Source organism: Cyrtonyx montezumae, unplaced genomic scaffold, assembly GCF_038088225.1.
Source record: "Cyrtonyx montezumae isolate F1298 unplaced genomic scaffold, pur_monq_1.0 scaffold_2, whole genome shotgun sequence".
NCBI classification, from domain to species: Eukaryota; Metazoa; Chordata; class Aves; order Galliformes; family Odontophoridae; genus Cyrtonyx; species Cyrtonyx montezumae.
This window is the reverse complement of record NW_027071936.1, coordinates 60,374,753-60,637,263: the sequence shown is the minus strand read 5'-3', so window position 1 is coordinate 60,637,263 and position 262,511 is coordinate 60,374,753. Positions and strand designations below refer to the sequence as shown.

General features: G+C 40.6%; 3 protein-coding genes across 5 annotated transcripts; 2 read left to right on the top strand and 1 right to left on the bottom strand.

Moving 5' to 3' along the window:
* Nucleotides 1–43,479: 43,479 nt before the first annotated feature.
* On the bottom strand, nucleotides 43,480–185,068 carry ZFYVE28 (zinc finger FYVE-type containing 28). 3 transcript variants are annotated; one of them, XM_065735855.1, is made up of 14 exons: nucleotides 185,041–185,068; nucleotides 114,313–114,453; nucleotides 96,106–96,243; nucleotides 93,362–93,564; nucleotides 91,564–91,653; nucleotides 90,067–90,156; nucleotides 85,949–86,050; nucleotides 78,628–79,989; nucleotides 69,081–69,185; nucleotides 57,373–57,527; nucleotides 56,731–56,847; nucleotides 54,994–55,098; nucleotides 44,233–44,336; nucleotides 43,480–44,043 (listed from the first exon to the last, which is right to left on the bottom strand). In XM_065735855.1, the coding sequence occupies exons 3-14, from the start codon at nucleotides 96,211–96,213 to the stop codon at nucleotides 43,912–43,914; spliced, it is 2,673 nt and encodes an 890-aa protein (XP_065591927.1). In that variant the 5' UTR covers nucleotides 96,214–96,243; nucleotides 114,313–114,453; nucleotides 185,041–185,068; the 3' UTR covers nucleotides 43,480–43,911. The 3 variants fall into 3 exon arrangements, with proteins under 3 accessions (XP_065591927.1, XP_065591925.1, XP_065591926.1); XM_065735853.1 differs by lacking the exons at nucleotides 114,313–114,453; nucleotides 185,041–185,068 and adding an exon at nucleotides 96,948–97,004; XM_065735854.1 differs by lacking the exons at nucleotides 69,081–69,185; nucleotides 185,041–185,068 and having other exon boundaries at nucleotides 114,313–114,375.
* A 1,897-nt stretch (nucleotides 185,069–186,965) lies between these two features.
* CFAP99 (cilia and flagella associated protein 99) lies at nucleotides 186,966–230,405 on the top strand. Its single transcript, XM_065736164.1, has 15 exons — nucleotides 186,966–187,085; nucleotides 192,396–192,540; nucleotides 195,280–195,374; nucleotides 201,033–201,145; nucleotides 203,224–203,398; nucleotides 207,137–207,217; nucleotides 209,802–209,867; nucleotides 210,855–210,926; nucleotides 214,821–214,909; nucleotides 217,090–217,294; nucleotides 218,201–218,342; nucleotides 219,531–219,682; nucleotides 222,203–222,408; nucleotides 227,511–227,673; nucleotides 230,132–230,405. Exons 1-15 carry the CDS (start codon nucleotides 186,966–186,968, stop codon nucleotides 230,297–230,299), a joined length of 1,992 nt encoding a protein of 663 aa, XP_065592236.1. The 3' UTR covers nucleotides 230,300–230,405.
* A 2,207-nt stretch (nucleotides 230,406–232,612) lies between these two features.
* Nucleotides 232,613–245,249, top strand: RNF4 (ring finger protein 4). The gene is made up of 8 exons (XM_065735849.1): nucleotides 232,613–232,707; nucleotides 236,953–237,120; nucleotides 237,647–237,767; nucleotides 238,616–238,695; nucleotides 239,576–239,585; nucleotides 240,879–241,044; nucleotides 244,513–244,561; nucleotides 244,958–245,249. The coding sequence occupies exons 2-8, from the start codon at nucleotides 237,112–237,114 to the stop codon at nucleotides 245,105–245,107; spliced, it is 585 nt and encodes a 194-aa protein (XP_065591921.1). The 5' UTR covers nucleotides 232,613–232,707; nucleotides 236,953–237,111; the 3' UTR covers nucleotides 245,108–245,249.
* The last annotated feature ends 17,262 nt before the right edge of the window (nucleotides 245,250–262,511 follow it).

The following is a 262,511-nucleotide window of genomic DNA, read 5'->3' as shown; positions in this document are numbered from 1 at the left end:
TGGGAGCATGCAACCATATCCAGACACTTAAAAAGCAGGATACACATAAACCAACCCTAGCTACAAAACCCAGCCCGGAGCAGTATCAGCACCAGGGTCATGGAAAACCTTGAAGGCTTTTCCCACAGCTGGACTCCGGGGAACCCTGGCAGGAAGAGGGAGGGCTGTGGGGCCACTGCTCCCTGCAGGGCTCACCCTGCCCGCAAGTCAGCACTTTCTCCAGTCCTGCCTCCGTCCCAGCTGGAATGGGCCAAAAAATAACTGGAAGTTTCTTGTCAAAGCACACATGTGGCACATCCAGTTCTTCCTTTGACAAATGAGCAAAAGAAAAAATATATAGATCACACTGTCATTTAAAAATAGCTCTGGTGGAAATAGAGCAGGGAGGGCTTTGGCATTATCAGCATACCTGGTGCTGGATAAAACCTGATCCTGCTGCAGGCATTCTCACTCCAAAGGATGGATTGTGGTGTTGCAGCAAACACCTGAGAAACTGTAGAAGTCTTCTGATAGTGCTGGAGTTTGAGACAAGGGCTTTCTGCCCCTTGCCTGCAGTGCAGCTTTAGATAAGCTCCACATAACGTGGTCTCATCCTGCAAAGTGAGGTTCCTGGAGCTTGTTGAGACAGGAGAAAGTGAAAGAGAGCAGACACTGTTCTTCTACCATTCCAGTTCTCTGTCCATGCAAAAAGTAAGCTGTCTTATCCTGCTGCCAATTTGGGGCAAGTAACCCTGTGCAAAAGTGAGATACCACCCTCGAAATTCAAGGTTGAAGTGATCATGGAGACTTAATCCTATTGTAAAGCTCAGCCTTAGTATGGAGACTTCAACGCATGATAACTGTGCCTTCTATCCATGCTCTGACATGGTATATTTTGGTCACAGGCTTTACCATGTGATTTTTGGGAAGCTTTCTCTGCAGGGTCATCACCATCTTTTTAAAAAGCAACATAAATCTGCAACAGTTTTTCAATGTCAGAGCTCAAATTGTTTGACCCAGTTGCAGGGTCAAACTTCTTGCAACTTCTGACATTCTTTACGGTCTTCAGTCTCTCACTTCTGCTTGTACAAAGAATTCAGGTATTAACATGAATTTATTTTAGGTTTCATTTAAAATGAGTTTAAATCCATAGAACATCATTTCGTTTTCACCTTTTAATCAGATCCATTCGCACTGTTCCAATTGTTTTCCTCCAAAGGGGAATGAATATTCACTAGGTTGAAGAAAATCAAGCAATAAACCAAAAAGAGCCATTCTTGTAAGACTCTTGGATGTATTGAAAGGTGAAAGAAGTCCTCGGAAGGATGGAAAGAGCAAGTCCTCAGTGGTTCTGGGATAGTATCACTGGTAGTCCATTGCAGTGCTCTCGAGACATATGTCGACCTGTCAGTCACCAAAAACTTCATAGCTGGAGACATGGATGCAATCTGGGGGCTGGAAGCACCACTGGTATTAAAAGAAAACCAGTACTTTAATAGTAAAGCGATTGCAAATGTAGCTTTGCTAGGTCAAGTGTCATTCTCGTGACCCTAAGATTAAAGATCTTTCCTGTTTTTATGTAGTATATCCTGACTACTTTTTACATGGGACTGCACTACCAAAGCACATCCTGATCAAAATACATGCCAGAAAAACACCTGAAGAGACAAATCAGGTTCCAGAGACAAGCTCCAAAGCAGCACAGGTCCCAAGCTGCTCTTGCAGTCACAAGCCTGTGTGTCCTCTGCATGTTGTCTGCAGAGCATGATACTGTGGCAAAATTCATTCCCTACGGGATCCACATGAGTCACTGCAGTGACAGATCCACCACGCCACTAGATTTCTGCTGACCTGCTCTTGAGGCCAGTTTAATGCCAAGGGGCTATGTAGGACTGGTTCTTTACTCAGGCAGTATGAAACTGTTCTTCTTCATGTTTTTCTGCATGAAGAAATTGCAGGGCTGTGCTCTGATGTACACAGAATTGCAGAATCACAGAATTGTAGGGGTTGGAAGGGACCTCTGGAGATCGTCAAGTCCAACTGCCTGTCAAAGTAGGCTCCCTAGACCAGGTTGCACAGGTAGGCATCCCTTCTGCAGCTCCAGAGCATTCAGTCTTCCTTTAAAAATCTGCCAAACCTCGAGCAGCTTTCTGTTTGAGCTCAGCCCATCCCCAAAGAGCTGGTGGAGTGAGGCCAGCAGCACATCCTCCTGGAAATAGGCAACATCTGTGCTGCTGAATGCTTCACATTCCTCCTGGACACTTCTTGGAACATCAAGAAGCACTAGAGACCTAACACAGAGGTCATTCAGTGTAAGATATTTGTCTCTGCTTGTTAATACTGTCAGTGTTGTCTTAAAACATAGGTAGCTATTGTTTTCTTTTTACAGTTCTGTTTGGGTGAAGCCACCATGACCATTCTCCTTCTGTTTATTGGTAGGCAAGTGGATTAGTAGTGAAGAGCAGTATGACTTGAGCTTTTCTCTTCTTTATGGCTTCCAGGCACAGTGCTGATAACTAAACAACCATGTCTACATCCTGTGGGTCTAATAAGTATTTCTCATATATGAGGTCCAGATTTTGAAGAACACAGCACCAGCAATGTCCTACTGAGAACAAAAGGAGTTGCTGAAATGTCAAGCCCAAAGCCAATTGCCCATAAACACGAGATTCAGAGCTACTGTCCCAGTCCTGCTTTTCCTGCATTTGGGGTCAGAGGCAGAGATCAGCCTTGTTTTTGGAAGGAACAGAACCAGGACAACAAGTTGAGGAATTTATTTTCTTCTCCCTGCCTCACTCCTCTTTGACTTCTTCCCACACTTTGAGGCACTGTTTCCATTTCCCCCTCAGACTGATGTGCTGCTGTGCAGAAAGGAGCTCATTTGAGAGGGAGTTGGGCCAAAAGAAGAAAAGCAGCATCTGAGGACCATATTTTAAGAATTATTGAAATAGATTCTGGTATCACTTATTTTTTAGAAGAAGAAGTCAAAACTAAAATAAAACTGTAAAGTGCTGCCTTTCCCCTTTCTATCATCACAGTTGTTAAGAAGAAGGTGATGTTTGCCATCTGCCTATGAGGACATTGACACACAGGCAGCTTTTCCTCTTGCCCCAGAGTTTGCCCTGCAGTGCTGCTGCTCTTTGCTCAATACTGCTGCTGTTATCACTCTCCAGGGTTATGGGAAGATAAAGCAACATGAAAGTTTGCAAATCCAGGTTTCAGGAAGAAATAAGAGGCATACATCTGGTGGGGGAAAGAATGAAAAATAAATTGTTCTGGTGACATGCAGTTGCCGGCTATTAATTCCTTTGAGGATTTCATAGTGCTTCCAAAGCAAATACAGGATTAGCTGTTGGAGTGGTGGAGTAGAATCCCAGGGTTCTTGTAAAACAGATGTTATTTTTTTTAGCCAACACAGAGCAAATCTACTTACAGATAAAATTTTGTATTCATAGGCTAACTGTGAAGTCCACCTGCCCCTATGATAACCTGAGGAAGCCACAATCCTAGTGAGGCAGTAAGTGGTGGGACATTCTCCAGCTCCAGACAGAATGGATGTCCCACCCTCGGAGCACAGTGTTCCTGAGTTGCCAGGAGCGTCCTGGCCCTTTTGATGTAGCTTCATCTCATTATACGGAGGTGAGCAGAGCAAAAGGCAGCCCAGGTGTAAGCAGCAAGTGGAAAGCAGATCTCATTTGCCTGGCATTTCTGGTGATGCCTCAGCCAGAAGGCTGCCCATTGCAACTGCACCAGTCGGTGGCGCTCAGAAGAAATGCCGCCACTGTAAGAATGTCACTATTCTGTAAAGCACTTTCAGGACCTTCCAGTGCCAGATATTCAGATGTGCTAATGCAAAATGCATTAGCCTGAGCAGCAGGAGCTCTGGAGTTGCTGGCGCCATTGAGTTCCACTCGTTTCATCTTTATTATAAATACTGCGTTGCCGACTCTTTCTCTTCTCTTATCCTTTCTTTAGAAAAGAATTAAAAGGCTCTAGCTGACTGGTCCCTTTGACACAGTACAGTTGTTAAACTGCAGGCAGTTAATGCCTCCTTCAGTTGTCTAAGGTGAGTATGCGTATTTCATTGGAGCAACTGAATTAAATCTCTAAGAGCCAAAAGTTCCCTCCTCATGGCAGATGTGTTTCTCCTCCTCTGAGCTGAACGCAGAAGAAATTCCTCCTACACCTGAAGTGCAAAACCAGCCCACCTTCAGGCTTGCACCTGCTCTGAGATCAGCCTTTGGAGGCTCAGGATACATTCTGATCAGGAATTTGGATGAGTAGCGAGGCCCACTCCACAGCTGAGACTTCCCATCACTTCCCAGCCCACACATTGCTCCAGCATGGGGCTGAACAATGCAGGCCCACCTTCTGCTTCTGCACTGAACCTATTGCACTGGGCTGACTGTGAGGGAATTTGCACTTTCCAGCTATACTGCTGTAGTCACCAGCCGTGTAGGACTTCATGGGTTTGACCCAGTGCAGTTTGAGATGAAAATATATAGGCAAGGAGAAAGAAAAGACTGTGAGTTGAAGATTCAGACAACAAGGAAAAGTTTTCACTGTTTGTATGACCTAGTATTGCTTTAAGTTAATTTTCAATGATTTGAGAGGCAGCAGGGCTGCAGTCTACTTAAAAGGAAACAAAACAGCATTTGACCCAACAAATCTTTTCCAGACTCACATCTTCCCTACTTTCGCATCCGTTCACACTGTCTGGCTCAGCTCAGCTGCCACGTACTATCTCTGTGCTCCCCGCTCCCTTTAGCAGCTCTGTCTGGCAAAAGACTTGATGCAATATGATGCAAATCGATCCCCAAAGGGCCAAAAGTGCACGGCCCCAGTGATCAGCAAGGACTACCAGTTCCTTTCAGCAGGGGCACTCTCCTCAGGTGACTCCATGAGGTGAGACCCCAGCTCACAGCAATCTGTTTATCGTTAGTTTTCTCTGCATCATTTTACAATTGCAAAGCACCTCAAGATCTGTCCCTCCAGGAATTCTTCATGTTTATTGTCCTATATTGGGATTTTACCTTGCACTCGCTTCACTGGGTGCTATGGTAGAGTGCTCTTGAGGTATAAAAGTTGAGCTTTTATTTATACATATATTCTCCTAATGTTATACATCTGGTTTTGTTTAAAAGTGATGTTACTTGTTTTACACATACTTTATTCACTGGGTTCTTTATTACAGTCATATCTAACTCTTGGGCAGTGGATGTTACCAGCAGAACCAATATCTGAACCAACAGGCTTTCAAGCATCTGGATTTCAGCACCCATCTAGCTCTCAACCTGCTGTTCCAATACTGCAGCTCTCTAAGTGATATCCCTTAGGGGTAGAGAAGCTCCCACTCAGCTGCCCTCAGTTCAGTATCGCCTCCAGGACACCACTGTGACTTTCCATTCTTCCAGTTTGCCCCTCCTGGCAGCTCACGTGTGTGACAGATCAGTGTACATGAAGACTGCAGAGGAACTGCTTGAAGTTTCCTTTGCTTTTTATTCTATGTTAGAAACTCTAGCAAATAATAAAAACACCTCTGAAAAACAATAAATGCCAGAGTGCCTTTCCCTTTCAGGGAGTGCTTACTGCTTCTTGAGTCCTTTGAGGTTTGATTGGTGTGTTTCAAAAACTGGCATAAAATGGCTCACCACCCTTTGTTTTGTCTTTTGTCTCTAGACAAGGTGTTGGGGTTCTTTTCCTCCTTTTTTTTTTTTCAGGCTGTAATGGGATTTGATCTATGTGATGTCTTTATAATGCTCAAATTTTACATTTATCTGTTCTTTCTTTTTCAAGTAGCATTTTAGAAGAGATCCCTGAAAAGCCAAGGGCTCCCAGGACAGCACTGATGGTCCTTGATACTTTGATGTGGAGCTGAGATCATTTGTGCTGTTTGCATAAAACTGACATTTTAATTGGCACTGAGAGTAAAAATTCATAGCAACTTTAGAATTCAAATGGAATTTGTACGTACATAAGAAAATTCCCCAGGCCATGTGTTTATGTGTGCATAAACATATGTATTTATGTGTGCATGTCTAATTAATACACAGACACACAGACACAAATGAATAAAAAACCCAAGCTACATTCCTAGCAAGAAAGGTAAGAATTAGTAAAGCTGTATCACAGGATTATAGTGATTATATTCCTCACAGAAGATACCGTTGTCCTAGTCCTGCCCACAGGAACTGTATTACCCTGCCCATCTGTACAGTGCCCATATTACTCGAGAATTTAGATGGTGAGAAATAGCAACATGTTTTTCAGCTGCTGGTTTTCAGGGAACATTTCTGCTCTGGAGTTTCTCAGCTTCAGGAAGTGCTAAGCTGTGCATAGAAGATTCCTGTATTTAGAGCAACCGTGCAAATTACAGTATAATTTTCCCATGCCCAGCTTGAAATACAACTTCCATCTTTCTCCTACTTAACCATATCCTAGTGTGAGACAATACCATATTGAGAAACACTTCAAACTACAATAGTAGCAAAACAATTCTTTTGTTTTATCATCAACTGGAAAGAATCCCTGAGGACTTGAGAGAACTCCAGAGAAGTCTATATAAGCAAAAAGAGAGGTTACTTACGTTAAGCAAGGTTCTTACTGATGTCAGTGTGTGTGTGTGTGTGTGCTCACACAAAGAGTGCACAAACACTCAAGTATGATGGGCATTTTGGTGAGGGGCCCTTCCCTCTTGCCTCTATCAGGAGATCAAGAAGTAATCTCTGTCACCATTTATGATATTTCAGACACTCAGAAGAAGCATAGGAGAAGAAACAGGTCCAGCCATAGTCTGTGACTCCTTCCTTCTTGAAAACAGATTTTATCTTTCTGCATTGACATCTGTAGTAAAGATGTTTTGTTCCAAGTGTCTCTTGCCTGAGAAAGCAGCCTAAAAGATGGCAGTGCTCATATTCCATCAGAAGTAGATCAGTCAGGCTGTCAATTAAAAGCATTCACTGAAGGTGAGCTGTGGATAAATTAATATAATAGGAAAGCTCCATAGGTCAACAGTTCCTGTCAGGGACGTGGGAATGTCACAGCACATTGCTTGCGGGATTGCACATGACAGTAATACTGTCTGCCATCACCTGGAAGCAATGTCCCTGGTGTTAATGACACCATTGCCTGTAGCCTGCATGGTGCTACAGTTCATCATGTTTGATCCACAGGTTTGTTTCTGTACGGACCAAAGTTCTTGTGCTACCAAGCTGTCCGTGTTAGCATATTGTGCTAACACCTGAAGTGCTGTCGTTGCACTTGGGAAGCAGCTCTGCTCCACGTACCAGAAGAACTCACATACCCAAGAAGCAGTAAGTCTGGGTCTGTGTGTAAGCAGTACTATGTGGAGTCAAGATCACAAGTAGATAAAGCATAGTCAGCAGGGTGCATGACACAGAAACAAGCCACAGGAGATCCTCACAGGGGTCAGCAGCATTTGGCAGTAGTTATTAGCCAAGGCTCCGGGAACGAGTGGGTCCCACATGCTCAGAAATTTGCTCCAAGCCCAGAGCAGTGGGAGTGGAGTCCAGAGTCACTCCAAAGCAAACATAGACCAAAGTGGTGAGCTCCCAACCATTCACAGTGAAACCCTGCTCTTTAAAGAAAAGGTGGCCCAAGATCAGAACCATAGAGTATCCCAAGGTGGAAGGGATCCACAAAATGATTGAGTCCAAATCCTAGCTCTGCACAGCACCACTCAAAACCCAAACCCTATATCCGAGTGTTATCCAAACACTCTTTGAACTCCAGCAGCTCGGGGCCATGCCCACTAGGGCAGCCCGTTCCATGCCCACCACCCTCTGGTGCAGACCCTGTCCCCTGACACAGCTCCATGCCTTTCCCTCGGGCCCTGTCACTGTCACACAGAGCAGAGCTCAGCACTGCCCTCTGCTCCCTGTGAGGAGCTGTAGGCACCATGAGTTCTTCCCTCAGCTCCTCTGCTCTGGGCTGAACAAACCAAAGGACCTCAGCTGCCCCTCATACACCTTGCCCTCCAGAGCCTTCCCCATCTTTGTAGCCCTCCTTTGGGTGCTTTCTAATAGTTTTATGTCCTTATGTTGTGGTGCCCATACCACTAGCTAGGTAACAAATTACAAGCACCTTGAGAAAACGTGACTGCTCATAAGATGCAGAGGAGCATCACACAAAATGTACCTCAGCACTTGAGAAGGGGAGGGAAAAATGCCAGTGCTCAGCAGCACACTCTGATGGCCATTTCCCTCAGATTATGTTTTGTTGCCTAGAATAATGTCTAAAACGTTATATTATTGGCTGATGTTCCTCAGCCAATCAGTTCACATCTGGTTTTTTCAACTTCTTCATGTTTATCCTCCCAGAGACCTCTAAGCGGAAATAGATGTTTTCAGAGATGCAAAAGGAATTCTGGATTAGTTTGGGGTTTTTTGGAGATGAAGAGGAATTTGAGGGCAAGAGCAGTTTATGTTTACTCACCAAGCCCTGTATTTTGACATATAGAAACCAGATATGGAAGAGGAAAGTGATGGAGAACAGAAAGGTACCTTCTATCTATTAAACATGTACCCAGAAAACTACTTGCAGTCCAAGTAATGAGAAAACATCCTTACTGGTAGACAATTGGTTTGTCACAATTCAGACAAATATTTGTTATGCAAAAACAATGCTTAGTTTAAGGAGGCAGCACGGTACATTTGGGACTGCTCCCACAAGCTGTATTCCCATCTCTTTGGAAAAACAAAATAACCCAAATCAACTGTTTGCATTGCAGCACTGGGTCAACTGCTCCAAAGGCAGAATCACTGGGCACAGGAGCTGCTTGTGCCAGAAATCATAGACGTTTTAAGTCATGCAAATTCTGGTTCTTAGTTTCCCGTTACTGTTTTCCTTCAGTTTAGGGAAAATCCAAGATGTATGGCTCTTGCCATTTAAAACCAAGAGAAAAACCACAACAGTATTTTCCACGTAAGCCAAAATCTTTCACATGTGCCAACTGTCAGAGCAGACAAAAGAGCTTTGATCATAGTCAGACACCATAACTAGCTACTCGTTTTAATTACAGAAAGTTTTAGCTATTATTACACGACAGCCTGCCACATTCAGCACATGACATAATTTTATGAAAGCTTTTCATTTCTCTTAGCACAGCTCCAGCCCTAGGCTATTTCTCTCACAGCAGAAGCATAGGTTTGAATGATCCCAAGGAGATAACTCAGACCTACAACACCAACCCCACTCCCAGCCGGATGGGAAACCATCGCTCTCACCGCCCCAGCTGGTGCAGAGCTGCACACTGCCTGCAGGTCATGTGTTTTCTTTTGTTCTTTAAATTCTTCAGAATGAAACAGTTCTAAATCCATGGGTTTGGGGACATATTTCAGCTATTTAAAATTTTTTTTACTTGATGTTTTCCTTCTATTTTTGGTACGCTAGCTGTTTTGAGGGGCTGATGAGCCCAATCACAAACTATTGTTTTTTTCCTGCCCGGATTGCTGTCAGAGAATCAAAAAGAAATAGCTGTGGTGCAGGTCAGCCCAAACATTTTCACAAGGGCTGTTACACGTTTTCATCTCTATTAGCAGCACTTTCATTCTGGCAAACCTTTCGTGAGCAAACTCACAAAAGCACTGATGAAGAGCAAATCAAAGGGAATATGACAGTTGTCAAAAAGGCTCTGTGTTTTTTGTTTGAACAAATGCTTATGAGTACTCATTTTCTCATAGCTGGGAGCTCTAATCCTCATCCATTCAGCACATTACAGAAAAAATACTAAATTACATCCCCTATCACTGCATCTAATTTCAAATGAAGTCAAATAAGTGTAGTAAAGAGAATAAACAAATAATTAGTGACACTGATAACATAGGAATTGGGCTGAAAGAATGTCTTTCCCTTGGAAAACAGAGAAGCAGTGTCAGAGTTGTTGATTAATTTAACAGCCATTAAAACATCTTATTAACTCAAGTGCTAATTGAGTGCTTGGCAGGAATAACAGAGCAGAGCCAACCACATGCATACATACAAATTGCTAAAATTTGAAGAAATTCTCTGGCTTAATATTTCATTACTTCAGTAACTTGTCTTTTTAGTGTGTTTGGCTGGCTTATGTGGCCTCACCTGCCTGCTTTGTGCTGGTTTTGAAGATGCCATGCTCTGATGGTACACAACCTCAGATTTTTTTTAAATCTAAGTCCTCATGACTGAGATCTTCCAAATCTGAATGAAAGAAGTGCCTTGCAGTGGTGCCTGAGTTTGCACAAAGGCTGAAATGTGCCAACTGCTGAGCTTTGGAAAGTCTCAGTGCTCTAACTGCTGAAGTGATGAGCATCAGAGAAAGGAAAGTGGGCACTAAGGAAACAACTGCTCCAACCATTCCAGTCAAGAAATCGCGATCACTCTGATCACCAGCTTCATGGAATCACGTAACCATAGGATGGCTTGGGGTGGAAGGGACCTCAAAGATCATTTAGTCCCAACCTCGTTGCCATGGGCAGGGTTGCAACAATAGATCAGTCTGCCCAGGAGCCCATCAAGCCGGGTTGTGAACTCCTCCAGAGGAGGGGCATCCACAGTTTCTCTGGGCAACCCGTTCCAGTGCCTTACCACTCTCTGAGTGAATAATTTCTTCCTAATATCTAACCTAAACCTTCCTTCTTTCAATATAAATCCATCCCCCACCTTGTCCCATGTCTCTCCCTTGTCCTAACCTGTACATTCTCAGAACCAGTGTTTGGTTTTCAGAGCACAAGATATTTTTTTTTCTTGTTCATTGGCAATGTGCAAGAAGAAGCTAGACTAACATTATTCTATCATCTGCATGTGAATCACAGCTTTTTGTGGTGGAAACCCATTGCTTTCCATGTCTTTTCTTTTCTTGTACCCATAACACGTTAAAACATCCCTAGAAGACAAGAGGACTGCCACACATTTCTGTATTTTGCTTTTGTAGAAGCACAGAGGAGATCACCTCCACTCCTTTTCCGTCATCACACCCAGTGGGAGGGAAGCAACTTGTTTTTCCTGTCTGTGCAAGGCCAAGACATCGCACTGCGTGAGTTTTGCTTGGGTTCTGAAGGGAAATATATCCCCCTGCAGAAATTGTTGCAAAACCATTCATCACCTTGGTGATTACAGATAGAGATGGAGATAGGGAGCTCACTCCTATAGGGCAAGCCCAAACTTCCAGACATTTCATATTAGTTAGTTGAATACAGGCAGGAGGTGTTTTGAGCTCAGATACTTCAAGATCAGGTGATAGCCAGCAAAACGGATGTAAACTTACAAGTCATGAAGACCACCTTAAGTCTATCTTCCTGACCTCAGAACAGACACAGCTCAAGTAATTTTTGTCTTTAAATACATGGGAAGCAATGCATGAAGCCAGGAATTACAGCCAGTCTACAGTTGACCCAAGCTCCTGACTTGTGTACAGCTTCTCCATGTGCTCCCATATGACTTCAGCATGAGCTCCTGTATGCTGGGAGTCTGCTGTTGTTGCCATATCTGCTGCTCAGCAGCAGTCTTACACAGACCTGCTTTGAGCCTGTAGGAGCCTCTGAAAGATTTTTTTAGCTGCAGCTTAAAATCTGCTAAGCTGCCCTGGATGGTCTATTTGCAGCTCCACTGGAACATGGGCCAATAAGCACAGACAGTCAGAGCAGGGCTGGAAGCTGTATCTGGAGCAATGTTCAGGCACAGGTACCCAGGTTATAAAGTGCCTTGAAGGGTCAAATCCACTAGGGACCTTGGTAAGAGGAGAGTGGGTGTTTGTGCAGTGTTCATCGCCTTCCCCAGCATCCTAGAAGTGATCAACCACCTAGGACTGGTGATTATTAATAACTATAGCTTAAGGAAATTGGCTGGAGTCTTACTTTTCATTGTGCTGAATGAATAGGACTAAATATAATCCAGGGCTCATTTTGGTGGGTAACAATGTGAGGGAAACTTCCTGTTCTAGCAGAAATCCTCCAGTTTAGAAGTAGGAGTCTGTCCAGGCTTGGTGAAATTCTTCACATTTCAATGAAACATTAAGGTCACCCTCTAAATCCTCTGTTCTCCCAAATAAAGATATTCTTTTAATATTCTGTGTGAAGGGTAATGTAGCGTCCTTATTATAATCCAGCTGAAAGCACAAGATATTTTAATCAATGAGAGCTCAGAAACAAAGGTACTTCTTGGCTGAAGATCCACACTCAATAATTATTTTTTCAGCTGAACTGGAATGAAGACATTACTTAAACATGTATCTGTCATCTCACACTGCCTGCAGCTAGCTGCTGGATATCTATTTCTCAGGTGCTCTGTGGCAGCTCTTTATGCAAAGGTAATATATAAATGTATGTGTGCCACAATTTGTTTGCATGGCTTCACTTGGGATTACGTCTTCTTACACGTCTGTTAGTGCAGCGCTGTGTCAGGGGAAGGTTCCAGGTGCTTCCAGGTGTGTGTGTGTGTGTGCTCCATCTTTGCAAATATACCTGCTTGTGTTGCAGGTTTGCAAAACTGAGGCCCATGGTGTCTGATCTGTGACTTGATGCTGATAGAAGGATAGGTCCAGGGACTGCAGGAGAGAGGAGATTAGGAGAACCAGGAGCTCAGTAGCAGCACTGCTGCCATGACTGAACTCATGAGATTCAATGATGTAAAAATGCATTAGCCTTGCCTGTCTTCTTTGCCTCATCTTGCCTCTGTCACCAAGCCATCAGCCTTTCTGACGTTCTCCAGGAACTTTGATCCCCTGGTGCTGCTGGCACAAGCAGCCTCCTTGCAAAGACCTTTGCTCTGGGAGAAAAACAAGAAGCTCACCTGTGAGTACTCTTTTTCTGCAAGTGCAACATCTGGTGTTCTCCCGTCTGAAGGGTACCACACATAAATGGACCTGAATCCAGCACTGCCAATAAACAGATGGTCTTGGAAGGGCAGAGACAGCTTGATCCTGCTTGGCTCTGAGCTGTCCCACGCATCAAAGACCAAGGTATGAGGGGTGGAAGCAATGAGGAGAGTGAGGTCAGTGGGCTGTATGGGGAGGGGCACGCTGGAGATGGAGGGTAGGAAGCCCTTGGGGCAGAGGGGTGAGAGGAGGTGGAAGGGAAGAGAGACACAGAGTACCTGCTAGGCATCTCCTGGTGATCCTAGAGCCGAGATTCTCCATGGGGAACCTTTCACTGCTCCCAGAGGAGCTCCTGACACTAGTACAGCCACATCTCTGAGCCTGGAGAAGTCGGGTGAAGAGCTAGAGGGCACGCTTCAGAACCACGAGTCGCTGAGACGGCCTGTTGTGCAGGACAGACAGCTTGCACCCAGACAGGCCCTGCAGAAACCAGTGCGTGTGAGGAGTGGCTGGAGGGCACAGCAGGAGATGTCATGCTCTCACCCTGTGCTTTGATGCGCTTGGCTAACAAGTTAATCAGCTGTTTGTTGTCAGCCCTGATGGGAAAATATCAACAAACACAACTGATGGAGAGAGCAAAACCTTTTCTGGCATGTGCTCCTTTGACTGCAACATCAAACATCTCATTGAGATTATTATATTTTTTTTTTAGAAGATTATTTAACTCCAGAATAGTCAGGGATGTCAAACCCCATGAGCAGGAAAACCTGTGGAAGAGGACCGCATTGAATGGGCAGGGGTGTTTAATATTTCACAAAGGGCATTCACAGATCAACACAGTTCTCAAAACATCCTAATTAAAATGCTTTAATGAGTGTATGCTTATATATCTAGCAGACAGAGCTTTGCCAGTCCCAGTTATATCAGGTACCACAGGGGCATCCTTTCTCTCAGGGGAAGGACACATCTCAAACCCCTCAGAACTTCCTTTTGTCACTGGATGATTTTCCCTCATCTCAAAAGGCCAGAGTATTTTTTTTAATTCAACTAGAAACCAGTCATACAAAGCAAACAAAGTCAAGGGTGTGAAACAAGATCATCAGCAGACATGATCTTGTTTCCTCTCCAGGGCTGTAGTTTCAGTTCCTCAGTGGCACCCAGACCAGGCACCCTCCAGCTCTCCCACATGGACTGGAAGTGCTCCTCCATCCTCAGCCACTTTGTCTTGTTCTTGGAGAATGGACAAGAAGAGACAAAAAAAATCCAGGGACATACTCCTATTTCCAAAAAGACATTTTTTAAAATGGAGAAATGAAACTGCTTTGGTCACTCAGAAGAAACAGTGAGATAAGTATTTCTGAAGAACAGGGCTGAAAAGGCAAGGTAAGGAAAGGTGAGTGGAAAGATACCCTTTGTTAATTCTGTGGGAAGTCCCTTGGATCAGGAAGGGTTTGGAGGCTCTCAGGGAGAAAAGCTTGCTGCCAGGACTTAGTTGCCACCTTCACAGGAGAGTCAAGGACTAAACATGCTGCAAAGATGGAGCGAATTTGCTCGCAAGGAAGCATGCTTCACCACATCTGCTTTATCTGCACAGAGATAAGAGTTGGCTGCTGCCCTTCACATAGAGCCTCACAGTCCATCCTGCTGCAAAGCAGCAGAGAAGCAGGATGGCAGCTCATCTTGCACAGCCTTTTCCAGTGGTTATTAACCCAGGCATGTTCTCAGCAGCTGCATTTGGGCAGCACTCACGGTGAGCTACCACAAGCTAAGTCTGCGGAGATGTGCACGCTGAGTGAGCAGCTGGGTGATGGAGGAGCCTCCACCTCAACTTGCAACGGATATGGAGAGAAGGCATTTTAATTACACAAACATCATGCACATTTTTTACATATAAGGAAAGAAAACCAGGACTGTGCCATGTCTTTTTGTGAAATAGTCATTTGGTTTGAAATCTATGGATAATCAACAACACTATCAATGCAAATTTAAGAGCATTCAGCTGTGCTGACTTCACCTACCTTCCTCAGAAACGTCACCTGCCTTTCCAGAGAAACACGCCTCTGCCATCAGGAAGCGCTCACCACTATTTTTAGTGTGGCTCTGTGAGAGAGGTCCTATGGGAGGGCATCATCCAAAGGAATGCAGATGGTATCTTTTAGGAGGAATTAATCCTTAGGAAACCATTACTCGCTCTTACCATTGACCAGAGGATATTTTTCTCACTGGGCTGGAGTTTATACACAGAGAGCCACGTGTGCCGAAAGAAAATCATGACTCACTGAATTTAAGGAACTGTTCACCGAAGCCAAATTTTCCAGTGCTGCTCCTCCCTCTCCCTTGGCTCACTGTCCCCTGGGCACACCAACCCTCTATCAGCGGTCACAACAGAGTCACAAAGTCCTTTTTATTTCCTCTGAATTGGAGAAGTCGGGCTTTGTCAGGACTGTGATTCTGCAGAGCTCTTGCGCATCCTGAGAGCTGTGTGAAAGGATGCTGGCATGCTAAACTCAGCTCATTTCTGTGCTCTGCGATTTTGCAGTGCTGCTCACTCCAGCTCGGTGGAGCTGGAAGCGGGCTGGGCTCCTTATCTCTGCCCCCAAACCCCACAGTGTTGGGCACAGAAACATCACAGTATCAGTCCTGTCTGGGGACACAGTATCAGTCTGTCACTGGGCTGGAACATCTTCCCCAAGGGCAAACATTGTGTGAAGGAGTGTTGTCCTCAAAGCAGCCGCTTTTCCCCCAAATACACAAGCTGCCACCTGTCCAGGCTGGGATGTTTTGCTAGTGTCAGAACCCACATAAACTCCCATTTTACCTGTGTATGAAGTACTCTCAGCAGCATCACCTCTGGGGAAAAATAATAAGAAGAGAAAGGCATCAATACCCTATCAACAAACCATTTTAAATATTGTTTATGTGTTTATTAAAATACATCTCCCTCTTTTTCTCCCCTCCATGCATATTGTGACTCAAAAATTATTCACTCCACAGACAGCATTCTCAAATCTTAAGGAAGCGGTGATTTCAGGGGTGCTGTCTACCTGAACATTGCTGGGATTGAGTTTTGTGATGCTGTGCAAACAGGACTGCAAAGCCTTTCACAAAGTTATAGTGGAGGAAAAGAAATAAGGAAAAGCAGCAAGTGGTGTTGGCCTAAAATTTTAAGACATTGAATGACTTCTTATGGAACTCATTTCCATTTATCAGTTGGACCTTCGCAGGGCACGTGGTGGGAGTCAGAATCACAGAATCAAAGAATCACAGAATTGTAGGGGTTGGAAGGGACCTCTAGAATCATTGAGTCCAACCCCCCTGCTAAAGCAGCTCCCTAGACCAGGTTGCACAGGTAGGTGTCCAGGCTGGTCTTGAACATCTTGGAGGAGACTCCACCACCTCTCTGGGTACTCAGGTTGGCCACTCATCCATAGCACGGACCTATATTTCTAATTTTGGATCCTGCTTATTTAATCTCGCCTGCAATTGCAAAATCTTTAGGGGAAGACTTCTATTTTCCTACATGTCTGTAGAACACCTGCCACAATGTGCGTGCTCTCTAGATGGTGCCATAATAATAATAATAATTATTATTATTATTATGAGCATAATTCCCATTGTGCACAGCATGCAGCAAGGCAGCCATGAGCAGTTTTGTAGTCTGCTGCCTAATTACAGGCAGAGAGGGGGCAAGAAGATTGGCTATAGAAGAAGAGGGAAGAGTTCTTGGGAGAATCATAGAATCGTTTGAGTTGGAAGGTAGCCCTAAAGTTCATCTAGCCCTACTCTCCTGCAATGTACAGGGACACCTTCAGCTCCATCAGGTGCTCAGAGTCCCATCCACCCTGACCTGAGTGTCTCCAGGGACAGGGCATCCACCACATCCCTGGGCAACCTATGCCAGTGCCTCACAACCCTTACTGTAAAAAACTTTTTTTGTATATCCAATCTAAATCTCCTCTCTTTTACTTTGAAATAATTTCCCCTTGTCCTATCACAACAGACTCTGCTAAACAGTCTGTTCCCTTCCTTCCTACAGCCTTCCTATGTACATAAAGGCTGCTGTCAGATTTCCCCAGAGCCTTCTCTCCTCCAGGATGAACAGTCCCAGATCTTTCAGCCTGAGAAAACATGAAGATTTTACAAAGTAGACTTGTTCTCATTTCCCATACTTAGTGGAGACGCTGCAAATAAACACATTCAAGGTATTGCCCCCAGACATCCCTTTTTTCTTCTGTTGGGGAAGTATGAGTGGGCTCTGGGGTCCTCCTGTGTTTCTGTGGGATGTCTGCAGGCTGGAGGAGGCCTTGAGATGCTCTAACGCAGTGACAAAAATCACAGTGTGGCCAACACACATAACACCATGCCTGGGACAAGGCTGTGCTGGAAACAGGCTGCACAGGTGCTAAGGGCACATGCAGAATGTTGTATGTATCCTGAAACCCTCTGATTTATGGCTCTGCTCCAAACCATCTGCCTAGCGCACAGCTGAGAAATGAAACATGGAAACAGAGCAGCCTTAGGCCTGGGACAAAAGGGACCATCCATAGGCCATAAATAAAGCACTGCAGTTTTGCAGGGAACCAAGCTACATATTACGTTTAGAACTGAGCCAAGAAGGAGCTGGTTTTGATTGTTGCATTTGGTTTATGGTTGTTTTTTTTTTCAATGGGAAAAGCAGCAATTTTGGAATTTGTTTTCTACTCTGAGGCAGGTAAAAAATTTGTCATGCACTGCAATTCTAAAATTGCCTATTTTCAGACAGATCAGAGTGCTTGGTTTCCATGAGATCAGCCTTGAAAATCATACATCATACCTATTACTCTTTTGTATGAGTCTGAAAGAAATTCAACCCAAACATTTCAGAATGGAAATTAAAATCCTTCTTTCTTGTTCTTTTATTTTCTTCTTTTGCTTTCAGTTTCTCCATAGATATGGTGTCCAACTTAGAGCAGCTCTCCGAGAGGAATAATTTCTCAGCACACTGGTCTTTCCATAAAGGACAGCAGTCGCCAGGTGACCCATCCCTGCTGATGTGACCACACTGCTGCTAGAAGCTGGTCCCAGCAGGGTCAGTATTTGCACTTAGTGCCAGTGGCAAAAGCCCAGCCTGCAGCTGCAGCTGCTGAAGAAATGCTACAAGGCAGCCTAAAAGTCTAATCACTGATCGGGGTGAGGAGGACCAGCTGCTCTATCACTGCCTCGATCAATGACGAGCATGGCACTGACTGGGAGGACTTCTCCTTCATTAGGAGCCGGGCTCTGACTCACGGATTGCTGCGTCTGAGCAAATACAATCTGTTGACTTAATGCTGGTGCAGGTGCTGGGCTGCACCTTGCCCCACTTGTTATCAGGCAGAACAGCAGGACACCCCAGACAGGCGTATGAAAATCCAACAGCTGTAAGAAGCTGGTGGGTTTTCTCAGGGGTACAGGTGCTCAGCTCTGCCTCACTTCCCCAGCTCTGTGGGATCAAGCTGTGGTCAGGCAGAGGGAAACATGAGCAAACTTCTCCTGCAAGGAAAAAAAAATTAACAGCTTCACATCATCTGCACACCACGAGTGGACGTCCCAAACAGATGGGTTATTTAAGGAGCATTTCAGCGAGCGCAGAGTGGCTTTCCTACGGCCTCACACCCTCAGCTCTAAGCACACCACCAGGTGCCTCATGGTGCTCAGCAGAAGCAACCGGCCTGGCTGGGCTCCTGCATCTGTTTTCACTGGAATTAAACCAAGGCAGGGATCTCCGGCCACGCAGCACCCAGGGGATGGCGTCAGCATGGTGGCTGCGGTGGGGACGCAGCCACACCAGGCACCATCCCCACCGCGCCGGCAGCCCTCGCCGTGGGAAAGTCTTTGATGTAACCAGAGCTCCGGGGCCGCGTTTCCACGCCGGTACCTGATCTCGTAAACATCAGCGATGGCGCGGCCGCCGCGCACGCAGAAACCACATCCTGTCACCCGCTCGGCAATCAGCGCGGCCATCTCGGTGGCCAGGACGTGGAGGAGTTACGACATTCGTCTGCGTGCTGCAAGCAGGAGCGATTCCCGTCAGGGCGAGGGGTCAGTGCTTTGCACCCCGTGGCCCCATCGGGCTGGTGAAAGCCCATCCGTGTGCAGCCGGGGTTTGAGAGGGGCTGCGTGCATCGGTTGATGTTTGCCAGCAATTCTCCTTCCGCAGGAACGTGGATCTGACTTTATAATTCATGCACGCCTGGGAAGTTCAATCCAGTCCCGCTGGAGTAGCAAGCTCAGTGGGAGTTTATTTATTTAAAGCAGTGCACGCAGTAGCATGGAAAAAGGCAAATCTATCAGAAACCATAAGTCTTAATCCTGAAACGGCTTTGCTTTTTGTAAAATACAGTCTAGAGAATCTGCTTTTACAATGTGGCTTCCACAGAGCCTTGGCTTAACATTTCAATCCCCACAGAACTATATTATAGCATAATAATTAAAACATTTACAAAATGAAGATAATCTATGGCTGATCCAAGTTTCTATGGAAATTTGGAGGCTATGGTGTATGCAGCTGTTCCCATCTAATGCAAAGGTTGGCTGTAGCTCTGCTTCTGAGCACATTTGTAACTTCGGGGATAATTTATCCACTCTGTTTACACAGTTCTCAGCTTGCACAGCCCTCGAAGCTTTTCAGTGGTTCCCAAGCAAAAGGCTGCCTTACCCTCTCCTCTCAACCTGAGCAATGCCAATAAAACTCCTCTACTCAGAGATAAGGGTGCACACGTGGGTGCCGCAGGCTGTGCTGGAGATGCATCAGAGCAACTCAGAAGAGACACGGAGATGCGTGCACCCTGCCCCACAGTGTCCCATAAAAAACTTGCTGCCTTTCCCCTTGCTGAGGAGTTGAGCTCCTATTTGCCCCCTTCCCAAGCAGCACCCCAGTGCTGCTGCCTTTCTCATTGCAGGAAGGGGCACTGCTGTGGTTCAGCCGTGGGTATGGGATGCTCTGCTCATGGGGAGATATTTCCTCCTGCTCACAGGAGACAGGGTCTCACATTCACGAGCTTATCAGCTCCAGTGAGCCTGTGGATGATGCAAGCAGTTTTCATTTTGCACTGTGAAATTGCTAATGAAGAAGACATTAATGACAGCCAAGCAAAGGAAATCAGCCAGCAGCACACAGCTCCAGCAGACATGCAATGGCCCAATGGGTGCAAATCTTCAAGTCTCATCAAAGTCCAAGTGCCGGGTCCTGCACTTTGGCCACAGCAACCCCAGACAATGCTACAGGCTTGGGGCAGAGCAGCTGGAAGGCTGTGCAGAAGAAATGGACCTGGGCGTATCGGTCAATGCTTGGCTGAACATGAGCCAGCAGTGTGCCCAGGTGGCCAGAAAGGCCAATGGCATTCTGGCTTGTATCAGAAATAGCGCTGCCAGCAGGAGCAGGGAAGGAATTGTCCCCCTGTACTCAGCACTGGTGAGGCTGCCCCTCGAGTACTGTGTTCTGTTTGGACCCCTCACTGCAGGAAAGACACTGAGGCCCTGGAGCGCGTCCAGAGAAAGGGAACCAAGCTGTGAGGGGTCTGGAGCACAAGCCTTACAAGAACCAGCTGAGAGAGCTGGGATTGTTCATTCTGGAAAAGAGGAGGCTAAGGGAAGACCTTATTGCTCTCCATAACTACCTGAAGGGAGGTTGTAGTGAGCTGGGGGTCGGCCTCTTTTCTCCTGTAACTAGTGATGGGAGTAGAGGGGGATGGCTTTAAGTTGCACCAGGGGAAATTCAGACTGGATGTTAGGAAATACTTCTCCAAAAGAGTGGTTGAGCACTGCAATGGGCTGTCCAGAGAGGTGGTGGTGGCATTCAAGGAACATTTAGATGTTGCATTGAAGAGCACTGTTTAGAGAGAACTACTGGTGATAGGTAGACAGTAGGACTGGATGATCTCATAGGTCTTTTCCAAACTTGGTGACTCTATGATTCTATGAAAGTCACAGCACAGAAATCTGCGCTTTGCAAACAGGACAGTGCAGCTACATTATTCAGGGGTTCATAGAAGAAAGTATTTCAACTGAAACAGTGCTAGAGCATGCCATCCTGAACAAATACTTAGTAATGTTCACCAAAAAATATGCTTGGTAGCAAAATATTTTTTTAGTCTGATCTCAGAGAGCCTTAGAGTGTCAGTACTTTGCAGTCCAAGGGAAGAAAAGAAAAAGAAAACTAGCAACAAATCGATTCATCAATCAAACAAAACAAAACAAGAAACACTGCAAACCCCATTAACTGGAATTCCTGGTCATGTGTAACCGCTGCAGCACAGCTGAGCTGCTGTTCGGATGGAAGTGGTGGTGGCTCAGAAGTGCCACTGGTTTTGGAGAGCAGCTGTATTCATAGGCCTTCACTCATTTCTCAGTGAAAATAATTTGCAAATAAAGATATACATCTCTAGACACTGAAAAGCCTGTCAGAACACAAGGGAACTCAGAAGCTGAGATCACTATCAGTTCAAACAGCAAGAGTTCACTAAAGAAGCAATCACTCTGCTCTGCACTGCCCAAGTCTCAGCACCTCAATCTTGTTCGTGGGATTACTCGGAGGGAAAATTGTTGCATGCCATCCTGAGAACATTAATTTGGCTCATGTGTGATATTGCAGGGGGTCATGGCCAATGAGGAGTACCTCTGCTAATAATGATGTTTGCAGGGCTCTCACGCCATTTACCATGATATTACTGCAAGGGAATGTTCATGGCATGTAATTACTGGGCATGTGTTTATTTTACAGCGTTCATCAATGTTTTACAAAGGACACTCAGAGCAGAGAAAGGGTCGTATTTTGTCTTTTTTTAGGCCTCTGAGTACATAAGATTCCAACACAGACAGTTGGTAGTGCAGAGGGATGCAAACCAAGCTGCAGCTGCCTGAATCCACTGCTGACTGCAGGTGCAGAACAACCACAGGCACAAGAACCAGGACACCCATGCACAGAAAAGGCCTACTCACTGCCTGGCATCACCTGGGAAGGTGTTAGGAGCAGGGCTGGGCTTTGAAGCAACACCAGTGTGCTTTTTTTGGAAACAGATGAGCTGTGTTCACACTTGTCAGTGCCAAGGGCTCATTTCAGGAGCGTGATTCCCTCCATACCTATGCCAGTGTTTGCAGCAACCAGTTGCTGCCTTGACTGCTTGCATTCCTTATTCCCCTCTGGGTGTCACTGGGGAGCACCTATGACTTTCATAGTTGTTTATTTTATATTTTTCCCCAGTAGACTGTCTGGGTATTCTGGTTTCCTAAAGCCAAATTCCTAAATTGCCAGCTGTATGTCAGCTGGATTTTTCATCATTGTCTCACCTTCAGCTTGGACAGGCCATGAGGATGTCTGCATCCAATATCAGTCCCTGACCAGCAGATAAACATACTGGAATTAAACAAGAACTGGAATAAGACAATGTCACAGGCTGCCCAGAGAGGTGGTGGAGCCACCATCCCTGGAGGTGTTCCAGAAACATGGAGATGTGGCACTGAGGGACATGGGTCAGTGGGCATGGTGGGGATGGGTTGGTGGTTGGACTGGATGACCTAAGTGGTCTTTTCCGCCCTTAATGATTCCATAATTCTAAGAATTAAACCAGATTAGACTAACTATTATTTTGGGCCTCCAAAAATCCATCAGAAAGCGATTTGCACAGGCTGCTTGCTGTTTTGCAGAACACCTCTCTCTGGGATTACATTTTTTTGAGCCAAATCTCTCTCTGCATAGATGAAGACTTCTGATTTTTTTTTTTCAATTACTGACATTCTGGTAGAGGGTTTTCTTTGTAGCTGCTACTGCCACGCTCATTAAAACAGATCTGAAGTTAACCAGCAATTAGAGCAAATGCTAAGATCCACAGCCTCTCAGGTCTTCTAAGGCAAGAACTACTCTCAAGGCAGTCCAAGAATCACAGCCTCACTGGAGTGCAAGGTCTGTGCAGTTAACGAGCAGCTGTGTGTGACTGCAAGGCAGCTGGCAGTCCATACTGCAAAAAGCAGTGGTTGGTGATGGAGAAGCCCATAGGAGCTGCCCTCCTGCAGGGAGGCTGCTCTTACCCTCTACAGCACAGTGCAGTACTCAGATTGATGCTTTCCTTTACCCAGGCCCGAGGCTCACCTCTTCTGCAGCCTGTCGGTACCCACTGCACCCCAGCATGACCCTGGTGGGTGCTGCCCCATCAGCAGTGCTTCCTGCATCCCGAGGTTCTCACTGCAGGTGAGAGCTTCAGCATTATGTCTGAGACCATATGCTAAGCGATGCACAGACAATTTCAACACAGCAGCTCAGGAGCTGTACCAGCTGAAAATACGAAGCACAAGAGTTTGCTCTCACATTTCTGCGGTTGCTGGCTGGCTCCCCAGGAGACTGAGATTGCATTCAAGCAGAAGGCAGGCTCCCATTGTATGGGGGAGATGGAACAGTGAATCGCTGCCAACGGGGATTTACCTCCTTGACAGGGCAAGGTCACATTGAATAGCCAAGCCCAGGGGCTGGCAATCTCTGAAGCCCAGCCCAATACATCCCAGCAGCAGTTTTCAACTACCTTCCTCTTCATTCTCTTTGCAAAGTTCAGTGTGCAGAAGACAAGCAGCAGCTCTGCAGGCTGCATCCATCTTCCTCACTTCTTTTTTAGAATCATAGAATCATTAAAGTTGGAAAATGCCTGCAAGATCATCCAGTCCACCTACCACCAATATTTCCCCACTAAGTCATGATCCTTTTTACACATCTACATATTTCTTGAACACCTCCAAAGACAGTGACTCAACCACCTCCATGGGCAGCCCATTCCAGTGCCTAATCGCTCTTTCTGATAAGAATTTTTTTGTAACATCCAACCTGAACCTCCCCTGGGGCAACTTGAGGCCACTCCCTCCAGTCCTATCACTGTTACCTGGGATAAGAGGCCAACCCTCACCTCATTGCAACCTCCTTTCAGGAAGCTGTAGAGAGGGATAAGGTCTCCCCTGATTCCAGGCAAAACAATCCCAGTTCCTCCAGCTGCTCCCCATAAAACTTGTGCTCCAGACCCCTCACAGCTTCACTGCTCTTCTCTGGACACACTCCAGGGCCTCGATGTCCTTCTTGTAGTGAGTGGCCCAAAGCTACAGTACTCAGGACACAGCCTTACCAGAGCTGAGTACAGGGGATGATAACCTCACTTCTCCTGCTGGTTGCATTATGTATGAAAAGTGTTGATTCTGCAGTGATTTTGCCATTTTCCTTTGAAACAAACCTGTCAGGGGAAAAGCAGAATTCATCAGCTGTACCAACAGCTAAGACAAAAATGATGAAGACTGAAAAGTGTCAAAATACTAAAAAGCAATGCCACCAAGAACATCCTTAAAACAAAAGGGAGAAGTAGACAGAGAGAAAACAGCTGTGCAAGAGGGAAGAGATAAGTGCCTCATGCTATACAGTCCTCAATACCCTTCCCTCTTCAGAGAAAGAAAAAGAAAAAGAGAGCTAGATCTCAGTTCTTTCACGAGGACATTAGAAGATGATTACATTTGCAGATGCTCTGTCACCTCAGTACATTAACATCCCATCCCCACACCCTGTGCAATATTTCCCTGGAGATGTCACCTTTCACCACATCTGATGTCTAATAAAGATGTAAGAGAATTTAATAACAGCCTGCACAGGGGGGAGTTCTGTTCAAACAACCAAGGGAACTGCTCATGTGTTGTTACTGGAGATGCCCAAGAAGGATAAGAACGACCAGGAAAGCTCGAGGTGTCCAGTTTTGGAGGTGGTGCTGTTGGATACCACTCCAGACTTTGTATTAAATGATGCACAGAACCTTTTCCAGCCACTCCAGATTTGTTTGATGGTGCTCAGGTCCCACTACTTGGTTCTACGCTTGATTCTGCAGAGGGGCACACCAGCCCCAAAACTATGTCAAGTTGAAATCAAGCCAGTTGACCTGATCACTTTGCCCTGAGATTCTGGTATGAGTTATTCACGCAGGGTATTACAAATGCCTTTTTGGCCAGTTCTCACTCTGCTTCTATAAATCCATGTTCATATCCTTATTTTTCAGAGATATAATGGAACGTGTTTTTATAAAGACTTTCACTGCTCATGAGGGAAGAAAGGCTTCACTGCAAATTGCTTATGACTATTCTCAGGTGTATGTTCAAACAAAGAATGAAATAAGCCAAGCGTTGACAGGTACTTGGTTGCAAACATATTATTGATACTGAGAAACAAGTATGGGTGGGACATTGAAATGCCTGTTTTCTAAGAGCAGAACCAGGTACCTGAGAGCAATGCAGCCTGTTCCCTTTGGCATCCAGGCCCCAGTTCTGGCACTGGTGTGCCAAGGCATCACGGCTCCATTTTACATAGTGACCAAGTGTCAAGGCCAAACAGCAGGAGCCTGATGCTTTCCACAGCCCCCGAATCTCAGCTTCCAGGGGCTACCCTTTTTCCCTCGAAACAAGATCTTTTATGTTGCTTGAGTAGTTTTAAATGTGAATAAAATCCTGCTTTCAAACTCTCAGGATTACCACCTGCAGAAGTTGACATTCCCTCTAATGCCTGAAGGAAGCTTCTATATAGGAGAGAGACCAACTTTTTACACAGTCCGATAGTGATAGGACAAGGAGGAATGGCTTTAAATTAAAAGAGCGGAGTTTTAGGTTAGATGTTAGGAGGAAATTCTTTACTCAGAGGGTGATAAACACTGGCACAGTCTGCCCAGAGAGCTGTGGATGCCCCATCCCTGGAGGTGCTCAGCAGCCACTGAAGACCCATCCTGGCTCTATAGGAATTTCTCTGTCATCCACTTCTGTTTTCACCCATCTGTGTCACCTTCCTCTGCCACTCAGGAGATCCCCACCACCTTGCTTCCAGATGGACCACTAAGCCAGAGAGAAGCAGAGGTTTGCAGAGCCCAGAAACAATTCTAGGGAGAAGAAAGGAACATGCTGACTGTTGGTCAGCTGGCAAGGGCTCTGTATTGTGCTGTTGTGGTGGAAGACAGCTGGGAGGTCACATTAAAGTGGGCTCATTGCTACAGACTGGCTTGCATTCACCTCACCACTTATCTTCTGAATAGTTCTGCCATGGTCGCACTGGTCTCCTCTGAGCTCTCTGCACAGTGTCACAGACCTTGGGTCAGTACTTAGCGTATCATAGACCTTTTGTTTTGTTTTGAAATTCACCAGATAATGAGAGGGCTGGGGGCCATCGTCAGAACAACATGTCTACAGCAGGATGTGAATGTGTCTTGTGCTTTGCAGCATGGCATGAAAGTGTGGGTATGGGCTTTCCTGAAATGCTTGGGGAACTGTCCATGACAGAGCCTGGTGCAGCCCACAACAGGTTTTTCCATCTGGGTAACTCTGGAAGAAGCAGCAGCCTGCGAGTCGTGGTGAGGCTTCTCCTTGGGAGAAACCAGTTGGTTTGCTCCACAGTAGAGACAGGAGGGAGCTCATATGCATGCTGTGGAGACAGCCGATGAGCAGAGCCCTGGGGGGAACACAGGCAGCCAAATGGGCTGGGCAGACTGAGGAGTGTTCAGATTCTGCTGTGGTGTCACCAAGCGATGCCATGTCCCTTCACCCAGTACCTGCAGACCAGCTTCTGGTCCCTGCTGCCTCCCGATGTTGTCACAAGAGTTGTGTTGAGGTATCTCTGGCACATGGTTGTCCCCCAGAGCTCTTCCTGCACTGGAGATCTTCCAGATGAAGACAATCCTCGTGTCCTGGATTCACAACATTTCAGTTACTTTTAGAAGTTAATACAAGTGAAGAGCAATACTTATTTATCCTAATTGTCCTAGCCATTAATCTGGGGGCTGAACAGGGTTTTAGGCCTTGTTTTAGAGTCAAAAGGGGACTAACTATTTACATGGGCAGGTAGTGATAGGACACGGGGGCATGGCTTTAAACTAAAAGTGGAGAGACTTAGGTTAGGTATTAGGAAGAAGTTCAGGGGGTGGCGAAGCCCTGGCACAGGCTGCCTGGAAAAGTGTGGGTGCTCCATCCCTGGAGGTGCTCAAAGCCGGGTTGGATGGGCCCTGGGCAGCCTGATGTGGTGGGGGGCACCCAGCCCACAGCAGGGGGTTGAAATAGTTGGGCTTTAGGACCCCTTCCAACCCAAGACATTCTATGCTTCTATGAAACTGAGTGGCACATAACCAATAGCTCTCTATTTACAGCCTGCATTTTCAATATGGTAGTTCAGGCTGCAGAACAGTATGAGACACCCTTAGTCTCTATAACACACGGTCTATTTACAGTAATACATGAAAATATTTACTTTAAAATATAAATGTAATTATAAAGGTATAATTACAGATAAGACTGTTCCTCTTTGAGCCACCTCAAATTACAGCTTCGTGTTATAACTATAAAACAGGATCAAATGAATGACCTTGATTAATTTCATTACAGAGCGGAGTGAGCGCACTCGGCGCAGCGCTGCCTGACCTTGTTCCACCTGCACTCTGCCCCAGCCGTGCCGGGAGCCCGATCACCATCAGGTGAGCCCAGGCGTTGCCAAGCGATCGGCTGCAGGGTTATAAATGTGCAGTGCCTAATACATGGAAGCACAGATAACTTTATTTTTTTTTTCCAGGTATTAAGAGACCTGAGATGGCTCAGCTGAGTGGCATAGAAATGCAGAGCCAGAAATTAACCCAGATTTAAGGCAGCCATCAGTACTTATGTACAGGCTGAACTGATTTATCGTGCATGCTATGTGCTGAGTTGCAAAACCTTGCTGTGTTAGTGATTTAACCGGAGGAACAATTTGATTTGTCATTACCAATAGGGATGTAACTAAATTAGTCTCCCACATACTATATGTTGATGAGGTCATGCTTAGATTTCCCTTTGTAGATTTAAATTCTCAATAGCTTTAATCATGGCTAAGACACATAGCGTGAGTAACACTATTATGAAATGCTGAAGCACTTTCAAGGGATTTACAAACCCAGGAAAATCATGGAAGTCAAAATCAAAGATAAGCTTTAATATCCAGCTCTGTGTTACACATCTGATTAAATATTAATTCACAGCAGTGTTTTAGGTACTTACAATTGAGCTCTCTTGACCCATTTGAAATGCACGGTCGCGTATCTGAACCTGGTATTGAAAAAGAATAGGTCAGCCCCGTGGATTCTACTTAATTTTTTCCTACAGTTCTTGCTTAATTAGCAGCCTGGCCCTGCCTATATTAGCTGTTGACTTGATCACTGGCATGGAGTTGAAAAAACAGAGCTGTAAGAACGACATGGAGGTTTTGAAAAAGGCAGAGGCTCTCCACAATTTCATTTTGTTTTTTATCAGGGAATGAAGGCAAACAAATTCTGTTTCATTCAAATAATTTGCCTTTTTACTGCCAGCAGTAGGGCTGCAGTCCTTATGGAAACAGTGGGAACTGGGCTGTTATCTAGCTGAAAAGAGAAAAAAAAAATGTCACTGGATGGAACAGCTTCCTGAAACACTTAGAATCATAGAATTATTAAGGTTGAAAAAGTCTACTAAGATCTTCTAGTCCAGCTAGCAGCCCATCACTGCCATGCCCAACAAACCATATCCTGCTTAGTGGAATATGATGTGGGAAAAGAAGCAGGTAGCTCATAGTCCACTTAGGATGCCTATTTATCCAAACCACAACAGCATACGACAGCCCTCATCTTTGGCAGGGCACTTGGTGAGAAGACAGTACAGGGTACAGGAGTTCTACCACTGCTTCTGCCCTTCAGCTTCTTAGGAGGTACATGATATCCTTGACCTTGGCCAGCACATCCACATCTATTGGTGAAAGATTGGCTTCTCTCAGCCTCTGCTTTGTGACAATCAGTCAGCACCAGGATGGAGCCACCTTATCCCACTGCCAACCCTTGGTTCCAAAACCTTTTACAGAAATTTCTTGATGATTTTTTTTCTTGTGAGAAAGTGTTAATGGCATTTCATCTGGTATCACTGCTTTGATCTCCCGACTTAAATACCACATTAATTCAGAGCTCTCTTGGGTGGATGGGTTCACAGTATTAGTTAACCTCTTCCACTGGAAGTCTCAAATATGATTTAGAAATAATTTTGTGCATCGTGACAGAAACAAAAACTTACAGTTAATTAAAATATAAATAAAAGGGATTTATATCTCTAGATGAACCAGAATTCAGATACCAGCTCTTTGCATTATTTTTGCACCACATTACAGCAAGTTTTCAAATTCTGCATGATCAGCCTAATATGTCTCCTTTCTGGTGAAAAAACTAAGACATTTTCCAGAATGCCTATGAGCAATGAGCTAGTTGGATCCAGGAAAAATTTAGTTATTGATTCTTCTTTTGGGAATAGTAACTGAGCTGCAAATTTTGGGAACACCCAAATTTCATTACCCCTGTCAAACTGTGAATACTTTATTACTATTTTAAAGTCTGTCAAGGTGTTTTTGGTTGGGTCCACAAAAGGATCAAGCTCAAGTTTTGCAAAGAGCCTCTCAGCTCCCCACGTTTTTGACTTCTCACCAAGAACTTGCTTGTGGGGACTTGATCACCTAAATCCTGGCAGTGCTGAGCTGGCTGTGCCTGAGCTTTCCATCTCACTTCCCACCAACTGCCAGGTGTTCCCAAGAACAAGAGGAGGAGCATGGTGACTTTACCACCCAGTGCCAGAAGAAGCCTTTTTGCTGGTGACAGCGGTCACATCTGTGGAAGACTCAACTCTACAGTTTAATAAAAAAAAAATCTAACTTCTTTGTATGTTGTTCTCATGTTGTTGTATTGTTGTTATATTGTTTTCCCATGTTCCTATCTGTAATCAGCCAACTGAATGCCCCCATGACTCTCACAAGCCTGGTCCTGGGCAGGACAGAAGCTGCCGTGGAGGCTGTGGGATCGGTCTTGTGATCCTCCAATCCTGTCCACGGGTTTGCAGGGCCCAGAGCCTACATCTTTGTATTGGTCCTCTGCATGAAAGCAGAGAGCGTCACCACCAGACATAAGGCATCATCCTACCAATAACAACACTAAAGTGGGCTGAATCCTAGCTTAATTCCACTGCTGAAATTGCCTCATCATCTCAAGGGAAAACCAACCCCTTGTTTTGAGTGGACAGGGCTGCCACCCGGAGGCACTCCACTTTTTCTGCATAGCCAGAGGGTCAGACTACAGGCTCCAGGGATGTCTGAGTTGCACAGGATGTTGTGTTTGGTGGCCATCTCCCTCTGGCAGGGTCAGGAGATGGCAGTTTAACCCAAGCAGAGGCTTTGTGCTATTTCCTGCAAGGCTGAGCTGAAGCCTGCAGGGAGTTTCCCTCCACGACCCAGGTCAAGGTAGAACCCTACCTCCTATATTCCCCTTGACCTACCATACTATTAAATAAATATGGACCTTCACTTCCCTATGAGCATAGGAGCCTTGCAAACTTTCTTAAAGACACATCTTTAACCAACTCTGGTCAGTGCCAACCTCAGGTTTCTTCTCCAGCAGCTGTAGAAAACAGTCTGGCAGAAGGCTCAGCATTGCCCAATGGCACTGGGCTGCCGTGAGGCCCAGCAGGGAGAACAGCAGAGTTGCAACAGGCCTTGTGGCATGGTGGGACGTCAGAGCCCATGCTGACCCACATCCGACAGTGTGACAAAGGGGAAGCAGCCTCAGAAACACTGAATTGCTGCACATTTCTTGAGAAGTCAGTGCCTAGGCAGAAGCAAGGGATGCAACCGAGGACCCAGGAGTTCTCCCATCAGCATACAGCTACTTTCAGTCCAGCCATCTCACTTCTGCTCGGGCTGTGTGTTGTTGGGTTTTGTTACACACAGAGCAGATTTGTTGGGCTATAGCCTGGGCAGCAGGTAATCCCTGTGGGTCCCTTCCAACTCAGGTTATTCTACAACTCTACGATTCTATGATTTGCCCAAAGAACAGATCTATTTTTTTTTGCCCCAGAAGTACCGGATGAGCTAAAGATTTCCCCAAAATCTCACAGTTAATGTGACTCAGCACAGACTTATTTCCAGAAAACAGGCTGTTTAAACCCATCTCCTCATATCACAGCAGTAGGAGCCCTTTGGTAGGAAGCCTGGGATGAATCATCACAATGTCAGCAAAAACATAAAGAGAAAAGGAAAAGAAAAGAAAGAGTCTTTTCCAAATCAGCCTCAGTTTCATTTTTTAATAGAAATCATGAAGGATGTGAATTCTTAGGCAATGGTCTAAGCTAATTCATTAAATTAGCTATAGTATATTCACTAAATTAGCTCCAGAACAAATCTTACCTTTTGTCTCACCTGCTCATTGCCTTGCTCCTTGCTTTCTGTTGGCTTCATTCAATTTCACCAACCATTTGCAGCAAGGGGGGTTTTCTGTCTCCCCCTAGGTGGGTTTCTTTGGTATCACAGGGCATGGGCTTCTGGTGCCCTGTGTTTTTGTAATCAAAGGCTTCATGTGGAGAAATAGAGCTGTCACAGCAGTACTCAGTCTGGCCCTACACATTAACTGGGGGAACAGGAGCTGAAGCTGTGCTGAATCACAAGCTTAGAGCAGCGATGACCCCAACCTTGATCTCAATTCAGGGCGACAACATTTCCCCATCCCCTGGAAATGAAAGGCAGAACAGCATTGCGCCACACAGCATTGAAGAGCTGGCTTGTCCCCCAAAACATCCTTCCCAACTGCTGGGATTTTTGCACGTTCACACATACACAGTCCTACAGCAATAACTTCGTTCTTTGCCCATGTGAAGCAGCAGTCCCAGTGGTGCCGCTCCTGCTCAGACACCCTCTGCTCCCTCACCTTGATGCCATCTCCGTTCCCTTGTACCAGCAGCTGTTTGTCTGGAGCAAACCCCTGCCAGCAGGATTTTGCCACCTTACATTCACAGATTATTAATCTTCAGTTAGTTTAAAAATGTTCAGTACCTTCTATATTTATATTTATTTTGCGTGATTTGTGGCTTACTCTGAACAGTTCAACTCCTGTGCTTTGCTGGGACTGGCTTTGCTCCCTCTATCCTGCTGTCTTTTCAGCCAAGATTTTGGAGTTCATGCTAAAAGACAGCCAATTTTAAATCCCCTTTCCCTCTGTCCTGAAGACAGGAGATTAAGACCTCTTCCTCTGACAGCTGTTGATAAAACTTGGTTGTAAAGTTGGAGGTGTAGAAACATAAATAGAATTAAATACAGACAGTGTGCAGCGATTTCAAATGCAAGTATTAAAGGAAACATGCTTCAGAGTTACATTTACTGAGTCCCTCTTTTAAAAGGAGTGAAGATTTCCCTTCCCTGCGTGTCCAAGGGCCATTTGTGTTTGAGTGTTCTGGAGGTTCATTCATTTCTTAGACATGAGGGATGGAAAATGCAGCCTTTCAATTGCATGTTCTCGCATGAGAGCTGCCAAAACATTACGGAGCAATTCTTAGCTCCTCTGTGGTTTTCATCAAGAGGCAATTTCTTCAGGAAAGCTCTACTGCTATGCAAAGTGGCCAAACAGACTGAGACAACCTGTAACCGTTCAGTGTTGTAACAATAACCTTGGGAAGCAGAGTGGCATGTTGGGGCTTCCCTTGGCATTGATGTGAATTCCCTCTGTAACTTCCCTACAGATAGTGAAACTCAACACTGGGGTACAGGAGAAGTAATTTTTGCTTCCCTTTATAATATCTGTTGGCCTTTGCCCACCTTAACATTCTCTGGGTCAGAAATCAGCCTAAATCTCTATCCCTGGAGGTGTTCAAGGCCAGGTTAGATGGGGCCCTGGGCCCCACCTAGTGCCAGATTTAGTGGTTGGCAACCTTGCCTATGATGGGGTTGGAACATGGTCTCTTAAGGTCTCTTCCAACCTAAGATGTTCTATTATTCTAAGTATCTTCCCTCTGCTGCTCTCCTCCATGGATGCCCATTTACAGCTGCCCAAGTCTCAGCAGCTGACAACTTACTTAAAAGCCTCCCATTTCTGTCCCAGTCCCTCAGAGGAGAGGTGTCACATTTTGGAAAATGACTGGGGAGCTTCTAGGATGTTGCCTTGCAGTTTTCCACCATTTGTAGCCCAGCTGTACTCAAAAAAATGGCATGAGACCAGCCCAGACCCACACCACACTGGTTGCTCTTGCTGCAGTTTTCTTGAGACTTCCTTGTGCACTGTGGGCTCAGAGGTGGGAGAAGAGATGTCCTCCCAGGGGTGAGCTAGAGGTCAGCCTGAGGAAGGGCAGCTGCCCTGGGCCTCGAAGAATTTTCTTTTTTCTTAAATAACAAATCAAGATACATATATTTTTTCAACTCTGTCCCTATTTTAAAATGAAGCCCCGGTGCAATATCCATGCTAATCAGATGAAAGCTCGCAAAATACATTTCCTTCATGATCTGGGGGCATGCATGAAGTTAACTCCAGGTGACCTGTGACTTTGTCAGTGACACACACCATTTAAATCCACACAAATGAAAACTTTGCCCACGCCACAGGCACATTTTTGCTTTTCCCATGCAGCTCACAGGGAGCTGGAAATGTTTGATGAGTGAAGCCTCGGTGATGCATTTCAGCAATAATTCATATGCTATACATAATTTAGGTGCTCGCTGCTGTCCCCCTGTAACACAAGCTGCATGGTGTGTACACATAAGGCCAGCAGATAGCTCTAAGGAGGCTCCAGGCACAGTCCACAGCAAGAGTAAGTTTGATCCATCTCCAATTTGCACCTGCCAGATCATGAAGGGAGCTAATTGGATTAAAATATTGTAATTATCGTTTAATTTACATGTGGTAAAACCTTAGGGAAGCATTTTAAATAGCAGAAAAATTCAGTATGCAGTCTCTGAAGACTGCTTCTTAAAAACATAATGCTCTCTATCCTGTTGTCTGAGACTGGGGTATTTTTCCTAGGAAAAGGCGAGCTCAATGAGGGATGTGCATGGCACAAACACAGCACTGCTTGGCTGGGTCACTGTCATGTTTGTCATGGCTGCTCGGATGCCTTTCTTATCACCAGTGGCTATGCCCAACTCATACAGGATTTCACCCAAGAGTCTAAAGGATATCAAGGTGCAGGACTAGCTATGAGACTGGAGGAAGAAAGCCCCTTCCCTGGGCAGTAGGAGCAGCTATCATTTCTTCTCCATAGGCATAAAGTGCTGGATTGGCTTGAGAAGCATCACATGCCCCAGAAAGGCACATACCAGGTCCAGCAGCCCAGGTCAGCCTCTGGAATGGAGGACAGCAGGGGTGCAATGGGGTACCTGTGCTGGTGGCTGTTACCAAAAGGCAGGAAAAGGACAAGTGCATGGTACTGGGTATTCATGGGGTTTGTTTCAGAAATGGATGGAGCAGAATATAAGAAAGGACAAAAAAAAACCAACCATAATCAGAGTATCCTCACACCTAGAAGGTGCTCTGCAGAGCAGGTAACTCACCTGGTGTAGTGCAGAGGACATACTTGTTGGCTTTACAAGCTGAATTTGAACTTCATCAGGTCCCACATCAATTGAAGACCTCAGTCTGGATCAGGCGTGAAGTCATACCTTGAAGCTGCATGCTCAACAGCAAAGCCTACACCAAAGATGCCTAATTAACTTCTGTATTCTTCCAGTGGCGAGGAGTGAAGGATGAAGTCACGGCCATGATGAGAAATATGTCACTATACTCTTGGTTTTGGATCTGTTCAGGTCTTCTGTGGAACTGGCACATCACTGCTGATCGAGAACAGCTTCAAACCTTACTGCACAGCCAGGCCTAAACACGTAAACATGCTTTGTGCTCACCAAGAGGAGAAAGGTGGCAATGGGAGAGCCAGTATTATTTGCACAGAAAAGAAAGTGAAAGGAATCTCCATTCAGGAGAGCGTATCAACCGCGTACCCGAAGACAGAAGGCTTTAAAAAGTATACTGTGCAGTGCAGGCCCTTTTCACATCACTGGTAAAGCATGGGAGCACACGAGGGCAGCTTCAGGAGCTGCCTCAGCACTTTGCATGAGCTTTGGCTGCCTGGAGCCTGCTGCTGACACACTTACCTGATCTCAAGGTTACAGTTTCTTTTTTGGAGCACCTAACTCAAGACACAAAACATGGATCTGATGTTCAAAGAGCAAGCACCCCACCCAGTCTGGAAGCTGGAGACTGAAAGACATGTCCCATTAGACAGTCAGAAATCAATGCCTGCTCGGCCATTAATCACCCTGGAAGCCTCCACCTTGGTGAGTCAGCACAGGAGCCTGGCTTCCACGGCAAGCTGGAAAGGAAGATGGCTTTGTCTTGTTCCACCATCTCACAGCTTCTAACTTGAGCAGCACAGCCTCCTTGGGAAACCACTTGGCAGGGAACACGACGTGAAATCAATTTCTGATCTCACCAAGTCACAGCTAACAAGTCTAAAGAATATCTGGTTGTCAAGTTCTCTCTCTTCAGCAAAATAGCAAATGAGGAAGCAAGCCTCACTAAAGCAAGCTGCTCAACAAGCTTTGTTTAAAGCACAAGACCAAGAGAAAGGGGAAAAAAAATCAAAAAGTAGAATTTCTTGATTTATCTTCAAGAAGGGCAGCACAAAGTACAGTCACAGTCAACCACACTAAATATAAGCAGCACTGGTTCAGACAAATGTTGATCGGTGACAGCATTGCCATTCACGTTGTTCTCTGACCATCAAGTCAGCTATGTCTGGATTTTCATTCTCCACCTGGCTATCTCCAGAAGTAACAGGATCTCCTGTTTCCAACTGGCACAGCGTCCTATGGAGTGCTGCAGAAAGCTGAACAGGATGGTTCCTGTTAACAGAACAACCACAGCTACTGTGGTTATGTGCGATACATCGAAGCAATTCAGAATTGCATCTGTTAAGCATAGACTTTTCTTGCCTTAGCCAAGCAGTACACGAGATACTTGGCCTTCCCAGGTTTAAGCCAGTGACACACCTGTGTATGCAGTCAGTGCATCCTCCCTGGAGCTGGAACATCCACATGAGAGCAATAATTTTACACCCTTGCCAATTCTATGTCCTGCTTGGGCTACAAATACACATTTGTGATTTCAAATCTCAACTCTTAAACAGCGTTGATATAAAACTGACTTCACTACAAAATACAAAACAGGTCAATAGAAATAAAACTTTCAGCACTTACTTGCTGAAATCACGCTAATGATAGTTTGTAACCGCTGTGCTTCACTCCCTGTGTGAAAGGGATTTAATCTTTATATTTTGGACAGGAGAGCAGCCCATCAGCACAACTGCTGCTTTCGTTTCCTTGAGACACAATAGCGAGCATCCATTTCCTTAACAGCAAGGCTTCTGATTTCCAGTGGAGCTGCTTAGGTGAGCACCAAAGCACACAGGCAGGCACCCAAACCCATGGCAAGGACGGGGAGCTCGGCTCATCATCCCATGTTGGACCATCCCGCAGCAGAACTGGGATACGTGCGGCTGACTCCCTCTAATGGTGGATGGCTGCAAAGCCCACATCTGTAAATGCATCGCTATTTTACAGGGGACAGAAACACGGAACGATTAGGGTTGGACGGGTCCCCTGGGTGCATCCGGTCCAACTCCTACTCAGATTGGGCCACCTACAGCAGGCTGACCGGGACCCAGTGCAGGTGACTTCTGAGGATGCTATGATGTAGTTTCTGGATGTGGAGAACTCTGAGGCTCTACCAAGATCAGGGGAACATTTATTCAGCAGATGTACAGACAGTGGTCAGAGTTTTGTACATATTGCTTTGCTTCATCAATGACACAGACCTGAGAGTTGTGCTGGCTGCCAAGGGACACTTAAAATACACTTTAACCATCATTAAGTGTCCAGAAGCAGCCCAGCTCTTTTCTTTGTGCTTTATTTAGCTCAACACATATTCCTACCCCATGGCTTTTACTTGGCAATGAGTCTTTCCCACCTCCTCTCCTCGAAGGGTGTCAGGGATGTCCTCTCTGGGGAGTCATAAAATCATTGAGGTTGGAGAAAACCTCTAACATCACCTAGTTCAACCCCAACCCATCCCACCACGCCCACTAACCACGTCCCTCAGTGCCACATCTCCACGGCTCTTGAACACCTCCAGGGACTCCAGCATGAAATATGGGAATGGGAAAGGAGTGGGCATAGCACTGGGGTTTGGAGAAGGTATGCTTAAGGCAGAGAGGAAAACATGAGCACTAGGCTCAGCTCAGCCTCCTCCTCGGTAAGCCCTGGCTGCAACCCATGTTGGGTACTTGATATTTCACAGGGAGAGAGCAGCAGAAAGGCAACAACATCTGAGGTCTGTGTGAGGGGACATAGCTGGGCAGCCTTGGTGCTCTGCCTGTAGGAAGGACACGGGCCTGGTGACACAACCACAGGCTGCAGTGCCACTGAGGTGTGCAGTGTCTGCCGGAGCGCTGCGGAACGGATCGCTCAAGGTTAAATTGGATTAAACTGTTACAGCTAAGCTTTCCCACACGTGGTTTAAATTTAAACGCTATAAATTTCATGGTGAGTTATTAAAACCTTCTTGGCAAGGAGAAGTCGTCTCTGAAGGGAAAAAGAAAAAAGAAAAAAACATTCAGCAAGTTTGCAAAGCCACAGGGAGACTTCTGAGCAAAGGGGATGGACCAAGGTCTTTCAGTGTGGGATTGGGGAGCAGCCTGGCTCTGCTCCCAGCTCAGCTCTCTGGTTTATGAGCTCTTGCCAACACCAATTAACAAACAAGCAGCACAGGAAGCCTTGAAAAGCTGTTTTTTTCCAAGTTAATTCTCATCCTTTCGGTCTTAACAACCTCTGCGGCCGCCACACGGTGTCACACCAGCCCCATGCTGCTGTGCCATGCTCTGTCACCAGCTGCTATTTATAGGGACAACCAGCCATTTCCAGCCCCAAAGCAGGCACTGAGTGCCAGGACGGCGTCAGCAGGGAGGGAGAGAGGGGATGAGAATGGGGCACATTCTGTCCCAGAGGGGTTGGAAGTGGCACTGACGTTTGCTGCTTTTATTGCACTGCCAAGCTGAGGCCGGGCTGGTGAGAGCCCCATGAGGACAGTGGGACCACATATAATGTGGGGGGGAAGCTTTGGGAGGACCAAATTACCTGTGTCCAACTCAAACACAACTCTGTGTTGGAGCAGTGCTGCTGTGTGAACGCTAAGCAGAGAACAGGAGCACTCAGTGCCCACACTGTGTCTGAGCACCTGTCCAGCACCGGGGCATAGGAAGAGGATGATCAGAGAGGCAAGGGAGATAGAAAACATCTTTCATGTGGTTATGCAGTATAGGATGCACAGACACATGTCTGGGATGCTCCTCTGAGCAGGCAGCCAGCCAGCCACAAACCCTCATTCTGTGCTACTCTTAGCTAGAGAAGATATCAATGCTGAGACCTCCACACTGCAGCTATTACACTGCAGTGCTGCCCACGTCCTGCAGCCCCACATCACACTCTGCTTCCCAGCCCAGTCACCAGGAACATATTTCAGGTTTCCTCAGATGCTTCAGTCCAGAGAGCCACTGCTTCATGCGCTGAACATCCTCAGGAAGTCAGGGATTAAACAACTGAGACAGAGCTGACCCTATAGACCCAAAGGAAGCAATGGAAATGAAAGCCGAATTGATTCTTCAGAAGTTGACCTTGACCTGTGCTTGAAGTGTGCAGCAGGACTGGAGATTTTTAACAAACCAAATAAAGGCCAGAGTCTGCTTTTAGGATGAGGGCAGCCTGCCAAATAGTACAGAGCCTATGGCACACCAACCCCTTTAAGGAGAAACTGACATTTTTGAGCTGAAGACCAAAGCCACCACAGGTATTTATTTACATGGAGTGGCTTTTGGAGTGGCTTAGATGTTTTCTACACACTCTCTTTTCCTCACATCTCTAGGGAAGAGTCCCACTGATAGGCACAGAGCAGAAGGGGCCCTTCTAGGCAAGAGGAACTCAGGAAAGGGGGAAAGGTTAAGCTTCAAAGGGCATCTTAAACATCAGAGCCTGGGAACTTCACCATCTCAGTCTAACGGTGTGCTGAGAAGACTGAGGTATAGCATTTATGCATCTTCTGTTGTGCGTCACACTAATGTTTGGGCAGGTGCAGCTACTTTGATCTATGCCCTGCTCTCCAGCAGGGTTATTCTTCCTGCTTTCCTGCTGATGGCAACTGCACACAGTGAGAGCTTTGCAGCTCTGGACGTTCCCTCCCTTACTTTAGATCCTGGATTCTCAGACAGGAGCACGCTTTCCCCAGCCTCCTCCTCCACTGTTTGATCTGTGTTACATTACATCAGTGTGACTCCAGCCTCAGCACAGGACCAGCCCCGGGGTGGCATGGGAAGAGAAGGTGCTGAGAATCTTAGAACCATAGAGTTGAAAGGGACCTTTAAGATCATCTAATTCCAACCCCCTGCTATAGGCAAGGACACCTCCCTCTGCACCAGGCTGCTCACAGCCCCATCCAGCCTGGCACTGAACACCTCCAGGATGGGCAACAGCACTGGGCAACCTGTTCCAATGCCTCACCACCCCCACAGTAAAGATTTTCTTTCTGATACCCAATCTAAATCTTCCCTCTTCCAGTTAAATGCCATTTCCCCTTGTCTTGTCACTACATGACCTTATAAAAAGTCCCACCCCAGCTTTCCTATAGGCTCCTTCAGGTACTGGAAGGCCGCTGTAAGATCTCCTCAGTCTTCTCTTTTCCAGTCTGAAGAGCTGTCCAGGCATAGCATACCCTGTGGGAGGTCCTCACAGCACTTCTTAGCACTAACTCTGCTAAGGGCTATTTCTTCAAAGCACCTTCCCCCATGCTGACAAGCTCAGTAGTACCACAGCCTAAATCCAGCTACAGACTGAAAGCTGAGCACTGCTGAAATATCACCAAGAAAGTAGTCACCTCAAACACCCTCCTGACTGCAGGTTTTTTTTTTATTATTAACTCAGAATAAAAAAAGTTGCAGCAGTAACATTTCATTGCCCTGTAAAGTACTATGGAAAACTGCAAAAATATGTAAATAAGAATTTGTGAAACAACACACGAGCTTAGTGCTTGTTCAGGCAGTACAAATGCTCTACAACTGTTATGCTCAGGAAATAAAATCTCTATACTTCTCACCAGCCTGCAGGAAGGAGGGGATGGAAGCAGCCCCAGGTCCTGGCACTATGGGTGCATCCCGTGGTCTTTCCTGCAGACCAGCTCGGTCAGATCCCAAACAGCAGCCCTGTGGTGGTGGTGTGCAGAGAAATACCAAGCAGAAAGCAACAACTCAACGTCGTACAGCTGAGTGAAACCGAAGGGAACATCTGGGCCCACGCCTTCACGGTTAATGAGCACAAGAAATGAGCTCATGAAGCACTAATTGCCTGGATTGTTCTGTGCACAAGCATGGCCCTGGTACCTGCAGTTACAGCTTGTTTCCAGACCAATTATTTCATTAAAACGTTACCTCTGCATTTCCAGATTTGCTGTAACAAGTCTTTGCTCCATCCTTTTGGCTCAGCGCTTTGCCATTTCTTGGTTTAAGACCATGGAAGAGAAAGCCAGATAACAAAATCACAATCTCCGTAACATCCATCACCCCAGCAGCTTTTAAAACCTCAGACTGAAGATCTGTCCCCTTTCTCCTTCTGCAAAGCCAAGGGGCACTGCAGGACGACAGGAAGAACACACAGGGGATGCTCCTGCAGGTCCAAGGACATCAATTAGAGGTGTGATATGAGCCCACGCCTGGCTGGGAACCTGGGGGGGAAGCCACAGAGCTAAAAGCTGCTGAGCTGTGCAATGCAGCCGCTGCTTTTTGCTGCGGGGCTGCGGCAGGAGGGGTCTGATTCCCATGCAGCACAAAAGGGAAGGTGCATGGCAGCATGGGGGGAGGGCGAAGAAGAGAAAGGAGAATGCTGAAGGAGCCTAAAATACTCTCAAGGGTGTCCATTGACGAGAACTCTTCCAGACAAGCATAATACACACAGCACAGTACAATTCAGTAAGGCGTCGTTATCAGAAAAAGCTTCACAGCAAGCACCGTGATCTCCAGCACAAACGAGGACGCCGGAGCCATGGCAGTCCCTCTGACGAGGCAGAAAGCTGCAGCCTGCGCGGGGATGGAGCGCCGCAGTCCCGGCGCCCGCTGATGAGATGCTATCGGCGTTGCCACGGCAACGGGAGGATGCAGCCCCAGCAGCTTTGACTTTGCATAAACCGACAGTGGGTTCAGCTGGGGACGAGGCGCTGAGGGCGCTGCTGCTTCCCTCCAGCTCCAGGAACAAACACGGTGGGGCCATGTTCTGAATCCCTATAGCCAACGTCCTCTGCTCCCACCGCTCCTACAGCCCAAGGCGTTGTGTTCCCCACTATGCACACACCCCAGCTTTGCTCCTTCTCCTCCCAGATGAGCCAACACACACACACGGGCTGTTTTCCTCACCCATCGCTTCCACCTGGCTCCATCCTCCCTGTGCTGCTCTGTAACCTCTTCAGTATATATTTCATCTCCTGGACAGAAGGCAGAGACCCTCTCCAGAAGCTCCTCTCATGGCCAGGGCAGCCACTAGGTGAATGGCAGCCTCATCACTCACACCTTATCCTGTACCTCTGTCTCTTTGCAGCAGCCCAGCAGAAAGGGAAAACCACAGTGCTGCAGCTTTCCTTCTGACAAGCACTGCAGCAACATGAATTTCATAAAGGCAGCCCTTTGGGATAAAGTTCTACTCTTCATTTATTTATAAAAACGTTAAGGTCACATTATTTGCCCATAAATACTATATACATTGACTCAACTGCAATCCTAAGCCTGCGTGCAAGCATCCCATTCATTTTTCCCCACTGTCGCAGCATGGAATCAAACATCCCAACAACACAGAGCTGTAACATTTCTGCAGGGAAATGGCATCACAAAGGCCTACACCGAATCCTATGGGACAAGAAAAGAATCCCAAACACAGTGCACTTCTGTCGGGCAGGTGGACAGGCTGGTGCTGGCACGCTGCCCCTCCGCATCAGCTCCTTTCCTTCACAGCATTTGCAAAGTGGGCAAAGTGAGAAATAATTAAGGGCAGTTTCCTCGACAGCCTGGCAGCTGTCACTGCACACCAACAGACCTAGAAATGAAAGAGCAATCCAGCACAGGGAAGTAGAAAGTCCTGACATTTTAATTATCTGAAGAGATTACAAGATGAAAGTCTTCCTTGAGGCAAATGTATATTAGTATTGATATAGTCATTGTGCTTTTCAGTAAGAGAAATAGGAGTCTGTATTTACATAAGAAACTATAGTGTCTGAGATCTTTAAATATCATATTTATGGAAATGATTCTGAATTACAGCATTTACAAAATAAAAACAAGCTTGAATAAATATTCAGTCCATTAAATATTTTTTTTTCTCACAGAAGCAACTTTTTGTGCATATTTATTACACAACTGAAGTTTCTGTATTTTTGTCCTATAAAAGAAGCATTAGATTTGTCTTTTGTTTTTCTTTCTAAAAATAAAACTGCAATAATCATTGCAATGTGAAGCCTGAGATTTAAGCCTGAATAAGTACCATTGCTTGCACCACGCGCCCGCCCAGCCCGCGCTGCTCCAGCCCTGCTGAGTGCTGACACTCCCACTCGAAGATTTCGTCAGAGGAACTCCAGGGAAAAAAAACAAACAAGAGAAATATAAATAAGGTGAGGGTAACACGTTGCAGCTGGCATTGGCTACAAACAGCATCGTACAGCTCGAGCGTGACATCAGCCAGGTGAAGCTGCTTCACCTGATTGGAAACGACAGCTACACCTTCCTATGGCTCATTAATGCACAACGTAAAACTGCATAACGAAGGGAATGCCCACACAGTAAAATAAAGCAAAAGAAAATCACACCGGCCAGTTTGGCTCTATCACTTGGAATGATGAGCTCTTGAGCATGACACTGCAAACAACTTCCCTCATCTCTTTCTTGACGTTATCATTTTGAAACACACCGTGTTAACACGGCACGTCAGGAAAAGGGATAAGCAAAGAGCTCTTGATTTCCCTTCCTCTGTAACCACAGCACACAGAGCCTGGCTTTTAATGTGGCTAACTCAAAGCTTGTCCAGACGGCTTTGAAACCTCGGTGCTCAGGGAGCTCTCACCATAATAGTTTGTGCAAGATCAGAGCAGGAACCCATGTGAGTCTTACTTCTTTCCTCTCCAACTGGAAACAGGAATGAATCCCTGGTGTTTCAAACAAATACAAATGTCTTCTGATTTGTTAGCATGAGTGAAGCAGCAGTATGCAGTATTTTACATGGTTACTCTGTCAAACGTGGACAGCACGGACCCTTCTCTGGTTGACCACTGTAGGACATTTCCAATACATCACTGCATGTTTGCCTTTTAAAAACTTGCACGGGATAAATCACTTGTCACAATACTGAGTTCTGCTGCTAAGCTCTTCCAAAAGTATTTCAATATTAATTCATGCATTCGCTAAGTCCATTTTGTTAAGTTTTAGGTGCTGAGATAGGAATCAAAACTCTGTCTTGTAGTTAATTCTGTCACCAGGATTTAGCATAAACAATGCTGATTATAAACAATCCCAGAATCTCAAAGCATGGAACTAGGAGTTATAAATCTCAGTGTTTAAAAGACAACTTGGAGTTATTACCATGCTCAGTGAAAGGCAACAGAGTCGTGCTGCCTCAGGACCCCCAGCGTGAATGCTGTGTGATTCAAAGTTTTGCTTTTAGAAATACTGAAGATGGATTCAAAGAACTCTGCTTTAATGAATCCTGTTGTAGGTAGCAAAACCCCTAGTGCTGGGGAGGTTGAACTGCAATGGGAGGGAGAGGGCTGACACCCATGGCCATGCTGGAGTTAATAAGCACATTTTGTGTCCAAGCTCTGGGGCTGCTCTGCTGTGAGGAACTGTTTAACCACCTGCTCTGTGCGTAGCATGACAGATAAGCAGCAACGCTCGGTTCGGTTCTCTGAGCCCTATTTTCTTTCCACACAGTGCATTTGTTCTGCATATGGCATCGTAACGTTAATGTTATAAATTTATGGAAGACTGTACTGCAGCCTTAGAGCTACAGACGCTTCATCCTTCCCTTTAGCAGCTTAGTAAAATGCAGTAAAAACTGTCTGTACAAAATCTATAACAACAGATGTCAAAGCTCACACACCCTCACCGGGTCCCTCTTTCACGTTAACGCTCGGCTTAGGTCAAACCTATTGGTCCATGTCAGACTCCAGTGCACACAGCAGTACTTTAATATGTCAGATACCAGCTTTGTCACTATAGAAAGGAGTGACATGGAACATGTAACAGTGAGTGCAAACGCGGACAGGCTTCATCTGACCATAACGAGGTAATGGCGCAGAGTGGGAGGAGCAGCGGGAACAGAAGATCTGAAAAACAAGAGGAGATTGCACTGAGTTCCTCGGAGAACAGAGTGGGGGAAAAAGCTGACTTCACCTACACACCGCAGTCATCCCACGTAGCTGAACAGCCAACAAACGCAGACACTCAGCGCTTGAAATGCCTGGGCAAGAGCACGTGGCTCTCAGGAGTTCCCCCCACGTCTAACCCAGTCTAACCTTGCCACAGCTCCTGCAGTGGTGCTTCCTGCGGATGACCGTGAACGGGGCCTTGCAGGCTGTGCAGTAGCTGCAGACTTCATCTGGAACCCAGTCAGGAGGATCTGTCAGAAGCACAGCGACAAAAGGGGGGATAAATCAAGAGGGAATAGCACCAAACATGCGACTGCCGTACGCTCCAGGGAGCAGGGAGGATGAAAACATAAAGACAGCTGCTTTCATCTAGGTGTCTCCAGGCACTGTGTGAGCAGGCAGGTGGGTAAGCTGAGGAATCAGGGAGGGCTGCCCCAAAGCTGTCACCTCCAGGACCAGCAAAGCATGCTGAGGACTGCAACCATCCCCAGCCCCTTCATTTTCTCTGTCAGGAAAGCTAGTTACTCTTCCTGCAACTAGGCAAGCAGATAATCAGCTCAGAGCCCAGTTACTCATTGGTCAATTATCAGGACTCTTTCTGGCTGTCTGCCTTACCAGCAATGAAGCAAACACAGAAAATCACACATACAAGACTCACCAGAAAAAGAACTCGACCATTATCCCTAACAGCATGTCTCGATTGTTTATTTTTCCTGCGAGCTCTATAACCTCTCATAGAAGCCAAGCAGTGAAATGATTTGGTTTTGGCAAAGCAGAAAGTATCGGGCTCGCTTCTGTTGAACTGCTTCTGCCAGTGACAGGCTGATGTGACCTCTGGGAGACTGAAATTATGAGTGTAGAAATGATGGAGCTGATTGCTTAATTAGGTTAGTAAAAGTCTCATCAAGGGCAAGCCAAGTTCTATCCAGAAGGAATCCATGGGCACAGCGGAATGCAAACTGCTGGGTGTATTTACCCATATGGAACTTCCCTCCAAGCATTATTTACAGTATGCAGCCCATGCGATTACTGATCTATAAACCTGGCAAGCAAAATCCCTGCCTCAAGGAACACATTATCAAACAACAAAATATACGGTGGGCTTAATGCAGAGATCAAGTGGGTGGCAGCAACAGGCAGAAGGAAGATAACTGCATGAAAATCCAGCTCATTCCATTATATCCATCAGCCAAATGTAACTGACCAGTCTTCCTTTGTCTGCCATGTAGCAACACATGTGAAATTATAAACAATAAACAACACAATGAGGAAAGTGTTCAAAAAGCAGAAAGAAAGAAATCTGAATAGAACTTCAAATTCTGAAGGATTTTGAGGACTGCGCATAACAGCCTTCATCTCATCTCTGGGAACACCAGAGCAGTTTGCCAGAAAGCATTCTGTGGGAAACTGAGGTCACAAAATCCCATTTCAAAGCCATGCCTTCCCATGGCAGCAGGGAGAGGCTGAAGTCAAAGCAGGGATGTCAGTGAAACCAAAGGATTTCCCTTTCTTCTCTGCAGCTTCCACAGCTACTGCACGTAACTCATCCAGTGACACCCCTGAAAGTCTGTGATGCCAACTTTGAAACCTTCTATCACTTCCCTTGGAAAAGCCACAGAAACAGACCCTTTTTGTACAGGCTGCAGCAGGGCAGTATGAATTGAAGCCTCTGGATCATCCTGCCCCATGATCCCTCCTTTCCCCAGATCAAGATTAGCCCAGACATTAATTATAAGCTAACCCAACCCTGAAGTTCATCAGCAGAAGGCAGCTTTCTTATCAGTAGGAGTTGACTGTTTGGGTTTTGGGTTGTTTGCTTTGTTCTGTTGTTGCACTGGTGAAAAAGTTGTTTTTTAGTGATTTCATACGAATTCAATTATCCCCAGCACTACATAAAAAGGAAAACCACCAAAAAAGACATACCAGAAACAGAAGTGACCTTATAAACTCATAATAGTCACACAATCCATAGTTACACAATTACTTGATTATCGGATGAATTCATCTGAAAACTTTGTTATAATAATTCCATAGAACAAAATATTAAAAATCACATATCACTGGCACACAGTGCACAGAAAGGTGTAACCTTCCATATAGCAAGTTCTCCCAGACTAAGGGAACACTTCCAAGTTGGTATCAGTTCAACCTCCTCACCACTCCAGAATGAATACATCAGCAGAACAAGCCTAAGAACATCTTGTCACAGCATGGTTTGGGTTGGAAAGGGCCTTTAAAGGCCCATCCAGCCCCAAGTCCTGGCACAGGCTGAGTGCCCCCACCAGCTCAGGCTGCCCAGGGCCCATCCAACCCAGCCCTGTGCACTTCCAGGGATGGGGCACCACAGCTCTCTGGGCAGCCTGAGCCACTTGTCCCTAGACATGGACTCAGCACACTAAGGCACTTAGAGCCATGCAACCAGCACTGTGTCCCTTTGCTTCCAGGCCCCAGCTCCCTCCTAATGCCCAAATTCCTTGCATCAAAGTCAGCTGCACTGCAGCACACCCCAAATAGTAACACTTCATTACGTAAGGGCGTTTAACATTCAAAACACTGTGCATGCGTTGTCTGCTTTCAGTGTGGGGAGAAATCAGCAGAGAAATGCCTCACCCAAATCATACATCCATGCCATGGTGAAATAAGAACTTCTGGAGCCATTAGCACTGTGCTTTTGCTTCCATACATGACTTCCACTCAACGTAAAGAAAAACTTGTTACTCTGGATAGAGGCAGAAGCTTCACTTTGAGGTTCTGTCCTTGCTCAGGAATGAAGCCCAGCCTGGACCTCGCAGCACTTGTAGGAAGATGAAGCTGGGAAAGATCACATGAGCACCAGTGGTGATGGGACCTGCACACCTATGTCCTGTCTCAAGCTTTATCTCACTCAACACTGGGAGCAGCCTTCTGACTTACATACATTAAGGACTGAGTCATCAAGCTTTTTATAGAACAGGTTTTGGAAATATTCTCAGAAGAGCAGTCTCATGAGGGTATGAAGCTTCAGTGTGAGCAGCTTAAACCCGTGGCATTATCCCACAGACAGGCTGGGAGCAGGGCAGCAGAGCTGCACCCGAAGGCTTTTCCCATTACAGTCCTTTTCAAGCTCTGCTGCTCTGCACACAGCAGCAGATGGAAGCATCCAGTCTCAGAAGCCCTGCCTGCCTGTGCTTCAGGGACCTGCAGCAGGCATGGAGGAAAGGTTTGCTTGTGGGCTAATTGGCCTCTGCTTTATCAGGCAATAAGAGCTAAGAAATCTGTTGGGAAACAGCTGAAGACCACGGCAGAAACATCAAAGAGGAGGAGGAAGGGAGGGAAGGGATTAAGGAGACAGAGTACAGAAATGAATTTTAGAAGAAAACATGAAAAGCACGTACAGGAAAAAGGCAGAGGAAAGAAGTGAAATAAGTATTTGAATGAAGAAAGGTAAGTTCAGCAAAAAAAAAAAAAAGAAGGCTCATGATGAAATGAAATGGTGTGAAAGCTAAAAGAGAGACTTAAAAGAGAAACATTTCCAACTCCAAACTATTCAGAAGTCTTTCATTATGATGAAAGCAAATAATGTGTGAAACTTTACGGTCTTTTGTTTCATTTTAACTGTAGCTTTTAAAATCCACCTTTACATGTCTCTGCAACCTCAGTAGCTAAAAAAGTTCATTCTATGCTACAGAAGTTAAAATCTCACCTAAATCCAAAGCGGTGGAACTCTAAGAAGAAAAACACAATCACAATAAAATTTAGACTCTAGAAACAATGTCAAAAAGCACACAAATGTATTTTGCTTAAATGCCTGCTACAGAAATGCTGCAGCCCTCTGTAGCCTGACCAAAAGAAGGGTAATGTTTCTGTGCCTCAAAGGAGGCTAAGAGAGCCTGCACCTGGATCCATCAGCAGCACTGACTGAAGCAGCATCAGGATGCACCGCAGTGTAAATCTCAGTGAGAACCCAGTGATGCTGGGACAAGCATTTGGCTTGAAAGATCAGAATTAAAAACTGAACCTGACTCCCTGTGAGCGTATACTGTCCTAATCCAAGTTCAGACACTGTAGAGCCACAGCTCTGAAATAACACTGAGCTCCTATGGAAAGCACAAGCACACTGTGGTGCTGTGACATGCGACTGGGTGAGGAGGGGAGAAAATATCCCCAAAGGTGTTGGAGCCTGTGGATTGCCTTCATCTAGCAAATCTGTAGTCTGAAAGAAAGCAAACACATTAGAAAGCAAGCACATCCTGACCCCCTGCTGAGCCCTAAGCTCGCTGCAGTGCCTGCTTTACTGCAGACAGCTCAGAGGATCTTCCGTGTTTACCAAACATCTCTCATGCAGAACTGCAACTGGAATTTCCTCCTCGATGCATAACAGACCTTGAGTACATCATGCACAACCCTGAGTACACGTTTACTAGCCATCCTTAGGAGGGCTGTTCCTGCAGCCCATGGAAGTCACACCTCTGCATTATCTTCGCAGCTGCACAAAAGGTCAGGCTGCCTTGCTGCAGTTCTCTCAATGAATGCAGGAATTGTGGAGCACAGTAAATTCAGTCTTAAGTACAGAAAGCAGACAACTAGGGTGACATGACTTCACCTCTCACTTCAGCTACCATGGTGAAATGAATCTTTTTGTCCCTTATGACATTGAATTTTCTGCATGTCATTCTGGGCAGATTCTAACTTTTATGTAAGATTCCTTGGAGGCAATTGTACCACAGTAATCTTTTCCCTTGCTCAGTAGATTCAGTGTTGATTACAGCCGGCTTGAAATCTTTCAATTAAAATAATTTTCTGCTTCAAGAATATTTGATGAAAATTGGGGCAGGGGGAGGTGAGGGAGAAAACAGAGGTACAGACTGAGTAGCTTCAAGGACAGCTTTGTCAAACAGCTTCCTTAGGATGCAACCTCTGCACGAAACTAGGGAACTGGGGTCAAAGATTAGAGCTCTGTAGGGACAAAGTGCTACCTGATAGAAAGCAATCCTGATGACAACATGCTATATCTGGTCTGGACAGGCATGTAATCAGCAACGCATTCTGTGGGCTAACTGTTACCAGGAATCCTTAGTAACAGCTACCAACAACCAGGACAGCCATCTTCTGCATTTCCCCCAGAGTGTTTTGTTCTCTCCCTTCGTCCACCTCCCCTCTTTTTCTTCTTTTAATCTACTCCTCTCTCCAGAACATAGAATAAAACACATTCTGAAGCCTAAAAATTGTGATTTAAAAATTACATATTATAATAACACACATTTAGAGTAAGCATTTCTCTAATGACATTCTTGACATAGGTTCTGAAAGCTAGAATCAAGTTGACACTGAAGATCTACACATTACATGCCAGCAGAACACTAAAATGTGTATTTTGAGGGCAAAGAAAATTCAATCCTAATTGAAATTTCAATTGTGTCACTGTGGAGTCAAATAAGCTGGTGCCATACAGTAGTTATGGGGTGTTACCTCCTCTGCAATGAAGCCTCAAGTTCCACACTTGGCTGACAGAGCAAGATCGTATTTGAAAAGATAAGAGATCATGGGCATGTTTTTAAAATAGAAGTCACACTGAATTACTGCAATGCTGCCTCAAAACTGTACAATTGGAAATCTCGTAATGTTGCATGCATAATTGAGTGTGCTCAGCAGATTATAAAACAGGCCTTCATTTCAGAAAACTTCATGCTAACCTCTTCTCTTGTGCAATGGAAGCAGAGCTGCTAAAAAAGGAAAAAGTGAGAAGTTACATGGACAGAACTTGTTTGGCCACTGAACTGTGCAACAATTTCACTTCTTTCATTTAGCAAGCCTTGCTGGTCATCATCATAAATAATAGCATAGCCACAGGCATGCAGAGGACAAAAGAAAAATGGAAGCATTCAGCTGGGGCTGACAGCTAATTCTGGACTGATGGTGATTAGATTCTGCACACACGGTAGCATGGGCAGGTTTTCTTGACTCTGTGACTTCATATGGCAAGATGAACAAGAGCTCGAGCTTTGGGACCATAAATTACTGAATTGTGCCAGTGCTGCTGGCTGGAGAGCATCAAGGAGCTGTGAGTAGTAGGAACATTATGGGGTGGGAAGGGATTGAGGAGCAAGACCACGTTGCCGTGCACCAAACAGATGTTAGCATCATTTGGCACGAACAGTTACTTGTACTGGCAGGCACAGCAAATGGATTGTGGCTGGAGTTATAACCAGGCAGCGAGCAGGGCAGTTCTGCATAAACAGGAGAGGAATGGGGAGTGGAAATGGATGTATGGCTACAGTAAATATTTTCCTGTTACTGTGTATATATGGGAAACTGCAGGCAAATACAAAGTAGGTTTTGTGTTGGGACTGGAATCAAGATCTTAGACACAAAAATTACATAAAGATATCAAATTTCTATGGTTCACATTAAGTCTCTGAGGACAACATAGCCCTGACCCAGCTAGGATATGCTTTAAGTAGGTTAACTGAGAAGTAATTTTCTTCTATTTTCAAAAACAAATGTTTAATTCCTATGTGACCCATGTTGCCCACTCTGAGTCCCAGACACCTTGGTCATTTTATTATCTGACTGCCTGGTCCCACACCACAGTTTGGGAACTTCCCAATAACCTTCCCCCTGTGCTGGCTGTGAGCTCACCCACTGGCACAGGGATAAAGGCCCCAGTCACACAGCCCTTCTGTTATCACTTCAGAGCAATCACCCTGGTGTCCTTTCTACTAGCAAGGAACCCAGCCTGCTTGTTTCTGGGCAGCTGCCACTACCATTTGCTCTGCACCTGTACACTGAGCTTTGTACCCACTGGCCACCTTCTCCATCATATGATCAGGGCATATTTTATTACATTAAAATCTCATTTATGGAATACTGTATACATTCATCTTATATTCTAGGAAAATATAAATGCATTTGCTTTGCATCCTCTCTTTCTTAAAAAAACAAACTGCTTTTTACAACTATGAATTATAAACAAATATGCTTCCTCAAAAAACAAAAAAAAAAAAAAGAAACAACCCTAGAGCATTAGGAAAGCAAAGATGAATATATACACCACAGGCTGATCTGGACATTTGAAAATGAAAATGCTTTTGTTTTGGGATGCCAATTAATCTGTAGTATATTGTATTTCAACCTTCAGGATGACACAGGATCCAATTCTTATACCCTTGCCAATGTCAGTTGGCTCATAATAAGCATTCATATTTGTTTTATGACCCAGAGCAGCTGGTGGGTTTTATCGAGAGTAAGAATGAGAAATCTGACAAAAACAACTGATTCATCTTTATAATCTGAGTAGAGGCCGGAACCTTCAGGAAAGTCTTAACACTTGATTATTTTGTTTGGGTTGCTAGGCTTGGTTGTTGTATATTTTTAATTAACACTGTTTGAATACAATCTTAAGCATTTTGTACTTGTAGTAACGGAGTTTTATTTGATAGTTGGAAAGGGTTTTCCTGGCAAGTCGCTTCCTATAGGTGGCCTGTGGTCCAGCTTTAGCCAGAAGGATGCACCCATCGGGCTTGCTATAACAAATGTTGAACACAATGCAGCAAAGGTTGTCCCAGCCACCAGATAACTTCATATGTACCCAAACATCACCCAGCACAATGTCAGGGGCTATTGCTTTTACAGTGACCTGCAACAATTATATAGGTGGGGAGGTGTTATAAGGTGGAGAGGAAGGCACATGTCAGCTGAGGTTAAAATACTGCTGCAATTGTCCATCTCAAGCAGGATGCCTTAGAGACAGCAAATATCATATCCCATTAGCTATCACTAAGTATGTCAGTGATAGGTAGTAGATACAAGTCTGCAGAGCTTTGCCAACAATGACACCTTGTGACCTGTGCCTGAAAGGACAGAAATCTGGAATGTACTGGAGAGAGGACAAGATGGATGTATCCACAAATGCAACAAAAGATCCACTTCAGATGCCCCTTTTTGTAGACCTTGTTTGTTCTGGTTTGGAAATCAGAGCTCACCTCCATGCTTCCCTGCACCCTCTATCATCTTGCGATTCCCCTCAGCATAAGAAACATCTGATCATACTGGAAATATCCTAGTGGAGGGTCACCAAGATGATGAAGGGACTGGAGCACCTCTCCTTATGAGAAGAGGCTGAGAGCCAGAGCTGCTCAACCTGAAGAAGCAGGAGCTCAGGAGGAACCTTCCCAATGTCCACAGATACCTCAAGGAAGCTGCAAAGAGGACAGAGCCAGGCTCTTGTCAGTTGAATCCCGTGCCAGAAAAGAAGGCAATGGGCCAAGCTGAAACTCAGGAGGCTCCATCAAAACATCAGGACACATTTATTACATCAGTGATGGAGATCTAGCACAGAGACTCAAAGACATTGTATGTTCTCTTTCTTGGGGATCCCCAAAAGCTGCCTGGATGTGGGCCTGGGCACCCTGCTCGGGGTGACACCTCCTGGAGCAGGGGTGAGACCAGAGGGCCCCTGAGGTCCCTGTCAAACTCAATCATTCTGTAATTGTGATGTGCACCTCTTTCTGACAGAGAAGTTCTGACCATCAGCCAAACTGAAATCTTAACAGCAAAGGAGACTGAAGAAGTTAGTAGCTGTACTGGTTTGTACAAGCAGCTATTTATAGCGTAATCATTTACACACCAGCTACGTAAGACTGCCAGAGAATGCTGCAAGGATGTGGATTCAGACATGCCCACGCCTTCCTGGTGAACAAGGACAGGTACCAAAAGCAGAGTAAGCGCAGGAGCACAAACCCCACTCAAGGAAGGCAGCAACGTGGCAAAACATGGTGCCAAGACAGCCAAGTTGATTCCGGGATCCAAATTTACTTATTCAAAAGGGACTTGGATTATCCCACAAGGCTTTGCTTCTGTCCCACAGACATACATGAAACACATGCTATTTCCAAACAAAGTTGCTGGCAGTGATCTGTTCCGCAGTAGTTAACTTCATATACTGCTGAAACATCAAGGTGGATTTTACCACTCTTACAGGACAGGGACACACCTGATTTACACTGGCTGGGTGCTGCAGGGGCTATTGGAGCTCCCAGTATGTAACTGGGATTACTGGGATCACCAAAGATTCCCCCTCACCACACTCCAAGACAGTCAGTTATGACAACTAAGCATTGAGACTGATGTTCTCTGTTCCAATAAACAGTGTCACAGTTCAGAGGCTGTACTTCTCCATATACAAAACCTTATCATGATAAGCTAAAAGCCTTGAAAGCTGAATAGTGTGCCATAGAAAGGAAGTGACATTGCTTTTGAGGAAATATACATCCACTGTGAGAAAGTTATTCAGCACCCTGCAGTTCAGAAAAACTTGCTTTCAATTCTGAAAGTCAAATACACTGACAGCATCAGGCAGTGATTCAAAACAAAAGAAAATGAACCAAAATGGTAGGGAGTGAATCATCTCTCGCATTCTTTTCCACTTCAGCCTGTATATGGTAGATATTTTGCTTAAAGATTTGTTCTTCACTGTGCCTTCTGTCACATTCTCAATTATGGCACAATAGAAAAATCAATTAAAATTATTCTGAATAGTTCTTTACTTTATCTGCCCCCAAATCACCTTCCTCCAGGAAAGATAATTTTTTACAGTACATTTTACATAAATTAGCCCTGCTGCTCTAAATAAATAGATTAGATTTTAAATCCTTTAGCCTGTAGCTTCAGGAGAAGGGTTAGCAAGCTATCCATTAGTATTATGTAAGTACAAAACAACTGATAAATATATGGCATTTCTTTCAAACCTAATCTCCTTCCAGGACTCCTTCCAGAAGATCCCTGTCTTTTTTGTACCAGAGAGTCCAGAACGGGACACAATACTCCAGGTGTGGCCTCACCAGGGCAGAGTGGAGGGGGAGGATCACCTCCCTTGACCTGCTGGCCACAGTCCTTTTAACACACCCCAGGAACAATGGTGTACATGGACAAGTGGACAACGACAGAACAAAGGACAGCAAAGTTACTGCACATCTGAATTTCAGAGAAGTTTAGATACTGTTTCACAGTTTATGGTTGTCTAGTGTTTTTCACCTGACCAGAGACAACACCCCTCCAATAATGGAGCTCCTGGAGCAATGAAGTTACCATTCAGCCTTGATGATCAAAGCCAGCTGCTTTGTGTTTCCTCCATTCAGTACATCATTTTATTTTCTACTATTCTTTGACTGCACATGCATTGATTTCTTTCAATCTGTTTTTTTAATATAATGTTTACTATACTAGGGGTGCAGTCTATAACTGACTCCTAAGAACTCCTGCAGCTCAGCTTCAAATCACAAAGAGGAAACTTCTCAGCCCTCAGAATGCTTGAATAGTGACTCCAGTTTTCAGAGTTATATGCTTCCCTTCACTCTTAACTTTATAGACAATGAGACTTAACTACCCTCAGAAGATTTACTAGAATTATATTTTCCTTACTTCAAAGTAACATGGTGAAGAGTATAAGAACAGCAACAATAATATTTTGCTCATTTCCCCCAGAGATAGATGTCTATAAAATATGAAAAGTATTTCTACCGCAGAAAAAAGTATAACCTCCACATCCAGCTAAGGACATCAGAGCTGCCTTTAGATTTGGCTGTAACCACCTTATAGCAGTACATCTTACACAGCCTGTCTGAGAGCTGTCACACGTAGCACCACCTGCTGGATTCAAGTCTTTACTATGGAAAGCCTTCTTTCACTGATACAAAGGCAATCATAGTATGACAATTCCTAGATCAGAGTTTCGCGAGGAAGTTAGAAAAAAATCTAGAAGTTTATACTCACTTTATCATCTGACTTTGTCTCTACACCAGAATAACAACATCTTTTATTCACTTCTCAGAGCCAAACTTAAAAAGAATTGTTTTAGCTTGGTTTTGGAACGTGGACTTTTTATTTTTTTTAATGTCAATATTGTTTTAATTCTCGGAAAAAAGACAGTACCTTCAAAGTCCCCATCTCTGGCTTTTGCTGCAAGTTCTGAGGATGATATACTTTCTTGACATAAAGCACAGTCTTCCAGTGCTGCATTTCTTAAACCCTGATTAACTGTAAAACAAACCAAAAAATACTTAAATTCACATTTTTCCAATTTGTACTTCAGTACAAAAGTTAGGACTTCAAGGAATAGATTACAGTATCATCTATAAGTAGTTTCTTATACTTTTTGCACTTTCCTTACCCTGACACACTTAAAAATCTCCTGAATCCTTCTTTGAAACAAGCAATTGAAGATGCTGTTATAAGATATACATTCCTCTTACTTTCAGCAGTTTAGCTGCATCCTATATTTCTCAGCTTTTAACTTGCATGCTTCACGAAATAGACGAAAACAGATTCCCTAGGTGTATCTCACACATCAGATCACAAAGAAAAACAGCACCTCAAGTGTCCCTGGCTTTCATTCACTTACATTTGTTAACGTTTTCTTTTTTAACCTAATAGTTCATCTACTGGAAATTATTCCAACTAAGTACCATTGCCTACCATATATTTCCTAGTGATAATTCTGTACACCTTCTGTTTCTTCATTATTTTTATTTGAATGTTCAGTAGATCTCTAATCTACCTCTTTAATTTTTGTCCTACCTCTGTCTACCCTGTTTTCTTTCTTCCCAATGAAAAGTCAGTCACTTTTCACATCAATACACCCAGCCACCATCAAATGCCATGGAAGTTTCCACTGCAAGTAACTGAAGACTTCAGTCCATGTTGTACACTATTCCATTGCACAATTGAGTTGCACTGGAGTTTTTTTCTGCTAAATTTTACCGATTTGTATCTTAGTGCTCTAGACAAAATCTCCAGAAAAAAAAATAATAAAATAAAACCAGAAATCCTCACTGAAACACGGAGAAGAGGTGAGCAGAACTTTCCAGTCACGAAAAATGGAAGGAAAAAAAAAGGAGCTCTGATTAGCTTTAAATGCTGACAGGTGTAATCACGACAGGGTCAATGGTAGCTGCAGTATTACAAAGATGGCATGGTTTTTTTTTTTAGGTAAATCAGCAGACTTGAGTCTTTGAAAAAAGAAATAATCCAAAAGGTGACAGAGGAAAAATGAATAGAATAAAAAAAAAGTTGCACTGGCTGATGATCTACTTATGGTTCCTTTATCTGAATACTCTAAAATTCAAAAAAGGCTATTTTTTCTACTTTGAAGCAAAACTCATTATTCTGTGATTTATACAAGACAGAGCAGATTCCAGCATCTTACTGAACATTCTCATATCTTATAGTCTCCTCTTCTATCGTGGCTATTTAAAGTCCAGAAGCAAAAACAAACAACAACAAAACAATCAAACATACCTATCTTGCTAAAACGTATCCATTGTGAAATAGAACCAGGAAAAATATAAACTGAGTCTGTGAACTCCAAACTCTGCCTACATCACATTATGACCAAATAGGATAAAAACACTGTTCTATTATACACTGAGATATGGAAAAAAGCAGACACTCTGAAGGTTTTAGTTCTTTAAACTTCTGCTTTAACACATACTCCAGGATTGCAGTGACTTCATCCTGTTTACAGTCCACTTTCATGACTTGTTTTAAACTTAGGTAACATCATTGTACAGTGAATCCAAAGTTAGCAGAGTTTTAAGAAAATTCTTGTCCAATAGTTTATATACCCACACAGGGCCACCAGCAGAAATTCACTACAAAGGAACTGGTTACCTTTCTTTTGCTTTTCCTTGTCTTCTGTTTCAGGTTTGGTTGCCATCACTTCAAACAAGGTCTTCAAGATACTTCGCAGATCACTAGCATAGTTTGTCTGCAGTTGGTCAGCAACACCTGGAAGTTTAAGGAAAAAGACTTATTACAACTCCCTAAAAAAAAAAATTACATTTGTTGATACCACTAATGGCCTGGTATTTACATTTGAAAGATCACTAGCTCATATCAGTAATAAAAGGATTATTTAAATTCATTTTCTGTAACGGCCAAGCCACACTCTGGCCTTTAAGTTAGCTGCAATTTGAAACAAATCTTCCTTGTCTTCTTGGCAGAAAGGGGATGTTCCTTCTGTGTCAAAATAAAACATCTGCATTTGATTTTTTCCCCCTGAATACACAGGGCATTATAAAGATAAAGGAAGCAGTAAAAGACAAACCCACTGCATGCCCAAAACCTTCATCATCATAGGTCTAAGATGTCTGCATCTCTGCATATGCCAGTCTTCGTGAGGTAACAGGATTGTCTAAGACTTAAGACCCACAATACAACATTCTGTTGTCGTAACTCTAGTCTGTTCTAACAAATTTTAATAAACCTTAAATAATAATGAGATCTTCCACGAACAAAAGGATACTCCCTTACCTGAGATACAGACAAAAAGGCGGTGAATGAGATCATTACTGCCGTGAAATCTGGATCTGATCTTTTCTCGGGTGGCAATTTTAGCAGCCTGCAAAGCAAGCTGGATTTCTTCCTGATCAATGTCATCAGATGAACAAGAACTAGTCATTAAACTGCTGTTGGAGAAAAAAGGCATAAAGAAGAAGAGTAATGTAAGTCCGCACAAGGTTGATCAGGACGTTCAGCAAATCCTAAAAGATTTATTACTCAGGCAATATTCTACAGCAAACAAGAACTAATTGCTGTAAATTCTTGCTGAAGGTAATCAACATGCAATCAATCACCATCATGTTTGGTTTTCACTCTGTGGCACAGTTGCAAAAAACTTTAAAGCAGAAAATCATTTCTCTGTATTTTATTGCATTTCCCTTAGCTATTTCAAAGCACAGGACTATTTTTCACATTAACTTGCACTAAAAGCTCTGTCCTGAGACCACAACTCCACTAAAAAGGCAAGAGTGAAATGTCAGCCTAAAAATAAGAAAGTCAGTTCTGAAGTCAGATGAGAAATTTATTAACGTGGGAGTTAATTTGAAAAAAGAATTCCTGAATTATGTTACTTCAGAATAGTGAGAAGAGAATCCAAATATAACCTTACATAAAAAATGGAATGAGTGATAAAATACAATTTACACCGTAGAGAAAGATCAGTCCCTTTATATACCTAAGTGTAAAAATTGCTGAAATGTCAAATGTCAAATTATTGCAAGAAAATGGCTCATCAACTCCAAAGAGATTAATATGTGTCATCTATTAGTAAAGGCTTAACCCTTCTTTTTCAAAACCAGATGCATCCATCACCACCACTTTAAAAAAAAGGAAAACTTGAAACAACCTGAGGCTGCAGGAAAGCTCTGGGAGGAATCCAGCTTCTTCAGGTATCAGGAATTACTTACGTAAACTGCTTGCAAATCAAAGCACACTAAAGAAGGAAATACTTAGGAAAAGTGTTGCACTTTGTCAACAAAAGCCCTGAATGGGGAATATAGCATGGAATGCAATCACTCCAGAGTCTTAAGAATTCACTGTGTTGATTGGAAGGAGACATCACCCTTTCACTCCGTTACTTTCAAAGACAAGAGGAACGTGAAACAGTTTTCCCCACATATTGGAGATAAAATAATCTCATTAATGACTACAGATAATTAATTGCTTTACTTAAAATCGTACTAAGGCTATCCAGAACTCAAGAACTTCTTACTACACAGCCACTACGAATGAAAAAAGAAAGAAAAGGAAGTTGTTGACTACATAAATAGCATGCAGAAGGAAGGATGTAATCACTAATGCATTTTGAACTCAACCTGTAAATTTTATTAAGTGCTGAAGCATTCATCAAGTTTATTTAACAGATCCCATTCCCTATGACAAACAGTTATTGGGGAATAAGATACTGGCAGCATTTAGAAAGATAAAAATAATTATAAACAAAAATTTACAGAACATGGTCTTGAATTTCTCTCCAAGAGCCATACAGATAATACTTAAAATGTAGAAATGAATTTATTAGGCCATACATCTTAAAAGTCCTAGTAAAAAACAGAACTGAAAACACAAATAAAAGAGATTAGTTATTGATAGAAGTATCAATTGAAAATGTGTAATGCAAGTGCTTTTGCTGGCTTCCTGTTCTTTCAAAAATAAAGAGTACACTTAAGCCCATTTCTGCTTATGTCTTCACTGCTACTAACAATTGCAAATTCCTGAAAATGCTGTTGCAGTTTATGTTTAAATCTCCACAGCAGGTCGGCTGACTAGATTTATTGAAGATACTCTGAGTACTGAGTTAGAGTTCTCCATCTCAATTTTCCTTTTGCTTTTCCGTAGAGGATAGATGATATATAAGTGGGTGTGTATATACGTGTGTGAGTGTATGTACACATACATACATATATATATTTAACAGCAAATCTGTCACTGTGGAAAGATCTGCGCTGAAGATGATGAAAAGGTTGTGTAAGATTGTGGCTTATGAAGGAGTAAACTGAAATTTACCAAGTGCCAGGATAACACCCTTGCTTCACAATAGCATGCAGTTAGAGGATTGCTGGTGTGGAGAAATGCTCACACAGACCAAAGAGTTTCTGACTGCCTCGGCTGGATAAGGTCTACCCATCTTTTTAATTTTAGAGAATCAGTCTTATATCTGTTGCATGGCAATAAAATGTAATGGAATATCAGTGGACATGTACAAGCTCTACTGCAATACCACCAGCATGCATCTCTGATGTCACAGGCCAGCAGAACAACATCGGAGGCATTACTTTTGGAGCAGCCCTCATACATAATCTCAACACAACACTGTCACTAAGTCCCCCTCTAAGCCAAACCTTAAGTTCAGGGCACAGGCAATGGTGCTTCAGGGATGACTCCATCCAAGTGTTGTGTGGTGCCTCATTAAGACTGGCTATGTCCCGCCAGAAGACTGGCTTGGACTCATCCTAAATCTCCATGGCACAACGCACATAAGAATTGCTGTGGGATGAAGGTCAGTATGAACGTATCCTCACATTCACAACATACATTCACATGCACAGACATATTAAGTACTATTTCTATACATAAGAGATTCAGGAAAGAAAGAAAAGACATTTTGATTGCTTGTGCCACTGCCGAGAGAAAAATGAACATCCAAGAATAATTTAAAACTAGACCTAAGTATCATTACAGTTAGAAAGAAATGATCACTCAGCTTTTACCAATTTGACCCAGTCAGATTTAGATCAGAAACGAGTCATTAGTCACCCCTTCAGAATATCTGCTCTTCACTTGAAAATACATCTTCTTCTTAAAGAAAGCAGCCAGAAAATATTGTAGATGCAGTTAGAAGCACAGGAAGAACAGAAACATAACTGTTTCAGATACACAGCTTTTTTTTTTTTGCAACCGCATATCCCAAACAGCAGTGATTGGATCTATGTAAATGCTAGAGATCTCTGGATTTTAAAAATGATAATTTAGAAAGTAAACTAGAATTTTGATCTATAGATTCTACTTACCTTTCATCAATATTTTTCTTTCACGCTATTTTTTTTTATAGCTTATGGAGAAATTCCATTCCTGCCAGGCTTATCGAACATGCATAATTTGGATAAAAACTCTCATGTGATACTAAGTGTGTAGGAAGCATTTCATTAACGTCAGTCTGTACTCAGATTTAGAACGTTATACCATCAGGATCTGCAGAAATACATATCACTACAGAACACAAACATATTTAAGTACTAAGTGGCTAGAGATATATTGTCCATTTTTCTGCCTTCACTGAAGGTAACCCTTTGCACTAAGCAAGGAATTAGTTTACAAGGAGATAAAACAGGCAAGGAACTCCCTTTGTGAAGCACTTATTAAAAATGTATTATGAGCATTGTTTTCATTTTTCATACTGTGAAAACATTGCAAAGATAACACGTCTGAAGGTGAATACAAAGAAAGGAGACATTATGTTATAAGTTGATTCCAAACAATAAATCCACTTACATTTATAAAGTAGCTGGTAGACAGAAGAAAAAGTCAGATATTCACCTGAATTACATTTACACAGCAATTTCAAAATGACTCTCCATTGATCACCTCAGAAGAGCAGCAGGACTGCCTCAGTACACTACAGCTTTCTCTCTAGAACGGCTGGCCTGGTCTCAACACTTGATTGTGAAATTTAGTCAAATATGTACAAGCAAACAAAACCCAGAAATTCATTGTGCGCAGAATCAACTTTCACCCACGGAACCAATATGCTTCACAGCTTTTAAATTCCAAAGCATAGTTGAGCAGTAATATACACACAGTGGAGCAGAAGAAGTTATGATTGATATTTTCAGAAGGGACCAGTCACTTTAGGTAACCAGCTGTGATCCAGCATTCCTTGTGCTCAATTTGCTGAGCACCAACACTCATCCAAAAACAGTAAAAGCAGCAAAGCCTAAAACTGAGCAATCAAACCCAACCAGATTCGAGTCAGCCTAAAATTAAATACTTTATATCTGTGCTCAGAAAACAGGCAGTGGCAGTAGAAGTCTGTAACATGTCATAGATGCTTCCTTTCAAATGTAAAAGTACTTGGTTCACAAAACCTAAAATCTGTTCTATATTGAATGCAGAATATAAAAAAATCTCTCAAGAGAATTCTGCATTACTCTTCAAACCTCTGAATATCTTAGGTACCCATTAAATACGCACCAGTGGTGGATAAGCACCAGGTGGTCACTCCTTGCAGAGGAGAAAAAATCCAAATCTATTTTACTACACACAGCACAATTACATCAGCAGTTTTAAAAGGAAAGTAAGATCATTCCCTATGTTTCTGACTTCATGCAAGGTTTTAAACAACTACTACTATTCAGGTACAGATTTCAGAAGACTGTCCATCAGCAGTGCCTTTAAATCAGGAAGGATCAAGTTCCAGCAAGACAAACCCAACCCAGCTCAAACACTTATTAGTCCTATGAGCAACAAAAGTACTTACCTGAAAAGTGTTAACACACAACTCAGTGACACAATTCCTCTCATGTTCACTGTTCAAATTGTTCAAACACTAAGAAAGATGTTTGAGCATCTTATAAACAGAGCTGTATCTCATACAAAAATTTCCCTATATGCATGTTTCAAATATTTGGTCTTAAACACCTGCATAATACTTCCTCAAAAAATACCCTCATGAGCTCCCTGGCTTTCATTTTTGTTCATATAGAATTTATCAAAACATCCACTTCGTGCCGTGTGTGTAATATCAATAACACACACTTCTCCAATCTACAGTATTTAACCTTTTTTTTTTCTCTCATCCAAATTCTCTTATACTTTAAGTTAAAAACAAAAAACAAAAACTTTTTGCAGACAAGCCTGTTATTGTTTGAAGAGAGCTTCTGAAACTACTTGGGTGACTGGTGCATTCATTTCATTGATGCTTGTGTAGGCAGTAACTGGAAACCCCACCACTGAGCTGTCAATTATCTCTCTCCTAAGCTATTACTCTTACTCACTTGTGCACTTCATAAGTGCCTGAAGGCTGCCATCAGCGTCATGTTCCATTCTGCAAAAAGAACAACTGCTCCACAGAACATCTAAAAGATCACACAAAATAGTTGGGGAAAGGCAAAGGTTGTATACATGATGAATGAGAACACAAAAATGATAAGGGTTTGAATAAGAGAAGTATGACTTCATGAAAGAAAGAAAAGAAAGAAATTACTCGTTCCTATCCTGCATTTTGCAGGACATCTGTGATTTCTTTTCTGGTTATCTAACAAAAAAATCATAAAATAAACAGTAGGCAAAAAATTTTTTGTTTCTAGTAACAACTAGTTTTGATACAATTGGGAAGAAAACTATGATGAGATTAATGGCTTCTTACAATTATTTTAAGTGAAGTGGGTGGCTACACACTCAATTGTAGAGTCACTTAAATTCAGAACATGCCTTATTATTCGGGTAATAGCATACACGTATTTTAATCAATGATCTCAGAAGCTACGTCTGAAGCAGACTAAAAAAGCTTTAAATTAGAACTCTATTTCTTGACTTTCTACCCTGGTATTATATTTAGTCAAGAGGGTTTTTGTATGCAATCTCTTACATATTTTCTCTCTATTTTAAGAGAAAAGACGAAAGAGGAGGGAAAAAAAAACTTTAAATGTTCCCAAGTCTTCCAGACTTCATTGCCTCAAGAAATGACTAGTACAATGGCATGTAAACACCTCTAGCAATGACAGCTTAGCTGGGCAACTCTGGAAGAAGCGGACCTGACTGCTCTTCAATATTAACACATGGAACACCTCAGCCCACCCTATACACACCAGGACATGCTATAATCCTCATCTGCTGTCAGCCTTTTGAAGTCCACAGTGGGAGAAGTATTTTCCCATTGCTGTAAGACTTGCACAAGCTATTTCTTGGCTTTTTTTTTTTTTGGTCCCAGCTAAGGTGAGCAGACTAAAATAAATAATTTGACAGATGGGGTGAATCAGTGTTCTAAGCAGTATCTTCAACCAGAAAAAAAATGAGTTTGAAGTCAGCAAGAACAACTTTTGCCCCACAGCATGGCAGCTTCTACTGCTACCCACTCCACTGGAAAAACACCTTGAATCCCTCTTTCGCTTCTCAAACTGAAGAGCACTCTTGTTGTGCATACCATGCTGGACTTCTGAAAAAGCACACCTGTTCAAGCACCATGCTGCTAAGTAGATGCACTGTAAGAAACTCTACCCAGACAACTGCCTTATTCAAACTCATTACCACAACAGCCAGGCTTTTCAGAAGAGTGCCATGTATTCCAAGTGGAGTCAAAATGAATGACACTGCCAGCCCAGGACTTACTGTCTTGGATAACACAGTCTTCCAAAGAGCTTTTTTTTTTTATTGGTTATGGATAAAATGTCTATAAAAGGAATAAGAACAAATTGCTTAGAGCATTAGTAATCAGTGCAGCTGCTTTCTTACCATCAAATTAAATATCAGGTACTTGCAAAGTAGTATAATTACCACTTTCCTTAAAATTTAAACCAAAAAATAGGGTAAGATCTGCAAGAAAAGAACATTGTGAAATTCAACTAAAAAATAAAAATGAAAATGTAAGAAGTTAGAACTGCTTTGGTTCGACTAAGATTTCCCCAGTTCCACCATGACATTTTGTTTCTACCACTTCCCTGTAATCAAATGTGCATTTAAAACTCTCATTCACTTGCATTGCAAATGAAAAATAATATGAGATTAGAGCACAAAAATGCTTCAAAAATAACCCTGTACTGTAAGAATTGGAAGTGAAAAATAGAAATAGTTGAGCACTTACTAAGAAATAGTTTGTAATACCAGCTCTGGTGCCTATAGTGACGATAGAAATGCAGCAGTCCCAGTTTTTTCTGTCTTATCTAGAAGTTGACACAGGAACATATTGCCCTGGATACTTGATGCCACAATACAGATACTTCCAGTGACAAAGTCATTTCATACAGCTCTTCAGCAGTGTCCTCTGTAATATGCAAGCAACTATAATGTACAGCTTAACATAAAGTGAAGTAATTTAGCATCCAACTCCAGCAGAAACTCTCAAGTTACAACTGCTGTGTGTAGCAGATACAGAGATGGAGAAGAGGCAGTGAATAACAGTTTGCAGCCTGAAGAAAGCTTAGCAATAGGGAAGCCTATCAGCAGGTTTTCCTATCAACTACTTCACTTCTCACAATAAATAAATAAATAAATAAATACAGAAAACAAAGAGGTGAAGCATTACAGCATCCTAGGGTCTATAAGAATCCCACAGGAATTCTGTATACAGTCATGGGAATCAAAGCTGAGAAAAGCTAATTACAGTATTAGGTGGAGCTTTAAAATTGTAATTAGAAAATCTCTCTCTCCTCGTTTTTCAGCTTCAACGCTGCTGTAAGTATGAGGAAATACTTTATTTTTTCTTTCAATATAACCTTGGTTTTAGGCATTGCTAAAAGAATTCAACAACCTGGAAACCTGCAGTTGCTATAGTAATTTTGGTTAATTACACAATCTCAAAATTCCCAAACATGCTTTTCTAATTTTTTGGGGGGCATTAAAAAAAATTTTGTAAAAGAGAATCTAATTTCTGAGAGGCGATAATTTTTGTTCTATTAGATGCACAGAAAACACTAAGTGACATTCAACAGCAGATTTTACATGTCATAAAGATGAACATAATTTTAAACGTGGCCAAATTACTAAAAATGAAAATTACAATTGAGCTACATGGGAACACAAACACTAACCCTTTATGATCACTTTGTGCCTGTCCCCAGCCAAATATGCTGTCTGGAATACAGCCCCACAATGGCAAATGTGGATGTGTTTAGCAATTTTGTTAGAACAGACTTCTTGCCTCTGTCACTGATGCTATTCAGGTTAAAATATTGCCTTATTTCACTTCTTTTACACAGAAAGTAACACATTTTATATTTAATTCACTTCAAACATATTGGACATTTTAGCATCTTTAAAATATGAACCTTACTTCTCAGTAGTGAAAGAAACACACAACAACAAAAAAACAACAAACTCCCAACTGAGTTTTTCACCTTCCCACTGTAACAAGCACTTGTTAACAAGTTGTTCACACAAAATGCTTGGTTTACTCCTGGAGAAAACAAAATCTGCACCAGCTTCTTGTTACTCAAGACAAAGATATGCATGTAATTTACCTAGAATTATCTTGCGGAAATTCCTACGAAAGGAACACTAAGCTTAGAAAATGGTGCACCGTTTGGAGATTTAATTTTTGTCTTGCAGGGTGAAGAACAAGATGGCACAAAACACATGAAGAAGAATGCTGGCAGTGAGAAACCAGAGACATCTGCTGCACTCACATATGCCTCACTGACTGAAATCAAGCAAAAGCTGACAGACCTCATCAGCGCTGACGGATTTGTTTTGCTGGTACTGCTCAGCTGGTTGTTGGGGCAAGGGATTTAGCTGCAAAGCAAGAAGAGTCCCCACAGCAGCCTGCTTATGATGGTATTAATATGCATATTAATTGCCCTCACACTGCTTGAGTGACAGAGCTATACAAAGCAGCACAGACAGCATTTAAACATACATTGCAAATTTGCAGCTCAAAAACATTAGGAAGGAATAGCATCTAAGTCATTTTCATTTTCTTAAGGGACAGAACTCTTTCTTGTCCTACAGCTTCTCCCATGGAGCTCATTTATTTCTGCCATTCCAGTACAGTATACTGCAATTACCATCACTCTTCTACCAGTTACAGAATCATTAAGGTCGGAAAAGATCACTAAGATCACCTAGTCCATCTGTCAATGAGCAAGTCTTTCCATAAGGAGGGAGAAAGGAAGAAGGAAAATCTACAGAAATTAATTGATCAAATCAGAACTACTCACCAAACTGAATTCTGAATTCATCTGTTATTCCATACATGCAACAGTAAAACTGCAAGAGGGAAGATTTGTTGGCGCAGCTGATCAGGTTGAGTGTGACTCATCAACGGTAACAGTTTGGTAGCTCATTTGTTGTCCTTTACACTACCACCAACTTGACCAACCCCAGGAGCAGTTGCCATCTCTTGTGAGCAAATAATCTTTGCTGTAGTTTTCATAGGACAGATTAATGGTTAACACTGGACATGAGATGAAGGATATGAATTCTCCTTCAAGTCCTGCTGAACAACTAAGTTATTTGACTTTTCGTGTTCCCTTTGAGGCACTGAGTTGTGCAGAAGAAAAACTGTGTTACATGTATGTTTCGAATAGAAAGATCCAGCCACAGGAGCTGGCGGGCAAGGCAGCTCCCTGCAGGCTCTGAAGCAGATAACCAAAATCTCACCTTTCTCATTTGTATACTACTCTGCTTCACACGTATGTGTTCATTCAAACAGGAATATACTGACGTTATTCAATAAGGTAAGTGATATCCTTCAACCACATCCAGCAATCTTGAACTTGGCAGCGCATGCAGATACAAATGCTCTAACAAACAGATAAATATCCTGCTCTAATTGCTGGCAGAGTTTTGCTGCTTTGGCACAGGCTTGAGCCACAACACATTTTAGATACCTCCCTCTACAAACTGTAAACAACACAGGCTAAAAATTCATCACCAATTCTTGTAATGACACAAAAAGAATACTACAAATTATTAGTATTTAAGATACAGGGATATACCATGAAAAAAAGAATAATAAAGAACCAGTGAAGGCATCTACCACATTTTGCTCGCGAAAGTTCCTTTTTGAAGTTATCATTTACTGACTCATCCTAGCCCCAAAATGAAGCAGCCTTTAACATGTTCTTTAAGCTGGCAAATTACATTACCAACATTGTTGGTGTTTCTTCTTCCTTTGGATCATTTTTGACAAAGAACTCGAAGAAGGCTTGAAGTCAAATAACTGTAGTTACTTGGTTTTCTTCTGTCTCACTTTTCTCCCCCCCTCATCGTTCCAAAAACTGGTGCTCTATGGCTATTTCCACCTCCAGTCTTTCAAAGAACTTTGGTTCATTCTTGGCTTTAAGCAAGTTATCTCATTCAGTTAACATACAGCCTTCACTTCAGTTTCCACTCAAATTAATGGCTCCCTCGGGATCTTGCCTGATAATTTTAATGCATGTTGAAAGCTGACAGACAAACAAATTTCTATAAACAGTTTATTTTTAAAAGCCACTGACTTTAGCACTTCTGACAATGAAATGGATAAGCTTCCAGCATTATACTGGAGTACTGGTGGCCTATTTACAAACCAATAAGTTATATTAAAAAATTCCTCTAAAAATTAGAAGTAGGAAATGGATACCAGTAAAAAGGAAAACCAGGGTGGATCATTTTCCAGAGCTAATATAAATAACAGACCAGCTGCCATTTCCCTGCTGTAGTTACAAACATCTAATTTGCACTGAAATAAGCTGTATTATTCCACATTCACACTGATGTAAGAGAAAGACGATTAAAACTCAGTTGGATCTGCATAAAACAAGTTTCTGTGAAACTTTCTGAAATATATGGAGTATATTTAGTCTTTGCTGAGAAAGCTGGCTACTTATATAGGCATCTCAAGTTTGGATACAATATTTTGCAAAATATCTTCTGAACTGGAATGAAAGTTTAACTTCTGAAAGTTTTATTTTAACTTTTAGTTTAATCATCTAAGCAGATCTGCTACTAATGAAATAAACAAATCAGACTTCATTAATTAACAAAGCCATTTGAGAAATCCTCTGTACTTTGTTTTCCCCCCTCAACTTGTGCTCTACAGGCAAATACTTAATCAGGACAGTCAGTAATAAAAATAAATAATTATAGTTTTGATTTAAGCCTGAAAATTTTTGGTGTAGATGCATTTAAATAAAACACACGCTTTAAGAATTCTTTTTCTCCCTTGATAAAACAGGACCTAGAGCAACAGAACTTTGGATTTAGGTGCACCTGTGTGATGCATAAAATACTGCGTAGAGATAAATGGTATAAAAACGGGAGGATGAGATGTAGTAGTAGATTTACCTTGACTGAAATTGTGGTATTCTCTCTACCTATACTAGAGAGAGTGTTATTTTGCAGAGTGTGTGCAACACATGACATACATGTACGGTACCCATAATTTGAAAAAAGCCAAATAAATCAGGTCTTAGTAACTTCTTTCCCTAGTATTTATTTCTCCATTTTTCACTGCAGTTCTGTGCAAAGCACACTGAAGTTAAAACCCTCACATGCAGGCTCAAAAGATGACAAGGTAAACTAGTTTTCTTAACAATCATAGTCAAAAAAGCATTAGAAGTTATATTATAGTCATCTGACATGCAACTCTCACTTTACTACTGCATTCTTCCCTAAGTGAAGTTAAATGGAAAAAAAAAACCATGCTTTCTAGATCAAGACCTAAGACAGGCATTCAGTGCAGTTCAAGCTAAAACCTTCAGACCCTCAAGGAATTCAACATGGACAAATAAAGAAAAGATCACTGACATATCATCTAATTCAATGATACATGCATTTCAAAAGTTTCATACAAAACTTTTCTGTATATAGTCACCCCTTAAATGCAACAGAGCTAGACAGAACTGCTGGGGACAAAAAGCATCCACTGTTCAAAAGGAAGAATATTCAGAAGTGTTGCTGTCACTTGATTGCTAATTCAATGAAAACTTTCAACCAACCATAATGCAATACAATTAGTCAAACCTGACTGTGAAGGGAATTATTACCTCAGAACGTATATGCTGGAGAGACTACATGTAGTGACAGAAACACTCTCATAGTCACTGCTGGAGATGGAGCTGAGGGGGGAATCACGTAAGCCATCCTGAGAACTGAAAAAACATATGGAAACAAAATGAACTGCTGAAAAGAACAAAGGTAAAAAACAGAGCAGTGTGGTAACATGTGGGTTGTCATTGATTATACAGAAATGAGAGTAAACTGACAAGCGTATTTTTATTCCTCTGTGATATCTACATTGAGTTCTTCCCAAAAGGACAGGAAATTTGGCAAAGCTGGTGGGCACATATCTTCTAAAGAACCTCATTTTACTATGTACAGTTAAATCATTCAAGAAAGAATCAAGGATCTTGCACTTCCATAGGGTACAAACAGAACAGTGCACCCACACTGTTTTTTAATGTTATAACAAATACATAGCATCACTGGAGGTCCATGAAGCTACTGTAAGCTTCAAGGCAAGGTTATCTGCATCAAAGAGCTCCAAGAAATTCTGAAATACCACAAGTTTGGTCAAGTTTTCCACAGAACAAGAATGCGAAGGAAAAAGTCCATGAGAAAGCAGAGAGCTGACTCTTCACTAAAGGAGATGAGGGCTTGCTATGTGTGCACCTCAAACCTGTGGCTCTGCATCAACCAGATGAGCATGAAGTAGAAGTCCCAAGACAAAGTACAGAAACTTTGTTAAAGGAAATCACAGAATCACAGAACTGTAGGGGTTGGAAGGGACCTCTAGAGATCATCAAGTCCAACCTCCTGCCAAAGCAGCTCCCTAGCCCAGGTTGCACAGGTAGGCATCCAGGAGGGTCTTGAACATCTCCAGAGAAGGAGACTCCACCACCTCTGTGTGCAGCCTGTGCCAGTGCTCCATCACTGCACTGTGAAGAAGTTCCCACACACATTTGTGCAGAACTTCCCATGCTTCAGTTTGTGGCCATTTCTCCTTGTCCTATCACCAAATATTACTTAGAAGAGTCCAGCCTCATCCCTTTGCTCTAGATATTTATAGATGTGGATCAGGTCCCCTCTGAGTCTTCTTTTTTCAAGGCTGAACAGTCCCAGGTCTCTCAGCCCTATAAATACCCTAGCTACTAAATAAAACAATATGAATAACTGAAGCTAATGATATGCAACTTTGCTTCTGTTGTCTCTGGACTAATGAAAAGCCTTTAAATGATATTCTGCTTCAAATCTCATGTCACATTATCAACATAAACTGGGATTAGGAGGTTAAAAGTAGTTTCATAATTGGTCTTGGAATTTTTTGTTTCAGTAACAGTTTAGTGCTCAGCTACTGAAAACTGCACCAAACAGAGAAAAACTAAATTACATGAGAAGAAAATACGTAATCTTGAGCAAATGTATCAAAGCTGAAAGCTCTAGACAGTGCAGAAGAATCAGTCAAGCCTGCTGAACTCAAAAATTCGGTCAAAAGAAATATTTGGAAAATGCATAGAGGTAAGAAATCACTGTAGTTAAAAGAAACAACTGAATAGATGACGATTCTTTTATGTTGCTCCTCCTCCACAACTATGGGATTTCTTAGGCTTAACTGAATTAGGATTATTAACTGTGTAGGAGCACGTGAGCTACATGTTCAAACCAGTTGTGTTCCAAATTCTTTTCTTCTACCAAATTTACTATTATAGCTGTTTTTGCAGCTGAAAGTCTGGAAGAATACTTTAAAGGAATTCTTCAAAGCAGTGTACAGAAGGTATTTGCTCTAATCCCACTACAGAATAATAGGATTTGTTTGCATACCTTCCACTAATCATTTGCAAAATGGACCCCTTCATGTTCTTCATTTCTGATTGTTAATTTGAAAAAAAAAAAACCCAAGTATAATATGCTTTAGTTAAAAAGAGAGCTGTCGCAATTGGAAAATAATTTATGAGACTTGAACAAAAAACTATTTAACTTGTATTCATTTTATATAACGTCCCTTGCTAATTCTGCTCATTACGGAGAGATACATGCATTTAAATAAAGGCTTCCACTTTCATACCTCATCACCTTAGGCATCCAATCTTACAATATTGTCATGCCACCAGAACGTATTTTTGCTATCTGTTTTATGGCAGCAAAGGATGTAAAAAAAAACAAAGCACATTAAAATGTAATTTCACAGCTTGATCGAGCAGGAGAAGCTGTCTTGCAAAGATGAAATGTATAAAGTAATCTTTAAACAACACCACCAGGAAACAAGAACTAGCAAACTCAGTATCTCCTTTTATTCTCTCACCTCCCTATCGTTTCCAGTATTTTTAGTCCAACAATCCTGCCAGCTGATTCAGGCAGTAATTGCTTCTGAGAAAGGCAGAAAGGTTTGTTACTTATCTTTGAGTGATTTCTGTTAAGCTCTGCCTGATACATTTGAAATCCAGTCAAAATATCTGTTACCAACAGTACACAAAACAAAACTATGAGACTAAATTTGAACCTAAATTCAATTTAACTTTCAGAGGTTGCATGTGATTTTTCTGTGGTTTTTTTTTTTTTAAGAATTCAAAATTTTCAGCTTTTATTCAAAACCAAAAGGGCCAGCAATTCTCCTGAGTATGAAAGTAAGATATATTTCTGTGAACTAAATGCTTCAGGCTAAAACATAAGTAGAACAAACCAGCACCATCCCAAATATCATTTCTTTGCTAAGAGATTTTAGCAACTCTCTCCCAAGAACACTATCACCTTCAATCCTCAGCTAATTTTTTGGATAGGATAGTCCAAACCAGAAGGCAAAAAGATTCCAGTGGGCTGGAACACAACGGTCTGGGACTTGACAGAGGGTTAACATGAGGAGGAACCTCAGAACTTAATGACATAAGAATGGTTCACATTATGAAAAACCTTAACAGCACCTCGATGGATGTCTGGGTCCCATATCACCTTTAACTAGTTGCTAGCTGCAATAGCTAGTGTTAATTTTTTCTCTTCAGTTCCACTATCCGTCTATTTTTAAATCTTAAAGCTGATTGCCACTGCCTCATAAAGCCCTCGTTTTCCTCTGCTTTATCTCTTAACTGGGTGTAGGAGCCTGGCCAGGTGGAGCCACCCGCTGACCTCACCCAGCTGTCAGTAACCACTCGGTAATGTGAACTGCTTGGAGATGCTTTACACAAACCCTGCTCACAGCTCAGTTTCTTGTGCAAAAAAACCCCACACCATTCAGATAACTGCACTTCGAAAATATTTTTTGCACTTACTTGTACGATTACAGATTGAATTTTTCTACCATGAAAGAATATTTATATTTATTTCTAGTTGATATTTAGAACAGGGTACTTTAGAGTCAGAAAAATCTGTGTTTATTCAGTACCAAGCAATGAAAATCAAATAAAAAGAAGTCTGATTTACACCTTTCTGAGGACTACATAAAATAACTTTTTAAAAACAGATTCCTGACATACTCACTATGTTTTATTCCTCAGTATACGGTTTCAGGACACCTCTTCACGCAGTTTACTTCTCATTAGTGCCTGCCTGACACAGTAGGTACCGATGTGAATTGACCTGCTTTTCCCAGCTCATGGCAGCTGTTCCAGCCGATGCTAGCAAGGCGCACTGCGTGCATTAGTGCAATTATAGGACAGGACACGTGTGTGCATGCAGACAGGTTGTGGCAGCCTGCAGTCCCACAGAGCAGCTAATCCTTCCTTCCCACACCTGCCCACGTGTGAGCTGAACGTCACAGCATCTCACACTCACGTGAAATCAGTGCCAGGTTGCACTGCACCTCCACGCTCACAGGATTCATCAGGCTGCGTTCCAATCACGTACATTGTTTCATCTGCAGGGCCTTAAATGCCTATTGTGCTGACTTTGAAATTACATTCTAGTGTGGCATAAAACCCACCGTTCAGAATCACCAAAATAAAACGATTCAGCAATTCTGATAAAAACATAGAATAAAGATTCAAGGCAAGAGACCAACAGGACATGAGGTGATGTGGATACCTCTTTTCATAGAATGCCATCAGGCCATACTAGCAACCCACTTAAAGCTGACCTTTGGTATTTTTTGTACCTATGGTAAGCTTTAAAAAAAAAAATAAAAAAAAAAAATCAATCTATCAAAGCCACTTTTGTCTGGGTTTATATGCTCTTTCCTACTGAACTATGTTTCCAGCCTCCTAGAAGGCCAATTAAATCTCACATCATTTCACTGAATGGCTTCCTCATGCATCTTTTTACTTGAGTTATAATCACAGAATCACAGAATTGTAGGGGTTGGAAGGGACCTCTAGAGGTCATCTAGTCCAACCCCCAATTATATCCCACATTACATTACTTAATTAGCACTTCTCTTCTTGGTCTGCCTCACACTACATGAGAGCTAACTCCGATGCCTCATGTCAGCAATACCAAACCCACTCAGAAAAGTGACTTCTAACACACTGTTTTACCAACTATACATATAAATTCATTTTGGGAATACGTATGTTGCCAATTAACACAGTTCCCTGACGCTGCATTTTGATATATGGACCTACTACGTGGAAAGCTGCTCTACAACACTGACACCTTTTATTTGCACACTAACATTTCACAACAGCAGTTATATTACCAGATACCACACGGAATCTGTTCCCTGTTGAACAGTCAAGGTCACACACTGTCACTTTTAATTTGAGACTTGTATAGTTAACAAAAAAGAAAAAAAATCAGAGCAGGAGGGATTGAACCTATGAACCTATGAAAGAACTTATTTGTACTACATCTGAATTTTTCTAGTTGCATTAATAAAAGGTTACATAGTAAAGAAACAGAATAACAGAATGGGAACAAAGGAATTTCAATCAACAGACAGATAAAAGACTGCTTAAAAAAAGTTTTGCAATCAAAAGGCTGGCATGTTTTCCCCAATCAGCTACTATTTCCTTCTTGCTGATGAGAAATTCTTACTCTTGAACAGCTATATAAAAGACTAATCAATACAAGCCGCCTAAGCAGACGTGTTTTGCTTTTGTGAACAAGCACAGCTGTCCATTAATTTTTCTGGAAGAGGCAAATTGTCACGTGAAGATGGGCAAAATCTTCTTAAGTCTTCCTGTGATAGGAATATTATAGGGAAGACAAGAATTTAATACATTTAATCAAGTTATTCTGTATTGCAATATCAATCCAGTTTTGATAGAGGAGCCACTTATAGAATCAAATACTATCAACCAAAAGACAAGCTGAAAAGGAATTTTTAATTATTACTATCCTTTTTTCGGTAGCAAACGCTGGCCAACCTCCAGATTCAAATAATTGTTTTCCATCCACTCGCAGTGGTGGAATGACTATAGTACCTTGAAAGTTTTTCTAAAGAAAACGTGAGCTCATCCCATGTTTCTAGAGTGAACAAAATCAAACACAGGCAGAAAAACCAAAACTAGAACACCTACTGTATAAAACAGGTGTTCCTCTTTTTGCAAAGCCATTCTAGCACACTGAATAAAAATGTTAAATATATTACAGTTTTACAATTTTTAGACTACAGAAGTACAAAGCTAAGAAATGGGACATCTTGAACACAGAGGAGAAAATTAAATTATTAATCTTGTAGAACTGCAATACGGATCAGTAAACAGCAAAACATACTCTTCTGAGGGAATCTCATTCCTCCTCCTTACACTGCAAAAGCATATGGCAAAGCTCTGCTATTTTTTAAGCCTCTGCAAAGAAATGTGAACAGTGCCAGTATCTAGCAGTCGATGGACACACTCAGAACTTGCAGAACGCATGAGGATAGGATGTTCTCCTCACTGCCAATCTCAACTCCTTTTGACAAGTCTCAGCTTCACTGTAAAAGGCTTCATTAAGAGTAGTATGCTCATCACATACATTAACGTCACAGAAAATGGCAATAAAAGAAAAGTATGATTAAAATTAGACATAATAGACATACAGAGAAAAGGAGAGGGACTACATTTAAGAATCTTTTAGATACAGACTGTTACAGATCAGTATGTAGAAAAATGAATATGCCACAGAACCAAGTATTTAAGCCTGATGCACAAAAGCACTAGCACAGCATGTCAGTATGACTTTCTATAGTATCTGTAAATGTAACAGAAGTTTTACAAGAACAAATCAATACTGGAAAAAAACAGAAAGCCAGAAACTTCCAAAACACCAAAATAAAGACTAAATAAACACAACACTCAGTCCTTGTACATTCTTCTCCCAGATAAAGGAGAGAGAAAATTCTGACAGAATGAGCATTTAGAAATCTGTACAGCTTTATTCCAGTTGGAAAATAAGGGAAAGGGACTAGATACAGATCTGCAGCTTGCTTTTGGTGTTAATGTAGGTCCTTTTTACTCCTAAAATATTAAATGCCACCTTGTTGTAGTTTCATCCTCTTCTGTGTTATTGTCTTAAATTATTTCCCCTCTTTAACAGTTCACTTTGCAACCACAGCCTTTACTTATAACACTGCCCCTGCAACAGGGACTACATTTTTGCCAATGTTTCTCTATTTGTACAGCATTAATCCTGCTGCCCAAAACTGTGTTCTTTGTGCAAACAAATAATGAAGCAAAATAAAATATCAGCTGTCTTAAAACCCATAGTAGTAAAGACATGCCACTGCCTGGATCTTAAGCAGAAGAATATTTAATCTTTACCTTAGACTCCACTGAACATTGATGCTAGATCAAGAAATACAAGGTATTTCAGACCTTAAGGATTAATTGCAGTGAATCTGACAGGATCATTGAAATTAGACTAATGTCATATTGTGCTGAATAAGAACAGATTTACTAAAAGAAGCAGTTTATGTCACAATGTACACATTTGATAGCTGCTTGATTCAGACAAGGGAAAGAAAATCTTATTTTCCTAGTTTCTGAGTTACAGTAACTAGAAAGTAAATACATTTATCAATTTGATGAATGAGCATCTCCTGCAGCTATTCCATGTATATTAGATTGCTTATTGTTCTAGCTAATGGGTCCATCATTCCAAGAATTATCTACTGCCTCAAACATTTCCCCTTTGGTTAAGTTGGCATTCACAAGCATGCAACAGGGAGCAGTCACAGAAGCCTAATACAATCTTCCAATTTAAAAAATACCACTGAAAAGCAGTAATTAGTCACCACTCAGCCAGCATAAGTAAGAAAAGGTCCACAAAGTTGTGTTTTCTAACTGAGTTTTCTCTCTTCCTTACAACATGACTAGTGATTCAGAGGCAAGAACTAAGTATATAAATAGGCAATACATGTATCTGAAAACTAAGTAGCAACACATGCACACAAATTTTTAAGCTAATGCCCTTGATAGACACCCCAGCATCTCTGATTCCCACAGAATGCACTGAAGGAGTTGCATCAGAATAGTTTCCAGTAAAGGAGCAACAATCTAGCACCAAAATGCCTTCATCTAATTTCCCCACTGCTGACAAAATGGAATGCTGCTTCCCAACTAGTAACAGAGGTACTCTGGTCTCCACAATGAGAACAATCAGCTGTAATCAATAAAGAAACTGTGGAAGATGTAATGGTAAAGACACACAAAACCAAAGTTAAGGGACTATAGCGTAAGTGGAAGGGAGGAAGGAGGAAAGGTCCTGGAACTGGACAGGACCATAAAGACCAGGTACCAGATAATAAAATGGCAGGAGCTTCAACTGAAACGTTGGGAGAAAAATGTTCACAAAGACCGACAGTCTGAGCTCACAAGCAGGATTTTGGGAGCTGGCAGACAACTGTGAAAGCCATTAGCTCACCACTCAGCAATAAGGCAAAAAAATCTGAAGTCAAATATTAAAAATCACTTGAAAAACTTTAGAAAATGATGAGGTCACTGCCCAAATCCACAATCTGGCCAAATCTTGACTAAACATAGTTCTGATTCCCTTATCTCTAAAAGGAAACAGTATTACGGAAAGAGGTTTAACAGAAAAAGGTTTAGAGAAAGACAAAAAGAAAGATTAAAGTTATTGAACAACTTCAGTACAAAGAATAATCAAAGTAGGCTGTGACTTCCCCAACCTCAAAGAGGGCTCATATCAGGAAAGCATGACTCAGGTCTGCCAAGTCCCAAAAGGGATGGACTGTATGACGACTTGGAAAAAGAAGTTATTGCATACACAAACCATAAGAGACTAAAAAGAAGCTCATAGATATTTTTATTGTATTTTACAGAACTGCCCTCACAAATTTCACTTAATATCCTACCCAATGAAAAAGAATTGTTAGACAAATTGAGTTTTGTAATCAATTCATAATTTATCAGGACATTGGAATTAATCATACAACAGTATTCTATTGAAGTGCTGTAAAAGCATTAAATGAAAAAAGGATTTGTGAATTATTTCTTAAAATAAAGATCACCCAGTACTTCTGTTATGAGGCCCTGAATGTGAGTGCACTTGCAAGCCCAATACCACAAACAATTCAGAATAATGACGAAAATAATGTTATCTTTTCAAAAGTCAAGTTTTAATCACGCTAAGTTGTATTGTACCTGTAAGAGAAGTCAATTCTGGCCCAAAGAACTTTTAGTTCAATTTCCACAGATAGCAAAATATTTCATAATTCAACTTGAATTTTATTAAATGACTATTTCTGCAGCCTTTATATATTGGTAATGCTTCATGGTTCAAGTTGTCTTGAACTCCGTACATATACAAGAGGAGAAATCCTGCACCACACAACCTTTGCACTACTGACAAAGCAAGGCATAAAGAAAATTATCACAGAAATAAAGACGACAACAGAAGCTTATTTCATTTCTTCACTCTGCTTTGTGATATTAATGCTTCAGGGATATTGAGGATATTATTCATTAAAAAACAAGTTATTCTCTAAAGAGTAAGACAAAATAAGTATAAAAATATAAAACTGTAAAAAAACCTCTGGCTTTCTACAGATGCATGTAGCACCCCAACATCTGATCAAATCTGAGTTGAAGCATAGCATTTTCTTTCACGGATATTAGGGTCTCTCAGTGTTATAAAGTTCCTTAATTTAATGAAATGCATCAAACATTAATCTATGACCTCTATTCTTCTGCCAGTTTTGGGCAAAATGGTCTAATAAAGTTTAAAAGCTGTGTCTGTATTCTGCTAAGTTCCTTCAACACACACATTCACAAATCCACCCATGCCCACAGGCAACATGAACAGATAAGCCCTGTTTCCTTAAATGAAGTTAAGAATTGGGATGTATTTAAATCACAATTACTCCCTGGCAGTGATACAGAATTTAACTTTTTGATATCTGCTAGACACTGTTTTTCTGCAAAACAGCAGAATGCAATAAATACAGTCATCCAGGAAATGTATAATGCCAATGCATCTTTTGATACATTAAAATGGAAAAATTAGTTTACTTGATTTCAAACTCAGCTGTTCTCTGTTTTCTACAAAAAGTTGATGAAAAACAACAAAAAGTTACTTGCATTAAAATTATGCATACAAAAAATTAATTATTTAACGCAAATTCATTTTAAATCAACAATAATTACACAGAGAACACTAAAGAACAAGGATAGAAGGATTTATTTATTTGCAAATCTTACTACCAAACCATCAAGTTGGTCTTACCTTGAACTAGATCTTGACTTGCTGTCTTCCTTAGCTGTCCTTTCGCTACCAGCATCTTCATTATTCTCCACTTTTCTCTCACACAGTTGGTTTCTCTTCTCCCACCTTTCCTGCTGACTTGAGGCGCTTTCTGCTTCTCCTTGAGAATCATTTTCTGCTCCTACCTGTGAACCTGAGGAACGTGCCAGGCACTTAGAGGAGATTGGCAGATTTTGCTCTTCTCTGCCAAAGTCTCTTTCTGCTAATAAAGCAGACGTTTCGGGTTTTAATGTTTCCTGTGCAGGGCCTGAATTGTCCAGGTTATCTACATGGTCCGTTTCCTTAGACTTCACTAATGTGTATGAAGCATTTACAACACCTCCTGCAGAATGTTTAGTCTTTAAACCTTCCACACTCTCTTCCCTGCTGTCTTCACAGCTGCCACAACACACACAGGAATTAATTAGACAGTTTGTGGCAGCTATACTGAGTTTATGAGATTCATCCTCCTCCTCATTTGCTAATGGATTAGCAGATCCAGGAACACAATTAATAGCTGCTTCGGGTGTTACTGGGGATTCTGAGCTAGAGGGAGATTTAGGATTGAATATCACAGTAGCAGATATTTTCATCCCCCCTGTCCTGTGAGCTATCATTTCTGCCATTTCTGCATCGTCAGCATATGCATCCCAGCCATTGAGGTATAACTGTGAATCCAGACCTTCTAAACAGCTGCATGAATTTTGAACTGAGATGCCAGACATCTGTTTGCTGTCTTCAATATTGTTATTATTGCTTACATCACTTTCTGCATCTTTCAAAAGCAAAGTTTCCTCTGTTTGATGACCGTTCTCATTCAGCAGAGCGTCTCTGTATTGCAGGTTCTGTTTAGCATTGTGGCAAGGGTTATTCACCCAAGCAAAAGTATCACTTACTGAATCCAACCCAGCAAGAGCCTCTCCTGCTCCATCTAGGTCATCCATAAAAAACACTCTGTCCTCTTCATCAGTTAAATTGTCAAGATGGTGTCTCGTTGGTGAAGCTTCTGCACTGGAACTATTTCTTAGGCTAGGTCTGTGAGCTGGAGACTGACAGATGCTTGGAGGAGAAAGCAGAGAAGACATTTCATCTCCAACTCTGTGCACCATCCTATTCAGCTGTTCCAGCTCCTGTTCATCATACTGCATTGAACAAGCCAGCTCAGCCTCTGTGTTCTCAGCTTTTGCTGAGAGCTCCTTTGCTGGCAAAGTTGCAGTTATGCCTGGTGTAATAACAGAGGGTACTTCAGGATCTGTTCTGACAGGAAAATCCACATCTTGAGAGATGCACAGGTTACGCTCCAGTGTGTGCAGTTCATCCTCAGTTAATGTCTGAAGTAGATCCCTAAAAAATAAAGAAATACCCGTGACACTGCTTTTACAATCACAGGAGGCACTGACACCACACAATTTAAAAAAGCTTTTACTGTCAGTACAGAAATCCAGAAAGTGAACTTGGGAGCACAGAATGCTTTCAGCTGCATAACTCACGGAGCATTTTGCATTCATGTTCAGAACACGTGGGACTGCTGGTGCTTGAATTTGAGAACACTCAAGCAAATACAGTGAATACCAAATTATTTATATCCTTGCAATGAAGGCCCCAAATCAATCGAAGTAAAATGGATCTTCTCTCCTCTCACAACTACTCATAGTGAAAATGTTACTCAGATGTACTTCATCATTTTTTAATTCACAAATTTGACTCTGATTAGTAAATAAATTTGCTATCCTTTGTATCAGATCCTGAAAATTATTCTGTTATAGAATACAGTAGATAATATATGATATACTGTCAGATAAAAAGAGCTCATTAAAAGTATTAACATTGCTTACCTAATGCTGATATCCTAGATGCCTATTCAGTGAAATTGGCTGAAAATTGGCTCTCCCCCACGTCCAACACAGAACTTGGTTATCAGGGAGCTAGGCTTTTGCATAATGTTAAGAATCAGGCAGGCCTAAAAGCATTTACTAAACAGTTTTCTGGAGACATAAAGCATCTCCACTATTACGAAGTTTTGGACTACAAGCTCCAAAGGAAGTGTTAAGACTTATGTTTAAATGTTTTATGACTTTAAAACAATGAAGCACTCATTATTTAGATCTCAATTTGAAGATGCATATAAAAGTGTCCACTGTCAAGAACTGCCCACAGCAGTCTGGTCATCCAGAGTTTCTCTGCTTCCCTTCTAAAGATACAGAAAGCCTGACTGCTCAGATCTATTTATTAAATGTTTCACATCTTCATAGTAAAGATGAAGGTATCTGCAAACCCTGGACATATGTATTTACTGCATGCTAGTCAAACAGCTAACTTCACTGAGTATTGAACTCTTTGCTTCTGCCAAAAACACCTTAAAATTTGAGAATTTGCAGTTAAAACTGCTTGTAGTTTTAAGGATAAGTAAATAATGCTTGATTCAGAAATCAATTAAATCAGCTGACAGTCATATTGGCTTTTAGAGTTTTGAGTTAGAATCCCATGCTGCCTACAATGCTGTTTGTCTATAACAGTGTAGTCCACCAGTCCTGTTCTTTTAGTAGGGAAATAATTAAATTCATATGAAATCTGCTCAACTTTTGAATTACAACATCAGAAATATTACTAGAAACATAAGTCATTTGTCCTCTGAAAAAAAACAGAATCTGACAATTGCCTTCAGATTTCTGCATAAAAATATTAGACTCACTGTATTAATTTAAATACAGGTTTCCTTGCAAGATAACAAACTTTTGATTAACAGTTATTACTATATAGTAGAAGTTATACACTGTGTAGTAAATAAGACAGATTCATTGCCAACATTAGGAACAAGGCATGTTTAAAATGCCTATATATTAAAAATATCTTCTATTGGGATCAGAGTTAATGTTACTCAGTATACAGGAATAAATAGTAAATCTCGCTACTTGAAGTTTAAAACTAAATGGTAGATATCATTGTCAAAGCATAAAGTTTAATTAAACTGAACCTACTTCCATGGTTCATTTCCTTTCTTTTGAAGCATCTGTAACTCACCAGTGGATCCAAGCAAGTACTGTACTCACATGAAGAAAAGAATTCTCCTTCTGCTTTCATTACTCACAAGACACATTCTGCTGTCTATACTGACAGCTGTGGTGCACTTGCTTTGCACCAAGGCATTAGAAAACAGCAAATTAAGAAAGGTGCATGTTGAGTTTTGCCTTTTATTAGCGTGGTATCACTGCAAAGCAGTCTAGCCTTGAAAATACAAGGAACATTTTTCTTACAGTCACTTCAGCCATGAGACAAGGTCTTAAAATGTACTGTGCCTGTTACAGTAGATGTTACTGCTTGCTTGTAAGTACTGCAAAAACAATAAATGTATTTTACTGTCAATATCCAGGATGCAGAAATTACTTCTTCAAAGATTGAGGCCATATGTCCACTCAAGGACAGCCAGCTGAGCAGAGGACAGGGCCAGCTAATCCAGGTGCAGGGATCTCATACACTGGCCTCCTTCACAGACCCTGCTCCTGTTCTGACTGGCACATTATGCTGTTTTCAGAAAGCAGCATCACTGCAACTATTGCCAGCCTATGACTCAGTCCATACTCTGAACAGAACACAAACAGCTCTCCACTTATGGGATTGCCATTGGAAGACACGATGCAGGTATGGAAATGCAATTTGCATCCTCCTGCTTCCACCACAGCGAGCCAGGCTCAGCACAGCAGCACCAGCAGATTGGCTCCGATGCATCACCGCTGAGAAACTGATGCTGATAAATAACAAACATCACAGTGCTCTCTTACGATAAAGGTCTTGAAATCAGCTCAAAATTTTAGACACAGCCATCTTAAAAAAACGAACAGATTTTCCCTGAGTCACTGTGTGAAAGTTTCACAACCTGTCCCCCTGTATTCTTTAACACACTGACATCAGGTATACTACATTTGAATTCCAGTGCATGCGAGAGGATTTCAGTGTATGTAAAAACTGTAGGGTCCACTGATTCTACGCCATTTAATCTTCAATCTGCTTGACTGCACACCACTGCAATCCACAGGGACCCTGCCATCAGCTGTAAGAGGTCCAGAGCCAAGCACCAGGCAGGCAGCAGACTCTGAAAAGAGGATAGAACTACAGAGTACTGCAAAATCCCATATTTTCTAACCTCCAAAAATCACCACCTAGCAGCCACAAATGCACACACAATATAGGTAATATTTATCTCAAGAACATTGAGTCATAGGCACATAAATTAAATATATATGTATATAGCGTATATATTTAATATGTTTAATATTTTATATATATGTATATGTATAAAACTATATGCTTGGTGTACTTATAGGGCTAATGATTAAAGCAGTTTGGCATAAATTGTTCAAACGCCAAACTTAGACATAGTAACCCTACTACATATGCAGTGGAAGGTAGATAAAAATAGTATGCTGAATTAAAATCAACACAAGGACGTGAAAATATTCAAACTGACCATATGCTGCTCAGCTTCACTAAACCTAAACAAAAAACCCTTAATACTTTTGCTCAGAGGGTCTCCATGAATAATCTCTGCTACTTTCAATGTTGTCAGCCCCCAAAAATTGCCTGAGAAAAACATCTATTGACTGGTACATAAGCATAGTATTTACTGCCTTTAACAACAGGCACGTTTTTGGATAATATAGCTTAAAAGTTATCAGCTGTATATTTGGACACATTAAAGAGAAAGTATTTAGTTGGCTAAAGGTTTTAGCACACTGAACTATATGGAGAAATTTATCAGGATGTCACCATTTTCTGCAGTAAGAGGTTCTACATTCACAGGTACACAGATACACTAGATACAATGTAAAATGAAAGTATTTAACATAAGACTACTGGAGTTATTTTTCCATGTCTCAACTACAGCTGATGGAGACCAGAGAAAGACTCTGGAAAATAATGCTCCCTTTTTGCACATTGAAATACCTCATTCATCTTCCCTTGTGGGGTTCTGTGAACACTGTCAGTGAGCAAGGATTGCAACTGAATAAGTCGAGAAGTCTGTAGTAACAGAATAATAAAGATCTATATAGTTCAGAGAATTTTAAAATAGATTTCATTATTTCTACGCTTGCAGCCCAGAAGACCAGTGGAATCCCAGGTGACCAGCAGGGACAGGGAGGTGACTGCTCCTCTCTCTTCTTCCCTCGTGAGGCCTCAGCTGCAGTACTGCATCCATGTCTGGGACCTCCAACACAGGAAGGATATAGAGCTTCTGGAGAGGGTCCAGAAGAGGGGTATGAAAATGACCAAAGGGCTGTAACACCTCTCCCATGAAAACAGGCTGAAGGAATTAGGCTTGTTCAACCTGGAAAAGCAAAGGCTGCAGGAAGACTTCATTGCAGCCTTTCCCAACTTTATAGGGAGTCTGTAAACATGAGGGAAATCAACTTTTTACACAGGTAGTGACAAGGGGGAATAGCTTTAAACTAAAGGAGGGGAAATTTAGGCTAGATGTTAGGGAACTCTTTTTTTACTGGGAAAGTAGTGAGGTGCTGGAATAGGCTGCCCAGAGAGGTGTTAGGTACTTCACATCCCTGGAGGTGTTTAAGGCCAGGATGGATGGGGCCCTGGGCAATTTGACCTAGTGCTTGATATAGCAGTTGGCAAACCTAACTGCAGCAGTGGGATTGGAATTTCATCCTTGAGGTCCCTTTCAACCCAAGCCATTCTATGATTCTAGATGAACTTCCCTCATCTTGTAATCACATTCTTTATTTTCATTTAATGTATTTTTCACTCAGAAGAATTAATAAGGAATTTTTTTAAGCTCTATTCTTTCAAATAATTAATTTTATTTTATTTTTTGGATGAGTTCCTTGACAACTCCCCCTGACGGCAGGGAAATTGGAACAAAATGATCTTTGAGGTTTCTTTTAACTCAAGCCATCTTAAGAATCCATGTGATTCTATGATTATGATTCCCTCAAATCAGAGACTGACACTGATAAAAAATTTCCTATTGTACCTTAGCTTGCTTATGTTTTTCCTTATGTCCTAATAAATACTACCTCACTAAAAACACTTAGTAAAGTGTCTGCAAGAATACTAAAATCACATATCTTAATGGTCATTTGAAAGAATAAATTATATACACACATCTTAGAGCATCAGAATTCCTTTTTCCAAAAGTGACCCTGAAAGAGTCTTTTCATTTTTGAAAGCGTGTAACAAACAGAGAAGGATGTTACTCGTGTCTTTTCAACCCATTAAGTCCAGAGTAACTGAAAATTAAATGGACTAAGCAATAAGCTGACTTCACTGATTTTCATTTTCCTTGTTGTAAGGAATAAGCACAAAGTATGGATTTTGAGAAGTATATTTGTTTTAAAATATTTTTTGGCTTTATCCAGCCAGTGATCTGGATATTTATAAAAACACACTTCAGAAATAGGCTCCTCACTAAGAGATTAAATAAATGTAGCCTCCATGAAAACTCTTCTTACATCAAACTATTATCACAACAGACAAAAAAAGAGATGTACAAGGTGGACATATGAACAAAAAACTGCCAAGATAACTCAAGATCTATAGAAAATTTGCAGTTGGTATAGAAATCTGAGTTGTAAGAAAATAATAGGTCCATGGATTGAGAGAACATGCTGTTTATAGGCTTTAAAATATATATTTTTTAAAACCTTCAGATAAAATACCTTAAGTGCAAATATAAAAAAAAAAAAACTTTACAGAAGAAATAGCTTTATTTCTCCAATGGAACACATCAATCTTTTAAAAGATCTCAACTAAGGAAAAATTATTTTAATGCCCTTTATACTTGAACTGAGCCAAAAAACACTTCCCTGACAGTTTCCAAGACTGTAACACTTTGAAAACAGGTACATATAAAATTATACAGCCTGTAAAAAACAGACCCAAAATATGAAAATTGATGGCCAATTCTATTAGATTAACAATGACCTGAGTGTTGCATCATAACATACTGAGAAAATACAATAAGCCTAGTTAAACAGAAACACTGAAGCTAATTAGAAACAGGATCTTCCAAAATAAACTGTAACTTTAATATTTAGGGCATTAACCTACCACAAGGAAGAAGTGAAATGTATTTAAATGATACTCAGAGAAAAAAAAATAGCAAGGAGATGAAATGTTCAGAAAACTCCTGATAACTGAAAAAGAGTTAGATATAGCTATAAAAGGCAGATGAAAGGAGCACGTATCTTAAAGTTCACTTAGCAAACACTTCTGCAAGCATTTACGTGAATTATTTTCCTGTCTGAATTTCACTGCAGAAAAGAAGCAGTTGCAACCATTGCTTATTACTTGCCTTATTTTTCTTAACAGTGTGTGAAAAGGTCTGAAGAGTTCAGACATATCTTCTGGCTTGTGGTCCAAGTTTAATGGTCCCTCGGAGTAGACTACAAGGCCACTGCAGTTCAGACGTGCATGAATAGACAAAAATGAAAATTTAATCACACAGAGCAACTGCTGGGTGAGGAATCAGAAATGAAACCACACATAAATATTAGAACTATACTAGAGTTACTGAATTTTCATACTGTTATCTTGTCTTATTCACCTCTATTAGAATTAAATGTTACTTAAAACAGCAGGAGAAAAGATCCCCTTCCCTCCATCCCATGTTCCTAAAGCATGGAAGAAGGAGCAATGGAAGCCCAAGAGGAAGAACATAATTTTAATTCACTGTTGCAGCTGAACCAGAAAAAAAATAAACAGACCAAGAAACTGATTATTAGGTAAGTTGAGGAAGGATCACTGGCTTGAGAGACACTACAAATGGCTTTTTCTTTACAGTCTAAATCATTTTGAGGTAATAAAGATGACTTGAGCTCCTGCTTTTCTGCCTCTAAGTATAACCTGGCAGTGTAGTAACAGGAGGTAGAAAAGAAAAGCCACACACTAAGTTGCATAAAACACATTTTGATAATGCCATGCTTCTAAATGAACTCTGTACTTGCAAAATTTCCCTGGGTAGATGTTAGTTTGTGATCCCAAATAAATCTGTGTACTTCACTGAAAATATCTAGCTAGAAGTGACAAAATCCACCTGTGATACTGCCTGAGAGAGGGGATCCCACCAACATCAGGCATGTTGTTGCTCATAACTACTTAATCCTCTGCCCACTGCAAGAACAACTTTTATTTCTCAATGGAAACTCTCTCGCTCTCTAGATTATATATTACAGAATTATAGGAACTGGAAGGGATCTTGAGATTACAGAGTTCACAGAGTTCAACTCCCTGCTAAAGCAGGTACCCTATAATAGGTTGCACAGGTAGGTGTCCAGCCAGGTCTTGAGTATCTCTATAAAAGGAATCTCCACAGCCTCCCTGGGCAACCTGCTCTAGTGCTCTGTCACCCTCACTGTAAAGAATTTTTTCCTCATGTTAGTATGGAACTTCCTGTGTTCAGGTTTTAGGCCATTACTCCTTGTCCTATTGCTACACACCACAGAGAAGAACCTCATCCATTTGCTCCCACCTCCCTTTAGATATTTATAAACATTTATTCAGATCCCCTCTCAGTCTTCTTTTCCCTTGGCTGAACAGATCCAGGTTACTCAGCCTTCCTCAAAGGCCCCCCCCACTGGACTCTTTCTAAATCCCCATCTCCTTTTTTTTTTGAACTGGGGAGCCCAGAATGGGACACAGTAATCTAAACGTGCCCCTACCAAGGCAGAGTAGGGGGGAAAAACATAACCTCCCATGACCTGCTGGCCACTATCTTTAATTCACCCCAGGATACTATTGGCCTTCTTGGCCACAAGGGCACACTGCTGGCACATGACCAACCTGCTGTCCACCAGGACACTTGTGTTGCTTCTTCACAGAGCTCCTCTCCAGCAGGTCATTCCCTAACCTCTACTTAACAAATGCAGTTACTCCTCCACAAGTGTAAATCTCTACACTTGCTCTTGTTAAACATCATCAAGGTTCCTCCCTGCCCAACTCTCCAGTCTTTTTGGGTCTTGCTGAAGGGTAGTACAGCCATCAGTAGCATCAGCCATACGTTGACAAATACTTTATTTTACCGTGTATATTTTCCCTGTCCTTTAGTATGTGAGAGCTGACTATTTCCAGGGCACATTGCTTTTCCAACAGTCAAATTGTCAAATTACACATTGCTTCAAAGATACTTTCTAGGTACTCTGCATCTGGATTATCAGAACAATGAGGAGGTGGTACAAATGAAACTCCTGGTGTCTTCTGCTCACTTGTTCACTAGCAAGCACCTTGCATAGTTGCCTAAAGCTTTCTAAGATACAGCAGCAACGCTGTCGTCAGTCACAAGTAAAACAAAACCCACTAAAGTATTTAAAATAAAAATTAAAGATCACTCAGACTCAGCTTGCTATCTGGAAAATACTGCTCTTTGTCTTCTGTTTATAAACTTAAGAGTCTGGCTCGTGCTCTGGTACCAGGATAGTACTGTTGTCTCCCATCAGGCTGGAAGATGGCCATCAAAAACTTCAGAATTGTCAAGGTAACAGAAAGTTCAAGAAATCTGACTACTGAACTTGATTAACCTTGCTCTGGGGACTGCTGCTCTGAGGGCAGGAGCAGGGAAGGGGGAGAAGTGGAGCAAGAAGGAATTTGCTTCTTTTGCAAGTTTTTTCGTGGCTTAAGACAAATTATCCTGTTACCAAGGATACATATTTTTTTTTGTTTTTATTTTAAGCTTTATGAGCTTCAACAAGGACTGACACAAAGCAACACAGTTATCACTGACTCATGTAGTAATGCTATGCCTGAATGTCCCTTCTTGCTGAGTAGAAGCTGGAGGCTGCTTCTGCTGAATTTCAAGCAAATGAAACATCATTCTTTTGTCAGTTTCTAGGTTCACTTTCTTTAGAGATTAATTCACAGAAGAAATTAAAAAAAAGAAAAGAAATAGAAATGGGCTACAGCACTACAAAACAATGATTGTGAAAAGGTCTCTCTTTGATACCTCTGAAGAAGTTCTGAATCAAAGCTGAAATCTAGTTGTACAGTGGAATGAAATAAAAATTGCTTTAAAAAGTGCATCTTAGTATTTCCTACTAAATTCAAAATTCACTGACACCTGTTAACATACAATGCAACACACAATGTATACGGTAAGCTAATGTATGTAAAGAAATCTTAAGGAAAAACAACTCGGAAAGTGACTCCTTAAAGGAAAGCCTTGCTAGTAAAGGATCAAAGGAAGCCAGCACTTCTCCTTGCCCTAGATGCATACTACATAGACTACATAACATCAACAACACGGTAACATTAAATCAGAGACAGATGCAATTCAAAGGCTTCTCCTTTCACAGTTCAAATAAAAGGCATTTCTTCAAGACAGCACCATAAGGATGGTGTAATTTCCCTGCATAACTTCGCATGGCAGTGATTTATTTTCAAATCACCAGATACTCCGGAACTGTTAAATTGATTTATTTTCTCTCTCTGTCCTTCTTTGTAGTTTGGGATTGGCACTGCACGTTTTCTGAGAGCAATCGTTCTTCCTTGTGTCCTCCAAGAGGTTCAGACTGTATTCTCACACTCATGCTGCCTTTTGATAATCAGATTATTACTGTTGTTATCTTTAGAACATCAATTACAAAGAATATACTATTTAAGAGAAACAATGGGCTACAGGGATTTCCAGAAGAATATTACACTCAGGATTTGAGGCTTCTTATTTCCCTACTACTACTATACTACTTTCATTAGCCAATTTTAAAACATTCCCAGTGTTAAAATATTTAAAATGTATTGTTTTTTCTCTGGGGAAACTGCAGTCTTACTAAATCAGAAATACTCATTAGGAAAAATGCATTTGACTTGATAAACCTTGAAAAAAAGTGAGAAGCAAAAAATGCGTTTTTAATTCAGCTGTCTGAATGGTCAATATAGGGTACAAATTCACACAACGTTTCCTACTTTTGAATACTTTCATTACAAGAGATTTAAATGGGCTCACTGGTCACAATGCACAAAGCTTGTTATAGCAATCCCTTTTGGATCTTCACTAATTAAGAAAAATACACTATAACTAATAAATATGTTTGTTTCTCAGAAACTGTATCCTTAAGCTACGTTATTTTTGAATGATAGAACATCTGCTTTCAAAAAGGTCTTTTTGGACAACATGGCATTCTATATACTGATGTTTTTGATTCATCACTCAATTTATTTATTTATTTTGGAGGATGACCAATCAACAGTTCTAGGGCCCTGCCTTCTATAGCCCACCTCTTCTTCTCTTTCTTTTTTCTCTTGACCTTCTACAATAACCTGGCAATAACTCTTCTTAAATAAAAATCCTCCTTTTCTGTAAGAAAATGCAAGAAAGCTCTGGTGAAAGAAAATATGTCAAAATTGAACCAAGTTTTCTAAACCTTAAATAATTTTGTAAGTGAACAGAAGTAGAGCAGAATAGTTTACAGAATTACTTACCATACAATGGCTAATCTTGGAATAGTAAACATTAAAGCTGGTTCATAGTCATCAATCATATCTTGAGTGAGGTATCCAAGCCTTAAGGCTCTATGCAGAAGAATAAATTGATTCAGTAAGAGATTAGACTCGCAAAGAAACCATTTCAACAAGAAAAAGATGTGAAAAAAATATTGTGATGTTAGCGCAAATGATTGTTGCAGTCACTACTGTAAAAAAATAAGAAAAAGTATTTCTACTTTTAAAGCTTTTAAGGTTATCCAAAACCAAAATAATTTTAACACCACTTTCCCTTCTTATTTACTATTTCATGACTGTTTCCAGCTTGATACTGGAAAATACCAATGGTTATGGGCTTCCAAGCAAAATGTTTCTAAATTATAGAGGAAGTATTTATTTTCATTTCAATTAAAATTGCTAAAATCTTTTAGGTCAAAACACACTAAGCTTACAAATCTAACAAAAAGAAGCTATTAAAGCAACAGTTATCAGGCCTCTTCATCATTCCCTTATAACTCCTCACATCTCTTAAGCCTCTCCTAGGACTGAAACCCAATTTTTTCATTTTTTAAGGCTTTTCAACTTGACAGGATTTTCTAAGTTTCTAGTTTCTTCATAGTTTCTCAATTGCTTTATAAGTTTCATAGATTTGTCTATATAACTGTGAAATATGACACCCAAAAGGCACTCTGCTCCAGCTAATAGAGTTGTTCCTGAGCAGAATGGAATTAACAGCTTTTTCTTCTTTGTCAATACTTCTATTACCAAAGACAATAAACTGTACAAAGTTTGCTTGTGCTTAGCACTAGATGGACTTTTTGATACATAGCTAACCACAACTTCCACATTCTTTCCTACAGTCCACTTCCAGATTACCCAGGGCTGCAAAAGATAAGCCACAATTTTCCTCTGAATGGGCAAATATATGGCATTTATACATATATTTGTTGCCATCACTTTCAGTTGTAATCCTTTATTCTAAAATGCCTGAAATACCCCTCATCGTGGTGCAGTCTAGAGACTGCAAAAGTGTATCTGTACTCTATTAATTCCTTGATCAAATCTCAACCACACCACATGCTTAGATGCTAGGCTCCAGTTCTCCAAGCATTTTCAATAAAGTTTACAAGTTCTTCATGTTAATCACTGGAGTTTCATAGATTATTTGAATAATCTCCTCACATATTATTGACTGAATTACCATTAAATGTTGACACCTTAAACAGATTTAGCCCATTTAAATGCTCACTCTTCATTTACACATCTACAGCTTGACACATCAACAATATTGCAGGATTATTACCTCTTCTTTTATAACCAAAAGAAAAGAACTGAATCAGGCAAGCATGCATAATACTTTAAGCTGGTAGTTGGGTACTTGCTAGGAAAGCATTTAGCTTACACTTTTATGATGCTTCTTAAAGGCTACTGGTGAAGTACTTCTAGAACAGTTTATACTATTGAGATGTAAATCTACGAATTAATTGAATTGCTTACCTTTCCACAGTTTCACAAAAAAGTACTATTACCTCTTGCTGTACATAATATTCTTTTGGAGACTTCACAGGTACCATAGCCGACACATAGCTACAAAGATTATAAAATAGTGTACAATTTTTTTACATGATTTAATAACTCCAAATTAAAAAAAACAAACAAAACAACAACAACAACAAAAAAAAACTAGGCCACATCACCTTAGAAATATTTCCTAAATCATTTTAAATTTGAAAGCACTCACTAAAAAAACTGAACAAGGTAAGAAGCTATATTAAATGCAGCTGATTTACTTATTGCACATTGAGACAACAGAACTCAGAAGTAATTTATAATTATACACATCACGCAATTGGAACTTCATTTTCTATGGTACAGGGAGGCAGGTTCTACAAAGACCTTTATTACCACATATTGATAATCAAAGATGCTGCATTTCACTGAGAGAAAAAAAATCTGACTAAAATACATATTTCATCTAGAAACGTTTCAGTTGAAATTTGTATTAGTGAAATTCATTCAGTCAGCAGAGACACAATTTAGGAGACTTAAAAAGATGGCCTCGTTTCTATATGGAATTACATGCAAAAGCCCTAATGGACAAGGTAAGAAACAGCAGCATAAAGAAGTGGTTTTCTGTCATATTACCCAGTTATTTGTGGACAACACGATGTAGAAAGCAAAAAAGTTGTTTTGAAAAACAATGGCAAATAAAACTGCTGTATGTACACTTGGTTTGAACAAACTGTGCAGGCATCATTCAGAATCAGCTACTGATTGCCACTTGTGTCTGCACAAAAGTCACACTTAGAAAATGTTTTCAATCAGTGATTCCAATGTTTTCCAGTATAACAATATATTTATAATATTCTGAATAAAATAAATGAGTAAAATAAAAGAGATTACAAACACTGAGGAAAAACAAACAGTAACAGAAAATAGGACATTGTAGGGACGTCAGAAAGAAAAAAATAAGACACTATCCAATAATAAGAAAAAGTGTTCTGCCAAAGGTAGGAATTGCTGTATTATATTAGATCCATAGATATTCTTGTCCAGGATCCTGTCTCTAACTACTCCAGCACCTCATACTTCTATGAGATGTGCAGGCAACTGGCTTAAATCATGCAGCACAATACAAGACTTAGTCAATAGGATCTTTAGCCCAATAAGTAGTTATTTTTCTCACCCCAGAAGCAATTATTTTTATTTTTGCCATAAACCTCTAAGCCATAATTCCATCACAAGTTTTTAAATCAATACGTTCTTGACTTTAATTATGACTCGTATAAAAGCATTTCCTTCATCAGATTTCAATTTGCCTTCTTAAATTCACTGAGTACATCCTGCTTTTATCTCTTAGCATGAGAGCAAAATCTCATAACCTCTAGACTGTTTGTTATCATAAATATTTTTTTAATGTCTCTCATTTGTCACTTCTCCTCTGACAATGAAAACATTACAGGAAGAGATTTATGGCTTCCTTTTGTGTTTTAGATAACCTCCCTCAAATGTCATATGCCACTATGAAAATGGAAGATTACAGTTGACTTGAAGAGAGCAAATGCTGATTGCTAAAAAGCTATTTAATTTTCTATTATCACCACAACAAGAGAGAAAAATGTAACAATATAACACATTACTGAAGAATTCAACTGCCATGATAAAAAAAAAATTAGTTCTTTTTTTTCCTAGAGAAAGAAAACAGAAAAGTCATCTTTCAAAAAACAAAAAGCAAGCGACTGTGACAGCAGCTCAGGAAACGTTTTCAATACATTATTTACTTGGAATCAGTTACCTTAATTCAAATTCAGCAAAAAGGACATCAAAATGCTTGAGTGAATCTTTCATTTTTTCAGTGTAGAGGTTCAAATCTCTTAAGGCCTGGTCACGTATGATGTTTCTAACTTCCTCTAGGCTGCGGGTCAGATCCTTAGCCAATGGTCTCATAGCCATACTCTCAATTTCCCGATTCATAATAATTGAACCAGCAGCCAAGCACTATGAAAACATATTGAGAGATAAAAGATTTTTTATAGCTACTTTTAAGTTAACAAAAGCAGAAGATGAAATTTTGATACCTTTTACCAGGGGGCATGGCTTAGCCTCATTTGTTGCTAATTATTACAAAACTCAGATTTAAAACTGATATACTGAGAGTTCTAAGACTTCACCTAACAGGTTAAGGAAGCAGCTCAGTCAAGGAGATATGAAAGTAAGAGGAAGGCGAGCAGACAAACTTACAGAAGGCTCTTCTCCAACTAACGAGGAAATCTGTAGTAGAATGTATCCTTGGTGTGTGCAAGGATTGCTTGCAGAAAAGGGACAGGAATACAGATAAAATGTGATCAATGGACTGCTTAAATTCAGGCTGGACTGCTTCAATTTGTAAAACAGATCTATCCTTACAAAAAGTTAAGAAATTCAGCTTAAGCGATTCCTTCCTTTGACCAGCTTAGAGCCATTAGACATATACTTCTACTTGAACATATTAACAAAATTCTTTTTTTTCCCCAATAATAAAAATCATGCTAGTAAAAAGAAGTTACTTAATAATCTTTGCTCTTAGCTTTGTTCCCTTACCATATAGGTTAGAAGATTAGAAGGACAGACATAAGTTCTCCAACCTATATAAATAGAAACATTTTCTTGAACTGAAAATGAAGGGGTTTGTTTTAGTCTGAATTCTCATTTCATTCTTTTCAAATTCCATTCTGCAGCTCTGCATCACTGCTCTTCTCCTCTGCACTCTTTGGAGGGACCACTGCTGCATTCCTGGATGGAGGAGGTGCAGTCACAGCCCTTTTTTTCAGCAGCCTCATTTGTGCCTTAAATGTAGTCAGAATTAACTGTGTTCTTACTTTTGAGCCAAAGCAAGACAAGATAACTCTTACCTGGTGATAAGCACTCTTAGCCTGATGACTGAAAGTGTCAACACTGACAGGACACAAGTATTTGTAATTTCAGCACTGTGTACATTACATCTCTGACATCAATACAACAGCTCAGATCACAATTGAAAGTCTGAATTTGAAAGATTACAAGTATGAGCTTACATAATCCCGACAATACTAAAGCAAGGAAGTTTTTTCCTCCTAGAAGATACTGGCTATCTCAGTGATTCCTTCAAGCATTTTCCACCGTGCACTGAAAGAGAAGTTAGTACCTTCACTGAGATTTTTTTCTGTTTGTTGCTGCAATCCCAGTATGTTAGTCCCTTAGAAGAGAAAAAGATAATGGGATTCACAGAGATTCAGTATGAAAGGCTTCACAAAGAATTACCCCATCTTACCCTCCCTAACTACCAAGGAAGGACTACTAAGTCAACATAACGGACATCCTCAGCATTTTAAAACTGAGCTGGGTGCCATCAGGATGAATGCAGGTAAGGTCACATCTCAACATGAAGGAAAACTGCTGCTTTCACTGCTGAGCACAGGATTATAAAGCACTGATACTGCAAATCTTTTTTGTAAATTCTGCCCAGGACGTCCCCAAACCAAAGGAGCCTACAATTAACAACTGTCAAAAAAATCTTCAGAAACAGAACATGTGGAGATATACTGGACACAACTAGACAGGATCTGCTGATGTAAATCATGTACTATAAAAGGAAAGGAGACACTGGTGGAGCAAATAAAACCATGACATAATAGCAGGAGTTTAGAGATTGCTTCAAACAGAAAAGTGCCAATCAGAAAATAACACAAGGTGCTGCTGTGTGCCGAGATGCCTAGACTGCTGCCCCTCAACCTTAACAAATGTACAGCGCTTAATTAAAGTCACCTCAAGGCTAGCAGACCAAAGATAATAAATTTATCATAAAAATGTCACAGTGATTTTTTTTTTAGCTAATAGATATCAGTACAATGAAAAAGCATCTTACATATCACATTGTTTTTTTCTAATTCTTCATACTTCCCTTGATCAATATAATTGTGGCTTATTCACTATAAAATCTCTTGCTCCTAGAGGCTGCTGTGGAAGTAGGTCCTTGAGAGAAACCAGGTAAGAGAAGGAAAAGTTCAATGTTTTACACAGAATCCATTATATTTTCCGCATATATATAGAACAAGTACATTAAGTGCAAGAAATGTCAGCAGAACAAAGTTCTGCATGTTTAATGAGTTAAAGCATAACATACACATTAAAAGAAAATGACAGCATACGCTTATGTTTGCAGAAGAACTTATCTCCAGAGACAATTTCCTTACATCCCTTTGCTTCTAAGGCTTTCAAAAGCATGAGATGTGAGATGGCCTATCGGGATAAAAATTATGAAGAATACAAATCAGATGCTACTTCAAAAAAGAACAGTTTTTGTAAGGTGGTCACATCGAAAGCAAAGAATTACAAAAATTAATCTATAACCAGTAACCAAAGCCACAGTGAAAGAATCCCCTTCCATTGCACATTCACCCTTTGTGACTAGATAGATCATTTTCAAAGAAATCTCAGGGTGCATGTTAAATTTCAATTGCAAGCTTTATACCACAAAAATTTGTCCAGTAACCCCAAGTAACAAAAATAAAAGTGACTTACTTCTGCTCCAAACCAAAGTTGTCCTGCAAGGTTGTCATGGCGTATTTCTTCTGGAAACTTAACACAAAAATCTCGGTTGGCCCGTTCGTGAGGAATGCATTCATCCATGATTTGATTTATGATGTTCAAAACATTATCCTGAAACAAAATACAGGATAACGTATAAATTATTCCAAAGAAATCTCAAACAGTTTTTTTTTTCTTATTTTTAGTAGAATTTATTAGTGAGACTCCTCCAGCAAGGTAGAATCAGTATGCAACCCATAAGGACATCGCACACATGCACACAGAGCATCCCATCTGGTGAAGAAAAGCAGAATATTGCTTGGAATTCTAAAATCACAGAATACAGAATAACCATTTTACACAGGTTGACAGTGATAGGACAAGGGGGAACAGTTTTAAACTAAGACAAGAGATTTAGGTTAGATATTAGGCAGAAGTTTTTTAATCAGAGGGTGGTGATGCACTGGAACAGGTTGCCCAAAGAGGTTGTGGACACCCCACCCCTGGAGGCATTCAATGCAAGGCTGGATGTGACTCTGGGCAGCCTGCTCTAGTGGTTGGTGACTCTGCCCATGGCTGGCGAGTTGAAACTAGATGATCTTTGAGGTCCTTTTCAATCCAGGCCACTCTACGATTCTATAGTGATAATACCCTGAGATAGAAGAGGCTCATAAAAATCATGGGGATCAATTCCTGGCTCCTAACAAAACCACCCAAAGGAAGGGTGGTAATCAACTTCTTGTAGTCGTCTGATAATTTCTCAGCCTCACTTCATTTAACTTTGAATACTTTAGTGGGACTTCTGATGAGGAGGAATGACTTAAAGACCTTCTTACCTTCAGCTATCTGCAAGATACCAGCAAATCAGCTAGAAGTACAAGTAAATTAGATTTCTTTCATTTCCTCTCAGCAGACCCAGTGACATGCATGCCATTCTTCCTGAAAAGAATGCCCTACAGAGTGCCCTGGAGCCATAAGAAATTGACTTATGTTGTGAGAGTCAGGGTTGAGCAGACTTGAGTTTGTCCTGGAAATAGAGACAAGAAGGTTTCACCCACTCCAGTCCCCAGTGGGCATAAGCCCACACCCTCTGTGCCACCTCACCTCCCAGACCATCCAGGAGGATGTGGGAACATAGTGCTTAGTAATGGCTCTAACTTACCTCCAGAGCAGGACAAAGAACAAAATGCTCTAACTAGCTTCTTGATATGCAGAAAATAATCTGTATTCATTTACCTGAGAACATAATTTTCACATAACCCTTCTGGGTACTGCAAGGAATTTAATTACCATAATAAAGGTAGATTCAGAGCACAGGGAAGGCTCTGAATGAGTGCTTTCATTATAATGGTGCTTTGTTTGTCTCATGCTTTTTGCACTATGTACAGAATTCACACTGTACTTAAAACATTTTTCAAGCAAATAAAAACAAATCTGTCATGTATAGGGCTGTTTAACAGGCACAATTGCTTTAAGACTGCACTTCACTGTTGTACTTTCCTCTGCACTTAAAAAAAATATCAGAGGACAGGAATGTTAAATAAAGCTGCCTCTCTTGTATGTTCCCCATTGAGGAAAAAGAAAACAAAAATTACTTTAGGTAAAAATAAATAAATATATATATTCTGTAATTCCAGTGCAGACTGCTAGAAGTGCTCTTGCCACAAAATAATCTTAGTATCACTGCGGTAATCACAACAGTCTCCATCCAAACAGTGAATAAATAACCAACTATGGTGGCAACATTTAGTACACAACCATATATGGTATTTTATCTCTTGCTATAATTATGGAAACACGTTTATATGAAGGTGTTCTTTAAGATTTAAAGACTTGGAACTACTAGAGAGCATGCAAAGGAGGGCAGTAATGATGGAGAAGTCTCTAGGGAAGATGTGTGATGAGTGGCTGAGGCCCTGCAGTTCATACAGCCCAGAGCAGAGGGGAGGACCCATGTCGGCTGCAGCTCCTCACAGGGAGCAGACAAAGGCAGATTAATTGCAAGTTACTATTTTCCTTACTCCCCTCTCTTTCTTCTCAGTTCTACATAATACAAGTGTAGATAAAAGTCTCAGTAGAAATGCAATTTCTTAATTCCTTCTAGGTATTACTCTCCCTGCATCATTATACAGGCAAGATCTACCTGGGAAACCAAAATATTTTGAATGTAGATCCCATGAGGAAATTGCCCCTAAACCATTTATTTTCCTTCTCAAAGTAGCAAAGTGAAGAATAAAACTGAGGACTATAACCTACAAATTGAAGAAAGCCACAAGTCACTCGTGATATACTTTAAATCAGTAATTATTGATCTATTTCAAGAGCAGGTGCTTTGTCTATAGCTCCCATATTAGCACCGGTACAACAGGAGCTGGCACATCAGAATAAAAAAAGCAAGATTTCTGTTTTCAGGGTATTAGTACAAGTTCGCAAAGATCTAAAAATCCCTGTATCAATCCAGTATTAAAAGTAACCCCACCAGCTGAATTTTTACAAAAGCAGCAGAAAATGTAAAAGCATATTAGAGGGAACTCGGAAAAGAGCTGCATTTGAATCTGATTCATATCAGTTTAAACAACCCAGTTCAATTTCAGTTTAGCACACGATATTCCAACTGATTTTACTTGGCACCAAACTCAAATATGAGAAAACAGTTTCTCATTTCTTACTTTTCTAAAAAGCTGCACAGAACAGGATAGAGAGGTCCATGTTGAAAAGCCTTCCCAAATTGCTTATTTGAATAATTATTTAACTTTAACACGCAACTTTCCAAATGCTATTTTATTTTACAGCAAAAGGACAGATTGAACTCCCATTTAATAATCAACTACACACTTACTCAAAATTCTTGGTATATAACAGAAAGCTTTATGCAAATGGAGTGCAGCAAAAGGACTCATACTGGGGTGGGATTTTTTTAGTATTTGAAAAAAGAGTCCTAAGATAGCATCTAAATCATCTCAGGAACTAATTATGGTAATTAAATGTTGTACCTTACTGCACAAATCAGATATTGTAACTGAAAGTAGTAATATGCAAAAATGATAGCTATATTTTTTACAAAGAAGTATATTCTGGTTTTCCAGTACATTGGTTGTTTATACTGTGTAGAAGGCATTTCATTCTTTTTCCCTGTTTCTTTAGGTATTCCTATAGACCTCTGTGCTAAATTACCACTCAAAATCTGACATCACTTCTTCATGTATGCCACATTTCCCCAGTAGGTTTAAGAAAAACAAAAAACACAACTTAATAGCACTATATGAATAACAAGTAAGTTTAACCATTGGTAATAAGGGTTTTAGTGCCATGCACTTTACTGGAGATGAATCACAATAGCTCAACCTTTACCTGGCTTCACATGGAGAGCCAGTCACTGGGACAAAAAGCAACATGAAAAAAAAATTAAAGAGATGAGCACCTTTCCCTTCATAATTTACCTGGAAGATTTAAAAAACACCATTTGATAGAACTTTAAAAGTTACTGTGTAAGTATTGAGTCAGTTCTATGAAGTAAACTGGTTTTGGAGTTTCAAGATGTGTAATTTCCCAAATTCTCTCTGTAGTGTTTTTATTTTATCTTACTGCTGGGAGAAAAAAAGCAAATACAGTTCTCCATCAGATTCCTTCCCTCTTTCATCCCTTCTTATGACACCCTGAGCAGAGAAATCTAAATAGGAAATTTAGAACACTTGCTAACTATAATGATTTCAACTCTCAGCTGCTTTGAAACTGGAAGAATGCCAGCCAATTTAGGCAGACTAGCCAATGCATTGTAAGCAAATTAGTCTTTTCTTTAAAACAGCTTCAAGAAACATTCAATTTAGTTAATTACAGTATTCTGCTTTGTAAGCGAAGGAATGGGTTCAGATACATGGCAGCACAGAGGTTTTGCTCTAATTTAAGCAACAGAAATCAATTAGTTGGAATTGAAGTCGTAAATCTTTCACTTGATCCATCTTTCCACATAAAAGCCTCCGGATGTTAATGTATCCTTTGGTGGCTTTATCTGTTATCTGCTGGATCATTTGCATACAGGGACGAGCACTTTTGTTTCAGCTGCTCTCTTCAGACTTTCTAGCAGCACAATGGCCAGTGCTGCTTTTGGGATTTATTCCAGGTTCTACATTTCCTGGAAAACCAAACTGGGTGCTTCCTGTAATGAAGAACATTTGTTTGTATTTATTTTGATAGGAAATACAATGAGCAGTAGATAGACAGTGAATCCAGTTAGCTGCAAGAGAAGGACAGAAAGATGGTTTATTTTTGGCCCAGCAATAATTGGCCATATACTAAATAATCAGAGCAAAAAGCCAACAGTAACCACTGCATTAGCCTTTGGATAGGTACAAAAAGAAGAGCTGAGATGGAGTCATTAGCTATGGCCTAAAAGGTATGCTTCTGTCAACAAAAGGCAGACTTATCTAACCTTCCGTACTTATACTTGATAAAATCTGTGCTGCCCCACCATGCTACTGAATTTAATGTGATTTTCTGAAGATTCTCTACAAGAGGAAAGTAGTTTCCTGCGTTGCTAAGTACTGCTTTGTTCTCTATTATTTGAATTATCGTAGTATCTAGCCATGGTAACACAGTCTGATAATATTACCATGACTCAACAGACAGTGTTTATCATCTTCATTGAAAAGACCTTCAAAATTCCTATTTCTTTTTCTGGGTTGAGGTTAAGTTGCAGACCACTTCAACAGCATGTTTCTGATGGAGAAGCAGCTCATAAACAGAAAGTATAGAAAGAAAGATTCTGCTCTAATTTAAGGAATTAGGCTTTAAGGAATTTATGGCTTACTCTACGCAAGATAAGAAACACAACAAATGAGTTATGCTTTAAAAGTAAAGTAACAGGACTTCAGAAGACACCCACAGGGCCTCTGCCACCCTCCTTCAGCAGTCACAGTCTCCTTCCACACAGCAACAAGGTCCACCGCTTCCCCTCCATCCCATTTTGTACAGATGTCAAAGGCCATGCTTTCAGTCTCTTTTCTGCCTGATGAGTTTTATATTTCTCACTGCTAACTTCTAGGTGTCACCCTTTCTAAAAGTAGCTTCAGACTTTTCTCAAGTTTGTACAGCAGCTTAGCTTAACCTAGCACACCATAAAATGCTTCTGAAATTCACCGTGACTGAAAGGCAACATGGATCTCCAGCAATTTAAATGCTGTATCTCTCCACCCCAGCAGCAACAACTGCAGTCTGTGTAGAACTGCAGCAAAGCTTCTCTTCCCATGCTGCCTTGATGTCACATCCCCATGAGGGCACATCACACTCCAAATATCACAGGTTTATTAACGGAAATGTTGATCTTATCTCCTTTATATGCTCCAATTTATTATGCATACAGTGAATAATTACATCTCCAAGTGGAGCAACTGATGCATATGAGCTGATGAAGATGGGCACCAATTTTCAAACAGAAGTCACATATATTTCACCACAGCTTCAAACACAGCTATATTTTTTAACCAACTTTTATTTATTCCCAGACTAGAACAACATTTTCACTAAGCCAGCATGCATTCTTCCAATGGATTACGTTTATATTTAACTTAAATCTACTCTGAGTGTCTGCCTCTAACGCAAAGACATGGAATTAATTTCCCTCTTTTCCTGCTACCCACCCAAATATAGCTCTCAGTAAATACAAGAGAAATCACTATTTACAGAAGGGATGTTCTTAACTACCACCAACTTGAAAGCCTGTGTTAAAAGTAACACATCATTGTAGGGTATCATCCCTTCACAAAGAAAAACATTTCCACATATCAGAAAATCTCAGTGTTCCTGATGCCATCATAAGAAAAAGAAAAAAGAAAGAAAACCATCTGTTTTACTGCTCCACACATCAACAAGCCATTAGTTAATAATAGACATGACAGCCTTAACTGTAATGAAGCATACCTGAACTTATACTGAAGAACTGGGCTCTCAACACAGAGCTTTTTGGCCAAGCTCTCCTTCACCAATAAGGGAGAACTTATCTCTGTACACAGTAAAACGAAGAATTACTCAATAAACATTGTGGATAGAGACATGCTCTTAAAACAGTTTAATAACTACTTGAGCTTTTCCTATAAAGACTCTACAAGGTTTGTCTTGTATTAAAAGACTCTTGAAAACAATCCAGTAGCTAAACAGGTACTTTAACATCCCCTTTTACATAGTTTCATAGTAACCGAAGAATTACCTCTAAACATGGGTATGTGCTAGAATAAACACTACCAGGTTTCCTGCGTGGCTCAACAACCTCAAAAATGCCTGAAAACACACTGCAGGAACTCTCAAGAACTTCAAGGTTGGTATCAGCTTCTGTGTATTGCTTCAAAGGTACTCAGCAGCAGAGGCCAAGAGCAGAACAAGGAACACATCATCATGATTTATTGCCACCTCTAGTAAATGCTACTGCAACTCCTTACTCCAAGAAAAATACCTTAAAATATTAATCTCCCTACTTAAGATCAAATACTGATTTAAAAAAAAAAGAAAAAAAACACAAAAGGAAGAGAATCCTTGCTTTGTTGATGGAGTTATAGTGATGACCCAACTTATTGCCAAGCATTTTATATTTTCTAGGCTCCTTGCTTATCATTCTACAGTTAAAAATAATGCAAATCACCAACCAATTCCCAAGAAAGATAAAAAAGCAGCTAAACAAACAAGTATACAAAGGACAGTTACTTTATTTACTAATTTAAAATGTTTATTGCTGAACCTTTTTTTATTAATTTTTATTTTTACTAAGATGTATCACTGTAACTGAACTTCTGGGAGAAAAAAATAAAAGCAAATGTAAAATCTACAGCCATAGCCTACTTTGCTTATACAACAGAAAAAAAAAAAGCAGCTTTTCTGATACTAAGAGTAATGAAATGAGAAATATTGTAATAAATTATTAAACAATTAAGATGAAACTCTACAGCAAAAAGAAGTCTTATCATATAAAAACAACGCAGCATAAGCATTCATTTTCTGGAATTTAAGGATAATCTTGATATCACCAATTAATCAAGAAATGCTTCTCTGTTGTTTTTGTTTTGTTTTGTTTTAAACTGATGCTGCTGCCACTTTTTTTTTTTTTTTTTACTTTGAATTAAAGAGAGCAATTTTCTCTGAACAAGGCTAGGCTCACTCTCTTATCAGTCAACTGCCCAGCCCAGTCCTTCTGGCATGAATTTCTGAGTTGCCAAAATCTGTAGCAAATCTCTTAAATAATCTCTTAAATAAAGTGCTTGTGGGAATTTCTCTAGAGCTCACCAGCTCTATTTTACTTTATGTAAACTCACAAACAGGTACAAATCAGGATACCAGCATGAGTCCACCCTTATCACAGATCAATGAATAATGAATACCCAAGTGTTTTAGACCTATTTGAAGAAGAGATTCTGCCTTGGATCTCCACTTTTCCCCTGCTGCTGTTCAAAAAAGATATATATATCCTTATTATCTACAGTTTCTAAACTTCAGGAATACCAAGGCAAAGCTTTTCAATTTCTTTAAGTTCATTTCTTCCCTATAGCTCAAAATTTGCCCTGCTGTCTCCTTCACTGACCTCTACTAACATCACTAATATAATGTCTCAAGGGTTGCAAATAGGACAGACCAGAAACACTTGGCCATTACTTCCTCTAAAAGTACTACTGGCTCAAGTTGTGCTGTTTAACCTTTATATCATTTAACATAAGAAATAGATTCTTACCAACTTCTAACCAGTCACAAGGTCTCAGAATCCAATGGAGAATTTCTTGCAGCTTTGGTCTAACTTGTCTCATTTAACGGTACCTATTTCTGTCTAATGCTAGAGGAAAATGTTCTTCGATGGACAGATGCAATCAAACATGAAAATGTCACACCTCTGAATTGCCTCACTGTTCACAGTGATTATGGTACATACTCCCAATTTGCACTTGTCAAGAATGTTAATGAATACAATTAGTATTCCTGAGATAGTTCACTGCCATAGTATTCCTGAGATAATTCGCTGCCAATTCACTATGACTCCATCATTGTCCTATGACTTATTTAACAGCTCTTCACAGGTATCTTCTTCACCAAAGGATATTCATTAAAGCTGGCTTTCTTTTTAAACATTGTTTTTTCATCAGAACAGATAGGATTCAGATAAAATAAAGAATAAATGGCCTGTCCTAGAGATTCCTGACTGTCATATCACCTGAAGTTATCAGATAACAGAAAACACCTTCAAATTAGTCAGTCTTAAAGATGAGCAGCAAACAGCGTAAGGCCATTTTGCAATAAAAGCTGACAGGTAGCAATGCCAGCTTGAAAAGCCTAGCCCTTATCTTGCCCACTTTGCAGTCTTATCTCCAGTCTGTACCAAGCAGTCTTATCAGCACTAGCAGCATCCTTTTACACAGTGCATAAGTGAAAGGTTTCAGTGCACTGATCCACACAGTAACCCAGGTCATTTCCCCAGTAAAGTTCATGGGATGACAATGCAAATATCTGCATCAGTACAAGTGAAGAAGTGGCTTCTAAGCAGTCTAAAGCCAGCCACAGCATATTTAAACTAGCTCTGGATAAGGATCTGTACAACCACTCCTCTCTCCACTCCTGGCTGTAGATACTCATCTAGCTACACATCAGCAATTTTGTACCATTGCACAACCATACATAAAGCAAATCAGTTTTGCTGGGAATGCAACCCCAAAGATCTAGCAACAAAAGGGCTTCCAGGCTGATTCAACCCACCTGAAAGCTGGCTCCATCCCTGCTAGAACACAAAACTGACTGATTGCTATAGGAAGGAGAGAGAGACAAGGCTGCCTTCTGGGATTGCAACACAGGCTCTAATCAGTTTTAGCTAACATGAAGCTCTCCACTGAAGTTTTACCATGTTAAAGCACAGGGATAAGAAAAAGAACTGTATAAGATGAAGATGGAAAACCTTTATTGTGAAACTGTCAATGGATCATGGAATTACAGCCTAAAGGAACCACGTGCTATAAGACCAAAATCCATCTTTCAGAAAATACTTTTAAAATGAAGTTTATTTAGCTGTTGTGGCTGAGCGTGAGCAAACAAGATAATATGATATTACATCAGCCATACAGTTGAATCCAGCAATAGTCTAACACAAAACTACATAGCCCAAAACTATGCAGATATCTATTCTAAAACTGAGTTTTCAGGCTAACGAACATTTCCACTATCAGTATATTTAAACCCAACCAATTTAAGAATTTCCTTTTAAAATAAATTACGGAAAGATAATGCTGCCTGTTGAGGAATTCACTTGGAATTTGATTATCTCAATTATACAATATGATGTGCTTTTAGGCTCTTATTTGCATTGCAGAATAAGTCAGACAACCAAAGATATGTTAATTAAATCTACTGAGAGAGCCCTTTTCATTCCAGTTAGAGGGTTAAATTATTTTCCAGGCGAATTTGCAAAAACCCCACAGAAGCACAAAACAAGGCAGATCCTGAGGCCACCGGTTTGCAGGAATACATAAAAACAGAATATTTTTATCCTGGCTATTGTGAATATCTAAAGTAAACAACAGTACGTAAGCCTGATAGAAATATTCAAAGGATGAATTCTAAGACTACATCAGATCTAACAAAAAAAAAAAAAAAAGAGGTTAGGTCAGTATGACAGTTTATGTCAATGCCTCTTGTATTTCTGCAGATCTAAGAATGATCTAAGATTTGCAGTCTAAGAATGATCACTTAGCTATTTTATCCCCGGAGCACCTGAAAAATCACAGAATGCAAGTATTCGCTGCTTGGTGTTTGCTTAAGCAAACTTCATCCATGCATACCTTCAGAACTGAAAACTTACAGGGCTGAACCAAAAATGTATATGGAGTACACTGTACAGCAGCACCAAGAGTGCAACTGCTGTTCTCCATCCTGCCCCTTCTCTGAACGGGGAGCACTACTGTAGCACTGACATTTGGGAAGGACCATGGACTAGGGCAATGCCACTGTTGTTTATCTCACCACTGCTTTTAAAGGAAGCAATACTATTTTGTGTAAGAAGTGAGAATCCAGCAGAAGTAGATGCATAAGTGAGAAAGTGAGCATTCTTAAACCAATAGAGCATTCTTCCTGCATAATTCATTTCATACAAGTATTTGTTTTCCAAGGTGTACCAAGCTTTCATGTGTACAACTAGTGCAAAACTTGTAGGAACCAAGTCTACCATCTGCTGCCTGCTCTCCAATAAACAAGCTCAGGCTCACCGTTAGCTGTTTTCATATCAACCTTCTTTATCTGAAGTGTTCCTAACTTACTAAAACATGTAGTACTTTGAGAAACTAAGTCATTTATAATTAAATGACTGTTGTAAAGCCTGCACTTCTTTTAGAGCATTATGCTGCAGTGAGCTAACCCACGTTCTTCCCAAAGCATAAATCTGAGGAGGACATAGATTGCATCTTTACAATGCAAAAGGAACTAGGAGTTATGACTGAACTACTTCTGTTTAGTACTCTTCTCTCTGTCTTACAATAAAATTCCAATGACTGATCAAGTTAACTTAATGGGTAACAGGTAATCTATTTTTTCCTGTCACCTTGAACTCAAGTCATCTGATTGGTAGCTTGTTAAATTACACACTAGCAGTAACAATAATGCAGTCTCCAATTCATAATTTCTCTCAGAAAACTATATCTATTTTCTAATTTGTTAATATGCAGAAGCCCTTGGTGTGCCCAATGTATAATACATGTAGATTGAGATCTTTACACAGACTTTTATGTAAGACCTTTTCATTTAACAAAAGCTTACAATGTTTACATGAGAAAAACAGGTTGCAAAATATTCCATGAAACATTAATAATCCTATATTTAAAATATATAGACAGAATTATTAAATACACAGCTGTTACATTCATCCAAAACAGGAAACAGTTAATGACTTATGAATTATTTCATATAAGAAAGTTTAACCTTTAGCTTTCAAAGCTGTTAAGATCCCAATGTAAACTGAATTCCACTGCTATGGATTTTCTTTATGAAATTAATTTGTCTTGTGCTTCTTATCAGACTTGTCCAGGACAAAAGAAGGATTAAATGATTTACTTTCTTAAATGATTAAATGAAAAGACTTTTTAACAGAAGAAAACAGACAACTTGCAAACACAGAAATATCAAGTAAATAATTTGTACATATTCAAAATTGCTTAGGTTGGAAGGGCCCTGAAGGATCATCTAGTTTCAACCCCTCTGCTACAGGCAGGTTTGCCCACCAAGACCAGGTTGCTGTAATGGTTGTCTCTGATCACCTCGTCTTGCATGTCTTTACACTTCTTCTATGACTTTCCCAGGCATAGACACAAGGCTTACTGGCCTGTAGTTTGCCAGGTCTTCCTCTCTCCCTCTCATAAAAATGGTAGCGATATTTCTCTTTTTCCAGTCACCACGGACTCTGCCTGACAGCCATGACTTTTCAGCTTGGCAACAACATCAACAAGTTCCTTTAGGACCCTGAGATTTATGTCATCCAGCTCCACAAGACTTGAACGTGTTCAGCTTCATACCTCTTCCCTGTCACTCAGGGGTACATCCCCTTCACCCCACTGAAATCCAATTTAAAGCTCTGGTGATAAGCCCAACCAGCTTGCTGCCCAGCCTGGCATGCTCTTGCCCCTCCCAGTCAGTTGCAACCCATCCAATATCTACATGCATAGTCTGTTGAATCTATATTGTTGATCTTGCTGGGATGTTGGTAATATGCACATATGGAGAAGTAGAGAAAAGAAGGCATGTTGTAGTGTATTTAAGACATAAGACTGCATAACTGATTTAGGTGCTGATATGGGAATTCATTCTGCTTTGTAATAGTTAAAAAAGAGAAAAGAGAGAGTGAAGAAAAACAGAACTGACAAGAATTCTCTGATGACACCACTGAAGAGCAAGGAAAAACTATAAAGCCCCTGACAGTGAGACACATCACATTAGTGCTCACAGAAGTGGATCTGGTATAGTTCCATATCTCACAAATGCTGAGTAAAGTCAGTTTCAAAATGACCTTATAGCCTTTGTCCTCATTTAGCCTTCAAATGCACAGAAATTACCAGCATATCTCAGATACACCATGCCAATGTTCAGTCAAGATACTGACATGTCCATTCTTCTTAATATAAAAAGTATAATCTAGGGCACATAATCACACATTAAGAAACAGAATATCTTATCTTCTTAAACAGTCTCAGAAGACTCAAACAAAGAACCTTCTGATTATTTCTGGCTTAACCTTCTGCAGCTGGATTCTCTTGGTCATAGAAGAACACATTTTATTTTGGACAGAAATGTCTTGATAGCAAAAAGAAGTTCCATCTTTCTAATTGAAGTACATATAAAATATTAACCTTGTTTTCCTGTTAAATGGATGACTACCTCATCTTCCCCCAAAGACAATTTTTTCATAAAGTTTGCATGCAAAGAACCTGGCCATCATGAGCAGATGGTGCAGCATGACCAAGCATCACAAGCCCTTTCAGCAAACGCCCGCTTCCCCAGCACGTGCTATTTAATACCAACACATCCCTCTTCACACTGATAAAAAATTAATTGTATTTTATATACAAAGACACGTTTCCTTTTTCATTATTTATTGACTTGCGATTCTAGCTTCAGTTTCATCCTTGTGAAACCGAAATCCACACAAAATAAAGAAATCACACTGAGGATACTTTCCATTCTTTGCTGCAGAGAAATCCCCACGTGCTCTGTGCGAGCTCGCTGCATGCAGGGCTGGCTCTCTGCAGCTAGCTTGAGAAGCACAGCTGAGCATTTTTGGAATCCTGCAACCCACTTCTGCATTTTTGGTTTGTCTGTTTTTTAATTAAAAGAGAATAGGAACCTAGACATTTACAATCTCATGAACAAGAAGCAAACCAGAGGTGAAAAGCATGCAGATTGTCTACCTTGTATCAGGCCAATGTAACTCCTTCCAGATGCGCCCCATTATCAAACAGCAATGCTGTTTCACCCAAGCACCAAAAAGCACCAGATGAAGAGATTGCCCATTTTTAGATTTCTCTTACCCATCCACATCCAGCATCAGTAAGCAAAAACTGTTTTAATGTTTAATTCACTGATAAATACTAAAAAGTAGATTTTAGCATGCCAAGCTGTGACAAGGAAGGTTCTCCAGAGGGACTCATACAGCATTTTGCTCTCAATCTTTTTATTTGTTTTCCCTGTCGATTTTTACCCCCTTTCCACATAGTACAGGAAGCTCATGCAGCCCATAGCTGAGAACCAGCCTGTAACAGGTACACTCCTTCAGAGTAAGAGCCAAGCTCTGTTTTCCTCAGCACTTGAATAGCAAGCAGCTCATCTCAAACTGATACTTTCAGTTGTAGAAAGAAGCTGCAAGAAATAAGGAGATAAGTATGATTGTTGAAAGAGAGAATTCCTGATACCATTCTCATGGTGTATTTTCTATCGTTACAGAAATTGAGGCAGACAAATGATAACAACAAAAATGCGTCAACTTCCTATAAGGGCTCTGATTCCACAGTAACATCCGTTTATATTGTGGTAGATAATGAGGTTCAGTTTTATAGGTGTCTACTTTACCATCACTGTATGGACTAAAATGTATTCATAAGAAGTGCACTGAAGACTAAACACATTTAAAGCCTGATGTTTCAAGTTGAAACTACAGAGTGACGACTAAAAAATGATGGACTGCCAATTTAAGGCATTTAAGTAGTGCTTCCCAAGTGGCTCCATCAAGCAAGTAGCAGGAAAAGCAAAGAGCTTTTTATGTAACCAGTCAATCATTCCTGTAAGAGCTAAGAAAAATAAGTTTTTACAAATGGTAGAAATTTCTCATTTTACTACTCTGTGGCAAAACGTAAGAGGTGCCTTATCTCAGTGAGTAATGCCTTGCTTCAGGTCAATGCCCTAGCAGGGGCAAATTCCTTCCCAGGGTACTTTATTGGATGAAATGACAGTGCTGAGACATAACCTGCAGTTCAAGGAATTATTTTGATAAAACCATGCTGGGAACTGACTCATCTGCTATTCTGAGAACTTACTGCTTTACAGAGAAAAGTAATTCTCAACGTACTAACCCAGCAAGTACTACGATCCTGGAACAGACTCACAATGGGAAGTACTTACACACCATTCAGTTTTGACCTCTCAACATCTTACAAAATCTCTGGGTTAGAATCAGAGGTGTCTTTACTCTTCATCCTCCAACTTAATCAAGATCTGCCACATGTAACATTAAACCTAATTCTATTTAAATGACTGAGAAATTGTTTTAAATAAATCAGTAGCTGTACCACAGTATTAATCAATGTGAAAATAGTAACGGTCAAGGCAAATACATTAGGAGAACTATCACAAATGTACGAGCAATTAATTAAAAAACAAACTAGGTGTTGTTCCTTCTTATGAAATTCAATGGGAGAAAATGCTCTGTGACATTGGGAAGGTGAGAAAAACACAGAAAAGACCACCTTTTATTAGCCCTAACATAAAAATATTTCAGTCAATTATTTTTAATGCAAAAAGAAAAAAAAAACTTGGATGAATCAGAACTGCATATCCCCCTCAAGACACAGAGATGCAGATGTCTTTTTTTTTTTTTACAGTACCTTCCCACTGTTATCATCAACCAAGTTCAACAAATCAGAGTATATCACTCTACCATTTTTTTCAAGTGCAACTTACACAATTTTTGATCATGCATCTCTGCATACAACAAAAAGCAACACAAGAAGTGCTTTACAGCATTAGATATTAGCCACACTAGTGCAAGGTAACATATCTGTTAACTCAATACATTCTTGTAATATTCTGCTATTGACACACAAACATCAAAGCACAACAAGGGATAATATTTTTATAATAAATTACTGTAACCACAACAAACTGCAAAACAACACCTTCTTACTCATTAATACATGCTACTTAACGCCATGCTAATGAGTCAACTCACAGCATTTACAACTCAAGCTGCAAGATCTTCGGTTTTTAAAAGTTAATTTACTGTGAAAAAATGTGATTTTATCATCAGTGAAATAGTATTAAAGCAGAACAATAAAAGACAACATTCAGAAGTGCAATTGTATTCATCTTTTACATTCCTGAAAACTGAAGTTTTCTCTCTCTCTCTCTCTCTCTCTCTCTCTATATATATATATATATATATATATATATATATGGAAAAAACATCACAAAATGAAAACTGTTGATGTACCATAGCTTCAGCTCATCTTGACTAATGTTGCCATCACTGTTAAGACAGAAAACACTAATTAAAGCACATCCTCCAGGTAGAGTCCTTTTGTTTCATCTGAATTAGTTAAAATATAAACCGTAAACTTGGAACTCTCTTGAAATAGTTCCAGAAACTGAAAATACAGACAGATAGAAAGCACATCTCTTGGGTTACAATCAAGATCCAACAGAACATAACCTTTTGAAGAAAGAATCTGAGTTAAGGTTTGTGGGTCTCTCATAAAACAGCATTAATTTAAAGGCAGTTCTCTCTAGTTAATGAGACAGTAAAATTTCATATCTCCTATTAAGCAAGCACTGAGTAATCCACCTGAAAATAACCAACCTAAATACAATTAATTTCAAAAACAGAAGAAAAGGTATAAGGTCAAGGGATTTCAGAAACATTCAAGATTGATAGAAAAACTACTCAACAATGAAATTCAGACTATTTTTAGCTAGACTGCAAATTATCTAGATTAAAAAATATATCCAAACTGCAAATGATCTATAGATTTTACTAATGTGTTTAAAAATCAAGGAAAAATGGGGAAAAAAAAACACCTTAAGCCCACGATTTGGAGAGTGTTTAGCTGCATATTCTGCGGTCACAAGATCCTTTTCAAAAGTATCATGTGAAAGAGCACATTTCACACAATGTAGCTGTTTCATTGCTTTTCCACACATAACCTTACATGACAATTATTTTGATCCATCTGCCTCGAACACCACCATACTTTCATCTGCAACCCTTTCTTCTTCTCTCTTCCTGAGCAATATTTGACTAACAAACACCTGCACTCTGAATCCTCTCTAAAACACTGCCCTTTATTCTGTGTCCTAGACAACAAATGTAGACAACAAATTCTTAAGGAAAAAAAAACACCATGAGTGTATGCTTTTTAAACAATGTACTACAAAATAATGCAAGATCTGAACAGCAAATTCATTTTTGAAATAACATTTGACTATGATCTGACCTTTACTGTAGAACACTGAGAATCAGACACTGCAAAAATAGCTGCATAAAAACATAAAACTATCTTTTCTTTCTTGTCTAGCAACAGATTGATTTAGTAACAGCAATCTGTTAGGCAAATGAAAAGAAGAAATTACCAGGCATCAGACTGTATTAAGAGTCACAAGATAGTGAGTCACTACATAGTGAGCCAAGTAAACTGACCAAGGACTATCAGAGCTTGCATTTCTTGCATTCCTACAGCTAAAACGTTACGAGAAACTACTTACTGAACAGAATAGTAAGCCAAAACTACAAAACTATTCTGAACAAAAAAGAATGCATATGCACCTGCTGAGAATCAGGGAAGTTTTTACCTCCAGGAATAAAGCATCAAGGAGAAGAAACTGTTCATCTATTGTTGCCTTCACTGATATCAGTTGGAAAAGAATTTGCCTGGGAAATATTGTGGAGGTTTCTAAAAAGCCAGGCAAGTCAGACAAGCTTGTGAAAAGTGATTTAGGCATAGCTGATGCATCACAGAAGTCAGTGACCTTTTAAGATACCTTCACCCCTATTGTTTTTTTTTTCCTCCAAGGTACTGAATTTTGACTGTTTCCAGTTTGGTAAACTCAAACTCCACACTTCTCTCTAGTGACAGTACAGCAGGAAACTGATGATAAAGCACACAGAAGTATTGAAATTGTTTCTAGTGTAATTATGCTTGCTGTCAACTCTTTCTCTGTAAATGATCTTCGGTAAAGAAAAAAACACTCCACTTTCTCATTCAGTTAGCACATAGTACTTTCTTTTCCTTCCCTTTTTCATCAACAGACTCAGCTAACACAATGCCAACACTTGTTAAACTACCAGGGCACTGCTCTTCAAGTTTATCTCAACTCATTCACCAATAAAATTTTTCTGTATAAATGCAGTTCAGTGCATTCCAACTAATAATAATATAACAAATTTGGAAAAAACAAGGAGGTTGAATCAAAATTTATCCTTTGCTTAGGACTTGCATTTTTTTCTTATTTAGTGGAAATGAATTTTTATTACCATGGTCTTTGCACTTACACTTCACTCAACTTGACAGTAAGTGATTACTTTTCATAAAGAAATCCTCCTGAGTATGAACCACGGGCTCCAGGTCACTTTGCATTATGGCATACTGCTTGGTGCCATTGGGAGAGTAAGTCTCAAAGCATTTGTGCAAGAATGAAGTGTCTCACAAAAGCAACTTACACCTCTAATTTATTGAATTTTATCACTGGAAAAACTTATTGTGGAATGGTATACAGTGTGACAGAGAAAGCCATATTTCTCAATTAATTTTTCAATTTCTGAAGCGTTTTTCTTAACAAATCAAATCGCAAATTCATCCAAGTTAAAGAACTAGATTTAACTGGTCTTTGCAGCCTCCAATTCTTCTCCCTTCAAGCCTCGCTTAAATTATAGGCACAGTTTCAGAAAACAGGATGAACAATCTTTTTCCTAGATGAACAAGAACTTAAAAACACATCCATGCTTCAGAAATAATTTACAAATAAATACCCTTTCTGTTTGCTTTCTCAGGAGTTCCTCTTAACTTCAAGGCTTTTTATGTGAAGCAGATAATATTCTTTCCAATTAGCAAAGATATCAGCTGCTTTTACATAGCTTATTTACTAATTAAAAGCTATCGGATTCATAAAATATAAAAAAAACATCTACAAAAGATGTGGCTACCTTACTGCCTGAAACTTTGCAGTATTTTTCTCATTCCAGTAAGCTCCACACGCAAAGAAAATCTTTATTATGTGTCCTCATTAAAAGGAAACGATCAACAAACACTTAAATAAGATGTAACAGATTTATGAATAGTGTTTCCGAAGAAGATAGGTTTTAAACTAATAAAAGGCATATAAATACCAAAGTTATTTCAAAGGGATTTGACAATAAAAATTAATTCATACAATAAATAGCATTCAATGCACACAAAAATGACAATTAAATCAAGAAGATGTCATTTTCATTACCTGACAAGAACGAAACTGGTTGACCAGCAGTGTGCATCTCTGTGGATCTTTCCTTCCATCTAAACTGTCCAGTTCAGCTGCGACTTGATTTAGTTCCTCATCGGCATAGTAGAACTGAGCAAGGAGCTGCGGGTCTGTTCTCTGTGCAGAAGAGATGCATGAAATATTGCATTACAGAATACCATACTTTTTAGCAATTAAGAAGATACTACATTGAATAATATTGACTGTAGTTTATTTTTTTAAGTCATTTCAGGCAGCTTAGTAGGGCATCAGCATAAAAAGGATGACATTAATACATCTACATGCACTCACAAAATCTTCTGACTTTGAAGAGAAAAAGCTCTCCTGCAACAAAGAGGGTATTATTAAGCTACTGTTATCTCCAAAGCCATCCTGGCATTCTCACCCATGGTGGCATAATTGCCTGGCTGACAAACAACTGAATCACAAGATTTGTTTATTAAACACTTCACGCTTCAGTTTTGACAAAATAACATCACCATCACCACCTGGAGCAACACCAAAACAATGTGAAGGGCCTCCAGGAGAAGCTCCTGCAGCTGCTGGTTGAACTCACAACTACTACAGAAACTCCTGAAATTCAACTGCCTGCAGAAGCTTACGGACACTGGTGAGATCAGCCTGAGCATTCTCATTTCTAGACTAAGTAGTCCAGCTTCCTCAGGCTCTCCTCAGCAATGGAAACGGTGAGAATAAGGTAAGTAACCTGAAATATATTCACAAAACACAACACCAGCAGAAAAAAAACCCCTTTATGCCTACAGAGCTGTACAGTCACACAGTTAACTACTACGAGACATGGTCTCATTAGCGATGCGACAGACTGCCTTGCCAGTGTATGCTGCATGGTTTCTCAACTAGCAATTTAATGGGACGACAACAACAACAGCCTTCCCTAAAAGCAAACCCAGTAGCTCCTGTTCCTACATGTCCTACTTATGCATGATTATAATGATTTAAAGCTATCCTTCAGCTTTCTACATGGCTAGTTCACACCATTCATGTTGGGAGGCAAGTCAGAAGTAGTGTAAGCAGATGACACATGAAAGCGTTTGGATTTTTTCTTTAAGCAGGGAACCAGTTGCTTACTACAAAATAAATGACAGAAAGCCTTTGTAATACTAAGACCTTTCCTCTGCATTCTTTAAATGTTGTCTTTTATTAAGCAGTTGCAGTACACTGAGCATAAATTGTGAGACATGTAAATGGTGGCTTCATTACAGCCTCCATAGAAAACCACACAGGGAGAGGCATAAAGCTTGCTGTTTGTGAGGAATTAACAAAATTGAGAAAGAAAGACAGTAAAGAGAGCCTATAAATTAATTACTTAATTCAGTTGAGTTTAGTTCTAAACTCTTGCATTTCCCCTACCTAATTATATTTTTATTCTATCTGGTGTTTACATTTTTCCTTTATTATTTACTGACATCAAGAAAATTTCCCAGATAAAGCTGTTAACCAAAGACACAGGAATTTGTGTATAGAAGCGAGGCAAAACACAACTTATTTATACGCATCTAAATTGCACTGCAGAAGCAAAATAAAGCAATTTGTTGAGTGGTCCCAAGCTAAAAAAGCAAATGTATGACTGAGACAGCTAGTTCCCATGTGGCTGATCTTTTAAATTGGAGAAACAAAAGTTTTAATTGAGTTCTCTCTCCAGTGTTGTTTGTTGCAGATTAGTATCATGATCTTTGATTAACTGTGTCAATCATGTGGTCCCTGGCAAGACAAAGCTGCATGAGACTCTAAATCTCCAAGCAGGGGGGTATTTAAAGTCAATGACCACAACTTTCTAAATTCAGTCAGTTCCAACTGGTTGGAGAAAAAAGACAACACCATTCTGTGCACCAGTTTTTGCTTTTCAATTTATGCAAAACATGGTTCAAATAATTCTGTCAGAATAGGTTACATTTCGCTGGCAGGGTAAGAATCAGTAATTTTCATCTTCAACTGTTGGAGTTAATAGAAAAACTTCATTTGAGTGCACCTATGGCTTTAGTATCCTGGTTGTTTCCAGAAATAACCACATTTATAATCAAAGTTGTTCATCTAGACTCTTGTTGTGATTAGATGGACTCATCCTCCAGGTACTGGATCTTGCCTTGCCTTTTTCCACTAGAGCATCATGTATTACACCTACTTCTGTTCAGCTGCTTTTGTATCCACGGACTGCAGTAACCTGTTTTGCCACAGTGCCATTGAACAACCCAGTTGTTGTTCCCGCTTCGCTGGGGTGGTAACAGATAAAAACATAATCAAACACCACCCTGAGCCTGAGCTCTCCTCGCAGGAGTCTCCTCCACTGTACAAGAACATCTCATATTCCCTCTGAAGTTTTTCTGCATTTCACAAGTCGTGTTCTAAAAGATTCAGCCCATCAAATGATCCAGGTTATCCTATGCAGCTACGCAGCAGCTAGTTAATTGCCAGCATGAAACTTACCACAGTTCTAAAGCAGTTTTTTATGCATTGGTAATTATTTACTATCCTATAATATAATATATATACTATCCTATATTATAAGATATACATCAGCTATCACTCCAATCAGTACAAAGATAGGAACTGCCTTATCACCAGTTACAGTAATAGTGCATCATTCCTTCTATTAGGAAAGATCACTCACTGAATTTTTTGATGTGTGCATTCTACCCCCGCAGTGCATACACACATTTCTTATTAAGTATTACTCTTCATTCTCAGCTCATTAGGACAGAGATTTAATGCAGAAGACTGCCTGCCATTGCTAAGCTCAGTACTCAACAACCCACATGAAAAGCTGTATTAACTACTGACCAGGTTACAAACAGATTTTGCCACATAAAGAGAATGGTGAAAGTTTAAGTGAGCTGTCAGCTACAAGTTACCATATAAGTAACAGGTCTGTAAGATTACATGTTTACAAGATGTGAGAATAGTATATTTTCAGCTGATAACAAGCTGGTCTTTATGAAAAACAGAAGCTGTCACTTAAAAAAACAAACAAACAAAAAAAGCATAAGCAGGCAGGGAAAAGTTCTAGCACAGACATCTCAACACAGGACTGAAGCAAGCAGCCAGACAGAAAACAGATACTATAATGAGAAGCAAAGATGCTAAGAGAAATCTCAAGCCCATCAGTAATTCCAGAATTGTTTTGAAAATCAAGTTTCCAGAAATAAGGAGTTTTCTAGTAGAGAATTTTCTTCTGTTGAAACAAGATTTGAAGCATCTTTTGTATGATTTTAGTGGGACCTTTTGAAAACACCACTTTTATTCAACTAGCTATCAGATAAAATAAACAGTCTTCTAAATTTAACAGACAGCAACCCATAATTTGAACACCAAGGAACAGTTTATTCCTCTATGAAGGATCACAGAAACCTAGGGAAAAGTATTACTTAAGTTCTTCTATAGGTGTCACATCATGAATGAAGTCTCCACCACCACCATCAAAAATAGAGAGCAAAGACGTCATCAACACAAATAAGCCAAAGAATAGACTGAAACAAGGGAACCAGAGAGATGAGCAAAATTCTAGCTAGTGATACAGTTATTTCCTGATTATTGACAGTTATTCTCCAGGAAATAACATTCATCATGTATGAACAGCTGATCTAAAGCCTTCAGAACAACAGATAAAGCCCAGCCCTGCTTAAATAAAATCAGTGGACTTGATATATCAAGCTCCAGACCTTGGTTGTCCATTTGCAGTTCTTCCATATCCTAAGTATTTACAGCTCTCCCACGTCCTCAAGCCCTGATCTGATCCCAACAGAAAGAAACTATGAGGAAAAAGCTTTAATTACATGCCTTTTGCTGATGGTTAATCCAGATTGCTTTTTGACAAGGGAACACCATAAGCCTACACCCACCAGGGAAACTTTTCAAATAGCATTGGGTAGTGGTAAAGGGTACATTTTACATCTATTTTATTACACATTAAACCAACTTTATCCACAAACATCTACAGGATGATAATGGGTAAGAACAGTAAGTCCCCACAGGATAACTTTAATTGCTGGAGGTGCCACATTATGTTGCCCTTCCATAGCCAGGGGCAGTTAAACATCAACTCTATTCCACTATAGCTGATGGGATTCCACCAGCTGATGTGAGAAGCTGTAGGGAACGACCATGGTGTTTGCATCAGCAAAACTATTTCATCTGTATGGTTTCCTTTGCTCCCCACTCAGAGAGGGGAAGGATAGCATAAATGTCTCTGTTACTGAAGGTCAAATTGTCAGTCTAAATCTTTTGCCTACTGTCTTTTGGGGAAAAGGAAACAAGCGGATTGTGACACAACCAGGCAAACAGGATCAACCTCAAATCTTCCATTCTCTGAACTAAACGCAGCAGTTATTGGACTTGGCCAAATAGAAACAATAATGCATGGCACAGAAATCAGAACAAAGTCCACATGAGTGAAAGTACATTTGCTTGGAGATAAGAATTCGGAAACATTATAGGTCAAGGTGTCAGTCCTGTTCTCTAGCACACAGAAAATATTCCCTAACATTTTAGAAAACAACTCGCTACATACAATATGCTTTGTGTATCACAAAGCAGATCTAGGTGCTAAGAATTTAAGTATGGTCAGTTCTCATTTGAGAGGCAGTGTTTTCCAAAGCCTAAAAGTAATGTTGTACATTACTAGTTTTAAACTAATCGAACTTGTTTAAGACTCATAAAAAAATCACCTTCAGGGTTTCTTTTTTCCCCAGAAGAAGTAAGATTTAGGCTCAAACTCCCAAATGTATCCATTTTAAATGTGAAATATAATCATAGAATCCTTACAGTTGGAAGGGACCTCTGAGGGCCATCCAGTCTAACTCCCCTGCAATGAACAGGGACACCACAGCTACATCAGGTTGCCTATCCAGCCTCACCTAGAAAGTCTCCAGGGACGGGACATCAACGACATCTGTTCCAGTGTCTCACCACCCTCACTGTAAAAGACTTCTGCCTTTTATCTAACCTAAATCTACCCTCCCTGAGCTATAAACCATTTCCCCTTGCTCTATCACTACAGTCCCTGCTAGAAAGTCTGTCCTTTCTTCTTTTCTGTAGCACCACGTTAGACAGTTCACTATCAGGTCAATTCACAGCCTTCTCTTCTCCAGGCTGAACAGCCCCAGCTCTCAGCCTGTCCTCATAGGAGGGGCTTCCATTCCATGGATCACCTTTGTGGCCCTCCTCCAGATGCACTCCAACAGGAGTATGACGCCCCTGTACTGAGGACTACACACCTGGACACAGTACTCCAGGTGAGGCCTCACCAGTACAGAGTACAAGGGCAGGATCACCTCTCTCACCCTCATGGCCACATGTCTTTCGATACAGGCGGCTTTCTGGGCACACTGCTGGCTCATGTCCAGCTTGCCATCCACCATTTCCCCCAGATCTCTTTCAGCAGAGCTGCAGTCAATTCATTCATCCCCCCACTTGTATTGGCAATGGGGGTTGCCTCGACTCGGGTAAAAGGCCTTGAATTTGGAATCATAGATTGTTAAACCACATGAGGTTCACCTGGTCCCCACTGCTCAAGCCTGTCTAAGTCCTTCTGGATGGCATACCAATCCCTCTAGAGTGTCAACCACACCCACAGTTTGAAGTCATCAGCTAACTTGCTGAGGGTGCACTTGACCCTACTGTCAATGCCATTGATGAAGACATTAAAGAGCATCAACCCCAGCACCCATCCCTGGGGGATACCACTCATCACTGATCTCCATCTAGACATTAAGCTACAAACAGACTTAGAGTGACCAACACTTAATCAACTGAAGTAGAACTAAATGAGTCACTGATGAACTAGCAGGCTTGACGGGTAGACGACTTATTCCAAAGATTTAAGGCACTTATTTAAAGGGGGATTGTCAGTACATGGTTACATAGCTTCATTGTCACCTTCTCTACAAGGAAGTGTACACATCCTTGTAGAGATGTACATATTTCTTTAGAGAGGACAGATCCTATGAATTTTTTTCATGCTTTATAAGTGGTAACAAATACGAATAAGAATCACCCTCTAGAAGGTGAATGAGTCAATATCTGATCGTTAAATTTCAAAATTTTTAATAGCAACAATATACCTTCATATTAAAGGGAAAAGGGTCTCAGCAATTCAAAGCCTGTGACTTTTGCTTTTCATTTTTTAAACCTACCAGCTGTGCCTCAAGAGATAATCATTGAAAAAAAGGGGGGAAATTATTCTCTCAGGGTTTGTTATATAGAATGTATGAAGGCTTAAAAATAACACAAATGCAATTTTAAATGAATTTTCTTGACTTTCTGATGTTGCACAACAATTCTGATGTTGCACACAAGATGAGCCCAACAATTACCAATTGGATGTAAGGATTCATTAAAAAAAATAAAGCAAGCACTGTGGGAAAAGCTGAAGACAGGTTAAAGCTTTACCAGCTGCTCTGTTTATCTATAGAATATCATTACACAGGCTAGAAAGACAGGTAAACAGGTTGCTAGCAAAAAAAATATGCTAGCAGTGCCTTAAGTAATAAAGTCAGTGAGATAATAAATTATTGGAGGGACAAAAAAAAATAAAAATCAGATGTGAGTTTTCCCAGTACTAGCACACTCTCAAAAATTCACATTTAAGTGTTGTTTCCACCACAGAATGGTAATACCAAGTATTATAAGTAAAAAAAAAATAAATTATATATATATGTATATGATTGGCTTCACTGAACTAGAACAGCAAATATTTGAGAATGCGACACAGATTTCATTCACGATGGATTAAATCACTAAACACAGCTCCTATTTCTGTGTCCTCATAATACTAATATAATATAATATAATAATCTAGAGAAGCATGTGCTCAAATTCATATTTTCTTGGGGAAGTACATAAGCATATGTTTAACATGTGTTACTTGAACTTTTGGACATGCACTCTGCTGAACAGGAGTGGACTGCAGCTGAACCATAGCCTCTATTTCTAGGAAATGATCTGATGAAAAGGGTTTTACTGCAGGAAAATGAAGGTGCCAGGCATGATGGAGTAGCCACAGGAAGCATAGTAACCTGCAGTGCTGCCTCCTCCCTGAGCCCACTCACCAGGGATTTCCACCTCCAGAGTTGCCTCCAGCTAAAATCAAACACAACTATGAGGAGCCTTAGGGAGAGGAAGAAGTCATTTCCCTGTCTTTATTCCAACCCATGAGCTTTTTCATTCCATTTCGTCCTGTTATGCTATTGAGGAGTGATAGAACAGCCAGGTGGGAAGCTATGCCAGCCATGGTGCACCCACCAACTCCACTGACCTCACAGCCCTTCCTTCTCTCATAGCCAGTCTGCTTCAGTTTGACTTTAGGATAATCAATCACCTCTCTTCAACTGATGCAAGAACATCAAGCTTAAAGGACATCTAAATATTTAGAAAGAACCAATTCAGCTTGTTGACAAAAGTACCAAAACAGACAGGCCATTTTTTTAAATGCCTTTATGCAGCTTGCTTCAGATTTCTCTATTTCTTTGTATTTGCAGTCACAGATTACACTAAGCACCCTTCCAATGAAACTGACTCTGCCGTGTTGTTAGTCATCTATTACCTACCATGTGGAGAATCACACATTTACTTCCCTGGTCTTCCATTGCTACAGGACCCTCCTTAACATAGGGGTGGCATTTGCAAGTGGCATCTAACTATTTTTCCCCTGATAATATGAAACCTTCCACCTTGCCGTGCTCCATTTACTCACAACTTCCGGCATCAAGTGACTTAATAATCCACTACTGCTGTTACAATGTTTTACGAATCTTTTCAAGTATTTATAAAAATTCCCAAACATTAAGATAAACCATGATGACCTCCTGCAGGTCCTCAATGTTCATACCTTCCTATTTTTTTCTACAAGCATTTTTCCTTCCTAAAAATCAGTTATTGATTCTTAAACCAAAAACACTGCACATTTTAGGAATCACTTTGCAGTCTCACTGAAAAGCTCCATCTTGCCCTACGTTGCTATATCCTAACAGGATATTTTTTTCCTCCCAGGTCTGCAAGGTCTGCAGTCGCAGTGCTTTGCTCATGCTCAGCAGAATTGGTTGTATGCCAGCTTTACCTCACTCTTCAGTGCCACAACCTACTTTGAACAACCTGCCACACAAAGTATTTTACTTTTGGATTACAAAATAAACATCTTAGTTCATCAGGGACTTTGTCTATGGACAAATATTCACAAGAGAGACACCTGGCAGAGCAGTAAGCTCAAGCACACTGGTTATAGAAGGGTTACTACATAGTCCATCTTGAGTATGAACAGGCACAGAACATTCCTTAGGTTTCTTCATATTGCAAGTGTATTCTTATTTTTCCTTGCCTCAGCAGATTTGCTCCTGATGAATCTGAGGTGTTCTATATCATATTCTAATAAGAGAACAATCATCTTGATAAAGTTGCTCATTCATAACTTTGTTTGTCTAGTAGGAGGCTCTCAATAAGCCCAAACTGAACACCTTGCCAGATGTGCAGAATTTAACTACCTTGGCATCGTAACACTACCACAATCAATCACTGCAACAAAAAGATTTCATCAGAACTTTATTCCTAAATGCACCTGTTCAAGCCCAGCAATGAAAACAACCAGGCTCTCATCACAAAACCCACTGCCAGCTGCTGCCTTCTATCTCACAATAACTTCAAATGAATGTCTGCCTCAGACTTTTGATCTTATTTCCACTACTTCAGCTAAAGAACACAAACAAGTAGCTCTGAATGCCGTCATCTGTCATATGGGGCTTGTTTTTGAGATAATAACAAGCTCCAGTTGATGTTTGTCCATGTTCAACACGCAGGCACACAAAAAGCACATATTTGCTGGCAAACAGTACCCTAACTGCACGATGTTGCGTGGCAGTGCGATCACCCACGTCCATATCCCAACCCCTGTGGAACCGCTTTTGCTCCATGAGGTATCTTTGGTCTTCTCAAACCATACCCTCAAGGTCTGTCCTTGGTCTCCTAGACACACATAACTCTCTCTCAGGAAAGAAATGGGCTTGTATAGCTATCTTTGTTTTATGTTTTCTATCCTAGCTCAGAACGTGGTTTTTGTTTGACCATTTCTCCTCATCAGTACACAGATGTTGGGTAACTTGCATCAGGCTTCAGCTGTTCTCCCACTCCCTCCCCCTGACTTCAGCAAGTTCCTTTTAAGGCAGGACACAGATCACACAAGAACTAATCAACAGTACAACACTAATGTTTTTTTGATATACGTTTTCTTGATCAATTTTATATTCACTATTGAAAAGAATACCGTAGCATCACAGGACTGAGTTGGAACAGACCTTTAAAGGTCATCTAGTCCAACTTGCCTGTATTGAACAGGGACACCTACAGCTCAATCAGGTATTACTGAGCCTGAAATGAAGAGAAATAGAAAACCTAAAGAGAAAATTATCTAGTCATCATATATGCTAGGATTTCAAAACCATATATTGTCTCTTCCCGCAAGATCAATTTTGAGACCTGTCTGCTTCCTCTTTAGGCAAATACAACAATCCAGCACAATTACAGCTCTACTAATTTAACCAAGAGATCATTCATTTTCCTCATTCCAGAAAACAATTGTCAGAAAAACTGTAATACATACTGCCTACTGCGTATCACTCTCTGTTAATCAGCAATAACATTTTTACATCACAGCTATATACTTTCATGTTGCTCCTCAGTAGTATTTCTCAAAATTCAGGCTGCCAAGTATTTTTTTTTTGGTATGCTAAATGACAGACAAGCTAGAGGCATTAATTGCAAAACTGCTTCTGAAAGCAAGGAAATGCATTACCAATAGTGCTTATTTTAACATTTACAATGCTCTGGCAAGAATGGGATTCAGACTAGTTTTAGTTTGCTATATTCTATAATAGCATAAGAAAAGGACCAACCCATTACACTGGAGATACTAACAAAAGAGAAAGCTGATCTTTGAAAAGAGAAGCATGATTACTTAATGCAAAAAACCTCAACTCCCACAGGAACAACTCCTTCCATTTCCAAAGTAGACACATGCTGCTGGTCTTTACAGTAGACAGCAGTAACCTTCATGTTCCAGAGCTGAGCTTTCTTCTCTGCCACCATAGGCAGACTCTTAAAATGAAACCTTGCCAAGCACAGTACCAAAACTGGAGGCTGAACCATTTTTCCCCACATAATGGGATGAAGAATTCCTGTGCTTCTAAAGCCTCAGGGAAGAACCCCTGCTGGAGTATCTACAGCTTACATTTCAACAACACTACAGGTCAAAAAGTTAAACTGTTATGCTATAAAGATTTCATTTATAGAAAGCTCCACATACATGAAGTCTTGGATCAAAGCTATTCATTGCTTTTCAGTTGAAAAAACAGGGTGTTTTTTTTTTTCTGATTTCTCTGAAATCAGCTTGAAATCAACAAAGGATCAGAAACGTTCTGACTCTTCTGAAATGAAAGTTATTAATTACTTTCAGTAACTTCAAGACTATTCTATAAATAGATTGTATTAGGTGAATTCATTCCTTATTAACATGTTCTGCATACAGTCATCCAATCACCTTAGTTGGACAGAACAAGAAAAGTTGTTCTAGAACAAACAAAAATCACAGTTTTCATTTTTCACCCCTCCATTTTTTCCTGCTCAAGACTTTATTTTGTGTAACAAATGCAGAAGCAAGAGGACAGAACTTGGATGTACTTTCCTTTGAGATCTTCACTTGACCCAGACACCAGTTTGTCCTCAATCCTATGGACACTTGGATGTTCTAACTAAGAATTCCAAGGTGGGAACTGCAGAAAGACCAGCCCAGATTAGCCAGGAGCATGGTGGTTCTGTCTGAAGTCTGAAGGTGAGATACATCTGCTGGAACCTATCAAAGTTAACACTGCTTTCCTGCAAGGAAGAGACTGAGAGAATGCTGAAACAAGCTGCCCTGCTTCGCCATTAAGCTCCAGCTTCCTCAGCCCTTTCACTTCTGCTCCTTCCAGCAGTGGCTGCTGGTACCAGACATGAAGCCCAGGTGTGATTTTCTGCAGCCAGCAGGTTCAAATGGGGCAAAAGCGCAGAATGTAAATGAACTTTACAGACAGATGAATCTTCAAACAAAACCTCAACACATTCTTAGACAAGAAAAATGCTTTATATATGTGACCAAGAGTAAGTGGAGAAGTACTTAAAGGATATCCATACCATGCACTTGTATAGATATCTGCAAACACTCACATCAGTTAATAAGTCTTAAAGTAAAACACTTTATGTTATTCTTCTAAGTGGTTATCTTACCTAATTAGGCAACAGTTTCCTGATTTACTGAATATTTCACAGTTCTAAAGCTACACAGCTTTTCCCTATTAAATCTAAGTGAAATTCATTGTTTCTGTCAAAGAAAGAGTTGTGGGGGCTGACAGATTTTTCTAAAGCTACTGATACATGTGCCAATAAAGCAGAACGTTGGTTCTTGTCATTTGTTTTCCTTGATATAATTTCTTACATTACTTTATCAACCATATGCATTGAGAACTATTACAGTTAGATTAAAATAGAATACATGCAATTAAAGTCTCTGCTCAGAAAGGCACCAGCTTCAGAGAAAGATGTTATCGTAACCCAAAATTGCACTGTGGATCACAAGTACTATTCAAAATCATGACTAACACTCATAATGACAGCATGTGTGCAGAAACAGTTTTTATTCATTTACTTTTTTGTTTATTTATTCAAGAGGAAAAGAAAGTCCAGAATTAATCAACTGGAGATGATGGGCAGAAGAATATAGCCTGGAATTTATCATGACTGGGGATACACATCGCTTCACAATGTTTGGAGGGATATCAAAGATGATTTGTAGTCAGTAAAACACAATTATGGTTTTGAAATGGACTGAAAACAGCAGTGTAAATCAAGCAGGCATTATAGTTCTGCTCTCCAAGCAGCTCAGTTGGTGGTGGTAGCATCTGCAACAGCACTAGGCAGTTCCCCATGCGTCCTACACAAAGGAACAGGAATTAACTACCAGAAGGGAAAAAAAATTACCAGTAAGACTGTAAAAGTCCTGATTGATTAGAACATGATGACACGTTTCAGGGATGTATGTTTATAGATTCATTCCATATACAGAAAATCTATCTCATGTAAAGCAAAATAAAAAAAATGTCTGGCAAAAGAAGTGATTTCCAGGAGGTATATGATTATGGGTTATTTCAGAAAGATTTATTTGAGATGGACATTCTCTGGATTTAAATTTAAAAAATAAAATCCACACAAAATATAGTTGAAAACATCACTGCATGCTCAGGTGCTACTACAAGGAACGCAGTAAGAATCTGAAGTATGGGGCACAAAAGCACAAACACTCAGATGCAGACAAATGAACACTGATATTGGCATTGAGAACAGGGCAAATACAGGAGGATAAAGATGGAAATGAAAATACAGGTTTATAAGTTCAACACAAACCTCACCTCCTCTTCAAATGCTCAAATTCCATAGTAAACTTACTCTCACTTTTTGCCCACTGGTAAGGGGACCATACCCAGCCCATCAAACAATCCGCTATTAAAGCCAATCATAGGTTTAGAAGTTAACTCAGCCCTTATAGAAAATCCTTGAGTAAATGAGGCAACTCCAATTACAGAAGTTACACTAAGAGCTCTTCTGTGTATGCAATTGTCTTTGCAAAAGACAATTTCAAGAAAACTATGCAATTTAGTTTCTCCTTTATGGAATAAAATATATTACCTGCAAAGCAAGACCCACCAAAAATCACCAGAAAAGCCTTTACAAACAGCTTCATTTCCCAGGAAATAATTTCATTACAGATAAAAAAAAAACAGGAGACTGCTAGGGTTCTTAATGATTACATAGACTTCTCATCAGAAAGCAGTTTGCACTTGTGAAGTGCAGATGAGCCTGCATCCATGCTCCACATTTCTGCAACGGCGCCCAAGGTGAAATGAGAGAACTTTCTCACATAATACACTTAATTTCTCTCTAGACCTAATACATAAAAATTTGTTATACAGCAATCAGAGCAAAATACACTGCACACAAAATTTGGAAAACCAAAGTTTAAATGGAGAAGTGGTTTTTTTTTTTCCTCCATTCTGTCCAGGCCAGAAGTGACTCAGCACTGCTCCCCAGGCATCACCCCTAGCAACAGATGGGAACAATCTCCTGCAGAGCAACGTGAGGCACTTCAGCAATGAAACGTATGTAGCAGAAGACATGACTCTCACACATTCCACATACCAAGGGAATTTATTCTGACTTGCAATGGGAGATGTTACTGTAAAGGTCTGCCCTAGTGTGTCTCTCCACAAGCATCAGTATATTCAGCTGTGGTGGTAAAATTAGTATTTAAGATTTTAGAGATCAGGTTAAAAAGTTTATCTTAACTAAAAAACACAGTGCTCTTGACCAAAAGCAGCCTGATTGCTTCCAGTCCCCATTTCTGATCTAAGATAATTCTGAGTGTGCCATGGAGACAACCTCCAACCACCAAGAGCCAACTCTATATCGTCACACACCCGTGTGTGATTACATATAAACATACACCACGTGTATGATTATTTTGAAGAGATGTGTCAGATAGCAAGCTACTCAAGTCCATTCCTGGGAGAGGTAGACCCCTGGTCCTGTTAACACAAATAATTGTTCATACCCCCAAGGAGGGATATCTGGCTTTGCTAATTTTTCTTAATTTATTTTCTCTTCCAATAAAGAGATGGGTCTCTGCAATCATAAGGCAAAAAACAAAGGGGAGATGCTGTCTGATGACCTCTTGATATGAACATAGTTAATAAAGCTTCTATCTGACCAATCTTAAATCATACTGTTATGACACACTTGGAGCCTTAATATTCTCTGACAGAGGAAGCTGGAATTTAAAAGAGGATATTGCCCTTACCCAACCAGCTCAATCATGTCACAGAAAAACACTGGAGCCAGAAAAACACAGGAGCCATTAAATAGTTATAAAGGGTCAGTGCTTTAAAAGTGAAAACATAGCAAAACAAGTATATAAAATAAGCTTTTTGCTTGCTCCCTGGAACAGTAGAAAGTCTCTCCTTGGGCTTCTGGGAGGCAGCTGAAGCATGCATGAACCTGCTAAGGCAGACTGGTCTTCCCTGCTCTCTGAATCACCCTGCAGACACGAAGCATGCCAGCCTGGGTGCAGCAGGATGTGGAGGCAAAATGCAGAGTAATATGCACACGAGGTTCAAACCTCACACCATGATCTTATTCAATTAAGCAAGAACAAATCCAGCATCATAGGACAACATAAATAATAAAGACAATCATTTGCAATTAAAAATCACGTCATCATTTTTCTTTGCATGTCACTAAAGATGTTTTCATTAAACACTGGATCATTCTCTCCACAATTAGCTCAGAACTGCTAGAAAGGCTTAAAACCAGCAAATAGGCAAACAATATAAATTGATTCTCAGGGGAAGTCACAACCCTAAACTGGAGATTGCAGCCTACGCAATCTCAGAAAATTAAATCAATTATGTTGAGAGTTACACATCCAAAACACGGCCTTCTATTAAATACACATCTTACACAGAAACTGATAATTAGCTGTTGTCTGGGAGAGACAAATCTAACCTGGTAGGGCAATAGTGACATGCAGACAGAATGTGTACTGCTACAATTCAGCATCTATACTTGATGTTTTGATGCTTAAAATACAAGGAATGCTGCTTTCCCTTAGGGTGAAAGAAAGCACAGACTTTCTTTTCCCACTCCAGTGTAGCGATGCCACACAAGTTTCACAGACCCTTGCCCAGCACAGCCAAAAACTCCTCCTAGACTGGGCCAAGCTGCTCTGAACATTTCTTCCCATTCATAAAAATTAGCACTGTTCGTAGATGGGAAGAGAATCAAAACAAGTGTTTTTTCTCAGACTCTTAACTTTGTCAGCTTGTGCCAAGGAAAATCTTTGCTGAAGCACAAACAGCCTCAGCACCTCAGGCAGAAGAGTAAAAACATCAAGTTGAGCAGTCCAAAGGAAAACCAAGAATTGGTACAGTCAGAATACACCACGTTCTACTAAGAAATGAACATTAAGGAGCTATTCTCATCCCGACATCACAGCTCCACATGAAGGCAGCCCCCATGAGACTGTGACAACAAAATGACCCATTCCACATTGGAACACTCAGCCAGGAACCTACAGATGCAAATGCTGACTTCCAAATTTCCATGTTATGGGTGGCTTAGCTATTCCAAAATACTTTTATTTCTGAGGATGTGCTAATTCATAGAAGCTCTTCTTCCTCAAGCTTACCCTGTAGAAATAACTTTCTGTTGATACATCTTTTCTAAAAGAGATCACACATGGTAGAAAATTAGACCACCACGCTTGACAGCTCCAAACTGTGTATGGATTAGCAGTCTAGGCTTATCCTCCAAAAAGCTTACATGGGAAAGCAAGTATGGTGTGGAGCACCATATAGATATATATGTATTATAATGAGAAGTAACACTCTCTGGGGTGACAGACATGCTACTCAGATTGGTCATAGTCATAACCTTGCCCAAATAGTACCTCACTAAACAAACAGGATGAATACGAGCTGAGATCAAAGCACTCAATCACTGTAAGAACAATGACAGAAAATGACAAAGAGAGGGTGAGAGGGGAAAAAGGAATCTCTGGAAACTGCATCTACTACCACGGTAAAGTAAGAATTAGTGTGGGTTTTTTTTCATACCACAGATGAAGAAAGAATGTAGTCTTAATGCAAGTTTATCTGTAACATAGCTCAACTTCTGCTGAAACCAAACAAAAATTAAAACAAAAAATAACCTTTAATTGTACAGTCTTTAAATGTATGAAGGCAAAAAAAAATCTACTGTGGATTCATCAAGAAAGTGAGAAAAGAAAAAAGCAGTTTTTTTCTTTATTATTATTACTCCAGAGGGTTGGGAGCAGGGGAGTAATCTAGTGAGTAGAGTTTACTCAGCTGTACAAAGACAGGGAATTCTGGCAGTAACACTGCAAGATGAACTCACTGTGAGCACATACACAGAATTTGTCCTACTGCCTTGAAACAACCGACTCTCCCAGAAAAACTGGAAAAAAGTTAGGCTGCAGCAATTAATTAGGGAAACCCAAAAAGGAAAGAGGTGTACGAACTCTGCTTAACAGGAAATAAAATTATTCTTGCACAAACTCAAACCTAATTATTTCAGTTACCTGCAAGTTGTCTCTATAAAAACAAAATGCTACCAGAGTCTCATCAGAAGGTAAACAACCATAAAAAGGAGAAAAAAAATGCATAGAAATGTCTAGTTCAGTATCAGAAATTTGTTTTTAGAGTACAAAAAACTAATTTTGCACTGCTTGCATCCCAGTCAGAAGTTCACAGACTAATGTTACAGCACCCAGACAGTTCTAAGAACCTTGACATCTGTTTCTATCCAACAAATCTGTTTTATTTTGACTCAGTGTGAAAACAAGCTACTGAACCACTGTAGCACAGCTGGAAGAAAGAACAAAAATGTTCTGAAGTTGGTTTATGTTCAAGAACATACTTCAGTGTGTGTATGGGAACTGTTGAATCACAACCTGAACCACTGATTGATCACCTGAGGTGAGCACTGAGTCAGCCACAGGAGCACAGGTGAAGGTAATGCACCTGTGTGACCAGAAGGGGTGGAGTAGTCTGGCTCCCCTCTCCCAGACCCCATTTAAAGGCTGACCACCACTGGTGAAGGATCCCTTGCTGAAGATCCCTCCCCAGTGGAGTTTCGGGCAAGCCTTAATCATCTGCAACAGGTTAGCCTTTCTTTATTTACTGGTTGTCAGTATACTAACCCAGATAAGCCTTACAAAATATACCATCCACCTCGTTATTTTCTGTGGATACTATTCTTTTGGATTATTCGCCCTACAAGTGTGGAATTACAAAAAAGTCCCCCTGTGACTGTTTACATTACAGAGGGAAGGTTGGCTGCTCTGAGAAACAGTTTTGTAAGATGCTAGAAAACAAAACACATCCCAACATGATATTTCCCCGCCCAAGAGATGAGGGCTGCTCTGAAAGCAAGTCCTCCTATTTTATTATGTTGGTCTGTGCCATCAGATGGAGGTACTGGGAGTTGAGGTTGGAAGACAAACCACGTTTCAGATATCCACGTGCAGTCATCACACCACAAAATGAAGAGTATCTCGGTCAGCTCATCTGCATGAATTGGCTAACAGCGGTGACTGCGCAGCTGACAATTTGCTCTATCAAAGTGGTATTGGCCCCTTTGTATCTGTTGTAGTTTCCACAGAAATAAACAGGAGGCGTTATTTTCAGAGCAACCTACATATGAACTTATTTGCAAATACTCAGGTGAAATTTTACACTGAATAATAAAAAGATACAAAGAAATCTCCCAAAAATACTAGTTATCTTCCACAGCCAACATGCCAGAGCACCACAAAATGCTGTCTGTAAGAAATAGCTGCACCCCCACTCTTGTAGCATTCTGCAGCATATGGATGAACAGCCAGGCCAAAGGCAGGCTTTGACAGATTTACAGACATATAAAGAAGGGGAAAAAAATACCTCTGTCAGTTGCCATTGGGAAGGTTTACATAAAGTACCAACCTGACAGACTGAACTTGTTGCTGCTGCTGAACTGATGCATCTTACCACCATGCATCTTACACACTTGAAATAAAACTTACTCTTAGCTCTTAATCTACTTTTCTCCCATACACAAAACAATACTTTTCTCTATAGCATCCCACAAAAGTGACCAAGTCACTGGCAATAGTAATAATCCTCACAACACGTTTGTTCAGATGGATGATACCAATCCAAAATGGGTTCTGTCCTCCACGTCACATTTCCAACCTTCCATTTTTAGATTATCAGGAAAACCCTGTCTTCATTTTAATTAGAAAATAGTATGTTACTACAGTTTTTCAAAAACTGCAGTGTTTCATTCCATACTTTGATAACCAGCCTCAGCATTTATGGTGCCATACTTTTCACAAGGCTCCATCATGATCTGCTTATGCTGCAATGGTCCTGAATTGCACTGAGAAACCACCTTTAGCTCAATACTTGAACTTCACAGCAAACTCCAATGAAAAATGAGAAGGAAGAAGCACACAGAGCAGAATGCACACAGCAGGTCAGCTCAGTCAGTCCATATGGGCTGTCAACTTCTCACTGCTTTCCCTTTCAGTGACACTGCTGAAGCCCTCATCTCTGTGCTCCACTACTGAGGTTTGCAGTAACTCACCTTCTCAGTAAGATGCACTTATACAGAGAAAATGGTATTAGCCACTAGAGCACAGTTTGATATAGAACAACAGGTTTTGTTTTCAGAAGCTTCTGCTTGTACACTCTTCACAGCAATTTGTTGCAAAGCAACAAGCAATTACATGAATTTAACTTTTATGTCAAATGGTTACAGACATGTCATTCTTCCCACATTCAACAGCAAAGCAAATGAGCCAAAAAAAAAGACAATGAAGACCATGTCACATCTGTTTGCTCCTTTTTCCTAAAAGTAAAAACACCAAATCAATCAGAATATTCTAGCCCTGCTTTATTTGGCATTTCCTTGATATCAGGTTGATAGATTCCATGACAATAAAGAAGTTCCTGTGTTATATGCATATACACAGAAATTCTGTTGGTTGCTCCCTTCTTCTCTTAATAAAAAACATTTAATGTTTTGCTAAGTTAAAAAGAAGTGCCATCATTCCTTCTCTTGCAGTGTTACAAATGAGAACCTGAAGGTTATTTCTTAATAGCTAAACATTCCTTTCCTTGAATGAATTGTGCCAGCAAACCAGCCACACCTTTCCATAGACTCACCAGGTACAGTGGATAAATGTGCCCATTAACCAAGCAACCGGCTCAGGATGGGAAGGAGAAAAATTCCCTTCCGTCAGGATCTCTCTATACTACTGCTATCTACCTAGGATCTGCAGCATCAATTGCAACTAGCAGCTGAGAATCCCTACAGTGATGAACACTACAAATGCAGTATCTTCCTAAGTTTCACTCAAACCTGTAAGTTAACAGAAGCTTTATAACACCTCAAAATGAGAGCCGAGATGCATTCCCATTCCAAATACAACACACAGGCCTTAACCTCCCGTTTACAACAGCAACAGTGGCTTCAGTACAGAAGTGCCTACTCAGCCCAAAGTCCCGTTTCCAGCTGGGGTTATAGCTGACACCCAACAGCTCTGTGCACAGCTGGAACCTGGCAACATCTGCAGTCAAGCAACTTATGTCAATTGTCCAGTTGCTTTCTGAAAATGCTGTAAATACTGGTCATCTGCACATTGCTAGGAGGTGTTTCACAGGTTAACCATGTGGTGAAGAGTAACAGCATACCATCTGTTTGCCCTGAACATGCTCCATTCAGCACTGCTTGCTTTCAGCTACCAGAAGCCACAGGACTCTCTTTCCCTGCTGACCACTTCACAGAGCTTTCTCTTAAGCATCTATGGTGTTATTTTGTTCTATGTTTTGTCTCCTATCTTGGAGGCAGTAATGAATCAGAATAGACTCTAAGCATTCCTATTAAGCCTGCCTGCTAGTAATAAAATAAAGGGTCCCCAGGAAGGGACACTTCAAACAGAGTACCAAAGGGACACAAAAGGAACATTTCAAAAATTATCATTTGCTGAAGCAGCTTCCAGTGTCTAATGATAGCCAAGGCAGCTACCAAGGATTTATGCTTGAGTTTCTGAGTTTCCCACAGAAGTTTGTCACAAGTATCCTGGAAACATACACATACTGAAATAGGGTTTTTTCCCCACTCTTTCTGTGAAGACTGAAGAAAATGGGACTGTCCATACTAGCAACCAATCTTTATTGAAAGGATGCTCCTGCACATGGCTTCAAAGGCAGAGGTGAGTAGAAATATCCTTAAACATGGACTGGTGCCTAGGAAGCATTTACTCATGGAGTAAAAATTGGGGAACAAAAAAATTAAGACATCAGATTACGGGAAAACAAGAATTATACTCAGATTCTTCTTCTACATATAATACAAATCTCATGGCTCAAAGAAACACCACACACATCAGCTTTGAGTTAACCCAAACACACAGACCAATCTTCTTCAAGCAGAGACAAGGCAGATGAGTGCCTTGGCACATTTGTTGACCCCATTCAACCTGACTTCACCTTCAGAGCAAAACCAGCTGTACTGCTGTATCAAAACTTAAAAGCTGCCCACCTGGGCAAGGTCCACTTGAATGAGCAGAAGCACCACTGTGAATCTAACATCTTTTTAGTTTTATTTTTAAATCTCTGGAGCTGAATAGAACTTAACACAGTTTACAAGTAATCATGTAAAGTATTTCACAGTAAAAATCTGGCAAATTCTTCAAAGTACAAAATGCAAACGTGACTGAGGAAGATGAGGTTAAGAAGTACACTTGAACAGTAAGAGTGCAGTAATTTAATGCACAGTTAACATCTTTCATGATCACATATCTGATCTGGAATGAACCATTAAGGCAGTCCAGAAACTGCTGGGACTGAGGATTGCTATCAAACTAGAGCACTGGAAAAATAGCATTTTCCTTACTGGATGTTTTTCTGCAGAACATAAATAAATAAAAATCCTTTTTCATAGTTATTTATTTTTTAAAAAAAGACTTTGCACAGAAAGGGCAAAAGAAGTCCACACACACACTTGGAAGATACTGTTCAAAGGCAGAAGAGAAACCAACCTGGAAGAGTTCTTCCAGAAGAATCTCATAATCCCAGCTGAGTTCTGCTAGTTTCTCTTAGAAAGTGATGAAAAGCAATTTAATAAGTCCTACTTTCATATTCATCTAAAGGGATCACTATCCAGCCAAAGTGGAAATGTGGTACCAATCAAATCTCAAAGCTCATCTTTACATGCTACAGATTTCTTCAATTACTCACCCTTAAAAGTCAACAAGAACCTGGTATGACAACTATATAGATAATATGGATAGACTCAAATTCTGCAAGTAACTTTTTTTCTTCTTCATAAGCAGAAAACAATCTTGGCTACCCAACACCATATGGAATTCCTAGCAGATCCTCAGGGAAGGACTTGCAGTGTTGCACAGTGTCAGTGTTGCTTACTCTTCTGTACTTCCCTAGTCAGCCTCACAGATCCTCATAGATGCACAAATGTTGATGCATCATGAAGACTGGAGAAAAAAAGTATCAACATACAAATAAGATAACTTAGATGAGAAGTTTTCAAATTCTTACTCACTTTTCTTATTTTTATAGAAACATTCAAGTGCACCAAAGCAAAAGCAGAACCTTTCACTCAAGAATAGGAAACTTAGCACATTGAATTAAATTCCTCCACTCAGAAAAAATTGCACACATTGACATTCATCAACCATTGCTACATGTTTACGGAGATGAAACAGTGGATGTGAGCACAGTGAGTGGTGTGTTTCAGTAGTGGTTCACCTCCATTGGTGCAGATTATCATGTGTGCAGTACACAGGCTCTTACTCATCACTGGCAAAAAATACATAGTAAATGGTGGCAACTACAATGAAAAATAGTGTTTTGTGGCTGAGAATGTGCTCTATGGAGTTACTGTGCTCTTTGTTGTCAATTCCACAGAAATAAACAGGAAGCATTACTTTTGGAGCAACCTACTATATTTCACATGTTTTGAACTCTTTGAAAACTCCTCAGCTGAAAAAACATCACCAGGAAATGTAATCCAATTATTTTGAATTCTGAAAAAAAATCCCACCAAAAACCTTGTACAGTTTGAGGGGAAAAAATTATTAATAGCATAAAATGCTTCCTTCTTCAACTGCTCTGGTCTTCACAACCACATTGTTTAATGACCATAGCAGGAAGCTATGAGCAAATGTAAGCAACTTCAGCAACATTTTTAGGCTACTAATGTGATACAGATTGTAACCTGAAGCACTGCTAGGCTGGTGACATTTTGCTAAGGAACCATAATATGAAAAAAAAAATAAACTATATTGATTAAATAAGACAAGGGGAAAAGAAGAAAACAGAAAGAATCCAGGAGGCCCCAAAGGAAACAACAGAACTTGCATCCTTTTAACTCTTGCAGATAAGCTTTGTTGCCCCACACTGTGTTTTTTCTTCCTGCTTTTCTTTCAGCTTCCTAATTTCTGTTCAAGTCATTAAACTTTGCAGCATAGAAACACGTAACATCCTGAATTGGATGGGACTCAGAGGAATCCAACTCCTGGAACCAGAAAAGCCATTTTAAAAAGTTTCTGATACTGAGAAGCTGTGAAAAATAGTATTAAATATAGCAAAACAAGACCAAAAAGCTTAATAAACTCACAAATGATTAAAATATGGAAAGGTCCTCTCTGACCTTAGTTCCTCTTGAACTTGTATGTCTTGTGAGCAATTAGAAAATGACCAGCAAATCTGCTGACCACTGTAAGATTACCTGGTACAAACATCAATCCACATCACTCTGTGGCCCTGGAACAGTCCTAGGCCTTGAACAATATGATTACAGTCTTTAATTTTAGCCTGTAACTGCACGATGAAGTGTCACTAAACTGTGATCTATCCTGTGATTCGCATGACAAGACATCACAAACATTTCCTGAACCATAAGATGCCCATCTCACACATGGAAAATGAAGGTAACATTTCACTCACACAGCACTCTCGTGTTGCAAAACATTGCAATAATGAAGAATGTTGTGAGAACAAGGCCACTAGTGTTTATGAAGCAATTGGAGATTCCTGGATAAAAGTGGCTGTAATGCAAAACTCATTTACTCCGAACGAGTGGAGGCACTCTGCACCAGGGAAGGGATCCCTCACCAGCAGCACCTGTGCCTCATACAGCTCACCTGGCCCTGAAGAGCCACACAGGTACAACACGAGCTGGTGCCCAAGTGCAGCTGTGCTCCAAGATCTGGGGGCACAGCAGCTGAGAAACTTCATCTAACTTATTTAAGGCTGAAAAACACTTGGTCTGAAATTTTCAGGCCCACTTTAGCTAGGAACCAATATTGTAACCCTTCAGTGTGCATTGCTCCTATAACCCTTTTATTTAAATCAATTAATATTTAGAGGGGAAAAAAATAATGACTAAGCAGTACGAAAGGTTAATGGCAGCATACAAACAAAAAAATTTAAACATCTGTTCACAGGATTTTATCACCTTCATCTGCCTTCTTTCATTACTTGTGGGCTAAATAAAGAGGCCCAGCAAGATTTGATGAAATAAATTCTCAGGTATATAGCAATCATGAACAGAAGAGCTTTATTTCAGAACCTGCTACACTTGAAACTCTATAAACTCACTGACAGTGCCTCCATGCTGAATAAAAAATGGCTTTAAGACAATGCTGACAACAAGAATTAGTGGTGCAACAATTGTACAGGTAACGTCTCCCTCCTTTGCATAAATAGGAGGAGCAAGTAGCAAGGGTAAAACAATTGCTTTAAAATAGGTAAAAGTTCAAACACGAACATTTTCCTATTTAAAGCCTTATTTTCTGTCCTGGTCTTGACTGGGCAGCTCATCCTTTTTCAGAGCATGATGCTGCCAGCGATTGCGTAAGAGAATTACAGAGATTTTCAGAAATACTGCCAAAAGCAGGAAAAAAAAAAAAGCAGCAGATTATGAGCACCTTATCCTAGACATTATTCACAAGCAATAACCAAGCAATGCCTCAGAATTCTGTTTCATATTCATATGCTCCATCAAATGCAAAAATTCAATTATATGTAGCTTTAATTACTGCGCATTTGTGCAATTTCAGTTACATGTAAAAACGATACAACTCACTTTCTACAACAGCCAGAGGACAAAAAGGTCAGGTAACAAAAGGGGCCTGGTTTCTTTGGGAAGCTCTTACCATCTCGAGCTGAAAATAAGCATTTTTTCTTCCCAGTATATATAAGTGAGGCTCTGAACAGTGACTTGTGCTGCGAGCCTGGCGCGGGCCCTCTAGCAGAGATTATGCGATTATTTATGGATGCCGCAGTCATGTGGCTGCACAGCAAAGCTTTTGTGGGAAACATGACACAATTAGATTTGAGTCAAGCTGCTGGCAGCAACTTGCAGTCCCGCGTTTTCCTAAAACCTGTCCTCGGCAGTAAAGAAATCTCAACGTGTCATGCCCAGCTGGGACGAGTTCACATTCCTCGGTGCAGGGAGTGACTTCAAGGCTCCTCACACCCCATACTGTTCCAGCAGCAAGTTCCCTGGTGTCACTGCATTTCTGCATCCCTGCTCAGGGTGATCCCAGCTGAAGAAAGGAAGTTGTGTGGGTGCTCAGCCCAGCAGTGCCCCTCCCTTGGGTACATCAACAATCCAAACAGCACTGCATACTGCCCATCTTCCACAGTACTGCCTTCAGTGTCCACAGTGCTACTGCATGACTGCATGCTAATCTTTCACCCTAACAGACATTTGTCAAATACTACCATATAGTTTCCCACTGTACTCTTCAGAAAAACACCCATTTTGCAAGAATACCTTACTGTAGTACATCTCATAGACCAACTAACTCATTTCAGTTTAACTTTGCCTCCTATCACATTCATCACTTTTCTTTTAACCATACATACTACTTTCTCACTACTTGACATAAACTTGTCTAAATACACAAGTTCAGGACAATTCACATAAAACCCAAGCTTTCTAACTCAATAACTCACACAGTGTATCTTTGCAGCACTCTGCTTTCCTTCTGAAAGCTCACATAAGGAATGCTCTGCCAATAAAATGAACCCCCATCTAGCAACCTTTAGAAAAATGCTGTGAAAATCTTAAAGACTCATATTAAACATCAAAGGAACCTACAACCACCATTGCATAACTTGGGGGGGGGGGAGGTCTTATAAGGAAGAAACTTTTATTCCCAGTCTCGCATCAAGCTCCTGCTGCCATCTCTGCCTGCAGAGCCACAACCAGATGTTTGCTCTGACAGCAACGTAGGATGTGGCTCCATCCCAGCCACCAGGGCAAAAGGCTTTCCTTGCACATCACCTCAGCCTACAGTGCACATGGGGTGAGGTAGAGTTTAATGCACACTCAGCTACAGTTGACTAGCAATTGGATTTTTTTTTTCCTTTGGAACCCACTAAATGAGCCAAGCTGTAATGAGCTCTGTTGTAAATGGTTAATGACTTCCATATTCTAAAATAACCTCTGAAAATGAAGAACAGCTGCACAATGGAAGCTTGAAAAATATTTTACACTCTGTACCAACAGGTCTCAGTTTAAAGAAGCAGCAGAACTATCAAATTTGGACAAGTAGCAGCACATTGCAGTTAAGTATCCTGCTCATCATTAACCAGTGCAATTACTGCATTAGGAACACTGAGCTCCCATTTGAAGCTAAAGAGAGCTGGGTTAAAGAGATGGTTAGGAGAAAGTGCAGCTCTGCCAAGTCTTCTAAAGTGCTCTCATCTCACACACCTTTACAAAAAAAAAAAAATCTGCACTATTAGTAAACCTGCCAGAGATCAGATATAAAGTGACTTTTTTCAACCACACATAAATGATGCATTTATAGAAAACAGAGGAAAGAAGTATTTACCACATTTAGCTATTGCGAACTCATTTAACAAATATTTGCTCATTATAACTCAGACCTTCCCATGGTTAATCACAGCACCTTTAACCTGCTCCTGTTTAGCAAACAGGCAAGTTGTACAAGTACAGTAATAAAAACAATGTACTGCAGACTTCCTTTTGGGGCTTTCAAAATCTTCTCTCAACTCTGCTTCTTCTGGAAGAATTCAGCTATTCAGTATCTAGACTTCACAACTACAGAATTGCATTCAGGTCTTCTAAATAAACAAAAACAAACCCAAACCACCTGCATATTTCCCGACCACAAATCTCTAATCATGCCAATATCACAGAATGGCTTGGGTTGGAAGGGACCTCAAGGATCATCAAGTTCCAGCTCACCTTCCACCAGCAGCAGAGCTGTTGGCTGCTAGATCAAGTACTAGATCAGATCACTCAGGGCCCCATCCAACCTGGCCTAAAACACTTCCAGAGATGGGAATCCACAGCATCTCCAGGCAGTCTGCTCCAGTACCTCACCACTCTCTCAGTAAAGAGCTTTCCCTGACATCTAATCTAAATCTCTTTAGTTTAAAACTATCTCCCTTCCTTTATCATTATCTGCCCTTGTAAAAAGTTGATTTCCCTCAATGTTTATAAACACCCTTTCAATACTGGAAGGCCACAATGAGGTCTCCCTGCAGCCTTCTCTCTTCCAGGCTGAACAAGCTGAGTTCCTTCAACCTAACATCATGGGAGAGCTACTCCAGCCCTTGGATCACACCTTTATGTCGTCCCCCCCCAGACCCTCTCCGAAAGCTCTACATCCTTCCTGTGTTGAGGTCCCCAGACATGGACACAGTACTGAAGCTTGGGCCTCACGAGGGAAGAATAGAGGGACAATCACCTCTCTGTCCCTGGTGGTCACCACTCTTCTAATGGAGCCCAGAATACCACTGGCCTTCCAGGCTACAAGCACACACTGCTGCCTCATGCTAAGTTTTCCCATCACCCACAACCCCAGCAGGACTACTCTCAAGGAGTTCTGCTCCCAGCTTGCATAGATATCTAGAATTATCTTGATCTAAGCACAAAACCTTGCATTTTACTTCGTTAAGCCTCATTAGATTCACATTAGATCAAGTTTATCAAGGTCCCTCTGGATGGCATCTCTTCCTTCTGCACTGTCAACCACACCACTCAGCTTCATGTCATCAGCAAACTTGCTGAGGGCACTCTTAATCCCATCCTCATTGATGAAGATGTTAAAAAAGTACCAGATCCAAGACAGACCCCTGGAGGATACTGCTTGATATCGGCCTCCACAACCTCAAGTAACAACTGAAGTAGACACATCTGCTTCACTTTAAGGAGAACTTGAACAGAGCACTAAATGCACTGAGCCCCTTATTTATCTCAGCAGGTGTTGATATCCTGAATGACACAGGTGATCTGCCTTCAGCATTCATCTCACAATCTGGTAATTCAATTTCATATTAAGCCCGCTCACCAGCTTGAACACAGGCAAAATTGAAAGAGTAGAAGCCCTGATGCATCTCTGTTTATAGTCTAATGCCCCTGCTTGCCGATGTAGGAGAACAGTTCCATAGTCAGATTATATCAATTCACTTATGAATTAGAATTCTGCATTAATTTGGAAGTGGAGGATGTTATTAACAATAGACTTTCATTCTGTAACTCACTGTGTAAAAACAGTTTACACAGACAATATTCCAGAGACACCCATGTCCAAATCCCCAGACACCAGCGCTAACCGCTCATCCACTCAGCCAAGCAGAAAAGCAGTCAGGCATTCACAGACTGCTCACTACACAAACTCTTTCTGAAAGAGAATAGCCCAAACGACCAGCATGAACAAAACGATTTCACAGTTGCTCTACAAACGCAGACACTTTTCTACCACCACAAGAAGTCCTGAACTCTGTTGAAAATCCCTCCCTGGGCCTTTAACACCACCAGCCCAACTGGGACTAGGGCTGGAGAACAAGCCATAGCAGCCAGCTGATTGCTGTCACAAGCATCCTGACCAGCCTACACACCAACCTCAGCAAGGTTCAGCACACCTTACCCTGCAACCACCTTACTTAAGTCTGCTGCTCAAAGGAAGGAATTAAGTCCTAACTTCAAAAAACAGGTCTGGTCTCACTCATCCCTATGAGTAATGGCTTTTGTAACCTATTCCACAGCAGCCAGCCCTGGTCAGCAGCTCAGAACAAACCCTTCCTCTCACGGAAGGACTGAGAGGGAACCCAAGAGGACACACGCATTAAAGTAACAACAAGGGGAACAGTTATTTCCAAGGTAACATTGAAGTACCAAAAACTGTAACGTTTGTTTCTTCAGTCCCAGGACCTGGGACTTTCCATTGCTAGCCTGCAAAACAGGGGAAGGACCTATCCAAGGATCTTTATCTTTAAAAAAGCATTTTCAGATGTGTTTTCTTGTTTATTTTTAACAATGCAGATAACTTACTTAAAAGTCAGGAACTTCATGTCCTGCTTACCACAGATCAGAGGACTAAAAGCAGAGGAGGCAGACTTCCAATCAAAAAATGGCAGGCTCACAGCAGCAGCACAGGGCCACACTGGGTGCACTTCAGTGAATTTTTGTTTCTTCATAGGGGACTAACTTTTAAAAACAAACAAACCTATAAAGTAAACTCAGCACGATGTATTTAGACATTACTAGGCAGAAAGCTAAAAAGGAATACAAATGCTCCGTTGTAAAGTTTCTATTACTCATTCCTTCCAATCCTGCTCTTCTAGTACAAGTCAGTCCTGACATCTTTGGGGTTATACTTTAGGCTATATATTATTATTGACTGTCCCTTGCTTTCTACAGTTGTGAAGACGAAGACTTTTGCATATCACCACTCTCCTGGGGTCCCTTGCAATGCAGCTGACCATAGCAGAAAAGCAATTTTCCATCTACAGGACTACTAAAACACCAGTCATGCAACACTGAGTTCCCAGAACATCAGCTACTTGAGCTCTAACTCCAATAAAAGCCAGATGACAGACACATTCCTGGCTGCTACGAAAAGAAAGAAGAGTTGCCTTGGTTAATCTAGTTTAAACTTGACAGAGTTCTCTTCAACCTGGGGTTGTAAATCCCAGATGTGCATTCATCTGCTTGCCAGCTTAGACACTCATTGATGCTAAGCTTGAAACATTGAAAAAAGTCTGTACAGGCATTCTTGGATTGGAAGGTGCCTGTATTGTACATGTTCAGATCTTACAGGTTGCTCTCAGAGCTTTTTGCTATTCAGATTCAGTTACCCCTGAGCACAGTTACAGTCTCAAAGGACTGCACAGTAAGAGGTACTCCAGCCTTATATTCCATCCTTCCTTCCATGTGCTCACTTGAGGACAGAAACTGGGCAGACACACAACACACTCAGAGTCCCACACGTATTTCAAGAGTCACCTTATAAACATTATGTACCTAAGTTCAAAAGATCCATCAGAAAGACTGGAAGGCTAAGCACCATCTGAGATCAGAATTAATGAGCATTTAAATATGAAAATTTAACTGCACTGATCATTGACAATGAGTTTAATTACAGCAACAAATACATTAACATTTCTACAGTGATTTTGCAGATAGTTAATTCCCAGTATTTTTCATTTTATTAGACTGGATTGGGAAGAGATTCTTTGTTCAGAATACACAATTACACAACAAACACAAACTAACCAACTTGATGCAGGTTTCATTACAACATAATGTAATGAAATCCAAAGATAAAACAAGTTGGAGGGTCGTTTATTTTTTTAAGCACATCTTCGTAATTCCATTTCCTTTCACAGAATTGTGCAACAACAGCTATAAAGGCAACAGAACATCCTTCTAATCCAACCGTGTGTCAGGATGCTTTTTCATTGTTAAATTCTGCTTAGCTAATGACAACCTATTCTCCACCATTTCTTTCTTGAGCCATTACCACAACAAAGTTTGGTGACATTTTAAAGTAAAGGAAAACCATCTGCTAACACATGGATAGCTAGCAACTTTGACAGCATAATATTCATCAGGGACAGCAGTAGAAATGATGTCTTGTGAATGCCATATATATCACAAGTGACAGCAGCCTGTGCTTTTCATTATTCTCCACGCACTGCATGTGAAAAGGAAGATGCAATCTTGCATTAATCCATTCCATTGTTTGTCAACACCATTTATAACCACACAAGTCAAAAGTCAGAAACAAGTACAGAGGGATTTAAGAGTAAAAAAAACAAACCAACAACAAACCAAAGTGGTTAGAGGATGACAAACTCATCACCTAAGTTTTGTCATTTGTGTAAACGAAAACAGACTATTCAAGTGTGATTTCATGCTTAAAATTTCAGAAGAAATGAAGTTACACATTTTAGTCCATAAGAGATCCACATCCTGCTTACTAACAACGGAGAGTACTAAAAGGTTAAACATTGTATAGTAAAGTATTTGTATATTGCAAGACAAAAGCTCTGTAAATTCCATAAAGGACTACAGCAAGAACAAAGCATATTAAGAAAGGAAACCAAGGTTGATAATATTGAACATTTCTTTATATCATACCCACTAGGGGACTGAGCTCATCCATCCAACCCCACCAAGCTCCGGGGTAGGAGCGATGCCAAATTCCCTGTCACATCTGTGATCCATAGAAAATAAATCATTCATTTGGGGAACAGAAAAAAGGATGGGGGCAGAGAAGAAAAAAAATTCTCAGCATCACGTATACATATCTGTGTGCATACCTACAAAGAATATGTTAATTGAATTAATCCATTACATAGCTATGAAACAGGATGCAGATTTACTTCCACCTCATATCAGATTTGTTGCACAATTTCAGTTACGGAAGTATCCATATCATTTCTAAAACATAAGATAACTCAATTGAAAAAACACCAAGTCCTAATCTCAAACCAAAACTCAAGTTCCAGGTACAGGAGGAAAGCCAAGTCCAAAGATATTGGAGAATTTTTGCACCCAAAAAAAACCAATGTGACTTGGCTCTTCTACCTGCACAGCTATCATGTAATGAAATTAACATAAATTAAACAAAACACTACCACTTAGAAAAAAATAGCAATTCAATGCAAATTCAAACAACATTTTGTGGGGACTGCTGTAAACTTTTGTCACTGCAGAAGTTGGTGCACAATGTGGATCACCACACGGTAACCCCACTAAGCTTGACCATGCAATTCACTGCAGCCCTCAAAAGCAGAGAAGAGGCAAACTAAAACACTGTGCTACTTTATAAATCAACTCATGAGCAACAACAGTAAGGGACCAACAAGGAAGCTGCTCTGAGGATAAATGCATTTAATAAAAACTGTTATAATCTCTTTAAGAGGCCATGGCCCTTAAATATGAACTCATGTTACCCAGATTAGTCCAACTTCAGGACAATATTTCACATCTATTCACATGCAAAAAGCTAAATAAAAGATGGCTGGGATCACTCGCATCTCCTTTTCCTGTGACCTTCAGAGGACCCTGGAGAACACACAGTATATTTACAGAGAATCTCAGCACTTTCTATCACAGAAAAAGATATAAAATTAAGATGTATTCAAGTACCATATTGAGGGAGAAAATTAAACAAGATGCAATTTCATTAAGAAGTATTTTCTGTTCTTGCTGAGCCTGTATACTCAGAATTTAAACTGTTTCATCTCTCCAGTGTAGCAATGCACAAAGATAGGAAGCCTTGCTTTACTATCTGACACTTGGTTCCAAAGCACTCCCAGAATAAAACAAATACATCAGGATGCTAAATGCCATTAAAGCTACTGGTACATCATAGAAGGGTACGAGAAATCAAACAAAAATATCTCTTAAAATAGCTCCAAAATAGTCTACTCTTTAAGCCACTGGTTTGAATTCCTCCACATCCACCTCACCCGTTTTCATGCAACAATTTTGCTGCATGAACAGAATACAACAGGTTGGGAATGCTGAAGATCAAGCATAGCTGCACTTAACCGAGTTTCTTGAGACAGTATTGGATATAATATAACAAACTGTATTTGGTACTACTTGGAATTTCTTTTAGCCCAGCCCTAACCAAGTTTGTTACTGCAGTTCTGGTAGCACTCGTACAGCAGCACACTACCAAACAACACACTCCACTTGCATTTCCCAAGTTGAAACACATGAAACACCGGCACTTTCTGCAACTGACACAGCAGTCATGCTAGATTTATATTCTGAATTTCTTCTAGGAATTACAGCCATGTAAATCATTCTACTTTTAAGTTGTACATGTGAATCTATAATTTTGTGAAACAGGCACTGGGAATTTACAGTGTTGATAACCATTAGAACATTCAAAATGTGAATACTTGAAGTTATATCTTATATACACTTTGAGAAGTAGAACAACATCACAGAACACTTAGTTGTTGTCCAATTATCACAGAACAGCTTCAAAGATCATCTAGTTTCAACCCCCCTGCAATGGGCAGGGACGCCAACCACTGGAGCAGGCTGCCCAGAGCCACAACCAGCCTTGCCTTGAATGCCTCCAGGGATGGGGCATCCACTACCTCTCTGAGCAACCTGTTCCAGTGTGTCACCACCCTCTGAGTGAAAAACTTCCTCCTAACATCTAACATAAATCACTCCCATCTTAGTTTAAAACCATTCCCCCTTGTCCTATCACTATCAACCCATGTAAACAGTCATTCCCTCTCCTGTTTATTTGCTCTTTCTCACGTACTGGAAGCCCACAGCGAGGTCTCCCTGGAACCTTCTCTTCTCCAAGCTAAACATGCCCAGTTCCCTCAACTTTTCCTAATAGGAAAGGTGCTCCAGCCCTCTGATCATTTCAGCGGCCCTCCTCCAGATCCATTCCAAAAGCTCCACACCTTTCTTGTGATGGGGGCCCCAAACCTGGACACCATACTTCAAGATGGAGCCTCAAATCTCTTACATAATTACTGGAACTTATTAGAATTTGTATTTAAAAATAAACCCAGGAGAAAAAAAAAAACATACTAAGAAAGGCCAACACTGATTTTTATGTGTGCTTACTAAGCAGTATGTCAAATATACCATTCAAGACTTTCAATTTCTAGCCTTACAGTCTAAATTATTAGCCTTCAAGAGCCTGTATGTGAATTTATAACTGCTGTCTGAAGAATTCACTTGAGCAGCTTTAAAACACTCAGAAGGAGACAGCACAACATCTGTCCGTGACAAGCTGCTGAAAAGCAGGCAGTAAGCCAAGCACTCCCTCAAGTTCCAGACTAGCAAATCAGACAAATTTCAACAGCTGTAAACAGTAAAGCAAGAACTGATGTTAACATTAAATCAAAGAAATATAAAAACTTGTCACGAGCAACACAATACAGCATTTGCTCCTTAAAGTTTCCCAGAAGAATGATAGGGCACAACTTAGCCAGTCTGTATTGATGTATTACCATTAGAAACATTTTACCAGGGAAGAAACATTCACATTTTTAAATTGTCTCAGGTTCAAAATAGGGGGAGGGATTCTTTCCTTTGCAAAAATAAATTGATCCACTGAGAATCTCAATCTGCCATGTCAAAGGAAAAAAACAGAACAAACCTTTAGAAGAGAAAAGGACAACAAGTTAGACATTAAGATGCTTTTGTTGATTAGATAACATACAGACTTTAAATTGTCTTGACGTTTTGGGTCTTATTTTCCTCATAAGGAAAAAAACAACGAAAGTGGTATTACAGCAATGAAAACTTAAGCACAGAACGAGTGAAAAAGGCATACAGAGATAAAGGAACATAGATAAGCAGAGGGAAAGTGATGTGAAAGAAAGCAAGCAATAGGAAATAAAGCTATAGGAAATTCTGACAGAGGAACTCTGGAAGATGTTAACTTCTAGTAAAAGCAGAAGAAAAAAAAAGTAACCAAACAAAAGAAGACCTTGTTTTGTTACTTAAAACAAAGCCCAAGTATTTCAGACAACGATATAAGCACCATCTCTTTCAGTATCAATATACAACTCAAAAAATTTCTAGGGATAACAAGGAAACATTTTTGACCACGTTGCATTAAATATATACATAACCACAGAAAATGCAGTCAAGCTGCAAAATAAACCTTCAAGGAAAATATTACCTAAACACATATAGTCCCATGTTTTTATTTGCTAAAAACAGTGTTCATGTAACAAATTACTTCCTCAATGTAGGAGATTTGACCACATTTCTTCTGCCTTCCAGCAGCATACGGATGAATCATACCAGATGGAAGAACACCATCCTGAGGTGCCCTCCCCTTTTCAAGTGTGACAGGGAAAGTTAACTGCATGAAACATGGAATGATCCATGAGAGATTCAGATGATGCCTGTGGGTAACCTGAGGGCTGCAGCAGCTCAAGGGGACACTGTGAAATCCACTTCCAGGCACAGCACCCCTGCATGTCATACATGCAATCTGATGCCATGGAAGACTTGAGTCAGAGTAGCCACAGAAGCACAGTCAAACGGGAGCACAAAGCAGAAACCATCTGTGAGAACCCTGTATTCAGAGCACATAGTGCAGAAAGCCTGCAAAATACCCCAAACAAGCTCCTGAAAAGCAGATTTGTGCCGTAAGGAATGCTGATGGCACAGCTGGAGGACTGATGCCCTCACAAGGTCAAAGTGCTGACAAGCACAGCTGACCAGATCTGGCAGTATTAATTACAAGAACCAGGTAAGATGGTGCTCAGATACACGACCTGACTTCCAATTAACTTCCTGGTGCTCGGGAAGCTGAGGCTCTGCCCCATGGCTAGCAGCTGTGTCACACAGCTATGTCACACAAGGCACTGCAGTGCACGTGTCTGAGACTCAAACACCAGCCAACAGTCAGCATGCACAGCAGGAATCCACCCACAGCCCTTCACTTTATCAGCCTGAAACAACTCAAGCTTCAGCTTGCACAAATTCTGCATGCCTACTAAGGTTTGTTTAATGCTGTTTTCTTAAAGTCAAGTGGTATTCAAGAGGCTGAAACGTAGTTCTGAATAGCCTTCCTTGTTTTATTTTGGTTGTGAATGAAACAGTTCACTTCTAAGATCTTCACGCACTCTCTCATTTCTGCATCTGAGTAAATTGCTACCAATAACACAACCAACTTCCATGTAAAATACAAGAGAATAAACCCACAAGCTGCTGGACAATTAGAAGTGCTACCTTTACAGACACACACCAAGGTGCTGGCAGGTAAGTAAAATAGCCATTTTGCATTAAAAATAAGGATCACCTAAGGTAACTTGAGGCTGCTGTGTAATGAACTTTTAGAGAACACTCTTCTGAATGTCATCCTCCTTCCAGGAGAATTACTTTGTTTGAATGCCAAATGAAACACTACAGCCTTGAAGTGCCACAGTGTGAATAAAATATCTATATCTTTCCCCATAATATAGCAAATATTGACAAACTAATTTTTTCCATTGATCTTCATAGTTCTGCACTGAATCTATATTGTATCCTCTGTTGACTGATGAAGCAGGCTCTAACAACACTGAGAAATACAATTTGTCACAGTAGGCAGTGTTCAATCCTGCACTAAGCCAACACAAAAGTTACTATCATCTCAAAGACCTAATGAAAATAAAGCAATTTATACCACAAGCTTCTTTGGGAAAATCAGGTTTTTAAAAGGCACAGGCTGCCCAGAGGAGTTGTGAATGCACCATCCTGGAGGTACTCAAGACCAGGTGGGATGGAGCCCTGGGGCAACTTGATCTGGTGGGAGCAACCAGCCTGCAGCAAGCAGACAGAGCCTTTTAAGGGCCTTTCCAACCCAAACCATTCTAGGATTCTACAATGTCCCCCTAAAAGCAAGTACATGCAATGTGATACATTTTGTGTCTATAAGGTACAAGGTATTATTTAGTATCTGAAAGATGACACTAGTGGCTCTTCCATATATCTGGATTTCAGTAAAGCCTGTGACACTAACCTAAATTCTTGTCTGTACATAAAAAAGATGAACAACTACCACTATCATCTCCTAGCCTCCAAAATTCACTAAAAATCAATACGTATTGATAACACCAAAAAGCTAATTTTCAGGCACTGTTTGGTTTGTTTGATCTTAGATGGCATTAAACTAAATGATTTGTATAACCCGCATGGATTCCAAGATGTAACACAATGTAGTTTGTTTATACCAGCATCACCACTACAATGAGATACTGTTTGGAGGAAAAAAATTCATCAATATTTTAGCTAGACAGGAGTTGAGAAGGTCTAAGATGAAGTACATACTCAGACATCTGAGTTTCACAAGGGTTTTCTGTTTGTAAAAGGAAGTACACCAAACAAACAAGGTCACTTTTACTCACAGTATCATGCAGCAACCACAGTATCCCCCTTTGTTCTGCATGCACCTCAGGTGAGTTGTAATTCAGACTGTTAAAACAGAGTAAGTTCTCACCCCTGGCTTAAGGGCTTGTTCTCACCTCCCCCTTCCCCAGGAAGGCCTTTTCTCTCCAAGCTCCTGCCTGCCCTAGGGCTGGACATCACACTGAACTCAGAGTATTTATTTGAAGAGAAAAAAAGCTTTAGGATTTTCATTCCTAAAGTGAAACAAGATATACTCAGCACACCAATTAATTCCGTGGGGAAGTTGGCTATAGTCAAGTTTTTTTTATGACTATGTAGAGGGAAAAAAAAAAAAAAAAAAGGAAAATGCAGCACTCTGCCAAGGAGCAGCAGGGAGCAAAGCAAGCAGAACAACCTGGTACTTGCATCCGGCTGCGCAGAGCTGCTGACATTTCTGTACTAAACGAAGCCTCCTACAGGCACTGGAGTTAGGTATGCTGTATTAGGTAGAAAAGCAAAGACAATGAAGGAAATAGCTTCTCTGCCTGCTATGAGAGGGAGGTACCGCAAAACAGTACAGAATAGACTTACAGAGGCAGAATAACTAGGATATTACTCTGAGTGACTGTATGAATCCAAATACAAGGGGGAAAGATTTTATTTGGTACAGTGAAAGAACACTGTATAAAAACCCTGATGTGCCAAGTTTATTTTTAAAATGCCTCCAGGGATAAGGCACAGAAAATAGAGCTTTGTAGTTGAGAAGGCCACTTGTTCCTTCGTAGGTACACGTAAGAAGCTACACAGTATTAAGAGCCACAAATGAAAAACCTTATCAGTATTTTATTATTGGTAGAGAAATTGGATAGTTCAAGATGACCAACACTACCTTGCACAACATAATATACTACTTGACAGTGTTAAGAGAATGTCAGGAATATTTTCATTATAGTAATGATGGTTTCCATTTATCACATCTCTCTAGAGTAATCTTTCAAATCAGTATTTGTCAGGCAGCATCCTTCTCTGTAAGCAATCCTCCATTACAAAAAAGAAAGAAAAAAACACATTTAGCAAGTTACTTTATGTTTAAAAAGTGAAAAAACACATTCTCCTAGTTAGAAAAGCTCAACTCTTGAAATGTAAAATAATTACAAACACTTCTAGCAGTAATAACTCTGAACTCAGAGATTAATCCTGGCAGGTTAATACTCACCTCTGGGAAAGATAACAGACAAGGAAATTGCTCCACAAACATCTGCAACTTATTGCTACCTGATGATTTTATGATAACTTATTGTAACTATATGCTTTTAAAATGCACAGAGCAGAAGCAACTGTGAAGCCGTGCTTTATTTTACAGTAAGATTTACAGTATTTTGCAACATTCAGAGTCACATTGCATCTGCAGTTGGAAACTTGACTAGCATTCAGACTTGACCAGGAGCAAGACGTTTGGTAGTTCACATCTAAGATTTTATTTCCGTTGAAGACTGCAATTCCCTCAGTCATTTCCATGAAATTTGATCCCTCCAACAATAACTAGCATAGGTTATTTTGGTACAAGACCAAAATCAACCCAGTACAAATACAGACTGAGTGTAGAATGGCTTGAAAGCAGCCATGAGAAAGATTTGGGGGTGTCAGTAGATGAAAGACTCAATATAAGACAGCAACATTCACTTGCAGCTCAGAATGCCAATTGTATACCCAAATTATTCTATGACATACCAGAACAAGAATGAACTCATGAATGAGATTACTAAATGAATGTTGCAAAGACTAAACCTAATTGATGAAGAAACGAAGAAAAGTAGACACTGGATTAGAATGATCCTAAAGAGTACTTCACTAACTATTGCAGTGGAATTTATATTTGTAATACTAGGACCTTCAAGTGATTTGCACTTCCCAGCTTTCTATAATAGTAGACTTTTTTGCACTTAACTCTTCAGCAATATTCAAAACACTGCAACCATTTAAAAAGCTAACCATAAAAACCATCTCAAGTGCTGTGGAAAAGATCACATGGTGCAACATTACTGTAAAGAGACTGAAATAAATACTTCTAATATGTACATTCCACAAAAAGCTTAATGTTCACAGAATCATATTAAGATGCAAAATAGAAATTCCAAGGCAATGAGCTTTTCTCAAACATGCAGGCTGCATGGTACAGCCAGAAAAAGTCTTTATATCAGGTATCCCATAGAAAGGGTTTACCTTGCTATTTAATTTAGAAGAGTAACTACTCAGGAAGACTGCATTAAATGAAGCAATTTACAGCTTCAACTCAAGTTCTAGGAAATTCTTTATCCACCATTTCAGTATTCCACTGGAGAGAAGATACATCTTCACCTGTAGATAGAGAAGCACTCGAGAAAACGCTGCATAGGTTTCAAACAAAAATTAAAATTTAATTCTTCCATAGAACATTAAGAAAGCACAGGACTTCAGTTATTCAAATCTAATTGTATGCATTCATCCTCCAAACTCATGTCTCAATACACAAAACAATTTTCAAAAGACTGTTGACTTCTTCTTTACCTGTGAGATCCTACTAATCAGACCATTAGGCAAAAAAAAGAGCACTAAGTTCATCTTCAGATCTCACACAAAGAATGAATTAAATCTGAAGACTAACACGTCTCGAAAAATAGTTATTTTGTGTAGTTCCTTGTTTCTACTGCAGATTTATCATGGAATATGACGTCTTTACATGATCATCACACAAGAAAAAGAGAAGCTCTTAAAGAACCAAGATGAATTTGTATTATGGAGTATTCTAAAAATATTCTTACTCCAATTGTTTTTTGTAGGATTAGACAGCTTTTTTCCCTTATTTGTTTTGACTAAGCTGTATTGTTTCTTCATATGAAGAACAAAGAGCTCAAGTGAGAAGAGATAAAAGCCTCTTCTGATGTATATTCTGATGATATAGTATACTTACAATTCAAATTTGCAATGTAGTGTCTACACTCAGGTTTCAATGGAGGCAATTCCAAAACTTAAACATTTTTATCTATGCTTCAGTCTTACAGAGCAGACTATGCCTAGAACAGTCAGAGCTGATGAAGCTTTAAGCAATTCATGCTAATTAGAAAGCTAAGCAAAGGGTGGTCATTGTACTAGTCACAATAACTTCACTATAGAATTTGACGTAACACTTAGTGGTACAGACCATCATTTTGTACTTAAACCATTCCAGAATTACTATAATCGTGAAAGTACAAATTGCTCATAATAGACAAAAGTGGAATAGATTTATGAAAACCATATTCCTATTTCAAAGCTGCTTATTAATGTTATTCATGATGTGCATCATTCTAGCTTCCAACTTCGCATTTCTCCAAACTTCAAATTCACCGTTTCTAAAAGTAATCTACTTGTCTGAAACTTTAACCAAGATCTAAAACCTATGTTATATAAAGCACTCTTTCCTGATACTGATGATGCATAATATGAGTCACCATTTCAAAGCCTCCAACACACCACACAATCCACAGCCTTTTAAGTTGTGAATAAACCTTCAAGTAATTTTTCCCATCCTGCTCCTAACAAAACATCCTCAACTCTCAACAGCAATCTATAACTCTGTCAATCAGGAGAAAAATCACAAAAATTTCTCAGCAATGTATATTTATAGACATCCTTAACACAAAGCACAAATGTTTCCCATGTGTATTTAAGCTCTGTAGAACAGAATTAAAAAAAAGTTGAAGTTATCAGGGAAATGGTAGCGGGGTACCATTGCAGCTCTGTCAGGCTGTCCACAGTGGCAGTGCAGCATGGCTCCTGGTGCCATTTGAGGAGGCACGAGCAAGCTGCACAGAGGGCTTTGGTGCTCCCTGCCCACGGGCAAGGTCAAGCAGCTAGAAGCAAGAGTTCATCACATAAGACGATGCTCTAAGTAAAAACTTTACTATCACCACAGATGAAGAACTATGAGACATCTGATGATATGTAGTAGCTGGCTGGTGTAACTTGGCCTTGAGAAATCTCAACTCATGTTTGAAAGAGGAAAAAAATGAAACGGTTACTCTTGCTCAGGAAGCAATCATTCCACAGCTGATAGCTTTATCAACAGGATAACCCTCCTCAATGAATTTGCAAGCACTTCCACTCACCCACAACAGCAACTGCTGATCAGCCAAACACCTCCGTCAGGCCCAGAAACAGAGTCCACATACATCAGCCCAAGCTGAGCCAGGCACCAAACAGAAGCACACTAGCTCAGTGACAGTAATTCACATCTTTAAAATTGTTTCGAGGAAATCATACTGTTTGCCTTTCAGAAGTCTCCACCGAGCATTTAATAAAGTAATGTTTTTAATCTTCTAATCAGCTTCCATGAAAACATGGGCTCAAAAAAGGGGAGAGTAAATAGACAAAAAAAAAAGAATGCAGTAACAGTACATATATTCAATTTAAAAAATTGAATCTCCTTAAAAAGAATACTACCAATTGCATTAAGGTCACTATTCCTCTTTTCAGCTATAAGAAGGTCTCATTTATTATCAAAGCAAAAGCAACATTATTTCCTCATGAAAATACTACTGAGAGAGGAAATACAATGTTAACAAGAATTAAGCTATTTATACTATTTATTTTACACTTATAAAACTGAAGGGTGGTTTTTACTTCAAAGACTGTTTTCACATCCAAGCTTGTCTTACAGTTGTGCTAAAACCATTGCAGGAGTCCAGTCACCATGGATAAAAATCAACAGGAAGTGGTTTGTGTCAGAGCTGAGCTCCAACAACAGCACTAGCACACTGCGAATAGAGTAGGCCAGCAGTGATTTAAAATAACCCTAGCAAAATTAATCTATTTTGAATTTATACAGAAGTGCTGTCACTGGTGGTAATAGCAGAACTGAAGTATTCACCTTCAGGATGTTGACTGCAGTGGACTTGATGAGGACATCCCAGAAGTTCCAGCTATAAAGCAACATTTGTACTTCAAGCTAAAGTTTAAGCAGACCTTACCATCTTTCACTGTATCCAAACACGGGTGGAAAGCTAGCTGAGATTCTTCACACATGCCTCATTGTATTCTCACTGTGAGAATACATCAATTTATAACTTCCAAATGAGTAATACGTTTTCTTGTTACTTCAATTCCCATTTCACTTCATTTTCCACTGCAATTCCAGTTACAGCACAGTTCAACAGCAACTTCACCACCAGGATGTGGGAGAGATTAAAAAAAACACCAGGTGATTAAATAAACACTTTGGTTGGAATTGACCTGCAAAGATCAAGTCCAACTATCTGACCGCTTCAGATAACTGTTTTAAGTACAGAACCACGATACTGCCCTAGGAACAGAAAGTCCAGATAATTCTGAAAATCAGCTACAATGAGCAACAACACTAAAGACTGTTAGCTCTCCAACACTTTTCCTCATGGCAAAGATTTGAACAGGGAAGACTCCTTTCCTGAAGAAGCTCATGAGCATTAGCCAACTTAACATCCCAAACTCAGACTTGATGACACATGAGTTCAGCTTCCTTCCACTAGGATGCAGTGTTAATCCAATGAACAAATAATTGTGATAAAATTACCTAGGCTCTAGACAACATTCAGTGAAATAAGGCAGTACTCATTTTGACACAGTCTGGTACAATCAATGTGTTGCTTAATTAACATGACTAGTGCCATACAAAGCATTCAAAACAAGTTCTACAGAACAGATATGCCAAGCCAAAAAAAAGGAGGACAATACGAGCTGCACAAGCTCTAGAAACAGCAGAGCTCACTTTACAGTCCACATGAGTGGAATTTGGTACTTCAGACTGAACTGAAAAAGCCACACATATATTTAAACAGCCAGAGTATTATGGATTAACAATTCAAAATTACAAAATTTACCATTACTACACTTCTTTTTCCCCAAGTTAACTTGCATCAGAAAGCTTACTCTAGAACTATACAGTACCACTAAGCTAACTCACTGCTAATTAAGAGGAAGATTACATAACATTACATACAGCCTGAGCAACTCAGCTCCTGATGGATTCTTCCCTAGGATAAGTGCTCAGTTTAACATCAGCACTAATTTAGCATATTCAATCAAAATTATTACTGTTTCTAAAACTAAAATAAGCTAAGTGAAAACTTAACATCCAGAATGTCACTGCAACCTTATGAAATAAATAAAAATCAGTATATGTAAAGAACAAAATGATACAGCATTGACCCTCACAGAATATCCACAATTATAATTAATGTTTACATAGCTTGTACAACTATCCTTCTTCAGATTCAGTCTAAGAAAAAAAAAGTCTTCCCAAGACTTTCTCCTTGCTTTTCTTGCTGAGCCCATAATTATTCACAGGGATAAGACAACAATGAGAAAACAATGTTTGATTGCAGCATACCACACTGCTTTATCTTAAATGAAATGAAAGCATACTGTTTTGCCTTTGATGAAGTATGAAAAACAGGTTTTTTTAATCTAACACATTAAATAATGACAACTAGCTCCTTAAAAAGGCATATTTCAAAAACAATGTTGTACTAAAAGTGCAATATAACCCTTTTAAAACTGTAAGATGCTAACATGGAATACAGTTAGCATATCACAGATAGATACCACTTTTCTGCTCTCCTATACTGGTACAAGGCGTTGTTAGGATCACATTCCTAGTTACCATGTCAAGTTTTTATCAGTGCTCCACTGCTCAAGCTGCTGAGATGAACCCTGTGTTGGCATCACTGGCCAAACACCACCCAACAGACAAGGCATCAGCACAAGAAGCCATAAGTGACATGACCCAGCCCTCATTCTCCCTTCTGACTGTAGCTGAGTGCATGGTGTAAGGGCTCATAGCTAGTGACAATCTATAGCTTTGTCTTCTTTTCTTTCTTCCTTCCTTTCTTTGCCTCTTCCTTTTTCGCCTTGGCATGTATTTCTTCTACAGCCTTTCCTTCCTCTTTTGAGATTTAAGAAAACAACATGAAAAGAGCAAAGTGTTTTCAGTTCACATAATTTTTGAACACAGCCATTTCTCACCCTGCTTAACACAGGAGACCTGCTGAATGGGACACAGAGCTTGAAGTTGAGGAAGCTGCATCTTCTCCAAGTGTTGTTGCTCATGCACTGAAAATGCTACAGCATTAACCTCCACAGTGCTGAATGAAAGTCTTTCCTTTGGTATTGTTTGACGTTTTTTGGAAATGGTGAATATGTCACCAACAGCTAACCTCAAAAGATTTACGTAGTTTAGTTAAGCATGTTTTACGGAAGTGCTTCCATAAAACACACCCTGCCCAAACTTTCTGGCTCCAGAACAGGCTTCTTGTAAAAGACAAGGTATGCTCCTGAGTCAGCACAGAGCAGGAAAAGTTTCAGGTGGCTAGTGAGACGAGGGACCTCATCCCCTGGCAACAAAGCAGAAAACCACTTCTCAAGCTCCCAGCCGCACACAGTTTTCCTTAAGCCACAGCCTCTCTCTGGGAAGCCTGGCCTCCACAGGAGGGAATCATAGAGGAATCTACTCCCCAGGTATGACCAAGGCAAGAGGCTTCACAGAACATAACTAACACTTGGGACCATGCAGCCATACTCACAAGGAGCTTTTGATAGCACATGGAACTGTAATGTGTGGATTTGGGGTACAGAGAAGAGTTTTTCACTACATTAATTCTTGCCACAAAGAGCAACTTATATACAAAGAAGCAGAAACTAATGATCAAAAATCATGTTATAGTGTAAATGACATTCCCTGCAGGAAGACCAACATGAAAGATGAAACAAAGGCCTTCTCTGCAGGTGTGCATAACGCTTGTTAACTTACTCATGTTCATTTCCCATTTTCAGTTTATTCTAGAAACTCTCCTCAACTCAACTACATTAGCAAACCCTTAGACATAAACATCAAAACAAAAGAGCAAGCACTAACATCTCAAAAAAACAACCTAATAATTGGAAGAACTATAAAAGACATAAAAATAGCAGACTTGAGAGCTCCAGAACTTTTATTTTGCTCTAGGAAGTAAAGCTTAAAGAAAACCAAGTGATAATGCAGAATCTTCTTCCAAAGCACACAAGCAGAACACTGCTACAGGGAACTACACACAGGCTCTTTCTTATACACAGTTTTATTGCACACAGTTCAAGGCAGGTAACCTTCCTTCTCCCAGAAGCCCCCACCTCGTGCCCTTTGCAGTAGTGCAGAAATGCAGACAGATAAACAAATGAAACAAAACAAGACTCTAGCGCACCACATGGTGGAGATTTTTAACAAAACCAGATTTAAAAAACCAGTTTAACCATGGCCTCTTGGAGCACTCCCAAGAAGTACTCAAAGGTTTAAGATCCATAAAACTTACCTGGATGTTTCTTTCCTTTGCAGCAGTGGAATCATGAAGCTATTTTCCTTTCACTAGTGCTGAAGGCTCGCTGTCTCCCAGCTAGTGAGCCCAGCATCAACAAACCAAAATTATGGTCTGCATGGCTTCCTCTCTGTGCTCTGCCCCAGTAAATCAGCTCACACAAAATCAATTTATCCCAACAGTTCTACACTGTCTTCAAGATAACATTCAGCAAAATCTCATATCCTTCTGTTCACAGACCTGAAACATCTCTTACATCTTTGAGAAGAGAAATTCTGACTGAAAGCGAAAGCAAATTAAGGCCTCAGTCAGGTAGGAGCACACTATCCCAAGACATAGTATATTCAGACTGTATTGAGCTAAATTAACACATCTAAAAACACCAAATGGTAGATCTCATTAAGTTGCAGGTAACATTTGAGGTATTTTATATTTCAGGATACTTCAGAACTCACACAAATTTTGCATTATCTCAATTAGAACATTATCCACTTGTTTTAATGAATAGGAAAAAATTACCAGATTTAATTCAGTGGTGACATTTTTTAAGGATAAAAACTGAGTTATCTAGCCTACCTGTAAAGAAAAAAGAGGAATACATATGTGCAGACATACACATTCACCTCTATTCCTTGTTCCATGACATGATCTCTGTATACAGAAGAGTGGAAAGATTTTATGATACCCTTCAAACTCTTGCTATATGTTACCTTCCAGCAAGTGTATAATGGGACTATTTCTGTACTGCTGCTTCCAAGGCTTCTCCTGCAGAACAAGTCTGTCAAATTTGTCAAACACTGAAAGCACAGAACATGCAGTAACAGAAGAATTTGGATGGTTCAAAGCCTTTGCAAGAGAACATTAACATAACATCAAGACTTACTGCAGAACAAAAAAAAATTATTTAAGGCCTTGAAACTCCCACTGAACAAAGCAGAGGATTTTCTTCACAACATGAGAAGTGCTACGCAATAGTTACAGCAAACTAATGCTCTCTTCCCAGGAGACCTGAGTTTAGTGAGTTGCATTATGGGCTGGTTTGCAGTCACTGATGAAGCAGAAATAAAACTAGGACCTGCACTGCCCACAAAGAATTTGGGGTCTCCATAATCTTCTGCAAACAGCATTCATTTGAAGAACGTGACAGCAATCCATTTTCTGCAAACTGATGCACTCAGAGCACTGACAGCGTTACCAGAGCCATGCAGCGCCAGCTTACCTTCCCAGTGCAGCTTTTCTTTTTGCCAGCAGTTGCTGACAATTTCATAACTAAATCCTCCAGCACCAAGACACCAAATTCACACAGAAGTTTTCTTTGCAACTGTGAATGCACTTTAAATGGTTACCAGTTACAGACTGCCAAAGCTAACAATACAAAAACTCCTTACAGAAGTCTCAAAGTTGCTTTCCTTGTTTGTTTTGCTTCTTTTTTTTTTCCTTTTCATGTTTTAAGTTATTGTTGTTTTACAAATACAGCTACACACGAGCAATAACAGGATTGATAAGGTAATATTTCAATTGTACACAAAAGGAGTTGGACTCTGTGGACCCCTTCCAACTCAATATAATTTGATTCTATGGAGAGAAACTACTACAAGAAGAATTTTCTTATTTAGTTTATTTTAAAAGTTTCATCTAAAACTGAATTCACAAAAACACACCTTTGAGCCACAAACCAACCATGACAGCAGTCAGAAGGATACCTGAACACTATTTTTTTAATACCAAAACAAGAACTGTTTTTCTGATTATCAACTTCAGTCTTCTCCAATTCTGGAAACACCACCCAGTTTTTTACTCCTCCATAAACAGTTCAAGAGTCATATTTAAGATTTAAATCCTTACTTCTCACTAGGATTTAGTCTTATCCTGATCAGAAGACAGCATTTATTCTTAGTGTATCGCTTCCATACTGGATGCATCACTGCAAAGCAATTACAACACTATTAAGGTTTTGTTGATGTTGCCTGCAGACCTTAAGATCAGCAAGAAAAGTCAACTGGAATTTTCACTCTGAATTCTTACCTTCACTTTCAGACACTGTATTCAGCATAGTTACTTCAAATAGCAGACATCAAACTATTTCTTGTCACTGAAGTGTAACAATCACAGGACTGTAGGGGTTCATACAAGACATACCGAATTCTATAGTGAAACCCTAGTTTCTATATTTAATGTAATATTGGAAGTGGTTCATACAAGCATAGGGGTCCATGCCTCATTGAACATGGACAACTTCAATGTTAGAAAGACAACACATCAGAACAAATACGCTGAGGAAAAGAAATTGCAGATACTTATATTTCTGTCCATAACAACTTTTTACCTTGCAGCCAAAAACTCCAAGCAGTTACTAATTAGAACACTGAAGATTTAAGCTGCATTCAAAGTGTCTGGAATTTACCTTCAATTAAAAAAAAATTGATACTTCAAAAAATATTGACATAATAGATTTCGACTATGCCTCCCATTTTGTTCATGCATTCCTCAGAATACCAGATGAAGAAAAAAAAACTTCAGGACTTAAGATAGAATTTATTCCAAAGACTGGAAAAGAGTCAAATCTCTCATGGTCATTTGCTTAGCTTCCCAGACTACCACAGCATTCCAATCTCACTGGAATGCTTTATTTCCTCCCATTCTCTCCCCCCTCTCCTGACCACATTTTGATTGAGATAATCCCTCCTCTGAAAGCACAGAGAAACTTAAGTATAAATATATTTGAACCTCCATAATTCTCATTCTTTTGCCAATATGATCTCTAAATCTATCCATCTTATTTCGCACTAACTTTCCTGTATTACAGTCAATATCAGCTTTCCAAATTAAAATCAAAATTAAGAGAATGCATGTTTCAAATTAAATTGGACATTTTCCAAATAAAGGCCTGTTAAAGCTTAAAACATCGGAAACTACGCTAGAAGTTGGTCTATCACATGTGAAGCAGCTCTGCTAAGCACAGGCTCAGACGTGAGCTCCATGAGGTGCTCTGAAATACAGAATTTCCACAAGTTGTTGCATGTGATACATGCAGCTCCTGTACTATGTCAAAAATATAGCTCATTACTAAATAGTTACTAATAATCTTCTGAATGCATCTCACATAGTGCAAAAATATCATCTGACCTTAAATCCAGGGCAAAAGAAAATTAATATTACTTCAAATAAAGTAAATTATTGTAAAATAGATACAGGTTACAAGTGGTTTTGCCCCCCAAAACAAACGCTTACATTGAAATCCAACTGATCCAAACAAGAATGGCTTTGATAAAGATGTGAAAGATTGTTCCAGTTTAATAATACCAAGGCCTTTCCTCTGCCACATCACCCACTGATAGACAAATGTCACGCCTAATGATCAATAGAGAATACTTGAAAATATATATACTTGTATAAAGAGTGCCCACTTCATAACAGTACTGATATTTTCCCCCTACTGAATTACATGAAAAATTGTTACCAACTTTACTCAGAAGGATAATTCCCTCCTATTTATTAGGACACATTTTGGTAACAGAGGCCTGTCTAGAGGGGCTGTTTTGCTTGAGTTTTTTTAAGCCACCAAAGCAGTCAGCCACCACCCCTATACACGAGTTGATGATTTCATGCAACACACCTACAGGTTCTTCAATTATGTTACAAGAGTCAGTACCAGCATTCAAGAATTTCTGGTTTCTGATCCCTCGTGTGAATTCAGAAACACTTAGAACCCTTCCACAGCACTAGTTTCACATCTTTGTTAAAGAGAACAAACAAGCATAAAGTACTGATGTTGAAGAACATGCTACCTTTATAAAGAAGAAATCCTTCAAATCCCTGAAACTACTACTTTAACTACATGACAACTCAAAATTATTTAGTGTATTATAAAGAAAAGCTGTTGATGCCATATACCCCTAGAACAGTTTCGCTAGTTCTCTAATATACTGCCCACTTTTAGGCACCAATAGCAACAAAACCCCTTCCAATAATCTGTATAAAACAGCAATGTCAGTATTAGGTTAAGGGTTAATTAGCCATAGGGTCTGCATGCATGAGAATGCCAGGCATACTACAACCCCTCCGACATCAGAGAGGGAGGTCTAACTTCAGTCATTGGTGATCTCACACTCCTGTTAGTAGTAGCAGTAGTCTGGGGGATTTATTTTTTTTAATTGGTTTGTTTCTCTAACTAAGCATCTGTTCAATAAATTGGTCTCAAACTTCATGAAGCGTGATGTGGTCAAGTGACAGAAGCTCTGTCAATGAACCTAAATTTGATTTCCATTGTTAGACTACAGCACATCCTGCTGTTTCTGAATTCCAAGGCTACTTGCAATAGACATGGCTTAGATTAAATGATTATACACAGAGCCGTGTTCCGAGAGCCACCCTCAACCATACATCAGATTCCAAAGACAAAGCTGGGAGGGGGGGAGAACAGAATGGAGAGCCTCACTCTGGATTCAGTTATAGCAAAGAGACAACTTCCAATAAAGAGCAAGAATTTTCCTTTTTCAGATGTACTGGATGAATGTCTTCAATGTTACTAAGTACACCAGTTCTTACAATTTACCTAGTGCTCGTGATACATAGCTTAGTTCTGAATACAAGCTTGGAACACTTCAAAGCGCATAGTCAGACCAATCTTTTCTCAGGAGCACCAGTCTGCAAGGCTGGAAGAACTAAGTCCTATCAATACACTTCAAATTCATTTCTCCAAAGCACAACAGCGATGGAAGAATGAGACAGAGTGAAAGATTTAAGGGAGGGGGGGGGGAAATGACTGATGTTTTGGTTTCCTTATGCTTCATCATAAAATGTCAGACAGAATAAAATACAACAAAAACTGCCATGTCAGCAGTTGGCCTTTAACACTGCATACATGTTAAGTACCAGTGCTTTGATTCTAACCAGCTATAAAAATATATACTGCTTATTCAAACAAAAGAGAAAAAAAAAGATAGCTTTTGTCACAATGAGTACTCTTTGCCTCCATCTGCTGCTCAGCTAAACCTTTCTAAGAAAGTCTCAGTAGTAATCAGTGACCCCATTAGCTAAGGTTCATTTATTAACCCTAGTTTTTAAATAACTCTATACTGTACTGTGTACGTTGTTGAGAACAAAGATGATCTAGGATGATTTAAGCTATGATACTTCTTCAATTATTCCCCACATCCACCTCTATATCTGGGACTTGATAGCATTAAAGTAAACAAGGAGAAAAATGCAAACCTGATAAGGCCTCCAATGCAGCAACAGAAATCTGCACCTGCCTTCCTGCAGCCACTGCTGCCTATACTGTTCCACACAAACAACCTTGTGCAGAGATTCACTTGTCAAGCCGCTGGAAGTATCTCAAACAACAAAAAAACACAAAACACCCACTCTCAATTATATTTGACTGATTTCCAATGAAGGTGTTTAAAAAGTGTTTGTTTGCAGAGTACAATAACAGATTTCAGCAAAAATACTAATGCTATATTCAAGTTTCTACCTACTGTGTTTCATAAAGCGTACTGAAACCTGCACTTAAGAGTGCTAAATCATAGGACTGGACATTTTCAACTATGGTCCCAAAGGTTACCTGATTCCCTTGTATGTAAGTGCTATAGACATATGGATACACAGTGCTTTTTCCACTAACTCCTCTAAGAAGTGAGAAATCGTGTTAGATTGCCATTGCAATAGAAAACATGGGATTTTTTTTTTATTGATACATACACGAAGAAACAGAACATGAAACCTAAGTAAACTGATGTTAGACACTGAAAATAATAGTTTCAAAAGTTATGGAAGTTTTTTGTACAGAGACCAGACCATGATGGGCAACTTTTTTTTCAGCCAGGGAACACAAATACAGCTGCTGAGGAAATAATCCAAATATTAGAAATACTGTTACTTACGGAACAATTTCTGAAGTACTTCATATCCAGTCATCACACACACAGTCACATCCACTTAAGATGTGCATTCAGTTTATGTACCGAGTGACTTCATGAAGTAATTACTCTAGTGGAGGCTAATTATCTAGTAGGATTTGGGCAGTCAGTTGTTACAAAACACTTCTGAGAATAACTGAAGCTTTTCCAATCTCACTGTCACAGTTTGGAAACTGTTTCTGCACATCACAGCAACTCTGCCTGATGCTGTGAAATTGCTAAGTCATGCAATACTTGCATTGGCTGCACCAAATCTCCTATGACCTGCGTTAGGGACATCACATGTGACAGAAAAGCTACTGAGAACAGCTCTGTCCCAGGGCAGGTAGGTCACACCAAGTGCTCTTTCTGTAAAATCTGAAAGAAATAGAACAAACACTAACGAGGACACTGACATTTCTATGCACAAGCAGAAGAAAACATAAGTAACTAATGTGACGTGTGACGATATTTCTAGGCACTACATTCAGTTACTCATCTTCTCCTAGTCACTTGGGAGAAAATTTTCTCAGGGGAAAAAAGCCCACACCAAAACCTCTGTCTCAAAGTCTTAGCCCAGATAATGCCCTCCAAAAGCTGGGTACAAGTTTTGCCTCCTGTGAAGCAAGCAGTACAATTTCCATCGACTCGAAAAAGGACCAGGATGTCACTCCAATATCTGTATTTCTAAATCATTCAGCACATCACAGGGATATTTTTTCTGACCTATTCCCACTCACCCCAACCTCAAAATCTGAGCTCAGCTCTCAGTATAGTAATACAGGACCTCAGGTGTAACACCAGATGGCAGATGTATTTTCCACTCCACATCTCTATGAGCTTTTGCTTTGTTACTGTCCCGCCACCATACTGCAGCCCCACACATCGCTACTGCAGGTAGACAGAGAGAGCACAGGCAAGCAGGGAGTTACAAAGAAGCTTCCTAGGCTACAGAGAAAAGCCTCTTCTCTTGCCCCAGTAACTCTATTACGGTTCTGCTCTCCTCCAAATTAACATCTGTACACTGAGCAATTTGTTCCTATGAAAAACATTAAAAAGACAGAAAGGTAAATGTCAAAATCAAGCAGATCAATACATTGAACTTCTGGACATTCATTCACATCCTAATTATATTTAAATAGGTTGTAATACACACTTATTAACAGTAATTACTCCATCCAGATAAAAAAACCTAAGATTGTAAGTCAATTGATGTAACCCTAAGCAACCCGACCCAATTTGAAATCAGATTTTACTTGGAAGTCTGCCCTGCTCTGAGCACAGAAATCACCAGGTGACCTAAGAGAATATCTCCAGCTTTACTTTTCAGTTATTTCTTGATAAAAAGTCTCCAGCTTATCTAAATAGGTGTGGTATAGCATGCCAAGATGGATTAAAAATATATTTTATAGCAACAAATGTCTAACAATCCTTTCACAAAGCAGTCCCTCCAATATCATTAAATTGCTTAAACTTCTTAAAATGAAAACTGACTCATCTAGCAATGCCATCCCTTCCAGCTTCTAACATTATGCCAGTTACATGGCTTTTTTCATAAACATTTGGTTAAAAACTTTCCAGCATGGAGATGTACATCCATAAAATAAATAATTTATCACTTCACCCTGCTATTTCAGTGACCTCACGTGTACGAACAAGGTAACTCTACTGGTAGTGACTAGCATTCTCTCGATGCTGGCAAACCTGTTTTTGTTGGGGAGGGGGACAGGAAAAGGACATGATTCTTCAGCAAAATGAATCTGTTAAGAAGGGCTGACGATCTTTTTTAAGCAGTTCAGGAAATTCAGCTTCTGAACAAAGTAGACAAAAAGCAACTCCAAAGGAGGGAGGACAAAAAGACAACATAAACTACAGGACTACACTGTGCCCAAAATGTGTTCAAGGAAAATGCAGAAGTGAAACACCAATGGGTAAAAGTTGAGATTAATACACTATAATTGGATTAATTCTGATATAAAAAAAAAACAATCTCTTGCATTTTTCATGTGACAAAATGAGGCCCTACCATACAGCTACAGAATCACAGGGCAGATGGGTCAGGAGGGACCTCAGAGTTCAAGCTGTGTCCCATTCTCATAAGGCTTTTTGTTCAAGTTCACCAACTCTTCAAGCTGCTGGAAATATCAGTTAAAGCTCAAATACTGCTGATGTTCAGAAGAATGGGACAGTAGAGATACAACACTGTCCTGCTGTGGGATTTGATTTAGTAGTTGGGTAGGGATAGTGATAGGAAGATGGTTGGACTAGATGATCTTGTAGGTCCTTTTCAACCTTATGAACCTATGAACAGGAGCCAACCTGGCAGCAACTGCATAATCTGACTTGCTCCCCAAAGTAACAGGGTGGAAAGCACAGCAACAACAGCAGAGCAGCAAAGTCCCAGGCTGCAGCAAGCAAGGACTTGCTCAAATGCAAAAGCTAGGGGCACAGAAATAAAGGACAGGATCTGCTTACCTTCAGAAGGCTTCAGGTACATGGGGGTCTCCAGCAAGATACCCTTGAGTCCACTGCCAACCCTTAAATGAGGTCTGGGAAGGGATAGATCCTGGCTCCACCTCTTCCAGTCACTCAGGTGCACTGCACGCACCTGAGCTCCCCTGGGTTGATCGTGCCTTTCTACCAGATGCTCAATCACCATTTCAAGTCATAGCACTTCACTCCCATGAAGAGTTACTTTACTTCACACTACAGTAGTTTAATGTATGTATTTTTATTTATTTAAAGCAGGACTTGATTATTCAAGAAAACCTCAGGCCACTTTGTTTTTAGGAAAAGACCTAAGCTGTGCCAGAGTTTTGAGCTGGCCACATCTCTGCTATTTGACATTCATCAACACAGATGATACCAAAAGGGTAAGTGTAAGAGATTAGCAAACCTTCATGAGCTTTAGCTGAACTGACGCAGGCAATGAAACTGAAGGTACTGAGGATTAGAAACACCAAAAAAGGGCCAACAAAATCCTAGTGACTACTTGAACCCACATCGACCCCACAGCCATGCTATAATGTTACGCTACAGTGATCCCTCTCTTGCTGACAGCTCTGAGAGATGACAACAGATCATGCTAAATGCAGCCTGACAACCTCAGCTATCTTTCTTGAATAAGTTATTTGGGCTTGTTCCTAACATTAAAAAACTCACAAAGCTTGTTATTTTGGATGAGGAGCAATGCATAGAGAGAAAAAAAAAGACAACAATCCTTTCTTCAAGTTTCTCTGCAAACATAACAGAACTACCAACAAAATCATGACTACTAATATCCGCAAACATAGATGCCAAAATAAATTGAAAACGTTACGTTTAAAAAACAAGCTTCCGATCCTCCTAACTTACTTTCCTCTAACCATTCAACTAAACCAGTAAGTTATCTTAAAATAGATGCAATATTTTCCATTCTTCAAACACAGAAATGCCATAACCAGTGTGAATTTCATTTCCTAAGACAGTAATTGGACTTCACCTCCAGGCAGTTGCTCCCACTAGCAGCATTCTGGAACCAACAAAAACAGCATATACAAGTGAAAATGAAAACAACTGAACATAAACCAAGTTATGGCAACTATTACTTAAAATAAAAAGCTTTTCTATCAACTTTTTATCCTTGGAAACCATATAGCCTTTAAAATAAAGATCCAAGGTAGCTGATGCTGTATTCAAGAAATAAAAGAATGAAGATGGAAGAGAGAAATAGACTAAAGTAACACAACCAGTAGCATGCATGTTCTTCAGTGTCTTTCAGGCTAATTTGATATTTTTCTTGCAAAAGAACATGACATTAGGAAAGGTCAGAAACTGGAAGAATCCTACATAGTGTATACAAACACTTATTGATTGCTATGATTCATCTCTTTTCTCTAAAAATCTCTTAGATATCAGACCAACAATTGTTTTATTCTCCAGAACTGAAAGTGCCTCTTATGGAGAAAATAACAGCACTTCAAGACCCAGCAGTCAATTCCTCAGCTCACCTCTGAAGCTCAAGCAGGAGCAGTCACAGATATGCAGGACTGAGATCTGCCCAGCTTCACAGGCAGCTGCAAGGACAAGAGAATAGCAACTCTTCCAAGTGGCAAACAACACCAAAAGCTACCTGCAAGGGCTACAATCTCTTAGCTGCAGAAGCATCTTCTCTATCCTTGATGTAGGAAGCAGGCTGGCTGCACTAGGCTAAAGCTGGCCTTTGACAAAAACAAAAAAGTCAGTGTAGTTTTCTTCTCAAGCTCTGTGGGTTTTGAAAATAAGACTGTTTAAGGCAGCAGCATGAATTCAACACACCAGCAACAGCCACTTAGCCCCAGGCTCTCTTCCACTGCACTTCCACTACCTAAAAAGTGGCTGAAGTCTTGCATGCCTTCCTCATTCATTTATGGGTATCTACTTAAGATCTGTAAGCTACCATAATACTTAAAAATCAAGAGCAACACCCTGGATTTTTAGCTACTTTCATTATAAAAGGAAAGCCGTACCTTAATCTGAAGAGAAACCTTTCCCTGAAGAGGCTTCAAAAAATACCTAACGCATATTCAACACCGCACAAAAAGAGACATTCTAGGATGCCACGAATAGATACTGCAGAATTCAAAGGAGACCACAAACTAAATCAGTGATATAATCAGTCATTATAAAAAGTTGCTCCCCAGCTTTCCTGCAGGCTCCTTCAGATAGAGAAAGGCTGCTCTCAGGTACCCCTGGAGTCTTTTCTTCCCCAGGCTGAAGAGCCCAGCTATCCCAGCCTATCCTCATAGGGGAGGTGCTCCAGCCCTCTGATCTTCTTTGTGTCCCTCCACTGGATGTGCTCCTACAGCTCCATGTCCTTGTGTTGGTGACCCCAGAACTGGACACAGTACTCCAAGTTAGGTCTCATGAGATCAGAGTACAGGCTGAGATCACCTCACTCACTCTGCTAGTCATGCTTCTCTTGACTCAGTCTAGGATGCAGTTGGCCTTTCGGGCTGCAAGCCCTTCAATAACTTTGGTTACTTCATGAGTATTTAGGGCATTTCCCAGACTTTCGTTTGTCTCAAGCCAAAGGCAAAATGGGATGAGGAAGGGAAAAAGATTCAAAGAATTATGGAAAAGTCAGGCTAAGGCAATGCTTAGGAAGATATGATGTGAGCTTTACAAGGCCAAAACATTATTGCAAGGACAAATTATGAAATCATTTCAATTGCAACTTTATGACTGGGCTAGTGAACACAAGAGGGGCCTCTTTTACCTCACTAGAACTCTTCACACTGTCTCATGTGACACTATTACCAAACTAAAGAAACAATCAAGATAAAAGTCTGCTTAAGTACTTGTAAAACAAAGTATATACTGTGTGCTATTAAAGTCTGAGTATGTTTTAAGTTCTGTCATGGGTTTGGCTCTGTACAATTTAAGAAAATAATTAAGTGTGGTTGTAGTCCCCTTGAATTGCATTAAGGCATGAAAAACGCTTTCCAAAGCAGGAACAGAATTTACATTATAATAAACTGACTCCATTCTACAGATGAACTGTAATGACTTGCTGTTGTCAATAGGAATCCCATTTCTCCAAAATCTTCCTCTCCCATTCCAACATATCAGGCTGGCTGCTAGTTAGATCTTGCACCTCAAACTTGTCCATTCGATAAATCCAGCTAAAATAAAAAAAGCTAATGTGCAGGAACAAAAGTGGAAATGAGGTCAGTTTAGCTCTCAAAAAACCATAAACCATTTTCTTATAGGCTGAGTCAGCCCAGCAAGGGTTCTAACAAATACCATACGCAAAGCTGAGGAAGCAAAGGGAACACTGAAGAGCTCACTCATCAACTGACAAACTCAGGTCTAACAGAGATGAACCAAGAAAGCAGTACTCAAGAAAAACAGGCTCTATTGAATGAGCAATTCAAAGCAGGATCAACTAATTACCACAGATCATAAGCTGAATAGAAGTCAATGTCATAATGCTGATAAAACCAAGATCACACGTAACCACTGTAGAAGTCTGTTCACTGTAGAATCCGTCTGCTAGCCTAGTCAAAGCACTGACCATCAAGCTTTATAGAAGATAGACATCTCAAACTGGAAAAAGAGCAAATAGCTTTAAATGTAGTAAAACATTTAATCATAAAACTTTAGCTTATAAATGTAGTAAAACAATTATAGTTAATTGAAGACAGGTGAAAAAACTAAAAAAATCACCACAAACAACAACATTCCAATATGTAATGAGTTAAAAGAAACAAGACTTTCATACTCCTTCAGGCTCATGAAAAAAAGAAGCTAAATTAATCCACAGAAAAAATGATTGGCATTTTGAGTTGGAAAGGACCCAGCTACCAGGGAGGAGTAATAGACAGTCCAAAGAAATAGTGAAAACCATTGCTGACAAGTTTGAAAATTTGATTAAGCAAATTAGATCTAGTAAATCAGGTCTGGACAGGAACTACATTCTGCTTACAAGCTACAATACCGAAACAGAGAATCCTCTTAAACCACTATTTTTAATACAATAAAATGTTAGTGTGATTTTTACATCTGTTTAAGAACAGAGCTTCTACAGAAGAAAAAAAGGCAATCATAGACATAGCACATCATGAGATGCAGCATGTTCCAGGTCTGGCTTAGAAGAATCCCATGGAATAAGGCCTTGAAGAGGCATCCAATTGAGCCTCTTGACCACCTACTGGAATGGATTGCCCAGAGAGGAAACTGAGAAGTCTGCATTTTTGGAAACATTTCAAGTCCACTGGATATTGGCCTGAGAAACCTGTTCCAGGCAATTCTGCTTTAAGCACAGGGGATGCACCACATACAATCTGCATAGGTCCCTTCCAGCCTCATTCCTTCTGCAATTCTCTGATGCTTGCTCAGAGCCCAATTGCAAATCTATTTACAAATACAACGTATAAAAAGCTCTGATATAGTAGCATCATCAAAGCAAGGCAACTCTGCACAGACATAGAAGAAAAAATCCACATAATCGATTACATGTTACCATTACACTACTCTGTATGAATCCTGTAAAGATTCTGAAGTAACGAAGGAGGTTTCACATAGGGTCACCAATTTAATAAGATATTACCAAAAACATTAAATTGCAGTTGTACATTCAAAATAGCATTCCCCTATGAAAACAAATCACAAGGAGTTTGCAGCTCAGTTGTCTTGTAAGGCAGTAAAAGCTGTACACTACTCTCCAGCCCAGCTTACTTGGCTTATAAATTAAACAGGGTCAGGCTGTTCAGCAGCAGATTAGAAGAAACCCACATGTTTCCAGGAAGGCCATAGCAGTGGTGATGCAGTTGGCCATGCTCTTTGCCAACCTGACCTGAACCCGCGTTCCAGCATGACATCAGATTAGTCTGTTGCTGAACGTGCGGTTCATGATTCATTGGTTACCAAATCCTGGGACAACTGTGATCAGAAGTCATTAAACTAGCCCTCATAAAGGCAAATTCTTCAGCTTTTCTCCCCAGTTTATTTAATGGCATTATAATTTGTCCATCATACAGAACTAATTCTCATGCAATTTTCACTGGACATAGTATTTTTCAGCCTGAACTGCAGTGAACCTACAAAAGCTACTGAGGATTTTCTTTCCAAGAGAGATATGCTAGGGCACTACAGGTTTAAAGCATGAGGGGTTTAGACAGAAAAGGTCTAAAACACGCTAATTAATGATTTTCCCTAAGATTCTGCCATTGTATTTGGATGAGCCCATAAAGCACCTGGATACTTGATTTTTATATATATTCATACCATCAAGCAACTATTAGAAATATATAAAGCTCATTTAAATATTAGAAGGCTGCAGAGGGTGCTCCAACACTGCTTGTAGCCAATTCCTATTCAATCCCCATGTTCCTCAGCATATCTCTCATCAACTTTTCAGACATTAGTATTCAGAAATATACTAAAAATAATTCTGAAGGTAGATTAAGATCAGAGTCCCCCAACTCCCTGTAAGAATCCACAGAGAAAAGTGACAAATAAAAAAAAACTTCTCCCCAACAAAAGGCATTCTGTGTGGGAAAAACATCTAGGAAGGACAGCATAATGTCACCTTTTACTAGTACCTGATTTATCAAGGATTTAATTGTTCCACATTGATCAAATGGACTGGGGTGTGAGGAAAGGGGCCACCCAGACACAGAAACACACATTGCAGTACCATCCTAACCCAGTTCTCTTAAACATCTTCCCAAGTTGCTTAAGAAAACATCCTCCTTAGAATAAACTTTTGCTGTTTTAAGAGTACCTTGTCAAAAATAGCAAAGCTCTTCACTGCTCATGGCCTCTAAACAGGATAAAGCACACAATGCAGAATGAAGTAACTTGTGAAAACAGCACTCCACAGCTCCACACTTGATGGGGGGGGAATGGAGATAAGCACAAAATAAAAATATAGCCTCTGCTTTCATGCCCTATTGATTACATTTGTATTTAGCACAGCAAAGTTTTACTTGCTAGCATTCAAGCAAGTAAAATGAAGATAAACTTCTTTCAGCTAAAATTATTGTACTTCTCGCCATCCTTACAGTCCCATTAATCCTTATTCCAGTAAGAGCAAAGTGAAAAACATTATGTTATCTGACAATACTGCCATTAAATATATTAATAGTGAACCAGCTGATGAAAATTAAATAGAGGAGAGGCTTTTAAAGACTTGGAAATTAATTAAAAACATTGAATGTGGCTGATCCATCACTTTACTGGCTCCAAGCTCCAAATTAGCAAGTTCTTAGTCTGACAATTCATACAATGAACTTGAAACAGAAAATAGATATGCCTAACAGAGAACACAACATTAACTGGCTACTTCAGTACCTCCACAAATCTTTAAAAGCTCAGCTAGCTAAAAGCGTCCAGCAGTTCAGCTATGCAAAAAACCCATCCTTTCTTAGCTCACTGCTTCTGTAGCTTTGCTTTGTGCCTTTGTCACCACAGCATTACCTACACTAACATTTATACATGGTCTGTACCCTAATGTTGCCTAAAAACAACTTGAAGTGGACCTGTATTTTACTATAAAGAACTGAATCACAAGTCCAACTCTTTTAGTTCCGTGTGACTTCTCCTTTGTTTCACTACACAAGTTCTCATCTTTCATGGGAATGAAACATCAACAGAATAGGTGTTACATGAGCTAGTGACATCAGTACATCTTCCTTTAAATTATAGATTTCATTCCACCATTCTACCATCAAGAGGCAAATGCAAAAGACTAAAGATAAATTCATGGTCTGTACGAGGTAATGTGAAGATATTTTTACCACAAAGAGGTGATCCAGCTGCTCCTCCACTGATGAAGCTGACAACACACAGCAAATTACTGTAAACAAATGAAATTCAGCTCCAGCTGTGTGAGGAAGTGATCCAGTGCAGAACATGGCCACCTCATTCCTCACACAGAGCACAGGGCCAGCAGCACATGAAGCAGTGGGCCAACCATAACCCTGCCCTCTCAGCAGAAGCACTACTATCTTCAGACAACATAAAATCCACAAGACCACCAATATTTCCATAGGTATATATTACACGAACTCAGTATATAATACTACACTGGAATAAATGAGTGAATACTTCTGTTGCTCTAGAGGATCACTGCATATTTTACCACAATGACAGTACTTCACAAAAAATGTGTTGTTATAATAGAAAAATTGCCTAATAAGCAGTAAAAGAAAGGAGTCGTAAACAGTATACAGTAGCAGTGTTAAGTAACCAGACTTGTGATATGGAGTAGCTATAAACTGACTCATATTCTGGCAAGAGTTTGCAGCAAAGAGGTTCAAAGTTTGAGTTTAATCATTGCTGACAATGCTTTCATCCAATGCTGCAAAACCTCTGCATCTCAGATTCCAGCATTTAAGAGGCAGTTCTAATTCATACTGTATTATACAGTGTTAAATCATTTTTACTTCTTTTCCCTCCACAAACAAACAAGATGTACTTTATTGAAAGATGTTATCCCATCTCAATGAAATGTACTTTGTGCTTAGGACTGCTGGATAGCTGTTGAATAGGAAGACACTCCTCCACCCCAAATACTCAAAACACTTCAGCAGAAAGAAACATTTTGGCCAGCAGCATTGCAGGCTGACACACACCAGAGGGTTTACCATCAGAGGGAGATGAGGAAGACACAGAACTGACTGAAGACATGGGTAGTGAGGCACCAGTCTGAACATGACTAATTAACAGTTGAAAAATCACCATTACCTATCTCCCATATGTTCTCATTTGTAAGCAGGAGTTGGACAGTGAATCTTAGCATATGGCGACAGTAAGTTGTGCTCCAGTCTTTGAATAGCAAAGTACATACAATCTGGTCTGCAGTTTCAGCTGTAAACCATGACTGCATAATAACCTTAAAAGGAAAAATAATATAAGGCAGTGGACTGGGAGTAATAATGGATGAGGAATAAAATAATAAAACCCCGGTAAAATTTTTCTGGCTACTGTGGCTATTAACTGGGAAAACTGAGCCTGTGCCTCAGTTCCCCTTTTGAAAGCTAAAGAAAAAAAAAAGAGGATCACATTTGGTGTTTTAAGAATGCACAAAAGATGCACAAGTTGTGGATCACTCACAACATGCAGGCAAAGAGAAAGAGAGAAGTAGAATGTGGCAGAACCACCCTGATGGCACTGCATCACATGGCCTGACCAGTAACACAGCTCTGGGCTCCAGCCAAAGCTGTGCTTGGCTTTCTTACACTGAAACCAATGCTCCCAGGAGCAATGTCATCTAGGAATACTCATGAAGTAATATTTGCAGTAATTTGACAGGCTTTATTCTTTTGAAAAACTATGCATTAATATTTAGTGGGTAAATGTTTTCTCTAATTAAGAAGCTTTTTAAATACTGATCAGGTCAGGTGAATTCAAACAACCACCTAGCTCTGTTCCAGGTAAGAAGCAGAGAACTAGACATCGTTCACTTGTCTTTATTTGTCAACATCATAATAATAGATTATGCACATGTACATACATTGATATACACAGTGTACGAAGAAATTAATAGAACATCGCAATAGTAAAAAATTACCGTTTATACTGAAATCTATGTTGTAGCTTTTCCAAGATGCAGTCATTTTTCAAGTTCCATCCCTGTTCCACATCTTAAAATGCTTCAAAATTCAAAGGTATGACTTACTTTCACATTAATTCATTGGTTTCTTTCATCAGCTACACACAGCAGCATCTACAGTGCAGGCCCCAGACTGCAGCTCTCAAAGCTATGTAGCAAAAGTAGCAAAATGAAAAACAGTCAAAGGTCAAAGCTTTCTTAAAGAAAACAACTGTCAAAAGTATTGTGACTGAGATAAAACACCCTCAAAAACAACACAAAATAATGCATGAATAGAATATATGCTATGAAATAAAGACTAATGACCACTAATAAAACTCTTCTTTGCTTCTTCTAGGAATAGTAATGGAGCATTTCTGCACCTTTTTTCCTACTACCACAACTGCTGTGATGAACAGTATGTATCACACACACTGTGTGAAGTCATGAGGGGAAAAAAGTTTGAAGAAGCAATGAAAAAAAGCTTAAAACAGGAAGCAGCACCATTATTAGGGAACAGAAGAGCATGTGCTTGGGATATCAGTTTTGAAGTATATACTTGCTAATCACTTTATTAGAAGAAAACGAACTAAATAAACAATGACATCAGTGAACACCAATAGTTGAACACCATGCACTTCTACATATCAATCAACCTTCTTCCAATTGTATGTTGCTCATCACATCACATTCCCATTTTAAGCTTCATACAAAATTCTAAGCTAGCTACAAAGCACACAAAAAGCTCATAATACCTTGAAACAATACTCACTAGTTTTTATTCTTAAAGAAAAAGCAACTCCAAACATGTCAAAGTTTGATTCTGTTTGGTTGCGATGGTGAGTTTTGCTTAAGAAACACTTAAGTAAATTCATAACATTCTAACACCTCAACCACCACCTCGCAGATCAGCAGAGCCTACACAAGAATATAAGGGATCTCACCCAGGGCACCACGCATCCCTACAGAACCTACACATATGTAACCCCACAACCAGCATGTTCCAGCTTGAACACACACCAGTCAGCACCAAGGGACTGAAATAAACCTGATTACCATTTCCATTTCATCTCGTATGCCTCACTGATATCCTGTAAAACACCTCTAAAATCCAAGGCAAAAGAAATCATAGGTGCAGGAGGAGATTTGCTTTGCAGCCCTTTATGTTTTCTCCTACTTTCACATCCTTTAAACTCCATCTTATTCTCATAATCCACCTTGCACCATAGAATGACATAATTTCAATTGCACCAAGGAACTTCAATAAGGCTGTCACCTAAATCAGGTACACTCATCCGTTTCTATAAAAACACTTTACAAAAGCATTAAATAACGCATTCAGAAGTGCAGCTACTCCATCTTTTTGAATCTTGAAAATTAAATCAAAGCAGTTAGTTCTTGCAGAGAACCTGGAAGGCTTTAAAGGAAGCAGTCTGATATGTTCTTATTTGTACAGTAGGAACACTAAAACTCCTGCAACTGGAATCAGACAGGAAGGTGAAATGTCTACTAACAGGTTGGTGCTTACAGAAGGGGAATCAGATGAAGCACTGATATGAGAGCCTCCCATCACTCTTAAAAAGATTCCTAAGATAAACATTCAAAAGCCAAGTTCAGACAAACATACCAGAACTCTTTCATGCTCAGCTCTGTAACATTGGTACCAAGAGGAAACTTTAATAATCTGCTTGTTTATAACACCTGACGAATTTCAGAATTTCAGCAAAACTTCCCTACATTAAAAGGTTTACAAAAAGGTGAAAATTAGAAGAATGCAATGTAGAAATGCAGAACACCCTGAACATCTGGTTAGTTTAGCTACAACCACCTGTAATTGTCAGAGATTAAAGTGCTGGCTGATGGCAGGAATTAACACATTCCAGCATATTCATCACGCCAATTTATTTTTCACCTATGCCCCACTTGAAAATATCAAGCACACAATTTGAGAGAGAGCATCTCCTCCTCCTTTCCACCCTTAAGATGTGTCTCATAGATTTTTATTCGGAGCACTTCCTTCTACCACCCCATCTTCACCTCTCCCCTTCAGAATCCTTTGCCCAGTAGCCCTCTCTCATTCACTCACCCAGCCAGGAGTACATGGAAGAGACACAATGTTCACCATTACGTTATTAATTTTGAACAGCTATCAAGTGTGGACAAGTCCTGTGAAAGAAAAGCGACCTCATGGCCTTTTAAAGACAGGGCAAAGTAGGAGCAGTCTTTAAATGACATTCTCAGAGGTCAGTCAGTCTTGCTGTGCAACACTATACATATTCACAGCCTCATTGTAGAATCCTGTTTCCTTCTATTACTCAGTTCCTGCTGATCAGTTCTCTTCAGGGCATCCTGATCTGAAACAACACCAAAAGCATTAATACTACAAGGAAGAAAAGATGGTGAAAGTAGAAGAACAGGAGTAAACAGAACCACCATCAACAGGATAGGGAATGTCAAGAATTATCAGGCATACCTCAGGCATGGAGGTAATGCAAAATTGTCTCTGATTATTGGGGAGATACGAAAAATCTCACAGCCTGCAGAGGAGAATAGAAATACAGACAGAATGGAGCAAGCCTGATCCACCTCATCGAATATATAACTAAGAGTTAGGCCCTCCAGATTTAGCAGCAAGGCACTCTGAGACAGGAAGGTTGTACCCTTCTTTGTCCAAACATACAAAAGCTCACCTCTTCCTGTATCCTAAACCTACAGTTCTACCAGGTGTATCAAAACTCGCATCACTTACCTGCTTTCCAACAGCAGGCAGCTGAGACTGCCTCAGCAAAGGAAAACAGCTCCATTACACAACATCTGCTGTACGCAGGCTGAGTGCTCTGCCTTGTTGACTTGGAATAGCTCTGGCTGAGGGGACTAAATAGCTTCAGCACACCTGAAGGGCAGTAGTTCACTTCCAGAATGCAAGCATGAGACCATCAAACCAGTGATTCACAGCTAGTAATATTAGCTACAGAAAGGTATTTTAATATTTTGTATTTTGAAAATGAAAACAAAGACTCACAAGGATGGGTAAGGCAAACTCCAGTGCAGCAACACCTTCCAGTAAAACAATCAAGCCTGAAAAACTTGCCCTGCACTACAAAGGCTGGTCAGTTTTCAGACACAAGCCAAACATACCGACTCAGCCTTCAATTAATTTATTTTTAACATGATTATTTAAAAATAGCTTTGTTGAATACATTTTTAAATGAAGGTTGCTAGCAGAATTACCAGGACAGTAACTATTAAAATAGCTAAATGAAGCATGTCAAAGGTGTTTTTTACTGCTTGCTTCTTTTAGCTAGCTCAGTAATCAAGTATTCTTTGGGCACTCTAAACTACTAGAGCTTAAAGACTGTGGCTCAACACAGATCTTTTTTTTTTTTTTTTTTGTATTGCTATTCTTCTAAATAACACAGAAGAACATATTGCGTTCTAAAAAAAATATATCAAAAAGTACAAGAGGGAAAAAATATATTTTTTTTTCCCTCTGCATTCTGCTAACTACCACCACAGCAGTGCAGTCAGGGGATCTCACAGTCCAAATCAGGTTTCCAAGAAAAAGAGCAGAAGGGACTCTGCAGGATGAGGGGCACATCAGGTCACACTGATGGACACTTGAAAACACACACGTCACTAGAATGAGCCTCACTTTATGGACTTGCAGCTAGGAGTCATTACGGCAGCCAGAAGCATAAATGGACTGAAAAATGATTAGACACTAAAGAAAAATGTTCCCAAGCTATTGAATTATAAGGGCACAATCTGCAGCTCAGCACACACCTAAGATGCAGACCACCATAAGTTGAAAATAAAGCCCAGGGGACATATCACTTTCTATTCACCTCATCTTTTTCCCCTAGGTATCTGATACAGGACACTGAGAGCTACCAGACATGACACCAGGTTAGATGGACCTCCAATCTGATACGCCACTACTCTGCTCACAGTAATTCACATTGGAAGAGTCATTTTGCATGGTGTCTGCATTTCTCTCACATCAGAGTAATCAAAGAATCAGCAAGGTTGTAAAAGACCTCCAAGATCATCCAGTCCAACCATCCTACCACTAATATTCCACCACTAAACTACATCCCTCAGTACAATATCTAAATGTTTCTTGAAGACCACCAGGGACTCCACCACCTCCCTGGGCAGCCTGTGCCAACACTCTTTCAGAAAATAATTTTTTCCAAATTTTTCAGATTTCCTGAATCTCTTCTGGCACAACTTGATGCCATTCCCTCTCATCCTGTCACCAGTTACATGGAAGAAGAGTCCGACTCCCACCTCACCGTAACCTCCTTTCAGGCAGTTATAGTGAGTAATAGCGTGCCCCCTGAGCCTCCTCTTCTCCAAACTGAACAATCCCAGATCCCTTAGCTCCCACTAAATCCCTTAGATTCCCACTCCTCCTAAGATCTGTGCTCCAGACCCCCCACAGTTTGGTCACCTTCTCTGGACAGCGCCAGGGCCTCTAAGTTTTTCCTGTAGGGAGGAGTCCAAAACTGGACACAGTATCACCAGTGCTGAGTTCATCAGGAGTAGCAGCTCCCTACTCCTTCTGGCAACACTGTTTCTGATACAAGCCAGGATTCATTTGGCCTTCTTGGCCACCTGGGCACACTGCTGGCTTGTGTTCAGTCAAGCATCCACCTACACCACCAAGTCCATTTCTTCCATGCAGCCTCCCAGATAATCAGTGCCAAGCCTGTAGCATTGCCTGGGGTTGTTGTGGCCAAAGTGCAGGACTCAGCATGTGATGTTCAACGCATTGGGCACAGCCCAGCGATCCAGATGCCTCTGTAGAGCCTTCCTACCCCCAGGCAGATTGACACTTCCTCCCAACTTGGTGTCATCTGCTAACTTACTGGGGGTGCACTCAATCCCCTCATCCAGGTCATCAATAAACCTGGATTGAACTCCATTCACCACCAAGTAATCAAGTACAAACAAATCTCTTAGCAGATAACTGCAGCATTTTACCTACTTGACTTTTTCAGATACGGGTAAACCAAGGCTAAGAAATAATATGACTTGAGATAATCTTTTTAAGTCAGCTGCTGAGCTGCAGAACAAACAGCAAAGAATTATTAGTTTCCACGCTGGAGTTCAAACCACTAGATGGTGCTTTGAAAATGAAGCAGTTCAACATGCAGAACTCTAAAGCTAAAATAATGTATGCTAACGTATAGGTTGCCTTCCTCAGGATTTTTATCAATACCGTTGATTACTGCAGTTCAACAGCTGCAGCCTCTGATCAAACAGTAGTAACTAGAAGAATTAAGTAAATAATTGAGTGATATCAAAGACCTGATGGAAAAAAAAAACAGCAAGTATCTCCAGAAATCCAGTAAGTGCTGTTTCCTCTAATAAGACAGATTCCTAATTCTCCTGGTTTTCATAGTCATTAGATGTTAATATAAATGTAGCATTAAGTACCAGGCTTTCATCACAAACAGCATGGTGCAGAGACTTGGATTACTGTACAGCACCAATTTTATGCCAAAAATAACATTTACCTCTTCCTTCACTCTTCCTTCAAGTAGATTCTCCTAAAACACTTTTCTTCAAGACTGAAGTCACTCTAGTTCTCTCCTGTGAGGAGTAAACATTTCACTTTTAAGACGTAGAAATCACAGATAAAATGAAATACTGTTTCCTAACTATTACTCCACAAATTGGCCCTTCCTTATCCATTTACTCACTCAAAACTTGTTTCAATAGTTGCTTAGCTATTCAGCAGTTTCATCCTTTTTTTTTTATGGGCTGAAATGGTGAGATATGAAAACACAGCTTAAAATAATTCTCCCCCTTCCTACATCTTATTCTACTGAATCAACTCTAAAAGTGTTCTTCACCGTGTGTTAAGCACATACTTGAGATTGAGTATTTTATTTTTACTATCTTCTGTTCCTCTGGAGTTCATAATTCCTTCTATGTACAACTTCTTTTTCTCCTACAGAAATTCCTACTAACATTTTTTTTAAGGAGGAGGAAAAACAAACTCAATTTTGGCTATTTATATTTATTTCCTATTTCTACTTATAAAGAAACCCTGAAAATGCACCTAAGCAAGATAACACTCTTATATGCAACTTTTAAAGTTCAATCCTTAACTACCCTTAAATAAAATAACTAACAAAACAAACAACACATTTATCCTTACACAAGGTAATGCGAAAGATCCAAGAGGTTATTTAATTATTTTTATTGCAATTGACTCTCACTTTTCTACATCAGGCAATGACTCTTGATCCCCTCTAAGAGTGTTCTTACTTACACAGCACCTTCTTCCAAGATGTACAGTTACTAGCTTTAAAGCTTTGTTTTAAATTAGTTTATCTATGTTTTGTTCTAAGTTTTTCAATGTATTATTAAATGTATTATTACAAACAATGACTTACTTTCATAAAATAGCTTCATAAGAAGACCTTCAAAAATTGAGAGAGCTTCTTTTTATTTGCATATCATATCTTTCCACCAGTTCTGTGAACTGAGCTTGGCATCCCCACAGCTGCTTGCAGCCTTGTGGTTCAACAAAGTACAAACATCACAGCTGTAGCTCAGTCAGCCCTAAGCAAAAGGGATGCTAAAAAACAACACCGTGTCTGCAGGCTCATGACAGCCGAATGAACCCCTGACTTGGACAGAGCATGCATATAAACATGCATAAACATCCATCAAAGACGCTTCAATCTTATGCTATGCAGATTAAAATACCTCTAAGTTGTGGTTGGAAACAGATAGTTCCCCCCCCACCCCACGTTCAAATACGGAACAGTTCTTTCAAAATATCTATAAAATTGGAGCTGCATTCAACACCAAGCTGAGTCAGCAAGTTACCCGCTCTTCTCTCAAACTATTCTCAAACCTCAAGTAGCAACATTCATAAAAGTTATTCTGAATACTTTGGTTATCAAAACCATTTTGTAAGTGTACAAAAGCAGTCTGTTCCCACACTTCTGTGGGATGTTCACATCTGCCTGGGAGCAGGCTCTGACCTGGCACCTGTGGAATGTTCCAAGAGCAAAAGGCAAAAGATAAGTTCCCTGAAGTGCCAGGAAACGTTTCTATTATTTATCTTCATGTACTCAAACATTTAGGATTTAGGAGTCATGCTTTTCCTCAGAGCAGCAGCTGTGCCAAGGATGTAGTGGGATGCCTGCAGCATCCTGAGGAGGTCACAGCACACAGCTCCTGCATGCTGCAGCCCTGCGCTGCTTCCAGCCGCTCCTCTGCACCTTCTCCCAGTTCAGAAGTAAACACTAACTCCCTTCCAAAAACTTACCACATTTTTTCCTGTTTGGGGATTGCAGATTGATCTTGCAGAAAGCACACAAAAAATAGATTGCAGTTCTGAAGCCAAGCTTCATCTCTGCTCTGCCTCCAATACCTCAAGCTTCTAGCAGCCTCCTCACAGCTGCACAGATCACGTTGCTGTTATTTGTTTCACTCTTTCTTTACTTCGACCACCAGCATTAGGCCTGGTTTATTACACCTGGGTATCCAGCATACCTGGAGAGCCAGAACAGAGTCAGACAGCAACAGCATAATAATGCAGGAAAGTCGTTCTGTCCTCATGACATGCTCCCAGCATTAGTCAGGACTTCACACTTCCCTACCCACGTTTTCTCTCACATCCTTGCTACGTTCAAACAGATGCAGCAGTTTCAAAGTCAGTGTCTGTCCTAATGCAGGTCCCTGCCTCTTGCAGCAACTTGACAATTATATTGATAGCTTTGTAATTACATCCTGTTAAGCAATACCTGCTCTATTTCATTTTTCAGTCTCCCCTATGTAAAAGTATTAGCTGAAACAGTTTACACAAATACTTCTGGGGGATAGAACTATCAAGCAGTTCTCCCTGGGATCAAACAAGAGAATTTATTGAGATGTCTGAATGGACTGCACTGTGCTCTGAGCTCATAACCTCCTGCTCTTTCCTGATCCCATTCTTCCACCACCTTCAAAATTCCTTCTGGATGTAACCAAACAACAGCGCCCCATAGCAGCAACATACACTGCCACCCAAAAGTCTATTACATGATACTACTATCTGGAAAGCCTCAAAAGAAGCAGTCCCCAACACTAGCAATAGCAATATCTAACTGATAAAACATACCTGGCACCTGCAGTACCTAACAGAAGATGATAACTAAGCAACATCAGCAGTGATAGCCCCCACCAGATTGAACACCCCAAAATAAGCCATCTTCACAATACACAATGTTCCAAAACATTCCAAGAGAGACCTTGGAACCCATTAACCTTAGCAGAATGAATCTGAACAACATACTGACAAAACAGAACAGTAAGCAGTACAACCAGGAAAGCTACAGTCATAAAACCATACAATCATAGAATGGGTGAGGTTGGAAGGGACCGCACAGCCCACCCAGCCCAAACCCCTTCTTGTGGGCTGGGTGTCCCTTACCAGGTCAGGCTGCACAGGGCTCATCTAACCCAGCTTAGAGCACCTCCAGTGACAGGGCATGCTCACTCCTCCTCCAGGCAGCCTATGCCAGATCCTCACCACACTCTTGAATAAAGAAATCCTTCCTAACATCTAACCTAAATGTCCCCTTTGATAGTATAAAGCCATTTCCTCTCATCACATTGCTATCTGCTTGTGCAAAAAGTCAGTTCCCCTCCTACTTACAAGCTCCCTTCAAGTTCTGGAAGTTCCTATAGGAGAACGCTCATCCATCCTACATGCTACCAAAACATGCCAAGGTTTCAAACATTTATTATTACTAATACAACTATGTTATCCATCAGAATTCAATAGGCACACGGGGAAAAATAAAAAGGCTATTTCTAAAGAACAAGCTATCACACCAAATCGTTCTGAACATGAGTTTAAAGCCGACGCAGTAAGAGCAGGAAACCAACAAGAAGCATTTTTGCACGAAGCCTGAACGGGCCACAGCTCTGCCTACCTCAGGCAGCTCCCTGGAGCAGGAAGGCCCCGCTGCTGCCTGCAGTGCAATGGCACGGGGTGACAGCAGCACACCGCGGGCTGAGAGGTGCCCAGCACAGCTCACCCCGAGGAAATAAGGGCACGCCGTTCCCAATGTGCACGCTGGGTACAGCAAGGTACTGCATAGCGGTACGTAGGTTTTACCGTATTCACGTGAAATCCAACTCATCTTGATTAAGAAATCCAGACAAAAGCCACCCTTGTAATCCCGCGCACATTTAACTCTGTGAATACTGCTGCTCACTAAAAGTTTGCTGACCTAAAACAAGGACTCTTTCCAAAAAAAAAAACCCGCTCGCTGCTCGGTTCAGTTATCCGCCTCTCGCCAATTTCCACCGCAGCCGCTCGGAGCGGCACCGCCGCGCTCCCGTTCTGCAGTCTCATCTCAACTTTCCCTTTTATTTGCCCTAGCCCCGCAGCACGGCGCTGCCACGGGAAAGGGTGACAGCAACGAGCCTGAACACCGGAGGAAGGACGGGCGGCGGCGGCACAGCGCGAAGCCGAGCGCTCCGCACGGCGAACCGCGCTGCCGCAACAACCGAGCGGACACGGGGACGCGGCGGATGCGGACCCCCCCTCGCGATCCCCGGAGCCGCGCGGCCGTGCCCCGCCGCTCACCTTGGGTTTGTAGAGCCACTTTCGAAACCTGTTCATCATCCCCGCGGCCGCTGCCCCGCCGCTCGGAGCGCGCCGCCCGCCGGCTGCGGCCACGGGGGCTGCGGGCTGCTCGGGGAGCGGAGCGAGCCCTGCCGTGAGGCTCCGCGGGGAGGAAGGTCTCGGCGCAGCCTGAGCCGAAGCCGCTCGCCGCCGTCTCAGAGCGAGGACCGCCCGCCCGCACGGGCAGCGCCGACCGCTCCGCGACCGAGCGCCCGCCCCCAAAACATTGCGCCCGACAGCGGCGCCCCTTCGCCGCTCGGCGCATGCGCGGGGGCAGGCCCACGCGCTCCCTCGGCACCGCCCACAGGCCCCGCGACCAATCGGAAGGCGGCTGTGGGCGGCCTCCGGAAGGCCCGCCCCGCCTACCCGGCCGCTCATTTGCGTGACACGAGGAGGGGGTGACGGACTACGTCTCCCCGTGTGCCGCGCGGCGCGGCCTGAGGCGCGGCTGCCGGGCTTTGTAGTCTTCTCCCCGCGGGCGCCGCTGTGCTGCGTGAAGGAGAGCGCGCGTGGGACTACAGCTCCCGGCAGCCCCCGGCCGCGGGGGCCGCCTTAGCAACGCGGCGCTGCGGGGGCAAAACGCAGGGTGAAGTGCCCCGGGCGAGGCAGCGCTTGCTTTGGCTGTGGTGATTTCGGTCGAGCGCTCGTCGTGTCCGTGTTCTGGGTGAGTGCGGTGCTGGCGGTTTCGTACGTTGATCGGGGTGCCAAATAGTGCGATTGTGACGCACACACTGTAGCGCCGTTTCTTTATTTGTCGTCACTTGTCCTGATCCAATCTCGTCTTGCTGGACATTTTTTATCTTCATCACCAAATGCCCATGTTGTGCATAATCACTGACAAACGCTTCCTTTTCAACACTAATTTAGTAATGAAAATACTGCTTAGGCAATTAGAATTGAGTTTGGTAATGCTGAAAGGCAGGGTGTAAGAACACGGTGTCAGGAGGTGTTACAACATCCCTCTACAACAAGAAATGAATTATCTTCACTACAGTGGCAATGAAGCACCTTGATCAAGCTTTATTTCCCAACAGGGGAATATGGCAATATATAAAATGCAAGAACAATTTTCAAATACATATTTTCCCACCATGTGTAATTACTTCTGTGTTCATTTTCTTTAATTACTAAGCCAGATTAATGACTTTCAGCCCTGATCATTGATCTTTAACGCAGCAACATGCATATAAACTAATCAGTTATACTTCTTATCACACAAACATTAAAATCCAGGTAGCCAGCTCTGCATACTCTTAACACCTGTAAGAAAGTAAGACATCATTTGGTAGAAATATAATCACTTCAGAAACAGAACATCAAGCCTAAAAAGTAACCAACTGCCGAGCCTTCAGAAACCTTGGCAGTGGTTGAGGCTACTGCCCAGCCTGCTGACTTCCTTGTATGTCTCAAGTCTCTACTCCCATTCCTTTTTCTTTTCCTTTTTAGAATATAGGCTGTTAAGAACAATGTGTAATGGGATTTAAGACTAAAAATTCTGTTTTCATTTACATCTCACTGGGAAGATCGGTGTATTAAGTAGGGCCTGTGTAGCACACGTGCAAAAAGTAATGCATTTCTCAAGATTATATTTAATTATATTTCGTCCAGTAACCTGACAGTAACCATTTCAAGTATCATCCTAATGATATCTTAAGATATTTGCAAAATAAGAAATACGTAATTATGTCTTGTATTTTATTGATATTTCTACACTTTTCTTGTTTCTCCTATTATCAGTTCTGAATAACTGATTTTGAAAGCTTGACCTAAATGTTCTCTTGTACATTACTTCAGTGTATTTTCTCTGTAAGCTTATCAGCATACATTATGCTACAACTGAAGAAGGCATGAAAAATTAACGATTTACTATATTTATAGGATTCTCCATGGTGAAGATGGTCAGCCATGGAAAACATATTACAATAATAATCCAACAGCTTAACAAATTTAACCCAGAAAATGAGAGCATGGAGGATTTCTTGAATGAATCAGCTACGATGTTGCAGGTACATTGTTTCAGTTCTTTTTACAGACTTTACAAAGTTTTAGTAAATTATGATCTATGGAGTTGCCAATTTTCTAACATACTCTTGTAGCTTTCATAGACTTTTCTTACAGTACCAACGTTTTTCATTCATGATTTTAAGGCCAAATTTCTTGTGGTTATCACCAGGAAAAAAAACAAGAAAAAAAAAAGAGAGATGTAAAAGGATCGAAAGTTGAATAACTGCTTGGGTAGCAATTAAAGATGGGGGAAGCAACAACATCCTAAAATGAATCTGACAGTCACAGGGAAAATTTATCTTCCACTTCTAAACTGTTCTGTCATTTCCTTTCTCCCTTTTCTCCTTCCAAATGAAATTTCCTGTCAGCACCACCTGTTTGTGTATACAAAAGCAGTTCAGAAGCTGATTCATGGGAGCAAGTATTCTTGCTTTGAGAATGTAAGTGATTGTCACAACAGTGGGATAGAAGGCAACTGGCAGGAAATTGACTACCTGATTTTAATCTAATACTGCAGGTAACCAGACTAAGGTTTGCCAATCTGTAGCTACACTGGCTGAAGCAGTTTCTTTCCGCTCCTGACCATGCTCTGTCATCTTTTCACATCTCTTTGTCCTTCATACCATCCTAATTTCAGCTGATGCAGCCAGTGGATTGAATCAGCTTTAAAAAATTACAACAGTAGTATTATTAGCCTACTGTTGTCTCTACATGCTGTGTGCTGCTAACTACATTGTCAAAAGCCTGATTCCATAGTGCCATGTAGCTGAAGTACTCGTTTCCACTTCTGACTATTAATAAAATCTAAAATGCTGCTATTCTATTGAATTAGTTTCTTTTGTATTCATTTTGCACAAACATAAATGACTACAGAAATATAAAACTTCTGAGGTTCAGTATGGAGACCACAAGTAGAAGTACTGAATCCATAATGCATTTCTTAACTATTTGCTTTCTTAAACAGTTTCCACTTAGGTCCCTATTTTCTGCCTCTTGCACTGTACTGGCATAAGTCTTTATGCATTCATGTGTTGAATTACATCAGGGAACTGATCCAGTTTCAAAATAGTCATTTTTCACTGAGCAGAGACTGGGTAAATTCAGCTAAATTCACTGCTGCCAAAATAAATACTTTTAGAAATTAAAATTCAGAGCGTTGCTCTTCTCAGCCCAGGAAAGGTGACATAAAGACAAAAGAAGTAGTAACTCCATTAGAAAATCACGAATGTGAGGATTCTTAATAAATTCTTTCAAATGGAAAAGAAAACAGAGGATTGCTGATGTCACAGAGAAGGCAATACTCTCTCTGGGATTGTTTAAAACATTCTTATTTCAGTTCACTACATAATCTTTTTGCTGAGAATTTATCCAACAAAATAAGATCTATTTTTATACAGAACTCAGCTTTAAGGAAATATTTCAGTACCAAATAGGTGATTTTAATTTCTCATGGAAAAATCATTTTACTTCTTTCTATTTCTGTGAAATAGAAAAATTCTAATAAGTTTGTGGTCCCCAAAATATTGCAGTGTATTTTTTACACGTGATCTCCAGGCTTGGTTACTTAGCAATTAGTCAGTATTAATGACTTCAGCAGAAACTTCCTCTGGTTAGAAACCTGATTAAGGCCATCACTTTAAACCACACTCAGTTTAAGCCTGTATGTCTCATGGTAGCAGCATTACAAATTGCAAACCTAATATTGTGAACTACTAGACGGACAAAAATCAACAGAGTCAGATTGCAAAAGCACAGGTGCATACGATGGCGAGACACAGCTCTTTATTCAGTTAAGCAGGTATCCAATGTATTAGACTTGACTTCTCAACAAGCTTCTATTTTCTATTCTATTAGAGTTTTCTATTTGATTCAATAGTTTTCCATCTCCTGCGAGAATATTTAGATTCCATCCATTATCAACTGTGTTTCATTAACGTTATGTATCTTTAAGTAATGTATTTGTATATTTCAAGTCTTTATGTCCTTATATGATATGTCCTAATGTGATACCTGACCATATGTCCTAATATGATACCTGATGTATCTTGTCTAATTCTTTGATAACCTGTTGATAACCTACAGAAAATATGCTTGTTAGCTTATTGTCCAGCTTTTTGAGGTTGTTCCTGGTGAAACCAACAAATTTGAGCTAGGTTATTTCTCTAAAAATAAAAAGGCAGCATGCCCAGGTCACTTCAGAATATGTTCAGAGATTCAGCACCTTCCACAGGCTCTGTACCAGCTTGTAGGAGCCACTGTAGACACCAGGATTGTAAAGTGCCAGGTCCTTGAGATTATTATGTCTGACAGCTGTGTGCTGATACCTTAACTGCAAGGAGAAGATAGCAGAGGACATTTCACACACCAAAACCTATTTTCTTTCAGAATGAAGTAGGTTTTGAGGAGCGATGTACATGTTCATAGTAGCTGAAGATAGTCTAGTTCCAACATGTCCTGCCATTAGCAGTGTTGTGGGACCCACTAGATCAGGGTGCACAGGTGTCATCCAACCCAGCCTTGAGCACCTCCAGGGATGGGTCCTTCACAGCTTCTCTGGACAACCTGCCCCAGTGCCTCACCACTCTCTGAATAAAAAATTTCCTCCTAACATCTAATCTAACTCTCCCTTTTTTTAGTTTAAAACCATTCCCTCTTGTTGTATTACTGTGCACTTTTCAATCATATGTGAATATGTTGTAAGTAAATCTCGGGTTAGAAAATGAAGGTTTCAAGAGAGAGCATAATCTCTCCAAGGCCACTCAGGAAGCAAGGGAGAATGGCACATTCCAGACTCAGCTCCCTCTCCTAACTCCTAATTCATGTTTCTATATACAAGTGGATTTAAGGGATCTCACTTACTGTTTGCCCTCTCTTTTTAGAGTAAAACGAATGAAATATCGTGAAGCATTTTATTTCTTCTAATTAGAATGTTATGATAAAAATTAATCTAGAGGAAATTGTGTTAATTTCCATATATTTTATTTTTGCCTCATGTTGCTTTTACATTGTGAAACAAATTTATGTTGATTGATCCCAGTATGTTCCCATATGTGATTTTCTTCCGGGAAAGAAATTACACTTTCACTTGTACTTCAGCTATTTACAGTCTTTGTGTTTATTGCATTATACGTTATAACACTTGGAACATAATACTGGACTCGTTTGTAATGGGAATATTTTCAAGAACATGGGTTCATTCGTTATATGATGTGTGATTCCTAGTTCCAACAAGCCAGCCTTCACCTTTGATCCCAAAGAGTCTGTTATGGCCTTTAAAGCTCATAAAAAGCAAATACTAAATGCATGTAAATGCTTTTGTTCCAGGGTTGTGACCTCACTGGCATTAAAACAGAGTTCAATTTGAATTGCCCTGAAAACACATTAACTTAATTATTTAAATCTATCTTGGTTCTTTAAATTATGGATATTCACATTGAAAACTACATGTTTATTTCTATTATTGTTTATTTGAATGCAACACCGCTTCTCTTTGTTTATCTTCCTAAATGCTTTTTAATACTGTTCCCATCAGATTGATGCCCTACAGATAATATCTTCATTTTGTTTATTAAAGCCCCTTCTTTTTATTAAGTATCTTCAATTAAATCTACTGAAAATGATCCACATCCATTGAGATCCTTCATCTAGTGTATTTTATGTATGCACATGATTTTATCAGACCTTTCATAAAAATGGACTGCTTCAGTTTATTTTGAAGGGGAAAAAAAAAGTTTTGCATTAAACTGAAGGATCCCAGGCAGTTTCCAACTGACTATTAGAATCAAGATTTTGCTGCGATAACAAGAGATATATTCTAATACAGAAACTATCATGCAATATTTGTGCCTTTCTCTATGTAAATAACTTGCTCTTTTTTCAGTGGAATTATTTGCTTCAATTAGAATTACGAGATCAGACCCATCATGTGACCTTCATAAACCTCACCTTCTGAAAGTCTTACTTCTGTAAAATCAGAATAGCCACTCCATATTCACTGTTTTACTCCTTTATTCCTCTGATATTGATAGCAAGAGGAACGTGTTTATGAACTTTCCATTTGCAAGAGCATGATGTAATTTGGCATAACTCTTCATGGTTCTCATTTGTGTTGGTTCAGCTGTATGTCTCACACATGCCTACTCAACTGAGTAAAATCTCCAAATGTCAAATGTCATTGGTTTATTTTTTGATATGAAAATATCTGGAAAAAAATCCTACTAAATTGCACAAATCTAATTTGTATTATTGGTTAATGATACAGATGCATGTTATGATCTTTCTAAGAAAAGAATGGAATCTGATTTTTCTGCAACACCCTGCTCATGTAATTCAAAAAGTACAAGGTAAAATAGCCTTAACTGTACCTCGTTGAGATGATTAGCATTGTTACATGAAAATACTAGGTGGTGTTTGCAACATAGATTGTAAATAGTAGAAGCGGTGCATTCTCCTATTTATATCCTACCATCCTAGGGCTTTTTTCCCTATTGAAATGGCTAGAAGCATTTTCAGTGGCTGCAGGGGTGAAAGAGGACTCAGCTCTGGTGGATGATCCAAACCTCAGTGAAGTCAGTAGGGATATTTTCTTTCATTTTCATGGTGTTTTGATTAGACCCCTGGAGAGGACTAGCAGTGATATCTGAAGTGCTATAAATTAATCAGACAGCATCTGCAAAACGTGCATATTCTGCCTAGAAGTAGGCAAGACCAGTACATGCTATTACTCAGTTCTCTCAGGAGGTGAAATCTATTTTATCTTTTCATCAAATATCATCTTCTTCCTTAAATGTTTGTTTCACCTTAAACTAAATCCTCATCTTGAGGAGTATCAAGCAGGGCATGGCTGATGTTCCTTCATTTCCTTCCTGAAATAAAAGATGATAGCTGCATGTTACTTTCACCTGTAAATTGTCTGTCCTTTCTCATGCTGAAGTACTCACACAGGATGCTTGCAAAGCTAACCAACTGGTAGTGAAAGGGAAAGCAGTTGAAGGGTAGTTGCAAAGGTACAAACATAACCTGATGGACAGTAGAAAGACACAAATTTTAGCATTTTTGATTTTTTTTCTTGTTGCTACCAACGACTTTGTGCTATCTGGAAATCTGTACTGCAGTTCCTACATTTGCAAAATAATACCCAATAAAAGGAATCTCCTTAAAAAATGTGATGGATATCTGTGATGTGTCAGCTCTCTGAGCCTTTCAGTATTTGTGTTCTTCAGTTTCCTCAAAATGATTGTACTTATTTTTATACACAACTAACATTTTCTTTCCAGAAAACATTAATCATTATTAATTTCATGTCTCTATAGAATCTTAATGTGGCAGAAGAAAAATTTGTATTGGACACACTAGCTGGATGCATAGAATATAAGTCCTTACTGGATGTAGTAGTCAATGCCTTTTTTGTTCGCGATGGAAGATACTGTCTGGCTTCTGAGCGTAATCTCTATATAGGTAAGCTTTCCTCAAAACAGCAAATATGTTTAACAGTTCTTTAAAAAACATTACTTTATTAGTGCAGGTCTAGTTATTACATTTGAAGCATCATCCATGTGCTTAGTGCAGTATGAAATACAGGACCTTTTCTAATAGCCTAGTGTTGTTATGTCTAAATCCTGAAATTGTTATTTAGTTTTGGGTTCTCACAGCTGTTAGCTGCATATTTACCAGAGAAGATTCTGTAGAATATGCCTGAAGATTGGTTCAATTGTTAATATCACTGACTAGAAGTCTCTTGAAGGCTCATTGTTTTCCTTTATTGAGATTTAATACCTCTGCCATTCAGAGATAAAACTGTATAACAAAGCTCTGTCTGTTGAGGAACACACCTCAGGATGAGAAACCATTGCCTCTATGCATACATTAGTTTCTTCATCATTAATTGTCACAATGATGTAAATAGACATGTTTTGTCACCATGTGTAAGACAATTACCTACTTTACATTTGTTACTACATTCAAATTGGTTATAATACAACTATATCTGATAGAATGAGCTAGCTAGAGTAGATACTATCACCAATGTTATTTCAGGCACTGAGAAGTATTAAAGAGTTGTCTTTTAAATATTTTTATGCTATACATTTAATACAGATACACTTAGGTTGAGTTATAAAGTTCCTAAATTAACTGGAAACATGAAGTGCACCAGCACTGGTTCTCTGAGTCTTTTGGGGTACGGTCCAGACTACTTCATTCAAAATGATAGAAAATATTAAAATAAAGCTAATTTAAGTACATCTACATTTTATGTTCTAAAAGCTATTACATTTTTACTGTAATTCCAGTTGCTTCTGTCACAATCCCAGGGAAGATGTAGAAGTCTAAATCAAGTAACAAGCTAAAGGGAATGTCAAGGACAAAATTCATAGACGATTGAGTTTATTCTAACTGATAATGCTTCATTGTCTCCATTTCTCCAAGCCTTGTTTTTCAGTGTCTGGATCACGTAAATTATACCTTTAATCTGAGTGTTGCTATAATTGGATTGTCAAGACTGGTCCACTCAAAAGCCTCCATTAATCATAGACAAAGAGGAGACCCCGAAAGATTTTCCTTTATCAACAAGTTGAGAGTCTAAGGTCATTGGCTTATATTTTTTTAAGCTGCTTGTGATTCCCTTTGCCAAGCTGCATTGACACTTAAATGATCAAAGCTGCTTATAAAGGCTGTTGCTATGTGTGAGCAGATTTGAACTTAATAAAGCTTGTAGGAGATAAATGTATATTCTACTAAGACTGCTTAAATATGTTGCTATGCTAAAGCACAAGATTGAAGCCTAATGATACACTGAATTGGTTGCAGCATATTGGTCAGGATTTATTGGTTTGGTGGCAGCTAAAATACTGCTGTGCAAGTGAAGTCTGATTGATGCAAGTGAATATGGTCAAATAAAAGCTGATACAGACGCTCATGAACTTTGCTGGCCCATTGAAATCTCAAAGAACTGATTCCTCCTGTGTCAAAATGCACACTTGCCAGAAGGGAATGAGAGAATCAGATTTTGATTTCTCAGAGGATTCCACGATTTAAAAATTTGTTTTAATTATAATTTAGACTAAAAACAGAAATTGCAATTTATGTGCAAAATGGTCACTTGCAAATAAAAGGGAAATTAAATACTAGAAGTTTTATGTTTAAAACTTTTGTTTTGTAAAGTAAGCTATGATTTTGGAACAGGTATTGTCTAAAAATATTAAAAATAGAATATGTTGAAAAATCCACTATCAAAATTTTATTTTTAGTTTCTTTTCCTTTACATTAAATTCTGTCAGAATGACCTTTCTTACACTAAGAAAGTTCATTACATCTAAAGAGAGCTGCTTATAACAATTTAATTCTTTCAGAAACTTTCCCATCGTTCCTCTTAGGAGCTCCTGTTCTCCCTGCCTTTCTGTCAGATTGACAAGAAATTTCACTGATGGAATTATGTATATACTTGGTGCATTGCATGGTACAACTGCTCAAAGAAGTGGGCAGCCCTTATCCTCATCACTGGTCACCCATTCTCACCCCCATGAGTTATAGCAAGCTTTCAGCTGCCTTCCAGCAAGCTGAGAATGAAACTGATTCAGGTTAAAATTCACAACCTGATTCACCTTGGCTGTGTACATGATGTACTTGCCTGAGAGAAGACATGCCAGGAAGTAAAACAAGAGCATGGGAACAAGCATTTAGATGTTGATATTGCTGCTTATTTTAGTAATGAAGTTGGCATAATGAAATGTCTGCAAAATCATTGCAAGATCTTAGAGGACTCCAAATTCTGCACTAGTAGATCTCCCAGTTTTCAAACAGATATTTGCAGGTGCCAGGAGGACCTATATCTCAGATAGCTTTTGGATAGCTATTGTTGTTATACATTTTTTGTGTAAGAGTACAACTGTTACAATTTTTGCTTTGAATTCTATGTAAATTCTTCATAAAACTGTAAATTTATGCTAGCTTAGATCTAACTCAAGAAACAGTTAACTGATTTACATGAACCAAAGCATAGTCATAATGTGAATAATAAGTATAAGCTGAATATTATAACTTTCCTTTTACAATTTCTCACTGTCAAGCACTATACTGCCCAGTTAGACAAGCAATACTGAAGAATATTTAAGATTAAAGTCCTAGAGCATGCTGAGTAGAGAGTATACATTTACCAGAGTTTCCTGTTGCATTTTAAATATATTTCTCTTTTGACAGTTATTTGCTATTTGGCGACTTTTCAACTAGAAGAGCTTGGTCTTCAGCACTTCAGCAGAATTGTGAAATCTCTAGACACTGTAAAAATGCATAAGGTAATAAAAGTACAATTTTTCTTCACTACTTAGCACTCTCTTCATTGTAATTGATTATTGGATAATTTCTCTCAACTTTCAGGATAATTTAAATTGAGAAATTAGTTTTCAGTTTAAATTCAGCAATTAAATAGTAATGTTTATCACAAAAATCTGAAGTTTCTGTACTTAGGCAGCAACTACCTCTTATGCAGTCAAAGACTGTTAAGTTGTATTTTTTTTATCATCTAAGGACGTACGGTTCACGTGATTTACAGTTGTCCTTCTAGCTTACTCTTGGCTCTGCTTGCATTCCATTTTTTAGTTCAGGTGGTAGAAAAAGGTTTTGCCATACACAATGAATCTATTGAAACTTGCAGTTCATACCAATTTGTGTTCTTTTTTCCTGAGCAATCCACTGCCACTTTCATAATTAATCTTACTGTCCTTCCAATGCTTTTGCCCTTTTCCAGAAAAGGCTGAGTTTCTAGTTTGGAGTTACACATGTACCAATTACATCATTACAAAATATATACAATTAACAATTCTATTGCTGCCAAACAGAAAACATCACTGCAAAATTCTGCCTGCCTTGTCCTCCCTACTCATCAGTTTGGATTTCTCTCCTCTACTTGTTTGCTTGTTTTCTTGAAAGTCGTAAAAATGTAAATATCTTTTGCTTCTCTTTAAAAATGGTGGAAAGTGCTGACTATCTTACAAGTTATGCTTTAAAGCCAGGGGGAAGGATAAACTGGCTGGCAATGCATTCCAATAAGCCCCGTTTTCTTGGGAAAATAAGCTAAAAATTAGATTACTGGCAACATCCTTGTGTTAACTGTGATAATCTGGATGTTGCAAAGCATGTACAAACACAGTGTTTGAATAGCAAATAATATAGTCTTCTACATGAGCGTGAGATTAGGAGGACAGCCAAATTTTAATCATTAATACTCAAAAGGTGATGTTCACCTTTTTTCTGAACATTGAATGTTCATGTGCATGCTGGGTCTTTTTCATGAGCTCAATTGTTTTGCATTATGTAAGGAGAAAGGTTAGGTTGTCTGCATAATGCTTTTAGGAACACTCTCGTCGCTTCACATTCATGGGTTTACCATGGATTGTTTTTACTAATTCCATTCAGAGAACAAAATGATGCATTTCATTAACTGTTAGGAGAAAAAAAACCAAAGTAGTGGCTAGAAGAATTACCTTAATCTGTTTGACAGACAAATCACTGTCTAAAATGCTCTCCCAGCCTCATCTTAGAAACAAGCCACTGGATTGGATGCATCTTGAGCTCATTCAGCTAGCAACACAATCTTCCCACTTCATACCAGTTATCTCCTGTTGCTTCTGTTCACCTAGATGTATATGGTTTACATGTCGGTACGATGATGTTTCTCTCTTCTTGTCTGGAATAATTTTTGTCTGGTTGGAAAGTGCTGCATGTGTGATGATCTGCACCTACTACTTTTTTTTCTCCTGTAGTTGTAATTTTGTTTGCTTAAGTATTTTATCAGAACCTCATCACCATGGTACCTAGGTTTTCCTTTCTTGCATTAGAAGAGGTCCTTTGTCTGCAAAGTGAAACTGGATTATATTAATGCACCTGCAGTAGAGGATTTAGAAGCAGCATTTGGTCCCCCAGCAACTGAGACAAAAAACAGCTAGTGGCAGATTTATAGCCTTAGCAACAGCTTGAAGTTGTCAGCAATTTAGGATTCTCCATCAGGATGCTGACCTGTATATATTGCCTGATGACTGTTGTGCCTGAGTTCAGTTGAGGTAGAAAATAATTATTCGCATATATTTTCTTAGAAAAGATTTGTTTCAGTTAAAAGAGAAATATTTCTGCATATCACAGGCTTACTGGAATTTTCTTAATCATGCAGATAAACCATAGACAAATGAGTAGCTTTCATGAAATTAAAGGCACTACATTTATGAATGAGATCTGCTGGTGTGAATAAACCTTCATACAGCACTACATGACAGAATCCATTTGAATGAAATTCAGTGTTTCCCTATGACTGGAGCCTGTTCAAGTGTTTTCCAGGCAGAATAATAATACTGCCTTGTCCACACACATTCATCTGCTTGAACAGAAAATTATAAGATCTCATTCTAATGCTGTTAAGAATACATGCAAGAATTCCTCGTGGTTGTATACTTGCAGAGTCATAAGATAAAACCCAGTTTTGTAACCTTAGCAGGATTGTTCTTCTAATAACTTAATTATGCAATGCTAACTCAAGCCTATTTTCATGCTCAATAATCTGTATGTTTTATCATTTTATTTTTGTGATAAAATTTTAGGGTTTATATGATAAAGAGAAAGACACTGTTGAAATAAAAAGTTGAAGTAAACATTTATAATTTCATATTTGCCTTGTAAAAAATGCATTCCCTGTAGCATTTAAGAGTATGTTTCGTTCAGTTTTGTTTTGATTGTTACCAAAGGCACTGAAGTCATTTATAGAGAACTTCTGAGATCTGCAACTAAAATTACTGAATAAGAACTGCATACTATTATTGCTGTTATGATGAGGTAGGAATAGTGGGAAGAGATCAGTATGAAGTAGGACAAGATCATCCTGCTAGAGGACATAAGGACAGAAGTCCAAGCTGTGTCAAACAGTGTCAGAAGGACCTGAAATCATGCTAGGACATTTTTCTGCATACATTTAGCTCAGGATTTTCAAAATCAAGTGGTCCATTTCTTGGTAGGAAAGCTTACATGTGGTTTAACTTCAAGAGAATTCTGGGAACTTTGGAATGTATTTTGCCACCTGCTCATCTGTGACCAAAGACAAAATAGAAATTTAAGGGTTTTTTCCTAGTAATTTAGTTCACAATGCACAGAAGTTTCTGTTATTAAGAAATGAAATGTTCTATGGCTTTGTGGGTCTGATTCTGCCCAGATTTGCTGTCTGTGATGTGAATTATCAAAGCCAAGGCTGTGGACTTGGGTCCAGGCAACCTGAGGTCAGAACCAACGTTTGGCAATCCCTGCATTACCACTGGCTTTCTCTGCATTACCTGGATAACTATTCCAGGGTCTTTTCCCACATGATGCATTTTGGGCATATTCTCATAGCTGTATAGAAATTTTCTGGGGATTGTGACTAAAACACAGAAGACTAAAATATACATCACAATATCTGTATTTGATTACACAGTTAACCACTCTCTTTGCCTCACAGGAATACATCATAGCATCTATCTATCACAGAATTACCCATTTTTTCTAACACTGTGTGAAATGTTAATAATGAGTACATAACTGGAGTTGAAGTGGGAGACCTCAAGTGATCCTACTCAACTGTTTAATACAACATCTAGAAATCACCAAATATATGCTTTTATTAGTTGCATCTGCATTGAAGAGGTAGCTGCATGTACTTTGTAGATTATTAAAGCAAATATTTAGAAGACCTAGACAGAAAAGAGCAGTCAGGGAGAGCTCAGAAAACAATAACTCACGGGTGTAGTTTCATGTGGCAACATAATAGAAAACTGATTGAAGGCTCTGAGGATGGAGTAGGCTATAAAAGAAGAATACTGAAGACACAGGGAAGAGGAGTTCAAATTAATGAAAGCCAATGAAAAAAAAACTGGAGGATTTATAAAACACCACCTGCAGTTTTTCCACATCAGCTTCTTCTATAAACATTCTGAATACTCCAGAATTTGAAATGAACTTCTCACCTCAGGGTCTGCCTCTTTTTAATTATATGAGCTCATGTTCATTGCATCCCTGTATACATATTTGCTTACACAGAATATAAAAATACATATTTTATAAACTGTGGGTGTAGTCAGGGCCTTCCACAGGATAAGAAGAGTACTTTGGCAGTGGACATGTTTCCCTGGGTCTATAATCATATCTACACCTGGGATACCTGAATATAAAATCTGTTGGTATAACTGCTAGAAGTAGTGTATATGCAATGCACTGGTATTCTTGGAGACTATGTGCACTGTCTAGACTTTCAGCATTTTATTTACATGCATGTTACCACATGTTACAGTATGGCCACCAATGAATATGTTATCTGAAAAATGAAATTAGACGTATTACAGAGAAGGATCCTCCATAGGGAGAATGAGTGAGCTTCTAAAACTATAGGTTAAAATATATTTATTTACCATATATTTGGCAAAGCTCCACTGAACCTGGAAACAGTAAAAAAAAATCCTTCACAATTCAACATTAAGTTTAGAGTCCTGCTTCTAGAGAGTAACTATATTCTTCTGGGTAGTGTGCTTCAGCATCTGCAGTTTGGAGGTGGAGCAGTAATTTTTAGACATGAATGGGAATCCAAGGTGATAATAATCATTTATTCATTCAGTTGTTCATTAGACATTTGACTCAACCAAAAGTGAAATGGATGAAAATAAGACCAAATTTACAGGTTGATTCCTTGAAAATTATTAGAAGACTACAGATTTAAAGTAGCAGGCCTCCTATGCCTCTGTAACTTCTGCAGCAAACACCTAGAGTCAAACCTATATTGTTTATAGCTGAGTAATTCTTGAGACCCTAACCCATTTTGAGCCAGTCACCATTGAATTAAGAAGCTGCCTGCTAGTCCTCTGGAACATAAACTCTATACAGTGACCTATATGACTCAGTAGCAACCAACCCAAATAAGACAGGACTGAAGCCAAGTCTGAAGTAATAAGACCTGCAGTCCCCACTGTGACTGCACACAATTTTCCAATATACCTTTCCCACAGTGTCTGTATTATTTAGAGCTTTTTTGCTATTACTGGGATTATTTTGGTGTGATACTTGGGTCCCTTCCATTTCAGGATGTTCTATGATTCTGTGATTGACAGGAGTACTTTCATTCCCAGGAATGTTAATAAAAAAGCCCAGATTCAAATTTGAAATTTATGTTGCTGTCCATGATACATGCTGAATCTGAGAGCCATTTTTCAAAAGGCTGTTTGAAGAGCTCAGGTTTAAGAAAGGCTCTTGACCTTCTGGTGGACTCCACTAGAAAACAGAAGTTGGAATGTTAGTTGTTATTTCTCAAGCATCTAGAGCCATATAATATACATGTTCCAAACTGAAGCTTCCTAGTTTAATGGGAATATACCAATTAATTATATTTCAATAAAAAAATGAAACCATACTGTATAGCAGCTACTGTAGGTCTCACCAGTTCTCCCTGCAAAGTTCCTAGTCACTTGAAAGCACCCAAAGTAATTCAGGTGCACTGCCAAGCCTGAGATATTTTGGGGCACCATGGCTTATCCAGCCACAAAAAATGAGGAGTTGACTGTAGGTATGTTAGACTTCAAAACTCTATTGTGTAATTCAGCTAAAATCGGTGTATGACAGTAGCAATTACTTTAGTTTTGAATGAAAACTTTTGTTAAGCAATGTTTGAATCAACTAAAAGATGCATCAAAACCTCTCCATGTTGTAGCTGCTAGATTTTTTAGGCCATTAAAATATTTTAGTATCTATTAATGTTTCATAAAACAGAGCTAAAGAACATGAGGCTTTCCTAGAAGAAGGACATACAGATATCAAGCACGTGTGGTTATAATAAAACCAAGTTCTTCGGCAGAGTTTGTAAACAAATCATGTTTGTTTGGGGTTTTCTTGGTAATTTTATGTACCTAATACCTTTAATAACCATACTGAAAGAAAATCATTTGTTATAGTTTCTTAGATTCTTCTTCAATGCCTTGTATTTGAACACATGGATAAAAGATGAATGGAGTCAGTTGTATGATTCAGAGTATGTGAAGGAGAACTGGATCGATCCCCTGCTGAGGTAAGCAGTCAGTTCTTAAGTAGCCTGTGGTCACCTCAAGAGTTTAAATGCAATACATTGCAGAAATCTTCTGCTGAGAATTCGATTTGCTTTTAAAGTATTTTCCCAATGAAGTCACTGAGAACTCTTCTTGTCTTCATGAGACCATAGTAATCCCTTTTAGTTACCTAGAGGCAAGTTTTTCTCAGAGAAATCCTTTCACAGCTGTTCTAAATTTGTTTCTCAGTGCCCGTGAATAGATCAAGCGTCACACTAGCAGGTTCATGTTCTCTGAGGGAGCAAGTCCAGCCTCATAAGTCACTTCAACATCTGTGTGACATTAAGAACATAAAAAAGAGATGTTTGTCTTCCCTGAGCTTGGTGTTGTGCTCAGATTTATTTAAGCAGACAGTCGTAAAACCCCTTCTGAACAAATCAGATAAGCATGTAAACAAGTATTTTTAAATTACTATTTATTTACACAGTTGCAGCATCACTTAAGGGTTTAAATGCTTGAAGGGGCAGATGTGTCCACACATTGCTTTGGTGGTGATAAACCATCAGGAGTACCTTTGCTAAGCTGGAACATTTTCACATGGAGAAGGAGTAGCTGTATCTTAGTTACTCAGCAGCTTGTTGTGTCACTTTTTAACTCTTGTTTTCACCCAGGACAGATAATTTAAAGTTGACATGGGTACACCCGGGTGGCTGAAATCATACATCTTCCTCATTGCAATATAGATTACCACAGATGATGGCCAACACTGTTAGACAGAACTGTTGTGAACAGTGCCAGCTGAAAAAGAATTTGTCTAGTTCTGTATTATCAGTCACTAAAATGAACCCTGTAATACCCTACAGAATATGTGAAAATAGTAAATGTAGTACTATAGATTTGGCTTGAAATATAATTCCACTGCATGCTACAGTAATTACAGAGACATATTTGAAGTCAGAATTTGGCTCAGTATATTCTTGTGTGGTAATTCTAACTATGAAGTATTCTTACAACAACATAGAGGTACAGAGATACAGAATAGCAATATAATATGTATCCTGTGTTTCATTAATAGTAGGCTTGTGAGAACTGTCATTTGCACACAGTTGCTTCCAGTGTAACAAGCATACATTTTGCCCACAAACAAATGTAAGTTGTATAAGAATGCTGAAGACCTGATTTCATTGCTAGATTAGAAACTTCTTTCAGTGGCCTATGGATGCACTGGTCAGTTTAATTACTTCAGTAGTTTAAATTCATTGAAATATGTGGTTGATATAGAAGTCCTGTTATGTTCAGAAGTTACTTGTAAGCCTCATTCCACAGTGACAGTAGTGGCTATGCTAACAGTCACAAAAAGAAGTCACAGTAATTTGCAGTCATCTGATTTTTACGTTCTAGGAAAACTCCATTGCGTGTGTAATACTTACAGGTTGAATAAATATGAGAATCAATGGCTGACATTAAACTGTCACCAAAATCAGCCCTGGGAGAGCTTGTTTGCATGCCACCTTGAATTCTGTACCTTCCTGTCATTCCTGGGAAGAAGTTTGAACCATCATACAGTCAAAAATCCAAACACGGAGAAATCGGAATCATCTCAGCTGCCCTACAGGCGCCAACTTATATGGAGGGTTCATTTGCTAATTCCACCAAATTCCTTACATCTTTCTAATTAATTAATTAATTAATTAATTAAACCTGCGTGTGCTGTGAGACTGATCTGTGTGTGCTCTGTCAGATGATGGCAGTGGTAATACTCAGACCACTGTCTGTCCATAGTCCCTCCATCTGTGTGTACTCTGCTTTTGAAAGCCAGTTTGCTGTTTCGTAGCCAGATCCCACTGCAAAAGAAGCTGGCGACATAGTTGCTTATTCAGAAGAAACTTTGGCTGTTTTACTTCTGTACTAGCATCTACCAAGAGGTGAAATAACATAATGCAACTAAACCCTAAGTAGAAATTAATGAGTTCATAGGAAATTAACAGTGGTGTAAAGTGTTATAGAATTCACACAAGTGCCAACTGCAAATACTGTATTGTAAGTTTGTACGATAGAAAAAAAAACGCATTAAAATTTAAAAATCTATTTTTATTTGAAGATGGCAGCCTAAAGTACAGCAACTGATAGAACAACTTGCAGATAAGCTAAGTAACCGTACTACCAACATCAAGGTATCAACGGTCACTAAGCCAAAGGAATTTAATTTGACTGTTCCCAAGCCACGTGCCATTCCTGTACCTCTGCCAATACCAGTGCTGGAAAAGAGACCCCCAGTGAGTATTTTTATGCTTTGTGAGATACTATGATTTGTGTGTTCTTGTGCACAAAATCACAGTAAGTGATTTAATGGTCTCTTACAAAATAATTGTAGAAAATCTAAACCCTAAGACCAACAAGAATTTATTTCCTTTTTTAGTGTTACTGAAGTGCAGATTTCTAAAACAATAACCAGCTCTTTTCATTTCAGTGAATCTTGCATGAGCAAACTGTAGACCAAATAAAGGAAAGGGGAGCAGTTGTTTTCTGTAGTTGTTTTGCATCTTTTGGAGGTAGAACTACACAGTGGATACACACTGTCGAAAGCATGATACAAAAGTTTATGGTAGTCCTTGAATTTGTAAAATACTTGCTTTGTATAATGCAATGAAGCGGGTAAGAAAGAATATTCAAATGAAAAAAAACCTGTAGCTGTTTGGGTTTTTTTTTTTTTAGATGAACTCATTAAAACAAATAGCAAAGCAATCTGAGTGGAGATGAGATGGACTTTAGTTTTGCAACTCCTTGAGGGTGGAATTTTATTTCTTGCTATTTGTATTGATGTTGAATCTCTAAATTTTCCTTTTTCTGTTTAAATTTATTTATCACTTACATACAAATTAGAGTTGACTTTGTCTTTGAAATGGCAAGCTTTTATTTTATTAGATGTCCAAGATTCTGGTTCAGTCACATTGGTACAAATCAGAGACTCAATTGGTTTTACGTTACCTTACGGGGGGGGTAAGGCAGACAGGATTTGGGATCAAGCTGCTCTGACTAACTTAGTAAAGACTCCAAAATCATGTATATTTAAATGCAGTGGGAAGTGAGCTTGGAAGTTACTGTTTCGAGTATTATCTGCCACCTTGCATTAGCACTTCAGATTTTAAATAATGCATATGTTGAATGCTCTTAGATAGCATTTACGTCTTAGGACAGCAGAGCAATTTAATGGTACTGTGTTATACAGCTAATGGAATTTTACATTGTAACAGCTTAATAGTGGGCTCTGAAAAACTGCATTTAATAACTGCTTAATCAGTATAGGAATGAGTCATAGTGCTGTCATTTTAGTAACTTTATGCTATGCAGCTCTTAGAATAAATTTGCTTAAATGCAAATTAATTTACTGAAGTTTATTTGTGTTGTTAGGGTTATACAAAATTTGGATTACATTCTGGCCAAGTTTGCAAGTGCAATGACTTGTGTGAATCTAAAACCATTAGAACAGTAGTGACATATGACATGCCCATCCTATGCCTATCTCAGCAAATAAAGCTTCACTTTGATTTGCCACATTATTGCCAGCATCACCATTTTAGATCCTGAAAGTTCAGCAGAGACTGAAAAGGCAGCCCAGATGGGAAGAAAAATGTATGAAAGTGAGAGCAGTACATAGTTTTGGATGCTGTGTGGTGGAGAGTTGTATGTTATTAAGAGGAATGCTGGAACAAACGATATACTTGCCTTCATAATCTTGTTATGTATAAAAACAGAAGCTTTTAATAAAATAAGCATTGCTTACAACAGTAACTTTTTAAAAAATAGAATTCTGGTCACTATCAAAATTCAAAATGCTTATTCATCATTCTGGACGGTATTTTCCTCTCACACTTCTTCCTGAAGATTATATTCTCCTGGCATTGTGACATTGCCTCATCTAATATAAGGAATTTCTACTTGGGTGTGTATTTTGGGAGTGATTAAACAAAACTGAACTGTTTCTTAGAAACCATTTGGCATTCTCTGGATATTTGCTTCTCTGCATCTTTAAAGCACTAAATAGCCCGTGTTGGGTCTGGAGTTTATCCAGAGCTGCTGTCTCAGGGCCCCTTAGAAAAGCCTGTAGTTCTGCTTCTTTATGCATGGTGTCAGCTCAGAGAGTATGTTATGCCATTTTGTTCTTCCTTAAAATTTTTATGACTCCTATCCTCAAATAAACCTCTGGAAGAAGCATATCCACAAAGCGTTGGTGAGCCTGACCACAATCTGGAGGGGAAGGGCAATGTTGGTGTGTGTCATTCTCAGCCTCCATTTCTTATACTTTTCAGTAGGTGCAGTTTGGCCTTTCCAGTCTCTCTTGCTGGAATTTACAATTTGCCTATAGTGATTTATTCGTCCTCTTCTGACAACTGCAGGTTGTTTATTATTAGAAAGGGTAATTGCTGTGTTGTCTATCCGTCTGCCTGATTGGTAATCATAACCATGCTATCTGAGGGCTAAATTACAAGGCTAGGATCATTTCTGAAACAGCTGATTGAAAAGTCTCCTCGTTAAATTACTTGGAATAAGTACAGCATTTTCTGCACAGAGATCTTCAGCTTACACTGGCAGACGATTGCAGTTTTGCAGGTAAAGCACATGACTGGGAAGAGTGAAATAAACTGATACTCACTGCTCGTGCAACCCTTTGCAAATCCTCTGGGCTTTAATTTCTCCATCCATAAAAGCATAATAAAAAAATGTAGGTACTGCTGGGAAATACTTTCAGTTCTACTTCACTTAAAAAGCTCACAAAAATATTGAGCAGCCTCAACCATGCATTTAATTGCTGGCCTTTTCTATCTGTGCATTTGTTTTGCCTGTAGATAATGATATCAGGTAGCAAAGGCAACGGAAAGTACATCAGTGCCATGAGTTTTTCAAAGCATAGCTCTTTATATAGTCCAGTGAAACCAGATGAGATGCCCCGTCCACATTACAGATTTTTCCCATTAATTCGTGAATTAATTCTGAAACCTATATTGGAGGTAGAACATTTTTAGCAAGATAAATATTTAAGCAGATGTCCTGTAAGCTGGTAGACTATCTCACCCACGCAGGAAGGAGACATTCAGTCTTTTTCCAGATTCTGCTTAAGCAAATACTGAAATCCCCCAGAAGCTTCAGCCTAGATGAAACCCATGCAGCTCCTGTTTCCTCCTTCTGCCTGCTCTCCTGCTCAGCCATAGGACAGCCAGACTATACATTTTTCATTTTACCTGTAGCATTTCCTGGCATGTGAATTCTTTCCCAGATTTCTGATTAAGGCTGAGTCCTCTACCTCCAAACATTTACGCTACATCTCCAATGATATCATCTTACAGAAGTACATCAGAGCAGCCACAGTAGACCAGAGGAAAAGCCCATTTTACCCAGTGTGTTTTCTCCAGCAGTGACCAAACATGGATGTGTAGGAAGAACACAGGGATGAGACAAACTTAGTTGCTTGCCTTCTCCAGCAGTCTTCTCAGTTTCCAAACATTTTGGCTCAAAATGTTCCTGTAGTTCCTGGCCATTTAATAACCTGCAGAGTACATATCTTCCCTAAACTTTGGCCGTACCCTGTGCCCAAGAGCCTCACCATTTAACTTCATGAAGCTGCTCTATTGGGCTGTCAGTGCTACAATGCTCAAGTTTATAAGGTGCCAAATAGAACTTTTCCATTTCTATCAACTAATTTTCCCCCTTCGTAGGGCCTATGGTGTTTATTATTTCTGTAGCCTTTCTTGTACTCATTTCAGATTTTTCTTTATTTCTGGTCCTTTGTCTAGGCTTTGTATTATACTGGACAGGTCTGAAAAGCCTGGGTGGTCACAGCTAATTGGAATCTGTCTATGGCTTCTGTGCTGGCACTAATAGAAAATAAACAATATTTTAAAATAACTGTAGCTGATTTATAGTGAAGGCAAATGCAGCGTTTTCACTGCAAGGCTATGACACTTTGAATGTTTTATATCCCATATCATGGATATTATTGCTTTTTTTTTTTTTAGGTTCCTCCAAGCACCTACAGGCCTCCAAAGGAAAGAAATCAACTAGAGAAGATCAAAACAAAAAACCACCAAAAAGCAAAAGTAAGTTTATTATGCACCTGTTAGGCTCTTTTCTCTCTTCTAACCATCTGTTCTGCAATTTGTACCCTTTTTCACAATCATACAACTCTATCTGAAACATTTTTGCTTTTTCAGCTAATGACTTCTGGCTCCTTCTCTAGAGTCACAAAGTTTGTATTCTATAATCTGTTCTATCACCCGTAGTTCATCGTTATGTTAATATTAATTGTCCGGGTGTAAGTCTACCTTTTATTCACAGAATAGGAATTACATGAAAGATTTTGCAAATAACTACAAGGGGCAGTAGAAACACAATTACTTCCTTCTCTTCACAAGCTAGAAATTGTCTCTTTTATTTCTACAGGACATGTGGGTATTTAACACATTCACTTAATAATCAAGACTTGAAATATGAAATATGTTCAGACTTGAAATATGAAATATGTTCAGTTATTTTATTTGCCTTCTGTAGCAACTGATAAATAACCACATCATTACTCAGAATTCTAAAATATCAGTAAATTCTAACTTCTTTTTCACACAGACTTCATACTCTTTCCTTCAGTGGACTGAGAGAGTGGGAGGTTATCATGATTTGTAAGAAGCAGCATACATGGTCTGTGTGCTAAAAGAGCAGGAGAAGGGAGGGTCTGCTAAGGGCCCTCACAGAAAGAAACAGATCTAGATATTTGAATTGGTACACCATTAGTGTGTTAAGAGAGTGAGGAGGACCTGTATAGTGCCTTCACAGAGAGAAACAAATCTAGCTATTTGAATTGATCCAATCTTTGTTCTGAAACCAGTTCATTAGGTTAGCTCCTATCATGGTTAAAGCAGATTACTGTCTTCTTCTCTTTGGAAGGGAATTAATTAAATGTCAGTTCCCACTTCTTTCTTCCTTCCCACACTGCAGTTACCATATCCGATCCAATCACAATATAAGCATGATAAAATGTGTGCTATTTGACTTGTTTTTATCTGTATTCTCCCAACTCCATTCTGAAAATACCTTTCTCTAACTTTTAGTAGCTAGTACACATACAAAACCATTTATCACTGTTCTGGGCTCTCCTGACGTCCTTGTGAAAGGGGCATTGGATTTTGTTCCTGAACTACAGTAAAAGCTATAATGTGATAAATTCTATGGGGATAAACTCTGTGTTCCTTTTGCTGACCCATCACATTTCCAATGCTTGGTATTTCATTATCAAACAGCACTGCATTATTTTTTATCCTCTTATTTCCCCATTGTGGAGAAAGCACACGTCTATTTGTCTGTGTGCTTATTTGTACATACAATCTTCCTGGAAAAATTGTGGAGGAAAATCAGGATATCACAGTGCCTTTATTGTCAAAACTCTATGACAACTATAAAATCACTTAAATACCAGCCACATTCTTTGGTGAAGAAAATGTATGAATGCAAGGAACAAAAGGAAACTACCACAGAAATTATAGCTGCAATAACAGCAGTTTTTGTTGCCTCTGGAACATTATAAAAGGAATCCAAAGCATTCACAAAGGTCACTTGCTAGACTCTTTGCTAAACAAGCTGAAATGTTGAGCCCTAAAAGAAAATGTCATTTGTTGTGTAGCATTTCTGTAATAGCTGTAGCTGTAAGTACAAAGTCTGACCAGCTGTGAAAAATGGGGTGAGAACACTGGTAATCATATGCTAGATGGTTATAAAAGAGCTGATACTATGGATGGCTGACCACAAGAAAGCCATTGGAAAATCTTATCTGTTTCACAGATTTTATTAGAGATTACAATGGAAAGAAGTATATAAAAGCAGGAAGTGTGAATACCTGTACTTCCCCTCCATTTGAAATGACAGCTGGTATTACTGTTATGGATATGCCAATTGGAGCAGTCGTTGGTGCTCAGATCTCCTGATCACTGTCTTGTTATTTAACAGAAAAACAAAGCCATTTTTCATTGGCTGTGTGGAAACAGTTACTACCTATGGGACTGATATGCCATAGATAATTATGAGGATTGTAAGTAAAAGTTTGAAAGAGCAAAATCTTTCAAACGGGAAGACCTAGCATGAGGTCTAATGCCCTCTGGAAAGGTTACAACCAGTTAGACCTACGTAGACAATCAAGACTTGCCTTCTATAAATTTTTCACGAGGAATGACAATTCAAATAAATACTAAGCCCAGGTTTAGAATCACCAAGATTGGAACAGACCTCCAAGATCATCTCATCCAAACAGTCCAACTACCATCAGTATTTCCCCACTAAATCACGTCTCTTAGTTCTTGAACACCTCCAGGGACGGTGACTCAAGCACTTCCTTGAGCAGCCCATTCCAGTGCCTGACCACTCTCTCAGAGATTTTTCCTAATATACAACCTGACCCTTGGTGCAACTTGAGGCCATTCTTCTGGTCCTATCACTGGTTAAATGGGAGAAGGGGCAGACCCTCACCACACCACAAAACCCATTTGCTGGAAACAAATTAGCCTACAGACAGAAAATAATAGAGTCGATGAATGCACCATACTCGTTATTTTTGTATGATTTTTGTTATGTTATTGATATTCCACATCATAACATCATGTGGTGTATTGGGAGTTAAGCTAATTGCTTTTATTCTAGGATCTGCTTCTGAAAGCAAACACTAAGCAGTTCAAGTGTGCAGCCGTGAAGCCTGAAAAAGCAGAGGTATGCTACAAAATACTTTATTGCTTAAATATCGCTAAGTATTAAGATGAAAATAACTGAGTTGTGTAAAGATATCCCAAAATATTTGATTTTTTTTTTTTCATTTGGGGCTGGGAATCATGTGCTGTCACTTAACAGCTGTGTTGTCAGTTCAAATCCATATTATCGTTTTCAGATTATATAACAAACATACTGACATTTGCCTCCTTGCATTTATAATGTACAACCCCCTTTCCTTCTGGTGCTGCTCTTTTTTTCTCCTGATTCTGAGACAATGAGACCTCCCGTGGTACTACTCCAACAAGTCTCCAAACCAGCAATATTCTTCTAAACCAACATATTATTTTTACATTAACTTTTAAGGCAACAGATCAATCAAGCTGAGGCAGTAACACTTGTTTTCATATCAAATTCTTGCTTCGGTTGATTCCTAATTTACACCTCTGTCGCAAACTATTTATATAATATATTCATCACATCTGCATATTCTATTCACTGTGCTAATCCTTATGATGTCCATACACTTGTATGTCAGTATCACCCTAAAAAGAAATTAATGACCTTCAGAAGAATTTGTCTACTTCAGTGATTCCAAGAAATATCATCTGACACCTCATTTTGTCTTCCCAATATTTAGTTCAGTTAAGAGCTGAATACATTCATGGTCGACAGGTAGAAATCAATAGCCAAATGAAACATCACTGTTACTTCTTTGGCATTGTTTTAGTTAATAAAGGTTATAGAAATAAAATAATAATCTTTGTCATAAGTTCTTATTTGGACCTACACTTGTGTAGTCATTTGATATGAAATATTCCCACTGTACTGAGTATGCATGACAAGTTCTGAGTGTATAACAAAAAAAAAAATCCTATGATCATATTTGTTACTCTAGATGAATAATAAGGAATGATTTTCAATACAGAGCTTACACTGTTTGCTGAGTATTTGAAAATACCTCTCTGAAATGAAATAATGTGATTTTAGTTAGAACTACAGAAGGCACAGGACAGTATGAAGAGCAGGCCAGCATTCCAGGCTCAGAAGATCCAAAGCAGGGTGAGTAATGTTTCAGATCCCATTGCTAGGTATGCTTTAAATTTTTTTATTAAAAAACACAGATTTTTTGGTGATGCAAACTCTATTGGAATCTTTGGTTTTATGCCATATTCTGTGGCCAGGAGTATGGGATGGGTTAGATTTATGATTTATAAGTTTAGGCCTCTGGACCTTTAACAATTCACAGGAAATGGTCAGGGAGCAACCAGAGAGTGGCAACTCCAGGAGGGAAGCCAAACTAGAAGCCAAGGGTGATAAAAGGCACAGGCACTGCCCACACCATCCAGGAAGCAGATTACAGTATCTGCACAGGGCAAGGCAAAGCTGGTGGTGGTAGTGAGAGGCTCTGCTGGCTACCAGTCATCCTTACAAAAAGCAGTGAAACATGATGTCTGGGATGCACCCAGGAAGACCAGTCAAGAAGCAGTGCTACATCAACGCGGGTACATGCTGGTCGTCCAGGAGGGACAGCAGCATACTGAACTGGAGAGACACCAAGGATCAGACAGGAAAGCACTGACAACCAGACCTGAGCTTAAGTGGGGATTCTGGACTACTGGGCAAAGGGTCTGAGTTGAGATGCTAGGTGAGGCTGGTCACATCAATTATAGCCTGTTAGTTCCCTCAGAACACTAACAGGTAAGTTGTCTGCAGTTGCATAATGAAACCATATTGCTTTAACCATGTTTTCGATTCCAAGTGGAGAAGTTTATATAAAAAATAGTGAGGATTAAGAATACCCCACAGGGAGAAAATGATTGTGAACTAATGGTTCAAGAACTCAGCACAGGGACAGAAGAATCTCATATCTGTGAATCACTGTTTCAAAATGAGACCCTAAAGAATCATGAGCACTGACTCTGGATACGATATCCTGATATGCAATATACAATCCATCTAGTTATTTATCTTCTGCCCTTTGTACACATACTTAGGTCATAAAATCCATTAAACTGCATGTTTCTCTGCTAGGATTTGCAAGGCTCAGAGAATTATAAGTACGGGAAACTTGTTCCACTCTTGGTTGTGTAATACATGAAAACTCACATTTCCATCTCTGCAATAATTATGCTACAGATAATCTTCAGTCTTACATCACTCAATCTGTCACCTTTCATTTAAATTCATAGCCAGAATAGTTTAATATAGAAGCTGTGCTTGTATTGTCACCTAAAAAACCTTGTGAGTAGATCTACCTACTTTTTAAAACTGTATTTAGATAGAGTTCTTGCAGTCTTTGGGAAATCTGGTTCCCTGCTTGGAGAACTGGGCTTTGGGTAAAAATTCCTAAGGAATATCTGGCACCTATCACATACTGAAGTTATCTTTAGTAACAGTATCAGCTACTCAATCTGTTTACTAACAATCTAAGACCATATAAATTACAGGAAAACGCATCCCAATTCGTTCTGCCCTCAAAAGATGAAAAAAACAGGAAACACCTACATAGTTAACCCAAACACAGGACCTGTAATTATGTGAACTTGGTTTAGGACTATGTATAATGCACCTTCTTTTCTCATAATTTAAAATATTGAAACCTAAGTGCAGACTCAAGAGAGTCAAGCCATCTGCCCACATTTCATAAAGAAAAATACGGATCCAGCATCTTAGTCTGTTGTTCAGAGATATTTCTAACACCTTCTAGTGTCTTCTCTGGAAGCACAATCAGTTTTATCTCATCTAAATACATTGCCCATTAAAGTTAGTTGGATGATTTTCAAGAAGCTGCTATAACTTTTAAGTTGAGACAGGCGTATTGCTATTGACTTTCAAAATACTTTCTCTTCCTTTTGCCTTCCTATCTGTGCAGCTCTGTGAGAATCAAAGAGAAAGGTTTATCCATTATGTTATAAAGAATATAATCTATCCTCAAGTGAATGACATCACGTAATGTTTCAACCATCTATTATGTTCTTTTCCTCTTTTCAGAACTCTCACAGTATGTTAAATACATTTTTTTTCAGTTCTATCAAGCACGCTTATGTGCACCAACAATTATTTCTGATTGCCTTTACAAAATCTCTATTCATCTTTTTCACTGCAAGAGTGAGACAGTACAAATGCAACAGCACTGTCTCAATCTGCTTCTTGCTCATATCTGGCCTTGTTCTTCCTGTATGTGCTGGTTTTGGTGAGCTACTGCATGTTTATTAGTTGGTCATAGTGAATGCAGTCTTCCCTAAGACTTACAGCGGTCTACATTGGGCCAGATTTTTTTCCATTTTCTCATCTTGAAAAAGGGAAAGTATCTCACAACAGGAGGGGAAGGAGAAAACTTCAAACATTCCTTGATGCCACATGAAACAGAAGAATCTTTCCAGTTATTTTATTTACGCCTATCTTTATGTATCTTGGAAGTTCTTGTAATTTTGACTATATAACCTTCATTCATACTTCTGTTTAACATGAGAATCGTAATCAGTCTTAACTCAGTTCTCTAGACACATTTTATTTAGTAAATACAGAACTTGAAATCTGTATATGCAGGTAAATGCCAAATATATGGAAATCTCTAAGTATGTCAAGAGAACGTGTCTATGCCAGTATAAGGTATCATATAGGCTGGTATAATATATATCGAGAGGAAATGTCAGTATAATGGAGAAGACATTGAAAAGGGCTGATAAATGGACCTTAAAAAAAAAGGGTAACATTAGACAATGAGAAGAATAAGTATAGTGAGTCAAATGAAATCGGATTCTTGTCCTAAATCCTTTGAGTTATTGTCATTTTACCCGTAAGTAAGCAATTAGTTAAAATGTGTCATCTGTGAGGAAAACTCAGTAATTCTACTTAGTGAATTTCCAGGTGATAGCATATATTCATTATCCTCAACCTGCCAAATTATTATCAGTTATAAAATATCCATTTTCCAGTTAACTTACACATTTCAGGAGACTGCAGTGCGTACAATATTTGCAGTATATATAGCTTGAGTGACTATGTGCATCTGTTTGTCAGCTTCTCATTAAGCTCTTAATTTGGAGTTTAAATACATGCTTGGATATTAATAAAGTTTTTTTGGAGATAGGTCGAATGTGTCATGACTGAACTTTGTTTTCTGTAGGAATGATCCCAGTGGTTATCCTGTCTGTCCTGCTTTGCTTTGGTTCTGATCAGGTCTAATTATATGCATTTGCAAAGTTGCTATATTTTGTCATCTGAACAGTCTGCATGTGCAAGGAGTATTTTTAACTGGCAAAGAGACTGTTCCCTTCCTCAGGCAGTATTTAGAGATTGTCTAGGAGTTAGTCCTAAGGCATTTCTCTGATGAACTACAAAGCAGCCACAGGATCTGGTCCAAGTTGTAATGTGAAGACTGAGTCGCTGAGAATTTTGCTTCCATGATCTAGAAAATGGATATGGATACTGGTGATGTCAATTGTTTTGGAAATATTTTGAAGTTAGAATAGTGATTATTAGGAAAAAATAAAAGAAAACCAACTTTTGAGACCTTCATGCAAGAGGTACTGCTTGTGTTTTATTTTAATCTTTTTGGCTAATTTACCTTCCCTCAGAGACAGGCTCTCAAAATATTTTATTCTGGAAACAGTTTATGTCCTTTGTCCAAGCCAGATGGAATCCATGCACACTATGGATATGAGCACCGAACAAATGAAAGGAAGTGAACACATTCTAAGGGATTTGACATGGTCCAAGAGTGATTACAAATTTATAATCCACTTGGGGGACTTTGCTGATTTCTTAAGCAGCTTGAGTGGTTTATGAACAGCATGCAATTTCATTGTGAATGTCAGATTAATGCTAGATGAATGCTTTAAACAAAATTTATGCCATCTTGGGTCGATTTATTTAACCCATTGAAATGTTTTTATACTGTTTTATGGTTTACATTACTAACGTTAATGTATACATTTCCTCTCCTGACAGAATGACAATGTACCTATTAAATTAAATGCAGCAGCTATTTTAAGAGAGGGTGCCCTCTATCAGCGAAAAATGGAACAGGAGCTCCAGAGGTATGATCATGCATCTTTCTCAGATTGTTTTTCAGACCTCTTGATAAAGAAATAATTGACAACATTACAACAATTAAGTAAACTCCAGGTAAACTAGTTTAAAGTACCGTTTGTAAGGCATTAAGAAGCTATTCTGTAAGTATTGCCGACAATCAGAAAAGTGGACTAAAATGGAAGTTTACACTGAAGTCATTAGTTTACTATATATGATGTGCAGTGTGACTGTGTTCTGATTTTGCACTCTGGGTAGTGTCCACTTGTAAAGTCCAATAAAGATCAATTGTTACATTTGTTCCAATTCTGCAGAGTAAATAATGACCCAAATGCACATCTACCTCTGTGCCCATTATAAAAGGAGCATATGTATATTAAGCACTTCGTATGCCTTCCTTTTTCTTCTTTTTTCTTTTTTTTTTTTTTGAGGGGGGTGGGGAACTAAATGCAAAGTTGATAGTTGAACTTGTTTATCTGTGTATAGAAATACCAGTCCCTTTCTGTCACAGTAAGGTGTACGGGAGAGCTAAGACCGTGCTGCTTCACATGCTGGATGAGCAGGAGTGCAGGTGGCGGCAAGGCATGCAAGGACAGTGTCCTTATTGACATGCCACTCAGCCCCATAGTACCCAGGCGAGGCACCAGAGCAGGTCCAATGAGGGGAAGCAGAGTCAGCCAGCAATCCAGTGATTGCTAGGTGAGACCACAGGGACAAGTCAGGCCAAGGCCAAGCTGAGAGACAAGTCAACAAGATGGGGTTAGCAGGTACAAGGCTGGGCACAGGCATACCTGCAACATAGCCAAGGACAAAGGATTCTACCATGAGATTAAATGCAGTTTCCAGGAAGGTCCACAGATACAATTTTCTCAGCAGTTTTTCACACAGCTCTTCTCACTGCAGTCAGATCCAGTGGTGCACAGCTGCACCATAACACAGCTGCCTTTGAATACAGGCAATTAAATCCTAGGGGTGGGGAATAAGATCTTGCAGGTCCATTTTGTGCACACAGAGCTCTGACGTAAGGAAGCCTGACTATGCAGCACAGATTTTCAGCTGATATTAATTAGGTTTCTGAATGTCCACTGCAGGCTGTGTTCTATAGCTAGAAATATAGAACATTTTCACTAATAATTTTAACAAAGATAAAAACCTATATCATTTTCATCTTGATTTAGTATTATTACTAATCCACCTGACTTCCCAAACTAAGGACTAAATACTGTTATAATTTTAAGTCCTGGAATGACTGTCTAAAGTTGAATTGGGTTTTTGTACTTGGGAAATTTTGTTAGATGGATCAGAATTTCAGCAGTAAGATTTTACACATCACTCAGGTTGTGCTATCACCTATCGTTAACAGCTGTGTATGTATACTGAAGTTTCTTCATACCATTATACATAAATTGTTCACTTGATCTGGCAGAATTTTATTGCAATCAGCAAAGGAATGATGTTCCCCTTAACACTATTTTTTATTCATTAGATGAATAAAAAATAAAGCTTAAGCTGTGTTTAACACCCAACAAATATCTATATCTGCATTGAGGAGCAACAGTAAGGCACAACTCACTGCTTTTTTGTGTCTTGGCTCACTCAGTCCTTTGCTGCTAGAGTTTGGGAGGTCTGCTGAAGGCCTTTGCTTTGCTTTTCTCTCTCTGTAAAAAATAAGAATGTGGTTTTACTTAATAGCTGAATACTTCTTTGCCTGCTTACAACAAAATTATAGGGTTGTTTAATTAATACAAAACAGAAACGGAAATAAGCAGAAAAGCTTTTATTCCTCTATGGTAAAGTTGGCAAAAAACTGCCAAAGGGAAAACTTATTTGCTCTTTCTACCTCTAAGCAAAATAATACTCAGAGAAATTTAACATACCTTTGGCCTGATTCTCCTTGCTCCTTTTAAGAATACATATGTAAATAAATTTAGCCCTCTCTTTGGGCTTTACTGTGCTGAAAACTTTCATGTTCATGCCTTCATACGCTTTCTTACTCCCCTATTCTCCTAGGCTTTCTTCCTAGACAGAACACCTCTTAGACTGGAATTAAAATACACCTGTCAGATGACTTCACAATGACTCCTTTTTTCTCTGCAGAGATCAAGCACCACTTTATGTCACAAACTTCTACAAACCAAAGCAGGGCTGGAGACCCAGAGTATGATTTACTCTTCCTTCACTCTTGCAGAATTGAAAATTTGCTACAAGGAACTGGAGACACATCTGAATTCTTGGAATGGCAAAAACAGATGCGTGGAAAAGATTTGGAAGAGCAGCTGGCTGAAATAGAGTATAGAAGGCTTCAAGGGAAACTGAGTCATGAAGAGGCAGTTCTAGCCCATCAGAATGTAATTCAGGAAAATAAGAAGAAAGCTGATCTAATGAGAGAAGAGGTAATACAGCTTTCCCAAAATTCATGTCATTATTGGTATTCTTTTTGTACAGATACTGAGATATTACCACTGTTTGCAATGAAATCACAAATATGTGACTAATTTCATTATCTTGTTAAAATGAGAGCCATGAATATAAACAACTTTGTTTCCTTAAACAGATATAATTCAGTTTATTTAATATTATCCAACACAACTGTATGTCTCCTAGGGGAAAATTCATACAGGAAGCCTCTTTAGATCTAAAGATATGGAAAATAGAATAATTATGCCAAGAAGTACCTCTTCACATATTTTCTAACATGGAAAATCACGTTTTCTCCAAAACATTGCTAAATCTTTTCTTTTTTGCCCAACTCACGTTTTTCTGGTGCTTTCCTTATAAAGTAAGCAAATGCTCAAGAAATAATCAAGTACCACAGAATTCATAGTTTCAGAAGTGATTGTCACAGACTGTGTCCACTGTTACTCTTTTCTATTAACTTGGTTTGTTGCTATGCCCTGAAGGCTGACCATTGTTTTTCTGGTCACCTCTCACAGATGTCGGTAGTGACTCAGCAATTTAGAATAGACCCACAGAGATTTTCAAAAAGGACATAATCATAATACAAAAGAGAAATCTGCTTAATTGGGTCCTTTTCTGTTCTTAAAAAAGTACCTGTCAGCTGTTTTGGCATTATGTCTATCTAGGCAGTCAAGCAACAACTTGAAGTGAATCCTAACCTGTACAGAGCATGAGGTGGTTGCTTTCACCCATTCAAAAATGATTGTAGCCATTATATTCGTCTCAATTTCAGGGATAATATAGTCCAAAGAATGCTGTTGTCTTTGCACTATTTCAATTATTTGAAGCACTCATATCATTGGTTATCAGGAATTCTATTAACTTGTTTATTTGGTATTTAGAAAGCAGAGCTGATGCATGAGTATGCAGAGAGATGTCTACAGGAACGGAAAGAAATGAGAGAGCTGGTGGAGAAGGTCATGGAAGGACACAAGAATGCAAAGCAAGCAAAACTAAAGCTGCAGAAATACAAACAGCAGATAGGTATTTATATATTGCCAGAAAAATTCAATATGATGCCAAATGTCCCCAGATTACGTTATTTTAGAGGGGCAATTACAATTTTTCTGAAAGAGAGAGTAAGTTGTGGGAAATATCCAGGTTATAAATTCCCAGAAATGTAAGAATATGAATTTTAAGACTGAGTTGGTAGCAGGTAGATCAGAAACTCTAACATACTGCTTATAGGAATTAAACTTTGTTTAAAAGAGAAGAATACAATGCTAATGCTCTGCAACTGGTTTCCCTTCCATCTAAAAGCAGCATATTTGAATGGCTGTACTTTCTGTCAAATCAATTTAGGAAGCTCAGATTCTTGTGATTCATGCCATTAAGAGAGGATTTGCCTAGCAACCTCTCTGAAAGAATCATAGCTCAAGATTATTGTCTTCTTTAGAGAAGACAGTCTGGAGGAGATGATTGTAGCTGATGAAAGAAAAGACATCTGCCAAAAGAGCAGACCCACAAAGGAGAAGGATTAGCACAAGTCAGACCAGTCTTTAGAATGTAGAGAAATTGTGTTACACATCCTCTACTATTCTTAAATAAAATTCCTAGTTAATGCATCAGTGAATTAAGTCCAAGCAGAAGACTGTACGTACTTCCAATGCAATACCATGCAAACAAATGTTAACACATGTTAATAAATGTTAACAATGTACAAATGGGCTCTCACACTGTGCATATTTTGGTGAGCAGAATACTTTTCACTGCTTATCTATCTCCAAACTTGTATTGAGGGTGGCAGAAAGTGTTAGCCAGTCTGAAATGGCATAGCAAAGCCTACCAACCTGAATGGACCACTGATTTCTAGGATATACACAGCTTGATAAACTGCAAGTGTTTGATGTCATATAATATCCTTTTGTTAAAAAAATGAAACAATATACATTAATTAGAACAGAAATTAAGAAGAAACAATTCAAATCGTTATTGAATATAGAATATACATACAATAAGAACAATGTTTCTATGTTGAATAGAACGATAGATAGTGGAGGTGGGAAGTACTCATTTGTTTAATTGTTCCTCCCACCAGTAACAGACTGTTCCTTCAAGTACCTTCAGATCTGTATTATTGTCATTATTCGCAAACAAATCTGAGTTTTCCTCCAGATGGACTACTTGTTAAAATATGCAGCCTGCTAACAGAGATCAGTTCTTTTCTTTCAGTTCAGGAGGTTTGTGAAGAAAATCGAGAACTACTTCGGCAAGCTTTAGAAGAAGAGGAAGAGAAGCTTAAGAAAAAATATGAATTAATTCAACAAATACGAGCCATTGAATCTCTACCAATCATTAAACACAAGTTTGTTGACTTAACTGAGGTAAGCTCAAAAGAAAAAAGCTTCTGTTTTTATGCTAATGTGTATTGTATGTGTTTCACACGCTCAGAGGAACTGCATACTGCATGCAGATGTGCTGTGTTAAGCACAAAGTGACCCCATGAGACAAAGATCAGATCTGAAGCTTCCACAAAGTTTATAAAATGGGAATTTTATCATGGAGAATATTCTGATGATAAGTGAGAACTTAATTCCTATTCGTGATACTAAGTGAAATCATAGGCCCTTTGAACTTCCTTTGAATTTTGCTGACAGTGTCTAGATTTCCAGACATCATTCAAAAAGAGGCTGCCAACTGATTACAATATGTGCCATCCACCTTCACAGGGTCACAGATTTGTCAGACTTCAGTGAAGACTGGTACAAACACAAAGTGAAAAATGAAGTATAGTTGTTCATATTGCAGTGGTGATTGCCATGGTAATTGACAAAATCAATTTCCCGTGCTTTCAAAACTGTCACCATTCAGGTATATGAGAGAGATTGTCTGGAGAGCCCAAAACCTGCTTACCTGTTGTACATGTACTGTGCAAATGACTTGTGAGTGTGTATGTGGTTAAGTCCATGTAAATGTATCCCAAACTTCCTGAACTTGCTATTGACTCACAGCAGCTGATACAGCTGACTCTGGGCTTGGCAGTGGTCACTTCTGCAGAATTTCCAGATTTACACAGCATCCAGAAATCTCTTATCTTACCTCTAAACCAGAAGCAGAGCAGCTAAAATATACTCCTCCATTTTCCTTCTCCAAACTGAAAATAGGGATAAGAGAGTAATACAAAACAACCTCCCCAATTTTAAATGTGGTCATTTTTTTTTACCTGGATTCAGTCACAAGATGTAGGCTTGTGACTGTAGGTAAAGTTGTAAGACATAGTCTGCAAAGACAAAACAGTTTAAAGTAGTAGGATATGGAAATGTCGTTACTTGTTGAATCACAGCAACGTGTATAAAATGATGTAGGCTCTCACTGAGGAAAATAAGGTGGCTGGAATGTCAGTACTTTCTTACCTTTGAACATTGCTCATTTCACTGCCATGTACAGTGGTTGTGAACCCAATACAGAGCTTCCACTGGAATTCTGTTACTAAGTACAGAATATGGCTCCAAAGTAAATTTCCTCTCTAGCTCTTCTCAATGAGAAACTGGAAAAACACAATCGTTTTCAAGGCATATATAAAAAATTCAACTGAAATCAAGCTTCTCTAAGGTAAATGAAGTGTAAGGTTGATGAAAGTGGGATGGCCATTTTGTGAAAGGCAAGTTGTACTCTGTCAGTATTCAATACGAGGGATTTTTTTTCTGCTAGAAAGGATTGCCTGAAAACACATCAGCTCTTGAACTTAATAATTTCTCTCCGTTAAAATGAGTGTAATGAGTTTTACTTACATATATTTATCATTACCAGTAAAGCTCAGTCTTGGAAGTAACATTCATAGGAGTGGTTGTTCTCTTTTGCCTTCCTCAAATTCAGTCTTTCCAAACTTTGTCATTCATTTCCTGTGGAACGAAGTAGACCAATGTCTTTGTGATTAAAATCTTAACCAGTATTTCACTCCTAATATCATACAACTGTGTAGAAAGAGTCCGGTATGCATCTTGATTTCCTGCACCTACGTCTTCCATTATAACATGCCATGGTACCAGATCCTCATTAAAAATGTGTACCCAAACTACATTGCTGAACAAAAGAATATTAATTGCAGTGAAAGGGATGAAATTTTGCAGAGACAGATACAGAGAAGCTCGGTACTCATATATATTCATGCAAATTTTCCCTATATACAGTTGTATTTATGTGTAGATACAGGGAAGGGGAGAGTATACGTAAGGACTGAAAACTTCAAGTGTACACAGATCTGTTCAGAAATTGCCTGTCTTCATATGGAAGCTAAGTCTCATTACATCTCATAGCCAGGCTCACTGTGACCTTCATTACAAAGTGGATTTTAAAAATCCTTCAATAAACATTCAGATTCGAATATCTCAGATTTGGCCATTAATTTTCAATGTCCTGATTATAAAGCATTGTTTATTCCTGGACTTTTCAGATAAAAATGATAGATGTCATAGTTCAGATCCATAATTTTGACATAGATAAATACAAAAAATGCATATTTTTGAGTTTAAATTCAGTTTTAGTTTTACCAAAATAGAAAATATGCAGTTTTGCAGATTGCAAAACTTTAAAAGGCTTATTAAAACTAAAAGGTAAGTCAAATAGATTTTTTATTGGACAGCAAATATGTTGTGTTTGTATTTATTCTATATTTCGATATTTTTTCATGAAATGTTTTGCAAGCCTTGTGTTTTGACACATAAGAAGGACACTACACTTTAAATCCAGCTTGTAAATAGCAGTTAAGTTAGAGTCATCCCCATCTTTTTTGAAGTCAAAAAATATTCAGCATGACTTGGAACACAATCAGAATACTCTGATTGGACTCATTTTCTCTCTCCTTGCCATTTACAGTGTTATTTAAATCTATACTTATTTCCTAGACTGGTGGCCATGGTTTAATTTGTGAAATGTCAATAGTGGAACTACGTGAACGCCTCGCTCTACTCAAAGAAGCACAGAAGGCAGCAGAGGAAGAGAAGAGAGATCAGATAATTCATGATAAACAAGCTAAGGAACAACTTCTTCTAGATAAACTGGACCAGATTTCCATTTTCAGAGCAGAACTTGGACGAGCAGCTGCATTAAAGTCAGTATAAAACAGTATATGACATTAACACAATGAAACTGTTAATATTTTGCTAGTTCCATGAGAAGAAAAACAAGTAGAGAGCAAAATGTTTTTATAAAGCGATGTAGCTTTTGTCAAAGATTACACTGGAACCAAGATTTCTTCTTTCTCCTGAAAATAATTTGCATCAAATGCAGCAACTCTTTTTCATCCATTTGTATTTATGGTTGAAGACACTGTATAGGGTAGTGTTGAGAGTATTGCACCGGGATTCAGAGCCAAAACTCTGTTGAGTAAGAAGCACTTTCTTCTGCTCCTTTTCAGTTAATCAGAATTCATTTCATTTCATTACAATCATTCTTACTCGCTGCTTAAAGTGGTTTCTCATTTCCATCTAAGCCAATACATTAGGGCTATAGTTTTCTTCTTTGAACTTCATTTGTTATGTGAAAGGGCAGGCATTATTTTAGAAGTTAAAGGTACTTTAAGAAGGAGATTTTTCTGATAATAAATTATAAATTAAATATACTATAGCTGCAGATCAAAGAGAAGAATCGTTGCTTACGGGCTCTCTGATCAAATTTTGTATTCATTATGCATATTTATTATTAATTATCATATTTATTATTCATTGTCATAAAGATCCACAACCATCACAGATGGTTACATACACAGAAAGCAGATCCCATTCACAAGGAATGTAAAATCTAAGTTTAAATTATTTACAAACAGATCTGAGCAAGAAGAAAGCCTGTGTAAGCGTGTGAAATACGGATCACCTCTTGCTCTTATGCCATTTTTACTGCATCTTGACTATGCCTGTTTTTTTGGCAAGTTTTCTTTCACCTTTTTTCTTTTGTGACTTTGATAGTTTAGTTCTTGCCATACTTAGTTCTTGTCCAGGCTGACGTTCTGAAGATGTATTCTATCAGGCTGAAGCCATGCGTCTTTAGACGTGTTTTAGATTTGTGTTTATCACTTGGATACCGAAGGTGGCTTCTTAGGAGTTCAATTCATGTTATTGATTTATCTTCCAGTTCTAAATCTCAATTACAGAAGGCAGTATTGATGTATTCATTTAACTAGTTTTCTCTGGTCCCAGCTCTGATTTCGTTTGTAGCTGATGTTTAATCTCTGAAGAGTGAGGTTTACTGTGTTAGTACTTAAGAACTTATTTTAATGAGGTTATTGAATCAATAACTGGAGCTCCAGTGGATTGACTGCATAGATCAGTGACCTTCTCTTCTGTGTCATCTATGGAGGAAAGGCTAAAGGACCTGAAATAGGCTGAGCTGGAAACAAATTCCCATCTCTAAGCATTCGTGGAATCCTGTGGGAGCAATTCAAGTCACTGCTTACCACAGGAGATTCAAACCAGGCATTAAGAACTTGTACACCACATAAAATCTATTTCTCTAGTAGGTGTTCTAAAAATCATTTGTTATGGTAGATGTGCAGCGTGTACATACCGTATAGAGCTGGGTTTCTTCAAAATAGGCTCTTTGTCTTCATTCAGACCTAAAACTGTTCTAATCCTGAAGTAAACTAGGCTGGAATGTGAAGTTAACCTGATTTGTCCTGACATACTTGAGATGTTATTTAGAACAGATGACCGTGCCAGTGGTGGTAGAATACAAATAAATTTAAATACTGAATTTGCAAGCTTCTATTCGGATCCATGGTAAGGAATATAGAAATATATTTTAATGGAGTCCCATTTGTTCTCCAAATGAAGGAAACATAAATTTTCAGCATCAATTTTACAATACATTTCTTTTCACACCTCCCAGGCACTCTATGTCACAACTTGGGAGCATTTATTATAAAGAGGCATCATCAAAGTACACTAGAAATGTTGTTCTCCAGGAATGTCTTTAATGCTTGATCATCTAGAATGCAAATCTGAGGTGGTATTTCTGTTAATACACAGCATGCCAGCACATTTACCAGTGCTAGACTTTTTGCTGCAGCTTTCATTTTTCTCTAAACAAAGTATAGGTTTTGTGTGTTAAACGTATTTACAGGTCTAGACTCCCAGAATGTCTATCAAGTCAGTGTGATTAATTGCTTGAATTGTGTTGACATACTGCACAGGAGATGTAAAGATCAAATTACGCTCACAGAATTAATTCATAATTATAGGCATAGAATAGCAAATCTTACTAATGGTGCTCATAAGATACCACTGTGCAGCAACACAAAATTACATGTTATACCTGCAATTGTATTATGTTGAAGGCTCTTGCTAATCAGCCAAAGTGTGATGGCTGAGCTTTGCTAAACAAATGTGTTTTAGTTAGTGTCAGCTGGAGTTTAATTGGGTCCCTACCAAGCAAGTTCCTTTCAATATCATTTATAAACAGACATACATCAACACAAAAGAAGAACACCAGGCAAGCATATAATGAACTATATTAAACAAAATAGGAAATGGAACATGAAAAATCACAGAAACATCAGCCTTTAATTGAAAGCCATTACATCCATCACAGCAGTGGCTTTGTGAGTACTCGCAGAACATTTAAGAATCAATTCAGCATACATGCAGGACTTCTCTTTAATTGCTAGAACTTCACACAGTCTGAAGATTAGCACTGGCATATGAAACAGACAAACGTTTGAGTTCTCAGCTTTCAAACATGAACTCTAAAAGATTTTTGTCTGTTGGAATACATGCTAATGTACTATAGGTATGTGCCCATATACTTCAGTTACAATTCTCTTTCACTCCAGTGAGGCTATGTCTATATTCCAGGTAATTTAGTGCAATGAAGATGAAGCAATAGATGAAACCAGTCAGTGCTGAGGCTCCAAATCTGTGGTTTGGTGGGTTTACTCTGGATTAGACCTAGGCTGGTCTTGAGTCTGCATGTTCTCACCTGGTACACCACTACCAATACAAGATGGGGGATGAAAGGATTTAGTGCAGCCCTGCTGAAAAAGACATGGGGGCACTGATAGATGGCAAGCTGGACATGAGGCAGCAATGTGACCTTGCATTCCAGAAAGGCAGCCATACCCTGTGCTGTATCAAAAGAAGTGTTGCCAGCAGTTAAGGGAGGTGGTCCTGCCCCCGTACTCCGCACTGGTGAGGCCTCACCTGGAGTACTGTGTCCAGGCATGGAGTCCTCAGTGCAGGAGAGACATACTCCTGTTGGAGTGCATCCAGAGGGCCACAAAGGGACCTCAGTGCCAGGCTGGATCAGGCCCTGGACAACCTGATGTAGCTGTGGTGCCCCTGTCCATTGCAGGAGTTGGACCAGATGGCCCTTAAAAGAGCCTTCCAGCGGCGAGGATTCTACAATCCTATGATTCTAAGTACACTGAGAATTCTGTATACGCTTTCCAAAAATTATCACATCATTTTGTGTTGCATCTGGAGAGGGTTCTTCTAGCCATGGACTATCCCATTCTGAGTGACTGTTAACTTGCTTCCTTAGGAAATATGTGATACAGGGAGAGAGATCTTGTACAAGGATTTTATGTCTCAAGTCCTACAAGTTCTTCACTGAACATCACAGAAAAACAGAACTTGAAAATTCCTTTTTTTCTTCCCTCTCTGAGTTTTCATTAGAATGTGGCATGGCATCCAAACATTAATGGGACTAGCTGCTTTTTGGAGGAGCATAGGTGGCTGGCACATGACTTCATGTAGAGGACTGAAAAATTTGTCTGGTAATAACCAACTATTTACAGCATTACTTCAGAAGCAGCTACTGCTGCTTCATGATGTTAAACCTCTTGTTGTTTCTCTTGTAATGGTATTTACAAGAATCTGGATTTGCATGTAATAAAAGGTTTTGTTGCTTATTCCCACTGACAATAGTTAATCACTGAGTATTTACATAAAACCTTACTGTTATATTCTCTTAGATCCCCTGGAATGCAACGCCTCATTGCAATGCAGATAGAAATAACCCACGCTCTCAATTAGATTATATGATAGCACATAATTTTTAGACTGACAGAATTGTGTTAAAAATTAAGCTCACTGTTGCAGTGTGTGATTGTATCAGGGAGGGAACAGAAGTGTTATCCCAAGTAGACAACATGACACAGACTGAGCAGCTCAGGAGGTGTCTCAGGAAATCAACTGGAAATGAGAAACCAAGCTAAACTGTGCCCTTTTTAAGAGGTCACAAACACATTTAGGAGTGCAGCATGGGTCAGAACTTCTGTGCATCCAATTTCTGACGATTTGGGGAAATGTAGTCTGGAAGGGCTGCACTGAAGAATACCTGCTACTATGAGGAATTTCCTGTTAGAGACAAAGTTAACATGACAGACAAAAATACCTCTCCCAAAATGAAAACGGTGTTTGGATCACTGGAATCTGGACACAGACACTTCTGAAGGCAAACTGGTGGTTTTAACATCAGAAGGAAACCCGCTTCTTCTCCCAGCTACACGAGAATCACAGCATCACAGAAGAGTTAAGGTTAGCAGGGATCTCTGGAGGTCATGAGAATAGCATGACTTATGGTGAAAACACCACAGAATAAGGCCTAAGTGATGAGGGAGAAATTCTCTTGTAAAACATTTCCAAAGGACAACCTGCCTCTGAAATCAGACCTGGCACTCACAGAGCAGCAGTTCAGTACTGGCTAACAAGGCCCCGGTGCACTCTGCTCTTGGTTAATCAGTCCTGTTCTGGTTTATAGCAGTTGTAATATTGTACTTCTGGAATATAAAAGGACCTTGCAGAAAACTAACACAGAAACAAATATCTTGCATTTGCCAAGGAATGCAGCAACTGAGATGAATACTAAAGACCATGTTAAGAAAACTCCACAAGCAAAAAGCTGCAGCATTAACACAAGTTCTGCACATTTTTTTCTAAAGAATGCCCTATCAGGCTTGAAATACTGTCAGATATTGTCATCATGGAATCCTATGGGAAGAAACGATTCAATACTGTTTAGTAATTCTGTTCTGTAAACAAGAAGCAAGCTGTGAATACCACATCCATTGAACTATGTGATTTAAACCTGTTTTTCAGCCAACCTGGTTTTCAGAAGCAGAAGCAAATTCATTATCATCCAAGTAATACATAATCAGATGGATATATTCTGTAGGTTGATATTACTTTACATTCTCATGGCTTCTTTTTCATTTTGCAGGCAAGAGGAAAAGAAAAGAAAGTCCCAGCTTGGTGAAAGGCAAATGAAAGATGAACGCATTTTAAATCTGCAGAAGAAAATTGAAGAGAAAGCAATGGAGCGTAAAAAGCAAGCAGAACTCCTAAAAATTACCCCCCAGAAATCCAGCACTGCACCAAGAAAGGTCTGGGAGTTACGTAAGGAAAAGAGCTCTGCAGTAGACCTTCCATTCAGAGTGTTGCTGTACTGTCAGCACTGGCAAGAGCAGCAGAAGCCATACTGGAGGGACAATAGCAAGTCCCCACTTCCTGAATAGGCACAGTGTCCCTCAAACCACGGCCTTGACCTCACCTCCTTGCCTCACATTTGGCTGCCACAGACCGGGCTCCATCCATACAATACCTACCTCACGTCACCACACACTGAAACAGCACCTGACCCCTGTCCCTCACTGTCTCACCCTCCTAACAGGCACATCCCACTACATCAAACTGGGACATTTGCTCCCTCCCACACCCAGGGCATGTTTCAGCTTATCATTGCCTTGATTTTAACCTGGCTTTTCCTCCACCTGATCTGACATCATCAAATGAAAGCACCCATAGCCTGCAGGCTTCATGCTGGTAACAATGGCTGTGTTTCCTTGGCAAGCCTGTGAGGGGAAGTGGTGAGAATTGCTGCTACAGCTAACAGTCGTGATGGGGTCACATTTTAAAAGCCCAGTACGAAATTAGAACTACATCTCCCAGCCCACTAAAATAATAACTCTTGGCTTGTTTTGTGGAAAAGATGAAGCTGAGTTCAGTGAAGAGGAAAATTGCATTTTTCAAATGCATATCGTTTAAAAACTGAAATAGTGCAGTCTTACAGAGTAGCAATGTTTGCAGCCCTCAGTATCCCCATTTCAAGGCACTGCATGTGTAGGTGCACGCTTACACAGAGCACTAGGTCTGTTCCATTTAGCAAAGACAATACTGACGACCTATTTGAAAAAGCATTTCCTACATTGGGATGGCTTTCTGAACCGAGGCTTTGAACATATGCTTAATCACTTTGCTGAATGGGGTCCAGTATAAAGTAGAAGCACTAAATGCAGACTTCAAAGGCAAGCAGCTGTGTAATTACTAATGCGAGACATTTATAAAATTAATTATATATTCAGAGCTTGGACTTTTTTTACTACTGATGTGGGTCTGCATGAGTGCTGCTATGTTGCATAAAAGTGGGGAGAAAAAAACAAGGCTTCTTTGTTTGTTTTGAAGTTAGATTTTGTATTTTGTTGATTATGTTTTGGAGCAAAGCTGCACACAGTTACCCTCCTAAGATGTCGCAGGATTTTTGCTCATGGCCTGCTCCGTTGTTAAGACATCTGTAAAAAAGAAAAAAAAATGAAAACAACAGGAGAATCTTAAGGTTACTCTAAATTATTTACGTGTTTTGGTGTATCAGTGCTGTTCAGCCCCGCGTGACCCTGTCCAAATGTCTGAACATTTGGACAAGGAGCTCAGTGCTTGTCAGATATGCCCAGCAGCATCTTTATTCTAGTTGAAGTGCATATTGCTGTAAGTGGTGTTAGTAAAGCTATAGGAAAAAGTGTTTAATTACAGAGCAATAGTTGTGTGGCATTCCAGGGGGACAGGACAAGGGGAAATGGCCGGAAACTTGAGCATAGGAAGTTCTGCACCAATATGTGAAGGAACTTCACAGTGCAGGTAATGGAGCACTGGCACAGGCTGCCCACAGAGGTGGTGAAGTCTTTTGCTCTGGAGATATTCAAGGCCCTCCTGGATGCCTGCCTGTGCAACCTGGTGTAGGGAGCTGCTTTGGTAGGGGGTTGGACTCGGTGATCTCTGGAGGTCCCTTCCAACCTCTACAGGTCTGTGGAGGAAAAAAAAAAAAAAAGGAAAACTACCATTAATTAAATATAAATATATATGTATCTTTCTACCATTTTAAGTGAAGAATCAGATGAAAAAGTAGCTATTCTCTGTTGCTTCTGTGCTTCCTTGGGAATGCTCCCTTGTGACCTAGCTTGTAAATAGCTAACAGCAGAGTGCGATAGGGTTTGTTCATTTGTGGCTTCAAGGATAACTTGATTGCAAAGAAAGAACACAAGGTAGTGATGTGGGAACAAGCCATCCCAGTAGCTTTCCATCAACCTCACATTCTGTGGAGTTGTAAAGACAAAGGGACCAGAGCAAAAAAGGAGATGTAACAAAACAAAGGAAGGAAAAATGATCTCTGAGGATCCGGGCTCACAGGGTAAGAACTGCAAAGACCTTCCTTAGCAGCAGTCAGCCCTTACATGAGGTCAAAGAGCAGTGGAGCCTGACCACTCCTGGTCACACAGGTGAACTGCCTTCAGTGATTGGGTGACTGGGTCTTTCCTTCAGGTGCTCCATCAGTGGTTCAGCCCATGGCTCAGCAGTCCCCATACAGGTGCATTGCAGCTGCGTGCTTCATCATAAACTGAGCAACCCAGCTGAGTTCCCTTCTATTCATCATGCCCAAACTGCTGATGTTTCCCAGGCACGTTGGCTGTGTTAGCAGCTAGACAAATTGTCAAAGAAAATGTCAGTGCATGATCTAAACAAAACCGTTACATTCTCAGCAGTCTGATCCTCCGTGTGTCATCTCTACAGGGCTCTTTGCAATGGAACCATTGGAAAGAAATGGAAGAGAGTCGGGAAAGGCGGTTCAAGACTCTTCAGTACGGCTTCATGGCCAGAGAAACAGCCCAGAAAATGTCTGCCTACGAGGCAGCGAGGTGCGGAGCCACAGCCTGTATCCTGCGCTCCCAAGTGAAATAAAGTGTGCTTGGAACAACCCCAGGCCTGCTGGAAATCTCCCAGTGCGACTACTTACTACGAGGTCGAATTTTAATCTTTACTTGATCATTACCACTTTAATAGCCAAATTTGGGTCATTCGCACAGGATAGAATTAAATTGTGTTAATGTTTTTTTATTTTTAAACTGTTAGGATTTTTGTTCTTTCCTATTAGAATGACAGGCTGTAAGAAACCACAATGGCCAACATCTGCATAAGAATGCTGAGGTCTATATTACTGTTACCACTGAACACTGTGTCATGAGTTGCTATGCTCATTTTCATGAAGAATAAAAACAAGGAGAAAAAAAAGCAACACTTGTTTGCACTGGCTTTTTTTCAGCAGGATGCTCGGCCCAAGATCCTAACACATCTTCTTATGTGACAGTAACTGCATGTAACAAGATCACCAGTTTCAACACTGGTTTTAGAGGGTGAAAGAAAACTCTCTGGAAGGTTGAGATGACTCGATAGCCTGCAGCTGCCACGGGCTGCACTCGGTGACCTCAGAGACCATCCATCCCTCTCTCTGCAGAGGTTAATCTTTTCCATTTCAAACAGCAAGGAGGAGGACACAGCGTTGCTGGATCTCTTTAGCAAGCTGCTACCAGAAAAGTCAGAACTCTCTCACTCACCTAGAAGATAATTTGCCCTCTATGACAATTTCTGTACTATGTAAAACAGCCCTTAAATCACCAGACTTATTCTAGGCACAAAGCCAAGGAGGATATAAATCTGAATTAAAATCTGTGCAGCAGTAAGACTACGTAATGTATTTCTATTTTAATGTGATGCCAGTTACGAAGTAACTTAATTAAGGCTATTGCAAATATTTAAATTGAAGAAGAATGTTGCTGACGTTAGATTCAGGCAGCTGCTTTTAACGCTCTCACAACATTACATCTCTACTTTTTACTGAAGGAAGTCTAGTGGAATTCTTTTGTTGCCATCTAGCTGTGAAGATCACTTCCACAATCTGCAAGCTGATAAAATGTGCTTTTCATTCATTGTAAATGCTATGGTGGTGCACAGAGGCAATGCAGGACTCATTCTCAGTCAGAAGAGATAGGGAACTTATCTCCTAACGTAGGAGAGTGAAAAGAAGGAGTGATAGCAGAACTACAGAGCAGAAGCAACTATTACATCATATCCAGCAAGGGAGTGTAACAGCTTAAAATGACAAACACTAGGTGGCAGGGAGTTCATCTTCCCTTGTGGATGTTCAGTGTTGTGCAGTACACCAGAACAACACCAGCTCTTGGCCATAACATCTCTGTTTTCCAGAAACAAGCAGTTAGCAGGGCTGACACTCATGGTTTGGGATGTTGCATTGCTGAGTAGTACTTAAAAATTTTTGATGCCAATTATGTTGTGAGAATGCTAAGGGGAAGAAAAAATGAGGTGCATTGAAGTAGGTGATGAAGAAATTTGAAGTCTATTATAGCACACGCTGCTTCCCCCTGTCAGAATTTACTGAGCTCTACTCATATTCTCCATGTTTTCCCAGCTTCCCAATGAAAGGGTTGAGGAATCTCAGTAATCTAGCTGTGGATTCTCTTCCATTGGAAGTGATGCAGATTCCTGTTCTTATTGAGGACCTGATGCACAAATTCGTTTTCAGAATTGACATTCTGAGGAACACAGAAAATTTTGTGCGTGTAGGGAAACATACCAATATACTTCTTTTTTCCATTGCCAATTGACTTCATGATGATGGCAGATCATGCAAGAAAATATAGAAGGTAACACTGAAAATACCACAATTGCTCATCAAAAACATGGATAACTTCACGTTGGAGGCAGCAGGCCCTGCGTGAGCGCTTAGCACAGCATTGCTCATGCCAACACTATGCTACACTAAGGCCTAAAGCGACCCAGCAGGAGGTGACCGCGGCCTAGCAGGACCGGTTAGCTTCAAATTACAAAACCAGCTGCAGTGCCATCGGAGCAGGGTGCTCGGAAGCAACAGAGCTGCATTCACTTTGCCGCCCCAGCTGCGGCACAGATAACCCACAGCTGCGCTGATCAGCGCACAGATAACTGGGAGTCCGTAAACACAGCGGCGTGAATAATTCACGCCTCGTGTACCTAAACGTTTGCGTCTTTAAAGAGAGGGTTACGGGTGCGGAATAGGACTGATCACGGCCGCAAGGAGCGGCCCCGGGGATCGGCGGCTGCGATGAACGCGGCCCGCGGAGCGGCCGGAAGCCAGCTCGGCTCGGGGCTGAGGACCGCTGCCCGGGGCCGGAAGCGGGGCGGGGCCGCGCGGATCACCGCCCCACGCTGACGTACGCGGCCGCCATTCTCCGCGCCGCCGGGCGGCGCTGCAGCCAATGGCGGAAGGGCGGGGAGAGCGGCGCTGTACGCCGTTACCGGAGCGGCGGCGGAGGGTGAGCACGGCGGGATGGGGCCGTGGAGCTCGGGGCGGCGGGGGAGGCCGGGAGCGGGAGGCCGGGAGCGGCTCCCGGTCGCGGTGGGGGCGGGGCGGCCGGGCTGGGCGGATCGTTAACGTTTTGTGGGGGCCTGCGGGCGCCGCGGGGCGGGCAGCGGCTCGGGGTGTTCTCGCGGCGCCCGTGATCCCTGGGAGCCGAGCGCGGGGCCTCGGGCCCGGCCTGCCGCGTGCTGCCCGCCGCCCGTGTGGGCCTCGGGCCCGGCCCTGCCCGAACACGGTGTCCAGGCCCGCGTCCGGGCGGCTTCTGGAGCACCGCCATGCCGGAAGGGCTCTGCGGGCTTAGCCTGCGCTGTGCCCTCGCGGCCCCAGCAGACAAATGCGTCTTGGGCTGCAGCGTGAGCATGCCCCTCTGCTCTGCGCTGCTGAGGCCTCACCTGGAGTGCCGCATCCATGTGTAGTGTCTTCAGCAGGGGAGACGTGGATCTGTTGGAGCACAGCCAGGCGGGGCCGCAAGAGTGATCCAGGGGATGAGGCGCCTTTCCTATGAGGACAGGCTGAGAGAGCTGGGGCTGTGCAGCTGGAGAAAAGGAGGTGACCTGAGAGCGGCCTTCCCGTGTTTAAAGGGGAGCTACAGGAAACGAGGGGGCAGACTTTTAGCAGGGACTGTGGTGATAGAGCGAGGGGAAGTGGTTTCAAACAGAAAGAGTGGAGACTTAGATTGGATGTTAGTGAGGAGGTTTTTCAGTAAAATTAGTGAGGTGCTAGCGCAGGTCAGGCTGGGTGGGGCTCTGAGCACCTGATCAAGCTGTGGCTGTCCCTGTTCATTGCTGGAGGAATAAACCAGCCTTTAAAAGGTCCCTTCCAACTCAAACAATTCCGTTCTTTTCCCTAAGGAGAAGATCCCACACCTCTCAGTCTCCGTACCAGCGCTCCTGTAGCACCCAGCGTAGCAGTGCTGCCTGGTGGGAAGGGGTGCTCCTGGGCTGCAGGTTGTGCCTCAGCCTGGCCCTGGGCACCACTGCAAAGAAAGCCACAGAACTTGTTTCTTTTTTCTATAGATGTGTGACTTTGTTATTTTTCTGTGCTCTCACTGAGGGCTCTTAAGAAAGGAAGTGAGGAGCAAAATGTAGAGGCGTAGCCTGTCCTGCTCTCATGAATCCTACGTGTGCTTTTGTTTGGGTGACTTCATGTGAAGCCAGGAGTTGGATTTGATGATCCTTGTGGGTCTCTTCCAACTTGGGATTTGCTATGGTTCCACAGTTGTGTCATTCCTGACTTGCACATACCGAGTCTCTGCTGTCTTCAGCACATTGGCAGTGCTTAGAATGTTTATGAAGTCAAGTCTTGTTAGTGAGAAATGCAGGAAAGATCTGCTGCTTGCTGAAGCACACAGGAGGTCCAAACTTATTTCTCAGAGTCATGCAAGAAAAGCTTTTGGTTCATGCTGTATGGACAGTGTAGTTTTTAGGAATGCAATTGAACCATTAAATGAGGTCAGCTTGAACTCAGTGGAAATATTTTAGAAGAAAGAAGTATTAATGGGAGACTTAAGCCATAAGTATTATGGGATGTGATGTTACTCAACTCCTGCTATTAATGTCTTTTATTTAGATGACTTTTCCTTTGCTTTTCTCCTATACTCTCTATCTAGAGAGGCTGGTAGCTGTAGTACCAAAAACATCTGTGGGCCGACTAGAATAAGCCTTGAGCCTTGCTGTGAGGACAAAAGCACATAAGATTTGGGAGAGGTGAATGACAGAGCAGTAACTGCAGTAACTGGACGGCTCAGTAGGTGAGCAAGGGTGAGCAGTTCATTCCAGGAATGCACCATCCTGCAGTGATGCAATGCAAGCTCTCTTCCATGTGGAAGTATTTATGGGCTTGCTGAGTTTTCTGTGAACTTCTTGCTTTTAAAAGGAATAGAATATTGAAGTTCAAAAAAAAAAAAATCCTCATTCTAGAATCTGGAATAGCTTTCTGAGTGCATCTTGCTACAAGCATAATAGATGACTTTAATAGCTGCAGCTGGAATGATTTGATGCTTCTGGTTTGGGGTTGCACCCCCAGTGCCTGTTTGTTGGGAGCTGGGTTGAGCAGTGTGCTGGAGGAGGAGCTCACAGGCTTTGCAGGTTGATGTGGCTGTCTGGGCCTGTGTGACAGATAGTGCTGCTGAGTGGTGCTGGGACTTTAAAACCTTTAAGAAGCACTAATTAGTGAGCAGGTGCCTAAATGAGAAGGATTTGTGGCTGTTTAGTTTACTTTTCTTCTTATATAATGGTAATTTGATCTTTGTTGTAACAAAAAAAAAAGTAAGCTTGGCTTCATTTTTCCTCCTCCTCTTTGTGGTGTGGATGGTTACTGCTGGGAGAAGCCAAGAACTGACTGTGGAAGTCTACAGCCGCACAGGGGAGATTTGTTCTTACAAGAAAATGATGTTGCTGGATCAGGAGATGTCTTCCAGTCGTAACAAGTTCCAGCAGTCTGGTCTTCTTCACTAGTGACTCTTGTGAATGCTGGTGGACCTTCCCTCGGTGGGTTGTTGTGAGGTGGTTTTACAATGGTGAGCTCCCTGTGGATGTTCTTCTTCCTTCTTTAAAGAAGCTCCCAGGGAAATTCAGATTTGAGCCCTTGGCAACTGGAACAGGGCAGGAGCATGGGGGCTTTGTGTAGCTCTGTGTTAAGTGTGGATACATCAGTACATCAGGTTGCTGTAAGATTCCAACAAAACCAATTCCAGCTGTTGATAATTTGAAAGTAAGCTTGTATGAAGTTAAATTCTTTAATATCCTAGTATATGCCCTAGCTTTTTATTCTCAGAGTAGTTTTCCAGCTCTGTGTCAGAGGAGAGCTGGGAAGATGTTGCTTGGCTTTCTGGGTGAAGTTGGCATACAGAGAGCACAGTGGCACAGTGAGTTTATGTGCCTCATCTGTTGCTCACCCCATTACCTTCCTGCTGCATGGGGCATGCTTTGCCAACTTTGTCTTTGCTTTTGGCAGTAGCTGTCAGATGAAAGTGGCCTCTTGTCTTTGGGTGACTGCAGTTTGTAGGGACTCATGTGTGCCAGGGCTGGGTTTAGGGCACGTGCTTTTTTTCACATCCCTTGTGCTGCTTGCCTTCCTTGCTTTATCCCCCTCTTCCCCTTGTCTCCAGAATAAAACCTGTAACTAGCGACCATACATAGGAGAGAAGTTGTACAGCCCCTGAAGATGATGATCATAGAACAGTGCACCTGCTTTAGTAAAACAAGCCTTGGTGAGGCCGAGAGGTGGTGGAAAAGCTTCATGAATTGGGAGGCAGAAAGAAATGTCAAGCTGTAAGCAGTAGGGTGAGGTGTGCGTGCTGCACCCAGACACAGCACGGCAAAGAAGTGGGAAGGGGGGTGTGTGTGAGTTGTACGTGCAGGGAGCATCTGTTGGGCTGACTGCAGCTGCTGGGGGTGTGCATCTCACTGAAAGCAGACCTCCACGGGGCTGTTCTCTGCCTCTTTAAGCCCTTCATTTCTGCTTTGGGTACAGGTGGTGAGATGTGTGAGAGCTGGAGTCGGTGCTCAGATGTGTGCTCATCTTCGTGTCCAGAGGAGCTAGGAACTCTAGGGTGTGGTTTGCACAGAGACACAGTCCTATACAGTGAGCCACAGTTGGCACCTTTCAAACCGTGGCCGTGAGCCAGAGCTGTGACCAGAGCAGTGAGCTCAGCCCTGCTGGGTCAGCCAGCAGTGAGCTGCCTGCTGAGCAGGCCATGACCCTCGCCATTGCAACTGAGCAGTGTTTCTCGAGTGTTTCCATGCAGTGATTTCTGTTCTCTCTTGCTTTAGGTTCCTTTCGAGCTGCTTAGCTCCCACGTGTTTTAATCTGGCCGTGGCTTGGAGAAAAGAGAACTGCTTATCTGTAATTTTTGTTCTCTAAGGATGGCTTCTTGTTTCACGATTCCCAGTTATTTCTGCCCCCACACAAACATTACCTGCAGATAATTGGTTGTTTTTTCAGATAAAGCTTAATTGGAACTCTAGTATTTTTGTGGCTCGCTGTTAAACTTATTCTGGGGCTTAGCTAGGAAACTAGTGTGCCTAAGTGATGCTTCACACCCTGCTCTAGGGCTCTGTGGCTCTGATAATAAACTTTTGGGACTTCCATTCCAGCTCTGGTCAGAAGCTCAAGGCTCAGAAACAGCATCCTTAAGTTCAGTTGTATTTGAGAGAACAAGAGTTACAGATAGGTAATCTTCTCTCTTCTTTTCTTATAGGTTTGGAAGAACGTCATTCTAAGATACTGAGAAATCTGGACTTTTTAACAGTGTACTTCCTAAAGAAATATAAGGAATTAAAAGTTGTAGCTACCTTGCACTTAATTTTATGGTATTTGTGCCTCTTATTTTTTCTGTAACTTTAGATCAAGAAACACCATGAGTACAGTAAGTATTTTACTGATCAATGCAAAAATGATTCTTAAACTACGTTGTTTATCATGTCTGTATAAATCTTTTCAACACTTTATTGTTTTTACAGTTTGTTATTACAGCTTATGCTGTAACACCAGATTTCCATTTGACTTCATGTGCTGTGACAATGAAACATTTCTCATCTCTAGGTGCTAGCAGTGTTTCAGAGATACTTGCAGCACAAGAACTTTAGGTCAGACTGATTGAAATGCTTGGCTGGAGGCTGGCACCCGATGTAATTATGAGCTCATCTTTGCATGTAGACCTTCAGATTGTGGTGTGGCTTTTTCTCTTTGTGTCTGAACTGGTGAGAGACCTGGCGTGACGTCTGCTCCTTGGTGTGATCAGTTCAGATAGGAGTCACCCATACCACTGTTATGCTACAGACTTCTAGCAGTGTGCTTTGTCTACCTTGATAAGCTGACCTTGATGCTGCAAAAATGAGGGCCTGTGTGAGTATTACTCCTAAAGGGCATGCTAAGGCTTTCTTCTCTCTTAGACTCAAAGAAAGCGCCGTGGAGGATCAGCTAACTCTAGGCAAGCTCAGAAACGAAGCAGGCTGATAGCTTCTACCACAGAGATGGCCTCGGAAGGAGAGCCAATAGAACTGGAAGAAAGTGGTAAGCTTTCTTTTTTCCTTTGTAAGAAAGCAGACCACTTCCGGAGCGTTGGGATCCACTTAGCACGTGTTTTGCCAATTTCAAGGCCCTTGAAGCAGAGGGGAAAGCTGCTCCTTTAAGAAAGGACATAGTGTGGAAGCAGTAAACAAAGCTGACAACTGTTTAAGGTTGTTACTGAGGTGCAGTGCTTTCACTTCCAGAGACAGATGAATTAGGAAAGAAAGGTGCACATGTGCTGCTCAGACATCGGTTATCTCGTCTGATGCATTCCGAGTTACTGCAGCTGCTACTTCAGATAACAGCAAACTAAATTTGGGAACTTGCAAGTGTTCAAAAGATATTAAAAATTCTGTGTCAGTCCCCTGCGGGGAGGGGCCCTGAGCCAGCATGTTTCACAAAAGGATCTGAATTTAAAAAGCCTCTTTAGCCTTCTGAATAGGTGCTTAAACCATCTGCTGAAGTTTTAAGGAAGGATTAGGAGTTTGCTGTGTATTTGGCTTAGGTGAGACGTGGGGGTGGGACACTTATGGTGTGGCTCTGGAAGACTCTTAGGTCCCATTTGATTCACATTTTACTGTGTGATGAGCACTCATCTATTAGATGTATGTGTTGCTGTGTACCTCTCACAAGCTATTGATATATCAGAGTATGTGAGGTCAGTTGCTCATGCACTGCAATATGCAGAAGCACGTATACACACTGTATATGGACTGCTGAGAGCAAAGCTTGAGTGAAAAGTTGGGTATGTTAACAAAGAGAAGAGGGATGGGGCTTCAGCCTGTTTCACTGCACTGATGGGTGACTTTACTCCTGTGATCTCTAATTTGTGTTCTAACATTGTTTTTAAGCTGGTGAAGAAGTAGTTGATCTCACATGTGAATCTTCTGATCCTGTAGTAGTTGATCTAACTCACAATGATTCAATTGTGGTAAGTAGTGGCACGCTTATTTAAATGCTGCAGTCAGAGGGGTTCTGTGTTGTGCTTGCTGCTCATAGAGTAAAAGGATGAGTTCTAAGTTCAAAGCTGCCTTTTCCATATATGAATTCCATTGAAATGTGTGTTCTACATGAGGAGATCTGTACAGTGCAAGTAAATGGGTACACTCACTGCAGAAGTCTTAGTCTTTTCAAGGCTGGGGCTTGGGTCATAGCTTACCAAGGCCTTACTTTTTCAGAAGATGAGCTTCTAAGTTTGTCTACTGGCATCTAAGTAGGCTACTCTAAGGGATTAAAGCAGGGCTCTTATTTAGCATTTCAGAGCCCACATCCAATCCCAGATGGACCTGTGAATATGTCTGTATCCATGAATATGAGCTGCAGGTAATGAGCACAATCTGAAATAGTTTGCTCCTGGTCCTGCGGGTATGTACCCATCATGGATCATGTTGGTAAATGCCATTTAAAGTTGAAGCTGTGAGAAAAGTTTCAAATAAAAATGCCAGTGATTTAAACAGAAAGTCAAAGCAGTAAGTCAAGCAATGAGACTTCAGCTTGACAAATACGAAGCATCCAGGCATCTGCAAGGTGCCTGACCGTGTTAGGAACTAGTTAAACTGCTTACTCTAGGAGGTCTTCAAAAATTCACTTTTGTTACTGTTGTTGTTAAAGCTTGAGCAGTATTTGAACACTTTCTTAATCAAATAACATAGTGATATCCTAAAATGTAAATTAAATTAAAATTTTAATTGAAATTAAAAGTTTGCTTTGTTCTTACTTGTTTAGCTGGTACTTGTATGTGAAACTTCAGTGCATACCAACATCTAATCTTATTTTTCTTTCCCTTCCCATGCTGTGTGTATTGCCTCAAGATTGTTGAAGGTGAGTTTCCATTTTACGAGTGATAAAGGAATTGTCCTGAACTGCCTTCTTCTTTTCCAACAAGCCTGAGCAGCATGAATTGAAACTGCTTTCAGGAAGAGGCAAGGAACAATGCTGTAGTAGCTGGCCAGTATCTTAGAGAATGGATTCAGTCTGTGTTTCACAGTCTCTGTGAGAGCTGATGTAAAGTATCAGAAATCACATCTATCAGATGTTCTCAGAATGCATTTTTCTTCTCCAGTGCAGAAGTTCTCTAAGTGTGAAGTCAGTAGTCCCTTGAGTTAGCATTTGTAGCAGTGGAATATCTGCTTTGAATGAGATGATGTTCAAAGACCTTATTAGCCTGTACTGCACTGCAGGAAATGAAGTAGAAAGATATCAAAGGTTATAATCCATTATGTGGTTGGACACTCCTCAAATGTAGTACTGATTAGTACTATCAAGTTGGGAGTTTTCTGCTGCAGGTGTAACTGTAAGTGTAGACAAAACATAACAAAATTAATCCTTTCTACCTTTCAGGCCTTGTTGTGATTGCAATACCTGAGGAGTGTTATTGAGTTTTAGCTGCTGACTTAGAATGTAATCCATTTGGGGCTCTCAAGGAAGCAAGTAAAGAAGCAACAAAACAAAAGCCCCACATGCGATAGAGTTTATAGCTCAATCATTCTGCAAGAATAACTTAAATTTTGTGGTTATTTATGTAATTGTAATCAGTGCTCCATGATTGGTGTTAGTGATAGAGCAAAGAAATAGATCTTGTATGCAGTTTCTCATGGTTAAAAAGCAAACAGCAGTTCTATAACCTCTGGGTTTTCCGGGCTCAGTAATTTTTTTTCTGCTCTTGAGTGAGTGCAAAACCAAAGCAACTGCATAATTTAAATGTGCCACTTAAGCATCTCTTCTATCACTGGTGAAAAATGATGTAACCTTGTTACCAGAAGAGTGTTGTGAGGGGTGTGTGTGTGTGTTGGTACATATGGTCACTAATCCCCTGGATCAGGGGCTGGCTGCTGGCAATGATATCACTGCTCTAAGCAGTTTAGGTAATGGTGGGGGATGGTGCTCCCTTCTAATCTCAAGAGTTGTACTGTTCTGAACAAAGTGCTTGCTGTTACCAAACCTTTTTGCTCTGCTGCCTCACTGAGCTACTCAGAAACTTGAGTCTTCTCTGCCTATTTATTTATTTTAAAGAATCAAATAGAAATGTTTTGAATTCCTCAGCGTAGCAGGGTAGTGTTGCAAGGTTCTCTCTGTGTATTTTATGGTATATCTGACTTAATGCATAAATTGCAGAGAATCAGCAACGGAGGAGAAACCTCAGACTAAGAGGCCAGCGGCAGTCAGACAGCTGTGTGCTGAGCAGTGATGATGAAGATGAAACAAGAGATAATGATGTGTATGTAACGGATAAAGTGTCTCGAGAACTGGGACCACTGGAGGATGAAACTGCAAGTTCCAAGTATGTATGCCTTACAGCCTAATGAACATTGGGTTTTGCTGTCCTGTACGTGCAGGACTAATTCAGATTGTTATGGTCTGCCTTATCTTTGAAATCGTAACTCAATTAGTTTTCACTTTCAGTTAGTACAGCATAACATTTCACGTAGTGACAGAATGATATTGTTTGCACTTCTTGACTGAAAGCCAATGCAGGATGGATGTCTAACTGTGCATGCAGCTTTAACTCAGATGTGGTAAGGAAGGAGGATTAGTAACAATCTGTAGCTTGTAATGTATTGCTTTTACTACTTGTGCAAAGCTCTTGTAGTGCTGTGAAGATGTGGAAGTCTTTTCTGTTGGTGTGGATGATTTGGTTTCACAGTCTGTTATGCTATGAATGAAGTCAGCTTCCTTGTCTGTGCTTGTCATGTGTTCACAAGAAATCTGTGGGTATAAATATCTTTGCAAATGTGTTTTGGGGAAAAAAGTGGATCCAAATAAGGGCTGTAGTGTTGGCTTTTGTGTGTGTGCTTAGGCCATGCTGTCTGTGCTGTGTTATCATTAAGTGATAGTCTCTGACAAGGAAGTAGGTGAAACCAAACTGCAGCTGAAGTGTGATGGATAATAAACTAAAGGAAAAAAAAAGGTTTTTTGAATATGTATTTCCTAAGCACCTGCTGTATACTTAAGTATAGTCAAATTTAACAACTGCTTTAAGTCAGTTTTGGGGAGGGGCAGCTGTTCTCATCTCTCTAACAACTTTATAACTTTGAGCAGTTTCCCCATCTGACCTTATGTCATGAGGTACTGGGTCTGAGCCAAGTAGGTGGCATTTACAGTGCAGCTGATCTGCCTGCTCTGGTTACCAGGGAGTAAAGGCTGAGAAGTTAGCAAAAGACATGCCCGTAGTCTTCAAGCCGAAGAGCAGTGGTGGGGGGTTTTGTTTTGAGCTTGAAGTGGTCTGTCATGTTGATGAAGACAACTCAGTGTAATGGTCAGGGTGTGCTCACGTGCCTTCTCTGCACTGCAGTGTCTGCGGGCATTTATATGTGGCCTTCATGCTCAGATTTTTGGGGTTTTTTTTGGTCCCTTAGGCTCAGGTCCAGCTGTGTGGCCCAGGAGTCCTACAAGTTAAGACCTGCATTGTGTTTTAAAAACAAACCAACAGAAAAAACCCAAACTCAATGAATGTATCAATGCTAGTGATAACTCTTCTCCTTTCAAACTCGGCGAGGCGTTTTAAGGTGGACTTGGTAAGAGCCCATTGGAGCACGTTTTGAGAGGCAGCTCGATGCACTCTTCTTACCTTGTTGGTGTGCTTTGAGCCTTTCAGTTTACTGGAGGCCAACATGGGGGAGAACTCGGATGCAGGAACTTTGGTTTTCAGGTTATTAAATGTGCATTGTGAAGTTGCTTATAGCATATAAAAGCATGGTGCTCTTTGTCACTGAATTTGAGGACTTGTTCTTTCGAGTCTGTTTGGTTAATGTACCAGTGTACTGTTCAGATGCTTCAGGCTCATAGTTCTGTTAGGGGTGGGCCTTCCTGCTCTGTGCAGACAAGGCTGAGGCAGCTCAGTGCTGTGACTTGTCATGGGCAGGAAGGTGAGGTTACAGTTTCACACTGTAAATGGCTCTGTGGCAGACTACACAGTTCAGTTAGTGCTGCTCATGTGAAGGTTATCATCAGCTGTAATTAATTATTGAGTTGGTATGATAGCCTCTGCTTAAAGAATTTCAGCAGTTAAAAATGGAGAAATTAATAGAATTTAATTATGTATGTAAAACCAGGGGTAGGCCCCATCATTACTTGCTGCATGAATTTAAGATTATGGGATGAAGGATATCTCAAGCTTTCTATCCTTGTCATTAATGAGTTATATAAACTGTTGCTTAGCACGGGATGGCAGAATCACAGTATTGCAGGGGTTGGAAGGGATCTCTAGGGATCACTGAGCCCAACCCCTGCTAAAGAACGTTCCCTGTGGTAGCACAGATCAGTGTCCAGCCAGGTCTTGAGCATCTCCAGAGGAGATCCACCACCTCTGTGGGCAGCCTGTGCCAGTGCTGCATCACCCTCACTGGAAGGGAAGTTTTTCTGCATGTGCAGTAAAGCCAAGAGTTTATGGTATAGAGTTACTAAAGCTGCTTACTGTGATCACTTAAAATGGAGATTAATTGGTCAGTGGAAGTGGCGGGAAGCTCTTACTCTTGCTAATAGAGAACGTTAATCAGCACACAGAGTATGACACGTTCCCTCATGCAGGATTGTTCGGCGTGTGATGCTTGCAGTACAGCTGTCCTGGCAAGCAGAGGCAGGAGGAGGTACATCTGTGACTTCAGCTTAGAAGCAGCTGCCGAAGCTGATCTTCTGAACTGAGGGGTTTGGGGGAATATTTCCTTCTGTTTAGTGTGCGTTGCTTCCCAGACCTGTGTGCTGCAAGAACTGGATAACGTTTCCCAAGGCAGTAGTATCACGAGGGCTTCCTTTGCCCAAGAACCCTAAATATAATGTGGTGGTGTGTGTGGTGGTGGAGCTGCCGTGACTGTAGAGCTCTTATTCCAGTGCTGGCTGTGAACTGATGAGACTTGCCATTGGCCATTGTGGTATTGAGGTCATTTACCTGTAAAGCAGCCTCCAAATTCTACCTCTAAAATGTGTGCCTCTAAAATTTTATTCTAAATATACTATTTGGGTTACACTGAGGCCCCTCCTTAGGTGGGGGTAAATCAGTGAGAACACTGTGTAAGTTGTTAGATTTTTTTCCTTGGTCACAGCAGTAATTGATTTCTGCAAGACCAAGGCTCTGGTCACTGCTAGGACTGTAGGCCTGAAATATAACTGCTCTTCTGGAATGTGGCTCACTCTAAAAAAAACGAAGTGAAACACCCACACTTATAAACACAGAACCACAACAGAATCAACAGCTGTGCACTGTAAGTCCTCATTCTTCATGAAATCATTAACCTGTGTGTGTCTTGCACAGTGAGTTGACACAGAAACAGTTGCAGTATACAAAGAGAGCCACTCTGAAAACATGCCCTATGTAATCCTTTGCTTAATGAGGAAGGAGTTTGTATGTTACTGGGCTGGGATGCTGCTGAACTGGAATATGGGATGTGTTAATGTGTCAGTCTCTTTCATTTCTAGAATGAGTAGTTAGCAGAGGACAGCTCCATGGCTTTGTTACAAAACTGTTATGATGCCTTGAAATGGCTGTGCGTGTACTGCACAGCGTGCAGGCTGCTCTTAGTTCCACTGAAGCAGTAGGAGGAGGAATGAAAGCCAAGGAGCTGTTTCCCTTAGGTGACAGAGTCCCAAACTGCTTCCAAAGTGCAGCAGGTTGACGTAGTTAAAGGTACGCAGGGATCTTCGGATGAGATGTCATGACTCATCAGTGCAGTTAGATGATTGTGGCATTTTATGTTTCAATAACTGTGTACCATGAAACTGATGGATGTGTTTGTTTTATTCCCTTTATCACAAGGCCTTCTGGTACTGTTAGCTGTCCCATCTGCATGGATGGCTACTCAGAGGTAAGGATCCACATTGTCGTTTCTTATTGTTGCTTTCTTTTCAGTGGGAGAGAGAGTAGGGAAGAGGGTGAACTACACAGTGTCATTAGGATGTGTAGGGCAGTACAGACAGCATGAAGTGCAGCCTTGGGTTGGAACAAAAAGCAAGGCAGTAGTGTACACAGAGGGGAGAGATTACAAAGGCACTGGGAGCTGGGTTTGTTCTTACAGGAGTAATGCACTGACTGTGGGCACTGCAGTGCTGTTTGCCTGGTGCCGGTAGGCCAGCAGGGCTGAATCCCATTTGCCTGCTGTAGGGATGCTGCTCTAGCAGGGGGTTGGACTTGGTAATCTGCAGAGGTCCCCTCCAAGCCCTGCAGTTCTGTGAGACTCCTGTTGTGGTTTCTTTTCTTCCAGATTGTGCAGAGCGGACGACTCATTGTGTCAACCAAATGCGGCCATGTCTTCTGCAGTCAGTGCCTCCGCGATTCTCTTAGGAACGCCAACTCCTGCCCAACTTGTAGGAAAAAGCTCACTCACAGACAGTACCATCCGATTTATATATGAGTACTTGCATTTCTCAGGACAGATTCAACTGGATTTTGGGGGAAAATGTCATGTTTTTCAATGCTCTGAAGACTTGAGGAGCAGCAGGTTGTGCACACATCCAAATAAAACTGATTTTTTTGAGAATAACTCGAGGAAATAACTTTCCTTCTACTTTTTTAATGCGTGAATAAGAGGGGTCTGAATATTTTGTTATTCTTATTTTTGAAATGATTCCCACCCTTGCGTACTGATATGAAATAGCTGCCTGTCAAAATTCAGATGAACAATTTGCCGTTTCACTGCGCTTTTATTTTTATCCTACGACACGCTCGTTGTGCATTGCTTTCTGCTAAGTCATCTTTGCCCAAGTAGAGTAAGTTCTGTAACAGTGGATCATTTCATCATTAACTAAATTGGCATCCAGGGCAACGCAATAAATTAACCTGCTGTTAACCAGCAACCAGATGTTTGTTGAGCAGGCGGCTTGAAGGTGCAGATGTCTCTCTGGACTCCATGAGGTCTGTAACACAGCCCAGTCTGCAGCTGTACAGTGTGAGAGCACTGCCAGGAGTTCCTGCCTTTGGATCACAACGCTGAGTTCATTTTCTGTTTTCTGAAGTGATGAGATGGTCTCTTGGTTCACTGCTGTTCTGTAGAGCTCTGTCTCCTTGTGGCTGAGAAGGAGGCCGTGTCCTCTAGGCTTGCTAGTGATGAATAAGAAGCAAATTGTATGCTTTGCTCTTGTCAGCTGAATACCAAACTACCCAGGCAGATCTTCTTACTGTATCAAGTGTACCCAGTGCAATGCTTCGAGTTCAGTGCACTCACTTCATTGCTCTCTTCTATTGCTGTACTGACACACCTGACTGGTTTTAGCCTGATGCATAGGACTGAATCTTAAATAATTGTCACACTATAAATGGAGAGGGACAAGGAAGTTCATTTAATCCCTCTGCCCTAAAGGCCATACACCTTTCTTTGTGTGCATGATGTTGAGAGATGCCCAGTACCTGCCCTCAGAGAGCTGTTCTGTTTGAACAAGGCAGGAATGCACAAGTTTAGGCACTGTTGTCTAGTTACTTTTTTTTTTCCAGATCTGAGTTAAAAATGTCTACTTGTGAAAGCAGCTGAAATCTGCAGGCTGATGTGAGGTCCCAGATGAGCTGATGCAAATAGACAACTGAGATAATCCAGATTGGTATTTGGTGATCCACATGTGCTGCAGCTGTACCTATGAAGGCTGAAATTTGGTATGTAAAAAAAAATCCAAAATGAAACTGTCGGATGGCCTTTGGAAAATTGTGGGATGTTTAAAGAAACGTGGAAGTAGCACTGTGGGCACAGTGTGGCTGTAGGATGCGTTCAGTAGCAGTGGATCTGATGCTTCTTTGCTAACTCATCCTGGGGATTGGTAGGAAGCCTTTAAATAAAGCAGCTCTTTTAATTAGCCATCTCAAGTTCTCCGTTGAAGATTGCGTCCAAAGAGCAAAGTTTCGTATTAGGATGTTGAGGGGTGTTACTGGGTGTAACAAAGCACCCCAGATAGCGTTGGGTGAAGGCTGGCTGTGAGCAGCAGTACCTTCCCCAGCACAGTTTAGGGGAGCTTGGCTTTGGTGCCCGTAGTGGGAAGGCACAGGTTCTGCACCGTGGCAGTCCTGTAACCACCAAGAAGTTATGCATCTCGTTCCCATGTGCTCTGCTGGCAATATGAACTTGTAAGTGAAGGAATACAGCAGTCTCAGGGTAGCACAGCAAGGGCTGGAAGTTTTCATCCAAAAAACGATGAAATGATGATAGAACAGTCCTGAAGGTGACAGTGTGAATGGAGAGAGGCAGCAGCCCAGCATTAAACTGTGGGGATAGTTAAAGGCCACGAAGGGGGAGGAGCTTGGGGACGGCTTTCCCTGGGTGGCTGCTGCATCAGAAGGACGGGACTGAGTGAGGGGATGTAATGGATTACCTCTGGATGAGGCTGTGTCACATCCTTGTGGCTTCCATAGTTACTAGCTATAGCATGAGATGACTTTGCACAACTCCCTCCGTGTAAATACCACTTCATAGTTTGTGCTTCAGTAGCCCTAATTGGAATCTAGATACCTGAACTACGAAATATTTAACAAAAAAAGGGTTTTTTAGCTTTTGTGTACCCTGTGAAGTGCCACAGATCTGTGCATCTTAAGTTTAAGTTCTCAGTATGTGGAAGAATGCGACCTTGCATTTTCCTTTGTGTTTAAAAAGAAAAAGGAAACCCCGATATATTTGCGTTCCCGTGATGTTTCACATTGGCAAGAGCTGATAGATAATATAAAGACTTTTTCCATTCTGTAAATGTGTGTCTCGTTGTATATAGTTCAATTTTTCCTGTATTTAATTGTATTCACGTCTGTATGTCACATCTGTGTTGGACTCTGCTGGTAAGCAAACAGCTCTTTCAACAGGTGGAAATAAAAATAATTTGCTCAGTTAAGTATTGTTCCTTTTAATCGCCGGAGCACCGCTGAGTGCTGGGGCTGCTGTGCATGGCAGAGCTCGTGGTGCTGTGTGAGCAGCACTGCTGTGAGCTGCGTGGGGCAGCAGGGAGCAGCGCCTGTGTGGTTTATACTCCAAGCAAGCTGGAGTGATGCCACTGCCTTGTAGTTCTTCCCTTGTGCCTCTGGTTTGCATTCTGTATTCTTTCTGAATGGAGCTTCTGCCCTGTGAGGAGAGGGGAAGCAGTGTTTCTGTTGAGACTGGCTGTGTCTGTAAGCCACGTATAGAGCACGTGGGCTGGTGTCACATCCGTATACAAACACAGAGCTCTGCTTGTACTCCTGTTTATTCCATGAGTGTGACAGCTGATGTGTTAGGGTGGACCTGATGCGTTATTCTGAACCATGATGCTGCTAATGAAACTCCTTACGTATGTGTGTTTTCTGCTGACCTTCGTTGCTGTGACCCATGTTCCAACGCAATTTCCCTAAATCATTTATTAATGGGAAAAAGGATCACAGCTTCTACTTCAGCCCGCAGCATTTCCAATGCTGACCATGTGTTTGTGCCCTCCCCTGCTGCTCGCTGCTGTGTGGGCAGATGTGTTCTAAAGCAGCCTGGGGTGGAGGTTTAGTCACTCTTTGAACAAGGCTCTTTAAAAGCTTCCTAACCTGCCACATTATAGGGTGGGTGTAACAGAAGCCTCCCAGTGTTGGAGAAAGCACCTTCTGTGTGATGGGGGCTCAGGACCCTGGGAAGGGGCTGCGCAGTGCTGGTTAGAGAAGGGCTCGCAGGGCAGCTTCCCACCGCTCTGGCTGCAGTACATTTTGGGGTTTCTGTAGTGTCCTGCTGGTGCTCTTTCCTCGCAGTAAGCACTAGGCAGTGCAGTGCCTCACTAACCGGTGTGCTGTGGTTGCTCTCAGGCCCATAACAGCCTCAGAGATGGCAAGAGAGGAACAGTGGGGATGGCTGGGGATCCTGGTGGGGCATAGGGAGGGGGGCTGGGTTTTATTCCAAATGATCTCAGTGCCAGCAGAGATTAACGGGCAGCACAGTATCACAGATCTCTCCCTAATGGCTCCAGGTAGGCAGAAATCTTTCTACTGCTATAAAGGAGCTGAATGAAACTCTGCTAGAGGAAAATAACAGGTGTGAATTTGGAGAAGGGCGGCGATTTGGTTGGAAATAAAATCCCTGTGCTTGACAACACACTGAAGTGATGGGATAAAGCAGAGAATTACTTAAAGCGTCACTGCAGGGGAGGGCTGTGAGGTGGGATGAAGCGTGCCATTGCCTGTTCAGCAACCAGTAATACAAACTGCAGGCAGAAAGAGGAGAGGAGAGGGAAACAAATTAACTTCCAAAAACGCTGTTGAGGTAATGGGGAGGTAACAGTTTTCCTGTTGTTTGTTCTAAGGATGTGGTTGTTAATCCCACAGCCCTGGAGGGACACCAGGCTGGGTGGGTGCTGCCTGCCAGCTGAGGGGACCGGTGGGTCCGGGACTGGGAACTCAAGGCTGAGCTTAGCGGGATGGAGAGCGGCGGTGGATGAACTGCACATGTGAATAGCAGGGCTCCCGCAGTGCCCCTGCCTTGTTCATGTTATGTGCATGTGCCATCAGATTTATGTCACTGTACAGCAGTCTGATGTCTCATTTCAGGTCTGGCTGTGATTAATTGAAAAGAAGCGTAGCTCCTGAAAGCTGCATCACATATCTGCCCTCACCCTCCTCATGCCTGTTCTGAGCCCCGTGTGTGCTTCCAAGATTATAAGTCAGTAAAAGTGAGCGTTGCAGAATGTCAGTGTGCTGGAAGCAGGCTTGAAGGCTGTAACGTTCATGAGCAGATGCAAACATCAAGAGAGACATCCTGAAACAGCGTTGGTGTTCCCTGGTGCCCCCTGCACTGTTAGAGCTCACAGATAAGTGCGTAACCTGCCAGTCTACACCACGTGCTGCTGAACTGGTGCTGTACCCTAATGCAGATGTATATCGTGCCCTCTGGATGTACCGTGGTGCTATGGGAAACTCCAGCCCACATAGCAAAGATGACACGTGCCAGTGGGACAGTGACTGCTCTCTGGATGCCCACGCTTATTGCAGCTCATTATCTGCCTGTGTTTAATTTGACTGTGAACTCTAGGAGACTGGGTAAGACTTCCCTGTGAAGTGGTGACCTTCAAATTGAGCATGGCACTGCTGTTACTCATTTTCCTTAGTTGCTGGAGTCAGGTGGCACAGGTGGTCTCTTACTGGAGGTCACGGCCGCCCTGTGAGACTGCGTGCTAACGTGCTAGCAAGAAACGGGGACTACGTCCGAGCGTGTGCAGGATATGCTTATGGTTTCCCCACAGACTGATCAGAAGGAAAACTGAAAGGAGGCAAACATCTTCTGGGGTGAGCTCCTGTTTGTTTCTGTAGGGCACTGACTGAAATGTATTAAGCAAGCACCCACTGCCTGCAAAACCACAGGGTGTTGTGAAATTCGGAGCTCATGGAGGTCAGGAGGAAGACTCCAGGGGGGCTGAATCAAAATAAATGTGTTTTGGTTTGCGGCAGACCTCTGGAGGAGAGGTTGGAGAAAGATGTTATTCCAGAAGAATTTCTCTGGGATCTGAGGCATCATGTGCTGCAGGGAAAGGAGAGCACACCTCGATCCATGCAGCGAGGCGCCTTAAAAGCAGCACCTTCCTCCCATAACCTCAACCCCAGTGGGAGGTACCGACCACATTTGTATCCATTGCATTAGAGGACAGTGCTAAATGAGGACAAATGATTAATTCAGTTGTTTACAATGGAGTTGCAGTGCTTACTCCCAGGTGTAAAGGCTCGAGTTGCATTAGAGAACACTCACCATCTCACAAAAGAAATGCCCTAATTTGCCTTTTTTTCTTACCAGCCTTCAAGAAATAATTGCACACCACATCTCAGAGGGAGCTCACTGCTATTGCAGCCAGGAAACGGGGCTGGCTGGGCAGCTATAACCACATGGTGCTGGGACACAGCACAGCCTCCTCTGCCCCATGTTGGTGTGGGAGGAATGGCCTCACCAGCCCAGGGTGAGCGGCGCACGAAATGGCAATGTTCTGCCTCCAGTGGAGAGGGCTTAGGTATTAATGATGCACAGAAAGGCATCATAGAGTCAGAACTGAGTTGAAAAATCCTTTAAAGGTCATTTGACTCAACTCCTCTGCAATGAACAGGGAAACCTACAGCTCCATCAGCTGCTCATAGCCCCATCCATCTTTACCTTGAGCGTCTCCAGGGCAACCACCTCTCTGGCTAACCCGTGCCAGTACTTCACTACCCTTAGCACAAAACATTTATCCACATATCCAATCTAAATTTTAATTTAGAACTTTTAATTTGAAACCGTTTTCCTTTATCCTATCCCAACAGACCCTGCTGAAGAGTCTGTCCCTTTCTATCTTCTAGCCCCCCTTTAGATACCAGAAGGCCCCTATCCAGCCACAGGCATAGCATTTGTCTTGCTAAGAACCAAGGGAGTGCTCCTTGTTTTGTCCATATGGCCTTGAGAAGAGTTGGGAAGGGATTGCATGTGATAACCAGAATGAAGTGAAAAGCACTAATTAACGTCATTATTTGGCAGAGCAGAACTCTGTTGTCAGAACAAGCTGATTTCATTGAGAAGATAACTCTGTTTGTACTGTTTGTTTTTATTTATTGGATCAGAGACCCACACTGGGCATCACAAACATCCCTGGTGCTGTGGGGCTGTGGCCAACTTCCCCCACTGCAATGTCAATGGGGAAATAAGGGAAAATGGGCATTGGCATTGCCATAGTGACTCTGAGACTGGGCTTGTGGAGAAGGAAAAGGTTACAGGAATCCAGGTGCATCCAAAGCATTAATTGTTAAGAAAACACTTCAGTTGATACTTTTTTTAAAGAAAACATTTCCTTCATTTGTGCATAGAGGCGTGGATGACCTCACGTGCGTTGTGTGGGGCATTTGGAGACCACCTCTGTGCTGAACTGTAGGACACAGGACCTACAGAGGTGCACTCCCATTGCACATGGGCCTCATCATGTAAAAGAAGGAGTAGGTAAAAAACCTGACTTATCTCTCATCCCCTTTGCCTTTTGTCACTTCCTTCCTAACCAAACTTGTGCTTTCCACTCGTGTCCTCCTGGCTTCTGCCCTTTCTTCCTTCCTCAGATTGCTGATGTTCCTCATGGGACGCAACAAGCAAACTCAGCCAGTCCCTTCCCTGGCCCATGGCTGAACCCAAATACACTCACATTTCCCTATAAACCCCCCTGTGATCTCCACAGCTGGCAGCTGTCCGACACTGGGTCCCCAGCATCCCAGACCGCACAGTGTCCTCAGGATACCCGTCTCGTATCTCCTCCACTTTCCCTCTTCCTTCTGCTCTGACCAACACCTATGGCTGAGGGTGAGACAAAGCCATCATTGCCCCAGCCCTCCAAGGACGCCACGAGGGAAGTGCTGTACAAACTCACGAGAGGTAACCAGGTTTTAACACTAAAATTGCTATGGGTTTGTAACTGGTAGAACTGGAGGATTTATTACACTGCTCCAAGGCACTGTTGTAGTATTTAACTGCCATTTAAAAAAAAAGCTCATAAACTGATCTAATTAATGCTCGGAGGATGATGCTTCAGCAAACTATCACAAACCCTGTACCAAGGCAGTGGATATGCATCTGTTTGCTGCAGGAATGCTGAGCCATCTTTACTCATGATCACACAACAATGAGTATAGCTTTTAAAGCTTTGTCAATATTAGATACCACTTCTTAACGCTGTTTTACAGTGATCTGATCAGTGCTTCATTTATTTTCCATCATATGATTCCTCTGACTTCTAACACGATGCTACCATTATGTTTTGCAGGAGAGAACCATCATTTAGTTTGGCTAAGGCAGCTTTCTGACAGACCAACCTGCTCTGTAGATAATGAGCCTTGCCAGTTGTCTGTGATTTATTCTGAACACAAACTGCTGGATAATGTGCTGGAGAGGCTCGGAAGGAAGACTTGCAGAGTTAGTATTTCCATGTTGTACAAGGGAACCTGAGGCAAGGAGGGTAAATAAATGCCCAGAGTCAACGTGGCACTGCAGGCTCTACACTCCCCAGACTAGAGCAGTAGCAGCAAGTGCTGTCAGATGGATAACCTGGGTTGGACTGATTTTGAAAGGATTTTCAACAAGTCTTCTTCCAGGAAACAAATGTCAAGCTGCCCCACTGCTAGCTTCCTAAGCTTTCACATTGCCAGAGAGGAATTGCTCTTTGACAAAGCTTTCAAATCCATTCAGGCTGAATCTGCTTTCCCTCCTGGATTTCAGTTATTAACCATGATTTTTATCTCCGGTGCGTCCAACCACCGTATGTTCTTAACTAAAGCCACTTTCCACTTCTTCCTTCTGTGTTTTGAGGCAAATAGAATTGCTGGAAATGTAGACATGCAGAAAGCCACCCCTCCTTTGAGACGTGCAGGATTTCCAGGTAAATCTTCAGCACAGAGCACTTCTCACGGCAGCATGCAGTTTTGCTGAAGCAATGATGTACTGTGGAGTCCTTTTCTATATCATTTACTTGCAGGTGTGTAATGAAATATCCCTTCTTTGTCCCAGCCTGGTTCCAGTTTTGTCACCAAGAAATAAAAGAGTTCTGATAATACACCCATCTCTTATCTGGCACAACAGCAAGGTCATATTTTTAATTTTGAGTGAGATGACGACAAGTCCTTCATTAGCCAAAAGGGAGAGCTGTAATATGGCCTGGAGAAGCTGAAATGGGATGGAATTACCTTACAGCGTGAAACAAGATTTATAAGTCTATCATAACCAAGCACAGCTCCTGCCTGCTTCCTTCAACTTCATCCAGCAAGAACTGGCTGCAATATTGGGATCTTTTTAAAAGTGGGAAGAAAAAAAATCTCATTTTTCACTTTGCCTTTGTTCAGGTACCAACAAGCCACCCCAGAAAGGGCTGCTCAGAGAGAGTCTCTTTCTCTGGAGATATTCAAAACCCACCTGGCTGCTTTCCTGAGTAACCCACAGTAGGGAACCTGCTTTGGCAGGGGGTTGGACTAAGAATCTCCAGAGATCCCTTCCATCCCCTGTGATTCTATGGGGAGAACTGAGCCTTGAAAACACAGTTTCTGAGTATTTAATGTTGTGGCACTGTCTCAGTTCTGTTCAAAATTCTTTGGGCACCATTCTGGAGAGACCTGGGAGTAAGTGAGAGGAAGACTGGGGTGATGCACCCAAGGACATGACTTGGAGTCTGCATTTTTAGGGTCTCTCAGTGTCCTCAGTAACACCAAGACCATCGAAACCCAGCAGCCACAGCCCTGTGCTAATGGTCTGCGCCCAGAAACCGTGTATGTTATGATGCCCAGTCCTTCTGAAGCTTTTTGTACTGCCGTTGCACTTCAGACACTGAACTGGTGCAGGAAATGTCTGTGTCAGCCTCCCTAATGCACAACTGCCTCCCTGCACTTACAGAAATGCTTCTTGCAAGCACATACTGTGCAAACATGTCAGCATTTATTAACTCGGGCCTGAGATGTGCAGCAGCCTTAGCCTACTCCAACAGCAAGGAAGATGATGTTCCACCCCCTGCAGGGCCAGCTCTTAGTCTGCAAATCAAGCTATATTCTCGTTCTTCATCAAGTAAATTCCCTTTCTCTGGCAATTGCATGCCCTTGGACTGCTGCCAGCCTTATGTGAATGCAATTTGTCCCCTGGGAAATCTCCTTGAATATTTTCTCTCACGGGAATGGGAAAGCTCAGGATGATGACACACTGTATTCATTCAAATACCATACAATTGTTAACAGTGAACCGTGCACCAACCCAGGGAAAAGTCCCACTGTGCAGCGGGTGGGAAATGGTTGGAATAGCCGTACCTCTAAGAGCTCCTGCAGCCAGAGGGTTCTGGTGCTCAGCATCTTTCTGCATCATGTCAACTGGCACACGTTGCCCAGACAGGTGGTGGATGCACCATCCCTGGAAACACCCAAGGTCAGTCTGGATGGGGCTCTGTGCACTTGGTGGAGATGTAGGTGTGCCTGTCCACTGTAGACCTCTAACGGTCTGTGATTCTGTAATTGTATTAGCTGCTCAAGTGTTCTGAGGATTAAAAGACGCAGTTTGGACGTTAGGACAAAGCATAGAAATAAGCCAACAACCCAAAATAATTTAATTATCAAAATTATCAAAATAATTTCATCAAGCCAACAAAATATTCAAGTTGGAAGTACAGACGCTCATTGCAGTAAGGATCCCAGTCTGGACTGGCATCTCACAGCTGCTTTTGTTATCTCTGGTCTTGCACGACACACCAGGCCCCGGTGATCCAGGCTGTGGGGAACCTCAGAGAAGCTGTTCCAAATCTCAGACCTCACTGAAATACGCCACTGTATGAGCATGGAAGTTTCGGGATCGGACTCTGTACCTTCACATTCCACTCCCAGCTCTCCCAATCCCTCCTGCCTGGACAGGAGAGTGGCAGCATCTGTGCTGCAATGAAGTTATACCTGGGCTGGCTGGCCAGCAGTTCTTGCCTCTTGTTACAGAAACTGAAAGCAGTATTCTCCTTTGTGAGGCTGCCCTGGGGGTATGGAAGATAACAGCTGCTTATACCTGTAAGATGACATATCTGGGGATCTCTGTGTCTGTCAAGTGGAATTAAAAAGCAATAATTAGGGTAAAATTGTTCTTAGCAGCTCACTGAGACAAGGTGACTGCGTAGATGTTGGTTTTCTTGGAATGCTGTTGTGTTACAGAAATCAGCCGGACCAGCTTACCTCTTTTTTTAGTGCTTTAACAGGTATGTTCTGCATCCAAGACCTTCACTCTGAATACAGGATGTGACTACTGAATAGTGCTGGGTGGTTCACATTACCCTTCTGACAGAAGCAAAAGCAGCAAAACTTCAGGAGCTTTGCCCCACGCTGTCATGTAGCCAAGCATCACAGTTTGGTGCTAGATGTCTGCACACAGCCTGGGGTGCAAAGAAGACAGGCTCGTGGGCTTTTGCTGGAGTTCTTCTCCACGGCTCTGTGCAGACTGGGGATGGAAATAAGGGCTGGCCCACTGTGGAAGAGCTGGGAAGGACAGAGGCAGAAAACAAGAACCTGAAACAACCCATGACTACTGGCTTCAGCCAGTCTGTGATGGGAACATGTTCCAGGTGCACGTAGGGCCATGAGCTTCCTGAAGGCAACATCAGGTATCACTCCTGGTGTGGCTGTCCCAATCCATAGCCACTGGCACTGCCATTCCCACTAGCCAGGCAATGTCAGCAAAGTCTGAACTGCAGGAGTTGTTGATGCCTTAACTAGGAGGGTTATTTTCTTTCCAGTTAATTTTTTCCAAAGAATCATAGAAAGGCTTGGGCTGGAAGGGACCCCAAGGATCACCACGTTGCAACCCCCCTGCCATAGGCACGGCCACCAACCTCCAGATCTGGTACTAGATCAGGTTGCTCAGGCCTCCAGCCGTGGGTTCTCTGTTACCCAATATTTTTAAAGCAATCCAGAGACCTCCTGGAATTAATTTTGGGATATCCTGATAATAAATGAAATTTGAAGAAGGCAGGAAAAAAAATCGGGCTTTCCCAGGAATACATCCTATGACCATAGCATCCTAAGGCCTAAGTTCTCCTCCTCCTTTTATCCAACCAGGATGGACAAAGAAGCTCTCTGAGACTGCCACTAATCCCCTCTTCATGCTGGGGGGACACAGTCTCCTCCAGTGCTCCTTCTCTTCCACCATCAGAAAAAGGTGGGGAGACCACAGGAAACCCCTCATTCAGTTACTCTGGGTCCAACTGCTCTATGAATGGCAATTAAAATTCATGAATTTGATCGCTCAGAGACGGAAACAGTTCAGAGAAGATGCAAAGAGAGACAAGAAAATTCCATCCCTACTCTGTGGGATTTCTCTGGCACAGAGTGGAAATCTGGGTGATCTGTGTACTCTGTTGAGCATCCTCATATTATGAAGAGATCTACTATCATAACCACAACTCCACTGTATCACATCTCAGTGATAAGGAAAAGTAAATTCTCTGGGACATTTTGAGGAAACAGATGATAGAAGAGCGATGAGATATTGTTTTTTTCCCCTGTAGTGATAGATTTAAAAGCCAAAGAAGCAGAAAGATAAGCTGTAAGAAAGGTTCACGAGCCACACTGTTCGTTCAGATAACGTTAAAAAGCTCTGGATCAGTGAGTGTGAAAGCAGGATGTGCTCCTATCGGCAGAACTTGCAATGAAATTAGATGTCTGCTTTATGTGGTAATGGCTGCCAGGAAGCAGGCTCTGATCTTTCAGCTGTCATATTCTTGCTTGAAACTGAAGGATGGATTCAGCATCTCCTAAAAAGCAAAAAGAAGGGGCAAAAAGAGCAGCAATGCCTTTTTTCACAGGAAGAGAAGCTGGCACCAGGTGAAACAGCACTGAACAACTCTGACCCAGCAGGGATCAGCACCCAAACCAACCCCAGAGGCTGGCACTGCTCTCAGACACTGTCTGCCAGCACTTCATTTTAAGGATTATTGGCAGTCTGCAAATGACAGTCAGAAGGCAGAGGAGGTGGGCAGCATCAAAGATCATAGCCTTCAGCAGCACAGAGAGCCTGGGCAAAGGGCACAAAGCTGTCAGAACAAGCAAGGCTGGAAACTGTGAGCAAGGAAACTGCTGCTTGTGTTTTTCTACTGCACTAGGGCTCTGTGGATAAAAGAATCACACACTGAAAATATTCTTTTCACTTCATCAACTCACCAGCAAAGCTCTGACTGCGTAGCTTAACACCCGTGCTGAAAGGTGGAAATTGGATTTTCTTCCGAAACTCCAGCTGGGATAGTAAACTTCATCCCTCATACACATCATTATCAGTGATAAAAGGAAGGTCAGGGAAGATGTGGACCCTCACCAGAAGGAAGCTGGAGACCTGAACACGTGGGATACAGAGATGCTCAATGATTGGAGCTCTTGGAGTGAGTCCAGAGGAGGGCCATGAAGATGATCAGAGGGCTGGAGCACCTCCTCTACAAGGACAGGCTGACAGAGTCAGGCTCTTCAGCCTGGAGAAAAGAAGACTCCAGAAGGACATGATAGCAGCCTTTTAGTACCTGAAGAGGAAAGCTGGGGAGGGACTTTTTATAACAACACGCAGCGACAGGGCAAGGGGAAATGGTTTTAAACTGGAAGAGGGTAGATTTAGACCAGATGGGAGGAAGAAATTATTTACTGCGAGGGTGGTGAGACACTGGAACAGGTTGCCCAGAGAGGCTGTGAATGTCCCCTCCCTGGAGATGCCCAAGGACAGGCTGGTGGGGCTGTGAGCAACTTGGACTAGAGGGAGCTGTCCCTACCTATAGCAGAGGGGTTGGGACTAGATGATCTTAAAGGTCCCTTTCAACCCAAACAGTTCTAACATTTTATGATTAAAGGTTAGGAAGTTGGCTTGTCAAAGCTGCCCCACTTCATCCTGAGCTGCTGTAGGTTCTGCTGGGGGGCTCTTACCCGGTTGTATGCCAGCAGTGTGTGGGTACAAAGCTCCTGTGTGCTGGTGTATCCCATGCTCCTATTAGGATAAACCTATTTGTACAGCCTTAATCTGCTTACTTAGTACCAATGTGTAGAATGTTTCTTTGTAACTCATCTAAGAGGCAACAATATATTTCAATGCTAAAATGTAGCACAGCTTGCACAGCAGTACTTGATGTATTTCAATAGCCAGAGCTAGTGCCTCCACAAAGCAGGAGATGCTTCAATAGCCATTCTTCAGAACAGGCTGGAAGAGCTTATTCTGAGGAAGAAAAACAAGTTGGTAATCAAAGGAATATTGGGGAAGTTGCTGAATGCAGTAGACACCAATGATGTGGTAGTATTCCTGTGGTAAGACATAGACCTTTGTTCAGTTAATTGACTGAGGTATTCCAGAGGAAAAGATAACTGTCTTGATTTGTGTGACTATATGCATTGTTGGTAAGCTCAGCATAGCACAGAAGTGCTCCAGCATTGGCACTGTGAACAAGCACCCAGAAGTCACACATCTTCGTGGCCACATTGGATACAAATCCAGGTTTCCCTGAGATTGTTTTCCATGGCAGATCCTCTGAAACAAGTCCTTCTGCAAGACCTCTGTGCTTACAGCGTTACCAAACATGTTGTTTAAGGACCAGTGAAAAATGTGCAGAAAAAAAAAAAAAAGCCAATAACCATAAAGCTGAAAAGGTCATAAAACTAATGAAAAAAAGTTTTATCATATAGCAGGTGAGACTGCTTTTATTCTGCTCTAACTTTCCCTGCATTAGATAAAGTTTATTTCAGCTGAAACATCTGGCTGTGAAACAAATCCCAGAGGAGGTGAGGTGAAACTGAATTTAGGCATCTGAAGAACAGCCTGCAGTCCTTGGCTTTACAGAAAGCCCTGCAAGCAGAATGCTTTGCTCGTGCCATTCTTCAGTTCAGCCCCACCATGCAACCAAAAAACTCCCTCAGTGATAAATCAGCAACCTTATACCAGGAAGGCCTTGGAAAGGAGGCGGTGCCTAGGACCTCATGAAGGCCATCCAGGAATTTGATTTCAGTGTCCCCATATGTTACTGTGTGTGAGAGCACATGCTGATGAGAAGACACTCAGCCTGCTGTGGTGCTGCTTCAGTGGTCTGTGTGCTGGTTTGTAATCACAGTGCTACTGCTGTGAGACCACAGGCAGAGCTCATCTGTGAGTCCTCAGTGGCTCCCAGAAGCTTTCTCAGACAGAGCTGGGATGTGAGTTCAACGCATTGACCATGGAGGGGGGCTCTCACCATGGTGAGGATCTTTGTGATCAGACAGTGTCTGCATACCATACCATTCAGCTGTTTATTACTTCTCTGTAAGTACATAGCTCCCTATGCCCTTACACGTGCACATTCACTCTCTTGGAAAGAAGGCTTTTTAGAGAAATGAAACTGCTATTAAAATGACAGATTGTTGGACAGCAAAGACAAATTAGTGCTAGCTGCAGAATAATTACGTTGACAAATTCCTTGAGTTGTACAATGTTGACTTCAATGAAAAGCCCCAGGTCCTCTGTGCAGCTGAAACCATGTGGGGGAAACAGACAGAAAACAAGGACTCAAAAGGAATCTTTGGAAATGTAAATAAAACAACAGTTTGGCAACTGGGGACAGTCAAAGAATGGTGGAGAGAAGAAGGACGGATTTAACTCTTATCAGGGCTGCTGTGCAGATAATTTGCTCCCTGGACTTCAGTGTACTACTAACATTAATACTAAGTAGTATTTGCAGAATTGGGAATGAAATGCATAATTAAGAAGCTCTTGAAATTGAAGAAACCATAAATTGTAACCTCCTTGACACAGAGACTACTTTTTCAAGAACAGTAACAACTAGCAGAGCACTTATTTTTTAATTGTAGTTATAACAACTGTTCAGTACTGTATTAGTTTCAGCTGGGGCTGAATTGTTTTCTTCAGAGTGTCTGGTATGATGCTCTGTTTTGGTTCTAGGAGAAAAACAATGCTGGTAACACACTACTGTCTATAGTTGCCACTAAGAAGTGATGTACAGAGCCAAGGCCATTCACAGCAAAAGGACCCAAGGAGATGGGGTGGGACAGACTTAGGACAGTTGACATAAACAGGCCAAAAGGATATTCCACACCATATGAGATCATGTGGAAGGAGTGTTGAAGAGGGTGGGAGTACATCACGCCCTCTTCCACTGCTTGGGGGCCTAGCTGGACATTGGCTGGGGGCTGGAGAGCAAATATATCACTTGTTTCATATATCACGTATACATTTGTCATAACAGTTATCCTTTCATCTATTCAGGGTAAGTGGTTTTATCTCAACCCACGAGTTCTGCTGTTTTTTTTTTTTCTTGATTCTCTCCCCCATCCCACTGGAAGGCAGAGAGTAGTGAATGACTGTGTGCTGCTCAGCCACCTCCCAGGTTAAACTACAGCAAGTAATACAAATTCCTTAGATCACTGTGTATGCAAGAGAAGACCAGCACAAATGTTCCAATGAGAGGGTAAAACCATACTGCATTTTCCCAGACATTGTGAAGGTAGAACTTAAAGGTAACTGTGACCAGTAGGACTGTCCTCACAGATTTATACTGACTTTATGCTTCACAGATAAAACTGGGAAACCACTGAAACACAGCTGGTTCAAAGGAAGTTCATGTGAATGCACTGCAGCACCCTGCACTGTTTACATCATGAGTTTTCATAAATGTTGTTCCTGGGAAATTTGAAAAGTTTTAGTAGTACAAATAATTTTTCTCTCTAAAGAACACTGAAGTGTGATGGCATGCTTTAAGTTAACAATGAGGTAAATTAATATTAGTTTGCTCAAATGACTGGCTGTGTTTGCTTAGAGAAGAGGTTGAGCATTTTAAATAATAAGTAAAGGCAAGAAATTTGGTTGTAGGTCCTCACAGCAGTCAAATTAATTTCCTCTCTCTTTTGCTCCAGTCATACAAACATTCAAATCAACCACCAAGCTGACAAGTTCATTTCTAAAACAACTTACTGGCTCAGCAGTAACTGCAAGTTAAAAATAAGGTGTGGTAGCTGAGTGCTGTTCAAAATTGTAGAAGTACTTCATTTTCCTACATTTATTTGCAGATTTTAAAAAAGACCCTGACCTCAACAGTTTATAAAAATGTTCTGTCCTACGCTGCCAATTGTCTTTAATGCTGAAAACTGAATTTTAAAAATTGTATGGATGATTCTTATTTTCTGAAGAGTGAAAGAAAAATGTATATTTTTCTAAGATGAGAGTGTTGGAATTAAATGTTGCAGTGACAGACTAAGCTGACTGACTTAGCTGCCGTGGAGTAGAGTGATTTAACCATAATAGTTCCCCATAATAATGTTTTTTATCTGTAACATAGGGGATAGAGTCACTGACAGCTGGGACCATGTTGAAAACATAATTCTGAAGGGAAGATAAAGCTGGCTCTATATAGGGCTGAAATAAGACATGTCAACCTTTCAAACTAAAGATATGCTCCCTGAGAATAGTGCTCTGTATTGAGATGTTAAGAAGTCAAATTTGAGTTCATACTACTGGGCCCAGTATTTATTTGTTCATGGTAAAAGGCCGAATAGAACTGGGAGCTTTGTGTGATCCTACAGTGGGTTGTCCTGCAGTCTGCTGCTCATATAGCACTGCGTGCACACCGTGCAGTTATGAAGAGCCCTGCTCCTCCAAAACTCACCATCTACCAGACCACACCATGAGCAAACATGTTTTCCTGGTTTCACCACTGTACCTGCAAAGCTCCTTGATGTGTAACATGGCAAACTGAGCCTGGAATGCCTTCGGTGCAGATGTGGGCTACCTCTGCAGCTGCCAATGCCTCAGCAGAACTTGTTGGAATCAGAGCTTTCTTCTGTTTTTCATCCTAAAGTCCTGAGATGTCTTTTCTGTGACCTTTCAGATGTTTTACCCTCCTTGCGTCTTTGGGTTGCCCAGCTGCGCTGTGTGCTTCCAGTGAAGGGAAGGACAACACTCTGGTGACAGATCCACACCGTGACCCCTCAGGCCATCAAAATGTTAACACTGCAGCAAGGTTTTATAACGCAGTACACTGTCACCAGCTCTATGAACTTGTCTTCAATGTCACACCACCAAGCCGCATCAAAGCGGAGTGCTGGAGCATTCGATCTTTTCAGTGTCCGTCCATGCAGCAGCGTAGTGCCACAGAGGGAAAACAATCTCAGGGAGGGAAAACAATCCCAGGAAGGGATGCTGACCGCCGCTCCGGATGGAGGTCCGCAACCCAGAGATGATGAATCTGGGCAGCTGTGTGTGGGGCTTGGCAGTGGTGCTGAATGAGTGTTTGGACAACACTGTCAGATGTAGGGTCTGATCCTTAGGGTCCTGAGTGGAGTCGGACTCTGTGATCCGCGTGGGTTGCGTTGGGCTGCTTGGA

Bases quoted from the DNA above. Each gene is read 5' to 3' on its own strand.
- RNF4 (XM_065735849.1), top strand. The intron at 237,768-238,615 runs GTAAGCTTTCTT...ATTGTTTTTAAG, and splicing joins AATAGAACTGGAAGAAAGTG to CTGGTGAAGAAGTAGTTGAT. The intron at 244,562-244,957 runs GTAAGGATCCAC...CTTTTCTTCCAG, and splicing joins GCATGGATGGCTACTCAGAG to ATTGTGCAGAGCGGACGACT.
- CFAP99 (XM_065736164.1), top strand. From the start codon at position 186,966: ATGGTGAAGATGGTCAGCCATGGAAAACATATTACAATAATAATCCAA. The intron at 187,086-192,395 runs GTACATTGTTTC...ATGTCTCTATAG, and splicing joins AATCAGCTACGATGTTGCAG to AATCTTAATGTGGCAGAAGA. The intron at 219,683-222,202 runs GTAAGCTCAAAA...CTTATTTCCTAG, and splicing joins AGTTTGTTGACTTAACTGAG to ACTGGTGGCCATGGTTTAAT.
- ZFYVE28 (XM_065735855.1), bottom strand. From the start codon at position 96,213: ATGGATGAATGCATTCCTCACGAACGGGCCAACCGAGATTTTTGTGTT. The intron at 69,186-78,627 runs GTAAGACCAACT...ATGTTTTTTCAG, and splicing joins AAGTCAAGATCTAGTTCAAG to TTCTCAGGATGGCTTACGTG. The intron at 57,528-69,080 runs GTAATAATTCCC...TTTCTCCAACAG, and splicing joins TCCAGCATATACGTTCTGAG to CAGTTTAATGACTAGTTCTT.